The following is a 288358-nucleotide window of genomic DNA, read 5'->3' on the forward strand; positions in this document are numbered from 1 at the left end:
AGAAGGAGGGCTCGTGTGAGTTAGGGGCATATACATTTGAGATGTAAAACTCCGTGTCATCTTTGATCAGTTTCGCCGTAACCCATCTACCTTTTGAATCCATTGAGGAAGAAACTGTCTATGTTGGCCTTTTTTGCTATTAGTATCACCACACCGTTCTTCTTAGTTATGGCCTCCGATCCCACAAATTCCGTATAGAATTTATTCCTTAGTGTATGGAAGTGTTTTGCCTCTAGTTTCGTTTCCTGTAGCAAAGCTATGTCCCCCTTCTGTCTGCGTAGGTATTCTAGTATTTTCTGCAGTTTAATTGGCTGATTCAAGCCCTTGACATTTAATGAGAGTATTTTAAGGTTACCTATTCACGTTGCTCCTATAGGTGTGTCAATGGAGGCTGCCATCATGTGTCATAAGCAGATCATCTAGGATAATAGATTGAACCTTTTAGTCGACAACCCCTTGTAACTAATGAACCCCAGAGTAGGAGTAGGGCAATGGTCATGATCTTTGTTGATGAGACCACATTATCAACAACTACGTGAGATACTCTGATCTGTATTGGTAGGCGTACTCTTTGAAGGTAGAGCAACTGCAGTAAGGTGTAAACACTGGCATTAGTGTAGGTAAGAATGATAGTCGTTTTCAGAAACACAGTAAAAAAGCATCATACAAAATATAAAAGAAAGCATGAAAGAAAGCAAAAAAGAAAGCAAAACAAAACAATCCCATCCCATCCCCTGCCCCTTGACCCTCCCCCCATCCCCCACCCTCTCCCTCATCCCTCCCCACCCCAATTGTAGGAAAAGAACATGGCGACTCTGGAACGACCACGAGACCGCCTCCAAGCAACATACTCAGATCATATACATTTTAGGAACTGCAATTACATACCAGAACATGAGTGGAAACAAATAGGGAACTTTATAGAACCTTATAGAACCTCTTCAATGAACTATCATTTGAATCTAGAGGTGTTTCGTCCCAAACACTCAGCGGACGGTCTTAAACAAACCATTAACATTCCAGGTATGTCTGTAATAACTTATCATATCACACCTGAACACAACAAGTTTAGTGTTATGCATATAGAGTAGGAACGTTACGTAATGGAGAGAGTGCTGAACATATTGTTTAGCAGTGGAAAATTATAAGGTGATCACAGTAGCTTAGGCATCAACAGGTAATGACCGAAATTAAAGCATCATAACACAGGACGGAGTCAACTGACAGTGGGATATACGCAATTGATCTCAGTCAGCTGATGATCAGTTCACCTGAGGACAGTGCAGAGACAATGTTGGGTGCACTATGAGACTACAATAGCAAGTAATCATTTGTAGCCAGATGCAGTCGCACCCACCAGTTCCGGTGGAGTAACTTCCATACCGCCGTCCTCCTGGTTATATATTAGGCGTCTGAGTTTTTGCGGGTCAGAGAAAACATGGGTTACACCTTGGATTGTCACTTTAAATTTCGAAGGGCCAATGAACCCATATTGGTGACCCAATGATTTCAGTTGCGGTCTCAGCGCAAGAAATGCTTTCCTGGTGTCCATAGTCTCTTTACTGTAGTCCTGTGATATATATATTTTGTGACCTTTCCAAAGAACATGGTTATGTTTGCGGACAAATGTGAGAATTTGTTCAACATGTTGGAACCTCAGTGGCTTACATATTATCGCTCTTGGGCCTTTCTGATCTTTTGTTAGTCTTCCCGGAACTCTGTGCGCCCTATCGAACTCCAGTGGTTGGGCGAAGGTGAGGTTCGTAGCCTGCGTAAACCATTGCTCGAGGAAGGTTATGCAAGAGCCCTGGGAGTCTTCTGAATTCTCTGGAATACCAAAAATTCTCAGGTTCCCCCTCCTATTTCTATCCTCCAACTCCGCTATTTTCCTAGAGAGGTGGTCAGAACTCAAGGTGAGATTTTTAAAAGCTCCGCAGGTTTTGTTTTCAGTGTCTTCCAACTTGCTTATTCTACTCTCAGTCTCTGTCAGCCTAGAGGTAATTTCTCTGATGTCTTGTCTGACCGCACCTACTTCCTCTTTAGTGGATTTGGCCAGATCTTTAACTTCCTCCAGTCTGCTCAGGATAGTCTCTATAGCATCACTAAATTCTTTCTTCCCTTTGAATGGTGAAACCGGGGTTGGCGGGTCTGCTTTCAGCCGCTTAGAAGTCTTCCCATTTTCTTTATCTCCCATTTTGCGGACAGGTGCTGGGGAGATGTGTAATCCTGTGTCGTTCTTGTGTGGTACCAGGCTACAATTCCACTAGCGTTTGTCCAGCGATTCAGTATTGAACAGCGCCCTTATGAGACATGCACGTTTTATGCTCCCAGCAGGTCAGGCCAGGAAACACAGATCTAGTATAGCGCAGTATCTAAAGGACTTCTATCGTATTAGGTCAAGTCTATGCCAAACTGCACTAATTAGCCGTTTCTCGTGATCAACTTCGTGGGTGTTACATCAGTGGCCGCCATTTTGTAAGCAGGCAAATGTGGGATCTGGAGAACCCCGTGTCAAGTAGCTCCACGCTGGGGTCTTGTTAGCAGGAGCAACTTCGAGCAGCCCTCTGGAGTTGGTTCAGATTCTAGCCTGAATAACACACAAGCATTGCCTCCGCTATTTCACTTCTTTGCCTGCACTTGTAATGCTTGGAAGTACGTTATGGATCATTACGCGGTGTTCAGGTACAGCACTTGCCCTACAGTAAACATTTACTCCATTATCTCGTTTCTCAGCCTGCCTTCGTGGTTCCTGAAAGCGCGGTATGACCTAGGAGCGGTGCTTAAGTTACAAGTGCCACGCTAACAAATAGTGTTCCCTTACAGTCGCTTAGCAGCCCAGCTTCGTAATGCCTTAGACGCGACGTGGTCGGTAACAGTAATCGCTTAAGGTCGCTAGACTCAGGGAGCATTTGAGTGTCTTTGGTACCTGGGCAAGCCCGCCTTGTGTCACTAGGTCTGGGTCACAGTAGCGAGGACGCTGATTGCATACGGGACATACGATGGGGTGAACGGTCATGCCGCCATTATGTAAGAAAAGTTCTTCGCGCCTTTTATTTCTTTCAACAGTTTAAACGTCGCATAGCCATAAGCATTCGCTACTCACTGCCCAGGAGTGCGTATAACTGCTGTGCTGGGCCTCAAGACCTGGTATCCATCGGTGGTTTAGTGAAGGGAACCGCCGCGATCGGCGTTCGTGGTGCTCAGCCGCTCCGGCAGACACGTTGCTCTAGCCGCCGCCGAGCTCCGTCTCTTCCCGCACACACTAGCGGTCAAGACGAAAATGTCGTTTTCTTCCCCCTCCGAGGTCGGAATCGGCTCAAACTTGTTCCACAGATAGGGATTACACTCCGACTCCTGAATCTCCTTTCAGGTCAGGGAATGCATTCGAACTGCAGCTCCCAGCATTAACATGCCGTTTCTGCCTGGAGGAGCAAAGGGTTACGCCGCCATTCTTACCGGCGTCCAAGCCACGCCCCCCCCCTGGTTCCATTTTGGATAACCATTCATAAAATAACAGCCTTAGTGATTCTAATTTTAATTATTAACTTGCATATTTATCTTGTCTTCTTTCTAGGTTTAATCCTATCACTTGAGTTAGGTCCAGATCTCCATCCAGCTGTACCCTCCCTCTAACCCTACCCTCGTCTAGCAATATTGATACTCTGAAAGATAATATCAGAGTTGGTACTACTGTAAGTTGGGCTTTTGGAGGGTTCTGTTCTTGGGTATTCTGAATCGTCACAGCGTGTGAAAGTCCACTGCTGCAATCAGAAAAACTAGTGTTGTCTTAATATCAAAAATAAAGACATCAATGTTTTCAAATAGGTGTTCGCAACCCCAAAGAGGGAAATAATTATTACATATTAGTAAATCATACAGTAACCATAAAGAGCCGACAGAGGAAATATCGACAATAGGCCCATAAATGAAGTTTTAAAACCCCTCCTCATGTATAGCAATTAAAATCTGTGCACAACAAAATACCTTGGGCCCGATTCACAGAATGAACTTAAGACTAAATCCTAAACTTGCTACTATTTGGTATTCACAGAATGCACTTACTACTTTCGGGATTCACAGAGTGAACTTACTACTTTCGGGATTCACAGAATAAACGTACTACTTTCGGTATTCACAGAATTGATTTAAGACTACTAACTCTAAGTCCGAACCGAGGCGGAGCTTGCGGCTTGGAGGCGGAGCTTCCGGCTCGGACGTGGGGATTTTAGCCATGGCTGAAATCTCCACCTCTGGGCCGCAAGCTCCGACTCTGGGCCGGAAGCTCCGCCTCCGGACCGCAAGCTCTGCCCCCAATCCGGAAGTTCCGCCTCCGGGCCGGAATTTCCGGCCCAAGTTCGGACTTAGAGTTAGTAGTCTTAAATCTATTCTGTGAATACCGAAAGATGTAAGTTTATTCTGTGAATCCCGAAAGTAGTAAGTTCACTCTGTGAATCCCGAAAGTAGTAAGTGCATTCTGTGAATACCAAATAGTAGTAAGTTTAGGATTTAGTCTTAAGTTCATTCTGTGAATCGGGCCCCTTGTCCCCATTTGCGATGCCCTTTTGCTGAAGACTCAATAGGCTGCACCACAGAAGTGTGCCATACCAGATGGCAGACCTTGTACCAAGGTAAGTTTATGTACTTTACAGTTTTAGTGAGAGGTAATGGATGTATTCAGTTGGATGACAACTGATGTTCCACATATTTGTTTATTTCATGTGAATATGAATGTTCAGTCTGCTAAACTGTAGTGTTCCATACCAGAGGGAAGACATTGTACCAAAGAGAGCCTGACTTGTTGGAACGTTTGATGTACCCAACTCTTGTTGTGAGAGGTAATGGATGTGGGGAATTTGAATATTCTAGTAGATCTTGGTTATTGACATCATTGAAAAACCGGCGAATGCCTGGAGGCTTAAAGCACAATAAGGCACGTCCTCATCATTGGTCTCTTTGAGTAAACTTTAGGTCTTCTGAAGACCTCCATCTCTTTGCAAGGTTGGTGAATTGATTATATTAAGCTGCACACTTCACAACATTGCCTGTTGACGGAACATCACACTCATCCTAGATGATTCTCAGCCAAAGCCTGAGGGTGATGGGGGAGGCAGAAGGCAGAAAAATTAGAGTAAATTCTCTCTATTGTACTTACAGAAGCTTAATGATCCATGGGGGATTTTTAATATTGCGAGCTTTCTTGTCGCAACAGTGAGACTTAGAAAAACCTGGCACCCCATGCTGGTATGAGAATACTGAAAAGTCCATGTTACTACTTTTTTAATACTTGCCTTTTTATCACTATGTTCATTGTAATGGTGTATTGCTCTTATTGTTTTACCCATACTGAAGATGTTATGTAATTCATGACTTTTGTCTTATTCCCTCCCTAATTTTCTTAACTCGCCCTATTATTGAAGTATCGGTTATGAAATTTTATTGTGTAATGTATGTGTTTTTACTGTGTACCGTGTGTGTTTTATGTAATTTATTGTAATCTAATGTACGGTACTTTTATGGTTTTCAGTAACCAAATAAAGTGGTTTGAATGAATGAGTAATGAAGAAGATGGTGTAAAAGTGAAGTGTGAACTAAGAAATAACACATTTTCTTAAAGGTAGGTATATGTATAGTGAAAAATATTGGTGGTCACATGCTGTGGCAACAGAACAGGACATTTAGATTAGCACCCTCAAGGAGCGGTCACGTGTGTCATGTTGGAGATCTCCATAGGAACTGTTGTTATACCAGGTGAGTTCTGTAGTGATTTCACACTTGCAGATGTCTCTTTTGATTATATTGCTGTGATGAAACAATGTTACGACGATTTAAGGTTCATGTAACATTGGTGTATATTCATAACTATACCATGTTGTTGTTCCTTAATTAGGCCTGGGTAGTGAACTTCGCTCCGTTCGTGGAGTTTGCATATTGTTCTGGACTCCGCGGAACTCACAGAGTGCAATAAACCGCTTTGCGATGAGGGGCGGAGTTTTTTCCCGACTCGCGCTCAGGAGCATCAGGAATACCAGCACAAACTGCAGTTCGTGCTGCACTCTGCCACTCGCAGAAATTTGCAGAGTCTTTTTGTAACTTCGCAGAGTTCAGCGTAGCAAAACTCCGCGCAGTACGCCCAGGCCTATCCTGAATAGCCCTACTCATCCTGTCATCTTCAGGGCAAATAGTTGGAACTTTGGATAGACACTGGTGTGTTGTCATTTGGATATGATACCTCACTGATGAATATGATTAAGTACAGCTCTACTTCAATGTCTATTATTTGCATTACTTCACAGGGACGTAGATAGCTAGCTGCACCTGTTCAAACATTACTTATCAGACAGCAGAGAGGACTGCCTCAAAAGTAGGTTTTGGCAATAATTTGATTTCTTTCATAATCTTTTTCAAACACTGAATGATGAGGAGTGTGGCGCATTCAGGCTTTATGTAATTGGTGCATTTCAGTTTAGAAACAAAAATCACCCTCATATTAAAAGAAAATTCTAATTAGGCTTATATTCTGTTACAATCTAACTTGTGTATGGATATGCTGTGATTTTTAAGCATGGTGCAGTATAACAAATGTTACTGGAGTACCATGTGTCAACAAGCAACTTATCATAATTTACATGAATGTACAGGATGCTTTAAGAGCTTGTTTATCAATACATCGGGACATGTAATGATTTATTATTAATAATTATCCAAATCTATCATGTAGAGAGAAATCTTTGCATGACATGATAATGAGAATAGTGATACACTTCTGAGATGCTCTGCGAGAATGTTTTTCAAAGATGGCACAGATTTCAATGTTGCTAGCGAATACCCTGTACAAAGGCAGTTGTGGTTAGACAGATTTCAGTGGTGCTATACTGTACTACGACTACTTAAATGTGTATATGTCGAATTAGGTACTTTTGTGTTTCATGTAGTAATATTTATTTGATTATTGATTTTTTATCACCAGCTGTATGGATTTCATTTCACTAAGAATTCCTAATATGCATTTAAGGATTCAGGCATTTTTTTCTTGACTTACAGGAAACTATAAATTGCTACAGTTAGCTCATCTCTTTGTAAATGTGTGTAGATGACCACTTCAGTTATGTTATGTTATGTTATTTGGATTTATAGCGCACACGTCTATTCATGAGTGTCCAGGCAGAATGTCTTTAGGAGAACAGGAGACTAGCAAATGAAAAGATAAGTTTGAAGATTTTTTTTAAATGCTGACAGGTCTTCAATACTGTGTAAAGCCAGGGGCAGTGCATTCCACACTGCCGCAGCCCTCCGAGTCAGAAACGTACCTCCCAACCTCTGCAACTGAAATCGGGGGATGGTAGGCAAGGACCAGTGATTTGAACTTTACCTGTTCTGCTACAGGAAGCCAGTGAAGGGAGCGCAAGTGGTGCCGCAGGCTATGTCTTGTGGAAATGCCAAGCAGAAGTCTGTCTGCCGAGTTCTGGACTACCTGCAACTTTTTAATCAGGTAGCCAGGGATACCAATGTAAAGTGCATTGGCATAATCCAGCCGTGACAAGATGAGGGCACGATTGCCTGTTTCTCTAGCTGCTTGAGGTAGGAGAGGAAAAAATGTTCTTAAAGTCTTGAGAAGGCCAAAGCAAGTACCGGCCAGCTTCGTGATGTGAAAAGAGAAAGAAAGACTCTCATCAAACCAAACCCTCAAGTTCTTCACCGGTTTCCCTTCAGAGGAGGGCAGGGGAAAATCAGGTGGCCACAGAGCTTCCCGGAACCTGTGAGGGAATTTTTCAAACAGCAAAATCTCAGATTTCTCCTCGTTGCTTTTTAGTTGAGCACCCACGAGCCACCTGAAAATGGAAGAGAGACAGTGATGAACTGCTGCAACAGAATTGTCATCAATGTCCCAGGTAAAGAGTAGCATGTGTGACATCGGTGTAGGACATCACCTTAGCTCCCGAACTCTCAGCCAGATGGACCAGGGAGTTCACATAAATGTTAAATAGAAGGGGACTGAGGGAGGACCCCTGAGGGACTCCCGTAGTCATATCATGATGAAGAGAGGCAGATGGAAGCAGCCAGATCTGCTAGGCCCGACCCTCAAGAAAAGACCTGAGCCAATTTCAGGCCGTCCCCGACACCCCTATCCTGGCCAGGCATGAGAGAAGAGAGTGACCATGTCGAACACCGCCGAGAGGTCTAGCAAAATCAATGCTGCCCTCCCGCTGGCGTCCAAACACTCCCGGAGGGCCTCCACCCCCTCCATCAGCACAGATTCCATGCTATGAGCTGCTCAGAACCCTGACTGAGCGGGATGCATCAGACCCTCTCTTTTGAAAAACTCCATTGGTTGTTTGGTGACAACCTTCTCACACACCTTGGACAGAGAAGGTAATAGAGAGATAGGCCTGTAGTTCCCTGGACTGCGTGTCAGGAGGTGATCCTCGCGCCTACGTAAAACATTCGGACTACATCTCCCAGCATTCTCATTATCAAGGGGAGGAGCATAATCTATATGAGTCATCCAGCGCGCACAGAACGTGCGTGTAATTCTGTTGGTTATTGGTGACAAGCAGGATTGTTTGTCATCTGTCTTCTGTCTTTGGAATTTCCCGTTGTTCAAGGAGCCTTCATTTATTGTCATTCTGGTTCCAGTGTTTCTGCCGAATCCTAGTTCGGTTCCTCGCCATTGTTGCTGGAAGGCTGCAGCTCACAGAAGTTTTCAATCTCCGACTTCTGCGCTAGGACTCTCGTTTAGAGCCGCGTGGTTGGAGCATCATTATATTCGGACATCTTCCCGGTTCCTCTCACGCTGAAGGAAGCGTTCGAGAGTCGAACTGTTCCAGGGGTTTCTTGTCCGGACTGTGTAACTAACTTTGGATTCCTGGTTTTCCTCCCGCTGAGTTAAGCGTGGAGGTGGAGGGCTCTGAGCTGAGGTTAGCTCAGGTAAGCGCTAACGTTCTTTTTTCCTCTTGCGCTGATCTGCAGATCACGACCTTGTTTATTACATGCTGTGGATTGGCGTGAGGGATCAAGGACCCTGTGTTTACTCGCGCTATTGTCGGGCGCTGGGAGTATTACACTTTTGGTTTTTTAAAGACTCTGAGTTTATTGTTTTATTTCTTACCGCTGGATGTGATCTGGAACAACTCATGTCCTATACTTCTAAGTTACATTCCTTTCTTGAGTCCTATCGTGGGGATATTTTCCTTCTTGTTTGGAGTGAAGCTTTCATGGTGGCATTGAATGTTACTTCTTGGTATGTATGGGCATTCACAGAGTGTTTGGGTTGAATGACGCTGCGATATTGAGAATAATGTTGTGTACCTTGTTTGTTATAGATTTATCGTTTCGTGGTCTTGGAGAGAAGTATTTCTATTGATGATCATTAGGTGGTTTCTTGGCAGAAGAGGCTTCAGCAGCTAGACCACAGGTATTAGTACAGCCTTAGCGAGACATTTTGAGTGTAGACTGTTTAAGCTGTGTATTTACACTGTGTTCTTCTTTTTAGGTATCCCCTTCCCAGCGGTTCCGGCCCACACCTTCTATTTTTTCCCTCACCTGATTGCCTCATTACTCTGTGATCATCCAGAGTTGGGGACGTCGGGAGGTGGACCCCTTTGTGCATCATATCGAATTCAGGGAGCAAACGTGGATCTGACACTGCGAGTGTCTAATGTCGGCTTTTTTATGAGTGGTAAGATCTTGGCCTGTTTTCAGGACACAGGGATGCTAGCTGTGTGGAGGGACAGATTGACAATGCTATTCACTTCGGGATTGATCGTCCCTTCTATCATGATGTGCTGCTCCAAGTGGCAAAACCTTTAATATATGCCCTGGCAATTGTTACCACTACATCAATAATATTGATGTTGTTTGTTGTGTATGTGATGTGCTTTCTTGCTGAGTGGTAGCAGTGCACTGGAGCCTACGAAGCTTCTATCAGATTACTATTTTTTGTATTTAAGAAGAGGGTGTCGGGGAGATAAGACAGAGCATTAACCCTGGATCGCAATGCATTGCCACCTAGAGTGACCACGTATGGGGAAATGCTGTTTCTTGCAGTTCAAATGAGTGTGAAGTCTGAGACATATTTAGACAGTACTTACCAATGTCCACTTTACCTTGGACTCCCACCTCATCGACAGAGTGCAGGATCTAGAACACCTCCTCTTAGTGCATGATTTTGAGTGGCTAGGACAACTGCCACCTTATGCTATAGCATGGCGGTGGGACCAAGCACTCTGAACAGAGCATTCACCCTCTCTATACCTAGCATGACCACTCCTTTTCACCCCTGCAGCATCCTTGCTCATGGACACTTGTTGAAACATAAGGGCTTCTGACCGGACTCCATTCGTCTGCTGGCTGACAGAATTTACCCTTCAGTTAATGGGTATGTAGTGGTGTAACTGTGATGTGCCTAACGTATCATTGGTGAGAGAAATCGCCATGCCTGTGCTCAACCAGGCTCTCAGCATGGACCTTCCTCCTTCCCAGGCAGACACAAGGAGGTTCTCACACCGGAAGAACATTGTCAGACCTGCTCCTGCCCTTTTGATGAATGCAATTGAACCAGCATGTTAGGAGTCATTGTAAATAGTTTGAAATAAAGTTGTTTTCCTGATGACTGTGCGTGTGTTTGTGTCAGTAAGACTCAGCCACTGGAGGTGCAATATCCCTTTCTGCCCTGGCAAGCACATAGTCCGTCTCCCAACACCCTGTGAGAAACCACCCACACTGAGCCCCACCATCCATTATTACCATGCTGGAAAGAACATGAGCACGCTGCAACACGCATACCAAGTGTTAATTAGTGTTAGAAGGGAGATTTAAAGCAGATATCCAACAACAAAATTTAAAGTTTGAAACTATGCCCTCTAGTAATTTTTACAGAAAGGGTCATTGAAATGTTTATTTTTAATTGGTCTGCTGCATCTCCCACTTATTTTTGCCCAACTAATAGCATGTATACATAAAAAGTAAACCTATAAAAGGTTAACATTGAAGAAGCGATTAGTTACTTAACTACAAAGCCAGTTCCCCAGTGCTCTTTCACCGATTCACATGCTTAAATATTTCCTGTGATCAGGCTGGGAATTTCTGGTAATGTTAACCCAGGAATGGCCAGTAATATAAAAGATCCATTGCTGGAGTAAAATCTGTATGCATTTTGTTCGAACTCCCACGGTCTTAGCTTCTTTATTTGGAGACCAGATCAATCAGAGTTATGAATTTATTTTGGTAATGGTGAGATCTCATGGCAGGGAACAAAGGGAAAACAGAGGGATAACAGGAGCCTGGCCTCCTGAATGTTCTATATATTTCACAATGTGTCATTACAGTAAATCATGAGGGGCCAAGAAGGGGATCCTCAACCACTCACCTTCAAAAAAGTCTCTGACATCAGATTTGTGGTCGATTTCAGAGGTACTTAAATGGTCTGATTAATATGTGAAAGAGGATATCAATGCCTCTGTTTCAGATGCCAGTCAGAATAAAAAAAAAATGTTTTCATCCTGAGAAACACTGACAGTTATTTTTAAAGTGACTTCCTTCAGATCAGCAACTTCAGTAGAGCTCAACTACATGGTAGGATGTGGCATTATTGCAAGAGCTGCTGACTGTGGAACTGTGAAACAATATTTGAGTCTTGACATTGGCTGAACATCCTGTGTTTCTAGATAAATCACATGGGGCCACATGTACAAAGTTAATTGTTTGCAATTATCAAATATTGAATTCTTGCCAATTTGCTAGTTGGTAATTGCATACGCCAATGTACAAATGTGTGTTGACACATTTTGCCATTCCCATTGGGTTGTAAATAGACGTACCCCATGAATATTAATAAGGTAAAATGCAAATGTTTTGCAGCTGCATTTCAGTCGCAAATCATTCACACATACCACTGCGATTCGGTATTGGGAAGGGACGCCCTAAGCACGCCCCTTCCTAATACCGAATCGCAAACCCAATTTGATATCCGGTAATAAGTTACTGAATTGTAAAGAGGGCCTGCAACCACAAAAAGCCTTTGTCCATGAGGCCCCAAATCTCCCTGTGCTTAAAAAAATTAAGGTGATCTTGTGGATTGTAACTGGTGCTTATGTAACGGGCTCCAATATTTTCGGTTAGAATTCGCACTATATAAAACTGCAAAGATAAGACCGAAGATAACATTCATGTAGTCCTATCTTTGAAATAAAATGATGGTGCTAATGATATTGTTGAATTGGAGAGAGGCCCTGCCTTTGAACACCAGGTTTACATAACTCTCAATGCTAATACATCTAATGATATGTATTCAGATATTAGATTTGAAGACTTTGTTATAGAGAAAAATCTATTTGAATCTAAATTGTGCATGCACACATCTCAAAGGGATAAGAGATAGATTCAGCAAAAGTGCACATCATGACCACAGTCTATTTTGCTGAAGTTTGGTATGATAATATTTAATGAGCAGCAGATTATTGTGTTGATTTTACAATTAAAACATGTATATTATATACTAGTTCTTTGTGCTGTGAACATTGTTAATAACATTCTTGAACTATGACTAATACGTAGTAGCTAGTGGTGACTAACATTTGTTTCTTTCCCACTTTTATACAGAGTACAATTGGTATAGCTCCATACTTCTAAATGAATTTAACTAACCATATCCAAATGAAAATGCACTAAAATACATGGGAGCCTGCAATCCCTCTATAAAAGACCATTTATAATTTGATCACACTACATGGGATTCTGAGATCCCTGTATAAATGGCAGTCACTAATTTCTTTATAATCTGTGACTTGTGACTCACTAAGTCCCCAATTATAAAAAGATGTCAGAATTTGACTGTCATAAAGTTATGACAGTCAAGTTCTGACATCACAGTGCCTGCTGCCAGAGCAAGGAGCTGAGGCGAAAGGCAGGTCAGGTGATGGAGCATAATTAAAACAGCTGTTTAAATCAACAAATGTAATGTTGCTTTTCTTTCTTCTGCTCTATTTTAATAGCTTACATTGACAAGCATTGAGAATACGTTTTTTTATTTAGCTCCTTAGAAACAAGCTGGAATCTTTCTGCATGTTTCTAAACATTCTGAGCTAGTACTAGTACTAGTTTCTAGTATCTGTTTGCAACAAATATCTAACATGTTTTTGATGTGTTTAATTTTGCTCTGGGGGTTTGTTTTTATTCTTCATGTTTGCAAACATGATAGCTCTTTCAAACAAAAGAGTTGTGCACAAAGGGCGTAAGTAGTTTGTGGGAAAGGCAATGGTGACACCATGTATTATTTAGGACAAAGTAGCCCCTGACATACATGATAAGGAGATTGCAAGTCACCTCAGCATCCCATAAGCTTATGAAGGAACTCTACCTTTAAACTTGTTCCTATATGGTTATGGAACTCCTCAGTGACTTACTATATCCTTATAATGTAGGGCAGGGGGTATTTTATCCCTTACATTACAAGTGACAGTCACATGTAATCCTAAATACCAGTCTAATTTATTTAATGTTATCTGTGAAAGTGACCGTCATAAATAATTTCTTTAACTGACACATGGCTTCATGAGGGTTCCTCACCGGACATAATCTCTGCCCTCTCTGCCAACTTTGCTCTTACAGGGATTAACAGACCTCCCAGAGTAGGTGGTGGCATAACCATTATTTACGAAAAAGACTATAGATGCAATATTAAAGAGCTTCAAATTCCTAATTGTGAGGCATGTCACTTTTCTCTATCAGTTTCAACTAAATTTACTCTCTCTGGGTACCTCATTTATCGCCATCCTGGACCGTCAAGTATCTGGTGTGCAAGTTTACCATATTATTTGGTGTCTATCATTTTTCAGGCAGCAGATTTTTCTTTGCTCAGCGATATCAATTTACACCTTGAGGATCCCGAATACAAGTTATCGGTAGCACTCATAGAGGACATGAGATCTCTTAATCTTCCTCTTTTGTATTCTGCCGCCACCTACATTGCAGGCCATCTTTTGGACCCTATCTTCTCCAACCTTTCACTCCTCTCTGCTTACCTTCCGGTCCAACTTAGTCGGACCAACCATTTTGCGGTACCTTTCAATATTACAGTCCCTTCCTCTCCGGCTAATTGATTGTCCTGACAAACTCATAACAGGCACTGGGCTAAATTGGATATGGAGGAATTAAACAAACTCCTCTTTTATACCCTTCTAGTTCTATCTTCTAGACTGGATACTGACCAAATCCCTGTACACCGTTGGCTCAAAAGTGCCACGGCTTAAATTATGCTTCGATCTTCTAAATTACAGGGCAGAGTTTTCCCTCTGGCACCCTGGTTTAATGACAGCCTCCGCTTAGAAAAAAAGGCTTCTAAAGCTTTGTAAAGAGTCTGGAGGAAGCACTATACATCAGTGGCTAAGGCTGCTTATGTGTCTGCCTTGAAAAAATGTCAAGCCTCCAGTAAAGCTGCACAGGCAGCTTTTTATACTGAAGTAATCTCTAATGCTCACAACTGTCAAAAGCTTTGCTCATTTACACTGTCCCCCCTCCCTTTTCCATCAACAATGTGATGAACTTGCCTTGTTTTTTCTAAACGAAGTCAAGACAATTCCCTGGCTATTAGAAGCTGATGCTTCTAAGCTTGTGACTCAATCTCTGGCTGTTCAAACACCCGGTCCATCAGTTCCTCATCTCGGGGGCGGTCAGCATACTGTGAAGTCGGACAGATCCTTGAGAATTATGTGTGGCTTCTTCTGGACCTTGAAAAATTGCAAACCTTAATGGCTACCATTAAGTCTGGTTCCCCACTCAACCCCCTTTCCACCATTTAAATTTAGCCAACTTGAGGAGGCACCCCTCAGGGTAGTGTTGGACCTCCTAAATTTCTCCTTGGTCATGGGGGAGGTTCCTCAAAACTGGAAGCAAGCCTTGATACTCTCTTTGCTCAAGAAGAAGGTGCTTGACCCTCAGTGCTGGTCCAAGTTCAGGCCAGTTTCACTTTTCTCAGTTTTTTCCCAAATTTTGGAAAAACATGTTAATATTCACCTCTCCTACTTCGTGACCGACTTCCAATGTGCTTCACCCTTCCCAGTCTAGGTTTATGGTGGGGTTTAGCACCAAATCCACCCTACTGAGAGTCACTGAGTTTCAGAGACAAGAACTTGACTCTGGTGGGACAGCTGCGCTTATCCTCTTAGATTTAAGTGCAGCCTTTGATACGGTCTCACACTATATTCTCTTGGATAGACTGGAGGCTTTAGGCATTTGCCAACACTGCTTTGAAATGTTTGCCCTACTTTCTGAAGGATCAAACTTGTCAGCTCTTTTCATCGAACAACACTTCAACTACTCTAACACTGACCTCGGGGGTTCCGACAGGGGTTAATTTTGAGCCTCTGTTGTTTAACATCTACCTTTGCCCGTTAATGGATGTGACTGAAGAATCTGGTCTCACCGTATTCTCGTATGCAAATGATTCTCAGATTATTTTTTCACTATCCAATGCTCAAAACAAAGACCCTTCCCCTCTCAGGCAAAATTTCTCTACTGATGCACTCTGGATGAAAACAAACACCCTCAAACTCAACGTGGATAAAACCAAAGTCCTGATCCTCGGAAATAACCCTTATCTCTGGGGAGTCAGACATTGGCCTGCCATATTGGGGCCTTTGCCTGTTTCGGTGGATATATTCAATAATCTCGGTTTCATTATTAATAAAAATCTCTCCCTGACACCACAGGCCTCTAAGCTTACTGCTTCCTGTTTTTCCATTCTGAAATGGCTTAAGAAAATACTCTGTCTGATCCCCTTAAGTTCACAAAGAACAGTGCTGCAAGCTCTAGTCACTTCCAGATTGGATTATGGAAATGTTTTGTATCTGGGTGCTGACAAAGCATTGATTCATCACTTGCACATCATCCAAAATTTTCAGCTGCTTACATGTTTGTCAGTTTCTCCCTTGCTGCAGGGACTGCACTGGCTGAGAGTTGACAAATGGATTAAGTTCAAGGCCTTGTGTTATATGTTTTGCACTAGGCACAGTCTTGCTCCTTCTTACATCCAAGCCCTTGTGTCTCCATATGTTCACACGTGTGTGCTGAAATCAGTCAACCTTGCACTGTTTTTGGTGCCCAGGTTTCTAAGAGCTCGTCTTAAGGGGCGCTTCTTTTCCATGTTGGGCCTGAAACTCTCTGCCGTTTGCTCTCAGATCCTCAGATCTCAGATCCTGTAAATTCACTGGTTCAGTTCCGTAAAAACCTAAAAACGTCACTTTTTAGCAGCCTGGATTAAACCTCGCCTTCTTAGATATTCCTCTTGCTACGCCATACTACTGTCCGCCGATAGCACCGAGAGACCCTTTGGGGTAGCTGTGCACTCCATAAGGTTCTTAATAATACATACAATCATAAAGTGACATGGCTGTTCAACCTAACCAAAACAGCAGCCAAGGTTAAAGCGAGGCCACAAAGCATCAATTTAACTGTAGTTTAAACAATGAAAATGAAAACTGGCTTTTCATTCTTCTGATCTGTTTTTCCAAAACAAACAGAGACGACCAGAAAGGAATTATTTATAGCAATATATTTATTATTTACAAACTAAATAGCTTTATAAGGAAAATAGCATCTCTGAGCATTTTACTACACATTTTGAACCACAGTAGATGTTAATGTGACTTATATTGAACTGATTCTAATATCGTTTTACAACAAATACAAACTGGCTTTTCATGTGCTTAATTCCGTGGCATATTGCTGACACCAAGGATTTACCCCTTCGATGCTCATGACGAGCTCAGCTCGTCATGAGGTATACCTCCAGGGTGCTCATGACGAGCTGAGCTCGTCATGATCACACTCGTTTTTATTGCTGTCCAGCACAGCAGAGGGATCTCTCAAGCAGTCATGAGGTTAAGCAGTTTGTGAGAATGGTAAGGGTGTGGCCATGTAATCTAGGGAATACAATATCACCTTCCATACCTATGGCTATTATAATTTACCTCACATTTCCATAATCGTATAAAGGAACTCTGCATTCGGCCCCATTCCTCTATATGATCATGGAACTCCACAATGACAGCCACTTTAATTGCAATGTACAGAAAGGGGTACTTGATATGACCTATAAAATACTTTCTATATAGCTATGTCTCTGTCATACCAAGTATCTGCATAGCTTACTCTGTGGATGATTATTTCATATTGGCCTCCATGACTTAACAAATAGCTTTCCCATGCAAAGACAAAGTTTGTTCTCGCACAATGGTATATCCTAATCGGTGAAGGATTATAGAATGTGACCCAAATCAAGTCTGTCTTCTTCCCAACTCCACCTGCATAATTATGCCACTCGGGCTCTAAAGTGAAGCATCAGGCTGCAATGCTTTTTCCTAACATAGTGATATGCAGAATACTCACCATATTAGATTTATGGTATTATATGTAGAGCCCTCACAAAAACGTTATCACATTTTTTTTCTTCTTTTAATAGCATTCACACTGACAATTACCAATGTGCTCTCGCCATGGTTTTTGCAACGAAGGAAATTAACAACAATCCTACATTTCTACCTGGAATAAACCTGGGATTCAAAATTTACGACTCTTGTTATTCTGAAGCTTCTGCTGTTGAGGGGACTTTGTGGTTGCTCTCAGGTCACCAGACGACTGTCCCAAATTACAGTTGTTCCTCAAAGTTCAAACCAGCAGCTATCATTGGAGATAAATCATCTGCAGCAGTCCTTCCTATGGCCAGAATTCTTGGTGTCAGCAGATACCCTCAGGTAGGATATGGACATACATTCCATAGCTAGTTCAGGAGAAAACAATATTCTATGATAATGTCTTTAAAAATTTATGATGAAATGAAATTGTACATACAAATGTGGGTAAAGTAATAATGTTCATAATATCTATTTACTTTATATAAATAAATTGTTTCTGCTTTGAGTAAAATATTACTCTTGTGGAACTGCAGTATGTTTCAGCTGCAAAATATATGTAGAAAATGTATTTATTTGAAGGTTTTTATATAGCACTAGCTCCACCCAAAGGTATCAGAGCGCTTTACATCAACAATGGCACTACTCAAGGAAGCAGCAATAGCAATGCATGAAAACAAATTCAACAGTTGGTCAGATAAAGATTAGAAGGAACCATTTAGAGTACATAGTGTGAGGAGTACTAATCATATATGCAGAACATCAATTTAACGAAACAATAATGTCGTAGTAGAAAGATATTTTACAGTGTACCAAGGAGGACTCAGGAAAGCAGCAATAGCAATGCTCGAAAGAATTTCAACTGTTGATTAGACAAAAATAAAAAGGAACCATTTACAGTACATATTGTGAGGAGAGCAAATAAGATAAACAGAACATCATTTGAAAGAACAAGAATGGTTGCTTAAGGCAGTAGGAGGGACAAAAGTCAAAAAGGAGGTTAAAGTCCACAATATTTCGAGAGGAAGTGTATTTTAAGGTTTCTTTTGAAGTTGGCAGAGGAGGTGTTGCAGCAAAGGTTTTTGGGTAGTGCTTTCCAGATGGTAGGGGCCTTGCCAGAGAAGGAGCGGGATTGTGAGGAGCTTTTCTTAAATAGAAGGGGTATGAGAAGAAGAGAGTTGGTGCTTCTCAGTGTTCAGGTGCAGTCAGCTTTTTTGAGTTTAGTTGATAGGTAGGTTGGAGTCTTCTGATAGAGGGCTTTGTGCATAATACAGGCAATTTTATAGGAGGATCTACCTTCAATGGGGAGCCATTTGAGGGCCTTGAGGGCAGGTGAGATGTGGTCAAAACTTTTACAGTCTGTTGTAAGTCTGGCTGCGAGGTTGAGGGCGGATTTGATGGGGGTAAGGTGGATTTTGGGAGTACCAGAGAGAAGAGCATTTCCGTAGTCAATTTTGGAAAGGACAAGTGATTGGGTAATAACTTTGAAGTCTTCAGCTGGAATAACTGGTTTGATTTTTTTGAGATGCCGGAGTGTGAAAAGTGCACTTTTTGCTGAATTTTTAACATGGGAGTTTAGTGTAAGATTATTGTTGATGGTGATGCCGAGTGATTTGACAGATTTGGGGAGGGAGAGAGGGCAGTTTAGGGCATTAAGGTCTGCGATCCATCTTTGAATTGGGAGAGGGTTATTTTTAGGCGAGAAGAGGATGATCTCAGTTTTGTTTGGGTTGGGTTTAAGATGGTTGTTGTGGAACCAAGTTTGGATCTTGGTTAGTTCTGTGTTGAAGTGTAGGATATCAGAATGGGATTTTATTTTATAGTACAGTTGAGTGTCATCAGCGTACAGTTGATAATTGATTTTTGCTTGCTTAAGTATAATTGATTTTTGCTTGATTAAGGGGTTCCATAAAGAGTTTGAAAAGTGCAGGAGAGAGGATGGATCTGCGATTACGATTTGCGTCACTTTTGTGATGCAAACAAGGTGCAAAATCTTACTAAATCTCCCCTTCAGAGTATGTTTTTATGACATTACTCAAAATGTCCCAATTTATGGGATTAGGATTACACTCATGGCATTGTTTCTCAAAATGTTCTTTTGACCTTCATATCTCAGGACACCATGTTGGAGATTTTACCATTTACGTGTTCTAAGATCCCTTATGATTGCTATTATAATTGATGAATGTGTAAAGAATTAATGACCAGTGGGGGTGACTTAGAAACAAAGGTGAACTCAAGTTATAAATACAGCACCAGATTCGATGTCAACTGAATTTAATCCTCTGTAAAACAATAATATAATAATAACACTAGTGTAAAAGAGGTTGCAATTGTCAGCAGTATTCCACAAAACCCCTTATCAACTGTTAACGTGAAACCAATAAGGAATTTATTTTTAGGGTGAATGTATGTAAACAATAAGCAGGCTACTAGTCTACATTTTGTAACTCGCCTCTTAATTGATAGTGCCTGTTTACAGCCATACAATGAGTAATACATACTTTTAAGGAGGTGGCTAATTGCAAGACCTCCAACCAAAATGTACTTAATATCTTCTGGATTTATCCTCTGTATATAAATACAAAAAGAATAATAATAGTCCTAGTGCAAGAAAGGTTACACTTGCATTGCATAGCATTATTTAAGCAATCTCTAAAACCCCTGTAATGTGTCAATGAGTAACCAATAAGAAATACATTTTTTTCTGGTGTGTGTATGAGAAAAGTAAGTAAGTAAGTTAGTAATCCTAGATTTTGTGACTCACCTCTTAATTGGTAGTGCGATTTTACAACCATAGAGTGATCTACAAATAAATTAAAACATGGGTAATCAGTAAAAAACGTGTTAGGCCTTTAGTGTGCCCTACTTGTTTTCCTGTTAACAATCATAAAGTCAGAATGTGTCTGAAAAAAGAAAACATCATCACCACCAGTTTGAAACAATTGATCAATGGAGAGTAGAGAGCACTACGTCTGGCAAGTGCTTTCCCACTTTTATGCTCCAGACACAGCAAACATATCAGGAATTTATTAGCATAAGTCATTACCCAGAATCGTGCCAGCCCATCAATCCCAAACCAGCAATTAGTCACCCTCACAACCCAAAATATGTAGAATATTTGGTTGTTTGGCTACCACCCAACCCAAAACAGTCTGATATCTGACCAAAAATTACGCAGTCCTGTAAAGTTGGCAACCTGCACTAACTCACGACTCCATATGTATCTTTTTTGTGTCCATTGGATAAAACCCTAAAGTGTCCTGACTCAATGGGGGACCGTTGGTAAAATCATATACAACTATTATTTATAGTTCAGTACTGGTTGCTACCACGGTTTTGTCCTGATGATGACCCTGTCTAAAATCATTTTTGAATGTTCGAAACATTAGCAAGTAATCTAGTGAACTGATATTCATTATAATAAAACACACACTGTACTCCTAGTCTGAGTCCCGTAGTAAAAATGTACCTTCGTATCAGTCCCTAGAATTGAATATATGCTTTGTATATAGCACCACTGCACATCTTTTCACTTTTGTCACTATTCAGCTTCACTACGCTGTTATGTTGGGGCACCTGAAATATGACACAATGTGTCTTTTGCATGCTATTGACATGATTTTTCAGTGAATACAATTAACTGTATATTCGCAATGCAACTGTTGTTTCCTCCAAGGGAACTAGTATCTCTATAACATAGTTGAAGAGAAAAATCCTCAACTATTTCCTGCACAATTTGAACATTTAAGCGACAGCTTTGATGTGTATGGGCAGATCATTTCAGGCCTTATGATCAAGGAATGAGAAGGCACCACCAGCAGTTCTGGTTCTACGCATATATAGGATGTGTACGAGTAGGAGTCCGGCTGTGCAGAGGTGCATGTAAGATTTCTGGATTCTGATGCATTTGTTGAAGTATGCTGGGCCAGTGTTGTGTAAGGCTTTGAATGTGTGTATGAGAAGTTTGAAGAGATCTCACATGTGAATGCAGAGCCAGTGAAGGTCTTTGAGGTGCGTAGTGATCTGCGTGCAGGGTGGAAGGTTGAGGATGAGCCTGACTGTTGTTTTCTGGATGGTTTGAAGTCATCTAGTCAGTTGAATGAGGGAGTCATTGAGTATCAAGACGAGTGCAGCACAGATGGGGTCAAGTCCTTTGGTGAAGATGAAGTGATGGCATGTGTAGCTCTCCTTCCTTTACTAGCAGCCTTTAACCAATGCAATATCTCCATGAAAGCATAGTTAGCTAAGCTTTTCCTACCTGTTCATGTCTCTATCTCTTTCAAAGTCCTGACTAATCCTGCATATGTGCCATGTGAACGTTGACTGATGTCTTCTGTGGCAGTCACCTAATGTTCAGGAAGATGTGTCTTTCATGTGCTTTTAGGGCACTCGCTGTACTAAATTCAACTCCTTCCAGTTTATAGATTCAAACTGGGGGGTTCTGAGGTTGCCTTTGGGCCTACATTTCTCGCACTGCCTTTGAAACTAAGGTAAACCTGTTGGAGAAGACTGTCCTAAGTTCCCTAATGACCGCATCAAAAAGTACTAAAGGCATTTCGTTTTGCTGCATAGTGTGCTTCGTCACAACATGGCCTATGTTCAATCCACCATTATGTGCATTGTGGTGACTATAATGCACTTGTCATATGACACACAGAACACCTACCATGTTCTGATGGTGGATAAAGGTGCCAAGCAGGCCATAAGCAAGTCCATGATTTCCTCCTGTAGAATAAACAATTTGTGAGTCTGCTTGCCTACTGAATTTGTGGCCTATGGAAGTTTGTACCCATGCACAGCCATTGAAATGTATATGTTAGGGCAACTCCACCTCAGTCAATTTCCCCATACTTCACTACTACATAGGACAACATAAAGCAAGTTGGGAAACACAGGACTGGCTAGGTTGGGAACTTTGGACAAAATACCAACTCTTCTGCTTCATTCCTTGCTTAGAATAGACTCTGCAATGACAGCCTGGTCAGGTATTTCTCTCTGTTCCAATAATCTGGTTAGCAAAGTGCCATTCTTGCAGCCCTGTACACAGCAGATGAAGTAGAGGCTACTGCTTTTACAGCAGTAAGACGTTCCATGACGAAGAAACGAAAGTAAAGGAAATACATTGGTCTTTATGTAATTTTCAGACGGTAAGCTACATTCTGATTGAAAGTTGCCAACTGGATCAGGAGGGGAAACATCTTCTTATACCATCTGCAAGTTTTACAAATCACATTATATAGCTAAAGTAAAGGTCATACTTATCCAGTCTGTCCATGTACTTATTGTTATCAAGTATACAAGTGGATCTGTAATCTTCAGCTAACTGACACCATTGATTGTAGTGACCATGTATACATTCAGCCTATCTGAGAATTTGACTGCAAGCAGTTTGTTAGAACACAACACTCGGTTCTGGGATTTTTGGGGCTTCTTACAAACAAGCTCCTGTACGTGTCCTTTGCATTGGTATTGAACTTTACTACATGCCATAGTGCCAGCTTTGTACAGCACTCTAGCCAGCTCCATTCCTGTATTAAATATGCCCACATAAAGATCATATGAAGGAGTGATTGGACAAGCTCTGATATTATACATTCTCAGGCTTTATACATAACCAGAAGAGATCTCACAGAGCCTTTACATCTTGATACCATAATGAGCTATATTGCTCAGTATGTACTGCCTGAACAGCTGCTGGACTTTGTACAGCATCAAGGACTCATCAATGGCTATATTCTTTCCAGGACTATAAATCGCTTGAAACCTGGCAGACAAATGTTCCATGACATGTCGAATTTTCAACAACCTGTCATGGTATGGATGTGTGAGGGGCAATGCAGCAGAATTATTAATCCCAATGCCTGCTCTTGACAGGTGCAAAGCTGGGGGTCGCCCAAACTGTGTGAGTACGCCAGTAGGACTGTACGCTTAATTTATGAACAATCCCTATGTTGTGAACTGCAAACAACTTTTACATTGCGGATTTTACATCGCATGCAAACACAACATGGTTGTTACAACGACTGCGTTGTTACAATGCAGTGATATTAAGAAGCAAGTCTTTACAATGACTTGCGCTAGATGGTGCCCTAGACTATGGTACAGTATGATTTACTATTCCAACACTTTCCTAGTGTTGCACACACTGGAGTTGGAATAGTAAATAATACTATTCCTAAGTCCAGCGCAGCATCTAGCGCAAGTTGCTGTAACAACTTGCGTTGTAATGGCAGTGCGTTGTGGCAACGCGGTCGTTTTAACAAGCATGTTGTGAATGCTTCGTGGAGTAAAATCCGCGATGTAAGGAGTCATATTCATTGTGAACTCTCCCCATGTTGAGGTAAATTTATTCAATTCCCAACCTGGAGAGTAAGTCCAGCAGTGTTTCCTAGAATGGAGCCCACAAGTGCTTTCATGCTCACTCAGGAATTGTTTGGCTTGCAAATGTATTTGGTACACAATTTCCTCAAGGAAGTCAACATCCTAGAAGAGATGGATGTTGTCAAAAGGCAAAACATTTGTGTAGTAGTTTCCTTTGTAACTCTTTGGACATGTTCTTTGCATGTGCTACCTGTGATGTCATTGTCATAGTGATAGAATCTCTGTTTTTGAATCTCTGGGACCTGGTTGTCAGTTCCTGGAAGCTGTGGAGACATACAGCCAATAAAGTACATGTTCCTGTACCAAGTTGTGAAGAGTGCTTACTTCAATTTGCCCTAATGACTTTACATCCAGCGTGTCCATTGAATGGGGGGATTTGGGCTGCAGTAAATTGGTAGAAACTCAAGAGAGCCCTCTGCCTGTGCTTGCTAATATATGTGCCTGATCTCCAGGTTGGGCTACCCTGCTATTGTCTCTCCCTTGCACAGACTGTGCTTGTGAAGAGACACCTCGACTGCCAATACCATATTCCTCAGAATCACTGGAAGACATGGCATTGGATGGAACTTCATCAACTGAAAAATCTCTTCCAGATTCTGCTCCATTACCCTTGCTGTCCGATGCTCTCACAGAAACTGATCCAGTTTCAGAGCTGTCCAACTTTACCCAAATCAGGGTCTGAGCAGGAGTCATCAATCGAGACGCCATTCCAGTTGACTGTCTGAAACCTGTCTGAATCTTTACTTCTGAAATACTTTGTCCTAACAAGAGGCAGAAGCATGCTTATAAAATAGGGAGAGGGCATGTGCATCTATGAAATATGTCAGATATCTCTATCAAATATATCCATCAGATGTGTCAGTGGAAAAGCAAATAAAAGCACTTAGCTTCTCGATGCTGCGATCCGATGTCCTCTGATAAAGAACTTCTCCCAATGCAATAAAATAGAGGAAAAAAACTAAGTATTACTTCAACTAGTTACATATGCACTACCACAGCTTACTTCATGGGATGAGGGGTGACTCCACTCCATCCGCTGTTCATTTATTATAGCACTCACATGCATCAGAGGCATTTTTAGGTGGGAGACAGCTAACACCAAGCAATATCAGTCAGTCAGGGACCAAAAGTAGTCCCTGGCACCACAATAAAAGTGTCCCCATTACCAAACCAGATTGCTAACTAACGATTTGGAAAGCTAATAGTTCATAATTCACTGCCAGGCTTTTGGCTTCCTCATTGCGTGTTTATTTCTGTTATGGCTTTTACAAAACATTATTGTAAAGTTGCCTAAAAGCAAAAATCTAGCTTTGGTGTCAAGAAGCACAGATGGAAATATTAGCTCATGGAACTGAAGAGCCCTCCTTTGTGTTTGAATGCCACCCTTTAGGGGTGGTCAGAATTTGCGTAGTCGCGCTACACAAAACTTTGCAAAACGGTAAAAAATCTCCACGAGCACGCAGAAATTCCGCAAACACACAGAATTGCTGGATGCATCTGTTCACAATGCTTTTTCCCTGTTCGCATGCTCGGTGGGAAATATCTCGTGAACACGCATTTTGAAAGCACCAACAAGCAAAAAATTCTGGATCGTGGAATTTTTGGCAATTCTTCATTCTCTGCGGAACGCGAAATTACCCAAATTCCGCAAGCAGAACGGAAATTACCACCCAGGCCTAGTGAAGAGGCAAAATACTCACAGTGAAGTTAGTCAGTGGTGGGTGGATGAAAAGTGTGAATGACACAACACATCACTGGATGAAGACGTCAGGCTGCAATCCACTGACAGCACAGTATAGGCCCTATTTACAAAGAAGTACTTCAGATTTGTAGTTGATAAACCCATCAGAAGTATTGGGGCATAATAAGATGCTTAAGAATTTTGGGTTGTCCTCTAACATGGCATAAATATTTTTAAAAAGCAAACTAAATGTGAGTCTATTGAACAGACAATCCAAACTATTCAACCCTTGCTATTTGCCTGTATCCTATGGACCTTAAGATTGAGTGATCTTGAGAAACAAATAGCTACCCCAATTTGGCAGCTGCTTGTCTGCTGTACCTTAGATTTATTTGACCCAGAATCATTACATGAAAATAATTTTACTTTATTCGATAAACAGGTGTAGCTATTTCACCCTGTATGCCTAATATAGTGTATTCATAGTAACACAAAGATAAATGTGGAGATAAATAATATGCTCATTGTTGAACCTCCTGAATTTCACCCCAGAAGGAACAATTCCCCTGTCCTTCTCCTTTAGACCTCTTTCCTCCATTGGTAGGCCTTGCCAATTCCTCACCTCTTGAAACCTCCTTCTTACTCCCTTTTTATCCCATGGTGTGCAACATTTTATCTGTGACATACAGTGCTGAATTTGTTAAACAAAGTATGTGCCAGGGCCCTTGTCAGGCCACTGAAGCTTGCACCAGCAATTGCCCCTGCCAGTACTGCCAATGACAATACCAACTCAACTACTAACCATCATACTCTAACAAGTGTGCCTCTTAATGGCATTTATTCAGCTTATCTGTGAGGCGCATGCGGATCTCCATTTACTGTTCCAGGTCCCCAAATATATAAGAATGGCTTGGGTGACAGTTATTAGTCATTGTTAATGTATGTTCAATTAATAAATAGCTGTTGTTGTGCTCAACCATAATTAGGCAGAGACAGCGTTCTTGTCATAAGAGCCAGTGCTGTCATTTTAGTCCCAGTGCCGAGCACTGGAAACCACCTGCTCAGATTAAGCAGTGGTGACATATACGGCAGGTGAAAACGAAATATCTTTAAACAAACTCCATATTTCAGAGCCTCTGTCCATCAAAATCTCTATATTTCTGACAACCCTACATATGGAGACATCTTTAACATATTCACCTCCAAAATAGCTATCTGAAAAACAGCATCTTTCCCACCAGCAATCTTGGCCAGGGAAGAGGTATTTCAACTCCCATCTTCTCTTACAGTAATAGCTGAAACACATGAAAGGAAAACTCATTGCATACCTTGTGAGAAATCTGTATCCGTATCACACATCGTAGTATGTTTTAGGTGGAAACAGGTAAAGTTCACTAGGATTGTACGTGGAGGAGACGATTGCTTTGGCTGGACAAACGGAATTGAATGGACGCTGTTGATGTTTCAGTCCCCATGGTAATGTGGGGTCCCAGTCAATGAATTGAACTGGCTTAGTGCCTGTAATTTTTCACACACTCCTCTATATTCATTAGTTTTTCTTAGCATTTTTTAACTGAACTGTCTAAGACCTCACTGATTACAGCTAAGGTTGATGTTGCATCTTCCAGATGAGCCTTATTATCATTAGATATATGTACAGGATTGCTTTGAGTCCATGTTGATGAGGATACTTTATAATTGCTCGTTAAAGGTTGAATGCCCCCAGGGGAATCTGTGAGAATGTATTTCCAAACAAGATCAATTGCTAACTGTGTGTGGCTAGACCCTGCCTCTCTGGAAGAATGTCAGTAAAAAACAATATCAGTTAAGTCCCAAAGTTCGAAGATGGCATATTTTTTGACTTGGTGACATTCCTTTTTGAGGTTTTGAGGATTTGGGTATATTATATGGAATGGCTGTGCGGGCTTACTGTGGAATACACTCAAATAACTTTCTTGGGTCCAGTCAAGCTTGTTTGAACACCCTTAAGTTCTACCCTCGGTAGCTATGGCTTTGAGCAGGAAGGCTTTCACAGAGGAACTTAGTGTAAGGCATTTAACAGTACAAAACAACAAGTTAAGAAAGCCACTCAATGCAAATTAACCTAAAACCACTTTATAAAAATAGATTACACTTTTATGAGTTTTTAGACTCCAAGATGAGCAAAATCCACTAAAGGGTTCCGGGGGATGCAGTTTAAAAAGAATTAAAGCCTGATTACGAATTTGGCTGTCCAATCGCCATACCACAACGGCAGCGGTCCAAAGAAAAATGATACGGCAGCAGCAGTCTCCTGCCCACTGTATTACAATGCATCTGGCCTTTCTGACAGCGATGAATGCTTTTTAAAATTTGTCAAATCATGAGTATACACTCTCATTCTGTCTACATAAGAGTCGAATGTACACATATGCATGACACATGAATAAACACCTAGGGGCATATTATCAAGAACGGCGTTAAAATTATCGCCGCTTTAATGGCAGGAAAGTGCCGATAAAGCGGCGATAATGGGCTTCATAATATGCCCTTGTGAATTCCCATAGAAGCCCAGGTTCACACCGGAACCTGGGCTTCTATGGGAATTCACAAGGCCTATTATCAAGCTCATTATTGCCGCTTTAGCGGCAGTTTCCTGCCACTAAGCGGCGATAATTGAACGCCGTTCTTGATAATATGCCCCTACTGTCCATTGCTGGACCATATGTGCCCAGTGCATCCCACTGCAAAATGGACTTTCCTGGATTTTGTGGCCAAAACGGTTGTTTTCTTTGGGGTCAAGATGGTCCTGTGAAAGCGGACCTGGATGAAGGAATCCATGTCAGAGACTAAAAGGAAATGGCTGAGAATGCACCCTAAAACCTTTGTTTCTGATGACTCGAAGCAGGCGGTCCTACCGGCTTGGTAGGCTCGTCAAGAGGCCAACTCGTGATTTGGATGGTGGAGGAACTTCTACAGCCCTATGGCAGATGCTTTTGCCTGACCAACGCTGCAGTGGTCAGTGAATGTTTTGGCGGTGGTGGTGGTACTCCAGCGACAGCAGCAGCCCATGCAGGTAAGAGCAGTGGGGTAGTGGGGCCGGGTTGGAAGATTCAACAGAGAACCATGAGGGAAAATTACATTTATACCTAATTTTCCCTCATTGTAGTCTGTCGAAACCCCCCCACCCGGCCCTACTGTCCCACAGCTCTTACCTGCATTTGCCGCTGCTGTTCAGCGGACTTTCATTCTGGAATCTGACAACATTGTAATACAGGCAGCAGACCCCTTAGTCGGTGATGGTGAATCCAATGCGATGCAAACTCGTAACCAGGCCCTTAGCACTTTTTAATTCAACCATAAGCAATTTTAGTTTCCAAACTTTGTCTAATCCAGCCTGGCTGGAATGACCACATCTGACTGGGAGAAGGTCTGGGGGGCCAATGGAGTAGATTTAAACAGTTACCTGGCCACCAGAGCCTTTTACAGTCCATTTCCAAACTTTACAGCACAACCGTCATAGACTTTAATGCAGTGGTCCTGACGCTGGGATCAGTGACATTATTAAAAAAAGTAACATCGTTACAAAATATAGAGTCCCTACACATAACTTCAAAAGTCACTTAATTCAAACACATAAATATACATATACATATATTGTGACATAAATATATACAATGTGAAAAATATGAAAAACAACGATATCGACTACATAAATATCCATTAAAAAATTAAATACAATGAACAATTAGTAAAAACACAGTATTTATATCAAAAAGCAACAATTAATGTATCATAAATAATAACTAAAATATATAATTAAATAATCATATTTTTCGTCACCAAAAACTTTTATGTAAACAATATCTACATAATTAACCTCCAAAATATACATTACACATATTTAAAACACATTTAGATACAATACATATTGATATTGACACACAAATATAATTATGTTCTTAACACAAATAAATATAATATTAAATAAATAAACTTCTATAAAAAACAAAAATCAATTAATGTTTACCAAGTAAGGATATAATACCCCAAAAAATTTAATCAGCCTCAACACCCAATACAATTAAACTATACACAACAGTAACCAATAAAACAGCTTAACCAATTAAAAAAACAATATAAAAGCCAGAGTAATGAAACTACTGAGGTAAGTGAGGGCACTATATGTGTCCCCAGGGGTACTTTGCATTGGCCCACGATGGCCGGGGGGCCCCGTTTGGGGCTCTTTTGTAGCATTTCCAACAACCTTTTCATACCCTCCATTTTAAGGCTGCCAGAAAGGGCTATTGGAATGCCAATGCCGGTGCCTGCTTTGGCACCATTGCCATGCGGGGACACTGGAGTCAGCGGTCTTGCGTCCAACAGATGTGTGTCTGATCACCAGCATCCTAATGTGGCTGTGGACTTTATGGCTGGTGGCAGTCGGTCCACCCCTGATGGTCTGTCGCCATTCCAGCCGCCTCTATTGTAATCAGTGCCATAAGTATTCTAAATAAAAACAGACATTCTTAACTACAATATATTTTTCTGAAACTTTTTAAATATATGTTATACCAAATTTGATACAATAATATAATTTGAAATTTTTTGACACCCTTTAATATTTTATAACATTATCTAAATAAAATAATACATATACAATATTTTAATAGAAATAAAGATAATATAGTTGTCAAAAAGTATTGAAGTTTGAAAGAAGCTTAAAAAAAATATGTTCCACAGATAATAAAAATTTTCTCAAAACACATACTTTATTTAAAATAAATTCTATTCTTCCGGTTAAAAAAATATTTTGAATCATTTGTGAAATGTGTCTTTTCTAACACAACTGTTAGACCTGGGATCCATGGTTGGCTGAGGTAGTACCTTAGGCCAAGTAGGGACCCGGGTTGCAAAATCAGGGAAAGGAAGGTCACCTTCTTAGATAGCTTTCTTAAAAAAAGAGAGGGACCCCTTGGAACCCAAAGGACTAGGATACAAGCAAATACTAAAAAACAAAATGTCCTTTATGAGTGAATATGCTCTTACTTTATACCATGCCACCACACATACACACTTCTTATGGTTTAACAGTCAGAGAAAACATTCAACCCGAGAAATCACTGTTGAAACAAACAAACCATATTTCAGTGCACAGTTTATAATGTATATTAAGATACTACATTTTATGCATTGAGGTAATAAATGTATTAAAAATTGTGTGTTAAAATGAGTACAGAAATTGTGGAAAATTCCCTTTTCTCCTACCCACCATAAAAATAATAGTCTATTGCTCACAAAGAACAACAAAAAACAGTTATATAAACACTTTTAAAGACACAATGCGAGAGTTAAAAAAAGAGACATATACACTTTGTCATTAGATGCCATGACTCATGACAAAAAACTTCCACAGAATCACCCTAATGTGTCGACATACATAAAGTATCAAATGTGACCTCACACTAGGTTTCAACAGTTCTTTCTCTTCTCTTTCCATTTTCCTAATTTGTGTGAAGGAGTTCTTTACGAGCGCAACATCCATTCCATTAATACCTTCAGGATTTAAAAACAAGTCCAAGCGTCCCAACTCATTAACACAGGTTTTTAAATATTTGAACCAGGGAATATTTAAATGCTGCATGCGGGAGGTGAACAACTGGATGGCAGGAAACTGCCTCAAGCTCAACTCTGCAAAAACAGAGGTGCTACTGTTTGGGGCAAAAGACAATTTTTGGTCACCTCGCTGGTGGCCAGAAGAAATGGGATCTCCCCCTTCCCCAGTGGAAAAGGTAAAAATGTGGGTGTCCTGATGGACGATTCTCTATCCTTCAGGCCTCAAATTAATGCATTGTCCTCTGCCACACAGTTCGTGCTTAAAACTATTAGTAAAGTCATGCCATTCCTTCCGGCGGAACATAAAAAGACAGTAGTGACCGGTCTAGTTATGTCTCGATTAGACTACTGCAACGCCCTATTTCTGAATGCCCAGCAGGGACTCCTTGATAAACTTCAAATCCTGCAGAATGCAGCAGCACGCTTGATCACAGGCACTCCCAAGTTCACTTCAGTCTCCCAGGACCTCGCTAAGCTACTCTGGCTACCAGTGCGGAAAAGAATCTTGTTCAAGTCACTTTGTGTGATCTTTAAAGCACTGCATGGCCTGGGTCCTCACTGCCTTACCCCTTTCTTCCAGTAGTACAAACGAGCGCGAGCGCTACGATCAGCCGAACAGGGGCTGGTTGTCGTCCCTAGAATTAGGAAAGCTCGCTGGGGAGGCAGAAGCCTATCCCTAGGCGCCGCCAAGGCATGGAACGCGCTGCCGGCCAGTCTCAGACTGACACCCGACCTGCTCAAATTCAGGAAAGCTCTTAAAACCTGGCTTTTCTCTTGCTAACGTCCCTGTCCACGCTCACAAGCAATCAGCTAGCGCCAGGACACCTTCGGGTAACAGCGCGCTCTAAAAATGTCAAAAATAAATAAATAAATTCAAATGGAGGTCTCCCGCTGCACAACACACCTGCCCACAGCAGCATGGAGACTCACTTGGATTCCGGTGCACACGATCACTGGACAATACTCACAAAGGGGTTCAGGCTGGACAAAGCACCCACCCACAGCGTCGCTGATCCTTGCTTAGATTCCACATGCCCATGATCACAGGCCGATCCACATGAAGGACTCAGGCTGCACAAAGCACACGCACACAGCATCGTTGAGACTCACTTGGACTCCAGGCACCCACAATCACAGGGCAGTTCATACGAGGGTCTCAGACTGCAACAGGCACACTCACACAGCGCCACTGAGACTCTCCTGGAAATGTTTGTGTTCCTGTTTTTCCGAACAGAGAGCCAGCTCACCTCTGGCCCTTGGGGATAAGTTGCTTCAGCCCCAGAACACACAGCAAGGATCAGTCCTATCCTTCAGTCTCTTCAGTTATTTCTTCCTTGTCAAAGGTCCTCTTGACCACGAAGTAGCTCCAGTCTTGTTTACACTTGATGAAGCCATTCTCCAAAGTTCAGGGGCTTCAGCTCTCATAGTTATACCCCTCAATGGCTTTGAAGTCTTTGTGTTTCAGGGGGCACTGATCCCTGTTCAAACCAATTCTGGGTGCCTCCCTGCCAGTGACTACTTTCCTCCTTTGAATAGTGGGGGTCTGAATTCTCAATTACTCAGCAGGAGATGAGCTAATTGTATTATAGCAGCAACCCAGGCCTCCTCACCTCTGGGGCTTCTCCTCCCCTACACTCCAGATGCAGGTTAGCCTGTTGCTGTCTCACCTCCTGCCCTAGGTCAAGACATTCCCCAGATCCTATCACTTTCAAATCCAGACAGTCAATCCAGAGCCAGGCAGAGTCACACAAAAATGTTAGAGAACAAAAACTCAGCCACTTCTAAAAACCACCTTCATAAAAAGATGTGTGATTACATTGCGAGTTCAGGCATACTAAACTTCACCTTTCCATCTTAAGCATTTGGGAAGATAGGCTGGAAAACATATTACACAGCCTCCCTATTCTGTCCTATGGGCAAGATGGCCTTTCAAGAGTGAACAACGAATGGAGATTATTTCACTCTCAGGACATGACACACACCTTAGTACATGTCCTACCATTCACATGCACTGCACCCTGCCCAGGGGGTACCGTAGACCTACCATAGGGGTGTCTGATGTACATAGAAAGGGATGGGTAAGGTCTGGCAAGTGAGTGAACTTGACAGACCAGCATGGCAGTTTAACAAACTGCGCGCAGGCCCTGCAATAGCTACTTGCGTGGGTGGCACAATCAGTGCTGCAGGCCCACTAGTTGCAGTTGCATTACCAGCCCTGGCACACATAGTGCACTTTACTTAGTAAGGCAAACATTTTAATCAGTGACAACCAATTACCATTACACTTAATATTGGGAACACTTGCACTTTGACACTGTTTAGCTGTGGCAAAGTGTTAAAAACATCTAGGTTGGCAACACCATGCCAGAAAAAAAGTCTAGGGGGAAAACAAAATGTTTAGGGACTTTTGCCAAAAAGGGCCAAGTCCTACAACAACTATTAAACCGTTTAAAATTATTACAATTTTTAAAACATATTTTCATATTTTTCTAAAATTCTTAAACTTTTTCGGAAACATTTTCTCACTTCTAGTTTGCGGTTTTGCCATTCGGGCTGAAGTCCGCTCCGCGGGTCTTCACCAAGCTTCTGGCTCCTTTGGTTGCATTGGTCCACGCCCAGGGGATATTTATCCATCCTTACCTGGACGAATGGTTGGTCCATGCTCCCTTGTTCCGGTTGGCTCTCAGTCACACAGAGGTGGTCCTGGCCATTTTGAGGGGCACAGCTTTCTTATCAATGTGGGGAAGTCCTTCCTTGTTCCATCTCAGGACAGTCTCTTCATTGGGGCTCAGTTTCAGACGGATTTGGGGTGGGCACTCTGCCTGAGGCTCAGGTGGACAAGATTCGTTCACACAGCCAGTCTCTTCTTTCCGGTCTGGTTCAGGTGGCGGTTCGTTGGCTCCAGGTGCAGGGGGATATGGCAGCCACGGTCTTTCTGGTTCCTTGGGCCCGGTTTCATTTGCACACTCTGATGGCTCATCTTCTGGCACATTGGTCTCCCCTTTGCCTTCCCCTCTCTTCCTCGATTCCGATGTCCCCCTGCGAGGTCAGCTCTGGGTTGGTCGTTGGTTTGGAATCATCTGCTGAAAGGGGTCTCTCTCCCCAGGCTTCCGTAGTGGTAACCACGGATGCCAGATTCGTGAGGTGGGCGGCCTGGCTGGAGGTCCATCGGACATGGGGCTTCTGGTCCCCCTTTCAGGGCAGGAGGTTTTCGAATTGGAGGGAGTTGGATGCAGTCCGTCTGCTCTGTTGGCCTTCTCCCGGTTTCTGCGGGGTTCAGTTGTTCTAGTTCAGACATACAACTTCACTGCCATGGCTTATGTGGACAGACGAGGGGGACCAGGTCCTCATCTCTGGCGGCGTGCAGTTGTTCGGCTGGGCGGAGTCTCATCTTGTGGCTCTCTTGGCTAGTCGCATTTGGGGGTGTCCAATTCCCTAGCAGATGCTCTCTGCAGAGCCATCCCATCCTCTGTGGACTTCTGCCTCCCTCAGGAGTTGGTTGTAAATCTGACGGTGCATTGAGGTGTTTCGGTGGTGGACCTCATTGCATGTCTGGGCGATGCCAAGGTGGCCCGGTTGTATCCCGCAATCTAGAGAGTTCGGCCTGGGTGGTGGATGCTTTTTTTTGCCCCTGGCCTCGCGGGCTCTGTATGCCTTTCTTCCCTTCCCCCTTCTTCCTTATACGGGTCCATTCCTTGGGGGCTCCGGTCATTCTGGTGGCCTTTTGCCTCCTGGTGGAGATGAGGTCGGAGGTGGAATGGTTTCTGCCTCTGTCTCCGTCCCCTTTGGTGTTCCCGGTGTTGCAGCGGGATGTTCTGGTCAGGATGCGCTTGGTAGCCTGGAGGTTGAACGCTTAGGTCTGCCACGTAAAGGTGTTCCGGCTGACTTAACCTCTACTCTGCAGGCGGCTAGGAAGCCGTCAACCAACAAGTCTTACCTAAGACACTGGCGTTCTTTCAGTCGGTGGTGTCGTGACAGGGGTTTGGACCCTGCTTCCTCTTCTTTGTTTGAGGTGTTGCTGTTTCTCCAGGGGGGTGCTGCTTTGGACTTGAAGGTTTCTTCCCTTCATTTACAGTGGGCTGTGATTAAGGTGTTTCGGAGCTCCTGGGGCAATCTCCCGGATACTGATAGGTTGGTTGATCACCTTTTTAAGGGTTTGGGTAATGTTCTTCCTACCCCTCTGTGGCATTTTCCCATCTGGGATCTGTCTCTGGTCTTGGACGCTTTCATGTCGCCTCCCTTTGAGCCCTTGCTTTCTGTGGATTTGCTCTATTTGTCCTTCAAGAACTTCTTTTTGGCGGCAATTTCCTCTGGTCACCACCCGGGTGATCATGGCGCTCTCTCTTCCAAACATCCTTTTTGTCGGATTTTTGAGGACAGGATTGTTTTGAGACCTATCCTTTCCTTTCATACTAAGGTGGATTCTCAGTTCCACAGGGATCAGGAGTTGGTACTTCCTTCCATTTTTGATTCTCCGGCGTCAGAGTCTGAGGTGCGGCTGCACTCTTTGGATGTTCGGCAGGCTTTCCTGGTCTGTTTGGAATGGGTCGCTCCTTTCTGTTTGTCTGAGTCGCTTTTTGTTAATTTTGGCCCTGTGAATCGGGGTTTGCCCCATTTTATCCTTCCGTGAGTTATTGGGTTTGGTCTCTGATTTATTTGGCATCAAGCCGGTGGGGCACCTTTCTCCTTTGGGGGTTTAGGGTTGTTCCACTCCGTCCAAGGCAGCGTCCTGTGTGGAAGTCCAAGGGGCTTCCTTTTCGGAGATTTGTCGGGCTGCCACCTGCGCTTCGCTGTTGACATTTGCATCTCATTACCGGATTGGCCAGGAGGTTGACCGTGCTGATGTTTTTGGGTACAGGGTTCTTACCACTATGGTTCCTGAATAGTGGTTTTTCCCTGTTGTCTGTGTTTTTTAATAAACCTGTTTTTTGCATTCCTTCTTTGGTTGTCCTGTTTGGCTTTGTACGCCTCAACTACATAAGGAATGGAAGCGAGGGAGGGACAAGGAGGTAATGTCTCAATTGCTTACTGTTAATTGCATTACTCTGAGTCCTACTCCCTCGCCTCCATTACTTACATCCCTCCCTCCCTCCCTGGTTGTCCAGGCCAACCTTTTGGTATGGTTTCAGTCTCTGTGGTATGACATCAGAATATGTTTCTGATGATGTAGATATACATTGCTACTGTGAGTATGCAATTGAAGAGATGAGCCATATAATTCATGCCACAACTTTAATAACAGTCACATTTTCTTATCCCAAGATAGCAAAATCCGTATTTAAATTCGTAATTTGAACCGAAGTAGATGTCAGTAGATAGCATTGATATGTGTGGGATGCTCTTTTTAATTTTCCTAGAAGATGTTACTTATCCATTTATATGATTGTAACTTCTGCAGTAGCTTTACCACATGGATGCAGGGCCTTGACGGTTCTTCATTTTGTGCCCTATCCAGATCACATCCTGTAGGCCCTTATTTGATTTAGTAAAAGCCTCCAGTATGTGATTTCTTGAATCTTCACTCATTTATGGGTTTGCCTCTGACAGAACTTGTTGAGGTGGATCATTTGAGAGGACATGAAACCTAATTTATTGTTTTGCAAACATATTAACAGCAGGGTTAAATGGTGGAGAACTGATGACTACTCTGATGTTGTCACCTGACAGCTTCAGGAATGGCCACACAGCTCTTACATCTGCTTTTCTCCCTGTCTTTCCCCTTGGATTCAGGTACTGTGTCTGGGACAAGGGGGTATTCTCTTCGAGTTTCAGCCATGATATTATTAAAGTGGGCTCAGTTTGTGATAAAATAGCAGGTTCCTTAATTTTATCGTGTATGTTGATACTGTATAAATCTTTTGGGGCAAGAGGTATTAGCGTGATTATGTCTAAGGTGCCATAACTCCTGAAATGTGTGTGCACTTTATTGCTCAGACTTTAATCTTACCAACCACGTGGACCAGTCCTCGTTGAATCAATGCAGCTGCCCAGCTCTCTTTCTCCCGTCTACTTAACCTTTCTCCTGAGAAATGGTGCTCCATCCAGCACCTTTTCTCATGCACCACACTACGTCAAATGGGCCTGCTCCCTGGGAGTGTACCGGCAGGTGCAGAATTGGCAGTCCGGGGTCATCGCAGTCTCATTCAGACCTCTGATGTTGCAGGAGTCAGGTGTTTCACTGCTATCTGTAGGTGAAACCTAATCTGATTATTTATGTTGCAGGTAGATGCAGCCCTGCATAGGCCTGCAAACTGCAAATGCAGCCATGCATTAGCCAGTACAAAAGGGAATGGGTCAGAGTTGCAAATTTTCTAATATCATAAAGTACTTCGATATTGTTTAAACACACAATCACCATTAACTTTGAGTTGATTAGACGAAATTGTGAATTATTCAAAAACTCCAATTTGCATTTATTTATGCACCGTTATTATTTAATCAGATTGCAACAAATATTTCATCATGTAAAACAAGATTACTTCCATGTAATTGTAGAATCATTACATTTAAAATTTGGAGTGCTCTCTGTGAAGAGGGGAAAAGGGTGTGCACGAATTGTGAGGGACAGGGTAAAGGTGCTGTGACATATTTAGAACATCATATTGAAGTTGAAAACGCCTTTACATTCAAATTTATGAGCAAAGGTTCCCAGATTGCATCACACATAGGTATAAATCAATTTCTTATTAGGGTCCTATGGTGTGTCGAATTAGGCGTGGTTCTACGTTTCGACCCCCATGTACGCTAAAGGGTTGATTCAGGCCTCAGGTTGGGGTCTTCATCAGGAAAGTAAGGAGAGCATCAATGGACGGTCGCCATCCGTACCGTCTGGGAGTGGGCCTTGGAGAGCTCCAATAGTTTTTGCGCGATGTTCTTCTTGACATGTAGGGTAGTGCCAGGACAAATGCGCGCACTAGGATCGCTCCTCGCGTCCCGTACAATGGATTGCGTGTTTCTTGTGATAAGGACATCACTGTAGGTAGTCCGCTCTGCTGCCGCGCGCATTTGTCCTGGCACAACAGGTTAATTACTTATGGGCAGATGGAACCACAGACAGGTTGATTAAACTGAACGGATGAGGCCACACACAGTCCGGTTACTTCAGGGCAGACGGCTGCCATGCACAGGCCATTTTACGTCTGACATCTCAGTCACAGTCACAGTCACAACCTCTGCAGGTCGATTGCAGGCACATAGACACCAGGGACCACAGATCACAATACTCAGTCCTTCCCTTCTGTGACACCGGGGCCATGCAGCATCTCACTTCCCAATGGCAAACGCTCCATCATGGTAGACAGATAACCTCTCTCTCTTGCAGTACACAGGCAGACTTCTCAGCACTCCAGGACAGATATGCAGCTAAATCAGCAAGAGATCGAGACTCTGGTGATGTTAACTCCCCTCTGAGAAGATGGCTGTCTGGCAGATACCAGTTCTGGCAGCACAGCAGTCCTCTGGGTTGATTGTGGAGCACTCATTTTCTTGGCCATAGAAGGCTTGAACCTGGAACAAGAAGTGGTGTATTGAGGTCCTACTTCTATATACTAAAACCATGCAATGTGTATCCTCTGTCTGAAGCTTCAGAACCTGTTTGAGTCCACTTTTAACTGCCCTCTAGCTTGCTATCCAGACACAGCCTTTGCAAAGAGATGTTTCACACAGTAGTTTAGTCTTAAACCTAGATCACCCATAAAAGAGACGCAAAGACGTGTGAGGTTTCTGCACCTGTCTGTCATCAATCAACTGATGGAGTTAACAAGTGAAAGATAAAAGAGTAGGACTAAAGTAAAGGTTACTTTCACCTTCTACAACAGAGTCTGCTGTCCCACCCCTCCACTTTAACATCCAGAAAATTGCAATATTAATAATGATTATTTAGCAGTTCCTTGCCCAGCAAAAGGACACATTTATTATCTTAAGGACCCTGTCTCTGCACCATTCACTTCTGTGTCTAGGTCTCCTCCTTCCAGATTTAGAAATGTCAGCAATACACTTCCACAGTCTGAGAAAACAATACACTTCCACAGTTTGAGAAAACAATCTCATCACCTTCTTGTGCAAAGGCCAGCCCTGGGATATCAAAATGGGATACTAAAGGCCTTCATTTCTGTTGCTCACTCACATAGACACCATGCAAGAAATTGAAATTAAATGAAATTTGGTATTTGTTAGAGGGCTCAGCTACTCAAGCTAGAGTGTCCTTGCGCCACGACAACGGGGGAAGAGAGAGCGAGAAAAATCAGATTAGTGATTAAAAAGCCAACTTTTTAGATTCCTCCTGAAAGAAAGTAGGTCTGTGTTTGACCTCAAAGGCTCCGTGAGGTTGTTCCACAGCTTAGCGCCTAGGAAACCAAAAGATGTTCCTCCCGTCCATGCCAAACGTATCCTAGGAACTTGGGCCAGGTTGGCATTGGAAGAATGAAGGGGTCTAGAAGTGGTGTAGTGATTAACCCGTTTTATTAGGTAACCGGTTCCTGTCTTACGGAATGCTTTGAAAAAGATGGTCAGGGCTTTCAAATCTATCTATTCTTTTATGCGTAGCCAATGCAGGGATGCCAGTATTGGAGTCATGTTGGATCTGGGTTTATGTTTAATAATGGCTCTGGCTGTCTCGTTCTGCAACACTTGTAAGCGCTGAATCAGCGATTTAGGGAGGCAGAGGTACTGGCAGTCGACGTAATCCAGCTTTGCGGTTACCATCGCCTGCACCACTACTGGCAGGAATTTCTTTTAGCAGACGGAGTATGCTAAAGCAGGAGCCAGTGAGATTAAGAATCTGGGTGAGCATGGAGAGTGATTTGTCAATCACAATTCTTTTGTTTTTAGCATTCCCCTTCTCTACGGGTGGAGGTGGAAGATCTTCGGGCCACCAGGATGTCCATTTTGAAACTTCTGGGTTTCCAAAGAAAACCTCTTCCATTTTATCTGGATTGCACTTGAACTGATTAATCTTCAGCCAGTTGAACTCCTTTGTAAAACAGGCCCTGATACTTGCCCCATCAAAGTCTCAGCCTTTATTACAGGTGAAAATCACCTGAGTGTCATTAACATAGGAAACAATCTTGGTGACCTCTTCCTCTACCACAAATGAAAGGGGGATAGGTAAATATTAAATAGAGTGGGGCTGAGAATTGAGCCCTGAGGGACACCGGCATCCGAGGCAGGCACAAAGGATAAAAACGGAGGCAGCCAGATATCCTGACATCTATTGCCCAAAAATGAGGACTTCCATGTCCGACACAGGTGACACATATACGTTCAAAAACAAAATACGCATAGGTTGTCAGTCCTAGGAACTAGGAAAGTGCATGGAAGCAGAGGTTTCCATATATGGACCAGTAGACCTCCATTCCAGTGACACAGTTAATAAGGTCTGGTTGCAAATAAGGCTTCACAAAACCTGATACGCTGCAACCACTGCTCTATGTGCTAAACACAAGAAAAGGACTGCAGTCCAATGCCTGTGAAAGATGTCATGCTTTTTGCACAAATTCAGGTTGCAGGACTAGTCCCTATGTCAAGGGACTGCACTACGCCTGAGTACACACACTATATTAGTGTGACGCTAGGGCCAAAACCAAAAGCCAGGGTACCACATACACAGTTGGTCACTCAGGGCAGGAAAATACTACTGTACCCAATGCAGGGTAAATTCCCATCCCAACTCCTATCAAATAGAAACATATCAGCAAAACATTAATCAAGGGCATCTCCTGATATATCTACTCTGGTGGAGTAGTGTAGATCACGTATGTAATGGAGGTACGTCACAATGTGGATTTGACCTTCATTGATGTTAGCAAAAGTGAAATTAATGATCCTAAAATGTTTGCTGCTTCTGGGACAAAAACAATTCAGAAAAGGGGGTGGTGATGAACAGAGTGTCTGAATTAAGCAGACCACTCTTACCCAGTCCAAAGATCAGGGCTTGATCCATCACCGTTATTTATCTCACTGCCCCATCCCAGCTCAGTACCTGGCTATATGCAAATTAGTCTGTCCCTGGCCCAGTGCATCATGGGAACAGGGCAGACCAAACTACCAAGCCAATTCTTCACCAGAAAGGAGACAAGCTACCGGGGACCGGTTTCTGGCATTTCAGCCTCTTCGGCCCGGCTTGCTTGAATCCTGATGGAGCAGTGAGAAAGGGACTCATGTCTGAGTATACCCTGCCACACCTGTAGTGGCCAAAAACGATTCAGAAAAGGGGGTGGTGATGAACAGAGTGTCTGAATTAAGCAGACCACTCTTACCCAGTCCAAAGATCAGGGCTTGATCCATCACCGTTATTTATCTCACTGCCCCATCCCAGCTCAGAACCTGGCTATATGCAAATTAGTCTGTCCCTGGCCCAGTGCATCATGGGAACAGGGCAGACCAAACTATCAAGCCAATGCTTCACCAGAAAGGAGACAAGCTACCGGGGACCGGTTTCTGGCATTTCAGCCTCTTCGGCCCGGCTTGCTTGAATCCTGATGGAGCAGTGAGAAAGGGACTCATGTCTGAGTATACCCTGCCACACCTGTAGTGGCCAAAAACGATTCAGAAAAGGGGGTGGTGATGAACAGAGTGTCTGAATTAAGCAGACCACTCTTACCCAGTCCAAAGATCAGGGCTTGATCCATCACCGTTATTTATCTCACTGCCCCATCCCAGCTCAGAACCTGGCTATATGCAAATTAGTCTGTCCCTGGCCCATTCAAGCAAGCCGGGCCGACGAGGCTGAAATGCCAGAAACCGGTCCCCGGTAGCTTGTTTCCTTCCCAGTATAAGAATTGGCTTGGTAGTTTGGTTTGCCCTGTTCCCATCATGCACTTGGACAGGAACAGACTAATTTGCATGTAGCCAGGTTCTGAGCTGGGATGGTGCAGTGAGCTAAAAAACGGTGATGGATCAAGCCCTGATCTTTGGACTGGGTAAGAGTGGTCTGCTTAATTCAGACACTCTGTTCATCACCACCCCCTTTTCTGAATCATCTGGGAGAAAAACAAGCACTCTTTGAAAGTTGATAGAAACTTTGGGTTAGTAACATAGGGGCATATGTAGGTCATTTCCATTTTGCGATTCCCACATAGCGATTTTTAAGGAATCGCTATTTGAGAATAGCAAAATGGAATGTAGGTAAAAATTCGCAATTTTTTTGCGAATCTCTAACATTCCTTATTTGCGATTAGCAAATTGTGACTCGCAATTAAGGAATGAGTGTCCCATTCATTCCTATGGGCCAAAAGGCCCATAGGAATGAATGGGGATACATTCTCAAATTGCGATTTTCTGTGTGAAAATCGCAATTTGAGAATCGCAATTTGAGAATCGCAATTCCAAGGGTGTCCAAAGGACACCTGTTGCACCCCTGGGATGTGCCTGTAAGTACATGTGGCGCACATACATGCCCTAAGGGCATGTCTGTGCGCCACATGACACTTTGAATTAAAAAAAATGCATTTTTGAAGGAAATCGCAAAATACCATCTACTTGAAGTAGGTGGTATTTTGCGATTCCTTATGCAAAAATCGCAATTTTCAAAGCACCCCTACATAGCATTTAAGGAATTGCAAAATTGCGATTCCTTAAATGCTATAAGCAAAAAAAGGAATCGCAATTTTTGCGATTCCTTATTTTGCTAATTGGCACCTACATATCAAAACGCCGTTTGCGATTCGCAAACGCCAAAATTCGCCGAATTTCGGTGTTTGCGAATCGAAAACGGCTACCTACATATGCCCCATGGCTCTAAAAAGTGAAAGGATCATGGATTTTAGGCTCCCCAGACATGGCAATATGCACAGTAGGATATAATTCTGGTGCTACAACAAGACACTCTAGTGATATGAATCAGGTTACGTATTTTGTGTGGGTAGTTGCACATCAACGATGGGACAGAAACAAATGCTTTGAAGCCATACCAAGATTATATTATGTTTCAAAACAGAAACACACCATGAGAATTCCGGGTATCAATGGCAAACAGTGACCATGCCCCATCCACGTAAGAGCCTGCTTCTGTGAGAACATGGGGATTAGACAACCAATTAGCACTTGGTATCAACAGTTCAGGTCTTAAAAATAAACGCCCTGCAGCTTCTAGATCACACGTTTTCACTTCTAAGAGTACATGCAAGACACCATATCTGACAAAATTAGACAGTAAAATATTAACATAATATGTGTTTATTTATTCATAGTCAGTTAAAAGTGTTTTTTATTTTCTTCCAACTAGATCAGCTATGGCGCAGCGCTATCCACACTGAGTGATAAAACACAGTTTCCATCTTTTCTCCGGACTATTGAAAATGGAATCTACTTGGCCCAGGCTGTCATCGAGCTGTGTGTACACTTTGGGTGGACGTGGATAGGAATTTTGACTGCAGACAATGACTTTGGTCTTGAGCATGGCCAAAATTTAATGAAACAGGCTCCTCAGAGTGGCATTTGTGTTGAATTCTATGAAACCCTCGCCACATTGACGACACAGAAATCATTATCTCATGTGGTCAACGTCATAGGACAGTCAACGTCAACAGTCATAGTGTGCTTCACTTTTTCTCCTCAGATGATTTCTTTTTTAAAAGTGATCTCTGCACAGAATATTGTAGGTAAAGTTTGGATTGCAAGTACAAGTTGGCTTCCTTCTCCAACATTTGCACTGAAAGACTTATGGCCAACTCTACATGGCACAGTGGGGTTTGCGGTGCACAGTGGAGAGATTCCGAAGTTTAAGGAGTTCCTCTATAGCATCCATCCATCTAAGTTTCCCAATGATATTTATATGAAGCAGTTCTGGGAGCAAGCTTTTAGTTGTCAATGGCGGGAGGATTTCAATAGAACTTTGACTGGAAATGAGACGGATGGAAAGAGGTTTTGTGCACAAACAGAAAAACTGGAAACTCTTGATGTGTCAGCTTTTGATGTGAATAACTTCAGATATCCTCACAAGACATATAATGCCATCTACGCCTTAGCACAGGCACTCCACGATTTAAAATCTTGTGTACCTTTGAGCGGCCCTTTTTCTAATGGAACCTGTGCAGACTACCCAAAGTTTCACTCTTGGCAAGTAAGAACTGTCCACATATTTACTTGAGTTTGAATGTTTATCATATTTTTCAATGTAGTGTATTTTTCAATGTAGTGTATGTTATTTTGAAAGTCCCGATAACAACTGACTACAAATCACATATAAATCCACACAGCCCTATTAAAGACACTTTAGGCCTCATTTAGAGTTTGACAGATTGAGAACATCACCACTAATCGCCAGTGCTCCTGTACTGCAAAACATGTGCTTTCCTCTGCTCCACCACTGTGAACCTTCGCCCAGTAGTACACCAGTGGTACACCTGCCTCACAGCCATCAGTGACAGTCATGCAGACTATTTTGGGGAGGACGAGTTGCCATAGTACATGGCTGCATTCCAAACATTTATTTTTTGCCCAATTTGCCACTATTGACAAAGGCCCACGTTATCGAAATGAGTACTGACACTGCTCCTCGGGGGAACAGTCCATCAAGAACTAATGGATAAGACACCCTCCAGAAGGAAATACAAGCACACCCCAGACCTATTTCAAGCTTGTTAGACTTCATCAGTAAGGTATAGCTTGGATCCTATGACATAGCAATAAAGGGAATTATATATGGGCATGCCCTTGGCCACTTAGGGTGCTACAATAAACACACAAAAGGTGGTGGGAGGAATGTTTGAAAATAGTCTAAACCACTGGCAAGCACTCTGGGTAGTTCTAATTCACTATTTATTGGCCACTGCACCACTCTAGACAATGGATGACCATTTTGCTTTTACATCAAGCATGGCACCTGCTTGGCAAAGCTTCCACAAATTTAGCAGAACTGTCATAGCAACAGCTCTGCTGAAGACACAGTGATCCTTGCCTGCCAGTAGACATTTCTAATATCCCTAAATATTGCAAATGGTCCTATACCAGGCGAGAGGAGACAGTGTTACCTCGTGGGCTTGTAGGCTCACCTTTAGGGACTAAATGGCCTCCTCTAGACATTTACAATAATTTACATGTAAATTTGTGTAACATGAGCTTTTATCTCAAGATGTGTTACAAAAAACAATGGTTATACCCAACGAAAGTCACTGGGACCTGGGTGTATATAGTACATAAAAGAGGGGTCCCAGAACTCAAGGAGTTTGAGAAAATATATACATATAGTAATTAGAAACATAAATCCTGAAGTAGTAACAACATTGTTATTTAATCAAAATGTGTAGGTACGTAATTTCAACGTATTGTGCCCCAGAAGGAAATAAAAAAAAACAGAAGGGAAAAAAAGGGGGGGGTTAAGGGAGGTGGTAGTGTAGGGAGGAGTGTAGGGTAGTTTAGAAAAGTGACATAACAATGGTCAACCGACCTTAATATACAGTGCAATAATTTGATTCACAAAACATGGACCAACGGTTCAAAATTAATATTAGTACATCATGCTTCCAAAGGAAAATACAATCAATGATATATATGGAAGGAAGCTGATGATAAGAAGGCTGTTGACGTTTCGACCCACAAATTAATGCAGGCAATAGATGATGCCTTGCTGGGGGGGTCTTCATCAGGACGGGGGTGGGGCGTGTTACAATAAAGTATAGATTACTAGGATCATTGTAAGGAGTATCTCATTGTAGGTGAGTCCACTCTGCGATTCTCCGAGAATGCAGCAGCTAAGAACTTGTACGGTCTACATTTATTGCATTGTGTTGGGACGGAAAAGTCTTCTGCCTGGTAAAGGATGTGCATCCCAACCTTGAGTGCCCAACTGTACTGATGTCTGGATCCCTAATGTGGATTTTTATCACAGACCAACATGCATAATGCGTGTACACCATGGCATAGGACTGTCTCATGGAATACTGTCTTGATGAGCTGGAAGGGGCTCCCAAAGTACTAACCTTACAGTGGTGAAAGGCTACTACCATGATCAGGAGATAAGCAGCACACATGTGGGGCTGGCAGTGCCAGAGCACTGAGCCAAATATCCAGATTTTCCTGCAATGAACCTTTTTAAATTCCTGAGCAATATAGAAGAGTTAACATCATACAAGAGTTCAATTCACAGTATAGCCCGTTTGGCAGCACAGTGAGGACCTGAAAGTCGATAAATTGAATTAAATGTAGATTTATTACAAATTCAAAGACAAACTAATATACACAAGTCCCAATTATATGTTGTAAAAATGCAGAATCACTACTAGCCGTCCAAATTGTCTGACAACATTTAGTCTGAACAGCATAAAGCATACAAGCATGCCGAAAACAAGGAACACAATCGGGTGATCAGTATAGGATTCCGTCCCTCTTTCCTATACATGAGTAAATCTAAAATTACCTAAACTAAGCCTAAACTAACTGGCATTAATTTGGGGAAACTCTAATTCGATCTAATAAAGTAGGAAGGTGTCAGCATTCTAGAGAATTCTGTAGAAGGTCTGCAAAATCAGGAGTATAGCATAGCATAAAGCCACACAACATGAAATATAGCAAAGAGGTCTGTACCCCTCTGAGTCTAAAAGGAATCTTGATTTTGAACATTCTACTTGAAGATGATCCTGAAAGGGCAGCCACATTGATAAGTCATACAGTGTTTTCGAAGGTAGTCCTTGGTTTGTCTCATCTCCTTCCTACATTGTAGTGTGGAAGCATCCATGTTGTTGTAGAGTGTCAGCTTTTGAACCTTGAAGTGATGACATCGGAGTACATGATTGACTCCATCTTGTTCTTTGAAGAATTACTCTTCTTTCAGCATGTCAGATTGTGCCTCCCTCTAGTGAGCTCCCATTTCCACTCTATCTTCAATCAAAGCAAATGGAGATCACCTGGGTAATTTCTTTATGAAGATGTGGCAATTTGGACCTCATTCTCTCTTCAGGAAGTCCCAAATCCTGATTCTGTTTTTGAGGTCCTCTTATTTGAGCACCAATTCATTGTACTGCTCATCAAGGCTCAGGACTATGTTGCCCATGTGGTGAACCTCTTCAAATGTTTCATATAGTTTGTACTCTTTTCTTGTGCCCAATTCATGTATGTAATGTTGCATCTTCTTGAGGTGTCCCGTTAAGTCACCTTCAATAGTGCCTGCTTTCTCCTCATTTTACTTTTAACTGCTGCAAGTATTCCTGGATTATGTTGACTCTCAATGACGGGTCTGAGGGTCTCTTGGTGAGGGTCATGTAGAGGCAGCATTTTTATCAAGTCTCACATATCCTCCTTTGTTTACCAGCATATCCTTTATTGAGGAATCACATTGGATCCTCCTTTGTTCACCAACATGTCCTTTAATGAGGAATCACAGTGTCTTCTTCTGGCTGCCATTGTGGAATCAGTGAGATGTGTAATCCAGTTTCAACACGGGGAAGGTTTAGTTGCTCGTTTCTTCCTTTATTTTGCTTGCCAGGAAGATTTTGTGTTTGCTAGCTTTAGTGGATGGGTACTTTTTTCATGTGGTTCACCCCTTGATTTCCTAGGGGACCTCATTACTATCTACTCCAAGGCACCCTAACTGGCTTATATGGATGTTTGCATGGAGCAGGTCTTAGATCCTTTGCTAGGGGAGTGGATGCACACTACAGACATTTAGCCAGGGTTTGAGACTAGAGATGATACATTACCTGGCCTTGTCCAGTACTCCCTTTATCAATTTATTATAATGTAATTGATATTTCTTTACCATTACACTCAGCAAATCCTTTCCATGCATCCCTAAATCGCTGTCACAATCACTTAAAGGGGAGAAGCATACAATGGCCCTCACTTGGCTCGGATTCCCAAGACTACCTCCTCCCTTACACTTCCCAATACTATTACATCATTACTTCCCATCTGGCACTCTTTCCCAAAGATAGGCAACCTTTCTCTCTTCTCCATTATCCCACCACCTCATAATATGTTTCCCATTTTCAGTCCAGCTGCAGTAGTCCCTTAAGGATTTATTATGTGACTGTTAAAGACATTGTTTTGATTTTGTTGTCTTTGGACGAAAGGCAAAATGTCAGCTGTTGCCTACTTATAGTTTATTTTCGATCCTAACATGACTCAAGTACTTTGGAAGTCACAAGTAGGAATCTTTCATTTGCTTCTTTTGTCCTGTCTTTGCCTATTTGATATGTCGATCTGTGGGTAAAATGTAGGAGGAACCACCCCCACCTTTTTCCCAGCAAGAAGAATGTCTATCAGACTGAACAAAGATCAGCCTGACAGACACTGTTCTTGTTCAGGTCAGGCATCCATGAGCTGGACATGTCCTAAATGCGCAGGCTCCTGGCTGCCTGAGATCATCTCTGCCAGGCTGAGGATTTCACAGCCCTGTCGGTGTAACCTCTTAAGCCTGGCAAAAGTATCTTGAGCCCCTATCCCTCATGATGTGGCGGAGCGTCACTGATTGCATGGGACCAGGGCACTTTAGTTTTAAGCCCTGAAGTGTCCAGGCCCGTGTGTCAATCAGTGACATCTCAAATTCACAGAGTGGGGTCAGGTATCTCACTGAGGAACTGGCGCCTTTCCTCATTGGCTTACTAAGGTCATGCAATGAGGGAAGGCAGCAGTCCTAGCCCTCCTTGCACTTCCGAGGCTTTCATCCAGGAGAGCTGCAGAGAAAGCATGTTTTATGTATTTCTATGTTTGGTGCTTGTGTGAATGTATGTGTGACTGTGTATATGTAGGTGTATTTGTGAGTGAGTGTTGTGAATGGGAGTGTGCATGAATGCATAGGTGTGATTGAGTGTGTATGTGTGCAGCCCACTGCCCCCATCCCTGATGAAATTACCATCTGCCACTCGCTTCAAACAATATTTGTGAAGATTTGTAAAACATATTCATCAGATGTACCATGGAGACAGACAGAACAAAATTAACATAAATGTTAGCAATTTTTTTAAATTAAATGGAAATGCTGACATTCCAAAAAGATCCCAAGCACTACCTTTGTACCATATGGAGATTAGATCCCATGCCTGGCGCAGAGTGTGGGTGCACATGCAGAAGGCAACTGCATTGCTATGACAATTCATGCTAAAACATGGAATCGTACAAAGGATAGTGTGGTCACTGCAAAACTATGACAGACTGAATAACAGATGAGTTCCGGAGATTAACGTCAAGCCAACAGATAGAAGTCCAGCAATGCACTGGGAGCAGTATCAGATATGGCCATAAACCACAGTAGAGAGGCCTATTTATTTAAGAGCTATGTTTCCGGTTTTCAGCGTCCCTTATTGTGAGTGTTGTAAGTGCGCAAAAGGCAACAGCGGTTAACATAAAAAATCAAAACGTTTTTACAGTGATCTACAAAATAAAATACCAGCATGGCATCAACAAAAAAAAAATAAAGTGCATTTAATAAAAAAATTGAGCACATCAAAACTCGAATCAATTTCCTTTTGGGTCCTCTTGAAATCCCAAATGAACAATGCACGTAACTTTACTTTTGTATAATGCATATGCACAGAAAATCCTTACGCCTACTTACATAGATCATCCTGGGCGGTGAAGTTCGATCTGATTGCGGAGTTTTCTGCACTCCGCACTCCGTGGAAGCCACGGGGTGCAGAAAACTCTGCTTTCCGATGTGCGGTGGAGTTTCTTCCAAGGCTCGATTTACCGTTCCCGATCCCAAATGGTAAATTCCCAAACTGCAGCTCAGATAGAATTTCTACCCGAGCAGCAGGAATACCAGCACAAACTGCAGTTCGCACTGCACTCTGCCACTCGCGTAACTTTGCAGAGTTTTTAAGTAACTTTGCGGACTTCCACGTAGCAAAACCCAGCGAACTACGCCCAGCCTAGCTTTCATGCAATGCACGTATGGAGACACAGCATTATACCCACTGACATCCATGCACACTAAGATAAACCTATAGATGCCCACATACAGTGATCAGCAGCTAAGAGGCACTCATGCACATACACCAGGTGTGCAGTGGCCACAGACATAGATTTAACAAACTGTTTGCGGAGTTTTCTGCACTCCGCACTCCGTGGAAGTCACGGGGTGCAGAAAACTCCACTTTGCGATGTGCGGTGGAGTTTCGTCCCCGCTCGATTCATCGTTAGCGATCCCGAATGGTAAATTCCCAAACTGCAGCTCAGATAGAATTTCTACCCGAGCAGCAGGAATACCAGCACAAACTGCAGTTCGCACTGCACTCTCCCACTCGCGTAACTTCGCAGAGTTTTTATGTAACTTCGCGGAGTTCCACGTAGCAAAACCCAGCGAACTATGCCCAGGCCTAGATTTCATGCAATGCACGTATGGAGACACAGCATTATACCCATTGACATCCATGCACACTAAGATAAACCTATAGATGCCCACATACAGCGAACAGCAGCTAAGAGGCACCCATGCACATACACCAGATGTGCAGTGGCCCCGGACACAGATTTAACAATAATTTATATTATATTGGGTGCTTTTTTTCCATATTTCATGCCACTTGAAACAGTTAGCGGAGCCAAGAGAGCGCAAACGAGAGGCTTGGAGAGGGTTTCCCTAAAACAGGTTTGTGTAGATTTGCAAATGTTAGGGGCCTCATTTACAATGAATTGGGGTAGGGCAGCGCAGCAATTATCTTTGCTGCCCTGCCCTACACCAATTAATTAATTTCATTTTAGTCTTTATTTCTACCATGAACGTTGCCAAAAAAGTACAATGGATAAAATAGCAACGCATATCAAGTTAAAATACATCACATATAGAATAGAAATGCAGCACAGAGTAAAAACATTTGTTAACCTAGTTAACGTTAAAGTGCATACATCCTATACAACCTGTGGCCCCATAATCCAGGTAAAAAACAAGTATGAAAACAGTGCAAAGTAGATAAGCAGTGGCATAGTACTGAGGTCTATACTTAAAAACAAATTTCATGCTATAACCTACTAAAACAGCATGGAATTCCTCTTTTTTTTGACACGTTGAAAATAAAAACATTGACGCAGTTTGAGGGAGACTCCGTAGTTTGCAGATACACCAAGGTGGCCTGCCAAGGCCAGATGCCCTGGTTCCTGATAATGGGGAGCAGATTTATTTTGCTAAAGTCCTGACAAAATTAGCAAAAGAAAGTATAGCAAGCTTTATGAGGACACTTCATCACATGGGCATGTCGCAATGCTAGCCACCTCATACTGTCACAGTGGAAAGCACAAATGCCACCTTACAAACCTCATGTGAAAGAGTGTGAGTAGCATTCTCTCCCATGAGGTGTCGATACGCAGCTCGGGTGCAGCGCCATACTCAGAGTCGCATCTGACCATAATCTTAGAGATCTCATTTTCTTCTCCAAGGGTTTGACTATTTAGTTTAAACAGAGACTTTACCCCAGACATATCTTGCTGAATCATTATTTCTGGCTGGTAAAAACATTGCAACTCTCCCAAATCATAGAGCCCAGACTTCACGTACCCCATTCAAGCCTCTGTCACACTTCAATCAATCCTGAACTGTGTTCTCGGTTAAAAGTAGCATATGGGTTAGTCCACGTGGAGCACCACAACAGCAGTGGGGCCAGGTTAATGGAGTCCTCTACATATTCCACCCCAATCTGCTGATGAGTTTTAAAGGTGGAGCAGGAAGGTGGGACCCCAAGAGACTCCTAAGTACTCTATGTTGCACCACCTGTAGGGTGCATAGGGTTTCTGTAACTCTATAGACCAATGCCATATAATAAAATAAGGAGACATTTTCTCCTGTAAATCTCCAAGAGGGAGACCATGGGCTTTTTCCCAGTTCTTCCAGCCAGTTTAAAAACATACTCATTTGAGCCAGTGAATTTTCACCTGGCTGCAGAAGCACAGGGTCCCAAAATTAGAAAATGTGTGGGTGAGGGCCAAAGGACGACCATGTAACTTGATGCCCCACATCTTAGTTTGCCTCAAGTTACACACCATCAAAAAGTTTTAGAACAATTGGTAGCCAGACCAAGGAGTCCCATAAATTCCTCAAATAATATGTTTAAACCAATGGGAGCTGTGGGCAGCAAAAATGTGTCATCTGCATATAACAATACTTGGCCCTTTTTACCAGCTATGGAGGGAGCATCAGTAGCTCTGGCAGACAGGACAGGATCCAGGCCATAAACGTATGGTAGGAATAGCCGGGGGCTACAACGCTCCCATGATGTACTCCACGTCCAATCATAAATCCCTGTGTCCACTTAACTGAGGAACCATATCAAACTGAGGTTGAGAGGTCATAATGGAGGGCTCTCAGAAACAAGACCAGGTCACCATTAACCCCCAACCCATCTCCCAGAGCTTTAACCTCACCAGTCAGTTGAAGGTGCTGGACGGATCCATAAATGCTAGGCACTTGGCTAACTGCTCAGAAATGGTATACTTGCTTATCAGCAAGTATAGGTTTAAACATTGCTCCACTCTGCCTAGCCCCTCACGAAATCCGTACTGCACCTCCAACAGGATACCAGTTACCCCTGCCCAATCCAAAAGATGGCCCAGAACTATTCTGCCCACTATCTTAACAACTGAGTCCAATAATGAGATTAAGCGGTAGCATTCAGGCGATTGAGGCTTGCCCTTTTTAAAGACAGGAGCGATGACGGCTGAATGCCAGGATTAGGGTAACCCAGTCTTACATAGGGCATTAAAGCAGTTGCAAAGTAAAGGGCCCCATAGGTCTGGGTGGTTTTATATAGATCCATTTGCACTCCATCTGGACCTGGTGCCTTCATAAATGGGCTTCTATTATTAGCTACCCTTACTTCTTCAAAGGAGAATTCCACTGATAAAGGAAATTGTACATTCTCCTCTATCACCTCCAGGTCACTTGTAGATACATTGTCACTGACTTGATGTTTCTGATAGTGACCTGAAGGTTATAGTATCATTTAACCTATAGACAATCACCAACTCTCCACAGGACTCATCTTGTAGTTCCTTCTGCCTGGACCTTAGCATATCCCTGTAAACCTGTCTACATTGGCACACCGAAAAACCAAAGGTGATGATGGACGGAGCGTTGACAATACAAACACTCAACCCCAGTCAACTGATCTGGGTTTAATCCATCACCGTTCTTTAGCTCACTCCGCCACCCCAGTTCAGACATGGCCATATGCAAATCAGTCTGACCCTGTGCCTCATGGGAACAGTCCAGCCCGAACTGCCAAGCCATGTCTTCCCTGGACCGGAATCAAGCTTCCCAGGACCGGTTTCTTGGCACACCTTCAACATATCCCTGGGGTTTGGCTTTAATGCCTCATGCAGCAACTTTGAGTCCTTTCTACAGGCTTGCAAACCCATCTTGCCTCGGACTGCTAGGTTTCATTACCATGCCACACACCAATGTTTCTAATTTTGCAAAATGAGCGGACACTGTGTGGGGGCATTCTGGAAACTTGAGGTAGGAGATTACCAATGGGAGGAAATTGAGGTTTATTTTAGCTAGGAGGGCAGGTATATCAACATTTTGCAGACCAGATATCACCCTTCTGTTTTAGTTTCTAGAGATAGTGAGGACAAATTTGTCGGTCCTCTCTCCCGCATCAGAAGACTTAATTCAAGGGATGGGGTTTATGGTCACTAAATGGACTTACATCAATTTTAGCCTTGTATAGCATATAAAAAACCGAGAACAAGATGGTTAGCCAGGTACTAACCTCCCGATATTCAAAAATGTAGACTATCACTGACAAACTCTCCCCACTCTCAAAAGTTACATTTGATCATGAACCTCAGTGAAATTCAGAAGACTAAATGACTTAGTAAGTTGGAACAAGGCCTCGCTCCCCTATCTCTGGTTCGACTATCATTAGAAAAGTTATCAAACATTAATTGTACATTCTCCACTTGGCTAGGCACTAATTTAATATAAAACTCATGACGCAAGGAGGCTAAAAGATCCTCCAGGTCTATCATAAAATCTCCAAAACAAATGGGGCGACATTTACGCCCCTGAACCAGTAGCACAGCTTAATGAACAATACACGTTTTTTTCAAGTTAATCAGCTTCTCAGTCGATTCGTCAATGCTTGTATGCAAATTCCTCTTTTGAAACTCAACTCCACTTCATCCACACATGATGGATCATGCTATTTCCAAAGTTTCAAGTGTTAATGGTGTGACCATCCGGACCTCTTTCAAAAACACGACAAACGCATAATTCATCCTTGGCATGTTCTTTATTTCACCCAATGCATTTGGGACTGCACAAGTCCTTCCTCAGGGGTAGGCTATAAGTGAAACAATCCACCATTAGTGTTTGCTTTTACGCATGCTTGTACATTTTTGTGGTTTAACAAACTCTTTAAAGTGCCATTTAAATAATCCATTGTAGGTACATACGTGCTCACATAAACAATAATTACTTTTCGAGCAATCATTTACCTTGATCTCTCCCATAACTAACTCAACCGCATACCTCTCGAAACTGCATAGCTCGAATTTTTAAACCAACAGGCAGCCACCTTGCTTGTGTCTAATTTGTCATACCCCAGTAACTTCCACAGATATTCCTAGTTTAGTACCACCCTCTTTATCTCTAACAAATCATTCAATAACATGCTGTTCTATAGCCTTTCAGTGAGTCTATCCCCTTTTGAGTATGACTTCGAGCCTGATGCACCTCCACTCTGCTCCATTTTACTCTCTTCACTTCTTTAATCTATTTGTCCGTAGCAGATCGTAAGTTGCACCTGCGCAGCGCTAATCACCCCTCATACCTGCCAAGATGATTTAACGGCTCTGTCTTCACATCTCGTGAACAAGAAAATGACTCCCCCCATTACCGTACTTGGTATTTAAACTGAGTTTGTTCATCAACGTCCCTCCCTCACGTGTACGTGCTCACGTTGATCACCCGATCTACGCTGCTGCCGCATCATACTTCCCCACACAACTCAATAAACAACTACGACTCGCATAGTGCATTATTCAGTGTCTACCCGGTGCTTATTAAAACATTGTATTGTCTGTGATAAAACAACAATATAACACAATTCCATTAGTGCAATATTACAAATTCAATTGAAACTGATTTGTGCGAATTCCATGTTCCACTTGTCCTCGTGCTCCTTCGAACAACCTGATGTTTTCTGCCATTAGTGTGGATAGCGATGATGAAACATTTTAGTCAATTTAAACCACTTCCAATGTTCGGGTGCAAACCATGGTTGGGGCAATTCATGACAAATGTTCAAAGAGATAATGGAATGCACTCCTTATTTTTCAATAATCGTTAACGTTAATCCTAAAGTCCTCCAAGAGTGCGTGCTTACTGGCGTCGCGCTTGCCCTTGTAGCACTAAATAATACTTCAAAACAAACCGGGCGACATTTACGCCCCTGAACCAGTAGCACAGCTTAATGAACAATACACATCATAAAATCTGCCAACTTTTTGAGATTGGTGACATGATCAGCTTAAAAAAAACATTGTAAAAATTTATTAAAATAATGTACATATCATTTGGCCATGTGTTTAAGAATGCTTGGATTAAGAGACGGTCTGTAGGGATCACTGAAACAATAGAATCCAGTGTCACTTTATACCATTCTGTAAGGTTTGTTTTTGCCCGACCAGCAGCAGAACAAACTGCAGGAACTGAATACGCCTGGAAACTATACAAGACAATTTTCCCAATAGCCCAAGTCTTCTGGAATAATACTATGCTGTGTTCACATATGTAAAACTCCCCAACCTTGACTGGCCAATTTGCTGGCTAAGCCAGCAACGTTCCAGAAGAGGATGCACACGTCTTGTTTCAGGGTATCTAAAGGTGGATTCATAAAATGGTGTAATTCCCTCTTTGCACTTGAGGACATTAATAAGGACCAAAACGGGTTGGATAATAAGAGTAGCAGAAAGGGCCCCGGGTTCCTAATGGGGTAAGATGTTAACATATTGAGGGAGCTGAGTTAGTCATTTTTGGACAAATCCCCATGGAGGGAAAATCATTTAAAGACCGGCACGCCAAAATGAGGTATCACTGGAGCAGGCACATACAACCTCCCAGTCAGGTCCCTTTAACAAAAAATCCCAAGGGTAAAACCTTGATCTTACTGCTGTGGTCGATTACTTGCCCTGCGTGCCCAAGCAGATGCCTGGCCAACATGGGGTTCCTGAAGGAAATGAAAATACATTCTCCCTTTAGCTCCTTTCTCATTTTCCCAACCTAGCCCACTCTCCTGGCCATAGGAATTTCTGGCACTATGTACCCTTTAAGCGTGGAGTTTCCCTTGTTCCAGTGGGGTACTTTGTTAATCAATTCTGGGGTATTCTCGCTCGTTTGGGGATGCAGAGACATCACCTAATTTAGCCACATAGGGGCAGGCCACTGGGGGGGAGATCGCATATAGAGGAGCAAACTGGAATAACCCTGTGACCTCCATTAAAATAAATGATTTCCTGTAGGCTAAGGGCCTCGAAGGGGCATATCCTGTACTGGAGTAATCAATGACTCGACTTCTCTAGTCTCCAATGAGGAAGAACCTGTAAAATCAGACCGGAGAGCCCTACTAGACCCATTAACCGGGATCTGACTCCTCTGCTGTGGTGCAGATCGCACCACCCAGATGTCTTGGGCGCTGAGCTAGAGGGTTTCAAGGAATCAAAACTAACATTAGCATTAGCATTAACAGAGGCAGTAAACATTCTCTTCCTCCCTCCTGCCAGTCCACCCAAAGTCCATTACAGATACTTTAACCTCAATTCACCCGAGCCGATCAAGCATCCCAGACATTTTGTAGTCAATGGCTTCCACAAGTTCTTTGCCCAATTATCTCAGTAAATCCTCAATAACCTCTTTATGAAGATAAGACCTCAGTTGTAACTGATCCAGAGCAGTAGGCATGACATTTTTAAGGTTTTTAGGTGTTTTTAAGGCCTTTTTCGAGAAAACACTTTTTTCTTCCTCACCTGAGAAGATAATGATTAGGCAGCAACATACAGAGAAGAAGAAGATGAGGCAGAACTAAGACAAGGAGCACTAAATTCATCAACTGCCCCGTTAAGTTTGGCACAAGTGTCCAAATCCGATTGTGACCAAACTGATGACAAACATTTCTCTGCAAGCAATATTTCCTTTTGCAAGGGCACCCACCACGTTTTCTATATATCCATCAAGGGTGCCGATTTAAAAAAAAAAAACCAATTTATTAGCATTTCAAAGATACGACAATGACATCTTGTGTCAAACATGCAGTACAATACATCGTATAAAACCACTGCATTACAACACTCCCCCTCCAATAGTGCATGCTTTTGTATAGTATCCTAAATCAATCAGCTAGATGTATATTTTCTTACAGGTAATCCCCTGTATTACAGAGTGTGCAATTCACAGTTGAACATCGGGTATATTAAGGTAGGAAATTAGATAGCACCAATAGTCTCTGGGTCTTGACCGTAGTGGTAACTCTTTCTCGTATGTCTGTAGAGTGTCTTTGCAATAAACCAGATCGTGTATCCAGTGTTTGACTTGCGGTAGATTCTTGCTGCCCCAGTTGAGTGAGACTCTGCATTTCGCCACAAGGAGGGCAATTGAGCAAAATTTACGTTCTAATGCCCGAATCCCCGGCAGTAATCCTAATAAGCACGTTTTTATAGTACATTCTATATACACACCAACCATCTCTCCCAATTTTTCCACCACTAATAACCAGTAGTCCGCCACACCTGGACAGTACCAAGCAAGGTGTATAAAATCAGCTATCTCTGCACCACATCTTTGACATTTAGAGTCAGTACGGAGTCCAAATCTGTACAATTGCGCCGGGGTGTGATAGGTCTGATGTAAGTACTTCATGTGGATCATGCGTAAATTACCGTTTGGTGTCAGTAGTTTTGTGATGGTGCCCGTGGTGGCCCACTCGTCTTCAGTTAGGGGATCGCCCAAGCAATCGTTCCATTTTCGTATTGCCTTGTGTGGTGTTGCCCCTATTTCAGTTTGTAACTCTACATAGAGTTTGGAGACTAGATGAGCGGGGTGGGGGATGTGAGTAGGAGCTGTAATGTCTTGAGTGTTTGCGGTTCTGCAGGGTATGTCGGATACAGGGCTTTCACCGCTCTCTGAAGACGGTAATATGTGAATTTAAACAGCATCGTTTGGTTCAGTACATAAGTTATATTGTCCAAAGTCTTAAACATCCCATCATGAAATAAGTCCCCCATGGTATCTATCCCCACTTGTTTAAAAAGTTCCATGCCCACAGGTTCTTGCGTTACGGTTATGTGTGGGTGATAGTGGAGTGGGAGCTGTGGGGCGTAGATAGGAATTTTATTTGTCGTTTGCGCTATGAGTCTCCAAGTCTCATTCGTGGCGTCTATGGTGTTTATATCCTGCTTGTGTAGTGGAGGGCGTTTGTGCGTTTAGATAGCGTCTAACGGGATTGGTAGGGCATCACCTTCTTCAATTGCTACATGTGTAAGAAAAGGGACTTTATGATACCAGTAGTGAGCATATTGGGCTTGGGCGCATAGGTAATACAGAAAGAAGTCGGGAACTTTAAATCCGCCTCGGGCGAATGGCAACGTCAGTGAGTGCAGGTCAATTCGAGCCGTTTTCCCTGCCCAGATCAATTTCAGTGTCACCGAAGTTAGCCACCGGAACACCTCCATGGGAGGCTTGATGGGGATGTTATTAAATAGATATAATATTTTCGGCAGTAGCACCATTCTTACTATTGCCAATCTGTCCGCTAGTGATAGGGGCAGTTGGATACATCTCTCTATTTTCTCCACCAGGGCTGAGACTACTCTACCATAGTTTGTGCGGATGACCATTTCCGGGTCTCTGTGAAACCAAACCCCCAAATAGCGCACTGGTTCCGTTTACCATTCTAAGGGATAATCTGTGGTGAATGGTAGTGTGGTGTCCGTCAGTGGTTATATGATTGATTTTGCCCAGTTGATTCTAAGGCCTGAATGAAGTCCAAATTTAAAACATTCCCGCAACAATGGGTAGTTGACGGGGCACGTACATATAATAACATGTCATCCGCGTACATGGAAAGGTGTAGAGGTCTCTGCGGAAATTGCAACGCCGAGTAGTGATGTCCTTGTCTTATTTTGCAGGCCAGTGGCTCTAAGGCTATGGCAAATAGGAGCTGGGATAATGGGCAACCTTGCCTAGTGCCTCTTTCTATGGCTACTACCTCTGAGACGTATTTATTGATCCGTATGCAAGCAGTGGGCTTCGTGTACAGTAATTTTATCCATTGTAGAAACACTGGCGGGAATCCCATTCTGTGTAATATCGTGTGTAGGTACGTCCATGCTACCGTGTCAAACGCTTAAGAAGCGTCTAGCAATAGAGCGGCTGCCTTGGTAGTAGGGGACAGGTAGTGTGACAGTGCAAACAGTGATCTGGTGTTATGGGAAGTGGAGCGTGTTGGAATAAACCCCGACTGATCAGGAAGGACTAGCCTGGTCATCAGGTGTTGCAGTCTATTCGCTAGCAATTTAGATAATATTTTGGTGTCTATGTTCATAAGTGATAAGGGGCGATAAGATTCGCAATATTCGGGGTCTTTATCCGGTTTAAGTAGCATTAAATTCATAGCTTCTCTTAATGTTTGTGGTAATAACAGTTTCTCATGCGCTTCTCCAAGCATCTCAACTATATGGGGGCGCCAGTAAATCTGCATAGGCCTTGTAAAATTCCCCAGTAAACCCATCAGGGGCAGGCGCTTTTCCATTAGGCAGAGCTTGAATGACTTCTGTGATCTCCTCTACCGTTATGGGCAATGAGAGGAAAGTTCTCTGAGCGTATGAAAGCCAGGCCAATGCAATGTCATCGCAATATTGCGCAATTTCCTCAGCCGTAGCCGTATCTTCTTTTGTGTATAGCTTGCCATATGTGTGCATAAACGCCTTCATTATACCCTGTGTGTCGTGTGTCAATGTGCCCTCAGCGTCCCTAACTGCTTGCATCACAGGAGGTGGTCTAAGAGTGCATATTTTGTTCGCCAGAACTGCTCCCGGCCTTCCCCCCTCACCAAAGCTCCGAGCTATATGGTATTTAGATACATATCCGATTTCTTTTTCCACTTGTACTTGATATTCCGACAGAAGTGTTCGTATTTCCCCTAACAGGGCGGTATTGTTTGTTTGACTATACTCCAATTCCAGTGCTCTTATTTTTTGCTCTCGCTGGACTAGTTGCTGACGTAAATCTTTTAGGATTCCCGCATTTGTGCTAATGCAGATCCCCCCTAATGGTGGCTTTGAACGCTTCCCACAGTAGTCCGGGGTCATCTACGGAATTAGCATTCAAGTCAAAGAAGTCTATAATATATAGGTCCCGCTTCGCTTTTCCACCTGACACCGTGAGTTTCTACGGGGAGTCCCACTGCAGCAGGAGACAGCGGCGGGAAGAGCCGCTACCTTCTATCACCGGCTGGAGGTTGTTGTGGGGACACAAGAGGCACGTCAGCACGGGACTCCATTTCCCAGGAGTCCGTGCACCATCCACCTGTGCCTGAGGCCCGCCCACCCTCCTACCTGTCTCTATAAACTGCTCGCGGTACCCGCTGGCGCGGGTCCCACTTTGCTTTTCCACCTGACACCCTGAGTTTCTACGGGGAGTCCCACTGCAGCAGGAGACCGCGGCGGGAAGAGCCTCTACCTTCTATCACCGGCTGGAGGTTGTTGTGGGGACACAAGAGGCACGTCAGCACGGGACTCCATTTCCCAGGACTGTGTGCACCATCCACCTGTGCCTGAGGCCCGCCCACCCCCCAATTGAACAACTATTTGACAACGACCCTTGACCGCTACGCGGAACGCGAGCGGGAATGCGCCCGGGACAAGCCCGGGACAAGGGCGGAAAACAGTCTGCGACACTCCGGGACAGACAGGGGCAGGGCTGGGCCACCCCCCGTTCATCTGGACTAGTGGATTTCTGTGTACAGTGACTATACGCTACTAAGGTATTGCTGGTCTGACCTGTCGGTTCCCTGGTTTCTTGTGGTTGTTCAGCGAAGTGATAGGAAGCGGTGGGCTCTATTTTCTTTTCATTTTTACATATTTAAATACAGAGTGTGCATAGCAGAATGGGCAAAAGAAAGATAGCGGATGGGGGCCATGACTCTGCAAACCCAAAAAAAGGGGAAAAGGCCAAAAAATCAAAAGCACAACACGCTGCTTCTAACTGTGTTCTCACAAGTATAGATCTAATTGCTGAAGAATGTGAGGAAATATTGAAAGGAGCCCCGAGTGCAGAAGAATTAGGTAGACTAGATACCATAATAAAAGGAACATCCCAGAAAAAGAATAAAGTAATTCTGGATATATTTTTAAAGAAACCGCACTCCACTAGTCCCGTCGTTGAGATCCATTCCCCCCCATCAACACCCCCAACGCCCAAACCCACTCAAACAGCACAGGGTTGCAACTCGTTTAGCAAAGGGGAGGTCCCGTTGGGAACAACAGAGCATTCTGACCAGGCTGGAGATAGGACTGCGGGAGCTGAGGGGATTCTATGTACTAACAGATATTCCGTTTTGGAAGGGGAGTCTGGGGAGCTCTTTGAGGTATTGCAACATGACAATGGTTTAAGGAAGGCAACCCCAGACAACACCGTAGAATGTCCCAGCTGCCAGAATTTCAAAGGCAGTATTTTAAAGAAAATGGGATCCCTAGGAGCAGAACTAGCACAAATAAAGAAAATGTTGATAGATCTAATTAATCTAGTGGGAAAGCAGGTTGTAAGTGTCTCTCAGCCATTAGCTTTAGCTACAACCACAAAAGCAACTAATGCACGATTATCACCATCGATTGGTTCCAAAACTATTGGATTGCGGGGCAAACAAGCAGTGGCGATGCCCAAATTGACAAAACCTGCTACTAAGCAAGTTACCCCAGCGACAGGCCTTACCACTGTAAGAGGGCAGGCTCCTAAAAACATACCCCAAATTGAGGTTAATGGGGGGGGGGGCAATGGGGCGAAATAGTACTCCCAATACCTTTGCAGAGGCTGTTAAGCAACAGGGTCTAATAAATGGAACAATGACCCCCGGGGGGACGGGACACGAGAGATTCATTGGAGGTAGAAAAACTGTCAACTGGGGGGACCAAAAGACTTAACGTCCTGAGCACTACATCCCATATTCCCAGTAACACTACCATCTACATGACAGGGGTTCCCAAACTGAACCCGAATGTATACGAAAGCAGGGATTCTATCTGCAACAAAGCTATTCACTGGCTGCGCCATGTGAGAGGGTGCAGGTCAGTTATCAGGGAAGACTGTCCTTGTTTAGCTCTATTACAGATTGTATTGAAATCCTAATTGGGTAATACGGCACTGGCAGAAAGCTTAGTGACCCTGGAGTATAGAACTTCACCCCCGGCGCATTCAAACATACAAATTAGACAGTCCCCATTATGGTTAAAAAATAGATCTTGTGATGACTCTGATCTTAATAAAATTGACTGACTAGGGAAAGGTATACAACCAAACAATAGGAAAAAACGAATATCGGCCCAAGACCATTGTAAGTGATAGCGAACCAGATGAGGAGACGGTATCTAGTAAAGAGTCTTCGGAGTTGATAGGGAATAACAGAGGCCCAGAGTATACTCTACAAAGCACAATGAAAGAGGGTCACGAACCCCAAGCCTCTGCCAATGGCATAGTTGAAAACTTAAAAAAAATTAACCTGGTCTCTTGGAACATAGCGGGTCTCTCTAAAAAATTAGATAGCCCAGAATGGAACCAATTCATTGGGAGGTTTGAGATTTGCTTGTTCCAAGAGACATGGAGTCTGATCCCACTTCACAAAAATGGCTACGCTACCTATTTTATTCCGGCAACTACAGTAGGGAGAGGCCGCCCATCGGGCGGTCTCCATATATGGGTTAGTGTGGCCCTAAATTGGACTGTTCTGATGCACAGGTTACCAACAGATGATATACTAGACATCTCTCTTAAAGGTCCTCATACTGCAACATCTATAGAATTGTTTTGTGTATATGCTAGGGGTACTTCGGGTGGGCACTCTTCCCCTACGATAGCAGTACTTGACACAGCATTAGCAGGTGTCCCCCCATTGTCAAACATCATAGTAGGTGGAGACCTGAATTGCACATTCGAACCCCTAGCTGAAGAAGATTTGGTGGGATCCAGTGCAGAGGACATAAGACAGTCTATTTCCTTATTAAATCTGGAACCCATCAAGAAATGGTCTGCAAGAGCAATACAACTAAACGCCCTAACATTAGAACACAACTTACATGCTCTAAACGGGAGGACTCTCTCTGATGAAAAGGGGGCAATGACGTATAATAGACTTAGTTGCCCTTCGCGCATTGACTATATCTTAATGGACACCAAATCTTGGGGATTACTAGTGGACATGGAGGTTATTCAATCCCAGGATAGCGACCATAACCCGCTTTGCATGAAAATTAATGGGGGGAAGGAGGTTATAGTAATGAATGGCCCATTAATGATTGCTAAAGAAGTAATTCCTTCGCATTGCAATCGCAAGTTAAAATGGAACAGAGTTATGTGTCAAGAGGACAAACTGACCAGTATCAAGGAGTTTGTCCAAATAGAAACCAGAGTTCTGGCGTCCTCCATGTCTTTGCAGGCTACTGACCCAAGTTTTAATCCAGTTGACGTGTATAAAAATGAAATAGAGAAGATCGGTGCATTCTTCATCATGGAGACCAGAGGGCCCACAAAAAACAAATTCTATAATAAGGGAACCCCCTGGTATACGGCAGGCTGCAGAGCAAAGAGAAAGGCCATCTCGTCTTCCATTAGGTGTAATGATCCAATAGCAGTGAAGCTAGCCCGCAAGGACTATCAAAACAGCATCAAACTGGCCAAAAAGGAATGGGAGGAAGAGCACTGGCAGCAACTCAAACAAGCTGCTGTGTTAAAAGACTCAACTATGTTCTGGAACTTGGCAAACAATTTCGAGAGAAGGGGCGCAGAGCCCATACCAAATCATATTACCGAAGACCAGTGGCATACCCATTTTTCAAATCTGTATTGCGATCCGGTAATTTCGGGGAGTCACCTAGAGCTACCAACTACAATTATATCTGAGATCCATAGAGATGCCGAAACCTTTCTCTCCAGGGAAGTATATGACGCTATTGTAAATATATCTCCTGGTAAGGCGGCAGGCCCGGATGGGCTTCCTGGCGACTTATTACTGTACACACCTGAATTATGGTCAGACTTCATCGCACTCCTAATGAATTTGATTCTCCAGGGACATTCTGTACCTGAGTCATGGAAGGGCGCTGAAGTAGTGACCATATACAAGAAGGGCAACAGGGAGGACCCTGCCAACTACAGACCAATAAGTCTAATTGACACTATCCAGAAAGTAGTTGGCAGGGTCAACGTCACCAGAATAGGGTCCTGGATAGAGGAAGGCAATATACTTACCCATTTCCAGGCAGGCCTCAGACGAAATGTGGGAACAACAGATCAAGTCTTCAGGCTGTACGCTATTTATTGGAAGTCGGTGTCTGTGGCAAAGGGCAGCCTACTTCTGGCCTTTATAGATTTAAAAATGGCTTTCGATTTAGTCCCCCGAGACAAACTCTGGAAGGTGCTGCTGGATATGGGGTTCCCGAGTTATCTTCTAGAGATGATTGTAAGGCTCCATCAGGGAAACTACGCCAGAATTAGGTGGGGGGCTCAGGGACAATTAACTGGGAGAGTGCCTGTACAGAGAGGGGTCCGCCAGGGATGTGCGATGACTCCGACATTGTTCTCCCTCTTTATCAATGCGGTGGTAGACCATTTGAGGGAGGACTCTGCGGATGCCCCTTCCCTGGCGGGTGAGAAAACACCTACCCTCCTCTTCGCAGACGACACTCTCTTATTATCCAAAACCCCTTCAGGTCTCCAGAAGTTACTAGACAGATTCAGCCTATTCTGCGACGAGAGGGGGCTCACTGTAAATACGGCCAAAACCAAACTGATGGTGTTATCCGCTAGGAAAAAAGCCAGGAGAATTTGTATACATTTGAATGGGTCCCCACTAGAGGTGGTGGAGGAGCTTGACTACTTGGTGTCAGGATTAATAATAAAATGAAATGGGACTCCGATGTGGCCAAAATGCTCTTAAACCTCAAAAGAACCTCAGGAGCATTCCTGAGAAATCAGAGTTTGTCCATTAGCAGACAGGTAGCTCCAGCTCTGGTAGTCTATGATGGCAAGGCATTGGCCTCTGCTGTCTATGGCTCGGAGCTGTGGGGATGTGAGAATACCACGGATCTGGTAAGAGCGGAGAATACGTTTATGAGGGACCTAGTCACCCTTCTGCCCTCCACCCCTTTAAAACCCCTCTTTTTAGATATGGGTAAGCACTCGATCGCAGGCGTAGTACACCTTCGTCCTTTGCTGTTCTGGGTGTGCCTGCGAATGACGCCAGAACTAGCAAACTACGCCTTGGTGTTGGATGAGCTGATCAACCTGAACAGTTCAAATAAGATCCACTGGCTAAATAAATTGAAGCAGCTGGTTTTGAATTTAGGTTTGGGAGAATTTTGGAACTCCCAATCCCCTCCCCATAAGCAAATTATTTAAAAAATCTACTGGGAATGGGTACAGGCGGAGGAAGCAAAAAGTACAAAATGGGGGATTCTAACTACCAAATTTATGGAACACAAATCCATCAAGAAGATCGAACCCTTCCTAGATTTCATCCAAATCCCAAGAGATAGGTCTCTCTTCATGAAAATGAGATACGGGGTACTCCCCCTGAATAAATTCATGGAGGGATGGAAAGGATTGAGGACTCATCCTAATACCTGCCCTGGGTGCCCTTGTATGAGCGAATCTCTACCCCATTTCTTGTTCGCTTGTATAGCATATAAAAAACCGAGAACAAGATGGTTAAAACCTGTGTGTAGAGAATTGGGAGTGAGAGACTTTAGGATAGCTCTGCACATTCTTACAACAGACACTACATCTCTGGTTGTCGTGTATGGGATTGCTAAGTACCTAACAAAAGCGTGGTTTATACGAACAAGGCTGCTAAACACTGTCAAAAGCTAGGTTATGGCACCCAACTTGATATTTAAATCAGCCACTGTATATGCATCATATGACCTTTACTATATAACTATGTGTTTTAAATGTAAATACTTTTATCTTTTTTAACTATGAAATGAATTGAATATGATATTTTTTAACTATGGGGTTTATGTCTGAATTGTTTGTACTTTTATGATATGCATATATCGAATAAAGTATTACAACAACTATAATAGCTTTCCTAATCGTTTCTGTATGGATACGGTCTAGTAGTGCTTTCCCATTAAACCTCTAGCTGAATGGTGGAGGTATATAATTTGGTAGCTTGAGGGTCAGAAGCACCGGGTTGTGGTCGGATAATGTGCGGCATAGGTGGGATACATCCTCTACCCACAATGAGACATCTGAGGAGCCTAACCAGTAGTCGATTCTGGACCAGCTACCGTGTGACGCTGTAGTGTGAGTGGCCTCGAGTTGTGTTGGGTGTGTCATTCTCCAAAGGTCAGTTAATTGCTTATCCAACATTATATCTCGCAATTTCTGCAATGCGCGTTTGTGTGGTTCTATCGAGTGTGTTGATCTATCCACGGCGTCATTTAGCGCAGCGTTAAAGTCTCCTCCCCATACCAATGGGACATCTGGGAGCTCATTTAGTTTCTGCCATAGTGTATGGAAAAAAACTGGATCATCTATATTTGGAGCGTAAATATTAAGTAGGGAGACCCTCCGCCCTCTAAGCCAACCTGTCACTACAATATACCTCCCTTCTTTGTCTGGGTGAACTTGTTCCACTTTGAAATTTACCCCTTTGCGAATTAGAATAAGGACCCCTCTTGAGTAAGAAGAATATGCAGCACCATGTACCGATTACGCCCATTTTGTACCTATCTGGTTGGAGGCGTGCGGGTCCATATGCGTTTCCTGGAGGAAAGCAATGTCGACCTGAAGCCTTGTTAAATATGCCAGGATTTGTCGTATTTGTTTCGGATTTCACGTTTTTTTCAGTCATTCCCAAGCCAGTACAAATTCCTATACGCTCGGGAGTGTGATGCACAACCAGAATGCCTCGCTGACAACTTCCATATTTTAACAATTTCGGTTCTGCATACCCCTTGAATTACGGCAGTGCTTCTCAAATGCAGTGGAGCAAAACAAATACCCACAATCCCCCCCGCCCCCCTCCCACTTCAGCATCCCAATTATGTCAAAGACATACCCCATGAAGAAAAATTAACTTAGCAAAACTGTTGTAGGGGAACACCCTGTTGGGGGGTCCACCAGGGTCACACGACTTCATCCAACATAGTAGATGTGGCCACGCACACAATAGTAAAGCAAGTACCAATTGGTTTTCCTCTGCTCTCTCTTAGCTACATAAACGTGAAGCACAGTGGAACGAGATATAGATAGCCCGGGCTTACAGCGTATCAACAACAGTCTGACATTAGTGATCATGGATTGTACCAGTGATGGACAAAACAGCAAAGTGGGCACAGATGCCAGCTTGAGGACCCTGCCATCGAGAGAGACATGTATGCGTCTGCCGAACCACAGGAAGGGATAGACATACTTACACCGTCGACATTGTCTGTTGTTTGTGGCGTATGTGCTCCCATCTCGCCCCCAGTGACCAGTCAGTGCCCCAACCGCTTTATACTCACTTAGAACGCCGCCTCTGAGTACCTTTTGGGTATTTCTCCAACTCCGTGAGGAGACCAGACACATCGCCCAGAGTAGGCGTAGCATGGCCCCACACGGGGACGGGTCAAGAATTGCAACTCCACATCGCCATGCAAGTAATGGTCACCTAGAAAGTACGAGCGGAGTTCATTATGGAGGTCGCCGAAGATTTACATGCTGCTATATATTCAGTCCGAGTCTTGTTGTTGTTCGGTTCTACGCTGATCACGTCTTTTCTTTCCAAATTTCTTTATGAAATCCTGCGCTTCCTTCGGTGTTTGGCAGATAACTTGTTTACCAGCTGTGGAGATCCTCAGTCGGGCTGGGTACAACATCGTGCAATGCCCAGCTCCCGCAGCTTTTGTTTCACAGGTGCAAACTCTCTCCGGGCCATTTGGACATTCATCGTAAAGTCAGGGAAGAAATCCAGCTTATTGCCTTGGTGCTCGATAGTTCCTTTTTCCCTCGCCAACCTGAGTATGACATCCCTGTCCCTGTAATTCAGGAGACGGGCGACTATCAGCCGTGGAGGTGCACCTGGTTTTAATTTTAGAGCGAGGGATCTGTGCGCCCTCTCGACTATAAAGACGGAGGACAGGTGTTCAGCCCCAAAGATTGTCCGCAGCAAATCCTCAACATAAGTCTCCATTTTCCTCATGTTTGTTGACTCCGGAAGGCCAGCTATTCGGACGTTGTTACGTCTGGACCTTGCTTCCAAATCTTCAGACTTATGTTTAATGATGTCCAGGAGCCTGTCCATCTCGGAACATTTCTGCGTGGTGGTATTTGACTCATCCTCTACTGCAGATAGGTGGGTTTCGGCTTCTTCTATGCGCGCGCCATGTTTATCTAACTTCGCCGCCATGTTGTCCACTCTTTGTGATATCACATCTAGTTTTCCATGTACATCTTGCAGGCTTTTCTGTATGTCTTTGAGGACCTGTTCCATGCCGTTGGGCTGCGCCGATTCACCGTCTAGCTCAGTGTCCGATTGTGAAGTTGCGCCTTTCGTGGTTTTTTTCGCAGGAAAAGTCAGTATGGCTTGTAGCCTATCCGGTTTACCCATGTCGGCTTAGCGGCTTAACTGCTGAAATTCTTTAAAGGAGGGCAGATCATGGGTCTGTACACCTTCTTCCTGCTCGGTTCCTCTATAGCGCCAGAAGTATGGAGACAGGCGGTCCCTGGTCTAGTAGTGCCAGATAGAGAGATACGCAAATGCACCTTGCTGCACTTGTCGTAGGGAAATGGCTGGCGTCTCTTGAGTCTGCTCCTATCTGTGCGGGCTAATATGGTGTCTGGCTCCCTGTATCACAGCATTCGCGCAATGAGCTTAGCGGCGAGGCGTCGCCGAACACACCGCTGTGATATGGGTTATGTTAGACCTGTCTGGCTTTTTGCCCAAGTTGCTGAGATGGTCCGTCTCCCTACAGGGAATGGACTTCCGGGTGGAACATCGGCCTGGAGTGGACCACGCCAATGCAGACGGTCTCTCCAGGTATTTCCGCCTTAGTGATGAGGACTCCCAAGGGGTTGGGTAGTTCTCCCCACTTTCAGCTGGGGGGGACGCGTGTTAGACCTGTCTGGCTTTTTGCGCAGTCCCTCCCATTTATTATTTATTTTGTCCCCTTTTTGCCCCTCATGCCCTTATTAATTTTTGTGTCCACTAGATTTTTTTAAGGTGTTGGTCTAGGGGATAGGTGTTCTTTCCCCCTTCATAGTTTTTCACCTCAGGCCTAGAGGCCTTTTCTGACAGGGAAATTGCTGGAGTCACAAAATGGTGGCTACCAACTGTCTCAACTGTCATACCCAGAACCTGTCCCATAGAGTAGAATAGGGCGTTCCAGAACCTTCTGGTCCCTTCTGGACTTCTGAGGGTCAGCCTATAAAAGGCGGAATGCTGGTCAGCCATATTGTCTTCCTGAGAGAGTCAGCTGGAGGACAGGCTGTAGCTTAAGGTGGGGGTAGGCTAGTCAGAGGTTTGGACCTATTGATTCACCACCCGTCCTCCCTTGGGTTATTTGTCCTATCCCTGCTGCTTTGAATGGCTGGAGACCCTGGGCGCCTGACTAACCCCTAGCTTAAAGATAGTGGGGTGTAAACAGGAGAAGGAGACTGTGGCGCTGTGGAGCGCAGTCCTCTGCCCAGTGGAAGGAACTCTGAAAGAATAACCCTCATCCCTTGACACCAGCCTCCATTCAGTGTTGAGTGGTAAAAGGACTTTGTAGGGCTAGGAAGTGGGAGCTGAAGTGAGAAGAGATCCAGCGCTGTTCCTACCTTCCTGGGTGTGGGGGAAGGCTTGTGCCCCTGTGTCCCAGAAGATCCTGGCCGGACGTGCAGTCAGCTGATCCCCTGATTTCCTTGGGAACTGACGAGGGGTGAGGGGTGCCGGTTTCTTTGAGGCAGCGCCGCCTCGGCTGTGAGCGGGACCCCTGGGGCACTGTTCGCGCTCCGTGTCAGCGCCTCCCCGGGATCCACTGAGCCTGAGAAGCCTTGCGAGGCTTCCCTTCGTGAGCGAGACCCCGGGGGCGCCTACCGCGCTTCAGACGCGTTGCCTGCAGCGCCCCGGTTGTCAAAGGAAGGTGAAGGCGCCTTCGCGCATGCCCAATACGTCGCAGCCATCCCCTCAGGAGGGGCCTAGGACCGAGCAGGCCCGTGTGGAAAGCGTCCTTCCTGGGAGCGGGCGCTGTGTGAGGCAGCACCAACGCGAGCGCTGCCGCGCATGTCAGCGAGAGTAGTGGCCCCGCCGATCATCACGGAGGAGCGCCGGCTGCCTCAGCAGCCAGAGTGAGTGTCCCGCCTTCTCCCTCTGCTCGCGCGCCACACGGAGGAGCTGGACGAGCAAAGAGGGGGAAGCTGAGGGGCCCGGTGGCGGCCTGGGGGTATTGAGAAATCGGCCTACCTTCCGCTCGAGCGCCAAGCAGAGGAGCTGGCCCGAGTGGGGAGGGAGAGCAGGGGAGCTTTGAAAAGCAAGAAAGCCTTGCCACACTCGATACTTTGGCCATATCGGCTGTTTTCCCCCATTACTTCTGGCGCAGGACGATTCCAGCATCGACAATTACAAGTAAGGAGGTAAACACGTGGGGGAGTGACTTCCACAAGATTAACTGGTGTCATAGATTGAGACTCTGGCCCCGGGAGTACAGCGTCCATGAGGAATCCCTGACAGGGCTTTATTGAAAGCTGATTCAAGTGGTTATAACCAATTCTTCTTTAACAAGCTAAGAAGGGGAATTGTAGAGTCATCCATGTAAAGGAAATTGCTTACCTGATCTAACATAAGTGCTGATCTTGCCTCTTTTAAAGTAATGCTGTAATGAGAGATGCTATAGAGTAAAGCAGAGTACAGTAAATGCATAACTGAGCTATTGAAGTATAAGAGTTACCTGCCAGTTTTGGTTAAGAGGTCTGACTAAATGTAATGTACTGTAAATGCTGGTTGTGAATGTTTTAGAACTTAAAAGTGTAGTTAATGCTTCCATGACAAACTGAAGTGCCTAAATTGTAAATTTTGAAACCAAAGAGCAGAGTATATTATTTTTATAAACCAGTACATATTTTTCCAACAAATTGGTGTAGTGTCCTTTTTAAGTGTTATTGAGTGGATTTACTGCTGGGTGGTCTGCAACCTTCACACTTGTGCCTTTAGAATTGCATGTCTTACCATAGGCCAGGCTACCCTAGGTGACCTGACATCCCAGGTTCCAACAGATTGGTGTCTAGCGGTGGGATCCTGACTGTGGTTGCAGCTACTCAGTAGTAATTGAACGTAATACACTAAGCCTACACCAGGAGTTTTCTCCTAGCGGCCCTCCTAATTTGTCCTTTTGTTTTTCCAAATTTGTTCCTGGTGGTGGGGTGGAGGTGGCTTTAGGTTGCCCTTGCAACTCTAATTTCCTGGTGTGTATAACTTGGTATTTCCTGTTGTAAAATGGAGTTTGCACTAGAAAACTTAGATACCTATTCTGTGGCTCAGCTGAAGGATTTCTGCCAGAAAATGGGGGTATTTTTAAGCATGGTGCCAAGAAGGGGGAACTCCAGACCAGTCTCAGGGCTTGGGTGGAGGCACACAAAGAAGGGAAGGAGGAGGATGAAGGGGCAGACCGGGACACGGTTGTGGAGATAGAGGGATTATTCCACCCTGAGGGGGAAAACCTACTCCCAGGACCAGTGTCCAACTCCAGCAAGGGCAGTAGCGCCTCTGGGGGAAGCTTAACTGAAGCCGAGCTTACTGACAGGAGGGAAAAAAGGCAATTGAGATGGGAGTTGGCTAAGCTGGAGCAGGAGAAAGAGGAGCGGAGGATGGCTCAAGCCCTTGCCACACTCGATACTTTGGCCATATCGGCTGTTTTCCCCCATTACTTCTGGCGCAGGACGATTCCAGCATCGACAATTACAAGTAAGGAGGTAAACACGTCGGGGAGTGACTTCCACAAGATTAACTGGTGTCATAGATTGAGACTCTGGCCCCGGGAGTACAGCATCCATGAGGAATCCCTGACAGGGCTTTATTGAAAGCTGATTCAAGTGGTTATAACCAATTCTTCTTTAACAAGCTAAGAAGGGGAATTGTAGAGTCATCCATGTAAAGGAAATTGCTTACCTGATCTAACATAAGTGCTGATCTTGCCTCTTTTAAAGTAATGCTGTAATGAGAGATGCTATAGAGTAAAGCAGAGTACAGTAAATGCATAACTGAGCTATTGAAGTATAAGAGTTACCTGCCAGTTTTGGTTAAGAGGTCTGACTAAATGTAATGTACTGTAAATGCTGGTTGTGAATGTTTTAGAACTTAAAAGTGTAGTTAATGCTTCCATGACAAACTGAAGTGCCTAAATTGTAAATTTTGAAACCAAAGAGCAGAGTATATTATTTTTATAAACCAGTACATATTTTTCCAACAAATTGGTGTAGTGTCCTTTTTAAGTGTTATTGCGTGGATTTACTGCTGGGTGGTGTGCAACCTTCACACTTGTGCCTCTAGAATTGCATGTCTTACCCTAGGCCAGGCTACCCTAGGTGACCTGACATCCCAGGTTCCAACAGATTGGTGTCTAGCGGTGGGATCCTGACTGTGGTTGCAGCTACTCAGTAGTAATTGAACGTAATACACTAAGCCTACACCAGGAGTTTTCTCCTAGCGGCCCTCCTAATTTGTCCTTTTGCTTTTCCAAATTTGTTCCTGGTGGTGGGGTGGAGGTGGCTTTAGGTTGCCCTTGCAACTCTAATTTCCTGGTGTGTATAACTTGGTATTTCCTGTTGTAAAATGGAGTTTGCACTAGAAAACTTAGATACCTATTCTGTGGCTCAGCTGAAGGATTTCTGCCAGAAAATGGGGGTATTTTTTAAGCATGGTGCCAAGAAGGGGGAACTCCAGACCAGTCTCAGGGCTTGGGTGGAGGCACACAAAGAAGGGAAGGAGGAGGATGAAGGGGCAGACCGGGACACGGTTGTGGAGATAGAGGGATTATTCCACCTTGAGGGGGAAAACCTACTCCCAGGACCAGTGTCCTACTCCAGCAAGGGCAGTAGCGCCTCTGGGGGAAGCTTAACTGAAGCCGAGCTTACTGACAGGAGGGAAAAAGGCAATTGAGATGGGAGTTGGCTAAGCTGGAGCAGGAGAAAGAGGAGCGGAGGATGGCTCACGAGTTCAGGTTGTAGGAGTTGGAACTCCAGGCCCTGCAACGGGGGCCCTCTCCTGTAATAAATGGTGGCAGCGAATCCAAAGAGACAGCCAGGGAGTCCAGACCCTATTTGCCAAAAGACCTTATTGCTAGCTTTAGTCAGGGAGATGACATAGCCAAATGGTTGGCTGCCTATGAGGTCTCCTTAAGAGCCCATGAGGTGCAGGAGAAGCACTGGGGGGGTGGTTTGTATAGGTACATGCCTCCTACTGGTCGGGACACCTTGCTGGCCCTGGAACCAGAGGAGCAAACCAACTACCCCATCATGAAGCTCGCATTGGTAAAGAAGTTTGGGCTTACCCCAGAAAGGTATCGCCAGAAGTTCAGGGGGAGCCACAAGTTAAGCACTCAGAACTGGGTGGACTTCCTTGACTACGCACGTAAGGCATTGGAGGGCTGGGTCAAGGGCAGTGAGGTGAGGGACTATGAGGGGTTGTATGATCTATTTTTGAAAGAGCACCTCCTCGAGAAATGTTTTCCCGAGCTGACCAATCCCCGGAAGCTTGCAGAGGAGGCGGACATCTGGGCAAGTACCCGGGTGTCCTCAAAGGGGACTGGAGGGGATTCCCAAAAGGCCTGACAGGGCGCCCCTCAGAAGAAGGAGGGGGGAGACAAAAAGAGGGAGTTCTCTAAAGGTCCCCAAAACAGCGGTCCCTGGTCTAGTAGTGCCAGATAGAGAGATACGCAAATGCACCTTGCTGCACTTGTCGTAGGGAAATGGCTGGCGTCTCTTGAGTCTGCTCCTATCTGTGCGGGCTAATATGGTGTCTGGCTCCCTGTATCACAGCATTCGCGCAATGAGCTTAGCGGCGAGGCGTCGCCGAACACACCGCTGTGATATGGGTTATAGCCCCCATCAATGTCTGTGCCTTACGCCTTCCACAGCGCGCATACGCTAGTCCACACGCCTGAGTTCGCTTTATGAATGGAGCATAATTGAGGCGAGCGTTGTATCTGTAGGGAACAGTCTCTTAGTTTCTGTAACTAGCCCTCATTATAGCTCCTGGGCGCCGCCATCTTATGTCTCCCGATTCGCGCCATTCCAGCCTCTCGCCCGAGGTCAGCCTATACTGCTCCGGGGATCGTCAGTACGAAGGGCAGGCTGTGTCGGTGCATTCGTTCTGGGCATGGGAGGCGTCTGAGCCGCGCAGACACTCACCGTGCGAACACGCTAGCTGTGACGGTGCTCCGGTCGGTGCGTACACAGGGCGCCGCAATCTTGATAAGAGCGTCAGCAGTGCCCCGCGAAATCTTAACAGGTGAGTTTCAGGAGTTATGTAACTCCGCCGGGCAGTGGGTTGCTTTTTTTCAAATCGCTGAGGGTTCCGACAGCCTCCGAACCCCGATGGTGCCGTTTAGGTACTCGCCAACCGCTGCATCATGCCGCTTTTTTGACCTGGCCGGCGGAGCTGTCTCACAAGGCAGCCATTCCGCTGTGCACCCTCTAGCGCCCCAAGGGTGCCGAGTTTTTTAGTGGGTGCCCCCTCCTGGTTTGGGCTCAACTTGTGAGTTACCATCATTAAGTACCTAAAGAGCCAAGCTGCAATCCCTTACACTCTCAGCCAGTGCCAGTGCACAATTTACAGCCTCGCTCCAATGCAGGAACCCTTGCACCATGGTGGAAGGGTGTGTGCATCATTGGCAGGACTGTTTTTGTGCAGGAAGGGATACCTTCCTGCTCAAAAAAAAAATCTATGGGGGCTTTTTCTTTGTTCTATGTGTGCTGCAGAATGCAGCACACATGGAAAGAGGAAAAAAAATGTGTAGAAATGAAATCACAACCTCCCCGTTACTCTTGCTCTGGGGAGGTGTAAGGTTCTGGTAATGCCCCAGGTTTATGTGATTTTGGACCTTTGGGGCAGCGTCAAAATCCATGGGTGTAGCATGGGAACACCCACTGCAATGCCTATGGAATGCCTCCTTGACGCAGAGTAAGGCAATACAGCTGTTTGCCTTACTCCATATCAATGAGGCGATGTAAAGCCACACAGGGTGGCCTTACATTGCTTTATAGATATGATTGAGAAGCCTGTGTCACCGGAGCATCAATAAAAGTGACGCTCAGGTGGTGCATGCCGCTTGTAAATACCCCCTAGGTCTTTAGTCCGCTAGGAGGTTGCAGAAAAAAGTATGGACAAGTATAGTAAAGTAGGGAACAGGAAATAGTAGTTGGTGCAATCAAGGGAAGGCAGCAAACAGTCGAAGCACATAAGGCATGACAGAGAGCCAATAACCATGGTAGGTTGATTGAGAAATGTCAGAATTGAGAGTAATGATTTCTAATACAAAACACTATTACATGGAACAAGTAAGGCCTGATTATGAGTACAGGTGGTATTTATCACACATAATAAATACCAATACCGTTATTGGTTTCATCCTGGCCCACGCACTATAGAATAAACTTTGAATCACTATTTGCTAATTAGTAAATATGCCAAGGCCAAGAAGGGGGTCACCCATCTTGCCTTCATGGACCTTAGCTCTGCCTTTGACTGAGTAAATCGTTCTAAGCTGTGGTCCATGATTGCTCAGATGGGTGTTGATTTGGTTTTAATTAATTTTCAGTATTATCTGCATAAACATCTTTTAGCCAGTGTTAGGTTTGTTCTTAATGTGGAATCAATCAGGGAATTGTGAAGCATGCTACACACCCATGAGAATCTCGAGGCACTTTGCAGCTTTGAGTCAGCGAATGAGCTAGGTCTTTAAGTTCTTTCTGAAGGTGTGCAGAGTGGGGGAGTGTCTGATGTTGATCGAGAGCTTGTTCCAGGTCTTTGGCACGATGTAGGAGAATGCTTGTGTTCTCTGGATGTGCAGGGAGTCGACGAGGGCGAGGTCGGGGGACCGAAGGTTTCTCTTGTGTATGTGGGTACGTGGAAGGAGACTCTGTCATTGAGGTATTTGGGTCTGGTGCTGTGGAGGGATTTGTAGGCATGGGTGAGTAGCTTGAAATGTACTCTCTTCTTGACGTGGTGCTAAAGGAGGTCTCGCAGGTGCTGGGTGATGTGTTCATGCCATGGGATGCCCAGGATGAGTCTGGCCATGGTGGTCTGGATGGTCTGGAGTTTGCATAGCAGGGATTTGTTGATTTCGGCATAGAGGGCGTTTCCATAGTCCAGTCTGCTAGTTATGAGTGTGTGGGTGACGGTCTTTCTGGATTTGGGGTGTTCATTTGAAGGTCTTGAGAAGGATGCAGAGGGTGTTGAAGCAGGTGGAGGCAACTGTGTTGATCTGGCAGGTCATGGTGAGGGAGGAGTCCAGTATGATGCTGGGGTTCCAGGTGTGGTCCGTAAGGGTGGGGTGGTTGCCGAGGGCGATGGGCCAATAGGTCGTGTGCCAAGCAGAGGGGGTGAGCCCTAGGATGAGGACTTCTGTCTTCTACCTATTTGAGCTTCAGACAGCTGCTGCTCATCCAGGATGCAACGTCTTTCTTTCTGTCCTGGAAGATGAGTCTGGTGGCATCTGGTTCCTTCATGAGGGAGTTGAAGAGCTGGGTGTCGTCGGCGTAGGATAATATGCTCCATGCCATATGACGATGGCAGCGAGGGGGACCATGTAGATTTTGAAGAGATTCCAAGTCCTGACACGGTGAGGGGTTCACTTTCGTGTGCACAGTGAGAAATTTGTCCCATAAAATTCGCCCTTTAAAACTTAAGTAAATGGTTTGACGCTCTACTTTCAGCAGCCCACCGTAAAAGCCACAAAAACATTGAAACAAACACTATCCAAAGGAGCGTCTAAGTAAACATCGATTTTGTGCATCAAGTCATGCAATTATTCAAACGTCAACACAACAAAGTTTACTGCAGGCTTTGTTCTTCAATGATATCTTCAATTCTTTTATTGTGTGGTTTATATTAAAGTTGAAACTCAAGCCCTGATGATGTCCCAGAAGGGACGAAACGCGTATACTGTAGCTGTGGAATTGTGTCATTTGTGGAAAATAGTGTGAATTTCCGTAAAGCAGATTTTTTCTTCGACTTGAATATAAACCATACAATTAAAGGGGGGCGCTAGAGGGCGCGCTTGCGGAATGGCTGCCTAGACCTGCAGCTCCCGCTCCTTGGTCACTTATCCTGCCGTGATCCTTCGCCACGGGGTGCCGCGGTGCCCCCAGGAGACCGGGTTCCGCGACCGGAGGGTGCTGTCTACAATCTTGCCAAGTCTGGAGTGACTGCGATCCCCGGAGCCGTAGCTACGGGCTTCTGAAACCTGCCCGGTGCCTGCTCTGGAGCTGCCTGTGGCGGACGCTCGGCTGCCACAACTACGCGACCCCGGTGCCTGCCACGAGGCTCCCGGGCCGCAACGGACCCTCGCCTGCCCGATCCTGCGGAGGCGGCGTGCGGAGAGGACGGTGAAGGTAGGAGGCTGCTGCCTGCTCTCCTTGGGTCTCCCCCCGGCCGTCGCCGAGCTGCCGTGGACGGCGGACTGCTCCTGCTGCGACGCCTGCAAACGCGGCGCTACCTGATCGCCGTGCCTGTCTCCCCTGGCGCCACAGCCCCCGCACCTGAGCGGCGATGCCCGCCTGAATTCCTGGATCGGGTGTAGGGGTTGCCCCATCGAGAGGAGTCCCCCTTACACTATCCCGCATTGCTGGATTATAGACCATTTTGAGCGCTGGATGCGCTGGGGGCTGTACACGTATCACACAGCTGCCGTACTAAGAGGCGCTGGTCTGTGTGCGGCGCTACTCCTGACACTGGTCTGCCTCCCTGGCTTTGACCCTGCAGCCCATCGGGGGGGCGCTGCTCTGGCCTCTGCTATCAGATACCTGGCTATCACACGGCGGGTGCCTGCTGCTGCAACCGGGTGCCCAGGACTGGACCAGCAACTACTACCGCTGGGCGGTTGGAGACCATTTAGCGCTACTGGTGGCGCCGGCTGCATTACGGTCTACTACAGTACACTGAGCCTGGGACCCTATTACCTACTCCTGGCTGTCTCCTACCCACAGTGCTCTGTCGCCCTATTTCTTCCTTTTTGGCCTCTCACCTGCCTCCGGTCACAACCATGGGACGGCCTGAGGCTCGCCAGCCTAAGCTGAGCTTCGATAATACGCGCAAGAGCAACACGTCGGCGCAGATGAATCCGGGGCCCAGCGTACCGCCGCCACAGCCTGCCCCACCCATCGCTCCTGCTGCGGACCTTACCAATCTGATACAGGAGATGCGTCAAGGCTTCGCCACCGTCGTAGAGAAGGTGGGCGGTGTCACGGCTAGGCTGGACGCCCTGGTCCATAAGGTAGATCGACATGAAGAGCGCCTTACATCTGCGGAACAGAGAATCTCCGACAACACTGATGCCGCCGCGTCCCATACGACGCAACTAGCGAGAATGGACAATCTCCTCCGCATCATAGCGGCAAAGAATGAGGACTTGGAGGCGCGAAGCCGCCGGAATAACATCCGCATTACGAATGTGCCGGAATCCACTGCTACGGGCAGGATGGAGCTCTATGTGGAAAAACTGCTCAAGGGATCGATCGGAGATGATGCTTTCTCATCCCAATTCATTGTGGAGAGGGCCCACCGATCATTGGCGCCTATGCCCCAACCAGGCCTGCCACCGAGACCTATCATTGCTCGTCTCTTGAATTATCGGGACCGCGACGCGGCCCTCAGGGCTGCCCGGACACAAGGCTCACTGAGGTTTGAGGGCATTACATTCTCCATTTATCCTGATTTCACCCCGATGGTCCAGGACGAGCGGCGCAAATTCCTCCCAGTGAAGAAAAAACTGCGGGAGGCCCAGATAGACTACGCCCTCTTGTACCCAGCGAAGCTTAGAGTCACCCACCAGGGCAGGCAACGCTTTTTCACCAACCCGCAGAAAGCTGAGGATTTCCTCAAGACGGTCCGAAGAGCGCGCAGAGATGGCCAGGCCCCTGCAGACGAACAAGAGAATGATGACCTGCCTCCTGAGCACCATGCAGACTAACGGATCTTATATACTCTGCCTCACATTTGCATCATACCGGATCACTAGCTGGCACTGACTCACCACTTGAGACTTGGTGAGATGCGTGAGCGGCGATCATCTGGACATTGCACCCCAGTGGTAACGTATACGACCTAGAGAATGGTGAACTGCCTCCAGAACGCCAAGAGGACTGATTGCCTTTAGATACTTCGACCTCAGCCGGCAACGTACTGGTCTGCTGGTCGGTATTGGTTCCCCGTGTGGCAGTTGTGCTGAGCCATGCGAATCGGACTTACTGGACATCGCACCCCTCGTGGTAAAGTATACCAAGGACCGCTCTCTCGGCCCTAGCCTCCACCGAGGGTGGTACAGACTGGAGCTACGGGTCGGGTAGTGGCAGTGCGCACCTTTGGATGGTCCCCTATTGGGTATTCCCCGCTGACCTGTTGAATGTTTGGCTGTTTGCCACTCTGAAGTTGGGGGGGGGGGGGAAGGGGGGGCGGTTTTTGGGGGTTTCATGACTACTGGCATGTTTGGGATGCTGGAGTGGGTGGGGGGGGATTGGACTCCGTGAGGTTACAGTTGCATAAAATGTGTATATTTATACTGATCTGGTGTGAGATTTGGCACTTCGGATGCGGATGTGGATTCGTGCTCTGGCCCGCATGGGCGCCTACTTCTTTATTGTCACTGTGCTCATGGCTGCTGTGAACTTGACTGCGCGATTAACATGTCTTTCATGGAATGTTCGGGGGTTAAACGATGCTAGGAAATGCAGGAATGTTATTGCTTACTTGACTAGACATCGTATACAAGTAGCTATGTTGCAAGAGACACACATGCCCGCGCGCAAGAACGCCCCGTTTGGTCTGAAATGGGCAGGGACTCGAGCATTTTCCTCTTATTCGTCCTATGCCAGAGGTGTGGCGATTCTTGTCGCCCGTAGTGTTCCTTTCCACTTCATTGGGGAAGAAGCGGACAGAGAGGGGAGATATGTTTTGTTGTGGGGGAGGGTGGGTCATAACATCTATTTATTTGTCTCAATGTATGCACCGAATGTTGACTCACCTGTCTTTTTTTCCACACTGTGGGGCAAAATTGTTTCCATTGGGGCACGCCATATCATCTGGGGTGGTGATTTTAACTTGGCCCTGGTGCCCTCGCTTGATAGGGCAGATGGTGTTAATTTCTACAAGCCCCGAGCTAGAGAAGTTTTGGAGGGAGTGGTAGAGGAGGGTGGACTGTTCGACGCCTGGCGACAACTACATCCCCATGAGCGGGAGGGCACGCACTTTACGCATCACACCGGGACCTGGGCGCGATTAGATTACTTTTTGGTAACCCGGGGCATCACTAGGGAACTGTTGGAAGTTGACCATCTGCCTAGAACGTACTCAGATCACAGCCCTGTTAGACTACAGTTCCGTACCCCTGGGTGGGACAATCCATGACCGCAATGGAGGCTGAACCCAGACACGCTGCTTGATGAGCTTTTTCGCACGGAACTGGGCGAGGAGATAAGGGACTTCTTCCCCAGAAACAAGGGCACAGTGGAATCCGTGGAACACATATGGGAGGCTTTCAAGGTCACTATAAGAGGCTTCTGCATTTCTAAAAGCCATGGGGTCCTGCGGGATATTCTACGTACCATTACCACATTGGAAAGAGAGCTGCGAACACTAGAGCTCCAAATGGTGGCAGGGGATGACCCACAACTACAGATAGCCTTTAGGGACACACTATCCAAGTATGAAGAGGAGGCTGCCAGGGAGGCGAAATACCGGGGCAAACACTGGGTGGCCCGGAAGTACTGTGAGGGGGATAGACCTGGTAAGGTGCTGGCCTCGCTCACGCGCACGCCACGAGAAAGCAACACCATATTGGAGCTTACTGATGGGGCTGGCACTATCACTAGAGAATCGGATGAAATACTGACTGCATTCACGACACACTACACAACACTATACACTTCCAAGGCAGAGGCGGATGCCCCATATGCTGACTATATGAATGATGTAGCACTGTGCTGGCTCAGTGATGGCGATAGGGAGTTCCTTGCTGCGCCTTTCGAGCTTGAGGAGGTTCGCGAAGCCATTATGTCCCTCCAGAATGGGAAGGCCCCTGGGCTTGACGGCATCCCAGCCGAATTCTACAAAGCATATATCGATATCATGGCACCCGTGCTTAGCGAAGTCTTCACTGAGTCGTTAGCTGATGGGGCATTACCCCGATCTATGCGCGAAGTGGTTATCACCTCCCTCTTGAAACCTGGCAAGGACCCTACTTCCTGTGACTCTTACCGTCCACTCTCCCTTCTTAACTGTGATGTGAAGATTCTTGCTAAGGTTCTCGCCACGAGACTCTCACTGCTCATGACTAGAATTGTTCTGCCCGACCAGTCTGGCTTCGTGGCAGGCAGATCCACTTCCCATAATCTCCGCACCCTTTTTTCTCTACTGCGCTCGGTCCATCCTGATATCCCGGTGGCGGCTGTTTTCCTCGACGCCACCAAGGCATTCGACTCTGTCGAATGGCCCTACCTCTTCTCGGTCCTGGAACGCATGGGGTTCCCTGCACTGTTCTTAGCCTGGGTGCGCCTCCTCTACACGGACCCCACGGCGAGAGTACTGATAAATGGGAAGCTATCATCACCCATCAACCTTACGAGAGGCACCCGCCAGGGGTGCCCGCTCTCACCCCTGTTGTTCGCTATTGCGGTCGAACCACTGGCGTGTCGCTTGCGCCAATTACACCGGGAGGGAGCGTTTCAATGCTTGCAGCGGCAAATCGATGTGTCCCTCTATGCGGACGACATCACGCTATATGTCAAGTTCCCGGAGCTGCACCTTAACCCCCTACTCTGTGAGTTCGTCCTTTTCGGGGGGCTATCAGGAGTTCATATTAACTGGTCCAAATCACAATTTTTTCCCCTTACGGACGCGGTCAGTGATTTCCCACTGGACTACCCGTTGGAGTGGTGCAGAGACGATCTCCGTTATTTGGGGATTCGTGTGGCACGGGACAAAGATGAGACACTTCGCTCCAATTATGGAGTGGCCATAACCAAATTGGCCGCCTCCGTCGATAGGTGGATCACTTTGCCACTCTCAATGGCGGGCAGGGCCTCCCTCATAAAGATGGTGATATTGCCCCGCTTCCTGTATTTTTTCCTAAATATCCCCTACTATCCTGGCGCTTTCTTTTTCAAGACACTCCGCGCCGAACTGCGCAGACTCTTTTGGGGAGGCAAATCTCCTCGACTAAAATGGTCCACGTTGACCCTTCCCTATGAACAAGGCGGCTTCGACGTCCCTGATTTCGAAGCGTACTACCTGTGCGCACAAGCGCATTTTGCCTACCACTGGATGGCTCCTACCCCCTTCCTGCCTCACTTAGCAGTGGAGGATTGGATAGCACACCCACTCCCATTGAACGGTCTGATGCACTGTCCCGAGACTTCGATCTCTACGGCGCATACCTCGATCTCCTGCACGCTAGACGCGTGGCGACGCATTGCCCGGCGGCTCCTCTGCACGCTGCCCTATTCCCCTAAACTGCCTCTAACCTATCACCCACAACTTGCCTTACTTTCGGAACTGGGGTTTCGACGACTCTGTACTAAACTCCATATTACTTATTGGGGTGATTTGTTCCACAACAGCTTTTTCAAAACAGCGGACCTTTTTTTCCGCACGCAAGCCCACACGCCCCTTGAACTCTTTTATTATATTCGTCTGCGCGCGGGGATGCGGGTCATCCTTCCAGATTACCCTGCTGAACCTGCGACCTTACCGCCATTACACCACCTCTTGGAATCACAGAATGGGGCCCATTTGGTCTCAGGGCTCTACCGCCAATATCGCGGGGCTGTTCCCCTGCCGGTCTCTGCTGCCCGCCTACACTGGACTGCGGAACTTGACGCCGAAGTCTCGGACGACCAATGGAAATACTGCTGTACATTAACTTCCCGCATTTCTGCCAGTTGCAGGTTGAAAATAATACATTATAAATACCTGCAGAGGGTTTACTACACACCGGTCCGGAAATACAGATTCGGGCTGGCGGATAACGACCGCTGTGAACGATGTCGTGCAGAGCATGCTGACTTTCTCCACTTGGCATGGTCCTGCCCCCGGGTTGCTGACTACTGGCGCCAGGTCATTGAGGCTGTTGCGCAGATGGTGGATGAGGAGATTCCTGGGGACCCTCTGGTGGCCATCCTTGGTTACACAAAGAATATATCTACGGGATGCAGAAAATTTGCCGACATGGCATTTCTCCTGGCTAAGCGACGTGTCGCTTGCCGCTGGGGCAGAGGCAGAGCGCCTAAATTCAAGGATTGGCTAACTGACCTAACATATTGCCAGGATCAGCACTCCACCTTTTCTGAGTTATTGCCTCCCACAAGTAGGCCAAGGAACATTTGGGACCCGCTGGTGCACTACCTGCTTAAACGTTCGGATGATGATACCTTGTCGGGCACTGAACCCACCATATCCCAATCGCAATAACGCCTTTGTCTACCTGTTTGACGTCTGGCTAAGGACGTAGCATGTTGCTCTCCCCCACTTGAGGGACCCCTGTGCCCCCAGCTATATACTCGTAGAGTATGCGACCTTAGTCTCTGGGGCGCTGCCCCCCCTCGCCCCCCCCCTCCTGTACCTATGCTCCCCCCCCGTACGCGTTGTCGAGTGCCCCCTCTCCATCCGGAGAGTACTTTCCTGCATGCCACTGGAAGCTCTGCGCTGTTGCCCCACGAACTACCGCTAATCTAGTTATTTGAGCCTGTGACATGTAACACCCTGCACACTGGCACCTAGCGCGACCACCACGCTACACCGCTACCATATAAGACTGTTGCACGACACCACACCATCGTTCACACGTAACCTCGTTGAGGCGTTGGGGGTTTTTTTTTTTTTTTTTTTTTTTTTTTTTTTCTTTTGTTTCTTGGTTCTTGTTGTAATTGTTACAAAAGCTAAGAGGGGGTTCCCTCCTCGCTCACACAAAAGCCTGTTCGACTGCATCACATCCTTCCTGGCCCTGCTCCACCGGACGTCGGACGGTGCTGTTATGGACTTTAATTCTGTGATGTGCCGCCGGGCCCCCGGGATGCCGGCCTCTAGGCTGTGTAATGTTGCTCAAATATTGCTGCCGGCCTCCGGGTTGTAGGCGCCTCAAGCTGTGTATCCTACTATACTCTTGTCAATAAAGCAGATTTGAACACAAAAAAAAAAAAAAAACCATACAATTAAAGAATTGAAGATAACATTGAAGAACAAAGCCTGCAGTGAACTTTGTTGTGTTGACGTTTAAATAATTGCATGACTTGATGCACGGAATTGATGTTTACTTAGACGCTCCTTTGGATAGTCTAGATTTTGAAGAGCTTGGGACAGAGCGATGATCCTTGGGGTACTCTGCAGTTGATCTTTGTGGGTTTGGAGAGGAAGGGCAGGAGTCTGATTTCTCTGGGTTCTTCCGGTGAGGAAGGAGTGGAGCCAATCGAGGGCGGTACCCTGTATGACGGTGTCGGGGAGTCTGGCAGTGAGAGTGCAGTGGGAGATGGTGTTGAAGGCTGCGGAGAAGTATAGAAGGATGCGGTCCATGGTGTGGCCTTGGTCGAGGAGCTTGTGGAGATATCCTTTGAGTTGCTGGAGTTAGCGAGGATTTTGTTCTGGATGAAGGTCATTTTGGTGAATCTGATGAGTTGGTGGTATTCTCCCATGGGGTTCTTATAGGTGGGCTGGTCTTCAGCAGTTTGCTGTTTCTCCATTGCTTCGAGACGTCTGCAGGTGTGTCTAGATTCTTGGAGGTTGGTGGTGAACCAGGTGACCTTCATGGGGTGCTGTATGTCGGGGTTGCGGAGGGGGGCGAGCTTGTCGGTACCGTTGGTGAATTGAGTCGGGAATGCACTGAGCACTTTAAGCTGCTTCATGGGCCCGGCAAGGCTGTATTTTAGCGCCTTTTTATTTAATTTTTATATTAATCAATTAGAGAAAGCCTAGATGTCCCTAAAGTAGGAGGCTGCTCCATACCGGTCCTGCTTTATGCAGACAATACAGTTATAATAGCTCGGACAGCAAAAGGCTTGCAAAAACCTCTACATCTTGTTATCAGTTTTATGAATGGTCTTGAATTGACAACAAATTTTTCAAAATCACATGTCATGAAGTTTGGCACTCCCAGCATGAAAACTATGAGTTATGTAATAGATGGCCACCACATTAGACAAGTAGATAAGTTCAGCTCTTTGGGGATCCAATTGGATTCTGGCCATAATTGGTGCTCACTCAAAACCCAGAACATTTTGTCTTTTAATAGAGCAATATTTAGCACTGGGGATTTTTCTCGCAGACTCGGGTGCACTCATTTACAATCAGTCTTGGAAATTTACAAGGCCAAGTGTATCCCTTTAGTGAGTTATGGCAGCGGAATATGGGGATATGAATGAGTAGATGCAATTCAAGAAGCAGAAAATACATTTTTAAGGGGTCATATAGGTGTTCGGCAAATAGTCCCTAATGAAATTATCTATGAAGAACTGGGCTTAGACTATATTATTGATCAGCTTCATTTTAGTCCGCAAAAACTCCGGCACTTCATCTGGCTAAAAGAGGAACTTGGTTTCAGCAGATTAATCCCGCAGGATTGCTTAAAATTGGATAAATCCTCCCTGATTCCCTGGCTGGCATATATTGCGCACAATATGAGGATCTTGGGGATGTCTGACCTGTATTTCAACTCTTCCAGTATAACTTGCCTTGATGACAAAGGAGTTGAAGTACCTCTAAGGGATAAGCTGATGGCAGAGTGTGAGGATTCTGCATTATTTAAACACTCAATGTGACACGCGATTTTAGTCAAAACTGTAAGCAATATAGAACCCTATTTGACGTGGAACGTGACATGGCATCAATGTCCTCTGTTAACTTATTTTAGGTTGAACATATTTCCTCGATTATTGCCTTTTAATCATGGTTGTTTTACAGACATGGACTAGCCCTTCTGTAATCGCGACAATATCTCGATTAATGACACACTGCATATTGTTATGTTCTGAATTTAATAGCTTGCAATATACGTTTCTACATCCAATCTTAAAACAATTGAATTTTAACTAAGTGAGACCTGCTTTCCTGCATTTACAGCTGCTAAATTTCTTACACAGGTTTTAAAATAAGAATGGAGTTGCTGAAGATTATCTGTGTATTAGTTTTAATGCTGGACTCTTATGATTTTATTTTTAAAATCGAACAAAAATCTTGAATTAAATAACAATACCATGGGGTACGTTATTTATCGAGTGTAATAAACACCACCTATTATGAGTTGTTGTGGAATAACTTGCTGATTTTGGTGTTTACTGCATCAAAATCCACATGATGCGGTTGATGCTGTATGGATTTTCCCTGTTAAATTTCAGCAGGTTTGACCTGCTGAAATGTAACGATAGTTGAGTTATTTAATGCATCTGATAATTTTGGATGAGTTAAATACCTAACAACTCATCATTCCAACCTGTGCATAAACAGAGGTTTACGGACCAGGCCTTAAGAGCAGGCAGTTCAATCCATGTACACCAAGCACTGTGTATCCTTCTCTAGACCTATGTGTTAGGAATCTGTATCCAAAGATCTGATGTCTGTGCTCTACCACCATATCTGCCTTTAGTGCCCCATCCCCACATCTGGCTTTATCTCCTCACTTCTACCTCTGGCACTAGTAGCTTATTCATAACATCAGCCCAAGTTTCTCCCTCTCACGATTTTTCCATTCCCTCAGTTTTGAATTAAATTCATAACAGCCCTTCTCTGATGCCTAAATGCCTAAGACCCTGCCTAACGTTTACCCTCTCATTGACAGTAATATATTCCCCAAACAAATATCCTAAAATTGGATGCAATAATGTTTTAAGTCTGGCTACAGGCAGCTTTAGCTGCCTGACCTTCTTTATGTCACCACATAAGACACAACTTAACATATATAAATACAGAGAAGGGCTTTGGGTCAGCAATTGTTGGAGATTGGCTTGTTGGGGTAAGCCCACTTTAGTCATTAGCTTGCGGGATGTATGGCACATTGTGGGACCCTCCCATGGCATACAATGGATGTTTACAATGTTTCAGACTACAGTTTATATTGCTGACTGTGTAGAAAAGTACACTCTCTCATGCATTGGACTGTGAGGTATTATATACTGATCCAAATCTGTGGCACATTCAGTGTGATCCCCCAACTACCTTCTTTTTTTCGAGAAAGTAAATAAATCAGTTGTGAGAAATTGGGTTGTTTTTGACTGGAGTGTGAGCCCTGGTTAGGCAGCAACCACAATCCTTGTCAGGGTAAGGCACACGCACAGAGCAGTCAGGCTTAATATAGAGGCAATGTGTAAAGTATTTGTTCAGTACTTCAAACAGTAATAAAGTGAACAACTCCACACAAAAAAGATCCCACAACCAGTTAGAAAAATAGAGTAAAATGTAATAAATAAAGCGAGACCAAAATGGAAAAAATCCAATTAGTAGAACCAGAGATGTGCAATTTTAAAGATTTTAGAGAAACAGTGACTAAAAGCACAAAGCGCCAACTAGGGATATCTTGTCGCCCTGGACTGGTTCAAAGTCACGCTTTCAGGCAAACCACTAGGGAGTGCAGGTCGGCTACAGTCAGCAGGTTAGGCCCTCTGAAGGTTACCTTCTCAAATCTGTGTCAAGAGTGGAGGGCGCCGGAAGGAGCAGGAAGAGCATTGTGGGAGGCTGGTGGCATTGAGCAAAGAGCAGGCCAGGTGTTGTGGACGGACATTGCTGAAGTTTTGCGCTGGCGGTTGATGCATTAATGTGTATGGTCAGGATGGAATTTCGCAGTGAGAGTGATGAGGTCTTGGTGCGAACACGCCCGTTTGCGGTCACAAACAGTTCAAAAACGTGAGTTTAACTTTCTGAGCCACACCAAGGATCCAAACCTGAGGGGCACCACTTGGGGGTCACTTTAGCTAGTTCCAGGGGTTATTGCAGAATGTTGGGGAGGCTTTCGTGTCTCCGAGACTCAGTCAGGGGGAACAGTGTAGTCTTCTGACGGTCCCCTGACTGGTGGAGACTGACTCACCCTTTCTGTTGTGCTTGGAGCTCTACATCCTGCACCATACCCACATGTTTTCTAACAAAGGATATTTCAGTCTGACAGTGTTCCTAGTGGTTGAGTTGCATCCTTCCATGGCATAGTCTGAAATGTCCTTCTTTGGAAAAATAATCAAAAGTAGGGGGAAAACTAGGAGTGGGCATAATAGACATATTTGTCACTGGTGTAATTACTCACTGTTTTACAATGTAATAATACACAATTACGTGAGAAGCATAATCCAGCATGTAGTGCTATTTGGTAGTGAAAAGTGCACCTTAATGTCCAAAATGAACCTGAGAACATATTTTGCATTAAGAAAACAGCACTCAATGCGTCAAGACACGAAGAGCAGAAGACAGGAGCAGCTCACTCACTCATAGTTCATTGCTCCTGTGCTCCTTCTGTAGGAAGTTTATCCCAAATCACTCCTAATTACTCAAGATAGCCTAATTGCGTAGTTTCAGTAATTTCACATTACAAGAGCAATGCACAATTTTCTGAAATGACTCCGATTACATAAATAACATTTCCCTGGGGCTTAAACAAAACGCATTCTATCAGGAGAAGGCAGCTGAGATGGACACTGAAGCTTTCTAATGAGCAGGTGACTGACCCAGAGCCCTATCTATGTGTATGTAGTGTTTTGAAAACAACATGCCTAATCAGCAGACTGATACAGATGTCTGTAGCTGAGGAATTTTAATGGATGCATTAAAATTACAAGCACTGAGAAAGGGTGTCGGTATTTATAAAGAAGCAAAGGTGTTTCATTGGCATTTACATGTGCATGTTCGTCAAAAGCTGAAAATCAGTCCTTTCCCAGTGCAGCTTGCACTACCTTAGGCTGTTACTATAAGTTTCTGGAGACAGGCACACGTCTTTGCTGTAGCAGGCTGCACAACCTTAAGTAGGTATAAAGGACTGAATTGGGCAATAGACACAGAGAGAGGCACAGCCATGATCTTGTTACCAAGTATCAGTAAATCATCAGTATAGGAGGGCAGCATCTTCTCAGATGCAGTAACACCGTAAAACTGGCGGGTGCGTGCGAGGGGGACATCCGTTCAACTGATACATTCACATTCAGCATTCGCGCGCTCTGTGTAAACAATCTTCACTCTCCTGCTGAGGTATCCACTACTGCCCGCCCGCTGGCTGTCTTATCTGTAGAGGTGTCAGGACATGTAGGTTGTACTACGTAGTTTACTCGAGGGCAAGCACAAGTTCACCATCAACTCCTGCCCCTCTAAACTGCCTGTACATTCTCAGCTGCACAATCCCCCACAGTCTAGAATCCCCAGTCCCTATGGTAACTGGAGTTCCAGACAGATTCACATTAAGCATGAGTGTGCTCTGTGTACACAATCTTCACTCCTGCCGAGGCATCTACCTGCTGTCACTTTAGGGTAGCAAACACCAGAGTTTGAGCTGCTGGAAGGTACCACAAGCACAGAACACAGAAACACATGAGAGATGTGTCACAGTGGATGACCTGCTGGGAGACTTGAGTGGTAAAAATAGCAATGGATGCGCCATCGCTCCAAAATGTCGGCCGATACTCAGCACAAGGATACTGATGAGAGGGGCACGCTGGATGACCTGTTGGAGGACGTGAGCAGCAGCTCTCGTTTAATAACTGCCCTGTCACCGGTAAGCAAAATAGCTTGGACAATACTTAAGTCTGGCATAATAACTAGACAGCAGGCTTGCCTATCTGCATTAAAAACTGGTCTCACTGCCGGCCAGCTATCGGAGAGCACTCTCACCAATCACATACTAATCACTAAAAATGACATTAAAAGTGGGGCAAAACATTTGCCTAAAAAATAAATGCTAGTAACTAAAAAGAGTATATCAGTTTGACCCCAAAAACATATAAAATAGTTGAGCCCCACTCGCAGTAAGATAGCACAAAATAAAGGAGCAGATTTACAAGCCCCTTGCGCCACTTTTCCGTCACTTCTCCCATGTTAAAAGTGACGCAAAAGTGGCGCAAGGGGATGTAAATCTGCCCCAAAATGCCTTAATTGCGTCAACTGACAGGGCTTTCCGGTCAGATCTCAACAGCTGATAATAATGTCAATATACATTTAAAAGAAGTGTGTTGTCTCCTTGCTTCACTTAAAAGCCATGGATCAACTGTTAAGCTGTCTTTAGGGAGAAGCATAGACTATATATCACCATCAGAACCCTGTACAGTTAGTGGCACACAGGAGATGACTGAGGCAATCATCCATGTGCAATCTGCACCCTCTCTAGAGCCAACAGCAAACTTGACTCAGCAAAAACAACCAGCTACGGTGCCGCCACCACCACTACTACACCAATGAAACTAAACCAAATAGCTTTATTTCAGCAGTACTTGTCATAAAAAGCATAACTACATAACATACAGTGTGAGCAACTGAAAATATCATACATTTACATTATTCAAATGATATCAATTCATCCAAAAACTGTTAAAAATGGATTCATGTGATTAAAACACCTTTAAGCAGCAAATATAAGGGATAAAAATATTACAATTAATGGACAGGACAAGAACTCATGAAAAGGCAAAAAGACGTGCAAGTATCAATATCGATTCATCAAAGATTAGTTAGAAAACAGATCATATATTTAAGAACACCAGCAAGCAGCAGCCATAGATGATTGTTGTATATTCGACACAGGAGGCAGCTTTGATTGAAGTACATGTGTTTATTTAATCAAGCAAGAGCGTAGGGAAAACTCAACAGCAGTGCTACGCTCTCTCTCCTGCCAACGGCTGTGTTCAGAACGCTCAGGTCGCAAGCACGAGAGCAAGCTGCCACGAGCCCAGCACGGGACACAAGCTTCTACATAGGAAATAAATATAATAATGATGTAGGCTTTACTGTAAAAGAACTGGGCCAGGACTAAATATAAAAGATACAAATGTGCTAGTAACACCCCTTAGAAACGGGATATATGTCAAAGTTCATGAAGTGTCAATTCATCGTAAAACTGTGGCATATTCACATCTTTGAACACAACAGGGATGGGAAGGTCCAAGGGAATATTTACCGACCACACAAAGCTATAGCCCCCTAATAATAGTTTATAACAACAAAGAATAGCAGTGGTCAAAAAGACTATACATAGACTAACTTCGAAACTGAAAACATGTACCACTCAACACTATTTAGTGACTGAACTTCACTAAAATATACAAGGTACTTCATTCGTATGAGAAGGAAAATACCCATCAGTAGTCAACCTGTACCGCCCTTTTCATCATCTGGGTTCCTTCTTACCACGAAGGAAAGTAGTTTGCACCAATACCGAAGTATTAGTCTAGACAGGAGCCCAGTGATATATGAACAATTTTTGGGTTGTAGGTGACAACTGTTAAGCAGTGCATAAACAATATGAGATAAGTGAAAAAGTGAATAAGTGCTCTTTAAAGCTAAAATTAGATAGACAGGAGGAAAAAGTATTTTAATCAAGACCTCTCTGCTTCTAAATCAATAAAAAAAGTAGTGTGATTCTAGTAGTTTTAACTAATAGCTACTATTGAATTCTAAACTGGTCGACATGTTTCTGCAGATTTAAAGGACCCCAGTGGTATCCACTGCTTTCTTCAGGACCGGTAACGCTACTGCTTACAATCAAAGTGAAAAAAGTGTAAAATTATAATGAAAAATTATCACCTGGGTATTGTGAAAGAATCATTCTCCCAGCTGGTTGTTCCACATTTCAAATGAATAGGACACAAATAGACAGTTGCAAAGAAAGATAAACACATAGTTAGCTCAGACTTGGTGTTCAATATATCACATTATTTGATACATCAAATCTACATTAGGAAAACGAAAAACATTTTGTTTTGCCTGTGTTCTGTCAATATTATCTTAACAGAGATACCTTATTTTGGTATCCATACTCTCACTTACCACATTGAGCAGGAGAGTAAAGCCCCACCTCACCTGGCTATGGCGCAGGTAGTTGAAGCACCGCTCTAGTGGGGAGAAAGTAGGAAAGATTCACAAAGACATGTCAGCTGCAGCTGACTTCGCAACAAACATTCACGTTAGCTGAGCGTGCACAAAGATTAACATAAGGCCATCGTAGGGTTGTCTGTTTGATATTCATATCAATTCTGGGAATGGGCGAAACAGTATGTTCAGTTACCCGATCAGTAGACTCGTTATGTTTAAAACTGATCATTTGTAAAAATAACAAGAAGAGCAAATCTCATATCTGTGATGTATAGAAGACTCGCAATTATCGAAAGCCAAATACTTATGGGTTTTCTATATACAAGGACCGCATTGATTTAATACTACACCCTGATCGTTTTCTCGTGCATCTACAGCCCTTTATAACGGCTCGTTCGGTGTTTATGGCCCCCTGTTTCATGGTGTTTAAAAACCGAGGTCAAGGAACTAAAGATATAGAACACGTAAGGAGAGACAAAGAATGGTCACTTCCCCTTACCTCACCGTCGGTACTCCGGGCGTCCCTCTGGGCCGTCTCGGGGAGGTGCCGGATCGGTGAAACGCTACGGTATTTACTTCCTCATTCTGTCGGGCGTCATGACGTCAGACGTATACTGCCGTCTCGCGTGCCATCAGGTGTCTTGGGAAATGTAGTTACAATGGCTACTCTGCAATATTATCGGCGGTGATAAACACGGTGTATTGTAACGGTGTGATCAAATATAACACCTTTATGTGACAAAGACAGCTCAAAGTCTAATTCGTCAGATTTAGAATAATGTATTTCTGACTCTACAAAATTATCGGCGGTGATAAACTCGGTGTATTATAATCGGTATGATTAAATATTACACCTTTATATGACACAGACAGCTCGAAGTCTGATTCGTCAGATTTAGAAAAAATGTGTTTCTGACCAAATTACGAGAGAGACCCATGATAGTTAGTAAGTGCGGTTTGATGCTTCGTTATGCCTGTCAGGATCCAATCAGGATTAACTTAGAGTATAGAGAGTTACCATGAATAGAGAATGACCTACAGAGTAACGTCATATAGGCCCTCCTGCTCTTAGAAAGGTTTGCAATTAAGGTGTTATGTTCACAGTGTAAACAACTCGTGATGTACAGTAACATTGCTGTCAAGCAGAATGTATAGAGTTATCATGTTCTGAGGATGAAAGTGGATGTTCAAAGTGACATCCACGGAATATCATCATTCAGACCTTCCTTATCGGAATTAAGTGTGTACACCCATTTTTGCTCCTTCTTGAACTGAAACTTATTCACATCTGTCACGTGACTCGGGATCAGAGGTTGTTCTATTACAGTCCATCTGAAGTCACTTGGGACATGTCCAACTTCGAGAAAATGGTTCGTCAGTTTTGTTGATTGTTTACGACATCTAATCGTGCTCTTATGCTCTGAGATGCGTGTTTTGACTTTTCTCGTGGTCATGCCCACGTATTTTAGATCACAGGGGCAAGTTATCAGATAAATAACATTCTGGCTGTTACAGTTCGTGAAACGCCTCTGCTCCCAGAGACGCTCAATGCCTATATCAATGGTCTTGGACTTTATGGTTTGGGGACAGGCCGCACAACTCCCACATGGATGATGACCCATCACGGCTGGCATGTCCCATAGTGTGCCCACTGCCCTGGGTATGACTGACTGTGGTCTTGTGTGCACCAGTTGATCTTTAAGGTTTTGACTCCTTTTGAATGCAAAAAGGGGGGGGCAAGATGTCTGTGCCGGTGTTCAGAATACCCCAATGTTTTCTGATGATCTTCTGGATCTGATTCGATTGAGTGCCAAATGTATTTACACGAGTGATGCGTTCTTCTTTGATTTTTGGCATTGAGGGTTCCAGCAAGCTCTCACGATTGTTATTGAAAGCCCTCTTCTTTGATCTTCGTATCAGGTGTTTTGGATACTTTTTTTCAATCAGATTTGTCTCCAGGTTTTTTGAATGTTCATGAAAACTCTCTTTAGTAGAGCAATTTCTCTGTATTCTTAGAAACTGCCCATAGGGCAAGTTATCTCGTAAGGCCTTCGGATGACAGCTTTCATAGCTTAACAGAGAGTTCTTCGCCATCTGTTTGCGATACAGCTCTGACTGCAAACCCATTGGCGTTGCTGTTATCTTGAGGTCCAAGAAGGCAAGATTGTTTTTGCTGTATTCTACAGTGAAGCGTAGAAACCTATTTCTGCTGTTCAACCAGGAGTGAAAAGTTAATAGTTCATCAATTGACCCTCGCCATATGACTAAAACGTCGTCAATAGAACGTTTCCATAGACGGACAGAATTGAAAAAAGAATTAGTGTCGTTCAGAATAAAGTCCTGTTCGAATTTATGGACATATAAATTCGCGAGGCTCGGGGCAAAAACGCTGCCCATACTGGTCCCTGAGACCTGTAAAAAAATGGAGTCCTCGAATTGAAAATAACTTTCTGTCATCGCCAGGTTGGCCAAAGTCATGATGAAAGAAACTGGCGTGATGGAATTCAAATCACGTTCCAATAGTAAGGTCTCTATCACCTCGAGAGTCTCTACCTGAGGGATGGATGTATATAGAGCCTCTACATCGAAGGATACTAGCAGGTCAAGATCTAAATCAAACTCTACATCTGGTAAGATTCTCAAGACGTCCTTGGTGTCCTGTATAAACATGGGCATCTCCCGGACCATGAGTCTTAGAAAATGATCCACAAAAGTGGATAGGGGTTTTAGCAGTGACCCTATGCCCGATATTATTGGGCGACCTGGAGGTGGTCTCTGTACTTTATGTACTTTAGGGAGTACATAAAAGTACGGCATCACAGGATGAGTCGTTCGTAAATAAAGTGCTTCCTTTGATGTTATCCACCCCTCTGATAATGCTTCTTCTACATTATGGGCGATGGTAACCGATAGTCTCTCTGTCGGATCCACAGTCAGTTTCCGATAGGCCTGGGTATCAATGAGTTGACGAAAGCACTCTTCACGATAAGTGAAGGTATCGAGTAGTACTATTGCACCTCCCTTATCGGCAGGATTAATCACCACCGAATCATCTTTGGTTAAATTTTTTAAGGCCTCCTGTTCTTTCTTAGGAAAATTGATAAAGGGTTTGTGATTCTGCTGTACCAAATTTCTTATGTCGCTATCCACTGCTTCTTCAAACGCTAAGACCTTCGCTGGAAGACCTGTCGTTGGTTGATTGTAAGTGGATGATCTCTTCAAACCTGTATTATCATCCTCAATAGTACGATCCATTGTATCTTCATTCTTTTTTGCAAAGAGGAAATGTAAGCGGATCTTACTAAAGAACTAGCTCATCTCAATGTGAGTGAGGAAAGGGTCACTGGTATTTGTGGCCACAAAACCTAGGCCCCTGTTTAATACTTTCTTCTCAATGTCCGAAAGTGTGCGTGAACTCAAATTCATCATGAGGCTGTCCCTGATGTCGTCGCCATCGTTGGTTCCTGGGGAATTTTCTTCCCGTTCCTCAGGTCCATAGTCTGTGGGGGGAGATGCCACTGTACCTGACCTTGTTGTTGTGTTCGCCTCCTCCCTCTCTGTCTCCCTCTGCCATATCCTTAAAAAGACTGGGAATTGAAGTCAGGGTAGAATTGTTGTGGGCCAAATGGGACCATCGGTTGGGGAAAAGGAGCTCCTTGTGGCCAAGGATTGGGTTGCCAACATGGTGGGAACTGTGGTTGGGTGTAATTCTGATTGGAACCTCTCCAGGTCTTACGGTTCCCTCTACCTCGGTTACTGTTGGTACTGTTCGCAGAGTTTGATGAGTCTGAATCGCTTGACCCCTCTCCTGAACTGGAGGTACCATAAGTAGACCCTCCTTTTCATCCTTTCGTATTATAAGCGACAGGGACATAAGAGTCACTTGGACACCAAGGACATCTTGAGAATCTTACCAGATGTAGAGTTTGATTTAGATCTTGACCTGCTAGTATCCTTCGATGTAGAGTCTCTATATACATCCATCCCTCAGGTAGAGACTCTCGAGGTGATAGAGACCTTACTATTGGAACGTGATTTGAATTCCATCACGCCAGTTTCTTTCATCATGACTTTGGCCAACCTGGCAATGACTGAAAATTATTTTCAGTTCGAGGACTCTATTTTTTTACAGGTCTCAGGGACCAATATGGGCAGCGTTTTTGCCCTGAGCCTCGCGAATTTATATGTCCATAAATTCGAACAGGACTTTATTCTGAATGACACTAATCCTTTTTTCAATTCTGTCCGTCTATGGAAACGTTATATTGACGACGTTTTAGTCATATGACGAGGGTCAATTGATGAACTATTAACTTTTCACTCTTGGTTGAACTGCAGAAATAGGTTTCTACGCTTCACTGTAGAATACAGCAAAAACAATCTTGCCTTCTTGAACCTCAAGATAACAGCAACGCCAATGGGTTTGCAGTCAGAGCTGTATCGCAAACCGATGGCGAAGAACTCTCTGTTAAGCTATGAAAGCTGTCATCCGAAGGCCTTACGAGATAACTTGCCCTATGGGCAGTTTCTAAGAATACAGAGGAATTGTTCTACTAAAGAGAGTTTTCATGAACATTCAAAAAACCTGGAGACAAATCTGATTGAAAAAAAGTATCCAAAACACCTGAAACGAAGATCAAAGAAGAGGGCTTTCAATAACAATCGTGAGAGCTTGCTGGAACCCTCAATGCCAAAAATCAAAGAAGAACGCATCACTTGTGTAAATACATTTGGCACTCAATCGAATCAGATCCAGAAGATCATCAGAAAACATTGGGGTATTCTGAACACCGGCACAGACATCTTGCCCCCCCACTTTTTGCATTGAAAAGGAGTCAAAACCTTAAAGATCAACTGGTGCACACAAGACCACGGTCAGTCATACCCAGGGCAGTGGGCACACTATGGGACATGCCAGCCGTGACGGGTCATCATCCATGTGGGAGTTGTGCGGCCTGTCCCCAAACCATAAAGTCCACGACCATTGATATAGGCAGTGAGTGTCTCTGGGAGCAGAGGCGTTTCACGAACTGTAACAGCCAGAATGTTATTTATCTGATAACTTGCCCCTGTGATCTCAAATACGTGGGCATGACCACGAGAAAAGTCAAAACACGCATCTCAGAGCATAAGAGCACGATTAGATGTCGTAAACAATCAACAAAACTGACGAACCATTTTCTCGAAGTGGGACATGTCCCAAGTGACTTCAGATGGACTGTAATAGAACAACCTCTGATCCCGAGTCACGTGACAGATGTGAATAAGTTTCTGTTCAAGAAGGAGCAAAAAATGGGTGTACACACTTAATTCCGATAAGGAAGGTCTGAATGATGATATTCCGTGGATGTCACTTTGAACATCCACTTTCATCCTCAGAACATGATAACTCTATACATTCTGCTTGACAGCAATGTTACTGTACATCACAAGTTGTTTACACTGTGAACATAACACCTTAATTGCAAACTTTCTAAGAGCAGGAGGGCCTATATGACGTTACTCTGTAGGTTATTCTCTATTCATGGTAACTCTCTATACTCTAAGTTAATCCTGATTGGATCCTGACAGGCATAACGAAGCATCAAACCGCACTTACTAACTATCATGGGTCTCTCTCGTAATTTGGTCAGAAACACATTTTTTCTAAATCTGACGAATCAGACTTCGAGCTGTCTGTGTCATATAAAGGTGTAATATTTAATCATACCGATTATAATACACCGTGTTTATCACCGCCGATAATTTTGTAGAGTCAGAAATACATTATTCTAAATCTGACGAATTAGTCTTTGAGCTGTCTTTGTCACATAAAGGTGTTATATTTGATCACACCGTTACAATACACCGTGTTTATCACCGCCGATAATATTGCAGAGTAGCCATTGTAACTACATTTCCCAAGACACCTGATGGCACGCGAGACGGCAGTATACGTCTGACGTCATGACGCCCGACGGAATGAGGAAGTAAATACCGTAGCGTTTCACCGATCCGGCACCTCCCCGAGACGGCACAGAGGGACGCCCGGAGTACCGACGGTGAGGTAAGGGGAAGTGACCATTCTTTGTCTCTCTTTACGTGTTCTATATCTTTAGTTCCTTGACCTCGCACTATAACCACATTGGTGCTTAGGCAAATACCGCTGGGTGCTGAAATTTTAAAGATCCCATTCTTCATGACAAGGTCAGCTCGTCATTAGCACAGCTCCAGTGTACTGCATGACGAGCTGACCTTGTCATTAGCATGGAAGTGGTTAAACACCATGAAACAGGGGACCATAAACACGGAACAAGCTGTTATAAAGGGCTGTAGATGCACGAGAAAACGATCAGGGTGCAGTATTAAATCCATGCGGTCCTTGTATATAGAAAACCCATAAGTATTTGGCTTTCAATAATTGCGAGTCTTCTATACATCACAGATATGAGATTTGCTCTTCTTGTTATTTTTACAAATGATCAGTTTTAAACATAACGAGTCTACTGATCGGGAAACTGAACATACTGTTTCGCCCATTCCCAGAATTTATATGAATATCAAACAGACAACCCTACGATGGCCTTATGTTAATCTTTGTGCACGCTCAGCTAACGTGAATGTTTGTTGCGAAGTCAGCTGCAGCTGACATACATGTCTTTGTGAATCTTTCCTACTTTCTCCCCACTAGAGCGGTGCTTCAACTACCTGCACCATAGCCAGGTGAGGTGGGGCTTTACTCTCCTGCTCAATGTGGTAAGTGAGAGTATGGATACCAAAATAAGGTATCTCTGTTAAGATAATATTGACAGAACACAGGCAAAACAAAATGTTTTTCGTTTTCCTAATGTAGATTTGATGTATCAAATAATGTGATATATTGAACACCAAGTCTGAGCTAACTATGTGTTTGTCTTTCTTTGCAACTGTCTATGTGTGTCCTATTCATTTGAAATGTGGAACAACCAGCTGGGAGAATGATTCTTTCAAAATACCCAGGTGATAATTTTTCATTATAATTTTACACTTTTTTCACTTTGATTGTAAGCAGTAGTGTTACCGATCCTGAAGAAAGCAGTGGATACCACTGGGGTCCTTTAAATCTGCAGAAACATGTCGACCAGTTTAGAATTCAATAGTAGCTATTAGTTAAAACTACTAGAATCGCACTACTTTTTTATTGATTTAGAAGCAGAGGTCTTGATTAAAATACGTTTTCCTCCTGTCTATCTAATTTTAGCTTTAAAGAGCACTTATTCACTTTTTCACTTATCTCATATTGTTTATGCACTGCTTAACAGTTGTCACCTACAACCCAAAAATTGTTCATATATCACTGGGCTCCTGTCTAGACTAATACTTCGGTATTGGTGCAAACTACTTTCCTTCGTGGTAAGAAGGAACCCAGATGATGAAAAGGGCGGTACAGGTTGACTACTGATGGGTATTTTCCTTCTCATACGAATTAAGTACCTTGTATATTTTAGTGAAGTTCAGTCACTAAATAGTGTTGAGTGGTACATGTTTTCAGTTGCGAAGTTAGTCTATGTATAGTCTTTTTGACCCACTGCTATTCTTTGTTGTTATATCTACATCTTTAACTCTTTGGTTATCACAGGGGTTCTGTATTACATCATCTGGTAAGTGTTCCATGAGGTTGGACTGTGTTGATGTGTTCTAGAATTACATGTAGTCAGTTAGCTGTTGGACCTGAATGCATAATGATCCTATCCCTGTACCTGCTTGGAATAAATATATATATATATCTCCTTATTACTGCCTGGATTACAGTTATTACAATGGCGACAAGGTGGGATGCCTGAAGAACTTATTGAACACCATTTTCTCCAGATTCTCCACTTCGTGACAAGAATAATGAGATTTAAAGCTATTTTTTCGACAAGATAAATAGTGGAATTAATGAGCAGCAGAATTTTGTTTCCAAACAGAGCGCACTGCTCATTTGAAGAATAATAGTGTACAAATTGGAAGGAAAATCGTGATTGTATCTAAAAGGAAACATCAAGAAGATTAACATTCTTTTCCATCTACATAGCAGAAAGGAATCCTTTTAACAAAACCACGGGGGAACTTTTCTTCAAAATCGCGAGTAAATGTGGTACAAATAGCGAGATTGTAAAACAAAAGAATTCGTACCGGCTTAGTAAGCATCTTTTAACTTTCTACAACGTTCGGAACTTGCGCGCTGGACACAGCTTTGCTCGCGCTGTCTGAAGCAAAAGTTCAGCACGTATGCTGTTACATCATCAGGCTGTAGATACGTGTACGCAGTGTTGTCATCGTGCGTGATACACGTAACGGCCATTTTTAGGAGCGTCACTGTCTACAATTGAGGCTCTTCTTAGCAACGCAATATCGTGAAGGGAAATACTCTTCATATCAAGATTGCCGGTTTATTTAGTAAACATTTTCACTACGATACTGAATTAAAGTGACAGCTGTAAAGTAAGTGTGCCAATTATTTAAATAAAAACTAAAAACTATTGAGTTGAAATATTGATTACTTGGATTCCTCTAATACAGTCTACACTTCCAGTGTGAAATAAAAACAAGCATAAGCAAAAAGAAATTCTGCTAAGTGTTCCATGAGGCTGGACTGTGTTGATGTGTTCTTGAATTACATGTAGTCAGTTAGCTGTTGGACCTGAATGCATAATGATCTGATCCCTGTACCTGCTTGGAATAAATATATATATCTCCTTATTACTGCCTGAATTACAGTTATTACAAAATCATTTAAAAAGTCACATCATATCAATAAAACCGAAGCGGACAGCAAGGTTTGGATTGTGTGAAGGTTGCTATAAATATGCAGAACCAAAGCTCAAAAAAGGCAAACTAGTGACTTCCCAAACAAACGAAGTAATGATAATGCTAGTAACTTCCAATATGTGCCATTATCTTTTCATGCTGGATGGATCTCGTTTAGAACAAACTTTGATCCCAATCACCACATCCATTTTAGGAATTTGGCTAGGCGGATTGCACAACAAGGTGAAGGATCCGTGGACAGAACTCTCAGTGCAACACTACTTTGTCTAGTACCAAGATTCTTACAGGTCTGGGCTAACCAGACCTTACGAGAAGCTGCGTATGCGGGGCAAACAAACAAAATATGAAAGTAGGTTTCTGCGTGCTCTGTGCAGATGGGACATTTGTTATCTCCCAATGGAGACCACGTAGCTGTAAAGCTTTTTAAAGGGAGAGTACCCACTCTAAATTGAAAATAAAGTATACAGTCGACGTGTTTTGTTATTATATCCCAATAATGTTCTAAGCGAGGGCAAGGTTTTGATGTTATGTAGTGCTATCGCTGGTTCGTGTGATGTTTAATCCCACCGTTTTCCAGTGTCTTTCCTTTAACACTTCTTTAGATAAGAAAAGGGTACCAGATGGATTTTCCCACAGATTAGACAATCCAATAACAACCAGTAAACCTTTAATGTTGCCTCAATAACATCCCTAAGACAGTTTGCAAAAGTGATCAGTTCCTGAGTACTCCATATTCTACGCCAGTATAAGATGGGATGGAGCCTAGCTATAAGTACCAACGGATTCCTTTCTAAATCATTACGCAATGGAGGGTAGGGGTGCTTTGAGGTAGACTATTGAGTGTTCTTAAGAAATTGTTTTCTGCAGGAGCTAGCTTGGACAGTTTCTCGAACCCCCATATTTCCGATCCATACAAAACCGAGCTCACCACCTTTGCGTTATAGATCAGCAGTGCTGGACTTGCAGGTTCTGTCTAAGGTGTTCTAAATTCATGACTTAAATCTACACCAATGAGATATGGTTGTTTGTGATAATTGCCCTAATTCAATGCATGAGAAAAAACAAAGGAATGTGCGTGAATACACGCCGTTCAAAGTCATTCTATCCCTGGCACCTGGCAAAACACCAGCTGGAAATTGTACAAGAGAATACATATCTGGGAGTCATTATTGACAGCAAAAGGAATTTTTCCGCCTATGGGAGGCCATAAGAAAGATGGGTCTAGCTACAGCCATGGCACTAAGAAATCTGAAACATAAGATCTCTGGCACAAGTTTCTCCTCGCTGATTCTGGTGATACAGGCGAAACTCACACCATCTATCACCTACGGAAGTGAGGCCTTGATAGGGAGAGATGCAGAAATACTGGACAGCACAATTGCAAGAGCACCATGAATGATTTATGGTTTGCCAAGATATACATTACCTGCACAATTGAGATTAGAGTGTGGGATTCAAAAACAAGAACTGGCCCACACAGGAGCATACATTAAAATCTGTTATAAAATTAGAAAGGGGGACCCAGAAACCCTAAATGCATACTTATGGAAAGAACTACAAGCTAAGGAGGCAGGGCTAGCTAGACGCTATCTGGAAGACTTGCTGAATCAACTAGGCCTACGTGGCCTCTGGGAAACAGCAGGGACCTACGTAACCTTCATAAAGCTAGTAAACAAAACTGTCAAAAGAGAGTCTCTTATCCAGGATAGAGCCATCCTGACTGAGAGAGCACACAGATGAATCACTATTCAGAGTAACACCAAAATTATGCCGCAAAGGTACCTTCACATCGGCTTCTCCAAGGCCATCAAAGAGAAGTTCCTGAAATTCTGCCTTGGTATACTACCATCTGCATTCCACTTGCCCCCGTGGTTACGGCCTCTGATGCCAGCAACCTGACGACTCTGCGGGTAAGAGAAGGAGGACATACTGCACCTCCTAACTATTTGCACAGAACGACTAAGGGAGCATCAAGAATTACATAGACCACTATTCAACAGGAAAAACATAGGTCCTGCAGACAAGCAATGATAGCAAGCTTATCAGAGAGGACGGCCAGCTGAGTTGCTGTCCGGTAAAATGTCTGACCATAGTGGACACAAAGATAAAAGATAAACAACCAGTACACAATAACACAATGGCATGACCACATAAACTTAAAGACGACCTCGGGTGATGAGCCTCTTATCAAAACTGCAGTAGATGAGCCGCGTGAGTTACAAATTAAATGTTGCTTTTTAATTGTACAAGATGGCTTTTGAAATCCCGCTATTGACACTTTTGCACACAAACACTGCCATTTTGCCTCTCTAGCTGGGGACTCAGAACCACAATACCCCAGTGACGTCATTCCTCAAATTGTAACCTATTTTTACTGATTTCCTATGTGAAACTATGTTAATGTAAAATTGCCCAATTTGACTCTTTTTGCTTATTTTTTAAGTAAATTATTGCAATAGTTTTAATTTATCATGCAAAAAAAGAAATTCATTCATTCATTTAATTCAATGCCTGAGAGCATATAAACTATTTTCAAGAGTGATATTCCAGAGAATCCATTAGGTGGCTCTCACCACTCAGCAGCACTGACTGGCTTAACCTTACAGGGGGAATCTACAATCACAGCTACTACCTCTAACAACAACAAAAGCTCAACCCAGTTCACCTGGTTATGATGAAATATATAGTTATAAGCATGGAGGTGTCAAGAAATCACTAATAATTCTTTGCAATATATTGTGTCTAATGAAGTTTTGACAATAGTATTTTCTACACATCAGAATATATAAGCGACATTAGCTCACCTCCAGGACACAGAGTGCAATAAAACAAATCATACAGCTGCAGAACTATCAATTCATTCTATCAGTAGTACTTTTATTGTGCCTAAGGACAATACTTAACTCAAATATAATGATGTATAACAAGTTAAACCAGTTACACAAGGCTCCACTTGCTAAATGTTGCACTTGGATGCTCAAGACAAACAGAGGAGGAGGAGAAAATGAATAATGACGATGGTGTACCTGAATTATCTAGCTTAGAAATTCCTCATGCACAAACAATAAAAAAAAATTCCATATCAGATTTTGAACAAGGGGCTAGACACTCGGACAGCAGCGGTTTTCTGCAATGGGCGGGCGGCGCCCTCCCTTTCCTGACCGCTGCTGCTCGCCGGGCCACGTACCCAGAGCAGCGCACACCATTTAGATTTAAAATGATGTTCTATTACTTACCGGTAATATTCATTTCTCCGGGTCCCGTAGTCCTCGACACCTTCATAATTACAAGTGGAGATGACCATCTCCCGACAGAAAAAAACAAGAGGAATGCTGGGACACTAATACTGCCCCTCCCCCCGGGAGTACATAAGCAGTACTTACCCAGCAGCCCTCCTGTACCAACAAGCCCAGACAGGAAGGCCGGCCGGCCGGGAGGGAGGGAGGGGCATATGAAGGTGTCGAGGACTACGGGACCCGGAGTAATGAAGATTACCGGTAAGTAATAAGACATTCCCCACAGGTCCCTCCGTCCTCGACACCTTCATAATTACAAGTGGAGAATACCAAAGCAGAAAACCCGGCCTTCCGCATGCACAAGCACACCCAGGAAACCACAACAAAAGCAGCCACCGAAGGGAGCACCGAGAAGGAGGAAAGGAAGACCGCAGGAAACAGCCGGCCCGCAACCCAGAACAGGACAGCAGGGACAAGGACTGGAGACAAAGAAAAAGGCCAGGGCTCCAAAGAAAGGAGGCCGCCAACCTGAGAAACCGGCAACCGGGACCCGGACCAGGACACCAAGACCAGCCAAAACAACCCAACGGAGAAGACCGCCAAGGTCAGAACCAGTAGGAAGGCCCATAGGGCCAGGCAGACCCACCAGGAAGACGAGACAAACCGGATGAAAGCCAAAGAAAGAAAAGGACAACAGAGCGCAGGCACAAGCACCCAGCTCAAAAATGAAGGAGAAGCACAGGCCAGAAACTCGGCCAAACTCCCAAAAAGAAAGGACACGAGCCCAAGAGACCCAAGGAGGAACCCCGGCCGAGGAAGCCCAGGAAGCAACAAGCACCCAGGAGCCGAACAGGATCGAGAACCCGACCCAAAAGACAGGGATGGGGAAGAACCCCAGAACCCAGCCGAAAGCCCACCAAACAAGGAGAGGCCAACAAGACCGGAAACCAGCAACAAAGAAAACTCAACCAGGTCGGGAACAGAGAAAAACGACCACAAGCCCAGAAAACCCCAACCCCAAAGGGATGGAACACAAGGCAGGAGGGGAGCACAGAGCAACTGGGAAACCCCAGCATCCGCCCAACGAGGCACAGAGGGCAGCACAAAGAAGGCGCCCAGAAGACACAGGACCGCCCAGGAACCCCACACCCAGGCCAGGCAAGCAGCAAGGGCAGGAGCAGCGGAGAAGAAAGACCCAGGGAGCCAGCACCCAGACCACAACCACAAGGCCCAAACCCAGCAACACCGGAGAGGAGCCAAGCAACAGCAACAAACAGGGCAACTAAGGCCAACAGAACCAGGAAGCCAGGACCAGAGCCAAGCGACCCGACCATGCAGGAGGAACAGCAGGCCCAAGCAAACCCCAGAAGGGGCCCACACAGAAACAAAAGGGCAGGAGGAAAGGGAACCACCAGCACAAAACCGCCGGACCAAACAGAAGGCCAAAGCGGAAGCAGGATGAAGCAAAAAGCAGAGGACCAAGCAGCAGGAAAACCACAGACAACCCGCCGCCCGGAGGGAGGAACCCGCAGAGGCAAGAGCACCACAGAACCGCACCCCAACCAAAGAGGGAGGGGGCGTGGCACCCCAACAGACCCATACCAGGAACAAAAACCCGGGGAAGCAAGGGAGGAATAAGCGAGCTGGAACCCCAGAACCAGGAAAGGAACAGGAGACTGCCGACAACCACACCCAGAGCAGGCTGAAAGGACAGCACAGCACAAAACCCAGGAGACAGTTCCCGAGGCCACACAGAAACAGCAAGAAGGCCCCAGAGCCAGAGAACACAAAACAGGCCCACAGCACCGGGGAAACAAGCCCGGGAAGAGAACCAACAATAGGAGAAGGCCCAGAAGGAACCATCAGGAAGCGCCCCCAACCGATGAACACCCCGCCATGAGCAAGAGACACCAGCAAGGAAGCAGAGCACAAAAGGCATCCCAACAAGCAGGAGCGGCAAGCCACAGCCGAAACCTCAGACCGGCACCCACCCAGGGAACCAGACGAGACCAGAACAACCCAGGGAGCAAACACCCCCGACAGCAGAAGGACCAGGCAGCCAACAGCACCCAGCAGCCTCAGGAGGCCAGGCAGGTACCAACCCCGCCCGACCAAGCACTACCACCGAGCAGACAGCGGAGCACGTGGACTGCACACCAACCCGGAGAACAGGAGGCATGACAGGAACCTGCAGCAGCCAGGAGGCCCCAGCCAGGACCAAACCAGGCAGGCACCACAGCAGAAACAGGAGGGGCGGACAGGAAACAACAGAAGCAAGCCAATGGCAAGAACGCGGAGAGCTAGAGCAGGAGCATCCAGACCAAGCACACAAAGGTCCCCCGGACAAAACCAGAAGCCCCAGGCCGGAGAAAAGGGAAGGCCACACCATCAGGAAGACCCAGGTAGGCACCCAACCAGGCACCATGCAGGGAGCAGACGAGAACAGGCGCAGGCAGGGCGGAACAGAACAGCCGCACCAAAGGCAGCAAAGGCCACCCAAGCGCAGGCAAAGGGGACAGAGCACCCCAAAGAGCCCCCGGAAAGACACCGGCAAACACCCCCGAGAGGAACCAGGCACAGCCCAAGGGACGGGAGGAACAGGGCCAGGAACCAGGAGCCCCAAATGGCGACCAACCACACAGAAGCAGGAAGGGAAGAACCAGGACACCCAAGCGGAGCAGAAGCCACAAAAGCCAGCCCGCAGCGGAGGCAAGGACACCAACAGCATGGCAGGCCAACCGGAACATGGGAGGGCCACAGGACCCACCCCCCCTTACCCCCAAAGCGTCCTGAGGAGCAGGAACCCCGACCCAGCCCCAGCTGGGGCAAGGAGCCCGAAGAAGAGGGGGAACAGAGCGCACCCCAAACAGGCCGTCGCCGATGAGAGAAGCGACTCCGAAACAAGAGCAGCAGAGGGCAAGGAACAAGCAAGCAGGCAGGAAAACCCCAACAACACAGGGAACCCCAGGAGCGAGCAAAGGTAGAGCCAGCGAAAAAAGGAACCAGCCCCCACAAAGGCGACCGGAACCCAGGCCAACCCGAGGCAGTCCACAAACAGAAAGAGCGAATGCCCACAGAGCCGCCAAGAGCAGGGGCACCCCCTGAAGAAGAGAACCAAAGGGAGCAGACCCCCGGAACGTCCACCACTCGTGAATAGCAGGACCCGGAGCAGGCTTGTGGCAAAGCCTGAGGCCAGGAACCAACCACACAGGAGGAGGAACTCAGGACAGCACCCCAGGACCAGCAACAGCAGGCCAACAGAGGACCCACCAACGCCGGACATCAGGACAGCAGTGGCCGGACCCGAACCCACGGACCAGGTGCGCCAGTGACACCAGAGGCACAAGGAAACCATGGAGCCCAGCGTCCGCAGCACCTAGAAGAAAAAAAAGGGGGCGAAAAACTGCAGAAGCGGGGGCCAACAACACAACAAGGCCCCCACCGCAATGTGAGAAAAACAGAAACACATGCAGAACAGGAAGTAGACACCCCAGTGCCCCATGCCACAGAAGCACGCCACATAAGCAGCAAAAGGGACATGCCAGGGAAAGGCGGAGGCACCTCGCCCAGGACACCCAATAGGAAGTGTGAGAAGTTGAACTTATATATGATGTTTCCAATTCTGGAACAACCTTGTATCAGTCCAAACTATCCCTTATGGTGTCTGGTTGTAAGTCAACCTTGTAGACAAGCTATCTTAATGGTAGCATAGTCTAAGCAGCCTTAAAGGCTAAACTCAAGAGGTCGTGTTAAGCGAGCTGTTTTACCAATCACAGTCCTGTAATATCAAATGAAAGGACACCACACAAGTATATATTATAAAAATATATGTATTTATTCCTAAAAATAATCCCCAGTATTCTTTATGAACAAAGGGGCACAAGCGTTAAATCAAAAGCACAGTATAACATACAAAGTTGCACAATTATGGATGAGGGCGGGGGGTCACTCAGACCATATACTAAGAAAGTGGTATAAGAGATACCAATCGAACAGTGGTTAGGCCTAGGGCCTAGGGAATCGCTGGGAGCAGTCGGGACAAGCAATGCTGAAGTCGGGAAAAGCCCGCGGGATTCGGGTGCAGTGCTTAAAGCACACGCATGCACCAATGTTAGTCAATGGTGCGTAAAAGTTACACACACAGAGTTTTAGGATACTTCCGATGAACCTAGAAGGACAAAACTTTAGACACAGACCCTAGAGGTGTGTACCAGTGTGGGAACACCGGCGTTGCAATGTTACCTCACCCACAGGAAGCGGGTGCATAGGGTCGAAGTGGCGTCGGGTTTCGTCACGCAGGTTCTGGGTGCTTGAAGCTGAAGATGCTGCAGGCGATGTGAAGGAGAAGTGTCCGGTGTGATGCAAGGGTGGATCAGAGTAGTAAAGTACCTGAAAGCAGAGGGGACAGAGTCTGGGTCACTCAGCAGTGACCAGGGTGGAACCAGGACGGAACCAGGCTATGTCGGGCGCAATCAGGTGGTTGTCGAGGAGCTTCTCTCCGCTGCCACGTGGGCTCTGGGGCATCTGCGACGTCCAGGAGCGGGTCACGAGCTGTCCCACGTAGGCTCTCACTGTCGGCGCTGTAGGCTTCAAGATTGGAGCAAACAACACTTGGCAAGAGCAATCCACGCGGAACTGGAAGATTGCTTCTCACTCGGACCAGGAGGGTCAGAGTGGGTGCTCCTTTTTAGGGGAGCGGGTGCAAGTCTGGAGCAACCAGAATCACAAGTCGTATTTAGGTTTTCGCCGGCACAGGGGCCACAAGCCAGATGGCAAGTGACCGGGCCAACGCGTTGAACCAAAGAAAGCAGAAGGGCCCCACGCAGCACTCGTCGAGTGTAGAGGGGTGAGCTTCGGTGCAAGAGTGGCTCAGGGTTGGGGCTTCTCAAACCCCGGTGTACAGCTTCGAGGGTCACTCGTGGGCTGCACGGTCAGCGTCTCGTGGTCTTTTCAAGATGGCGTGCCCCACGCTTCCGGTCGCCTCCACGGGTCTCAGCTCTGCAGGGACTGTGGATCAGGCTGTAGGAAGGCAGGCAAGCTTGATCTCGTCGATCTCTGTCGCTCGAGTTCCGGCGGGAACTGCAACAAAGCAGACGTCGAGGTGCTGGATGGTGCCTGTTTGCACAGGGTGGTCACTCCTTGACCACAAGGGAGATTCTTCAGTCTTCTACGTCGAGTAGGACGTTGAAGGGTCCAGAGTTTTGTTTCTTATGTTTCGTCAGGATAATCTGAAGTGCATTGGCACTGCTCCCATTCTTATACCAATCTAGGGGGCTGGATTACCTGCTAGGTCCCCTCCTATGGGTGGGACCCAGGAAGGGGGTGGGTACACCCCTTTCCTTTGATCCAGGCCGCACTGGGACGGGGGCTGGTGTGCCCCAGAACCGGTTTGGCCGGATTATGCAAGGGGCAGCCTTGTGCTCCCCAAGCAGTGTCTGGTTTCTTTCAAACCTCCCTGCTACAATCCACTATCTCCTGTCTGGGGGGGTGTGACACCTCCCTGTGACAGGAAACCCTTTGTCCAGGCCTCCTTGGCTGAGTTTCGGTCAGCTGCAGGAGGTCAGACTCGTGTCTGTGGCAGAAGCATCCATTTTGTGGATCTGAGGCTCTTTTAAAAATCAATCGCATTTCAGTAAAGTAAAATGTCTTCTCCCTCTAGAGGGGTGGAATGCTATCCCCGTCGCCAGGACTGGCGAGGGGATAGTATTCCAAATTGTATGACACCTTACACGACATGTTTTGATAAAGCCAAACCAAAGTTGCCATATAACCGTGAGGATTATAATGCACTTAATAGTATATGGTTTGGCATTATCCCGGAACAGCTTAGGGAGTTGTTCCCGACAGCTGCAGACAGGCTCAGCTCATGCTAGAGCTCCATCTCACATTAAACCACGCACTCTGCCTCCAGGATTGATAAGGCCTTCCATAGGAGTGGCTCACAGGTTTATATGGGTCCAGATATACGTTTAGATATAGGTATACTATATCTAAGCAAGAGGTGATTACATCCATCTTGCCCCAGCTGAGTGATCAGCCAGTTGTGTCAATTTAAGAACCAGCCAGGGGTGGCAAAAGATATGCTGCAGCCCCTGGTAGGCCTTGGTGGCACCTATGCCCTGAGCACCTATAGTGCATGGTACAGGGGCTGACAAGGAGTCCATTTCCAATTGTGGTATGTACCTATAGCACATTTATTACTAATTTAGAGAGAGAACAGCAGGCTGGGGGTCTGATTAGCAGGCCCACAGCCTCAGTAAGTCGAAAACCAGTGAAGCAAAAAGCAAACATTTGGGGTGACCAGAGGATAGCAGACCCTACTCTCCTACACAACCCCCCCCCCAAATGCAGGGACATTAAACTTAACCTTGACCAGATAAGTCTTCATGTTCTAAGTGGAAGTACCTGGAGAGACCATCTGCATTACCATAGTCAGTCCCTGGGCGGTGCTCCACTGTAAAGTCCATCCCCTGTAGGGAAATGGACCACCTGAGCAGTTTGGGATTTTCACCCTTCATCTGATTTAGCCACAAGAGGGGCTTATGGTCTGTCTGAACTAGGAAGTGAGTTCCAAACAAGTATGGCCTCAACTTCTTCAGGGCCCAAACCACAGAAAAGGCCTCCCTCTCAATAGCTGACCAACGTTTCTCCCTGGGGGTCAGCCTTCTGCTAATAAAAGCAATGGGCTGGTCTTGACCATCTTGATTAAGTTGTGAAAGCACTGCTCCCACCCCCAACTCAGAAGCATCTGTCTGTACAATGAACTGTTTGGAGTAGTCAGGACTCTTCAGGATAGGTGCAGAGCACATGGCCTTCTTCAGGTCATCAAATGCCTTTTGACAGCTAACTGTCCACTGAACCTTTTTGGGCATCTTCTTGGATGTCAAGTCATTCAATGGTGTCACAATGGACCCATAGTTCTTTACAAAGTTTCTGTAATACCCAGTCAGGCCCAAGAAGGCTCTGACTTGTGTCTGGGTAGTTGGAGGAGCCCAGTCCTGGATGGTCTGGATCTTGCTCTCCAGTGGCTGAACCTGACCCCCACCTAGTAGGTGGCCCAGGTACACAACCTTGCTCTGCCCTATCTGGCACTTGGTAGCCTTGATAGTCAGGCCTGCCTTTTGCAGGGCCTCCAGAACCTTCTTCAGGTGGATCAGGTGATCCTCCCAGGTGGAGCTAAAGACAGCAATATCATCTAGATATGCTGCACAGAAGTCATCCAGCCCAGCAAGGACTTGATTCACCAACCTTTGGAAGGTGGCAGGTGCATTCTTCAAAGCAAAGGGCATTACCACAAACTGATAATGTCCACTAGGGGTAGAGAATGCTGTCTTGGCTTTTGACTCTTCAGCTAGTCTGATCTGCCAGTAGCCAGCTGTCAAATCAAATGTGCTCAGAAACTTGGCAGAAGCCAATTTATCAATGAGCTCATCTGCTCTTGGAATGGGATGTGCATCTGTCCTAGTGACAGCATTGAGACCTCTGTAGTCTACACAAAACCTCATTTCTCTCTTTCCATCTTGGGTATGAGGTTTTGGCACAAGGACCACTGGGCTAGCCCATGGGCTCTCTGATGGCTCAATCACTCCAAGCTCCAACATCTTTTGCACCTCAGCCTTTATACAATCCCTGACATGGTCAGGTTGCCTGTAGATCTTATTCTTCACAGGCAGACTGTCACCAGTGTCCACCTCATGGGTGCACCAGTTAGTTTGACTGGGTGTGAGTGAAAACAAGTATCTGTGGGCTTGCAAAACCTGTCTGCAGTCCATCTGTTGCTGGTCAGTGAGGCTGCCTGCCAAGGCTACTCCATCAACTGATCCATCATCAGGGTTCTGGGAAAGCAGGTCTGGGAGAGGGTCACTCTCTTCCTCCTGTTCCCCATCTGTGGCCATGAGCAAGCTCATGTCCTCCCTGTCCACAAATGCTTTCAAACGATTTACATGGAGCACCCTGTGGGGGCTCCTAGGGGTTCCAAAGTCAACCAGATAGGTGACTTCTCCCTTTTTCTCAATAATAGGGTAGGGTCCAGTCCATTTGTCCTGGAGTGCTGCTGGGGCCACTGGCTCCAACACCCACACCTTCTGCCCTGGCTGGAACTCCACCAGAACAGCCTTTTGGTCATGCCAAGCTTTCTGTAATTCTTGACTGGCCTCCAGGTTTTTGGATGCTCTCTCCATATACTCAGCCATCCTGGAGCGGACACCAAGTACATAGTCCACAACATCTAGCTTAGGCTTTTTGAGAGGTAACTCCCATCCTTCCTTCACCAAACATAGTGGACCCCTTACAGGGTGGCCAAACAAAAGTTCAAAAGGGCTGTAGCCAACCCCCTTCTGTGGGACCTCTCTGTAAGCAAAGAGCAAGCAGGGTAAAAGGATGTCCCATTTCCGCCTAAGCTTCTCTGGTAATCCTTTTATCATTCCCTTGAGGGTCTTCTTGAATCTCTCCACAAGCCCATTGCACTGTGGGTGATAGGGTGTGGTAAACTTGTAGTTTACTCCACACTCCTTCCACATTGCTTTTAGGTATCCAGACATGAAGTTGGTGCCTCTATCTGAAAGAACCTCCTTTGGAAAGCCCACTCTTGAGAAAACTGCAATGAGGTCTTTTGCCACCACAGGGGCTGTGGTGGTCCTCAGGGGAATTGCCTCTGGGTACCTGGTGGCATGATCCACTACCACCAGTATAAATCTGTGCCCAGATGCTGTTTGAGGATCCATGGGACCCACAATATCTATTCCAACTCTTTCAAAGGGTACCCCCACCACAGGTAGTGGTATGAGGGGGGCCTTCGTTGTGCCACCTGACTTACCACTGGCTTGGCAAGTGACACAGGAGCGACAAAACTCCTTGACATTTTCTGACATATGAGGCCAGTGAAAGTGAGGAAAAAGCCTGTCCCAAGTCTTGTTCTGGCCTAAGTGTCCTGCAAGGGGAATATCATGGGCCAAGGTGAGAAGGAAACCCCTAAACTTCAAAGGTATAACCAACCTCCTGGTGATACCAGGCTTGGGGTCTCTAGCCTCTGAGTAAAGGAGTCCATCATCCCAATATACTTTATGGGCACCTTGAGCATTCCCTGCAGACTCAGCCGCAGCTTGCTGTCTGAGGGGTTCAAGTGAAGGGCAATCTAATTGGGCCTGCCCCAGGTCTGCCCTTGAGGGCCCCCTGTCCCCAGAAACTCAACCTGGTCAGGCTCAAATTCCTCAGAGACAGTCTCCTCTTGGACTGCAGAATCAGTTTCCTGTGAAATCTGATCCTCAACCTGGGGCAAGGGGGAAGGCACAGCCTTTACCCTCTTGCTCCTTCTCTTGGGCTGTGGTTGGTCTATTGTTCCAAGATCCACCACTGGAACAGGAAGGCACTTCTTAGCCTGAGTCCTTGTCACTGCAAGGACATGTGCTGAAATCCCTAGCATTTCTGCATGAGTCCTGCACTCCACTTCTGACCAAACTGAGCTTTCAAGATCATTGCCTAACAGACAGTCTACTGGGAGGTCTGCACTCACAACAACTTTCTTTAGGCCATCTACCCCTCCCCAGGAGAAGTTCACAACAGCCACCCTATGTGTAGTAGTGGAGTTGCTTGCATTGGTCACTAGGTAACTTTCACCTAGTACAATCTGTCCAGGGTCCACAAAGTCAGGTGTCACCATAGTGACACTGGCACATGTGTCCTTGTTGGCCGGAGCCAGTTTCTCATTTATCAAAGGCGTCTGCCTATATTTGCCCAGGTTACTGGGACTCACTGTAGTGGACAAAGATAAGTCCACATCATATAGGAGAACTGCCTGAGTAGGGACTCTGACTAGGCCAGATTCCATCTCAGTACCCAAGGTTAACCCTACTATACCCTTTGGTTGTGTACCACCACTGCTAACTGTACTAGGGGGTGCAGGTGCTTTAGGAGCTGCAGTGGTGGGGACTGGATTTTTCTTGGTGCATTCACTGCCCCAGTGTGAAACTGATTTGCTGGTATTACACCAAGGTTTCTTTGGGCCATCGTTCTTCTTTTTCTTGTTTCCATTTTGGGAACCACCCTCCTTATTACTAGTTTGGGGGCCTGAAGACTTCTGGTCCTTTTCTTTATCTTTCTGATTCCCACCCTTCTGGTCTGTTTTCTTCTGGTCACCACCTTGGTTCTGGGGTTTCTGCTTAATCCGTGTTCTGACCCATTTGTCTGCCTTCTTTCCCAATTCTTGGGGAGAGGTCAGATCAGAGTCAATAAGGTATTGATGCAACAGCTGGTTCTGACAGTTATTAAGGATCTGCTCTCTCATTATAAGATTGTACAATCCTGTATAGTCTGAGACTTTACTTCCCTGCAGCCAACCCTCCAGAGCCTTAGTGGCACAATCAACAAAATCAGTCCAGTCCTGAGTCTGTGCTTTTTGGGTGTCTCTGAACAACAACCTGTATTGCTCAGTGGTTAGGCCAAACCCTTCAATAAGAGCACTCTTCAGGACAGAGTAGTTTTTGGCATCCTCAGGTCTAACTGTGAGGAGCCTATCCCTCCCTTTCTCAGAAAAGGAGTACCATAAAATTGCAGCCCACTGATCATGAGGAACCTGCTGTACCATGCAGGCTCTCTCAAGGGCAGTCATCCATTTGTGGATGTCATCCCCTTCCTTGTAGGGGGCACAATTTTTGTCAGGTTTCTATTATCATAGCTCCTGTCTTTCTCTCTAGGAATTATGCTGCCACCAGTGGCATCTAAGCCACACAACTTCTGTTCTCTTGCTAAAGCAAGTCTAGGTTGAGCCAGGGCTACCTCCTCCCTCTCTATCTGGAGTTTGACAGCCCTCATCCTTGCCTTATGCTCTAACTTCTGAGAGGGAGTCATTCCTCTCTGAGATTCTCTTGAGGCACTAGAAATATGAGAGTCCCCTGATGGAGATCTCACTCTTCTGTTGCCTGGGAGAATGATGTTATGGGATCTGGGGAGGTGCTGGCCCTCTCCATTCCCAAGTAGGTCTAAGTTGGCCTGGTTAAGCCTGGCAACTACAACCTGGTTACCCCTCTGATCCTGATCTTCAGGTTCCTCTATGTCTGAGCCCTCCTCCTCTTCTTCCTCCTCTTCTTCTTCCTCCTCTGGGGGGGTCTCATTCTCAAGGGGTTTCACTCCATCCCCTAAGTCTAAGGGAGCTGCACTCGTCTTATCTAAGTCATCCTTTTCCAGAATGGCTATCAGGGTAGGACTGGTGGGACTTCTGCCCCTTTTTAGCCCCCTTGCAATGCACAAGGCACACAAGTCTTTGTGGCTAAGTTTGTCATAGCTGGAAGTTACCTTGGTAAGGTCAACTGTCACAGTCAGAGAGCTTGGAGCTTCACCTGTGCCAGACATGACTCTAGTGAGGTGTAAGTGGTGCATTTACCTACACTAAGTTTTTTCCTACTGTACCTTGCTAGTGAGTTGTAGTCAGGGTGTGCTACTCCCTTTAATCTACAACTACTAAGTTCAGTAGAACTTAACCCCTTCGATGCTGATGACGGAACGGTTCCGTCATGAGCGTCGGTTGAGCTGTGCTGATGACGGAACCGTTCCGTCATGACTCCGCCCGCGCAAGGCGGAGTCAGCATGGGCGGGGAATTCGCGCCGCACGCATGCGGTTAAATATGCTAAGCTTTTGATTTATATGTACCTAAGGTACTTGATGTGATCTTGCAATTTGATAAAAAGATTGCAATGGTAAAACAACAGCAAGCTCAAATCCGCACCGCTGCGCACCAATGTGAGAAGTTGGCCTGATATATGATGTTTCCAATTCTGGAACCACCTTGTATCAGTCCAAACTATCCCTTATGGTGTCTGGTTGTAAGTCAACCTTGTAGACAAGCTATCTTAATGGTAGCATAGACTAAGCAGCCTTAAAGGCTAAACTCAAGAGGTTGTGTTAAGCGAGCTATTTTACCATTCACAGTCCTGTAATATCAAATGAAAGGACACCATACAAGTATATATTATAAAAATATATGTATTTATTTCTAAAAATAATCCCCAGTATTCTTTATGAACAAAGGGGCACAAGCGTTAAATCAAAAGCACAGTATAACATACAAAGTTGCACAATTATGGATGAGGGCGGGAGGCCACTCAGACCATATACTAAGAAAGTGGTATAAGAGATACCAATCGAACAATGGTTAGGCCTAGGGCCTAGGGAATCGCTGGGAGCAGTCGGGACAAGCAATGCTGAAGTCGGGAAAAGCCCGCGGGATTCGGGTGCAGTGCTTAAAGCACACGCATGCACCAATGTTAGTCAATGGTGCGTAAAAGTTACACAAACAGAGTTTTAGGATACTTCCGATGAACCTAGAAGGACAAAACTTTAGACACAGACCCTAGAGGTGTGTACCAGTGTGGGAACACCGGCATTGCAATGTTACCTCACCCACAGGAAGCGGGTGCATAGGGTCGAAGTGGCGTCGGGTTTCGTCACGCAGGTTCTGGGTGCTTGAAGCTGAAGATGCTGCAGGCGATGTGAAGGAGAAGTGTCCGGTGTGATCTAAGGGTGGATCAGAGTAGTAAAGTACCTGAAAGCAGAGGGGACAGAGTCTGGGTCACTCAGCAGTGACCAGGGTGGAACCAGGACGGAACCAGGCAATGTCGGGCGCAATCAGGTGGTTGTCGAGGAGCTTCTCTCTGCTGCCACGTGGGCTCTGGGGCATCTGCGACGTCCAGGAGCGGGTCACGAGCTCTCCCACGTAGGTTCTCACCGTCGGCGCTGTCGGCTTCAAGATTGGAGCAAACAACACTTGGCAAGAGCAATCCACGCGGAACTGGAAGATTGCTTCTCACTCGGACCAGGAGGGTCAGAGTGGGTGCTCCTTTTTAGGGGAGCGGGTGCAAGTCTGGAGCAACCAGAATCACAAGTCGTATTTAGGTTTTCGCCGGCACAGGGGCCACAAGCCAGCTGGCAAGTGACCGGGCCAACGCGTTGAACCAAAGAAAGCAGAAGGGCCCCACGCAGCACTCGTCGAGTGTAGAGGGGTGAGCTTCGGTGCAATAGTGGCTCAGGGCTGGGGCTTCTCAAACTCCGGTGTACAGCTTCGAGGGTCACTCGTGGGCTGCACGGTCAGCGTCTCGTGGTCTTTTCAAGATGGCGTGCCCCACGCTTCCGGTCACCTCCACGGGTCTCAGCTCTGCAGGGACTGTGGATCGGGCTGTAGGAAGGCAGGCAAGCTTGATCTCGTCGATCTCTGTCGCTCGAGTGCGTGGAAGGGTATACTCAGACATGAGTCCCTTGCTCACTGCTCCATCGGGATTCAAGCAAGCCGGGCCGACGACGCCTGAAATGGCAGAAACCGGTCCCCGGAAGCTTGTCTCCTTTCTGGTGAAGAATTGGCTTGGTAGTTTGGTCTGCCCTGTTCCCATGATGCACTGGGCCAGGGACAGACTAATTTGCATATAGCCAGGTTCTGAGCTGGGATGGGGCAGTGAGCTAAATAACGGTGATGGATCAAGCCCTGATCTTTGGACTGGGTAAGAGTGGTCTGCTTAATTCAGACACTCTGTTCATCACCACCCCCTTTTCTGAATCATTTTGTCCACCATTAGCGTGGAAGGGTATACTCAGACATGAGTCCCTTGCTCACTGCTCCATCAGGATTCAAGCAAGCCGGGCTGACGACGCCTGAAATGGCAGAAACCGTTCCCCGGAAGATTGTCTCCTTTCTGGTGAAGAATTGGCTTGGTAGTTTGGTCTGCCCTGTTCCCATGATGCACTGGGCCAGGGACAGACTAATTTGCATATAGCCAGGTTCTGAGCTGGGATGGGGCAGTGAGCTAAATAACGGTGATGGATCAAGCCCTGATCTTTGGACTGGGTAAGAGTGGTCTGCTTAATTCAGACACTCTGTTCATCACCACCCCCTTTTCTGAATCATTTTGTCCACCATTAGCGTGGAAGGGTATACTCAGACATGAGTCCCTTGCTCACTGCTCCATCAGGATTCAAGCAAGCCGGGCCGACGACGCCTGAAATGGCAGAAACCGGTCCCCGGAAGCTTGTCTCCTTTCTGGTGAAGAATTGGCTTAGTAGTTTGGTCTGCCCTGTTCCCATGATGCACTGGGCCAGGGACAGACTAATTTGCATATAGCCAGGTTCTGAGCTGGGATGGGGCAGTGAGCTAAATAACGGTGATGGATCAAGCCCTGATCTTTGGACTGGGTAAGAGTGGTCTCCTTAATTCAGACACTCTGTTCATCACCACCCCCTTTTCTGAATCATTTTGTCCACCATAAGCGTGGAAGGGTATACTCAGACATGAGTCCCTTGCTCACTGCTCCATCAGGATTCAAGCAAGCCGGGCCGACGACGCCTGAAATGGCAGAAACCGGTCCCCGGAAGCTTGTCTCCTTTCTGGTGAAGAATTGGCTTGGTAGTTTGGTCTGCCCTGTTCCCATGATGCACTGGGCCAGGGACAGACTAATTTACATATAGCCAGGTTCTGAGCTGGGATGGGGCAGTGAGCTAAATAACGGTGATGGATCAAGCCCTGATCTTTGGACTGGGTAAGAGTGGTCTGCTTAATTCAGACACTCTGTTCATCACCACCCCCTTTTCTGAATCGGGAACTGCAACAAAGCAGACGTCGAGGTGCTGGATGGTGCCTGTTTGCACAGGGTGGTCACTCCTTGACCACAAGGGAGATTCTTCAGTCTTCTACGTCGAGTAGGATGTTGAAGGGTCCAGAGTTTCGTTTCTTATGTTTCGTCAGGATAATCTGAAGTGCATTGGCACTGCTCCCATTCTTATACCAATCTAGGCGGCTGGATTACCTGCTAGGTCCCCTCCTATGGGTGGGACCCAGGAAGGGGGTGGGTACACCCCTTTCCTTTGATCCAGGCCGCGCTGGGACGGGGGCTGGTGTGCCCCAGAACCGGTTTGGCCGGATTATGCAAGGGGCAGCCTTGTGCTCCCCAAGCAGTGTCTGGTTTCTTTCAAACCTCCCTGCTACAATCCACTATCTCCTGTCTGGGGGGGTGTGACACCTCCCTGTGACAGGAAACCCTTTGTCCAGGCCTCCTTGGCTGAGTTTCGGTCAGCTGCAGGAGGTCATACTCGTGTCTGTGGTAGAAGCATCCATTTTGTGGATCTGAGGCTCTTTTAAAAATCAACCGCATTTCAGTAAAGTAACATGTCTTCTCCCTCTAGAGGGGTGGAATGCTATCCCCGTCGCCAGGACTGGCGAGGGGATAGTATTCCAAATCGTATGCGCCTTACACGACATGTTTTGATAAAGCCAAACCAAAGTTGCCATATAACCGCGAGGATTATAATGCACTTAATAGTATATGGTTTGGCATTATCCCGGAACAGCTTAGGGAGTTGTTCCAGACAGCTGCAGACAGGCTCAGCTCATGCTAGAGCTCCATCTCACATTAAACCACGCACTCTGCCTCCAGGATTGATAAGGCCTTCCATAGGAGTGGCTCACCGGTTTATATGGGTCCAGATATAGGTTTAGATATAGGTATACTATATCTAAGCAAGAGGTGATTACACCATCCTGCCCCAGCTGAGTGATCAGCCAGTTGTGTCAATTTAAGAACCAGCCAGGGGTGGCAAAAGATATGCTGCAGCTCCTGGTAGGCCTTGGTGGCACCTATGCCCTGAGCACCTATAGTGCATGGTACAGGGGCTGACAAGGAGTCCATTTCCAATTGTGGTATGTACCTATAGCACATGTATTACTAATTTAGAGAGAGAACAGCAGGCTGGGGGTCTGATTAGCAGGCCCACAGCCTCAGTAAGTCGAAAACCAGTGAAGCAAAAATCAAAAATTTGGGGTGACCAGAGGATAGCAGACCCTACTCTCCTACAGGAAGGGAGTGGCAGAGGGGCAGCCCCAGCAGACGACACAGGCGGCCAAACGGAACGCACTGTGAGAGGACCAAAACCCTGCCTACATAACAAACACACACATAGCCACAAGAGACACGAGACTGGCGTACCAGCACCCACGTCACCAGCCCCGACCATCATAAAGCATGTAGAACAACCACATGGCCACAAGGTGCAGGGGGCCCTCAGGGAGAACAGGCGAGCCATAGCGCAGTGTCACACGGAGTCGAGCTGCCGCTGGGGATCGAACTCTAAGCCCTGTGCATAGGATCATCCGCTATGTCCGCCACGCCACATCTCACCGGGCAGCGTGATCCTGACCCGACTAAAAATGGAAAATTGAGGAGGCCGGAAAGGGGAGATCCGCCACAAAGCAGCAGACGCCGTGGAAGCCCATCACCCCAATACCCCAACTCACAGAAGAAGACAGAGAGAGTCGAACTACCTGACAGCCGTGCAGCAGTGGGAACAGAGCGCACACTGTAAAGAAGGACACGAGCAAGGAAGGGAGACCAAGCGACCCGCCAGAATCACCGTTGCCGAGCCGATGCCGAGGCACGAACCCCGCACCCCAACGTCAAAGACAGGCGCCCAGGTCGAAAGACCACTACTTTAAGCCGTGTCAAAAAATGACACCCACACCGACCCCAAAGCATCGGAACAGAGGGCAGGGAACGGGGACAAAGGGAATGTCCCACACACAGCGCCCAGGGCTCCACTGGAACGGAAGAAACACAGCCTTTGGACACCTCGCCCAAACTCCAGCGCCCGGAGCCCACTCTGAAGCGAACCTGAAAGAAAATGGGAGCCATTAGCAGCATCCAAACAGCCCACCAAGTGCGCAAGGCAGAGGAAAAAAGGATCCCGAAATCGGGACTCACCAGGAGTGGAGGCCAACCCCAGGAACAAGGCCCCCACATCACCGTCGTGCAGAAGCCAACAGGAGCCCATCATCGAGGCACGGCTCCCCGGCCAGGTCCGGGAAGCCGAGCCCGTGACCCGTAAGCAACCGGGAACTCCAGCCCCAGCCAAAAGGGCCGGGAGGGGCATGCAGCACACAGCAAAGCCGGGAAGGCTCCAACCACAACACCGTTACCAAGCAGAGACTGACTCCAAGCAAGCCCGGCAGGCCAGGAGGCAGTCCAGGGAACCCCGCTCCCACACAGCCAGGCAGCCGGGCGGAGGGAAGAAGAGAAGCACCGCCACTCCAGCCCAGCAGGAGCAGCACCAGCACACCATCCATTCTGTCGACAGACAGAAAAAAGAACAGGAGGGCTGCTGGGTAAGTACTGCTTATGTACTCCCGGGGGGAGGGGCAGTATTAGTGTCCCAGCATTCCTCTTGTTTTTTTTCTGTCGGGAGATGGTCATCTCCACTTGTAATTATGAAGGTGTCGGTGACGGAGGGACCTGGGGGTAACAGCAATGTTACTTATCATTTGAAATCGCAAGCGAAGCAGTGCATGCGCGCCGTACGGAACTGCAGTGCCCAGCCCGCTCAGCCCGAGTGCCGACTTACGAGTCCTGCTGCCTGCCTGCGACGCTCGGAACCAGACTCCAGCGTCATTGTGTCAGTCAGGCCAGGCAACAGGCACAGATTAAGCAGTTTGGAGGCAAACGCGCATGTGTCACAAAATCAAACCTTAGCTCTACCTGGCGGACATGGTATCAGCCCGGTAGTTATGTTGTAAGCCCTGTTAGGGCCCGCCAACTAATGACACCATGCAGCGTCAAAATTTCAGAACAGCATTGGGCGGGTACTGTATAAGCCCGAGGCTGCATTACTCTACCACACTGCCCTGCCTCACCCCTCCCTTTCACCAGTCGTCACTGGATGTGGTGGGGACAAGCATAACTGACCCCACCCATCTCTATGACGAGTTGAGAAAGGTAGAGTTTTTTTTTCTTCGTTATTGCAATAATGAATTCCAGCATTATTGTATTAACTTTACTGACTCTGATTTAAATAAAAATCCACACACACACATTTCCTTATGTCACAGAGCCATGAGACTAAACTCATGGCCCTGTGAGGTGGAGTCACATGCTGCATGCTGCACAGAGTAGAGCTTTCAGTTTCAGCTCCTCTGAACCAGTAGCAGCTCTGAATTGAAGGTGGCAGGAGCAGGTCCGGAGACATCAGGAGCTGCACAAAGCACACAGCAACCAGCATCAAGGCCATCATCTAGCTGACTAAGACAGAAGCAGCTGCCTGATAAGGTAAGTGTGAAATAATAAATTGTAGTTTTAATTTTTTATGCAATGTTTGCATTGCTTGAATATGCTACTTTTTAATTATTTTAGCATATTGCTCAGTTGGTTTAGCAGGTCTAGTATAATGCCTCATGAGTGCATTTAAAAAAATGAGCAAGGGTTTATATGATATTAACCCTTGCAATTTTTTTAAATGCACTCTAATATGTCTAATGCAAAGCAGATCATGCAATGTGCAGATAACAATATTTGTTTACTTTATGTAGCTAGATAAGTGGGTCACTGCTTTTACCACAGAGATAGTTGTTAACAACAGTTCAGGGGGGCCCTCTCAGCACACCCACCTACCTCATGCGCTGGCCTCTGCTCTTGGGGGACCTGTCCTGGGCCGCTTGCTGCTGGACGCTGCTGGGGGAGTCGACATTGTCCCATTGCCATCAGGGACTACACTCCCCAGCAGCCTTTGCTGCACGCACGCCGGGAAACGCTGTTTGGCGCCAGGGGACGCATAAGGAGACCCGAGGGCTACCGCAGCGCGGGACACGCGCGGGTGTGCCCGTCCGCGCCCGTCAGCAACCGAAAGAGGCCGAGCGGGCCCACCCCCTTCTATTTGACTTCCATCATGGGTAGGCGTAAACTTCTTTGCTCCCAAGATCAGGGGGGGGGGTAAAAGCGAAAGTACCCAGGAAATCGGCCACCATTATCTCAAACTTAACCTCGGCTGTGGGAGTATTGAACAAAGAAATTGCTATTACAGAAAGAGAACTTGGGTTGGGCACGAATGAAGTACAAGCAGCTGGGACTTCCTCATCTGATTTAGTGATTAAAAATCCTGTCCCACTGGAGCCTCTTGTCCTTATAACATCTCCAATTACCGCCCTTAAATCATTCCATGATGCTACTGAGACAGCGGACCTGGTGAATGTAATCAAAACTCCCTCTCCAGCCCAGGTGTCAGCACCCAAAGGGCAGTCTCACAAGAAAAATATTATGAAAAAGAAACCAACTAGGAGATCGTGTAAACGGGAAAAAAGCTCAAAAAGTAATAGCTCGACCCAAGGGCCTACTGTAACTAAATCTTTAGATGTGACTGTGCGGGACTTGGTGGAGGAAATCTTCACATCTCGTTTGTAGCCGGTTTTGACCAGCATTGCAAAAGACATTATTGACACAATGAACATTTGCGTAGCTGGCATAATAGAAAAATGTGAACGCATTAATTCTCTTCTAACAGACTCCAATTGTGGACATGGCTCTGCCAAATTAACTGAGCCCCCTTAGCCTTTACTAGGCATTGGGCCATACATGGGTGAGGAAGCTGGGAACGCCCTTTTAATTCCCCCATTAGAAGAGAAATCTGTTTTAGGGTTTCCTAGAGTAAGCAGTCATCATGGTCGTATTAGGTATAAGGAGCATTGTAGTAGCATTGAAGGATTTTGCTCATTCCTGATTCATTTTTCACTGGGTAACTTTCCAGGTTGGTGTAAACCTGAGGACTCAGCCCCGTGTAATTGTGACAGTTTATCAATTCAGGACACCATGCACTTTATAATGTTCTGTGATTTTTATACTGACATCAGGAAGAAGTTTTTAATACCGCTCTTGAAAGGAAAGGGTGTTTTACAGGTAAGACCAGCTTTAATGTATCTTCAATTGTTAGATAATCCCTGGAACATTTTTAATATTGCTGGTTTTCTTGTAGCTTCTGTTCGCTCGAGGAGAAAAAGATTCCCAGAATTTAAAAAATACTATGAAATTGTCTTATTTGATATACTTCTTGAATTTTAAATCTTTTTATTTAGTTGTGTAGCAATGGTTTATATTCTTGTGTCGCCCAAATCTATTGTATTGTTTTGTGTTTTGTAATAGTACATATATGATTTTAACTAATCGTATAAAGTGGTTTTGACTGACTGACTGACTGATCAACAGTTCATACATTATAATCCTTCTAATATAGCACAGTGAGCTATAAACAACATGCAACCCTTATACCTTGTATCCCTCACTCACTTATGTAACACAACCTGTACATTCATTAACACACTATTGATATATTGTCAACATATGTGTGAATGTGATCTAAAGCGCTCGGGCACCCTACTTATGGATGAGTAGCACTCTAAAAAGAAATACAAATAAAATAGTGGTATTTAAATTATCTGTGTAAATACTTTAACAAACCAGCTTATATGGATGTGCATGCATATCGTTTATATATAGGGACTCCTCACCCATTAGGGTTTCAAGCAGTGTGGGGGTGACGAGAGCGGGTGAGGGGATCTGCGGTTCAGTCGAAGAGCCAGGTCTCGAGGTCCTTCCTGAATTGCGAATGTAATGGTGATTGGCTGGGGTGGAGAGGTAGGGAGTTCCAGGAGTTAGGAGAAGGATCTTTCTCCAGCAGTGCAATTGCTGATACGTGGGATGGTGGTCTGGGCCAGTTGGGTGGAGTGGAGATGTCTGGAGTAAGTGTAGAAGAAGAAGTGTCGGTTGAGGTATCAATCATGTGTTTCTTAAGCACGACGACTCACCTGTAAGGGTCTCAATGCGCTATGGAGGAGGGGAGGTACAGGTTCCAGTCTATCAAGGAGGGGGTCTGTCGAAAACCCAAGTTTTGAGGTTTCTTGTGAAGATGGGAGTGATGTTGTCTGTCTGAGGTGGAGCAGTAAAGCATTCCAGGCTCTGGCCGCGAGAAAGGAGAAGGAACGGCTTCCCGATCTGGTCTTTCGGGCACGGGGAAAACGGCGTAGGAGAGCTGGGCTGATCGTAGGGTCCTTTTGGGTGTGTGGAATTTGCGTTTGCTATTCAGGTATGCTAGTCAGGTGTTGTGGCAGGCTTTGTGTGCGTGGGTGAGAATCTTGAAGGTGATTCTAGCCTCGATGGGGAGACAGTGAAGTGTGCGCAGGTGCTGGGACATATGGCACTGTCTTGGCAGGTTGCGGACCCATCTTGCGGCAGCGTTCTGGATGCTTTATAGCTTACAGGCAAGGTTTTTATTTATTCTGGCATAGAGTGTGTTGCCGTAGTCGAGTCTACTGCTGACGAGGGCGTAAGTGATGGTCTTTCTGTGCTTGGGGGGGATCCATTTGTAGGTCTTACGTAGGAGGCAGTGGGTGTGAAAACAGGAGGATGCAAAGGAGTTGATCTGGTGGTCCATTTTGAGCTCGGAGTCCAGGTTGATATCAAGGTTGGGTGTGTGGTCCATGGGGGTGGGTGGGCTTCCGAGGGTGGGGGTCACCAGGTGTCGTTCTAGGCATTGGGGTGTGGGTTAATTTTTTTGTTTGAATATGTTTATTGCAATTTAGTCATCGTACAACATTAGACATACGCAAATGTGACGAATACACCGTGCTGTAGTGCAAATTATTCATCACAGATCATCGCGGTCAACATTATATATAGAAGAGCCTAACAGCAAGGATCAAGATAAAGGTAGCATAAGTGAAACAGCATGGTCGGTTCGGTAAAGGCTGGCTTATATGCAAAAGAATAATAATCAATAATTACAGCACTCGATGACGGAGAAAGACAAATCTGTTTCCTGATGGCACCACAGACTTGTTCATTGTAAGTGCAAATGATGCTGAAGCAGCAACGCTAGGGGAAGTGGGCTCATCAATAGCGCAACATATATCCAAAGCTGCATTTCAAATCAATCAAATATAAAGAACAATCCAACAAATATGATAAACAAAAGAGTGGGTGGTATCTAATAACAAATGTGTATGTGTGTGTGATGGTCTTGGGGTAGGTGATAAGCAGGTCCACACTGGCCCTTGTCAGTTAGGAGGGTTTAAAGCGTAGAAGGAGTCGCATGTGCGCCAATGCGAGGGTGGGGGTCAGTGGTCACACAATGCCGTCCTACAGGCATATCTGGTGATAGGACGCTAAGGCGATATCCCAGTCTAGAGCTATTGGGAACTTGCGGAGCCCCGCCGTCTCCTCTCTATGAAGCGCTACACTCTCCGCCCTTGCCCAGTTATCCAATGAGTTACGCCAGTGTATTGGTTGGGGGGGGGGCATTATGTTTCCAGCGCTTAGTGATTAGCCGTTTCGCTGTGATCAGCCCCAGATCCCAGAATCTCGCCTGGACTTTCGTCTGTCTCGTCCTCTTAAACAAGCCCAGTAGGCAAGCCTCGCACGTAAACGGCAAGCTGCCCCCCGTTGCCTTTGCCAATGTCTCTGCCACCGCAGTCCAGTAGGTGTGTAATGAAGGACATGCCCAAAGAATATGTAGGAACTGCGCGTCTACAAGTCCACATCTGGGGCACGCTGATGTGGTAAGCCCAAAGTATCGATTAATCTTATCAGGGGACAGGTACGCCCGGTGCACAATGTAATAGTGTATAATCTTGAAGCGTGCATAGCGTGGTATATTCCGTGTCCCAGCTAGTATTTGTGCCCACTCCCTGTCAGTCCAATCCCGGCCCCTGTCTGCTGTCCATTTGTCTCGCAGGCGCTGAGGGGAGAATTGTGTATGTGTATGTAAAGCTTGGGCGAGCCAGTGTACTATGTGAGAGTCATTGCCCATCACATGCATATACTGAATGAGTAGGTGTGTCGGCGACTCATCCGCTAGTGGGCCCCAGGCCTGTGTCAGTGTATGTAGGAGCTTCGCATGGGTCAGGAATTGTCCGGCTGGTAGTCCTGTGCTGCCTGCCAGTGTCGCGAAAGGGAGTAGCGCACCATCCTCAAATAGGTCGCCCAGTCCCTCCAAACCAACTGTCTCCCAGTTGTCCAACACTGGCGACGCGAGCGCACCTCCCTCCCAAGGCATGCCTAGTAGCGGTAGATTGGGCGCATATGGTGTCATTGCTGCTGTAAGTTTTAAGCTTCTTATGTAGCATTTTCTCGCCACCGCGAGATGTAGTTGGTCCGGAGAGCGGAGCTTAGACAAGGGGTGAAATAGTGCATGTATCTGTGGGACTGTCATTACTGCATCCTCAGAGGCGGTATCTCCCAAATTCCTCCCACTCAACCAGTAGGCAACCCATTGTAACTGCGCTGCCAGGTAGTACAGTTCGTGGTTAGGTACCGATAGCCCGCCACTTTCCGTTGCAGCATAGAGGGTTTTCAGCGCAACTCTGGGTCGCCCCTTGTTCCAGATCAGCCGCCTGGTCAGAGTTTCCAGCTCACGGAAGATGCGGGCAGGGACATACACTGGCAAATTCGCATAGAAGTACAGTAGCCTAGGTAGGGCAATCACCTTCGCCAGCGCGATGCGGCTGGGTACGTTTAACTGAAGTGAGTTCCAGAATGAGACTTGTGCTGTAAGAGACGATATAGTCCTTGTAAGATTACCGTCTAGTATGTGGGCCGGTTCACGATAAATTTGTATGCCTAGGTATCGAAAGACTGTCGGATACCAAAGGAGCCGTTCACCCATTACCGTTATCTCGCACTCTGGGTTGTCTGCAGCGAAAGAATATACACCTGATTTCGCCCAATTAACACGGAGCCCAGACATATCACCGAAGGTGCTGAATATGTCAGTGAGCGTGCTTGGAAAGCGGGCCAGGTCTTTAACATAGATCAGTAGATCATCCGCTTATAGGGACACCGAGTGTATCCCATCAGCCAAGGGGATGCCCCAGGCCTCGCCAGATGCACGCAGTCGCGCCGCTAACGGTTGAATCATGAGTGCAAAAATCAAGGGGGAGAGGGGGCACCCCTGCCTGGTGCCCCTACAAACACGTAGCGGGCGGAGAAAAGCTTTCCCGTTCGCACGCGCACCACGGGACCAGAGTAAAGGAGTTCCACCATACGGAGGTAGGCTGCACCTAGACCAAATTTCTCCAACACTAGCGCAAGATAGGTCCATTCCACCGAATCAAACGCTTTCTCAAGATCGAGAACCACGCATCCCGAGCGGGGCCATCGGGCCACGGCTAGGTTTTGTACGCGAAACAGCCTCCTGATATTGTAAGAAGTGCTGCGGGTGGGGACAAATCCATTTTGGTCAGCATGGACTAAGGTAAGGACCAGGGGCGCTAATCTCTGTGCCAGCGCAGCTGCTAGAATTTTATAGTCCGTGTTAAGGAGGGCAAGTGGCCTATAGGACCCCATGTTCAGTGCGTCTCTGTTGGGCTTTAAAGCGATATCACGTTCGCTTCATTTAATGACAATGGGAGGGCAGCATCATGTATCGCTGCCGCATACACCCGCAAGAGTTCTCGGATGAGAATGGTAGAATATGCCTTATAAAACTCCGCCGGCAGTCCATCGGGGCCTGGGGACTTTCCGTTGGAGAGAGAGAAGATAACAGCACGGAGCTCCTCTGCCGTAAGCGGCGCCCCTAGCTCCTCACACTGTGTATTGGTGATCGTCGGTACGGGGAGGTCTGACAGGTACTCCGAGATATCATCACTAGTGGTTTGCAAACGGGAACGGTATAAACTGTCATAGTAGCCCGTAAAGGCTTCATGTATAGCCTTCTGTGTGTGAACCAAAACACCACGCGTGGTGCAAATCGACAATAATGGTGGCGTCTGGGTGTCTTTCCTAATCAGCCAAGTCAACAGCTTACCAGGCTTATCCCCAGCGTGATGTGTACGTGCCAAGTGTGCAGCGTAATTTAACTTCTTCAATCTATCCAGGAGCTTCGCATGTTCCCCTCGTTTTTCCACTAATCTCGCCTCATCTCCCTCTACTGCTTCGTGTTCATCTGCCAGTAGGTCAGCCTCTACCCGTGTCAATTCTCTATCTACCTGACGCCTCAGTCCCGCTTGTGCACCTAGGCAATATCCTCTCGTGACTACCTTAAATGCATCCCACTCAACCTGTGGGGTGGATGCAGTATCAGTGTTATCCTCAAAATAACGCAATTTGCAAGTCGAAAGCAATTCCCGGAAGGGGGCATCTAATAAAACATCTGGCTGGAGTCTCCACGTGGGGATCAGGGGGTGTGGGCATTCCCAGGCAAAGTCAAGAGTATGAGGGTTGTGATCGGAGTGGGTGCGGCCCAAGTAACAGGAGTCAGTGACAAGGGGTAGTAGGTCACTTGTCAGCATAAACCTGTCAAGTCTGACATGTAGCGCATGTGCTCCCGAGTAATACGAGTAAGTCTTCGTGTTGGGGTTGCAACTGCGCCAGGCGTCAATAAGATCCCAGTGCATCGCCCAATCAGCAAACGCTCTTGATGTACCATGCATCGCCGCATGTGGCAGAGGGGGGGTGACCTGTCCAGTGTGACATCAAGAACACAATTATAGTCACCTCCTAGCAAAAGTGGCACACCCGGCCATGCCGCTAGCGCCGTCGATAAGCGTGTGAGGAATCGCCCTTGGTCAACATTGGGAGCATAAACAGAGGCTATGACTATGTCCTGTCCATCTAGCCTTCCCTGAAGTAACACATATCTGCCTTCATCATCTATGCTGCTGTGCGTGAGTGCAAAGGGGACCCCCGGGCAAATCCATATCAGAGCCCCGCGCGCGTATGCCGAAAAACCTGTGGCATATAATTGTCCCCTCCACCTACGGTGTAGAGTATGTGCCTCTGTGTCTGTCAAGTGTGTCTCTTGTAATAGTGCTACTTGCACCTGGTGTCGCTTGAGATATGAGTATATCTGGTAGCGGCGTGAGGGGGTATGCATCCCTCGGACATTCCAGGTGCAAAACTTAGTTGCAGACATTTCGCTTATTCTTCCCCACCCCCCAGGTCCAGCCCCCGCCCACAGCACCACGACCAGTAGCACAACAGATCAGAGCAACATAAAATGCTTTGCGTTCGGACCAAACCATCCCACCTCCCCGCCAGCACACACCGGAAGTAAGAAAAGGAAGCACCAGACCCATAACTATGGAAAACAGAATTACAATGCCAAAAGGTCGACTGCGGAACATGCCGTCGTCCAAACGCTCTAGTGAGCTCCAACTGTTCTTAAGTTCAAGGGGGTTCACTGAGTGTTTACGTTATGTATACAAAGAGTTCATGTAGGTAGGGTGTGGGTATACTCCCCCCACCACAGGCTGTAAATGTCTTATAGTCCATCGCCAGTAAGAGTTCCCGGCAGCTGGGGCATAGCGTTCGAGGAGGTCGAGGGACAGGCGACCAGCAACTATACTGGGCGAGTCACATGCAAGCACTTACCAAAGTCAGGACTCACCCTTGGTAGGACTGGTCATAGTAGGGCACCAGTGGAAGACCTGGCAACCAGTCTCACAATGTTTGGGTTATTCCCTCGCCAAAGTGTCTGCAAATCGCCGTCAGCAGCTCCCATATTCAACGGTAATGAACGTGCACAGAGATCACAGGCGGACATTCTCGTTTCTCTGTACTGGTGGCCAGCGACCCTGTGACATATTCAGTGGAGCAAATCAGCCGTCTGTGGCGTAACCTCCGGAAGATCTATTGACACTTGGGAATCTGGCAGCCCATATATGTATTCGTCATCGCTCACCTGACCCTCAGGACTTGCTTCCGGGGCAGGGATTTCTGTCAACGAGCCACTGATCTCAGCCACCATGCGGATAGCTTCCTGTTGCTCTTCATGTCGGTGTTCAGGTGTAGGGCCCACAGTTGCTTCTTGACGCACTGAGCTGGCCGTTGAGAGCCTCCTGCGCCTAGGCCGTCGAGCACCTCCGCCGCGACGTGTCCTCGGGGGCATTCCACCAGTCTCCGTGTCAATTCCCGAGTCGAGCCAAGTCTCCGCGGCCTCTGGGGTATTGAAAGAATTTGTCTTATCCTGAGCCACGACCCGCAGACGAGTAGGGAATAGCAGTGAATATTTGAGAGCCAGTCGGCGGAGTCGCTGTTTCACTGCCAGAAAGGAGTGACGTTGACGCTGCACTTGTATGGTATAGTCCGGAAAGAACATGATGGTTGCATTGTCAATCCTGACATCTGGTAGTTTTCGAACCTCCCCTAGAATGGCGTCACGATCGCGGTAGTTCAACACGCGAATGAGCATGGGTCTCGGATTTGAGCCCTCAGGGGGAAGTCGGGTGGGCACGCGGTGGGCGCGCTCCACCACAAAGTGTTGCGAGAGGGTACCTTCTGGTAGAATGTCTCTAAGCCAACGCTCCACGTGTTCCGGCGCATCTCTTGGTTCCCATCTCTCTGGCAGGCCAACTATGCGGATGTTGTTCCGACTCGCTCTCCCTTCCACATCTTTCGCGCGATCTTCCAAAAACTCCACTCTGTTAAGGAAGTTTTGTACATGTTTGTCCATCTGGGTGATCTTGGGGGACAGCTCTGTAACTGTAGCCTCCAACGTGGTCGTTTGCTCAGAAAGTTTTTTGTGGTCAGCTCGGAGATGCGTCATATCTATGGCCACGCTATAAATTTTAGTCTCTAAAGAGGTACGGGTCAGCTGCATTGACTCCTCCAGTCGCCATTTTTCCCTTCACCTGCGTGCCTCCTGTCACAGCCCTCGTTTTAGGTCCCATAGACATGGGAGGCTTCGGAGTATCCAGTTAAAGGTGTGTTCCAGGGGATCTCCCTATGTCGCCTTCAAAGCGTGGTCCTCCAGCGGGACACCGCAGGGACCACCCCAGAAACCCAGAGCCACAGGGCTCCGCCAAATGCCGCTGGTGCACCTGGTGTGGGGACGGGCAACTCAAATGGGAGTGGCAAGTACAAAGCAGTGCTGCAGGCCTCAAGCGCAAGGAGAAGTCTAGGGTGTAGCCAGTCTGCAAGGAAAACGACCTATGCAAAGTTGCAGCGCTTCAAGAAGTGTAGTCCAAGCAGGGTGTTCATGCCTGTAAGTTGCATGCCCTTGCGCCGTTACCAGAAGTGTCTTTGTTGCAGTAACGAGGGCCGTCAATGTGTCGCACTTAGACTCCCCCGTCGCGGTCCCTGGACCGGCCCTTCCACGTATCCCGAAGGCACTCACACAAGGGAGGATGTGTGCACTCCAACCGTGAGGGGGATCATTCCGTAGGGGGGGGTCAGGTGTGTAGCAACGCCACAGCGATATCCGGGTCCGTGCCCATCACTCCAAGTCTCCGGTGTATCAGGCGCTACTCAGGGGCGGTCGCCTCCTCCCCCAGGCCGGGCGACTCTTCAACCTGAATCCGGGCCCCGGGCCGAGCACGCGGATTGTGTTGCCTCACAGGGGCATCAGCAGCAGGGACGGGCAGGCGACTGGATAATGTCCATAGAAGTGCACCGCCTCTCCCCTTCAGTTATGTCCCGGTGTATTTCTCTGCAGCGCGCCGGGTCGCAGGACCAAAACCCCCGATCAGTGGTCAGCGGGGGGGGGGAGCCAGCTGCGATGTCTCCCCCGTCACACACCCCCAGCGCGAGGCAACAGGTGGGGGGACAGCGCGGACACCCACCTCCAGGTGTTGGGATCAGCAGGGCTCCGGTCACGCACTCCGGGAAGTAGCAATTCCCTCCGCGTCGCTCCGCCACAGTACCCCGCCTGTAGGCTGCTGCCCGGCCTCAGTTGTCCGTCTCTGCCCACCGGAAGTAGCTCCAGCCTGGGGTGGCTCAGGGATACTCCAGCAGGGCCGGTCGGGACGAGCAGTCGAGTGTTGCTCCCAGCAAAGGGGGACGGCGCACCTCCGCGCCAGCCGCCGCGCACAGCAGGCAAAGTTGGATGGCCCCTACGCCACAGCAAATCGTGGCCGAGGGTCTCCGGTCATCTCCTTGTCCACGCGGCAGGCAGTGGAGGGGGGGGCCACCATCACTCTGCTCCCCACAGGTTCACCCCTACTCCTCGGTTTCAACAGAAGGGGTGGGGAGGGCTCGACAGCGCTTATGGGTCCTCGCCTGCCTCCGCCGGGCCCAGCAGGCCAGCAAAGTCCCCGATCTCAAGTGCCACCACTCGCCGGCAGGAAGCGCACGCCGGCAGGCCGCTCGGTGCCACACGCCGCTGGAACAGTTCGCTTGGGGCAAAAGTTCTCAAATTTCAGCAGCCAAGAGTCAGGTGTGGTGGGCTCTCTCGCTGACAATGTCGGGCTAATTCAGATAAATGTGGCGGAGAAATAGCCTGCGGTAGGGGAGCTTCTTACGGAGCTCTACCCAGACACGTCCGCCATCGTTGCGTGCTCAGCCACGCCCCCGTTGGGGTGTGGGTTCATGATGAGTACTTCTGGTTTTTCAGTGTTGAGTTGTAGGCAGCTGTTTTTCATCCATTTTGTGACAGCATCCATGGATTCTTGAAAGTTGTGTTTGGCTGTTTTGGGTTCACTTGATAGGGAGAGAATGAGTTGGGTGTCGTCTGCGTATGAAACAATGTTGAGTCCGTGGGTTCTGACGATGGGGGCGAGTGGAGCCATGTAAAAATTGAAGAGCCTGGGGCTGAGGGAGGACCCCTCAAGGACTCCGCAGATGGTTGATGTAGGGTTCAAGAGGAAATGTGGGAGCCTGACCCGCTGCATTCTGCCGGAGAGGAAAGAGTGGTCCAGTCGAGGGCCTTGTCCCGAATCTCTGCATCATGGCATCTGCTTGTTGGGGTGCGGTGGGAGACTGTGTGGAAGGCCGCTGAGAGGTTGAGGAGGATGAGGGCTATTGTTTCTGCTCTGTCCAGGAGGGAGCGGATGTCATCTGTTGTGGCAAGGAGGGCAGTTTCTGTGCTGTGGTTTTTTCAGAAGCTGAATTGGGAGGGGTTAAGGATGTTGTGCTCATTGATGAAGGTGGCGAGCTGGCTGTTGATGGCTTTCTCAATGACCTTTGTTGGGAACTGGAGCAGGGAGATGGGTCTGTAGTTTTTGAGGTCTGTGGGGTCCGCCAAGGGCTTCTTCAGGAGGGAGTTCATCTTGGCGTGTTTTCAGTCATTGGGGAAAGCCGCGCTCACCAGGGAGCAGGTGATGGTGTGGCGAAGTATGGGTGCAATGGTGCCAGTGGCTCTGTTGAAGATGTGGTGGGGGCAGGGTTCTGTGCAGGCCCTGGAGTGGATTGTCTTCATCATCTTCAGTGGTTCTTCAGTGGTGAGGGCTGTCCAGCTGTCAATCTGTAGTGATTGAGCCATTGTTATGGATAATTGGCTTGTTTATGACCATTGCCCATTACCATCTCAGTATATTTTTTGCTCTAATATAGTGCTATGCAGGCCTGCATAATATAGATTAGCTGTAAATAGAACTCGATAATGTTCTTTCTGTGTCTGACTATATCTTGCTTAAAGGCAGGGCTTACCTATTGGGTTTGGCATACTCTAATGCCATCTTGCTTACTAATTTGGGCTCTTTGCGGGAATAGTGGCCTATGCTTGAGCGACTCCATTTTCTAAACTGTCGCCTTCTTCTAAGCCTTTCTGGGTGAGGAGTCATGTTTTACTTCTCACTTGTTTTTCTCACTCGTATACCAGTAGGAACCTGTTCTTGTCAGAGGAATGTGCTCACTCTGCCTTGAAGTCTTAACAGACGCCTAGCTAGCTGAAGCTGTGACCTTGGCGCCGAGTAGAATGGAATCTGATGGGACCCAGGGGGTGAGGCTTGCTAGAAGCTTCGACCAACGTTTTCAAATGTACTTAAGGGGGTGTTCGTGTCTCGACCACTGGTAGTCCATCACAGTGCAAACGTGCAGCTGTGACAGTGGAGCAGAGAATCCTGATTTGGTTGGAGAAACGGACTCCTCTCTGACGAAGTGGATGCGGGATGTGTAGAAACTTGGTGAGGTGTTCCACTAACTCTTATTTCCTAACTGTTCTTATCTAACTATTGTCTCCTATTTTCAGGTTATATGCTGATTTACATATGAGTTCTATATCTGTACATCCTAATTGCATTAGCATTTACTTAGGGATTGATGAGCGCAAAATCCGCTCCGATCGCGGATTTTGCGGATTTTCGGTAAATCCGCGATCCGCGAACTCTCGCGGATTTACCGAGAATCCGCAATCCGCGATCGGAGCGGATTTTGCGGTCAAAAGTTCAAGCCTGCATAATTTACGATGGCGCCGGCAAGCTGCCAGCGCCATCCTCAAATGGTTACTTAATTAGCTTCCACAGGAAGCTCTAATAGATAAGATACAGCAGGGGCTCGAGCGCCTGCTTTATTTTAACAGTTGGAGCTTCCTGTTGAAGCTAATTAAGTAACTATTGCAGGATGGCGCTGGCAGCTTGCCGGCGCCATCGTAAATTATTTCAACGGTGGTGTCTTCTTGAATAAATATGAAGGGCAGGGTTCATTCGGGCACGACGGTCCTGGCACAAAAAAATAAACCTCAACAGGAAACACTTGCAGATATCAATAAAGCATGTGCCCTAGTTGAAGCTTTAATTCAGTGACTCATTGATCAGCCCAAAAATTAATCTGCTGCTCTGATCGGTCTCTGCCCTTTTATACACACAAGAGGCATGCTCGCATGGACGCCCCGTCCGTTTGGCCCCGCCCACACACTCGAGGTGTGCACCGTCTTCCCGCCATTTACCCACTATGATGGACATTTCACTAAAGGGACCCCTGCGCACTTCGGCGCGATTGCATAGTAACACACACTTGGTCGCTGGAACTAGTTGAAGCGCAAATGCAGTGACTCATTCATCAGCGTTGGGAGGCTGGGCAGATGTGCCTTCTTCCCAAATATACCATCGATGCTGACCTTTTAGACACACAAGAGGCATGTGCGCTCGCGTGGAAGCCCCGTCCGTTTGGCCCCGCCCACACACTCGAGGAAGCCCCGCCCCCAATCCGCAAATCCGCTGAATCCGCTAAATAGGCGGATTTTGCGGATCCACGATCCGTGGATCCGCTAAATCCGCGAATCGTGGATCCGCAAAATCCGCCCATGCTTAAAGGAGACCTATCGTGACATAGTAGTGATTTCTTTCTTTTGTCCATCTATCATTGTGTAATAAAGAAATCCCAGAATAAATACCATTATTTGCCTGTATTCATTGGGATGGGAGGTCAGGGCCTTTCTGGTCCAAGTGCTGTAGCATCGGAAGGATGGTAAGTTTCCCTTCCTGCAGGTAGTTGTTGAAGGTTGAGCTCCGTTCTTATCCAGGGAAACTAAAACCAATAAGTAATCCACCCGAGTCATTGTTAGGAGGAGTGCATGTTGTTTTAGCTCCACTAGGGTGGGCTTTGTTTCGCATTGTTGTTACCCTGTGGCTCTTGGTATTGTGTTGTGTTTTCGTACCCTTGGGTACGTTGTTACCTTGTGGCCCTTGGTTTCTTGTGTTGTCTTACCGAGTGACGTTGTTTTTCCCGATTTGTTGTTTTATCGTCACTGGTATTGTTCTTGCATTGTTGTCGCCAGTGAGCATTGTTTTCCGCAAGCTCCCCAGCACATGCCATATATATTTATTTATTCATTGGTACTATTCCTTTCTTAGGTACGTATTGTGAAGTATTGTATCTTTTTGGGTCCTGAGAAGGGATAAGGTAAGTATGCCCTGGTGATTGGCAGAATTATCAGGTCATTACATCTTGGCGTCGTGACTCACAGGATCGAAAAGGTGAATTATAGGAGAAAATAAAAAATTATGTTTTCTAGGAAAATGAAGGTTGACTTGCAATTGTCAATGGAAATTCCTGGATGGGAATCGACTTCGTATGGAGTGCTGGCTCATGAATGAGCTAATTCTGCTGGTTTGAGTGAAAACTGGAATACGTGTTTGTTTGAAGCCGATCCGGCTCAAGTGGTTTCATGTATGCAGAAAGGACCGGTAACGAGAGGAGATGAATTTCCTATATTAGGATGGAGAGGATGGGTTTTGCTAAATGCTTACAGAATAATACATGAGAAATATGTGAAATTACAGCGTGAGTGTAAAGAATTGGAAGAGCAGTATGTAGAAGCAAAGAATGCCACTACCTTGTTAACATGTCAAAATAAATTACTGTTGGACAAGACAGATACTTATCAGACCGTAGCGGAAAGGGCTGCAGTGCGAATTGCAAAATACAAGTACAGGAACAAGCGAGGGAGAGTCAGTAAAAGGAAGGCATGCTTAGTCATTGCAAAAGCAGGTCTCGACTGGGATCCCGAGAAGTGGGATGGAAATATTTGAGATTCTTCAGAGTTTTCAGGTTCGGGGGAGGAAGAGAACGGAAAAACAGAGCCCATTAAAACTGAGACTTAAAATAAATCAGAGGAGCATAGAGAGGTGCATGCGCAGCCTATACATCGGAGAAAGTAGCAGGGTGGTGCACAGCATCCCCAGGGAATAGCTTTAGATAGCTTGGAGGATTTTAAGCAACAAGAAACTAATTTAATTATTTTTATTTATTTATTTTGGGAGATTTATTGAGCGCAACAAATACCCGTGGGTGTCTCGGCGCTTATGAATAGAATTGACTGCAAAGAAGTGATTATTGATTGAAAAACCACGTCTTTAGCTGTTTGCGAAAAGTTAGCAAAGATGTGCTGGTCTTGATTTAATAGGGTAGGCTGTTCCAGAGCTTGGCCGTTGATATGGTGATGGATCGGTCGCCCCATGTTACCTTTCTAGTTTTTGGGACCTCTAAGAGACCAGCTGTGGAGGAACGAAGAGATTGTGATGGCTTGTAGGGACATAAAGACTGTCTCAGAAAAGCTGGTCCAGAAGCGTGAATTGCTTTAAAAGCGAGGCATAAGGCTTTGAACTTGGTTCTGTTTAACTGGTAGCCAGTGAAGCTGTCTGATGACTTGCGAGATAGGTCTGAACTTAGGTGTCCCTGTAACCAGTCTGGCTGCCGCATTCTGCACTAACTGCAGCTTATTCAATGTCCCTTGTTGGGCATTAACAAGAAGTCCATTGCAGTAATCGATACGGGACATAACCAGAGTAGTGACTAGAGTTTAATCTTGTTGAAGGGGAGATAGCAGAGAAGTTTCCTAAGCATTCTTATTGTGAAGAACGAGGAGGAGACCACTGCGTTTGCGTGAGGCAGGAATGACAATTTATTGTCAAAGATGACTCCAGGTTTCTAACCTTGGTGACCGGAGTGGGAGTGGGTCCATGATTTGCTGGCCACCACGTAGGAGACCAGACCGGAGAGAGATTACTGAAAATCATCACCTCTGTTTTATCCGAATTCAGTTTGAGGCAATTCTCACTCATCCACTCACTTATAGCAGGCATTCCGAGTTGGAAATTACATGCCACCTTCTGTCCATTGTTATTTACAGCCAGTACCAGTTGCATATCATCTGCGTAAGATGTTATAGACAGATGATGTGATTTAATGATCCTCGCCAAGTCAGACACATAGATGTTAAAAAGTGTCGGACTTAGCGAGGATCCCTGGGGAACACCACAAGGTAACACGAATGGTGACAAGTTGAATTTGCCAAAAGATACGGACTGTTCACGATTGGCTAGAAAGGAGGAGAGGAGGGATATAGCACTTTGTGAGATTCCTGTAGCTCTGATACGGTCGATCAGAGTGACATGATCGACCGTGTCAAAGGCTGAAGACAGGTCCAATAGTATGAGAACTGCAGCCCCCCCACCATCTAGAATCATCCTGATTTCATCGAGGCTTTAATTAGGGCGGTTTCTGTCCCATGTCCTCTCCTGAATCCAAATTGAGAGTCATCCAGACAGTTGTTATGATCTATGTAGTCTGAAATTTTGATGTTCATTATTTTTTCCACAATTTTAGCTGCAAGTGGGAGGCAGGATATGGGCCGATAGCTGGTGATGTTAGAGGGATCAAGGGTGCTTTTTTTAATTAGAGGTTTAATAACAGTCTTTTTCCAAAACGCCTGAGTTGAACATCACGTTAAAGATATCAGTAAGCTTGTATCCAATAATTTCAGGTGCTAACTTGAGTAAAGAAGGGGGGCAAGGATCGTCCGGGGAGCCAGAGTTGATGGTCATAAGAATGTGGGATACAAGTTCAGGGGATACTTGGCTAAAATTCTGGAAAGTCAGATTAGTTATGGTGTCATTGATAGAAGTCCTGGTTTCCGGATTGCAATTAGAGTCTTTATGTGAGGGTAGAAGGGGATCGGTGGGAGTTTGTAGCTTGAATTGCGAGTAGATGGCACAGACTTTTCCTTGAAAATAGGTTGCCAAGGAATCACACATCTCTTGAGTGGTGTCTACCGAGACAGGTTTGTCTTGTTCTGAAAGATGTGTAACCACCTGATAGAGGCGTTTGGCTGAGTCGTGCGCCAACTCTATTTGACTGGTGTAAAATTTACTTTTTTCAAGGATGAGCATGTGTTTATATTTAGACAGTTTTTGCTTATAGCGGAGTTTCTCTGCAGGATCGTAGTGTAGTTGCCATTTGCGTTCTTGTCGTCTACAGCTTTGTTTTTCAAGCCCAAGGGTCTGGTTGAACCAGGGGGCCGAACTGGAAACCCTATTGGTAGATTTTTTTTGGGTGGGCACTGTTACATTGACTGTATCCTGAATCCAGTTAGTGTAATTAATGGCCGCCATTTCGGGATTGGAGATGGGGGATATTTGGGAGGCGTACAGTTTAGCATTAAATTCTGCCTCGTCGATACTCTTCCCTGCTTTGAAGTGAGTGGGAGTAGCAGGTTTACTGGCCGTCGTGAGGCTTGTCATAGTTTTACTTACAAATAGTACCGCCAAATGATCTGTCCATGTTAAGGGGAGAGTATCTTCAAGGGTGAGCAGGTTGTGGTTTGAGAATAGGTCTTCTAGTGTGTGTCCCACGGAATGTGTCGGGGATCTAACTAATTGCCTAAGGCCTGCCGCTTCATATTCAGAGAGAAGGGCCATATTATCAGGATTGTCCTGAACCTCTAGGTGAAAATTAAAATCTCCCAGCATGGTGAAATTATTTTCCACTGTTACGGGCTCGACGAGGCAGTCCAAGGTGGACAGAAAAGCAGTTCGAGGACCCCGGGGGCGGTATAGAAGAATGCCTTTGAATGAATTCGAGTCTGGAGTTAAGAAGATAAAATTAACTGCTTCGCAAGTAGTGGTAGGGACGGGTTCAGTGCGCAGTCTGAGGTTGTTGCGATGGATAATGGTGATACCTCCTCCTTTTTTAGGGGATCTGTCGAGCCTAATATTAGAGAAGCCATCAGGAGATGCAGTAGCAAAATCTGGACCACATGAAGGGGCTCCCCAGGTTTACGTTAAGAAAAGGTTATCTAGCTTCCAGCTATCAATGATGTGGGCAATTTAATATTTGTGTTTGGGCAACAACCTTACATTGATGAGAGCTGCTCAGATAGTTATAGGTGCTTTGTTTTTATCAAAGTCTGAAAGGGTCCGTGAGTGGAAATCTTCCCTTATCATGAAGGTGCAGGTGGGACAGACAAAGGAGGAGCGTGTCCGACCATCTATGTCCATGGTCTTGCAGTTGTGGAAGGGCTTATTTAATGCTTTGAGTTGCTCCTGCTTGTATGGTATTGTGGAGGGTCGAGAATCTTGCAGGAAACCGGCAGGGGCGGTGGCCCTTGGCCCGGTCCCGGCGCGGACGGGCGCATACAGGCTTCCCTTTTGTACCGCTTTGGCCGCCATAAGTGTGGCAGGGTATGCTCAGACATGAGTCCCTTGCTCACTTTGCCACTGGATTCAAGCAAGCCGGGCTGAAGAAGGCTGTAATGCCAGAAACCGGTCTTCGAAAGCTTGTTTCCATTCCAGGGAAGACATGGCTTGGCAGTTCGGGCTGGACTGTTCCCATGAGGCACAGGGTAAGACTGATTTGCATATAGCCATGTCTGAACTGGGGTGGCAGAGTGGGCTAAAGAACGGTGATGGATTAAACCCAGATCTTTTGACTGGGTGTGAGTGTTTGATTGGTTCAGATGCTCCGTCCATCACCACCCCCTTTTGTACCGCTTTGGCCGCCATAAGTGTGGCAGGGTATGCTCAGACGTGAGTCCCTTGCTCACTTTGCCATTGGATTCAAACAAGCCGGGCTGAAGAAGGCTGTAATGCCAGAAACCGGTCCTCGGAAGCTTGTTTCCGGTCCAGGGAAGACATGGCTTAGCAGTTCGGGCTGGACTGTTCCCATGAGGCACAGGGTCAGACTGATTTGCATATAGCCATGTCTGAACTGGGGTGGCAGAGTGGGCTAAAGAACGGTGATGAATTAAACCCAGATCTTTTGACTGGGTGTGAGTGTTTGATTGGTTCAGATGCTCCGTCCATCACCACCCCCTTTTGTACCGCTTTGGCCGCCATAAGTGTTGCAGGGTATGCTCAAACGTGAGTCCCTTGCTCACTTTGCCACTGGATTGAAGCAAGCCGGGCTGAAGAAGGCTGTAGTGCCAGAAACCGGTCCTCAGAAGCTTGTTTCCGGTCCAGGGAAGACATGGCTTGGCAGTTCGGGCTGGACTGATCCCATGAGGCACAGGGTCAGACTGATTTGCATATAGCCATGTTTGAACTGGGGTGGCATAGTGGGCAAAAGAACGTGATGGATTAAACCCAGATCTTTTGACTGGGTGTGAGTGTTTGATTGGTTCAGATGCTCCGTCGATCACCATCCCTTTTGTACCGCTTTGTCGCGCCTTCGGCGCGCCGCCGGCATGCCCGCTGCGCGCGTCCGCTGCACGAGACAGGTGACATGGTGCTTAAGTACTGAAGGAGCGGCAGACTAGCCTGCTAACCTTCGTACTTGCAGACCGGAAGTGAGTGACTTGCCGGTATTGGCTTCCCGCCACACAAACTGCGAGCAGCAGTGGACCGGGGAAGTCAAAGGGCAGTGAGTACAGTTGAATTCAATATTCAATTTTAAAATTCGTTAAAAACAGAGACGCAGTGCATAGATAAAAACACAATCAATCAATCATGGATCAGGAGCAAGATGCCAACAGCTCCGTGCAAGTTAAAATTCAGTGTTACTGAGTTACCATGCAGTCGGGTCTATCCAGGGCGACCAGCCAGTAATGATGTGCCTAAGTACTGAAGGAGCGGCAGACTAGCCTGCTAACCTTCGTACTTGCAGACCGGAAGTGAGTGACTTGCCGGTATTGGCCTTCCTCCATACAAACTGCGAGCAGCGGTGGACCGGGGAAGTCAAAGGGCGGTGAGTACAGTTGATTTCAATATTCAATTTTAAAGTTTGTTAAAAACAGAGACGCAGTGCACAGATAAAAACACAATCAATCAATCGTGCATCAGGAGCGAGATGCCAACAACTCCGTGCAAGTTAGAATTCGGTTTTACTGAGTTACCATGCAGTCGGGTCTATCCAATGACATCTTGGACAGGTTTCGGCAGAGACCTGGTGAGAATTTGCTTACATGGATGGTCCGCATTTATGATTTGGTTGCGGCAGGCGTAATGTTAGACCAAGGAGACGCTTTGAAATTTTGTACGATAAGCACAGACCCGACAATTCAAGAACGTTTTAGAAACTATGGGCTTAAGGATCAGATTAGTCGATTACATTTGGTTGTGGCCGGATGCAGTCACAAATACCTGACTGTTTCAGATTGGCCAGTAAATGAAAAACCATGGTACACTTTGAGAGATGCGACACAGAGATTAAAGGAAGAGGTGATGGAAACCTCTATTTTCTTAGATACTGCACACAGACCAATGGAGGGACTACTTAACACTTCTGTAAGAAATAAGATCATTCGTACTGCTCCTCCTGCTTATGAGCAGGTGATAATGACACTGTTAATTAATCAGACAGGAAACACACTAGCTTGAGTGATCAAAGCGGTTTGTGAGTTGGACGAACTGGGGGAATGGATGAAGACAGAGAGACCATCTAGATCTGAAGTCCATACAGACAATAACAAATTGACTAGATGACATCTGTTTACAGCCCTAATGATGGATGGGGTGAGAATGAAAGACATAGATGTGGAACCTACTCAGAAGCTACGGACAATATATCGAAAAAGAGTTTGGATAGAAAGGAAGGGAGTAGGAGAGTTAATAAACAGGATCATGAACAGAGACATTCAGAGGGAAGTGATGACGAGCTATACAGGGGAAGAAGGGAAGGATCTCCAGTATGTAGGACACAATATGGGAGGGAAGAATCCTCAGAACGCAGGGCCAGAAACGAAAGAGGAAGCTCTCCTGAACTGAGAATAAGACACGAAAGAGGTAAATCTCCAGAACGCAGAATGAGAAACGAGAGAGTTAGATCTCCCGATCGAGGATCACAGAGTGGCAGGAATATGAGAAATTCATATTATGAAGAGAGAGTGTATGAGGAAGACGGACTTCCTAAACGCTACGAAAGTATATATCCTGATTTGTCCTGGGCACAGGACAGGAACAAAAATGACTAGGAAATAGGTCAAGCTCCGATACGGAATTGGGCTTGTAAAGATCATAGACCCTATGCAGACATTGAGATTTTTTAGAGGCATCGTAACATGCAACGTGCCCGAGCCTTAGTATGCACAGGAGCGGAGGCCACTTTGATATATGGAAATTCTAAGAAATTTAGAGGACAGTATTTTACAATTACAGGATTAGGTGGTAAAGAGACCCCAGCAGTACAAACTAATCTCCAATTAAATATGGGACAAATACCAAGAAAAGAATAAAGTGTACTAGTTGTGCCCCTTTCTGAATATATTATTGGAATTTACATTTTAAAAGGAATGACATTATGTTTAGACGATGGATATTACCACTTTGGAACGAAACGCTATATCTCAGCTAATACTGTGAGTGTAGTTCTCTTGAAAATTCCTCCTGTAAAGGTGCCTCACACGACTAAGGTAATCTCAATGAAACTGTACAGAATTCCAGGTGGGCATGATGAGATCAGTGCTACTATCCAAGACTTGATGGAAAAATCCTGTGTGGCCCGTGCGCAAAAGTGATAACTCATGGCGCATGACAGTTGATTACCGCGAATTGAACAAACATACACCGTCTTTGACTGTTGCTGTTACTTGAGAGAATTGAGAGAATTTAGATTCATCCAGGGACTTGGTAGGCGACTATTGATATTGCCAGTGCTTTCTTTTCCATTCCTATAGCTCCTGAATGTCTGGAACAATTCAGTTTTTCATGGGGTGGCAGACAAATGACATTTCAAAGTTTGCCACAAGGCTATTCACACAGTCCGACAATATGTCACGGGCTGGTGGCAGAACATTTAGATGAGGTACCGATAACTTCTGGTGTGCAAATTTGTCATTACATTGATGATATATTGATACAAGATGAGACACAGGAGCAAGTTCAGGCACAATTAGACCACATTTTAACTCATTTGCAAAGCAAAGAATGGGAGATTAATCCTGATAAATTACAAGGTCCAGCACAGAGTGTGAAATTCCTAGGTATTCAGTGGCATCAGGGAAATCGAGAGGTAATCCCACAAGTGAGACAGAAAATTAAGGAATTTGCAGTACCCCGAAATAGAAAAGAGACTCTGAGCTTTATTGGTTAGTTTGGGTTTTGGAGACAAAACTTCCCCATTTGAGACAGATTTTGGCCCCTTTGTACAAGATTACCAGAAAGAAAAATGCGTTTGAGTGGAGTGAGTCACAGCAGACAGTATTTGAGCTGGCAAAAGAGGCTATTCAGCATGCTTTGGATTTGTGGCCAGTGCGTGATGGTGATGTGGATTTAAATGTGACTGTACAAGGTTTATATGTAAATTGGAGATTATAGCAAAAACAAGGTAAGACAAAAGTCTGGATTTTGGATGAAGAAATTACCCGACGCCGGTGAGTGTTATACACCTTTTGAGAACCAATTACTTGCCTGTTATTGGGCTTTGGTAGACACGGAACAATTGACTTTGGGACACAATGTTAATATGAGACCTAAGATTACGATCATGCAATGGGTTATGAGCTCCCCTGAAACTCATAGAATTGGACACGCACAGGAAGCTATTGTAATCAAGTGGAAGTGGTAGATACAGGACAGAGTCGGCTGTCAGTATATGACTATTGTGCCTCCTGCACAGTGTTACCTGATCTTAACCCGCCGCAGACTTTTACCATTACCGACTTATAACATTACAGAAGGTGATGGTTGCTTTGAATTTACATCTGACCCGCGATTAATTGGCAAATGTATTCAATTTGAATTAGAGAATGTTTCCATGCTTCCCGACATGTACAAATTTTATTTTATAATGGTAAACCCCATATGTGCCTTTCGGTTTGTAACTCTATGTCCTGTAAAACGACAATTCTTTCAGTTCGTTACTATAAGCACGTTCTATTGCCAAATGGATTGTTATTTTCCTGCGGGAATATGTCTTGGTCCTTTATTCATGCAAACATTTCTGGTGGACCATGTGCCTTAGCCAGACTTAGCTTGGCTATGTTTCCCTTGCTACCATCTTTGCAAACTCGGACTGTACATGAGGCACCTCCATTGGATGAACATTGTGAATCTAACTTGCATTTACTCTCTAAGACAGAATATGTCAGCCTGGCTACTTCAATTGTCGGAATTCCAGGGCTCTCGATTTACAATTCTTGAGCTATTAGTAAATTAGCATGTCTCATGGTTAAATCTATCAATCACACTTCAATTGCTTTATCAGAATTGTTATTAGATGCACAGGGTGAACGCCAAGCTATTTTACAAAATAGGGCTGCTATTGAATACCTTCTATTAAAACATGACCATGGGTGCTCTGACTTTGAGGGCCTATGTTCTTTTAACCTATCAGACCGTTCCAGATTTATTCAATCCCACATTAATGCTCTACATAATTTGGCCATGGAAGTTCATCAAAATTTAAATCAAGGGTGGTTTAGTTTTTTGGGTGGTTGCCTGATTTTCATTTTCTTCGTTCTATTTTGGGTGGTGCGTTCTTAGTAATTTTCTTTTTTATTGCTATATGTTGCTGCATCCAATGTGTACCCAATCTTTTAAATATGTTTCGACCGGTTACTTTATCGAGATCTGTTAGTTATGTTTCCTATTATTCTAGTAATGATTTACGACCTGTTTAAAGTTTATGTACATGCACTAGAACTGGACAATGGCCATGGGTGGAATGTAGTGATTGAGCCATTGTTATGGATAATTGGATCGATTATGACCATTGCCCTCTACCATCTCAGTATATTTTGCTCTAATTTAGTGCTATGCAGGCCCGTATAATATAGATTAGCTGTAAATAGGACTCAATAATGTTATTTCTGTGTCTGACTATATCCTGCTTAAAGGCAGGGCTTACCTATTGGCTTTGGCATACTGTAATGCCATCTTGCATATTAATACGGGCTCTTTGCGGTAATAGTGGCCTATGCTTGAGCGGCTCCATTTTGTAAACTGTCGCCATCTTCTAAGCCTTTCTGGGTGAGGAGTCATGTTTTACTTCTCACTTGTTTTTCACAGTTCGTATACTAGTAGGAACCGGTTCTTGTTGGAGGAATGTGCTCACTCTGCCTCAAAGTCATAACAGACCCCTAGCTATCTGAAGCTGTGACCTTGGCGCGGAGTGGTATGGAATCTGATGGGAACAGGGTGTGAGGCTTGCTAGAAGCTTCGACCAACATTTTCACTTGTACTTAAGGGGGTGTTCGGGTCTCGACCACTGGTAGTCCATCATATTGCAGACGTGCAGCTGTGACAGTGAAGTAGAGAATCCTGATTCGGCTGGAGAAGCGGACTCCCCTCTGGCGAAGTGGAAGCGGGATGTGTAGAAACTTGGTGAGGTGTTCCACTAACTCTTATTTCCTAACTGTTCTTATCTAACTATCGTCTCCTATTTTCAGGTTATATGCTGATTTACATATGAGTTCTATATATGTACATCCTAATTGCATTAGCAATTACTTAGGGATTAATGTAAAGAAGGCCTATCGTGACATAGTAGTGATTTCTTTCTGTTGTCCTTCTATCATTGTGTAAAAAAGAAACCCCAGAATAAATACCATTATTTGCATGTATTCCTTGGGTTGGGAGGTCGGGACCTTTCTGGATCCAGTGCTGTAGCATCGGAATGATGGTAAGTTTCCCTTCCTGCAGATAGTTGTTGAAGGTTGGGCTCCGTTCTTATCCAGGGAAACCAAAACTAATAAGTAATCTACCCCGAGGCATTGTTAGGAGGACTTGCCGTTGTTTTAACTCCACCAGGGTGGGCTTTGTTTCGCATTGTTATTACCCTGTGGCTCTTGATATTGTGCTGTGTTTTTGTACCCTGGTACGTTGTTACCTTGTGGCCCTTGGTTTCTTGCGTTGTTTTACCGAGTGATGCTGTTTGTCCCTGGTTGTTGTTTTGTCGTCACTGGTATTGTTCTTGCGTTGTTGTCACCAATGGGCATTGTTTTTCACAAGCTCCCCAGCACATGCCATATATCTTTAGTTATTCGTTGGTACTATTCCTTTCTTAGGTAAGTATTGTGAAGTATTGTAACTTTTTGGGTCCGGAGAAGGGATAAGTTAAGTATGCCCTGGTGATTGGCAGAATTATCAGGTCATTCCACAATTGTTGGCTTTAGGGTGTCGGGTGTGGCTGGTGAGGGTTCAGTGTGTTGGTTGTCTTCGTCAAAGTTTTTGTAATTGTTCTTTATTTTCTGGTGGAAGAAGGTGCTGAGTTTGTTGCAGAGGTCTTGTGAGGGAGGAATATCAGTAGCACTGCTGGTGGGTTGGGTGAACTCCTTAATGATGCTGAAGAGTTCTTTGCTGTTGTGCTCATGCATGGAGATTTTGTCTTTGATCACTGTTTTTCTCGTATTTCTGATGAGTTGGTGGTGGGCGTTGGTGGCGGCTCTGAAGTTCTTGTGGGCTTCTGTGGATTTGGAGTTCATCCATGCCTTTTGAAGGCGGTGGCATGTGCGTCAGGACTCTCGATGTTTGGTGGTAAACCATCGGGCTTTCTTGGCGTGTGTGTTGTTGTGCTTCTTGAGGGGGGCTATGGTGTTGGCGCTGTCAGAGATCCATCTGTGTAGAGTTCGGGCTGCGGTGTTGGGGTCATCGTCTTACACAGTGGTTGGGGTGGAGTTGCCAAGTGAGAAGGTGAGCTGGTCGTCGATGATTTTGGTCCAGTTTTTGGATGGGGGTGTTCTGAAACGGAAGTGGATGCATAAATATTCTCTCCACTGGAGTTCAGTAGAGTGGCTAAAAGTGATGGAGTTTACTGTTGTGAAGAGGGGGTCGAGGGTGTGTCCTGCTGAGTGCGTAGGTTCAGTCATGATCTGGCTTAGTCCAATGTTGTGGAGGTTGTCCGGAAGGGATGCGGTATTGGGGTCTAGTTGGTTGTCAAGGTGGAAGTTGAGGTCTCCCAGCAGGGTGTAGTTGGGAGATGAGGTATGCATGTCCGGCGTTGTGGAGGGATTTTGAGGCGTGTGTGAGGAGGTTGAAGGTAAATCCTTTGTTTATAGGTAGTAAGTGAAGGTCTCTCAGATGACCGGGGATGTGGCTGAGCTTGGGATGTTCAGGATGAGTCTGGCAGAGGTGTTCTGGATGTTCTGCAGTTTCTTTTGGAGTTTCTGGGTGGTGCAGGCCACAGTGTTGATGAGCGCATGAGTGACAGTTTTCCCGTACTCTGTGGGGATCCACTGCAGGATCTTATGAAGTAGAAGGAGCGTGTAGAAATATGAGGATGAAATGGTATTGATTTGGAGGTTTATTGAGAGCGAGGAGTCCAGGAAGATGCCAAGGTTTTGCGCATGGTCAGTGGGTAGGGGAATTCCAAGTGTTGCGGCCCCCCTGTGCCTGGGCCACCAGGAGTCGTCCCAGGCAGAGGGGGTGGCAGCACTGAGGGATGGATCCCAGGATGAGGACTTAGGGGCTCATTATGATGGCTGAAGGACCGCCATCGCCGGGCCCCCGGTGGCGGTCCTTCCGCCATCATACTGAAAATGTCCACTTCCAAATTAGGATGGCAGTGGGAATCACAATGGTTTCGCAGCGGATGGAAAGTCTGTATGCCATGGTTCTGCAAGGCGGTCCTTTTCCGCCCGCCCTGCAGAACACGGAACCAGGGCAACATAGCAGCAGTGCTGTGCAGGCACCGCCATAGTGATTAGGGTATACCCTTCTGCCTGTCTATTTGCAGCAGATATCCCGCCGCAAAAAGACAGGCAGAGACTAGCTTTGGTGGCCCATTGTCGTCCCCCTCTGTGTGTGTGGGTGCACTGGGGGTACCATGAGTTCCATGCACCAAGTGGCAGGCACCGCTTGGTGCCTGCCACGGGGTGCAGGTAAATGCTGTGCATGCTCTTTTGACATTGCAGACGGTGCTGCGGCCAGCAGCAGAGTCCAGAAAGTTAAAAGGCTAGGATACGCCCACCAGTATGGGGAGCGCATCCTAATTGCACTGGTGGAACCACCACATGTCTTGCGGGCGGTCCAAAACTGTTATGATGTCCGTCGTCCACAATCATAATGAGCCCCTTAGGTCTTGTTTGAGCTAAGCTTGAGGCACCTATCCTTCATCCAGGTGGAGATTGCTTTATTTCCTTGTGGAAATTTCTCTTGGTGGCAGTGGGTTCTTCTGTGAGGGAGAGAATCAGCTATGTGTCGTCGACATAGGAGACAATGTTGAGTCTGTGGTTTCTGACGATGGCTGCAGGTGGGGCCCTGTAGATGCTGAAGAGGGTGAGGCTCAATGAGGATCCCTGAGGCCCTTTGCAGCTGATCTCTGTGGGTTTTGAGTTGAATGGTGGAAGTCTGACACTCTGTGTTAGGCCGGTGAGGATGCAGTTGATCCATCCAGGGCTTTGTCATAGATGCTGGCGTTGTGGAGTCTTGTGCAGAGGGTTTGGTGGGAAACAGTGTTGAAAGAGGCTGAGAGGTCCAGGAGAATGAGCACAGCTGCTTTGCCTTGGTCAAGGCATTTGCATCTAGTTGTGATGCTCTAGATAGCTCCCTGGAACAAAAGGATGCCTGATGGCCCTTTAAATTCAGCCTGATGGGATCTGATAAGCCCCCCCACATCATTTGCATGTTGCTGCTTAGAATGAAAGCAGGGGCTGCTGAATGCGTCCCTCTTACAAATGGGGATTTTGGTTGGCTAGGGTATATGCCTAAGCCAGCAATAACCCACCATTATAGTAAGGTTAATTCAGATACACATTTAAGATTACCTCTGCTCTTCGTCTAGTAGCTTGGTGCAGAGCAGGCAGGCTTATCAAAGAGGCAATGTGTAAAGTATTAGTGCAACACATATTAAAGTAACACAGTGAAAGACACCACAAACAAATTCCACACCAGTTGTAGAAAAAGAGGCCATCTTTATCTAAATAAAGCTAAGCCTAAAGGACAACAGTCTCATCAGTTTATCAAGAGTTATGCCAGTAGTAAAGTTAATTGTTCATTCTCCTGGGGCATCACAGTGCTCAAGAAAGATGCAGGTGCTCCCTTTAAGGGTGTCATAGTAATCCTTAAATGAGTCTACCGGCCACCTCTGCCTCGGAAAGGTCTTCAATGCAGTGGGGTTGAAGTGGCATCCCCCTGTGCATGTCAGCTCACCCTCAACACAATAATTGTGTTGGGTGAAAAAGTGAAGTGTTTGACACCAAACATGACACAATCCGGTTGTTCCATAATGGAGCAGGCTATCTCAAGTTTCCTCAGTTGCCAGCTCATGTTACTCTATGAACTGCCGGTCACTTAAAGTAAAACCTTGCTTTACAGATTTACTGTATGGATATATATTCATCAGCATAAACCCACACCCTTATTTTTTTGTTTTAATCTGTTTATTAAGTTTTTACTTTTGTGCTTACATTACTTTAGAAATACAAATGACAGGTTTTACAGCAGCCAGTTGGATAGTAAAGGACATACAGTGCCAACAAGGCACTGTGAGCGACTCTTGCTATACCTATATTATAAATCAGTCTTAATAGTAAATAGCCATTAGTCCCCATACAGTGCAACACATATCAGGACTTGGTACCATACAAAACAGGCAACTGTTCTGTAGATTTCCATCTACTGAATGGGCTTGACAACCGTATAGGTGCCAGGGCAAGTGTTGGGGGATCGGTGCATGCAGGAGTATGCCACTGCCGAGGCGTGCCACCATTCCCTTATGCAAGATATTCTGACAAAGGCGGGACAAGTGGCTGGAGAATCTGTGAGGATCTGCCATTATGAGGCAAGACGGGAGTAGGACCACAACATGTGCAGCAGGTCTGCCTTCACAGCATGACATCTGGGACAGGCTGCATTGGTGCAACAGAAATACTGGTTAATCTTACCTGGTGTGGGGTATGCTCTCTGTGTAATGTAGAATTAGATTAGGCGGAACCGTGCATTCCGGAAAGCCCTGTTGGGATGTTCAAATATTGCAGCCCATTCCTTGTTTGGGCAAGGTTGGGGCAGGTCACCCTCCAAGCGCTGTCTCAAGGGGGCAATCAGTGTTGCCATGCGCTGATGCAGAGAGGCTGCAAACCATCTGGTGAAGTGCCTGCCCATTCCCATCATGTGCAAGTACTGTATTGCTAAATGAGTCTGGAGCTCGCTCGATATGTCACCCCAACTGCTCCTTAGGGTGTTGAGCATAGCTGTGTATAAATAAACTGTCAGGGCCATCCTCCTCTAAAAGTGTGTAAAAGGGTATCAAGGTTCCATCCCAGTAGAAATCACCTAGTGTGTGAAGTCCAGCTGCCCACCACATGGATAGCTCGGTAGACGATGTAGTAGCCATTATATGGAGGGTGCCCAGCAAAGGCAATGCTGACATGTAAGGGGTTGTCGGGTTGTTGGTCTCATGAGATACAAACTTCTACGATATGAGCAAACAGCAACTTCAAGAAGTAGGGAGTACAGCAGACAATATGGGTGCAAGCATGAAACAGCATCTGCAACTCTCGCTGGAGGACCACCATTTTTCGTAGTGCTACCTGACCCATGACTGATAGAGGAAGCCTACACCAGAATGACACCTGTGACTAAATAGCTGACGTGGCCCTGCCAATGTGCCCATCTAGGAGATCAGCAGGTTTGTGGTAAATTCTAATTCCAAGATAGCGGAAGGTGTTAGGTTGCCTTGTGATGGGAATGCCACAGAGCATAAGGGCAGGATCTGTACATGTTGGTACAAATAAAAACACACAAGGCTTCGCCCAGTTCACTTTTAGTCCAGAGATGGAGGCAAAGTCAGTAAGTACATGGGCCAGGTTGGGAGGGACAGACCGGAGATCGTGGAGGTAAATGAAAAGTTCATCTCCGTAGAAGGATACAATATGGGTAACATCTCCAAGGGGAATGCCCCATTCAGCCCCTCATGCAAGAAGAGAGACAGCTAATGGCTTTTTAGCCAAGGAGAAGAACAGAGGGGATAGTGGGCCTCCCTGATGGGTGCTGCAGCACACTGGAATAAGATCCGACATGTGGGAGCCTTCTTTAACCCTGGGTATCGGCGTAGTGCAAAGCAAACACACCAGACACTCAGATCTGGGCCCAAGCGTATAATGAGTCAAAGTAAAAAGGAGAAACTTCCATTCCAAGAAATCAAACACCTTCTCCAGGTCAGGTACAAGACAACCAGAAGAAGGCCAGCGGAGAGTGGAATAGGTAGCAAGGCGAAAAAAATGCTGCAAGTTAAGGGCAGTGTTACGAGCTGGGACGAACCAATTTTAGTCTGACTGCACCAGCAATGAGACTAGAGGCACCAACCTTTCAGCGAGAATTTTGGGGAATGACAACCAAGGCATATGCTTTGTAAAATTCAGCAGGCAGGCTGACCGGGGCTACTTTTGTGAAATGCAGGGGACCAGGTGAACCCCCTCGCAGCCCCGGGTACCAGCACATCCACAGAGCTACGATACTTAAATGAGGGGAGCACTCACCCCTGCCCCAGGGAACACCACCTCCCTGGAGCTATGGACAGATTGGGAGGGGGGCCGTGTGGCCCCCTCCTTGAGGCATAAATGGCCCTGCATACCACCATCCCCAGGGCCAGCTCCAGCATTTTCCCAGGGTGCCCACCCCAGGACATTGCAGTTTGCTATGGGATGGCGGAAGCACTGCTCTCACCATCCCCAACGAGATGTCATGCCCCGGTGATGGGGTCCCTGGGGCCAGAAATATTCTCGGCGGGGGGGCTGTGCAGCCATTCCTGCCCTTAAAAAAAATGGCCAGGTCTTGGGGGGTGGGGACCCCTGGACCGAAATTGCCCTCTCTTTTTTTTTGTTTTTTTAAAGAAATGTCTGGGCCCCAGGGGATATGGTGCCTGTGGCCAAAATCGGCCTGGGAAGGGGGGACGCGCCACCCCCTTCCCTTTTTTATCATAAATTACTAAAGGCCTAGCCCCAGGGGATGGGGTCCTGGGTGCAGAAATCAGCCTTGGGAGGGGGCCAAGTAAGTGGGATTGCTGAGAGCTGGTTGCAGGACCCGCACCTTTCTCCACCACTCTGCAAACGATCCTCTCAGAACACCGCTGGTGCGAGGATGAGGTCCCCTTGGCTCCTGAGGGCCTTAGGACTAAAGTGGACTTCATTCCCTAAGCAGCAATGCGCCAGGAGGCACGTGTAGAGAGATGGAGAAAGGGGCATGGCCTCTGACCACCTATCAGTGATCTAGCTGTGTGGGACATACTGGAGGTAACAGGAGGGCTAGTTGGCCCCCAAGGACTCTCAATAGCCTTCATCCACCTATTAGTCGGGAAACATCCATTACAACGCAGTCATTAGAATGACCTACCTTTACAACACCACTGTTACAACGCAACTGCCTTCACATCGCATTCCTTTACAATGGATACCATTACAACGCATGCCATTACAGCACATACCATTACAATGCATGCCATTACAACACATTATAAGGTAAGTAATGGAGATGTTTTTAGTATTAGGGTGGGTATGAGTTTTGGGGTACATGGGAATAGTAATTGTTACCCCTACATTATCCAACACTTTCCCTACTGTTGCACTCTCTGAAGTGGGAATAGTAATTTTTACCCCTACACTATCCAACACTTACCCTACTGTTGCCCGACTAGCATTATGCGTTGTAATGGTATGCGTTGTAATGGTATGCGTTGAAATGGTAGTTTAAAAAAATGCATTGTAATAGAATGCATTGTGAAATCATGCAATGTAATGGTACTTGCAATATAAAGACTGTGTTGTAAAAGCATGCACTGTAATTGCATGCGTTGTAACATCATATATTCCTATTATTAGTGCGTCAGGAGGTTCGTTTACAGAGTGGTGGAGAAAGGGGGCAAGGCCTGCGATCAGATCTCAGCAATCCTGCTGCATGGGACTTACTGGAGGTAATAGAAGGGGTAATGTACCCCACGGACGTCCTTGGTGGCAACTACCCCTCTTGTTACCTCCAGTAAGTCCACACAGCAGGATTGCTGAGAAGGCTCACAAGATTGTTGGTGACACATAATAGTGGAACCTTATACAAGAGAGCTCTGTATGTAAAAATCTCACTAACAGAGATAAAAAGGCATGGTCACACTATAAATCACCACTTTGTGTGCTACACTTAGGACAAGGCAAATAGTTCAACTTTTTGGGTGTTTTATTGCCCCTTCCAATTCATAGGACAGGTCTTGGACCTTGACTTTGTAGGGGCAGGCCTAGGCCTCTGTGCACGTGCCAAAGTAGTGTGACGGTAGGGTCAAAATAAAAGTCAGAACACCAGGTTCACTTACAGTTGGCCACTTGGGACAGGGGAACACGCTTGTGCTCTATGCAGGGGACATTCCCATCCCGACACCAGCAATTTCATTAATACATATGAATGATAGTTGATGTAGGACTTGTTTGTTAGTGCTTGCGGATTCACTCAGAGTTTCTTGGTGAATATAGTTTTAGAAAAATGTTTCTCTTGCTGTGACTTTTGCATCAATAAAGTTAATGTACAGCTTTCAATATTTAACATGATGTTAAGAGATGAGACTATTTCCCCTTCCAGCTTTTACACTATTTGAAGAATGTCAGGACAAAAAACTCTGCTGGCAAAGAGGTATTTTTTGACAAAAATGGGGATACTCCACCACTGCTGGATCTTTTAAACTGGCATATGACCTCGATGGACACAAGCAGGTTTCTGAAAGTGAGCACCTACGAGGCTAATGCACCAAAAGGGCAGACGCTTATCATCAATAACAGTGTCATTGAATGGGGTGGAGGATCTAGTAAGGTAAGAAAATACAGGTTTCCCAAATGCAACACTTTTTTCTATACCACCATCGAGCAACAGCACTGTGAATCTGCAATTCGCTGACGGCAATTGCTATTGGTAGAAAGACGAAGAGATGGTGATCTGAGGTGCCTTCAAAATAATGTTAAATGATGTGTTAATCTCTTTGAAATTGACATTTGTTCTTTCCATTTCTACTTCACTAGGAAGTCCCCAATTCACAAAGATTTGTTTGTGAGTAAATGACCTTTCCTCCTGGCTAAATTATGTTTTTTCATGAGTTAATCCCATCTACTGATTGGTAAAAGCTTTATGATGCAGGTGCTGTGTGAATTACGTCAGATCAGTGATTTCCCACATGGGTCCAAGATGGGTAGAACTATGTCAGAATTTTGGGAAACCCTCCTACAATATACTGTCATATAATTAATCTAAATGCAAATTATTTAAGCGCAGGATGGTTTTGCTAAAAATCTGGCACGGATTCGGCTCTCTGGAATCTACCTAAGGTACCCCTGCTTTAACTGCACACCTTGGGGCGCATTACGATGCCGGTGGGACCAACAGGTCGTTGGTGGTATTCCGACAACAGCCCTTTAGTCTGACTGACGCATTACAATGCAGGCAGTCGGACTCTTGACTGTTGAGGGACGGACCACAGCCTCTGACAGAACCAATTGATCCAGACAGGGTGACTGTTGGAATCATGATCCTGAATGGAGAGGGTGACTGTTCAGGGTTCGCATTTTCCCACTACTATGTAAAGGCAGTCGGAAGGGACTTTGTGGCCCCAAGGAGGGCCCAGCCCCCCGTGCACCACTGCTAAGTGGCCAGAAGGGCACATGTGGTGCCCCACCAAACATTAATGCCATCTGTGCCAGGCACCAAATGGTGCCTGGCACACGGCTGTTTGCAAAATGCCTTTTTCTACTGCAGCTTGTTTTGCAGCCCTTTCCCCGGCCTCAGCACAAGCCGCAGTAGAAAAAGGCAATTTCTTATTGCCTACACAGAGATCTTATCAAAATATGGTGAGTGGGACCGCCGACTCCTTTTCAGGCGGTCTCAATCCTGCTGCGATAGCGGTCTTGTCTGCTTCTGAAATAGATGTGTGGAACTTTGAAGACTCCAAATGAATACCTGAATTAGGATGCAATGCCTTTTTGTTGACATTTAAATTCAACAGCATTACAACAGCTGAAATTAGTACATCCAAATTAAAAAAATAACCCTTCCCCTCAACTCATGCACCACTCCGTTACCTTGAACCCCCGTCCCTTTGTCTACCCTCCACTCTAAGTCCTCCCTCCCTCGCTTTTGTGGCCCATTCCCCATATCCACTGGGATCAAATTAACAGCAGTGTTCATAATTTGTTTTCCTGCTGTAGGGTTATGGAATAATAATCGTAGGTCTGGTGGTTTCCAGAATCTTTAATACCTTGAGTGTCTTAGGACAATTTGCTGAAGAAATCGAGAAGAGGGAGCCATTGCTTTGCAAAGTCTTTTTCCTCTTCCCTGTCTCCAGTGGGAAAGAACAGATTGCTTGGCTGATAGTAATAGGAGGGAGATGAGGCGGCCTTCCCTATCATGTAGTGGGGAGATATCCACTACTGGGTGACACAGGATCACTACCTCTGGGCGTTTGGCCAGTTCTGAGCCCATAATTTGCACTATAATTGTTCCAGAATGCATTATTTGGGGCAAGACACTAGGAAATATGTCAGAGTTCTATCCTACCTACACCCTCACCAACAAAGAGAAGGTATTCAGTCAAAATATTGAGTTTGAAATGTTGACTTACACTAATATCGAGTTTTAAATATTGTGACACAGAAATATTGACAGCAAGAATATTGAGGTCAAGAAAATCAACTTTAAGGTAAGAAATATTGATTTTAGAGATATAGAAGCCATTAATATCTTTTGCAAAAATATAGTTGTTTAAATATCAATTTTTATGAATTAGTGTTATGTATTTTAGTATGTATTTTAAATATCTGTGATGGATTTTTTTGTATAAGTATGTTCATGTTTTTAATATATGTGTTACATTTTTAGTAGTGATTCATTTTATTTTAATTACATTTTGCGTTTTTTAGTTCCATAGCTGGTTGTGGGTTTATAGGGGAATAGGGTGGGAAGTAATTTAATTATAATAAATTAATGAATATATTTAATTTCTTATATTTTTTTAATTGAGATATTATAATGTTAATTGTGTTTTAAAATATTTGGGGTATATATTAGGTGCGGGTTATGAGGTTATAGGAGTAGAGGGTGGGAAGTAATTTTTTTAAAATAATTAATAATTAGTTGTTAATTAATATTAATTAATTCATTGACAATTAATTATGGTAATTGTGTAATTCATTTTAGGTGAAAGATTTGTTTTTTGGGGGATAAAGGGTGGGAAGTAATTTACATTGAATTAATTATTTATTAGTTGATAATTCATATGAATTCATTCATTGATCATTAATTAGTGTAATTGTTTCATTATTTTTTGTGTGTGGGTTTATAGGGTGAAGGGTGGGGAGTAAATTAATTTTACTTACTTTATATTTAGTTGTTAAATACAATTAGTTATTTAATTGAAAAAGTGTTTTGATTGTGTACCTAATCTTTTTACAGTTTAATTTTAGGTGAGGAGTGGGTTGTGGGGATTATAGGTGTAAGGTGTGCGAAGTTAATCAAATTTTAGGTGTTTTAATTAGTTTCTTAATTAATAAGAATTAATAAGATTTGTTTAATTGATAATTAATCATGAGAATTATTTCATATAATATTTGTAGGTATTTGTGAGATGTATTCAACATTATAATATGTTTTTATGTTTTTTTAGTTTTAATATTAAAATAATTGTATTTTTATTTTTAACATATTTTTTCTTTACTTAAACAAAATTTGATGATGATAATATTTTGTTTGTTTGGAACTGACTGGAGTAAAAACAGTCAATTTTACCTCCCGCTATCCAACACTTTCCCTATTGATGCACTGAGTGAAGTAGGAATAGTACATTTTATCCCTCCTCTATCCAACACTTTCCCTACTTTTGCACTCACTGGAGTAGGAATAGTAAATGTTATCCCTCCTCTCTCCAACACTTTCCCCACTGTTGTACTCACTGGAGTGGGAATTGGAATTTGTACCCCTCTGCTATCCAACACTTTCTCTACTGATGCACTCACTGAAGTGGGAATAATAAATTGTATTCCTCCGCTATCCAACACCATCCCTACTGTTGCACTCACTAAAATGAGAAATTTAAGTTTAAAGATTTTTTAATATTTTAATGTTTTCATATCATTTTAAAAGCATAAAATATATTACAACAATTTTAAAGTAAATATATATTAATTACTATATAGGTGTGTTTAACTTTTTCAAATTAACTAAATATGTTATATTTGATAACAATGTATATCAAATCGAATGATTTTTGTAAGGAACATTAATTTATTTTGTAATATATTTAAGAATTAATAATTATATATATATATATATATATATATATATATATATATATATATATATATATATATATATATATTACCTACTGGCGATAGCCAGTAGGTATATATAGTTAGGATTGTTTTCCATAGGGAAATCGCAATATTCTATTGGGAATAACTTTGGCGCCGGTTGAGGAATCTTCCTGAAATTTTCCTTAACTTTGCCTCGCGGCGCTCCGGTCCTTCCCTGGAGGGGATTCGTCAAGCGGGGGCCGAGATAAAAGGGGGGTCCCAAAACGTGTTTTCCCCATGTTAATTTCCATGGGGCGGTTGGACTCACTTTTAGCCCGAACGGCTGAATGGTTTTCCACCAAACTTGGCAAAATTGTAGGGACTGGTAGCCCAATGTGCCTTTGCTATGTCTCAAGATATGCGCTCTAGTGGTTTTTACGAAAATTAACTTTGAAAAAATATATATTGGGCTACATTGGGCTATATATATGTTAGAGCCCAAATGTAGCCCAATGTAGCCCAATGCAGCCCAAAGATGGCCACCAGAGACAAAAAAAATAATGTAGCCCAAATATCAGCCAGATGTAGCCCAACTATAGCCCAATGACAGAATGTCCCAGAGTGTTCTAAAGAACAACTAGAGCGCTAACAGTCTTACTTATGACAAAAGTATGGCACACCTGAAGTCATCTTGATTGGAATAAAGTGTTAACACTTAAAACATTTAATTTGCAAAGGAACAAAATAAGGGGGTTCATTTTGCCATAGAAATTATGATTAGTGCTGAAGAAAGAAAAATGAGGGCACATTTTGAGTGACTTCTCAAATCCTCTTATATTTCATTAAAAAAATTCTGATATGCAGTCTCCCAAGATGGCCACCAGAGACAAAAGAGCCTATGCTTAAAAACTCTGTTAGCAAAGCAGGCATTTGAGATTTAAAAAACGTTTTAATATATAAAAACGTTATCCGCTAATAGAATTAGCATTTAAAAAACCTTGCGAATTCAATGAAAAAACACCATAGGTTTCAGGCCTTATATAGTTAGGAATTAGCATTTAAAAAACCTTGCGAATTCACTGAAAAAACCATAGGTTTCAGGCCTTATATAGTTAGGAATAAGCATTTAAAAAACCTTTGAAATTCACTGAAAAAACCATAGGTTTCAGGCCTTATATAGTTAGGAATTAGCATTTAAAAAAACCTTGCAAATTCACTGAAAAAACCATAGGTTTCAGGCCTTATATAGTTAGGAATTAGCATTTAAAAAACCTTTGAAATTCACTGAAAAAACTATAGGTTTCAGGCCTTATATAGTTAGGAATTAGCATTTAAAAAACCTTGCAAATTCACTGAAAAAACCATAGATTTCAGGCCTTATATAGTTAGGAATTAGCATTAAAAAAACCTTTGAAATTCACTGAAAAAACCATAGGTTTCAGGAGTTATATAGTTAGGAATTAGCTTTTAAAAAACCTTTGAAATTCACTCAAAAAACTATAAGTTTTAGTGGTGTTATAGTTAGCTGGACATTTTACTCATACAAAACCATTGAAATTGCTCCTATATAGTTAGTTGTATTAACTATATTTCGCGCACCCGCAATCCACTGCTGATGATGTCACATATTAGATCATTCATGACATGGTCAGTGACATCACTGATGACATCTCAAATGACATCACTGATGACATCCCTGATGACATCATCCAAGTGACAATCACATACATCTTTTCATACACTATTACAATTTTTCATCACTCTTTGTAAAATACAGAGTATCATATTTAAATCCAATGTCACAGCAATACAAGTATCTAAAAATCCACTCAGTGATTCATAGATGTATACACACATCTAATCACTTACCCATGGATTCACTCATACATGCTGTCAATGAACAATAGAACACTATCAAAAATACTTATAGATCTAACTATATCGACATTAAACAACAGCACGCATCCTATTCACATATGAAGTCATCCTACTCACCTTCGCAAACAATGGATCATACTTACATATTTACTTAGCAAAACACTTATACAAACATCACTTCTTCTATTCATTTAGATAGTAAGTCATACTTAGTGAATTATAAAATCATTATTACAAGTATACAGTTATCCATACAGTCACTCACACAATCATTGTGTCTTATGTATACTTATTTATATACAACTGACACACACACTGCCTTTTATTTTTCTAGTTTGTTGGACCTGTACCATTGAGAAATATATTTGCTCATCACCACACCCATAAAGATATTCACTCACCCAAACAACTGTTAGAACATGTAGTTTTAACTTCATATATCTACTGAATCAACTATTCACACATCTTTGGACAGTCACACACCCCCCACCGAACCACACACACTTTCACACTCCCATACAAATACTCAGTTAACTAATCAATAACTAATATAGACTTTCACATAGCTAGTAACCAACTGTAGAATCAGTTTACACAACAACTGACAAAGTGATACAGATATTCACACAGTTTAGTCACTATCCACTATATTTAGTGAGACATTATTAATTGGTCAAGTAAACAGTCAATTACACTGCTACTAAATCCTCCATCCAAATATTTATTTATATATATCCACTTATTCTTCAATGCAAATTGCTATATATATAATGCATATTTAAATACCGAAGCAAACCACATTCACTGGATGATGTCATCAGTGATGTCATTTGAGATGTCATCAGTGATGTCACTCACCATGTCATGAATGATCTAATATGTGACATCATCAGCAGTGGATTGCGGGTGCGCGAAATATAGTTAGTACAACTAACTATATAATAATAGAAAAAAACATTTTGGGGCCTAAAAATCCATTTTAGTTAGTACAACTAACTATATAGGAGCAATTTCAATGGTTTTGTATGAGTAAAATGTCCAGCTAACTATAACACCACTAAAACTTATAGTTTTTTGAGTGAATTTCAAAGGTTTTTTAAAAACTAATTCCTAACTATATAACTCCTGAAACCTATGGGTTTTTCAGTGAAAAAAAAAAAAAAAAATATATATATATATATATATATATATATATATATATATATATATATATTACCTAGGTAGTTATAGTTAGGACCTACTTTCCATAGGAAATCCACAACATTCTATTTTGAATAACTTTAGCGCCGGTAGACAAATCTTGACGAATTTTACCCAGAAAATGGCCTGTTCGGTTCCGTACCTTCCCTGCAAGTTTGGGGGTGATTTGTCAAGTGGGGGCCGAGAAAAAAGAGGGGGGTCCCAAAACGTGTTTTCCCCATGCAATTTTCCATAGGGATCTTTAGCCAGGGCTACAGCCCGAACGGCTGAACGGAATTACACCAAATTTGGCAGAGAGGTAGAGTATGGTTTGCAGATTGTGCTTTTTGTTAAATGGTGTAAATCATAGCGATATCTAGAGACGAAGTATGGCACGCGTACAGGAATCTGTACAATTACGAACTAGAGCTGGATGCTGATTGGCTGTCAACTGTCTGTCAACACGCCAAAGCAGGAAGTGTTGGCAGTCATCTTGTGCGTCGCTAGAACCGAGTCACAAGAAAACAGTAAAACAAAGTTGAGAAATAAGGAAAGGGGGTAGGGTAGAATCATTTTGACCCTCTAGGCCTGCTCAGGGGGTCCTACATGGATTTTTAGGCCCCAAAATGTTTTTTTCTTTTAAAATAAAAAATATTGCGGGGTACTCGTACTGTACGCGTACGTGGTGGAAAAGGAAAAAAAACTAGAAGACTGTTTTATTCTTAATTAGCGCCCGGGGGGGCTAAATGTCGGGGGCATTTTTTTTCATAATGGGGGGCTTGTAAGGTACTCCGAGACCCGGGGAAAGGCACCCCCTGGGGTTTTATTTTGAAGTATGGGAGCAATCTGGGATCGTGGGTGCATTGCGGCAAAAAAACCTGTTCTTTTTGAGAACTAACTTTACTGGTAAAAAAAGAGCTATATTTCTATGATAGTATGTAAAACTTTCCTTTTTTTGTGTGCGCCAGTTGTACTCTCTACACATGCGCAGCCTCATTTCTAAGCCCATATTTCTTTGTTTATCTTCAAGTTCGCCAAGCAAAGCTGTCCTCATTTCAGGTATTAAAATGCCCGCTTTCTTTTCCCGGGCCGTGTGTGTCATCCGCTGCTATACTTTTGTAATATATTAAAAATCATATTCTATCTATATTTATTTGAAATGTATTGCCGAGGTGCCAAACGTTGATTACATACTCCGTCCTCCGCCATTTTAGTAGTTTTACTCCATTATTTGTATTGTACCTGTTACTTTCATTTTACCCTCCGCCTGTCTTCCCTGTGATCGATGAGATTTCCTGCCACAGACAACATGGTGTTTGTCCTTGCCCTCCGATGTTATCAGACTTGGTCACACGCATGCCTAAAATCTAATTTGAAGCACGTAAGCCACAGCCATTACAACGCTTGTCCGTCACCACAAAGCCATTATCATGCTTATGCCTTTATCATGCATGGTAAATGTATACTAGTTGTAAAAGCATGCGTGATAAAGGCATGCGTGGTAAAGCCATATGCGTGCTAATGAATTTGTGGTGTCGGTCACGTGTGCTTATGACCGCGTTGTAATGGCTGTTTCCACCCAGGACACTGCAGGAACCGGGTCTGGGTGTGGCAGACTCCAGGGCATCAGGCGGTGGGCACGCAGCCTCCCTCATGCAATATAGAAATCTTTGGGGATGGTTGTTTTCATGATTTGAGGGGCGTCATTGAGGCACACACAGTAAATTTTGTAGGGGGGTAGGTTTGCACGTGAAATTGTTGCAAGCGGTTTGTGAATGTGGTACACATTTTTTTTTTTACTTTTATTTCATTTCTATGTTGTAGTCCATCCAGAGAACATATAACTTATTGTACAGCCAGTACTTTTGAACCCTACTGTCAAACATCTTACTATAGTACTTCAAATTTTAGATATCAGTTTTGTTGTAGACCGTCCCTTCCCTTCCACCAAAAAAACAAGTATAGTTTTTTTATTAACTTTTAATAAAACAAGAATACCTGTAAACGTAATTTAAAGATAATGTAATAAACAAGTAGAACAATAACTTTAATAAAACAGTATTATAAACAAATTTTGATGTGGACTCCAAAAGACATTGAGTAGGTAATCTGCAAAACAAAAAAGAAAAAAAGAGTTTTAAGTTATGCAGATGTGACTAAATAAGGTGAAGCATTACAAGTGAAGGTAACAGTGCGATTTTACGTATGCAGTGTGCCTAGTACATTTCACTTTTGTTATAGTCCGCGTTCAGATCAAATTAAGACACTCTTGTGATTGTAATTCTGTCAATATAATTTATTGCATAAAATGCCCATGTGGGAAAGCTTATATTGGCAAAACGTCACGCAAATTGAGAGTAAGGATCACGGAACACAAGAGCAGTATTCGGACTAGGAACACAACATCTAGTCTAGCGGTTCATTGGGAGGAAGCTACACACTCAATTTCCCAACTTAGGGTGCAAGTAGTTGAACAGATTCAGAGTAAACCAGGAATGGATGTCAATAGATTGTTGTTACAACGTGAATTGTACTGGATCCAAACCTTGGGTACCATGCAACCAATTAGGCTGAATGATCGGTTCGATATGAGCTGCTTCTTATAAATTGGACTTTCATTGATGGTAGAATGTTGACGTGATAGTTTTCTATTTGCCCCAACAGTAATTGACTGTGGTGGATTCTTACTTGTACATGTTATGTTGTTGCATTTGTTACATTGTTTTTTAATTGTATAATTATGAACACTGTTGTGATACCATGTTGCTTAGTAACATATATGGCACTATGTTGCACCCTTGGGTTTCTTGGGGTTCCTGTCATTCATATTTCTATAAATCCTGTGCTCATCTTTTGGACTGTCTTATACAGCAGTACACACACATTACATCATTTATTGTATTTACCATTACCATTAGGCATCCGTACTACTGCACTACTTTTCTATAGGTTACATATATTGAATAGAGAGATCAGTATAGATTTTCCCACATTATTTTCATAGCAGTCGTGTTCTCACAACTCCACCTTGGCCACTGGTCACCATTTAGGAAGGTATATCATCATTTATTTATTTACCGTCTACTAAGCCGTGACTTCAGTAGTATTTAGTACTTGTTTTAATAAATGATTCTCTGGGGTTGCGCTGATTATTTCCCTGTCTTTTATTAGTTTGCAGACTTCAATTGCATTTAGCTTCATCGTAGTATTCATTTTAACCCACTCTAAGATGGCGCTCCTCGCGCATTGCAATAGTCCTTCATTGATGTTCATGTTATACAACATGTAACGCGAGGCTGAGACGGGTCCGTGTTTACCTGTTTTGAACTGCGACACCGAGAGAGAGATGTCTTGACTTTGCGAGCACTTATTGTCACATACGAGTAAGTTTTACATTTTTAGGTGCTTTGAACTGTTAAACTGTTAGTTAGGTTACGCCTCAGTATTCTAGTTGGTAACATTAAACTTATATCTACAGATGGGGTAAATTTATCGAAAAAACAAACATTAGATCTTATATGCATAACCAGAAGGAGTAAGAAGGTCTCCGACCACAGTTTCTTCGTGGGTGAGTGACAGCAATGATATAGGTTTGACGAAATATTGAATAGCATTACAGCTGTTTTATTATTAGACTAAGGGGTTGGTGTCATCATTTTTGTAGCTTTTGACAACAATCTGCAGTATAGTAGCAGCAGTCTACAATCGGATAGGGTCCATCACCATATATATCCAGGTAGGTGGTGTCTTGACCTGTGTGGACATTGAATTGGTGCTGCATATGTTTTTTAAGTACCATTGGTTACAGGTCGTTTAAGTGTGCCTTATGTTGGTTTTTTCTACAGTCGTCAGAACGTGGTCTAAACCAGGTAGTTCAGTTTTAAATCAGTGTGCTTTATACATTTACATCTCTTACATCACCCAGCATCACGGGGAGTAGCTTATGGGGACACTTTTCATCAGTTGCACACCTTTACCTTATCACGTGGTCATCTTTCAATATTTTATGGATTTCACTCTTCCAGTGCACCTTGAGGTTGATTTAGTGCACCAGCACTTGCGAAATGTTGCTTGTCTTTAACATCAGTATCACAGCATTTGCACTTTTGTCTAGCTAAGACCCATGCATGGTGTGCCTTTATGTATAGTCATTTTGACTGATAGCATTGAGATTTAAGCATGCATTTTGAGAAATTGTTTTGCTTTCACAGATTTCCCCTGAAGAAGTGACATTACTGTCCCAAAATCCATCGGGCATTTCCAAGATTGTTATCTTCAAGAATGTATTGATTTATGTATAGATTGCTATGCTTTGTTCATTGTTATCTCATTGGATTCATGTAATAATGGACCAACAGTTGATTCTTTTTCATGTGATTTAAGTGATTATGGTACATTCATTTGTCCAACATTAATTGTATAACGCATACAGGAATGAATTTGGATGAATAATAATAATTATTCTTTTGAAAAACATAGTATGTATATGATTTATTTGTTTACTTATTAAGTGGACCAACAGAGTCCGTGAGGACTACTCATGCACAGTGCACAGCGTTTTCTACCAGTTTTGGCAGTATTATAATTGGACTGACTTTTACACTTGGCTGACAGCAAGTGTTACTCTGTGGCACCATTGTAATTATATTGTGTATAAATTGTGGTTTAAAGTTGATTAAATTGAATATTAGGAGTGCGCTTCCAACCCTTCACACTTTACTAAATAAGGTGAAGCATTACAAGTGAAGGTAACAGTGCGATTTTACGTATGCAGTGTGCCTAGTACATTTCACTTTTGTTATAGTCCGCGTTCAAGTGGTCTCTATATGGAAGTGCCTACTGCATTACTGACACAAAAGTGGCACAACGGGATTGTAAATATGCCGACTTATATCTAATACATTGCTATGGAGGCATTGTATATCTAGGCCGCTGTGCTTACCTTGTAAAAACACTGCGGCTACCAGATTTCACAACTTGTGTTCAACTGTGCTTCTACACGTCAAAGTAGACAGCAGTGTCTATAACTTTAAAAGATATAGAGAAATGATGTCACAGAGAGTGAGAGAGAGAAAAGAACATTAAAACTGTCTCGCAGAGTCTGGAGTTGAGATTTTTTCTTGAAAAGTCAGACGCAGATTTACCAGCTCCTTGCTCCACTTTTCCCATGTTAAAAGTGACACAAAAGTGGTGCAATAAGCTTGTAGGTCTGTTTCTCAGACTGTTGTAACCTATCTGTTGTCACTGCTCAGAGTTAATTATACATTTCTACACAGTCAAGCTGCTGCACACTACTCACTCTCTCTTTTCACAAATAAAGGTAACACTAGAATTTTACGTGTGCATTGTGCTTGTACATTTCACTTCTATTCTAGTCCCGCATTCAAGTGGTGTCTGTATGGAAGTACCTACTGAGTTACTGACACAAAAGTGGCACAACGGGATTGTAAATACGCCGACTTATGTCTAATGCATTGCAATGGAGGCATTGTATATCTAGGCGGCTGTGCTTACCTTGTATATTTAGTGCGTCCAAACACTGCGGTCACCGGAGTTCACAACTTGAGGACACCTTTCCTTCTACACTTCAAAGTAGACAGCAGTGTCTATAACTTTAAAAGAGAAAGAGAAATTATGCCACAGAGAGTGAGAGAGAGAAAGAGAGAGAAAACAACATTAAAACTGTCTCGCAGAGTCTGGAGTTGAGATTTTTTCTTGAAAAGTCAGACGCAGATTTACAAGCTCCTTGCTCCACTTTTCCCATGTTAAAAGTGACACAAAAGTGGTGCAATAAGTTTGTAGATCTGTTTCTCAGACTGTTGTAACCTATCTGTTGTCACTGCTCAGAGGTAATTATACATTTCTACACAGTCAAGCTGCTGCACACTACCCACTCTCTCTTTTCACAAATAAAGGTAACACTAGAATTTTACATGTTCAGTGTGCTAGTACATTACACTTCTGTTCTAGTTCCACGTTCAAGTGGTGTCTGTATGGAAGTGCCTACTGCGTTACTGACACAAAAGTGGCACAACGGGATTGTAAATACACCAACGTATTTCTAATGCATTGCATTGGAGGTATTGTATATCTAGGCTGCTGTGCTTACCTTGTATAAACACTGCGGCCACCGAACTTCACAACTTAAAGACACCTTTCCTTCTACACGTCAAAGTAGACAGCAGTGTCTATAACTTTAAAAGAGAAAGAGAAATGATGTCACAGAGAGTGAGAGAGAGTAAACAACATTAAAATGGTCTCGTAGAGTCTGGAGTTGGGATTTTTTCTTGAAAAGTCAGACGCAGATTTACAAGTTCCTTGCCAGCGGGGGGCTTAACTTCATGGAAAAAGAAGAGTGGAGCTGCAGGGGATGTAGGGGGGCATCAAAGCCTCATTAACAAGCAAAATATCTTTAAAAGACCTGTGACGTAGTCGGGTGCTACAGTGTGTGGGCCCAGGAACCTACCTATTCCTAGCTGAAGCCCCATTAGCCCAATGTGTGTTTTGCGCGCCTGCTGCATACTACACATTCTCTCGTTTCACAGATAACTTGTCGTTGTTTCAGAAACAAGCTTCTTTGCTCACCTTGTGCCATTGCTGTCGTCTTTGTTACATAATCCATCGTGAAGCTGTACATCTAAAAGATATTAAAAGAAAGATGTTATGATTGGTAATTGTTACCATATTAATTTGGAGTTAGATAACATTGCGCTTTTATACACGTTCATTGTCACATTTCTACGAACTGTTTGTATTGGTAATATTCCAGACATTTCAGCAATTATAAAAATGTTCCAGCTATTGGGAAAAAAATGTATGCATGTAAATTAATACACTATATAGGAGTGCGTTCGTCTAAAATACTAAGTCGCATTTTTGTATCTGGTCTTCTACAACCCATTGCCTCCCTCTGATGCGTACTCAAGCCTCACTGCTCACCTTTTCGTGGACAAGACACCTTCTTCATGATGTAGATCCGATCTCCAACAAAGAAGTCTCATATATGATGCCTAGTCATGATATCTCTGTGGCTAACGACATTCTCCTGCTCCCATCTTCATCATCGCAGGTTCTTCACCTGCTCAGTGCTTCGGGCACCACTAACTCAATGACCAAAGAGGCCACGCATGTAGTAGTGGGCCCTTTGTTCGGTGCTTTGGGAACAACTCTAAAATGGCATACAACACGTGTGCTCCGTCTTTTTTATACATAGGGCCACGTGTGTAGTGACGGATGCGATGGATGGGTGTGGTGTGGGTGTATACCAGCCATGAGGGAGTCTGTGTGCCAATCTGACAACTAAACCCGCAACTAAGAAATCAGTACCATGGAAATCTGGGCCTTATACTGTTGTGTTTTCCTGGTAGCGTAAGAGTGGTCTGTACTAACGTAGTCAGTCTCGATTAATTTACCATCTGCCCCCGGGGATTTTAAATGTTGCCTGTACTAAAGTATTCAGTCTCGATTAATTTACCATTTCCCCCTGGGCTTGTAAGTGTTGGGAGAGGGGCCGCGTGGCTCCGGGACACTGCAGGAGCTGGTCCTGGGGCATGGCAGTCTCTAGAACCTTCGACTGCTCTGGGCATAGTGTCACGCACTCTACCTCATACAATACACTAAAAAAGAAGACAACGTGATGAGAGATTATTTTTGACGTCTTTAGGTTGGGAGCCTGGATAATCATTAAATGGGGTCTGGCAGTGAAGTGCGTACTTATTCTGGAAGAAGCCTTTCGGGGTCTTGGGAAAGCAAGTCATCTTTAATATTTGCCTCTAGCTTCGTGTTCATGCCAAAATATGGGATTTACTCGTATGTTCAAAACAAAAACTTTTAACACCTGTTTTTGATTGGTTGTGAAGCTTTATAAGAAAACGTATTAGCGACAAATTGTCAGAGACTGTCCGGGACTCTGTGGGGAACACAGTCAGGGACCTGGGCAAGGACTGGGAACTGGGAAGAAAACATACACAGAAAAGTGTACAGCGCTGCCCAGGATTATACAGGGAGTCAGAAGAGAAAAAGGGATCCAAAGGGGAAGCCTGTACAAGTGAAAAAGATGGGTAAGACTCAGAAAGGAAGGGCACTCACAAGGCAATTTAGCATTCAGACTAACTACACCCAGGACAGAAGTGCAAGACATATATATAATACAACATTAACAATAAAGGGGGTGTGGGGTAAAGCACTCAGGAGCTCCACACGGTAAGACTGAAGCTCAGTAAGTTTCTTACCCACAATTGCTGTTACAGATACTGGCTGCAAATACCCACATGTAGGATATGCATGCAAAGGCAGGGTCTGTGGAGCTTATACCTATGGTGATGTTATAAATGTAACCAAGACAAAACACACAGTGAACAAGAAACACCAACTAGGTAGTCAGCTGTGCCCACGGATCCTGGCGATCAAACAGGAACACGCAAGGCAGTAACAGCAATGGGGTAAAACTAAACACAAGCACAATAGACAAGGAGTTAACAAGGAGGAGTGCTTAACAGGAAAGGAAGGAAATCACAGAGCACACTTTGCAGAAAGCAGGTAACAAAAATACAAGGTAACAGACGCAAAACAGCAGAATAGAAAGACAGCAAACTAAGAACTGGAACCAAGGAATTGGGAAGAAAGGCAGGGACTGGAAAGGGATATTCAGAAGGGGAGGCGACAAGGGTATACTAGAATAGTGCAGGTTAAGGAATCAAGAAAACAAAGTAGCATAGAAAGCAGTGCTGGTGCAGGAACAAGAGTTGAGCAAAAGCCCAGGAGTCTAGGTAGCACTGCAGGCAGTGCTAGTACAGGAGTGGGGAATTACTAAGGCTTTAGGAGGCAAGGTAGCACTGCAGGCATTGCTAGTTCAGGAACAGGGAATTAGCTACAGCTCAGTAAACAAGGTAGCACTGCAGGCAGTGCTAGCTCAAGGAAACAGGAAAGAGCTGCAGCTCAGGAAACAAGAAATGCTGGGACTCAGGAGCAGGAACTAGAATTGAGCTAAAGCTCAAGAATCAAGGTAGCACTACAGGCAGTGCTATTTCAGGGACAAGGGAAACTGCTGCAGCACAGGAACTCTGGAAACAGGGATAGCAAAAGCTCAGGGAGCACTGGAAACAAGGATCGGTCTCACCGGTAAACAGCTACAATGACCAACCTTTGCCTGAAGGGAACTGGGGCTTAAAAGAGCTCACAGTAATCACATGCAGCTGGTGTGAGCAGGCTAGCAGCAGCCAGCCACAGGTGAGCTGAATTCCTCCACCCATCCTTGGCCTGCAGGGGTGGAGACAAAGCAGTGAGCAGGGAATTCTGGATAATGGAGTTTCAGGCATGAGTAGGCTGGCTTTAAGTCTAAGCAGGCTGGCTTTCACAAAACCCGGCATGGATTGGGAATGGATGTCAATTCCCAAATAGTGTCCAAATGGGTGGAAGTCAAGATATGCATGCAGGGGAGTATCAGGAAGCATATTAGAACACTGGAGAGTCCCACAGTTCAGCCCCCTGGTGGTGGACACGAGAACACAGGGAGCGAATCGTGACAGTACTCCCCCTCTAAAGGCCGTCTCCCGGAGTCTGGAACTAGATCTAAAGCCTTTGCTCATAAGAATTAAGTCAATTTCCATCATAGATGCAGTGCACGCTCTCAGAGGACTGAAGGTACATTTTGATGTTCTGGAGGGTTGTATAATTGTCTGAACTGAAAATAAGCAGCAACATCCAAAGTAGAACTTTGAGGAAGGAAGCACTGTGATGCAGGAGGCAGAATAGAATGCAGATCCAAAGAGTCTAAATCCAGAAACAGGGGCTTAAAAGCCTGGATTAAAGGTGTTTGAAGTCCTGATGATGGCAGGCGAGAGTAGCACTCTGAAAACAAATTAAGATTGACTGTAGGGTCAAAAGCAGATGATGGAATGGCAGGAGGCACAGAGGTCAAAGGCAAGCTGGCTGAAGACAAAGAAGGTGACCGGAAGCAGACCTGAAGTTCTGGCCCTAGAGGAAAATATACAGAAGGCTCACATGCAGGAGACTTTGGAAGTAGGTATGCAGGAGACCCAGGCCCTTGAGGCTTACATGTTGAGAGTTTTGTCTCTGATGCTGGAGATTCAGTTTCTGAATGTATTCGTACTGAGACCTCTGGATGCTGGCAAACTGGAATCACTGGGTCAAAACGTGGGCACAGTAGAGGCTCAAGTCCAGAAGGCAGGGAGCCTGGAAGCTCTGGTGCAGAAGGCAGGGAGCCTGGAAGCTCTGGTGCAGAATTCAGGGAGCCTGGGAGCTTCGGTGCAGAAGGCAGGGAGCCTGGGAGCTCTGGTGCTGAAGGCTGGGAGCCTGGGAGCTCTGGTGCAGAAGGCTGGGAGCCTGGGAGCTCTGGTGCAGGAGGCAAGGAGCCTGCAGGTACCGGTGCTGTAGACATGCTCTTTGGAAGCTCTGGCTTCATAAACAGGCTTTTAGGAGGCGCCGGCTCTATAAGCAAATTGGTTGGAGGCTCAGTAGGCAGGCAGACTGCAGGCTGAAGTTCTGTAGGTAGGCCGGCTGAGGACTCAGGCTCTGAAGGAAGGTAGTCTGGAGGCCCTGGTACTGATGGCAGGAAGACTGCAGGCTGAAGTTCAGGAGGCAGCAGGCCGGCTGAGGACTCTGAAGACTCTGAAAGCAGACAAGCTGATGGCAGAGAGGCACAAGGATGACAGTCTTTAAATTCTGAAAATGGCGTTTGCCCTTGAACATCCCTATTGTCAATAGTGAAATCTTCACAGTTCCTTTGCCCATTAAAACATACTGAAGTGCTTTCTTCGGGTTGGCTAAGAATACTGCTTATTTTAGAGTCTCTGTTGATCAGACTTCCTTTACTTTTTAACACTTCACATCTCTTAGTCAGAGGAAGTAGGTCGGAGACTTCATGGTCATGAGAGATTTGTTCAATTCCTTCTGCATTATAAGGTGGTACAGATGCATCAGAGCATAGAGTAATATTTCCTGACTTTTCAATATGTGGCATGCTTGAAGGTGGAAGAGCAAACAAGGGGTCAGAATTTTGTTCCTTCTCAGTGAGGTTGTCTTCAATTGTAGTAGTTAAATCTAGAGCATGGTCTAAGTCACAGGACATTGTCACAGCAGGGATTATGTGGATCACCGGTTCAGGTTTTGTCATTATGTCAATGACCTGTCCCTGGCTTATCACTGAGATAGAACTGACCTCATTACCAGGAAAAGAAAGCAAAGAGATGCATTTTGTCTTGCCTGGCATTTGGGGTTCCTGAAAAGTGGAGGGACACATCTCCGATGTAGCGCCTGGATGTAATTTAGTACTAGAAGACAAAACAGAGGAGTTAGACATTTCAGGATTCAAACAAATACTTTCCTTAGCTGGACTGTGAGACAAGGTACTATGGTTGTTCTGAATGGTATCTAAGTGATCAGCCACAGAATTATTAACACAATTGCTGGACCAGCTCAGAGGGGATCGCAAAAGAGAGCGCAAGGCTTCATTCTCCATTTCTAGGGAGGCTAACATAGAGGTGGAAAAGTTGTTTTCTACAGGGGTTTTAAATTCCCACTTGAACTCAGGATTATAATTTTTTAACAGAGTCTGAAGCATTTTATTCTCTTGTTGTAATTCAAGAATCTTAGATAAAAACATATCCTGCGAGGACTGCAGATCTTTCTCTATAAGGACAGTGGCAGACTTGGCATCTTCACAAGCAACAGAGCTATACCTTGGATTTTGTTCAAAGTGGCTATTAGCCTCCTGTGTTCTAGTAGGTCTTTTCTCTCTTTTGTTGAACTGATTATTGTTTACTTTGAATGTGATATTAAACAATATCCCTTTAGTATCCAGGACTGTGATTTTTACTGGACTACAAGACTGGGTAACATTATGTAAATGGAAAACAGAGGTCATGAAATGGATCCGCTCTTTCTTTGGTTGTGTGGTTGAACATTGTATTTTACAACCACTGTCAGCAGACATGCGAGAATCAGAATTCTTGTTCAGCAAACTGAGTAAGGTATTATTTTCCTTTTGCAATTCTGAAAGAGACATTGAATCTGGATCAGAACAGAAGAGCAAGTCAGGATCTGGCAAAGAGGCGTTTGAGAGCCAATGAGTAAAATATTCAGAACGTAAATGTCCATTTTTCACAAGAGGATTAATTGTTTCAGGACTAGGGTGAACATTTTCAAACTGGAAAGTAGACACTAAATGTCTCTCACTGGTGAACACTGGGAAACTGCCCTGAACAAACTTAAATGATGCACTGGTGTGTCTCTTTCTTAAACCTCTCATTATGACACACTTACTATTTGCACACACACATGAAACAGAAAAAGGTAGCTAACTGAATGCAAAGAAACCTCACAAGTGACCCTGGAAATGTGGGTTGGTCATTCTGTCAGGGACTGTCCGGGACTATGTGGGGAACACAGTCAGGGACTTGGGCAAGGACTGGGAACTGGGAAGAAAACATACACAGAAAAGTGTACAGCGCTTCTCAGGATTATACAGGGAGTCAGAGGAGAAAAAGGGATCCAAAGGGGAAGCCTGTACAAGTGAAAAAGATGGGTAAGGCTCAGAAAGGAAGGGCACTCACAAGGCAATTTAGCATTCAGACTAACTACACCCATGACAGAAGTGCAAGACATATATATAATACAACATTAACAATAAAGGGGGTGTGGGGTAAAGCACTCAGGAGCTCCACACGGTAAGACTGAAGCTCAGTAAGTTTCTTACCCACAATTGCTGTTACAGATACTGGATGCAAATACCCACATGTAGAATATGCATGCAAAGGCAGGGTCTGTGGAGCTTATACCTATGGTGATGTTATAAATGTAACCAAGACAAAACGCACAGTGAACAAGAAACACCAACTAGGTAGTCAGCTGTGCCCACGGATCTTGGCGATCAAACAGGAACATGCAAGGCAGTAACAGCAATGGGGTAAAACTAAACACAAGCACAATAGACAAGGAGTTAACAAGGAGGAGTGCTTAACAGGAAAGGAAGGAAATCACAGAGCACACTTTGCAGAAAGCAGGTAACAAAAATACAAGGTAACAGACGCAAGACAGCAGAATAGAAAGACAGCAAACTAAGAACTGGAACCAAGGAATTGGGAAGAAAGGCAGGGAATGGAAAGGGATATACAGAAGGGGAGGCTACAAGGGTATACTAGAATAGTGCAGGTTAAGGAATCAAGAAAACAAAGTATCATAGAAAGCAGTGCTGGTGCAGGAACAAGAGTTGAGCAAAAGCTCAGGAGTCTAGGTAGCACTGCAGGCAGTGATAGTACAGGAATAGGGAATTACTAAGGCTTTAGGAGGCAAGGTAGCACTGCAGGCATTGCTAGTTCAGGAACAGGGAATTAGCTACAGCTCGGGAAACAAGGTAGCACTACAGGCAGTGCTAGCTCAAGGAAACAGGAAAGAGCTGCAGCTCAGGAAACAAGAAATGCTGGGACTCAGGAGCAGGAACTAGAATTGAGCTAAAGCTCAAGAATCAAGGTAGCACTACAGGCAGTGCTATTTCAGGGACAATGGAAACTGCTGCAGCACAGGAACTCTGGAAACAGGGATAGCAAAAGCTCAGGGAGCACTGGAAACAAGGATCGGTCTCACCGGTAAACAGCTACAATGACCAACCTTTGCCTGAAGGGAACTGGGGCTTAAAAGAGCTCACAGTAATCACATGCAGCTGGTGTGAGCAGGCTAGCAGCAGCCAGCCACAGGTGAGCTGAATTCCTTCACCCATCCTTGGCCTGCAGGGGTGGAGACAAAGCAGTGAGCAGGGAATTCTGGGTAATGGAGTTTCAGACATGAGTAGGCTGGCTTTAAGTCTCAGCAGGCTGGCTTTCACAAAACCCGGCATGGATTGGGAATGGATGTCAATTCCCAAATAGTGTCCAAATGGCTGGAAGTCAAGACATGCATGCAGGGGAGTGTCAGGAAGCATATTAGAACACTGGAGAGTCCCACAGTTCAGCCCCCTGGTGGTGGACACGAGAACACAGGGAGCGAATCGTGACATGAATCCCTTTCTGGCTTTATTTTTTCTATGTGACGTTACGATACAGTCACCATGTATGTAGCCTATTTTGTGACGCACTTTATTTTACAATGCGTTTCAAAAACTAGTTATGGTAGTGTGCTTTTAAGTTAAAGTGCGTACTATGCTTACGAGTTTGTTGACTGTAAAAGTATTTTTATTTTTTTATTTTTTATTGTATCATAATTGTACTGCTTTTTCTCCTTTAGCGTGCAGTAATATATTGTTTTAGAGAATGTATAACTCTTCAAACCATATTTGAAGGAAAAATACTCATATTTTAAAAATATTTTTATTGACTCTTTTATATTCATCATATGGGTGAAATGAAGAAATGCTTTTACATTCATTGGTATCAAGCGTTCCATCACATTCATTTTATTTTATCACAAGCACACACTTCTTATGTTTACATTATATAAGTGTTGGCAGCTATTTTGTGCCTCGGTAAAACCGAGTCACAAGAAAGCAGTGAAAGAACCGCAAAAAACACGCGAAGGGGGCAGGGTAGAAACATACCGATTCCCTAGGTCTGCTCAGGGGGTCCCACATGGATCATTAGGTTCAAAAAATGTAATTTTTTTTTAAACATCACAGGGTACGCGTTTTGGGCGAAAAATAAAAAAAACTGAAGCCCGCTTTATTGTTAATTATCTTCCGGGGGGCTCTTTCAAGTAGGAAAGCAGATTGCTTTTCGTCAGAGAGAGCAGCATGTAAATCAGTGATAAAGGCTACTTTTATTTAACTAATGCGTGCGCGTACCATGCACGTATGTACGACATACAGTGTGAAGTCTGTAAGTCATCCCATAAGCGTATGTAAGCTAGAAAAATAAAAATATTTTTTAGATATTTATCAAGTGTATGTATTTACATTTTGGGAGGCTCTAAAAAGAGCCCTCGTGTTTATTGTTTCTTAACTTTCTCAATTTGTGGACAAAATTGATTGGACCACTTCCAATTCTGCCTTTGGCATATATTAGAATAGACAAAGGTAGTTTGGGGAAAAAGTGACATCAGTTCAGTAAAGGTGTCCTTCATAAACATTTCCAGGCCTACCCCAGTCAAAGTGCCTAGGTCATTGCCACCACAGTGCACAATTATGAGGTCAGGGTGTTGGAGATGTAAAAAGGATTTCACCAATGGCATCAATTGGTGCCACTTTAAACCTCTCTGTCCAATCCATTTAATGTCTACATTTGGCAAACCTAGGTCTTTCTGATTTCCTTTTTGTTCTGCGTACCTTTGGCTCCAGAAAATATAGGTGTGTCCCATACTCCATACTGTAAGCATCTTGAAGAGAGGTCTGGATCCACTCAGATGGTTTCTGTAAATGAAATGGCAGTTTGAAAAGTAAGATTGTTCTAAAATGGTGGATAAGATGCAGTTTTGAAAAAAGAAAATGAATGATTGGTTATTTAACAACATTCTACAGAAAACTAGGATGTATGTTTCTGTTTCTTAAAAGCCTGATTTTTATTGGTTAAGAAAAACTGATAGAAAAGAATGTTACATGAGATAAGCTCGTATATTGTCAAGTCAAGCACACTAGCTGCTTTGATTTGCAACATTGTTTGATGAACTTTTCACCTGTGTCTTGCGTTAGGTGTTCCCTGAAGTGTTTCTATGGTAACTGGCAGAAAGTGGAATGGGGGAAGGGTTGAAAGTTTTGTCAGTTGGAAAAGGTTAAAAAAAGTTCAAGCAATAGAAAAGTGTGTTTCATTTTGATTTAATGTGGGAATAAATGTGATTTGTTATTTATTTGTATTTGTTTGTAGATTGAGTGCGTAGATTGACAGGAAAAGTTTGCTATTTGCTATAGGACTTCCTGATCCGCTAGGGCTGCTGTGTCTTTCAAGTAGGAAAGGAGATTGCTTTTCATCAGAGAGAGCAGCATGTAAGCTGCTGTCTCAGACGAAAAGCAATGCCGGGAACCCGAGTGTATTGCATCCATTACAGGATCTGTTCAATCAAACATATGTCAACTATTATATGCAGCCAAAAGAGAGATTAACCAACGCTTACACGCGAGGGGCATTAAGACCATATGTTTCGATAAATGAACTTTTCAAAAATTTTGGTGTGATTTCTGCATGCACATTTGAAGTTATGCTTTTCTAATGAATCACCATGGATTGATCTATATGAACTACATGCATCCTAACGCAAAGTGAATAAAACTTTGAAGATTTTGAAACTTTAAAAACTTTGAACCTGTGCAATTATTTTGTTTAAATTTGCTTTTTGATAAGCATAGAGGAGTGCTCAGGTCACCCACCTTTCGCCCGTAAGGTTGTTCTTTTTCACGTTGATACTGTATTACTTTGTCTTCTACAGATGCTACTTTTATAATAATTTTTTATATTTATTATTTTGAAGGTAAGTATAAGTAACTGTTAAAAATGATTGATGGGATGTACTTCTACAGAGTTGAAGTAACAGAAAGTGCTTGGAGTACATAAGTATGTAAAGGTGGTTTGTATCTTTTAAACAAATTTGAAGAAATTGCAAAAAAAATATAGTGAGTGTACCTGTACTCTTTGCATTTTATTACAACACATCTACTACTTTGGAACTGGTAAGGTGAATAGATATATTGTACTTTTTTTTAGTACTGCATTGTATTATAATAGCCTTAGTTTGTTCCTATAGTGATAAGGAGTGACTGGTTTGAAAATGTAAGAAATGTTTATAACAAAATATTCACATAAGCAATTTTATTGATATAATCTTATAAAGTAGTTGAGAATGATATTTCCATATTATTTTTTAAAGGGCAAAATAGTTGGTAAAGCTAGTTTTGTATTATGTATTAGGAAAAACGATAAAATGAAGTGTTTATGATTTTCTACAAGGAACACCAACATAAAAAATTCATTATGGGAGAAGAACAGAACAATATAGAAGACAGTTTCGAAATGACTAACACGCTCATAGAAGAGCTACATAAACATTTTGTGGGGAGCGAGAATGAAGAGGAAACAATTGGTGCTGCAGATATCAGCAGCGATTCTTTAGATGAAACATTGGATGATGGTTTTGTGAAAGCATTAGAGGACATCGAGCTTCATCATATGACTTTTGAAATTGATAATCAAGAAAATGAAATATCAGATGAAATCATGTTAGAAGCTCTATTAAATTATGAAATGTTACAAGAATAAATTTATGATTAAAAAACAATAATGGTTTGAGAGACTCTTCTTGCAGAATTGGAATCATTCAGCTAGTATCCAAGTACTCATGGTGCAAAATGGGCCTTAGGGCATTGACTGCTTCAAACCCCTATAGATTATGTATGCACTCTTCTATGTGCCAGCGAACTTGTCTTTTATAGCTTTTATTTCCAGGTCTATATCCTTTCACTTCCAGCAAAGTCTATATGATTGCTGATTCCGTTTTGTACTGAGCTATTCAGCAGAATGTCCTTATGTATGCACCATTTTAAATTCAGTCAGGCACTCTCCTTGCAGAACTGTAATTATCTAGTCATTATCCAAATAATCATGGAGGAAAGTAGGCCCTAGGCCATGGAGTGCTTTAAACGTGTATAGACTATGCATGCAGTCTTCTATGTACCTGCAAACTAGTCCTTTATAAATTGATTTCCCCAGTCTGTATCATTAGACTTTCAGCAATTAATCTCACTCTACTGTTTCAATATTGTAGTGAGCCATACAGCAGTATTTCATTATGTATGTACTGTGGTAAGACTGATGCTGTTATAAATTGAGGGAGGGATTTTCTTTGCAGAACTGTAATTATCCATTCAGTATCTATGTACCAATATATTAAAATAGGGCTTATGTGATAGACTGCTTCAAACTCCTATAGACTTTACATGCGGTGTTTTATGCACTGGTAATCTTGTCTTCTATACCTTCAATTTCCCAGTCTGTATACGTACACTTCCAGTAAACACTATCACACTACTGTTTCAGTATTCTATTGAGCCATACAGCACTATGTGCTTATCTATAAACTATTCTAAAAGTGAAGCTGCTATACATTCAACCAGACAGTTTCCTTGCAGAATTCTAATCATTCAGTCAGTATCAAAGTACTCATGAGGTAAAGTGGGCCTTAGGGCATCAACTGTTTCAAACCCCTATAGACTATGCACGCAGTGTTCTATGTACCGGCAAACTTGTGTTTTATACCTTCAATTCCCCAGTCTCTATCCTTACACTTCCAGCAAATACTCTGTCACTGCTGTTTCAGTATTGTAGTGAGCCATTCAGTAGAATGTGCTTATGTATACACTGTGCTAAAACTGAAGCTGTTATAAATTCAGTCTGACACTATCCTTGAAGAACTGTAATCATCCAGTCAGTACCTAAGTACTTATGCAGCAAAGTAGGTCTTAGGGCATGGACTGCTTCAAACCCGTATAGACTATGCATGCAGTCTTCTATGCACCTGCAAACTTGTCTTTTATACCTTTAATTCCTCAGTCTGTATCCAGTTTCAGCAAACACTCTGTCATTGCTGATTAAGTATTGTAGTGAGGTATTCATTGGAATGTCCTTATGTAATGCACTGTGGTAAAAATGAATCTCTTATAAATTCAGTCATGTAGTCTCTTTGCAGAAGTGTAATTATACAGTCAGTACCCACGTAATTATAGAGCACAGTAGGCCTTAGGCCATTCCGTGCTTTAAAACCCCTATGGACTATGCATGCAGTCTTCTATGCACCTGCACACTTGTTTTTTATACCTTCAATTCCTCAGTCTATATTATTATACTTATAACAAATAGTCTGACATTGCTGTACTTATCTATACACTGTTCTAAAAGTGAAGCAGTTACACATTCAGCTTGACACTGCTTGCAGAAGTCTCATCATCCAGTACCCAAATATTTGTCTAGTAATGTAGGCCTTAGTATATGGACTGCTTCAAACTCTGGTTTACTATGCATGTACTCTTCTATGCACCTGAAAACTTCTCTTTTAAACTTTTAATACCCAGTATCCTTATACTCTGTCCAACACTTTGCTACTACTATTTCAGTATTGTACTAAGCAATATAGTAATATATGCTTGTCTATACACTGTACAAAAAGTGAAGCAGTTATACATTCAGCTCTACACTCTCCTTGGAGAAGTGTTATCATTCTGCCACTACCCAAGTAGTGCTGCATCAAAGTAAGCCTAAAGGTATGGACTGCTTCAAACACCTACATATAATAAATGAACTTTTCTAAACATCTGCAAACGTGGCTTTTAAACTTTGAATCGCCTAGTATGTATACTAACACTTCCTGCAAACATTCTGATACTGCTATTTTAGTATTGTAGTGAGTCATACAGCAGTATGTTCTTATGTATGCAGTGTTCTAACAGTGAAGGTGCTATATATTCAGCCAGACAGTCTCCTTGTAGAACTGTAAGCCTTCAGTCGGTTCCCAAGTAGTCATGCCCCAAAGTAGGCCTTAGGGCATGTACTGCTTCAAATTCCTATAGACTATGCATCCACTGTTCTATACACCGGCAAACTTGCCTTTTATACCTTCAATTCCCCAGTCTGTATCGTTACACTTTCAGCAAACAGTCTCACACTACTGTTTCAGTATTGTAGTGAACCATACAGCAATATGTGCTTATCTATGCACGGTTCTAAAAGTAAAGCTGCTATACATTCAGCCAGACACTCTCCTTGCAGAATTGTAATAATTCAGTCAGTAGCCAAGTACTCATGGTGCAAAGTGGGCCTTAGGGCATGGAGTGCTTCAAACCCCTATAGACTATGCATACACTGTTCTATGCACCTGCAAAGTTGCCTTTTATATGTTGAATTTCGCAGTCTTTATCCCTACACTTCTACCAAACACTCTGTCACTCTTGGTATAGTTTTGTAGTGATTCATTGATATCTGTGTAGTAAGGCATTCACTACATTAACAGTAATCAGTAGATGTACAGTAAGTGGTACATCCGCAGAGATATGCCAGTTATTGTGCACTGTGACATCACCACCGTAGATGCACCGTATTTATAATGTGGTGCGTTATGGGGCAAAAACGGCACATATATGTGATGTATCTGTGCTGTGAAGATGGTGCATTGCTTGACTTGCGTTGGAAGCACAATGCAGCTCCAGCAATCCTCTTGGGGCCCTATGCTCATAATGTTGTGTCAATCCTTACACCTGCTTCAAGCAGTTGCAGGGATTTGACGCAGCATAAGCCCAAAATTGACTGAATGAAATCTTATAGATTTCACTTAGTCACTTTTAGGAGGTGTTCCTGCACCAGAACACCCTCCCCCTGCGTAGGAAAGCCTTCTTCTAGCGCAGGGCTTTACAATGTGATGAACCTTCCAAATGCATCACATTGTAAATACCACACACCATGGCACATCTTTTGCACCACCGCTGTGTCACAAAAGTGATGCAACGGCTGTGTGAAAGAGGCAGAAGGGGGTTGTAAATCCGCCCCTAACACATACAAATTCATCCAGGCAGTTTCACCAGCAGTGCAAATTGAAGCATAGACTTGTAACATATTTATGTAGATATGTTGCATTCAAGTGCTTCGGAGGTACTACAGTATACTATAGGTAAACACCTTATAGATTTATGCTGTAGCACTTCCTTATAGTTCTGCACTTTCACATTCACCATACTCTACTAATGTATTCATTAATTTATTTATGAACTACACATTCATTCTGACAAACTTTTACACACTAACATAGAAATATAGTTATTTCTTTGACCAGTGAAGGTTGTTCTGAAAAGAATAGTTTTTTTTGTCTTTGTAGTTTTGTATTTGTTTTGTATTTTTTTAACACGTTTTTTTTTAAACTAAAAAAATAGAACAGGAACCCAAAAAGTGTCCAACAGGAACATAATGGAATATGAACAAAAAAAAACTAATGACAATGACAGCGATGCTCACACTTTCTGCGTTTTATCAGGTCGATGGACTGTTCCGTAACATAAAAGTATGTCACAATAAATGGAGAGGATTTTAACTTCACCAAAATCATGTTCGATCTGTAGTTGTGGACTGCTTCCCACAGGTGGTGGTGGTGCACTTGATGTACTTGCTGCAGCAGCAGGTAGGTCGTCTTACAACCTCCATGTTGTAGCTCTTAGAAAATTGTTGTGGTGCAAGGTCTTCAAGTGCCGCACCATACTAGCAGTGCCAAATGAATATTTTTTTGCAGGATTGCCCCTGGAATGTGTAGTTTGGCAAATTTTACAGGTCAGAAGAGGTGCATTTACTTTTTTTCCCCTTCAGGGAAAGTAAAAAACTTCCAAATGACCGCCTCTTTTTTCTTCCTCTGAGGTGCTTCTGTAACAAGTTATCCATCAGAGGAGTGGCTGGAAGATGAGTCCATAGGTGTTGTCATCGTTCTAATTTGACAGGCTTCAGAGAAGAGATACTTCTTCTTAGAAAGTCAAAGTAGAATGAATTAAATAGGAGGGGTCTTTCAAGAGTTGGAATAGGAAGTGTTATGAACCAATCTAATCTGTTCTTTTTAAGTCACATGGCTTTGTGGACGCTTGCGGTGCGTTTACGGTGCTCTTACAATGCGAGTGTGAACGACGCACTTCCGCCATTGGCGTTATTGCTTTTAAAAGTAATATACGCTTATTATAAGTTAAAAAAACTAGTTTCATGATTATCCCAGATAATGTCTTCCCTTAATATGTACATTAAATACATAAATATATGTTTTTGAACAATTACAAACTTTCATGGCGTGAGCATACGGAACACCGTACATAATGTCACGTGGAACCGTTGATGCGACGCGCAACGTCAAAGTGTATCTGTATTGTGTGCGCGGGTTTGCGCAGAGGACGATTTACCGTACAAAGTATGGTACGATCGCGTATGAAAAAAATGAAAAAGGAATTATTTAGAATTTAATTTTTATATATTGTAAAAAAACTGTAATTTTGGACAGTACTTTTGTTATTATTTTACATAAATAATATGAAATATAACTTATAAAATAAAATAAATATAAATATGTATAATAAAAATGTAAGGCATTTGTATCAAAAGAAAGAAATATAATAATTAATTCATTTAATAATTATCATTTAAAAAATCTTGCAAATTCACTGAAAAAACCATAGGTTTCACACACGTTATAGTTAGGAATTAGCATTTAAAAAACCTTAGAAATTCACTGAAAAAAACATAGTTTAACACATGTTATAGTTAGCTGGACATTTCACTCATACAAAACCATTGAAATTCTCCTGTTATAGTTAGTTCAGCTAACTATAACTCACGCGCCCGCAATGCACTGCTGATGACATCACATATTACATCACTCATGACATGGTCAGTGACATCACTCATGACATCATTGATGACATCTCAAATGACATCACTGATGACATCACTGATGACATCATCCTTGTGAGAGAGTGGCAGACCTGCTCTCAGCGTAATATAACCATTGATACACACATTCAAAAATAGAAACTAAAATTTTCAAAAAAATGGAGATACCAATACCACTTACAACAACCTATACAGTAATTCCACCATCTACATACACATCCACTCATTCACCAACACTTCTATATAGTCACTCAAATATGTAATCACTCATCTTATGTACTTATACACCTATACATTCTGTTACACACCGACACTCATCCATAGAGTTACTCACACACATACTCACACATTCAAATAAACTATCAAACATCCATTTACTTGCATATACAGCTATGCACAAACCACTACACTTACTTTTACGGAAACACACACATACTTACTCTCTTAAATAATCACTTATAGAAACACATACTTATTTATACAGGAACTCTTCCAATCTCTCACTCTCACATATACCCACTTATATACATCAATACTCACATATACTAGTTTAAAACATATGAAGTCACTCATAAAGATACTATTGAGACAGTCATTCACTCACTAACACGCCCATACACACACTCATCCACCCATAGAAGTCCTGCACACATGTTGTCTTCAGAACACATACAAACAGTAAGTCACTCATTCATGCATCTATGCACTAAGTAATATCCCTCACCGAACTATACAGACACTCATACTGATACTCAAAAAACCAACTAATAACTCATATTGACACTTATGTAGCTACTCACCAACCCATGTAGCCACTTAAAGACAAAGTGAAACACTAATACAGATATTTTTATATTTAAACATTACTCGCTAATACATGTATTCCCTAAGATACACTTAATAAGTCACTTATGCAATTATTATTACAAAAAACATCCATTTAGACACTTATTTACGCATTTATTCTTCCATCGACCTTTAGATATACAAATATAAAAAATATTTGTTTTTCAGAAAGACACACATTCACTGGATGATGTCAGCAGTGATGTAATTTGAGATGTCATCAGTGATGTCATGAGTGATGTCACTGACCATGTCATGAGTGATGTAATATGTGACGTCATCAGCAGTGCATTGCAGGGCACGCGAGTTATAGTTAGCTGAACTAACTATAACGGGGGGATTTCAATGGTTTTGTGTGAGTGAATATATATATATATGACACTTGAAAACATATTTATATATGTATATTTATAAAATGTCAGCTAGAACATATTATTTTAAACACATAAAACTACTGGTATTCACCAGTTAAAATGATCTCCATTAAATATAACTCATGCCCTAAAGTAACCATAAGTCATGCCCACACCATGCACAGTATTGTCACCAATTATGACATTTCAGTGATTTTATCAATGATGTCAAAGAACATGTCATGCGTGATGTAATATGTGAGGTCATAAGAAGTTCATGGTGAGGGAGCACCCCCTCCCCTTAAAAATAAATACTGTCTTAGTGGATGGAGTCTGCAGGGCATCTAAAAGGCTCCAGGAGGGAGGCTATGAACTCCCTTTCCCGAAACATCAATGATGCACAGGGGGGTGGTCTTCCCAGGGCCTGTAAAATGCTTGAGAGTGGAGCTATGTGCAATCTCATCTTAATATTACCAAACCACCCCAGGGGATGGATCCCTAGTGCTTATTCAAGGATATTGGAGGGGGCCGCCTGCCCTCCTCCCCTCATTTATCAACATTCACTAACCCCCAGGCCATGGCCCACCCTGGGCTGTGTTTGTTTATAGTTTATTTGCAGTAAAATGTAAAAAAAGAAAAATCACCCCAGAATGGGAAAAAACACTTTTCCTCGCTCCTTTATCCCCACCCCACACCACCATTTGACGGATCACCCCTGACATTTCTAGAAAGGAGCTATGGTGAATGAGACATTTAGAAAAAATTCTGTGAAAAAAAGAATGTATATATAGTATACATTCATATTTATCAATCTACCTATCTATTTAATAATGACAATGAACTTGGAGACATTACACAAAAACATCAAGGGCAAACAAATGCTTACAAATGAACACAACATGACAGAGGACAGCAGAAGAGTCCGTATTTCCAAGGCAGTGCAAATGGTTATTGTTTTTCATGAATGCAACATGCCTTATGCAGCTGGACCACAAAATGATTTCAGCAGGCTAAAAGTCCTGTTTCTATGCAGTGTTATTCCATGAACTAGTGTTGGCTTCTGCGAGCTGGGTGGGGTCGACGCGTTTCAAAACCCTATTCAGTTTCAAGGTTCTCCTCAGGACTTGGATGTGGTCAAACACTACAAGACATAATGAGGGAACATTTGTGAGTTGTGGATCCCTGTGTTAAAAAAGTTATACATTTGTATAGTCACACAACAGATTCTTACCAGTTGTGATAAAGGAATCCGTGTAAGAGTTAATGGGTGGATAATACCATATGTAGTCACAGGATTGAAAAGATTTTCTAAAAAATAGAGAAAATGAGCTGTGATTCAGACAGCTATTCTTAGGGGTGCACTCAATTTAAATTGCCACAAGTAGCAACACGGTCAATTGTGGCAAACCTGATAGATGAAAGAAAACCAAAACTTGCCTTGCGTATGTAGTCTTATGCGCTCTACAGCAGTTAGTAGTTTCACATTCAAGTGATGCAGCAAGTGTTTGGTGTGCAAACCTAGTGGGAATAATATAAGCCCTAATTATTTGAGTACCAACAAACCTATACTGTGGCCAAGTTTTTACATTTAGGTAAAGCAATTAGTAATGGAATCTTACTTGTAGCACATCAAGCATCAGTGGAATGCCATTCAGTTTGTGTGGACTGTCGGAGATTGCCTCATTGGGCTGATGTAATTACTAACTGTTAAAAAATGGGATGACCCATTAGTGTGTTGTGCCAAATTTAAGAAACGTAAGGTTGCACTACTACTTGTAGAAAATAGAATCGCATGACTCACTTTTTTAGAAATGCAGCCTCAGCTTGTTTGGGGGACGGTTTGTTATTCTCTGTTGGTCGGGTTCAGGTCCTAATGATATTGAACAAGGGGCACATTGTCAGAAATTAGACGGTTCGTGAATGTTATCAGATTTTGGTCACACTCTGTTACATTCTAGTTGAACCTACCGGCGTCTACGGGTTAATTTCCCTATGTTTGTCTCTCACCTCGTCATTCCGGCATCATAAGAATGTGGAAGTGGGCGTTGCCACTCTAACGTAATTACTTAGAGGTTCAGAACCTGTACGAGGTCGCTGATCTCTACGGTTTGCATTTTGGTACTTGTAGTGTTGTCACATGCAGTTTGTGCAATTTAAAACTTAAAAGGTATGTGTGAGATTTGGATGCAGATCTAATTATCACTAGAAGGTTGGCAGGACATATCTGCCAATATTAATAAATCATTCTTCACCTATAAAGGGCTGCTAATATCTGTGCTTTAAATGTGTGTACTTCTAGTTGTTTTAAAAAAAAAACAGGTGGTAGATAAGGGACCTACAATTTGCTTTTTGGAATGAAAGCCATTTAGGTGTTCTTGTGATGTATGTGTAAATGCAGCAGAGTGTCATGGACACTCTTGGTTTAAGGTAATGAGAGGCAAGTGGTTACACGTGGCCTGGATAAGATTATAATCTGTTAATTTCAGACATTTCATTAAGTCCATTGGAGGCTGTGTTGAAGCGCATAATTAGATAAGCTTCTCTTTGAAACAGTGTCCTTTCAAAATCTCCCCCTCTGGGGTTTGGTTTTATAACACTTAGCACTGTCCATCAGAGGTCTCTTTCAGTATGTTTCAATTCTTGAAAGTGCGCCACCAGGGGTCCGTTCAGTACTTTGTTTTGGATTTTGAAGCAGTGTTGGCTGATCCTTTGTCTGATTTCCTGTGTGGTTTTGCCAATGTAGATTAGAGGACAAGGGCAAGTTATAGCGTAGACCACATTTTTGGTCTTGCAGGTTGAAAATTAATTGTGTCTCCACTTGTCAATTCCATCTAAAATTCTGTACCTTCAATGGTTGAATTGCACGCTTGGCACATTCCACACTTGTGGTGTCCTGTAACTGGTTGTAGGTTCAAAAAGCTGTGTAGAGATTCTACTCTCTTATGGGAATCTCCTGTTGCCCTTACAATGCGTTGTCCAATACTGACATTCTTTTTAAGGCAAACAATAGTATTTAGAGATCCTTGTCAGTGTCCTTTACCAGATGCCAGTTCTGTCGAATGATCTTTTTGAAAGAGTTAGTATGTGGGCCAAAGGTGAAGACACAAACTAATTGTGACATAGGTTTTTTAGGCTGTTTTTCCAGTAAGGTTTCGTGCGGTGTGAACCTTGCCCTTTTGCAGGAGTGCTTCAATTACTTTGATGGGTAACCCTTTTCTTTAAGTTTGGCTGTCAACAGATTGGAATGTAGTTCATATCCTTTGTTTGTGCAAGCCGTTGCGCTGTACACGCAAGTACTGGCCATAAGGGAGATTATCCTTGAGGCTCTTTGGATGGTGGCTGTGAAAATGGAGTGCGGTGTTCTTAGCTGTAGGCTTTGTATATAGTATGGTAATTAAACCTGTTTCTGTGGGTCGCACTTCCACATCAAAGAAGGTTAGGCTGGTACTACTGTGGGTAAATGTGAATTGAATGTCTGAGTTTCTCTCATTCAACCACACATGAAATCTGAGTAGTTCTTCTTCTGTGCCAGACCAAACACACCAAATATCGTTGGTATAACGGTGCCATTGTACCACACTTTCACTAAAAGGGTTGTTGTTGTAGATGTGACGGTCCTCATACTTGGCCATGTAGAGAACCGCCATGTCTGGTGCAAAGGGACAACCCATGGCGGTCCCTTTCTCCTGGACAAAGAAATCCTTTTCCAATTTAAAGTAGTTGCGTTTTAGTGCCAATGATGCTAGCTTAACAATGAATTGTGATGGAACACGAGGAAGGCGGTCTCTACATTCCAGGTACCATTCCAATACTTCTAGGGTCTCCTTTTGGGGAATTTGCGTGTATAAGGATACAACATCTAGAGTGACTAACCTATGTTGTCCTACTTGAATATGGAATCTTTCGATTTTGTTAATGAAATCGGTAGTGTCTTGCAGGTAGGATGTAACTTTTTGCAGGAATTGTTTTAAGAAAACATCCACAAACTTTGAGATGGGTTCGAGTACCGAGTCACACCCAGACACTATGGGGCGGCCAGGCATGGAGGTGGCGTGCTTATGAACCTTCGGAAGGAAGTAGATCACAGGTACTCTTGGGTGTTTCTTAATTAAAAAGTCATGTGCTTTTGGACCGAATATAGCAACCTCAAGGCTCTCATCAACAATGGATTTGATTTCATTCTAAATTGGTTGTACTGGATCTGATGGAATCTTTCTCTACCATGTTTTATTCAAGACATGTTTCCGACCTTCTTCCAGGTAAGCCTCTCTGGACCCAGACTACTGTTGCACCACCTTTATTCGCCGGCTTAATAATCAATTTCTTGTCTTCTTTAAGTTCTTTGATGGGCGATCTTTGTGTCGTTGACAAATTAGTTTTGACAAACACCGTACCTTGGTTCAATTGGTAAAGTGATGATAAAACCACTTGCTCAAAGGTGAGGATGCTCTTAGGAGTAGTATGTGAAGAAAGACAAAACGTTGACTTGTTACTGAGTCCTGATGTTTCCGCAACTTTGTGCATCTCTTTATCTTTAAAAAATACATTGAGCCTGATCTTCCTGAATGATTCCATAGCTTCCATTTACATACATTTCCCAGGGTTGAGGTTAGTACCGTTCTCGTTGCTGTTGTTGGCCTACCCTTAAAAAATTATTGTTATTTTTTCAATGTTGATTTCCGTAGGATGGTCCTTCACATGCCTCAGGCTCCCATGAGGAGTCAGATGATGACCTATCTGAAAAGGTCAATAACGTGCGTTTTGATTTGCCTCTGTACTCTGGTAGAAAACTACTGGATTCTTCACGTTTGTAGAAATCTTCTTGCAGATAAGGATATACAGTTTCAAGTTTGAACGACTTCCTGTTGTTTTCGAATTTAGAATTCTTAAAGTTAATTGTTTCATCTTTAAAGGTAGCTATCTCCTTTTCAATTTTGTCTAATATCGCTTTAGCCTCCGAGACTGTATGAGTGTCTTTTATGGATTGAATGAATTGTTCAATCTCACCTGCCTGTGTGCGGCAAAGTCTTTGGGCTGTTTCAATAGAGTGCACCATCAGGTCTCTGCTGCACTTAGAGCTGATGCAACTAAAAACTTTTCTATATTCTGGGTGTTCAGTGAAAATTACCGGAACATTTTTCACTTGCAACCGCCATGGAATGGTGCCTCCCTTAAGACTTTCCAGCAGAAAAATACCGGTGGAGTTCTGTTGTACTTTTTTTTTTTCTAAAGTCTCAATAATTTGTCTGACTCATTCTGGGTTTTTGCAGTTGAAGTTAAGTTAACAGCAGGGAAAAGAGACGGGTCAGAGATACGTTTTTGGATATGATCTTCTGAATAGGACAGTGTGTCTTTCTCAGACATGCTCACTGTTTGGTTCTGCCTTTGTAGCAAAACCGTAGCCCATCAATCAAACAAATCTTACTGAAATATTTATTGAGGGTACCCACATGGGCTGCTGCCCGCTCAAACTATTTGTGCAACAAGGTGTTGCGCTTATACCAACGTTACAAGTTTGGCATTTTCTAGACCTAACCATTTGTTAGGCTGCTGCCTGTATTCTGTGGCACATGACTATGTGCAGTTGGCATTTGTGTATTTCTCCCAGACAGTCAAAAAAAAGAGGACTGGTTGATGGCATGAACATGCCATCATGTGAGCTGCAGAGCTGTGCACAGCCCCACTTGCACTTCAAAGAAGAAGCCTACAAGTAACTTCACACTAGCCTTTTGTGCCCCCAAACATCCTAGGGTCAAGGGTGTGAGGAAGGAAATTCCAACACCATCTGTGGGAATAAAACTCAAGACGTTTCTTCAACTTTAAGGCTGACACCAGGTTTAAATTAGGACCCTCAGACCCACTCTTCAATTCACTTCTGGACCTGTGCAGGACTCTCAAAGAACTGCCATGCTGCCTGTGCCTTGCTGTGTACTTTAGTGAACTGCTGTGCAGCACCAAGTGGACTGCCCTGCTGCTTGACACCTGCCTTGTGCCCTCAGAAGACTGCCCTGCTGCTTGAGATCTGCTATTCTGCTTGAACTCACGACAACCAGAGTTACCCCAAGGGCTAGTTGGTTGGCCTCCACATCAGAGCCTCTGTGACAGAAAAGGTTCCAACACTCTTGCACCTACACCTGGACCGACCTACGTCTGACCCTTCAAGTGGTGCCCCTCCAGTCCTGGACTTCTAGTAGTGTTGCTAAAGCTGACTAGATTGACCAAATTCAACTCTTGATACTAGGATAATTTTCAGCCACAATGTGCTCTGAGAAGCAAGAGGAGACTGAGACCTACCTGCTTGCTGATCCATCCCAGGTGCATCACCGGTCAGGCTGACTTCCTGGTAGCTCCTGCTACTTTCTTCTATGCATCAGCAAATCCCGTTCAGTGGCTCCTCGCAGAAGGGGTATCCATCCTAAAGGATCCCTCATGGGCTACAGCCTGCAGCTTCATCCCGGTAGAGATTTTTGATTTCCAAAAAGGGGGCTAACTTCTAACAATCTAGATTGCAACTTCATCCAGCAGCTTCCTGATGAAGCGTACCTTCTCCTCAGATGCCTCCAGCTGCCATGTCCTGATGAACTTGACCTTCTGCGGCATTTTAATGGAAGCAGAGATCATGCCCATTCCACATTGTTTATCCGAAGCACACTCCATTGCAGTCAGCCATAGCTATTGACTTTGCTCAAGTTTCGTGCAACTTGATGTCCTCGGTTGGCGTATTGATCTTTTAGGTCCTATTTTTACATTTAAACTTTAAAAATTCATAACTCCGGTTTTACTAATTGGCTTTTGTCATTTTGGTGTCAAGTAATATATTAAATGTTACTCTGTTTTTCTAAATAACTGTGGAATTTTTCTTGTGTTGTGTTTTCACTCTATTACTGTTTAAGTGCTACATAAATACTTTACACATTGCCTCTCAGTTAAGCCTGCCTGCTTTTTTGGCAAGCTACCAGAGAAAAAGCACAGGTTAATTTAGTGACTTGGTGTGGTTCATCCTGACTAGGATTGTGGCTGCTGCTTGAGTTGGGTTCACGCACACCTCAATCAACAACCCAATTTCTCACACCATCCTATAGTGGACCTCCTTGGTGGCGCTTTCACTACAACAGCATTGCCAAGTGCAAAGGCTTTGTCATAGTGCCAAACATTAACCAATGTGGCATTGTGGACTATAAATGTTCTGTTTGAATCTTTTTTTTACTTTCACATTTTTTTTGTCTTTTCCATTTTTTAAGTTGGCAGCTGCTTTCATTAATTCATTTAATCTAGCTTTATTCTGTTTATTGCAGCATAAATCTGGTAAAAACAATTCTGACCACACGAGCCAGTTACCAGGCATGGTTGCACTCTGTACAGTTACCAGCAAAATTGTTTACAAATTTGAAATTGCACCTACCATTGCCCTTCATCACTAACCCTATGACTCCAGAAAAGTAAAAAACAAATTGTATCCCTTTAGCTTCAAATGGGAAATCTTACTCCATGTTAAGTATTCCCGTTCTCAAATACCGGAAATGGCTGATGTTTTGTTCAGTGGTGCAGCAAGAGTGCCGTTGGCTCGAATGCAAGAATGAAAAAGGGTCTCACTTGCTTGGCTTTTTAAATAATTCAGAATCGGTTCAGAGGCCCACTGCACCTGCGGCACCATTGATAACTACACTGATGGTTCTGTTAGCTTTCCACCCCTGCCACTCCACTTGTGTCTCAGCTGCCCAAGCATAAGTTTGAACCACAGAGATTTGTGTAAACGGTATAGCAAATACTAATTAATGTCAAAGAATCTATAATTCTGTAGGTGTTTACCTCTTGTGTTGCATTTCCCAAGCCATTCATCTGACGTTGTCTTGGTGAACATTCCCTATCACTCCCTATGATAACTAACAGACAAAACTATGCAGGCACCTGCATGCTCAGTTTCTGAGAAAAATATACATTTGAAATTGTCATTTGTAGATGGAAATCTATACTGGGCCTTCCTTTGAATATCTGTGAGCTATTTTGCATGTGTATTTGGGACCCTTTCAGCACATAAGCAGGGCTGTAACAAAAGCCCTTGGTGCCCTTGTGGTGAAGGGGGCGGGGGGTGACCTCGTTCAGGTAATCCACAATGCATCCAAGGCAAATCAAGCCCTTGGTGCCCTTGTGGTGAAGGGGTGGGGGGGGAGTTGTGACCAGTAGTTCAGGTGGTCCACAATGCATCCAAGGTAAATGAATGTCCGTGAGATATGGGAGACTCAGAGGTCCTTCGTCAAATTCTGCAGCAGGCTCTCTTATTTTGCTTTATACTACTGCTCATAAACTACACTTACTTGTGGAAAACATTTGCTGAATCAGGCCTTAAATTGTTGTTGGTCCAAACAAATTTGCAAGTATGTGCTGAATCCAAGTTAATACATGTAGGTGCAAGTAAATGCTACTTTCATGAATTTAGCTCAGTTTAGCTAACATTGAAATATTCCTATGTATAAGCACTACAGTCATGTATCTTTTATATTTTTATCTACACTCTTTATCCCTTTACCTTGTCTTCAGGTACCTGTCTCCATTTGCAGTGAACTTTGTCTACCAGGTTTCAGGAAATCCCCCATAGAAGGGAAGCCTAGATGTTGCTATGAGTGCATCCAATGTTCAGAAGGAAGCATTACCAACCAAACAGGTGGGTCACATTAAAATGTTTCAAGAAGTTAAACAAATTATTACAAACACCCTGATGGCACAAGGTATCAATGCAAATGGACACCTCAATCTTTGATCAGTTTGACCTCTCTGCTGAGTGTAAGCCTGATCACTAAATATTAAGGGTGGGCAGAGTGCCAATACAGGGAGTTAGAAATTCCACTCCGCTCCACTCAAATGAATAAATTGGGAACCTTTCACACCTTTAGAAAAGCAACTCTACCTTTACATGCTAAAGAGCGTATAGTCATCTCACAAAAGTGTGATTGGAAATATAGCAAGCAGTGAGAGAGTTGATGATTTGGGGATCCTCCTAACCTAGGGAAGGACCAAGCAAATGCAGTGAACACAAAGAGCATATCATGCTGAACGATTTGGCGGTAACCCCAAGCAAAGTTATGGGCAAACATGCAATGTAAATGTAAATTGATACTTGTATAGCGCACTACTCACCTGCAAGGGTCTCAAGGCGCTTGTACGAATACCGCTGTGGAACCCATCCTGGCTTTCCCTGTGAGGTGTCCACTCCTGGGCACCCCCAAGGTGGAGGCCAGGCATCCTTAGCGTTGTGGGGGCCGTTGTGGAGATTAAGCGAGCTATTGCCCAGAGTTGCAGAGTGGGACTCCATGATTGGAATAGGCACCGAGGCGAGAATGATTAGGTCCGTGGAATTTTGAGCCCAAGACCCGCCGAGGCGGGGAATTGAACCCTGGTCCCGGGCTAGACCTCTGCATCAGGGTCTGCCGCTCTAACCATTGAGCCACACTTCTCCAACCAATCCCAACCAAATGCCCCACAAAGCATAATGGGCAGAGATTATAATATAGCATTGGCTCTCCCACTGAACCAGGGAGAACTGCTGGGCTTTATGAATGGTTTCCTCTAAGTCCGGTCACCTCAACACTGATCCTTGGTGGAGGGCAAATCAGGGCCTGCTCTGGGGTCCGGCTGCCTCCTTCTTGCATCCGGACTCCTTGCGTTCTCCTTCCCCTTGTGGTCTCCTGGTAAAATAGGACGGGACCTCATCCCAGGCCCATGTGGTTCCTGAGGTGGGGAAGCGCCATAGCGCTTCCCCGGGAGTAAGGACAGGTTAGGGCCGCTGCCTCCCCTGTGTGGTCTGCTTCTCCCTGTGCTTGTGTCTGGAGGGAGCAGGAGGCGACCGCATAGGGCTTGCTGTATGGCCAATGCAGCGGGCAGACCTCCATACCTGTTGCTGACTCCTGATTCAACATGCATGGCTGCTGCTGGGGCAGGACAGCCAGGGGTGGCCTCCCCGAGCTGCCCTCTGCCAGGGATCCCTGTTGAGATGCCGGTGGGATGGGCACCTCCATCAGACCCACCAGACTTAGATAAAACCATTCCCAAGTTGCAGGGGCTCTCCCCCTCAGCAGTCAGTGGGAGAGCCAATACTATAATATTCGCTGCACACTAGAATCTCTCCCATAATGCTTTGTGTGGCCTTTGGTTGGCATTATTCTTTTGCCCGTAACTTTGCTTGGGGTGGTCCTAGGAGGATGGGACCACTACCGAATCGTTCAGCAAGATATGCTTTTTGTGTTCAAACCATCTGCTTGGTCCTGTCCCTAGGGTAGGAGGGGGCCCAAAATCATCTCCTCTCTCACTGCCTGGTATGTTTCAAAGCTCACTTTTGTGAGGTGGCTATATGTTCTTTAGCATGTAAAGGTAAAGTTGCTTTTCCAAAGGTATGTGATGTGGGTGGGTGTGGATGCAGGAGCTAACTCTGCTACGTGGCTGAGTCTGGAGTTTTTGCCTGACTTTCGTGTTCCTAATGAAATGCTGTTTTGGCAAAACTCTGTAGATTCTGCTAACAAAGCAAATTTCACTGCCTACAGCTACTAAATATGTGATGAGGTCACTCTGTTGCTTAACTTTTTGCCTAGTCTGGGGTCGGGTGTCCAGACATCCTAGATTTCCTGGGGAGTTCTAATTTGAATGCAGTGTTCCAGTGTCCCAACAACTTCTTCACAGTCATTCATTTTCAAAATTGCACATCCACTTACATGACTCAAAGTGATCCACACATCGCCATGGAGTAAAAGGCAAGTCTTTATATTTTCATGTTCTATTCTTTGATTTCTGTGCATACATCTGTCACATGGTATTGATCAATGAAAGCAATTCTTGTAAAACATTTTTCATGGCACTAATGTTTTGTAGAATCACTATTAATTTAAAGTCGACTCTAGAGTGGCAGTCTTGTGTGTATTTGTCTCTGTATACAGATTTAATCCTGAAAAATGAAAACTCATTCTAACTTGTTGTGTATCTGTACTTCAAATGCTGTAATGTGTCACTAGATGAATTGTGACTCTACAAAACATTAGTCCTGTAAAGTAAGTTTTATGAGGATTGGTATAATTGATTATACCATCGCGGTCAGGACTGCAATCATGAATACTGTAATCAAAGACTAGGACAGAAAAATAAAAAGGACTCTCTTCATGTTCAGTGATCATGGATCCCTAGATGTCATGCAATTGAGTGTGAAAGCTATGTGGTGATTTGGAACCTTGGTGTGCTGTATGCATTCAGTCAAGGCAATGAAGGGGTGTCTTCTGCTGCTCTGGTGGACTACAGCTTGACATATTTACAGATCTCCTACTGCCTTCATGGATCTCTATGGCTTCAGAGGAGCCATCACCACTGTGACTCCTAAGTGGCCATCATGGTTAATTCAGCAATTTTCCTATTTTTTAATTCCCAAAGAGGAAGTTTATTTTTGAAAAATAAAATGATAATGAAGTTTCCTCCTAGCCTGTGGGGCCATTTTTAGGTCTCACCTGAGACAGCACATTCGCTGTCTTTTGGGAGTCTATTGTTATCTAAAATGTTTAAAAGAGCTCTGCACACCCATTACTTTTCATTGCTATACTTCATCGTAAGTCTCATTTCTTCGGTTTCATTTGTCAATGGCAGATGTTTTTTTTTAGTGGCAGCTCCTCTGCAATGGCAGAGTAGTGTCAACCACTGGCTCAGAGACAGCAGCTGAAAAATAAAATGAAATTTTATTATCATTTTATTTTTCAGCTGGTGGCTGAGCCAGCGTGTGTAGGGAGGGGCTGGGGCAGGCCATGCTAAGGAGGAGGAATAGAATGGTCTGTGTATTTCTAAGTGTGCATGTCAATTTGTCGGCCAAACAGACATGTCTAGTTAGGTTTCTCCAATCCAGTTGTAGTGCACAGTAGGGTTGGAGAAACAGCACAGACTCCCTGTGGCTGAGTGAGCGTTAAACCAGCCCGCTTAAGCCCATCCTTGTGCTACTCTCATGCTTGGTAATAGCATGAAAGCTTTGTATGTTTTACACAGGGAGTCTGTGATGCAGTCCCAGTGTCTGTTAGGATCAGAAACCAGATGAGCAACAAGGCGTGAGGCAGCCAGCAGCTTCAGATAAGTATTATTTCTATTTTATGATTAACCCCCCGGCACTGCCCTCCCGCACCCCCCTTCCCCACCCACCACTTTTTGTTTGTCTAAGATGCTACTGTTACTTTTGCTGGTCTTGATCCAAACAGATTTGGGAGGAATTTCGTTTCACTTGTTTAAATTTGACACTTGTTCCAGACAACCTCGGGAGGATTTTGGTTTCATTTTTATAGATTGAACACACACCAAAAAACATTGGCAAAGCTAATAGGTCCCGCCTATATGAGACCTATTGCCTTTGTTAGTTTATTTATTTGTATTCCCCATCCATTCTACAGGCTGCACTCTGCCCACGTCCTTGGCCCTTGTCAATCCGTCCTTTGTCTTACTGACGCCTCCTTCCCTTCTCCTGTTGTTGGTTAATTTGCTGCCCCCTCATGTTGCTTGCCTCCTCTCCCGCTGGTTTTTGCTTGGCTACCCGCTCCTGCTATTAGTCGTTTTGCTGCCTCCACCTGCAGTTTCCTCTAGGAATGCTAGTTAAATGTAATACCTGTAGGCAAGCACCATATTTGTTCACTTGTGGCCTAGCAATCTCTCATTGTTTCTACTAATCGCGGTTGAAAACTTCAACCTGTAGTCAGTCCCAAACCATATCTCAATAATCCGATAATACAACAGTGCCCAAGAAAGCAGCAGTGTGTGGTTAGTTCAGACAAGAGTTAACTGCACTATCCGTCACCATTTATTCATTAATCATTCTGTCTACTCTGCACGCATGTTTTGACATTTTATGGTAAAGACTGCCTGACCAATGGAAAAAAGAAAATATTGTATTTTCATGAAAAATGGCATCATAAATTCCCTTGTATTGTTGTTCACTTTCCAAAAAATTGTCCTCACTTCGGTGAAGTTCACTAGATGGAAACTAGCACATTTAGTTATGTTTTAGGCCGAGCCTGGGCAGCGCATGCGATGCTCTGCAAGGCATGCTGTATTGGAGTATGGCCTTGAAGCCCCGCCCACTCTCCGCCCATATTGGTCATTGGCTTGTGTCATTGTCCTTCATTACTGCTGGATTCTGCTTTGTTAATAGGCCTGTTAGTCCCTCCTTGGTACCGCCTTGACTTCATTTGTAACCTCCCAGGTGGACTGGTGCTTTTACTTCGGTTGTTGCACGTCTGTAAGCAATACTTTCTTTTATGCATTTCTTCTACTGAAGGCACTACATGCTTTCTTGCAACATTCAGTGCATTCAGCTTGACAAACACATTCTTTTTTTGGTAAAAGTGCACCATACCGCGCTTTTACTTTAATAGCAGCTTTGGACATATCTTTAGACACTGCTCGTCTAAAGAAAGGGGTGTGGCCTGTATTAACGTGAAAGCGCAGCATGAGGCGCTTGCAAACAACAAGCATTTGCAATACAATAGGTCTATCATTTTCGAAACTTTGACCTATTGGTATTGTAAATGACAATAACTTTTATTATTGCAGATTTTTTAAACACATAAATAATAGGAATTGTCATTGACAATGGCAATAACTCAAAATCTCGCAATTGCGAGACATATTGCATTGCAAATGCTTGTTTCTAATGCAGGCAGTAAGTCAGCACTGCACAAATCTGTCTGCAGAGGATTCCTCGACCTCTTCATGCTTCACAATGCAGCCCTAATCTCCCAAAATGAAACTTAGAGTCTAACATGTGTTGTACCATTCACTGACACACATAAACCCAGTACATGTGTACAGCATACACGCATTACAAAGCACTACATCCTTCATGTATTGTATGATTCTCAGGCACACACACACTTGATTCATGCATATAATACCATACACACACAGCACAGCACTATATCCTTCATGTTTTGTACCTCAGACAGACACAAACACCCAGCACATGCATATAACATACATACACTGAAAGCTACTACAGTATCCTTGTATTGTAAAATTCACAGATTCACATTCATACAGCACATGCACACCACACATGCCCTGTGCAGCACTACACCCCAAACTGATGTACGTCAAGGGTGAGTTAAGCCAACAGGAGCAAAACATTAAGTGAGTGAGCCTATAGGCCTCACTCCAGTGATACAGCTAAAAGGGAACTGTTTACACTCACTGATCACTACACTGCATGCTGCCACAATTGTGCTGCCTAACTCCTGGTAAAGGCAGTAGCCTTTCACCACTATGAGGGTAGCGCTTTGGGAGCCCCTCCCAGTCCAACAAGACCACAATCTGTGAGACAGGTCTATGTCATAGATACACACATGATGCATGTTGCCCCATAACAACAAACAACAGCATTAGGGATCCGGAAGGGAATAGAGTTGGGGCATTCAGGGCAGGGGTGCACACCCACTTCCATGTGGAGGACTTTTCTGTCCCAACATTGAGGCTAGGCTATCTTTATGGGACATGAAAGGTGGATGGAAAGGTGCGGTACAGAGGATGTAACTTCTATGGTGCAGGTCACAGGCAATGTCATCTAAAGACCAGACCCACAAGTAGAGCATCTATTTCTTTGTGCATCAGTAGGCTGCCTTTAACACAATAACTACTGTGGCCTGTGCAACAAGGGCGTTTTAAGTGGAATTTGCTGTCTTTTCCCTTTTTGCTCTATGCAGAGTGAAGACATTGCATTCACCCTTCCACACTTGACTGCACCATGCCTATCTGAATTAAGTCCCTCCTCCATGCATGCCACTACAGTGTTTGCCTGCATGCTTCCCACATTGCCTGCCTACTTGATTCTGTCCAACGTCTTCCTTCATAGTGCCCACCTACTCAGATTCCATCATCCAATGCACACGTACAGTGTCTGCCTTGATTCCATCCTCTTGTCAATGCCTGAACAATGGGTGTGTGTTGCTTCTTCTTCAGCAATCTTTATTCGATCAGTATGTGATCATAAAAGATTCATAAAACCATTAATAATGCATTATAATGTTCCGAATAAAATATAAGTAAAAAAATGTAAATTCCTTACAATGCAACAAATGCTCTCTATCTTATTGCAAGTTGAATAAAAATAGCAGTTGAGAAACAAATCCTCACAATTAACAGTGACTGTAGAAAAGTTACAGCGGCCTTACTATATCTGAAAATACAAATTTCTCAAAGATGTTTAGTATTTACAGAAAAAAATTAAGTTAAATGTGCTTTCTGCAGAACAGCCATCACAGTGACATGGAGGTAGGTTGGAGGTAGGTTGGCAAAATAGGAACCCTGCTGAGGAAAGGTGACTAAAAAGTACACTGTACTTAATCTAAGCCTCACTAGCAGAAACCTATGGTGTGGATTGCACACCCATGTTAAATACAGCTCAATACTATTGCTTGTGCAAATCTCAAGAAATTACTGGCCAGTTGGCCTATTGGCTTACCCCCTCACTCTCTCATCTCATTTAGCTAAAAATATGTTTTTAAAGTGATTGCAAAACTAGGGGCCTCAGCTACAAAGAATTGGTATAGGGCAGTGCCCCAAGACATTTTGCTGTGCTGCCCTACGCTAATTTGAAGGGACAGGAATGCACTGTATTTACAAGATATGGTTCATTCCTGTCCTTTCAGCCAGCACAAAATTTGCAGCCCAGCGGCAATACAGGCACCCTTGCACTATGGGGCAAGGGTGTCTGTGTTGTTTACATTATTGTTTTTGTGTACGAAGGGGCACCTTCCTGCACAAAAACAATCACAAGAGACATTCTCCTTGTTCTGTGGGTGCTGCAGAATGCAGCAAATGTGGAAAGAGGAAAAAAAGAGGAGAAATGTAAACATTGCTCCTCATTAACCATGCTCTGGGAAGGTGTAAGTTGTTGGCATTGCCCCAGATTTATATGATGTTGTAAATCTGGGGCAGTGTCAAAATACATGGGTGTTGGGTGTGAATACCCACAGCAATGCCAATGGAATGCCTCCTTGACAAAGAGTAACGCCAGGCAGTGACTTGCACTGCTTTCACATTACTCCATATTTACCAGGCCATGATAAGCCATGCAAAGTTGCTTTTTGTGGCCTTATAGATATGGGCCTGCACACTGCGCCTCCAGAACATCACAAAAGTGATGGTACGGAGGCAGAACTGTGCTGCAAGGGGCCACTGAGCTTGGCTGCTTGGAGAGAAAAAAGATCTTTCAGGCCCAGGCTAGAACAGATGTTGCGAATGTACCTGATCCAGGGGAGTTTTAAGCATTGACCCAGCTTCAGGCAATCAGTGCGAACCACACCGGTTAAAAGAGGTTTGACTCCTAGTCCAGATCATGAACCTCAGAAGGTGGTGTTGAATCATTATGGCATCGTTTTTTTTATTTTTATTTTTTTTAAAAACCTTTATTCGAGCAAGCAAAGGAAATTACAAGAATGGGCCTACAACCTCACGGGCTGGCCGCTAATAGTAAGGCACAATGAAAGAGGCAGAAAATCAATCCCGTGGTCAGGCACAAATCAGGTACCAAGCATTACTCCAAACATAGTACAGAGCATATTAATTTTCTGTTTTATACATAAAAACAACAAAAACTGAAAAAAGGCGAAGGCACAGTAATCAAGGTCAGCCCAAATAGTGGAGGGGACGGCCAAGAATCAGGAGAACATAGCACGAACCATGGGACTCTGACAGGGCCGGGGGGGGGGGGTGGAGCAGCGGGGAGAACCGGAAAATCACAGAACAGTATGAAAAGGTTTCGGGAACGCCAGCCTAGGGAGATAGGGTAACATCAGTAGTGTCAACCATGGGAGGGGTACAGATATCCCCACGATATTCATTCCACTGGCCCCAAATCTTCGTCCACGCCCTGGGTCTGCCCCATGCCACATATACGGTCTTCTCACGAAACATGGACCAGTCCATGTTATCCTCCCATTTCGAGACCTCAGGGGGTCTGGACGCGCCCCAGAGTTGCGCAATGTCCCGTTTTGCAATCATGTATCCCAGGGTAGCCCATCTGGTCTGGGCTACAGAGTAGTCGGTGGGTTCCCACACATTCAACAGACACCTTCGTGTCTCCGGCCGCAGGGCAACACCAGTCACAGCAGTCATCACCGCAAGCACATCAGTCCAGTAGGCCGCCACCACTGGGCACTCCCAAAGAATATGTAAAAAAGTAGCACTCGACCCACAACCACGCTTACATAACCCATCCGGGGAAAAGCCCATTGTCACCAAACGCGGACCAGTGACATATACTCGATGGAGGATTTTAAGTTGAACCAAACGGAGACGGGCAGGGATGGCTACCTCTTTCGGAGAAGAGAGTGCCGACTGCCAATCCTCATCGTCCAATTCCAACCCATCGCCGACCCAAGCCTCCCGAAGTCGGACCAATAAGTCTGCCCGATTATTGATCAGTTTTTTATAAATCAGGGAGATGGTGCTATCAGGCAGGTGGCCATCAAGGATACGATCTTCGAGGGGGGAAGACTCGGGCAGGGTCTCATCAGGAGTGAGGACTGAGGCGAGGGCGTGTCGGACCTGCAGATAGCGAAAAAACTCTCTACCATTCAAACCGTATTCCGCCTGGAGGGTCTGGAATGACTTCACACTCCCCTTCGAGCAGACATCACCCACCTTACATATCCCAATCATGTCCCAGCGGTCGAAGCCCTTAGTAGACCAGAGACACCCCAAACGTTCAGAGGCATAAAGCGGCGTCGCAAGTGTCATTCGATCCTCCCATCCCAAACTCACATTCGCGGCTCGCCACACAGAGACTGCAATCCTGGACGGGCCCATGAGATGGCGCCCGGCCGATCTAGAATAAAGCGCTCTATTAAAGTCCCCACCCGGCAGCTGGAGTCTATCCATCTCAAAAGCCGGATTACGACCTGGTGAAAACATCACGTGATTAATGGCTGACAACTGGGAAGCCCAATAATATCTCTTGATGTCGGGGTGCGCCATGCCACCGTCATACCAAGGGATGGTGAGTTTCGCAAGGGCAATACGTGGACGCCCGTCCCAGATCAATTGCCGTTGAAGACTCTCGATCTCCCGGAAATAGGTCTTGGGGATGTCGTCATAGGAGTTCTGGAGTGCATAAAGGAACCGCGGCAAGGACATCATTTTAAACAGAGCCGCCCTGCCCAGAGGAGACAGAGGGAGCTTACGCCAACGGGCCACGTCCAGTCGCAATCTAAGCAACGGGGGGAGGAGATTACGCTCAAAGCGGAGTGAGGAGTCCATCGTAATGAAGATCCCTAAATACTTGAAGCCGGACTGGACCACCTGGATAGGAAGTCTGCTCGGCAATGGGGGCAAAACACCCGAAAGAACATACACGCAGGACTTGGCCCAATTAATAACGAGGCCTGAGTTGGCACCAAATGAAGCAAGAACATCAAATAAAACAGTGAGAGATTTACGCGGGGAGGTGAGATATAAAAGAATGTCATCCGCGTAAAGTGAGACTCGGTCCTCAAACTCCGGTGACCAACGGATCCCTTTAAGCGAAGGCTCCCATCGAAGCCATGCAGCCAACGGTTCCAGGGCAAGTGCAAAAAGCAACGGAGACAAGGGGCAACCCTGACGGGTTCCCCTGCCAAGGTCGAAAGGGGCCGAAACTCTACCGTTTACCACCACTTGTGCTAAGGGTTCAGCATATAATAACTTCACCCAACCGATAAACTCAGGCCCGAACCCAAATTTCTCAAGAGCCGCCCAGAGATAAGGCCATTCCACAGTGTCAAAAGCCATCGAGGCATCCAACGAAGCCAAAATGGCCGGCTCCGTCAGAAGCCCCGCCCTCGCAATCGCACCATGAAGACGACGTAAGTTAAGAGCCGTGTTGCGATGCGGGATAAATCCGGATTGATCTGGATGGACCAAGTCATTAACGACCGTCAGGAGGCGGGTCGCCAGGAGCTTAGCCAATACCTTGGGCTCAACATTCAGCAGGGATATGGGTCTATAAGATGAACAAAGGTCCCGCGGTTTGCCATCCTTGGGGATGACAACTATTGTGGCCAAACGCTGATCATAGGGGAGAATACCCCGTTCCCGGGATTCCAGAAACATATCACGAAGATAGGGCGCCACTCTGTCGGGACGTAGCTTGTACAGTTCAATTGGCAACCCGTTCGGGCCCAAGGCTTTGCCCGAACGGAGTGAACGGATGGCAGTAGCAATCTCGTCAATAGTAAAGGGGGATTCCAACGCTATACGATCTAAAACGGAGACACTGGGCAAAGCTATATCGCGCAACAGAAGGCGAGAGTCAGCCACATCCCTCACAGACACAGGGGTATAAACCACACGAAAATACTCAGCAAAACATTCAACTATTCCACTCGGGTCCGTCACACTCGCACCATTCGACGATTGAATCACGGGCACCACACGATTAGCTCTCTCCTTTTTATCCAACCATGCCAGTAGCTTACCCGCTTTGTCCCCCACATCATACAGACGACCCTGTTGCTCCCGGAACATCAATTTGGCAGCATCCGTGACCATAGACTTATAGGCAAATTGTTTCAGACCCAGGGCGTGGAGTTTTGCAGATGTGACACCAGAATCCTAAAGCAGCCTCCAGTTCAGAAATCTCACTCTCAAGGTCCACCACCTCCCGATTCCTCGCCTTCTTAGCTTCAACAATAAGGGAGAGGGCCTGCCCACGAATCACCGTCTTAAAGGCCTCCCACAGGGACACCGCGGAGGAAACCGACCCCTCGTTATCCAGAAAATATGTGTCTAAAGACTTAATCAAAAGGCTGCGGGTCTCGGGGGAGGTAAGGTACCATGGATTGATAGGAGCCACCCGGCCAACTGCCTCCACTCCAATCTCAAAACGGAGCCAGAGCGGAGAGTGGTCAGAAATGCCCCTGGGGAGGTGTACAATCTCACGCACCGCTGGCGACTGTGCCGCAGGCATCAGGAAATAATCCAGTCTAGACAGACTCCCATGGGCCCCAGAGTGGAAAGTGTATTGAAGCTGAGTGGGATGCATAAGCCTCCAGCAATCCACCAAGCCAAACGTGTCCAAAAACCCACCCAACCACTGTTGGGCCGCAGGAGTATCTCTAGGGGGGTGGCGGTCGTGTAAACCGGAGAACACAGAATTAAAATCACCTGCCAGAAAGAGAGTACTATCAGGGAGGTCCAACAACACACGGCCCAAATCGGAAAAGGTAGAAGTCTGCAGGCCGGGGGGCACATAAACAGTAAATAAGGAGAGGGTACGACCCTCATAGCGACCCACAAGGACAGCATATCGCCCCCGATCGTCTAGAACCACATCATCAATAGCTAGGGGGAGGGAAGCCCGAACAAGGATACCCACACCCCTAGAACCCGAGGTAAACCCCGAATGCGCTGCGAGGCGGTAGCCCCACCTATTCATCGCATGACAAGTATTGCCCACCAAATGAGTCTCCTGCAAGAAAACAATATCTGGAGATAAACGTTGTATACATTTCAACACGACACTCCGTTTGATACGATCCCCCAGACCGTTAACGTTCCACGAAACAAATCTCAACCCGCTACCCCCCATCCCACCCAGCAACGCCAAAACCCCCCACCCATGAGCATGACACAAGAAACATCATCAAATACAGGATAGAGTTGCCTTGAAAACAAAACACACAAACAACGATCTTCCCAACCACCCACCCCCCAACAGACAAAAGAACACCCCCCACCCTGCACCCCTGCAAAAAGCTAAAAAGCCACCCCAACCTGCAGTGTGCCTGTCGCCCAAGAACCCCCATTCTACACAAAGACCCCGAAGGAGGAAAGGCTCCGTCCCACCCGCCACCCAGAGCAAGACCAATAACGAGGAAAAACACACAACAAATCACATAAACAGTAGAGGCACGTAGGCATACAATCCTGGGAAAAGTTACTCAAAACAAGGCCCCAGGCGTAGACGAAATGTTCAGCTCTCCACACCACCTTCAGCACCGCCCGGGTGGGCAGCGGACTCAGTCTCAGGAGGTCGGTCAGGCAGAGAGTCCAGCCAGTCATTCACAGCATCCGGCCGATCAAAGAAAAAGGTTTGGTCATTGTACTCAACCCGCAGCCTAGTCGGAAAAAGCATAGCGTAGCGCAGCCCCAAGTCCCTAAGACGCTTCTTGGCACCATGAAATCCCAGTCGCTGCTTCTGGACCTGTTGGGAAAAGTCCGGATAAAAGTTCACTGTGGCATTCTCAAAGGCCACCGGGCCCTTCACACGAGATGCTTGCAGGATAGCGTCCCGATCCCTATAGTGGAAAAGCTTTGCAACAATAGGCCTCGGCGGGGCACCTGGCTTACCCTGGCCCCCCGGAACACGATGTGCACGCTCCACTGTGAAAAATTTACTCAGTCCAGATGGAGAGAGGTGGTTTTGGATCAGGTCCTCAACTAGGAGATCAACCGAGTGGGGTTCTGGATTCTCCGGAACACCAACCACGCGAACATTACAGCGACGTGCCCTGTTTTCAAAGTCTTCCAAGCGCCGGGTCATGAAATCGTTCACCCTACGGAGATTGCCAATCTCCGTCTGTATCTCCGAGACGTCTGCCGTGAGGCTGGATGACTTGAGGTCCAATGACTTCACCTTCTCATTGGTTTTCGAGAGATCGGCTCGAATTAAGTTCACATCAATGGCCACGGTGTCAATTTTGTGGGCCAAAGTTTCATATTGTTGGCCTATCGTCTCCCTCATGCCAGAAATGGCGCCCATGATGTCCTGCAGGGAAGGCTCTGTTGACGTGTCCACAATGTGGTCAGACGCGCTGGGACCGGGCAGGGCAGCTCCGGGGGATCCCTTCGAGTGGGTATAACGGTCCATAACGTTAGATTGGATCGGACCCCCGCGCAGAGGCGTCTTCGTCTTCCGTGTCTCTCGGTCCCCTCTGCCCGCCATTTTGGAGACTGCGTCACAAGGAGATTCACCAGGTTCAACGGACCGGGCACCAGAAAGTGAGGCCTCGGGACCCAAGGGCCGCAACAAGGGTACCACTAGGATAGAGCCAGCCAAATAGGAGAAAAGGCCAGCCAAAGGCCCGACAGCCGTCTCGTGCCCCGGACCCAGCCCTGGCCAGACTCTCTTGCCGACGTCTCAGTCTGAGGCAGAATCGAAACCGAAACTTAAGAGGGGGACCCCTCAAGTCCAATCCCCCTGCCGTTGTTGTTCAACTCCAAGACGGCCACTGAGCCTCACCCAGTCCCGGGCGCACCTCAAGGGCGGAGCCCAAAAGTTCGAATCACCGTAACTCCGGCACCCGGTGTCGAAATCAAATTCTGAAAGGGCCAGGTAGATCAGCCCAACGTCCTCTACATAAATCCTCGTGAAAAATCAGGATTAGTTCAGGATATTATGCCGGGAGCGGCGGGGGTCCGGGGAGCGCTGTGCTCACGCGGCCATCTCGGATGCCCGCCAAGCTCCTCCCATTATGGCATCGTTGATAAACCCTAGCCCACCCTCAGAGTGGAAGATAAAAGAGCTAGTTGATTTGGGTACAGCCAGTAATCTCTTCATAAATACATTCTCCCCAGACCCCTGCTCCATAGCTAGCAATTGAACAGCATTTGGTTGCATAAATGTCTATGAGCTCCCTAATAGGCTTATTGTCAAGCCTGCTAGTGAAATTAAAGGGTAAGTAGACATAATATCGAGTTTTTAATTTCGACTAGACATAATATCGAGTTTTTAATTTCGACTAGACATAATATCGACTAGACATAATATAGACTACAAAAATATCGACTATAAAAATGTAATATCGACTAGAATAGCAATAATATCGAATCAAAAATATAGAATGGACATAATATCGACTAGACAGAATATAGACAACAAAAATATCGAATTTAAGGTAAGTTAATATTAATGTTTAATTTTTGTGTAATATAATTCTGTAGTGGGTTGGGGGGTTTATAGGGGAATAGGGTGGGAAGTAATTTAATAATAATTAATTAAATATGTTATTTAATTAATTGTTATTTATTTAAAATTAATTGTTAATTAATTATTAATTGGTAATTAATTAAAATATAATTGGTAAATAATTTTAATTGATTAATTGATAAATATTTTATTTTTAGTAATTTATTTTCTGTAGCGGGTTGTGGGTTTATAGGGGAAATACGGTGGGAAGTAATTGAATTATAATTAATTAAATATGTTATTTAATTAATTGGTATTTATTTAAAATTAATTGTTAATTAATTATTAATTGGTAATTAAATAAAATATAATTGGTAATTAATTATAATTGATTAATTGATAAATATATTATTTTTAGTAAGTTATTTTCTGTAGCGGGTTGTGGGTTTATAGGGGATTAGGGTGGGAAGTAATTTATTAATAATTAATTAAATATGTTATTTAATTACTGGTATTTATTTAGAATTAATTGTTAATTAATTATTAATTGGGAATTAATTAAAATATAATTGGTAATTAATTGTAATTGATTAATTAATAAATATTGTATTTTTAGTAATTTATATTCTGTAGCGGGTTGTGGGGTGATAGTGGAATAGGGTGGGAAGTAATTTAAATATAATTAATTAAACATGTTATTTAATTAATTGGTAATTATTTAAAATTAATTGTTAATTAATTATTAATTGGTAATTAATTACAATATAATTGGTAAATACATTTAAATGATTCATTAATAAATATGTTAATTAAATTCATTTAATTTCTGTAGTGGGTTGTGTGTTTATAGAGGAATAGTTTTGGAAGTAATTTAATTGTAAGTAATTACATTGTTTAAATAAATATATTGAGTTTATTTAGTAAAATATTTATACATTTTAAATTAATTGATTGTTAATAGGTAAATTATTAGTATTAGTAGGTAATTTATATTATTAAATAATTTTTATTTCTCAATTTAATATATTATTTAATATAATTTACACAATTCTAAAATATTTAAATTATTTTGTAATAGATTTTACTATTTATGTTATTTATATTTGTAGAAGAAGTATTTACTTTCCCTACAGTTGCACTCACTGGAGTTGGAATAGCAATTATAAACCCTACGCTATCCAAAGCTTTCCCTACTGTTACACTCTCTGGAGTTGGAATAGTAAATTTTACCCCTACGCTATCCAACGCTTACCCTACTGTTACACCCTCTGGAGTTGGAATAGTAAATTTTACCCCTACGCTATCCAATGCTTACCCTATTGTTACACTCACTGGAGTTGGAATAGTAATTTAAACCCCTACGCTATACAACGCTTTCCCTACTGTTACACTCTCTGGAGTTGGAATAGTAAATATTACCCCTACGCTATCCAACGATTACCCTACTGCTACACTCACTGGAGTTGGAATAGTAACTTAAACCCCTACGCTATCCAACGCTTTCCCTACTGTTACACTCTCTGGAGTTGGAATAGTAAATTTTACCCCTACGCTATCCAACGCTTACCTTACTGTTACACTCTCTGGAGTTGGAATAGTAAATTTTTAGTAACTTCAACCCCTACGCTATCCAACGCTTTCCCTACTGTTACACTCTCTGGAGTTGGAATAGTAAATTTTACCCCTACGCTATCCAACGCTTACCTTACTGTTACACTCTCTGGAGTTGGAATAGTAAATTTTACCCCTACGCTATCCAATGCTTACCCTACTGTTACACTCACTGGAGTTGGAATAGTAATTTTAACCCCTACGCTATCCAACACTTTCCCTACTGTTACACTCTCTGGAGTTGGAATAGTAATTTAAACCCCTACGCTATCCAAAGCTTTCCCTACAGTTACACTCTCTGGAGTTGGAATAGTAAATTTTACCCCTACACTATCCAACGCTTTCCCTACTGTTGCACTCACTGGAGTGGGAATAGTAAATTTTACCCCTACACTATCCAACGCTTTACCTACTCTTGCACTCACTGGAGTAGTTACAGTAAATTTAACCCTCTCGCTATTGTACGGTAAAAATATTGTATGTTTTGTTAATAATATGTAGATATATATATATATATATGTGTATAATTTTTTTTTTTAAGTTACATTAATTATTTCTACATTTTACGTTTATTTAAGTATTTTAAATATGTTTATATTAATTTAATTTATTGTTATATTACTTTTAAGTTACTTTTAACATATTTAAAAAAAACGATATTTTGACATTCTATATTTTTTACACTCGATATTTTGGAGTCGATATTCTGTCAGTGATCCAAATTAAAGACAGCCTACATGGATTTTGAGAAGGTTGCGGGTCTACTGCTTTCAATGGGGCCCAAGTGAGACCCTTTCCAAATGGGATTGCAAGATAAGAAACGTGGGGACAGTACTAACTGTGTTGCTCTTCGCTATGAAAACAGCACTTTTCTTCTTCCTGGCACCAAAGACCTTAACATGGCTTTTGGCCCGATTAACCATCAGGTCCAAGCTCATCATAACACTACAAAAGTGGGGTATACAACCTTTACAACGCAACTTTTACGACGAACTACCTTTACAACGCAACTTTTACAACGCAGCATCCATTACAACGAATGTCTTTAAAACGCATGTTTTTGCATCGCAGATGCCTTTACAACGCATGCCATTACAACGTAAGTATTGGTAAGTATATAATTATATTAAAAATGTTATTTAATAAATTTTTTTTAAATAAATAAATAATAATTAATATATTTAACAAAATATATCATTTTTTTTTTTTTAAATAAGTAATTTTATTATTAATTACATTTTTTACTATTACACCCCCCTGGAGTTAGAATAGTAATTTTTACCCCTACACTATACAACACTAACCCTACTATTTCACCCCCCTGGAGTTAGAATAGTAATTTTTACGCCTACACTATCCAGCACTTACCCTACTATTTCACCCCCCTGCAGTTAGAATAGTAATTTTTACCCCTACACTATCCAGCACTTACTCTACTATTACACCCCCCTGGAGTTAGAATAGTAATTTGTACCCCTACACTATCCAACACTTACCCTACTATTACACCCCCCTGGAGTTGAATAGTAATTTGTACCCCTACACTATCCAGCACTTACCCTACTATTACACCCCCCTGGAGTTAGAATAGTAATTTTTACCCCTACACTATCCAACACTTACCCTACTATTACACCCCCCTGGAGTTAGAATAGTAACTTTTACCCCTACACTATCCAACACTTACCCTACTATTACACCCCCCTGGAGTTAGAATAGTAATTTTTACCCCTACACTATCCAGCACTTACCCTACTATTTCACCCCCCTGGAGTTAGAAAAATAATGTTTACCCCTACACTATCCAACACTTACCCTACTATTTCACCCCCCTGGAGTTAGAATAGTAATTTTTACCCCTACACTATCCAGCACTTACCCTACTATTTCACCCCCCTGGAGTTAGAAAAATAATTTTTACCCCTACACTATCCATTATATACTTACCAATACTTAGGTTGTAATGGCATGCGTTGTAAAGGCATCTGCGATGTAAAAACATGTGTTGTAAAGACATTCGTTGTAATGGATCCTGCGTTGTAAAAATTGCGTTGTAAAGGTAGGCGTTGTAGAAGTATGAGTCGTAACGTCATACATCCCAAAAGTGGTCCTGCAAACGCTTCAAATCAACTGCCGTCCTGGCCATAATGACTGTATCATCTGTGTAAATCAGTGTAGGGACGCTGTGATTTCCTTCCTGTGGATAGTTAATGCCGAGCTCCGACAGTTGTTTTTCTAGACCATTTACATATAGCAATGAATAATAGCTGCAGTTGACCCAGGGCCGTATCTCATGCAGGCAGGTAATTGATTGTGAAGTTCTCTTAGGAACTTAATGATGTTCTGATCTACCCCCCTGCCTGACATAAGGCTCCACAGCTTAGTTCTATTCACCGAAACAAAAGCAGAGCTCAGGTCCATAATGCCCGGTACATCTTGCTCTTCTTAGCCATGGTATATTTGATTTTTAAGAGTTATAAATTGTGGGACTGACCCCAGGCCAAGTCAGAAACCAAGTTGGAGCTCCGAGAGCACATTGTGGCCATTAGCCCAAGTATGCAGACGCTCCAGCAATATTATCTTCATTATCTTAGTGGTTGAATTAATGGGTGAAATAGGGCAATAGCATTTCAGACCTCAAATAGGAATAATAGTTGCATGGGACCAAGTTTTCAGTGGGCCTGTTGCTAATATGGTATTGAGGACATTTGTCAAGAGTACAACCCACAGCGGTATTTTGGCCTTAAAAAGGTCGAATGGAATCCCATCTGGGCCTTGGGCTTTCCTGACAGGGCAACTAGCTACTGCTGATATAACCTCACTCAGCTTGATCTCCAGACCAATAGATGGGATACCCAGGGACCGGGTAAGCACAGGGGATCTTTGAGACAATTGGGGCGAGATAGCTACAGCATCAAAAAGTGTAAGGTCTTCCTTAGGGAAAGAGTCAGACTAGAGATACGTAAAATGAGGAACCCAAACTCAGGGGGGATCACTGTGTCGAGGTCATATTTCTGGCTATTCTCAAAATAATTATGGTTTACCATCACCCAGAAGGATTTACTGTTCAATAACCCTCTGGCCTGAACTAGGAAAAAATAACTTCCTCCCGAATGGTAATATTCCGGACCCTTATGACATTCTAGTACACTACCTTACAGCTATGCATCCTCTCCTGTTCCAGAGGAACTATCTTTGAGGGCTGCCTGTAACTGACTGTGAGCCTTGGTACACTTGGCATCAAACCATTAAACATGATTCCCATTGCCAGATTTAATTGGAACCCTAAGCAAGTTATGTGCTGTATTGCATATTGAATAAAAACTACTGAGCAGCTCAGGCCCACCCCCGTTTACAGCTTTTGTCTAAACAAATCAGAACGTCAGAGAGTGGAGACCCCAACAGAGCTGGTTGAAAATTAATTGTTGTCCACCATAGACCATCTCTTGGTCACCCCTTTGTTAGGCCTAATGTGTCACTAAGAGGAGAATCATTTAAAGTTTAGCCCAATGCCTAATGCATAAGATTCTCTGAAAATAAAATCCAATAAAAATGACTGAACATGCTGAATATGCTGACATGCTGGACCTGAGAAAGGCTGTCTTGTCCTTTCTAGGAAACATGACAAGTAAGGAAAACAGACAAATTCTTAATTTCTTTCACACAAACAGACAAAGGCAATTACTCAGGGCTGCATCCCAGTCCACTGCTGTTTTGCCCACCAGCCAAATGATTGCCTCCCTGAACAAGAATACAAGCAACTTAGTACCCTAGTTGGGGCTCTTCAGACACGTATAGATTGGTTCCAGTGACCTTGTGCATGGAACACACATCTGGGCATACTTGTCAGTAACAGTGGCAGTGATTAATTCAAAAATGTCATCCATCACTTTTTGCATACTATATTGTGTTGTGTTGCGTAAGTGGGACAGGCATACCCACATGCCCACAATGTTACTGGAATCAAGCAATACCTGGCTGATGAGCCCAAACTAGTGCAAAACTGGCCCGAGGTTGCTTTTGTTCCTGTTCAGGGAGGACCTGGCCTGGCCTGTTCCTGGAGGGGAACCATTGGAAATCAGTGGACTGGAACATTTTCTGGGTGATGTAGGAGTAGGAACCACAGGCTCCACTTCACACACTGTTCAGTTTAGCTATGTGAGCCTGAGATAAAAATATAATTATAGATGTTTATTATTAGCATTGTAGTACAAATAGCTGGTAGTGTACAGAACCAAGACTCAACCATGTAACCTGGGCATGGAGTGTTAGGGAGATGAAGGTGATGAGATCTCCCTTGACCCTGCCCATGCCGCATAGGGTCTTTTTGATGCCCAAACACAGCAGTTGATCATTTAAGCCTCTTTCCTGGCTTGCCTGGACTACTTGTCACGATAGAGGTTAACACTAACCGGAGAAGCCGGATACAGCAGGAGCGATGAGGATGCTGGATTTCCTATTCCCCTATATGGTATCACCTGGGAGTAATAGAAACACTCACCAGATATCACAACAGTCGGGGAAGGGGAAAAAGGGACAAAAGAATCAATAAAGTTGCAGCAGTCAAATAAATGCAGACGAGCACTGAAGTGAAGTAGGGCTGATGTGCCTCCCTCTAGTATCTCAATGTTTCCTGTATAAAGAGAGAACCAAACACACTTAAAATGCACACAAAATCATCAGTCACTATCAATGTTATATGTGTTGAAATACACTTACAATTATAAGCTGCTGCACATACTTCATCACAAAAAAGAACACAAGGAAAAAAATAAAGCAAAAGGAAATCAAAGAGTTTTCTATCACTTATTTTCTCAGTGATAGTGTAGTTTCATCAATCCAAGGCATCTGAATAAGTTTACACCCAGAGAACAATGTACTTATCTGATACCAGGCCGACCTCTGGTAAAGTTGGAATCCTATGAGTAGGATCCGCACAATAAGCGACCTAATCCGAGCCCTCAACAGCTCGTGGGGGCTAGAAGGTCAATGCGATGAAGTTGTGGAAGCCAAATGTGAGAACTAAAAACGCCAAAAATAATGAAAGCGCTTCTGCGCTAAATAATAAGGTTCCAAGTGCTATTAGGCACTATTAACTGTATAAGCACTCTCTCCCAGGCTCATGCGAGATTTGCTTCCAAGTCTCCAGGCGCCCATAGCGGGAAAAATATAAGTACCTTCCAGCTTCTCCTTGCGCCTTAGTTAACAGATGTGCACTATAAAATCAAAGTGCCCCAGGTGCGAAGGTTCAGACTCGTCAGCGCGGCTTAGCGCTGAACGAGTCGACAATGGCTGCAGCGAGCTCGCGGGCGTATACTTCTGGAAGCGCCCCAGGCGCGAATGTTTAGAGACTTATCAGCGGGACTCAGCGCTATATCTAATCTAACCTGTGTAAAATAGGCGGCATGGTGGTCGATGAATACAGGGTCAGTTAACCATGTCTCTTGCAGACAAATGATTGCATAATGTTCGATGAATTTGGGCCACTCTTGTTCGCCCTACTTGTGCGCCAGGGCAGCCATATTCCATAATGGCATCATTAATGACCTGACTGAACTGTTTCCAGGGTCAGCTCCAAAGACCATACTTTCACTGGAGGCAGAAAGGTTCATTGTGTCTTCACTGGGCCTTGCCAACACATTCCCGCTTCGTAAGTTGTTAGGGCTAGAAATGGTGGCATTGACGGGGAGTCAGTCCAGCTGATTCAGCTGTGAGATGGGTGAAAACCTATTTGAAGTAGAGACACAATGACAAGAGGTCATGAGGTCATAAGGGCAGGCACTAGTCAAACCAGTGGCCTGTAGAAATAGTTTAACGGAAGTGCTTCCATGGACGAGGGGATAGAAACAATGACGTTAAACTTGGTCAAGGTATCTTTGGCCACCATTCTGTCTTTAAAATTGATTACAATGCAACTATGATTATCAGGGTCCTGGGTTTTTTCCCACCCATGAGACTCTTCGAACAAGGTTGATGGCTGCGGAATAACTCAGGGCTGCCCAGTCTGCCATTGACCCAGTGTACCACTTTGTCGACCTGTTGGAGATGGTCTTCGCATGCATTATGCCTCAGAGGAGGGTCACTTTTTCAAATATGACAGAGTTCCAGAGTGAGCTTAGGAAGAGGGGACCCTGGTGTACACACAGGTCTATTGCTTAGCGGGGCCATAATACCTTTTATTTTTCACAGGGCCCCACCTCCCCCTGCCAGGCTTCCTTGCCTGCCCTGCTCATTCTATTTGCGTCTACCCTAGCTATAGCATTCAACACAATGGGAGTGCTCATGGAATCTGTTGGAACATTTTTATAGGTGGATGGTAATACTGGCGCCACCCACAGAGTCTGATGGCAATAATACTGCAGAGCGATGCCTTGCAATGACACCACTCAACTTTATCAGCACTTCCTAAACCGTCTCAAGATGAGCCAGAATTGGCCCGAGAGCCCACGTGAAGGAGGTTACCACACCCTTATATATTTTCTCAACTAGGTTGGGTGCAGTGTTTCTGATCTTGCTCATGGTGTGACTCTTGAGGCCGAGATTAGGGCCAGGGCCTGGGCGAGGCAGAGCCATTGATGGGCCAGGACATTGTCTCTTGGATTTCCCCCCCCACTCAGCTCTCTTCCTCTTCTCCCTTAGGCTTCTTAATTTGCCCCTCCCGCCTACACTGGCAGAAATGTGGGTCCCCTCAGAGTGACAACTAAGTTGAACAACCGTAGTGAGGCCAGGATCAGTTGGGCCAGTTGGAATCTCTCAACTTGCAGCAGTGTGTAAGTGCCCATGGCGACCATAGTGGGGTCAGGCGGGGTCTGCAAAGACTCACAAAAAGTACCCAAAAAAGAAATGTGAGAGCACAGTACCTTTAGAAGCCGATGAAAGGGGGTGGCCCAGCCCAGCCTCTTCTCGGTGAAGATGGGCAAAGACAGGCCCGGTCTTGGCCCAGGGCCATCCCGTGCTGCGGGTAGAGTCCAGCCATATAAGTGCATCTGAAGCACATGGCCCCTCCTAGCACGTGTGGGAGCTGGGGTACAAAGTCCCACCCCGGCAGCAGGGCTTTGGTGAAATGCATTGTGTGGGCATAAAAATCCTGCTGTCCTGAGCGTCCCATGCTGGGTGTGGAGTCCCCCGCCCATAAAGTGCATCTGCAGCTCGTGGCCCCTGCTAGCCCCTGTGGAAGCTGAGTAACGACGTCCCACTCCAGCAGCTGGCCTTTGTTGAAATGTGGCATGCAGACAAGAGACACCGTCGTCCTAAGCATCCTGTGCTGCCAGTAGAGTATGCCGCTTATGAAGTGCATCTAAGGCTCATGGCCCCCCTCCAAGCCCCTCTGGGGGCTGGGGAACGAAGCCCCACCCCAGCAGCTGGACTTTGGTAGAATGTGGCATGCAGGCAAGAGAACCCAACCTCTTGAGCATCCCCTGTTGATGCAGTCCCTCTCATGAATCCCTGTTGGTCAATGCCTGCCTGCTTTGACTCTATCCTCTCCTCCAAGTATGCCCTGAACGCACATTTCTGTTTTGATTCCAATGCTTGCTCTCAGTGGAAAGGGAAAAGACCTCACAAGGTGTTCCATGTCAGGACTGAGTAGCAAATCTATCTCCGAAAAGTGTAGTTGCCATTGCAAATGCACGATGACAAGTCACAGAAACAAACAGAATTAGATGGTAATTCATGTCTGGCAAGAGAGAAGATGAGAAATGTGGATGGACTCTTTTAATGCAACAGTGACACAGATTTTCCTAGATCATGTCATTGAAGATTATGGAGACATTTGGCTCGTCTGTGTAAGAGGGATTAGGAACAGAAGATGATTCTGAAACGGATGCCAACTTCTACACAATGGTGAATTGAGAAAGTAATCGGCATCAGGTATTTCATATAATTAATTAATAATAAATGAATTTCAGCTAAAATAATCACCTCAGAATGCACCTTTTGCCTTCCCTGAGCATGAGTCAGTTTCGTACTGTAGAGCTAGTCCAAAGATCTATATATTCTTTATTATATTAACTCTTTGTTCAGCAAACCTTCATATAATGCTATGAGTTGCAGAGAGATTTGAGTGTCAGCTTGTCATCAGCCAGGGCCACTTGCCGTAGTGATCTATTCAACTAGACCTAGCTCTTTATCCAAGTCACTCTCCATCTGGATGTTGAAGTTCCAGTTTTCTTCACTAAACAGCAGAACATCTGCCACTACCAGAACACAAAACAATGTGTGCAGAAAAGTCAAAAGGTCCGACCAGATGGGTTCGATTGTCAGTTGCACTAATGAGGTAGAGTAATAGATCTGCAAACATAAAGGTTTATTGATAGATTATAAAAACACAAGGTAAAATGTCAAGGCACCCTAGACCTGCACTGGTTTTACTAATGTTCTAGGTAATATTGGCAGAACGGTGGTAGTGCGCGAACTATCAACCTGACCTCCCTAGCTCCCTTGATATTTTAGAAAAACAAAATTAATACCACAAACAAAAATGCTCAGCACATACCAATATATTTAATATTATATATGAAAATATCATCTATCAAAATAAAGAAAGAAGAACAGCTTTTTAATAAAATGGGGTCTTCAGTAAATTCATTGGGCTTTGGGAGCGTATTTTATTATGATTGTGATTGATTCTAGACTGTATTTTCGAAAATTGTACTATATTACTCTTTGATACTGTAAACATACTTGTATGTGCTGAGCATTTTTGTTTGTGTTATTGATAGATGAGCAATGTTACAAATCCAAACCAGTCAAAGTAGTCGTAAATCAGTGATCAACATATAAATGCATTGTTCAGTATAGTTCGAAGGAATTCAAAATAGCAAATACAAAGACAAATTGTTTAAAATTGTCATAAGCAAATCAAAGCAGGCTTCAGATTCCCATGAAGGGATCTTACCTACTTTACAAAACCTGAGCAATGTGTGTAGGTTGTGGAGAAGTTAATCTGAAGGTGTCAGCAAGTAAAGCTCCTAAGCACGGATTCAGAGCGGTAAGTAAGGAACGGATTTGCCCAGGAGCCTAACTCTTTGGGTAGGGGCATAAGGCAGCGTCTCCTCTAATGAGAATGGAAAGAGACAACTGATCTAACTAACTCCTAAAAGAACAATCAAACCGTACAGACCTTTAAAATGAAAACCAACTCCCTATGGTTTCCATGAAGAAAATTAATCAAGATCAACATGTTGTGGTACTGCTGCAGGTTGGCTCACGAAACAAGCGAAGAGAAAACAATACACAGTAGACAGAAACACATTTCACTTAAATAGAGTCAATTTTGATTAAGGCCTTCATTAACTATGGTCAACTATAATGTGAAACTCACATTCGATATGTGTTCTATGAAAATTGATGTAAATCTTTGTGCAAAGCATACAACAATGAACAACAATCGTCATCAAAGCTATCTGAGTTAAGCCACAGCCAACTCACAGAAGAGGATGAAGTCAAGCCATCAGTGCCCTAATATCACATTGAGTGAATCCATCCAGATGCACTGTGCTGATTAAGGCACTAGATAATGTTTACTTCATTAGGCGCTGACACACTTCCACCCAGCATCAAATGTGCGTGTATGCCAATGCAAGGTTTTTAAGTGTTATGTATAAGAAGATTGGTTCCATTAAATGGAAATATGTCATCAGCCATGACAAAATTTTGGATGCATTTCTTTCTATGACCTACAGTTCTCTGTTTCTCACACACTTACACAATACTACCACAGCTCCTCTGTGTACTGTGAGCTGTTACATTGGCACAAGGAATGAGGTAGTTAGGTGTTAGTACAAAGATAGCCCACTAGCACTACCTGCTACATTAATAAGTTATGAGGGAAGGAGACAGCACAGACAACTCAGGCTGATGGCAGGCATATAATTACCCTGTGCAGAGAGCAAGCCCCAAAACTGTAACAATTCTTTTTATTTTAATTGTATTTATTATAACAGGATAATAAACAAACGAGAGCAAACAGACATCACATAAGAAACAACAGGAAGCACAGGTAATCGATATCCAATAACAACAGGAAATTCCAGGACAGTAAAATAAATACATCTTGATTAATGGCTATATAAACATTCCATAATAAATCTAATCTAAAGAATATAAAACATAATTCCCAATAATCCACCTTACGTTATAGTCGATACTCAGGCATACTCCCTGTGGTTTATCTCTTCTTAATAAATGACAGCTATGATCCAAAATAACGAGATCATTATGAAACATTCTGTTTAAAGTGCATATGAGGGGTGCCGCTCGTAGGAGAGGATTTTCTTTGGGACGCTCTCTGCTCTTTTAAAGGACTCCAAGGACCAGGAGCCCAGGCTACACCAGCGCCCGCCCACAAGCTTGCACTCAAGCGCTACAGCGCTATAACACTCCTCGAGGCACCCGCTTCGCAGGAGCCTCTCGTAGGAGAGGATTTTCTTTGGGACGCTCTCTGCTGTTTTAAAGGACTCCAAGGACCAGGAGCCCAGGCCACACCAGCGCCCGCCCACAAGCCCGCCCACAAGCGCTACAGCGCTATAACACTACTCGCGGCCCCCGCTTTGTGGGACGCGCGCGGGCGCACGCCGGGCGAATCCCGGGCCAAGGGCGGGCTCAATTGAGCCCGTTCGAGAACGGAAGAGGACGGGACGGTGCCCCCCTCTGACATCGTTGATGCGGAGTACATACGAAAGTTAGTACTCGTATGTTGGACTGTAGGTCTGTTTCCTTAGTGGTCTATTGCCACCTTCTTCTTATTAGTAATGTATTAGTGGAGCAGCTGTTGTGTACCCCCTCAAATCATGACGACCTGCATAAGGGGAAGAGGCAGGAAGTCCATATCTGGTGGGTCAATTGTGGGTTCACTGGATCAATTCCTAATTAGGGCATCTTCCGTATTGGCCCATGAAATTGAACTGACCGATCGGCGGCTATCTCTGGATCCCATTTTTGATAAACGGTCGTCTACGGGCAGGTTGGCCCAGGTATCCTCCCCGAAGCATCCACCAATTATAGACATTGTCTCTCCTGGTAATACAGGTGATGGTAGCCAGCAACTTCAAGACGTTGGGGCCCAGTCTAGTACTTCTTCTTGTTTGGATGCTACATCAGTCACCCCGTACGCTTCTTTGCAAAATCTAGAGCACTCCGGAGCTTCAATTTCGGGAGCACAAATGAGGTCTGTATGTAGCTCTACCTTGAAAGTGGTGGCTAAACAGTGTGAACTGGAGTCAACAACTAAGAGATAGCGTGGAGGAGCTCCCCAGAGAAATAGAAAGCTGAAAATCCCAAAATGTACCAAGTCTGGCGACTCGACAACTACTGGAACAATAACTAGTCCTGAACCACGTCAGCCACTTGTACAAGTGAGCACAACTACACTAAACTCTGGTGATGATAATTTAACCCAGACAGGAACAGACTTTTGGTCCAAAATGGAAACTCTGTTTACCACTTCATGTCTCCCCCTTTATGATAGAATTAATTCCATAGAGGGCAGACTTTTGCATCTTGAATCTTTCTTTGTTTCCAAACAGGCTAAGGATTCCATGCGGGAAGAAAGGGGCATTGGAAACTTAGAGAGGCCACCTAGGGTAACAAATATAGTTTGTAATTCGTATGTGCCTAGCAATATAGATCAAATGCCCCCCCCATTTCACCTCCTAACGTACCCCTATCTCTAACTAGTGAAAATGCTGCGACAAATGCTACAACAACGAGCAGAAGGCAGAAAATGATGGAGGTAGAGGAAATGAGAATATCAACTTAGTAAGGCTGTCTGAGGAGGGTGGCTTGATGTATGACTCACAGAGAATGCTTAGACAGCGAGTTCCAGCTAAAAGTGCTGCGACTACCGATGTACCAAAGAAAGTACTACCATGTATAGATCTTCCCCCCGAGTCAATACGGTATGTTGTGGTACTTGTAGGGGTTCCTATTTTGAATCAAGGAAAAGATGAGCCATATACTGATCTCAAAAATAAATGTATTTATTGGTTGAATTACAACAGGCCACTCCCCACACAGGCATCCAACGAAATCCTTTTTGCCCGCAGAGTAAACTGGGTGGGGCAACAAAAGAAAGATATTGAGGGAGATTGTATTGTGATTAATTTCAGAAACAGACGGGCTGTCAAGCATATATGTAATTGGCATCCAGCTCGGCCAGCAACACAAATACAGTCCCTTCCCCATACCAACTTTTACCCTGGCACTCCCAATAATCTCATTTTCAATCCAAAGAGAAGAGGCCAGTCTGGAGGTAACTGGGATAGCTGGGGACCTAGTGTCCAGCCAGGCAATGTCAAATGGGGTGGAGACAACAACAATACTTCTGTATCAATTCCTTTTCCTGTAAGCAATAGATTTAGTGTTCTGGATCAGGTAGATTGACAGCTGAGGAGTAGCCAGCATTTAGCCCCCCTCGATAATAAATTGGGACAGTTAGAAGCCAGCAAGGGTTTTGTGGCCAACGACCAGACCTTCGCCCCAAATAGTTCCCAGGGGTGTGAGAGTGCCTTAAAGGGAGCTACTGATGAGAACAGGGGAAATATAGGGGGGTAGTAGTAGTCAGTACGCTGGTGTGCCGTTTGGCTCCTCGTCACCACCAATACAGGATGGTGTAGTTAGATCTGCAGCTTCTCCAGTAGTTGGGGGGGTCTCCGATAGAGAACTGAGGAAGGAGGGGTCAGACTGTAACTGGGTTGGATTGCATCTTGACGGCCTGTCAGTTAGGGATGATAAACACACTATGGTACACAAGAAAACACAAGTGCTGGAGGCTAATGCCAATATTAAAATTCTCTCCTGGAATCTGGCCGGCATTAAAAATAAAATATCCAGTCCAGATTGGGGTTCTTTTGTAGAGAACTGTGATGTTTGCCTGTTCCAGGAGACGTGGGCTCGGGAAGATTACCAGAGAACAGGTTTTGCCTCTTTCAACATAATGGCCACCATGAGGGGTAGGGGAAGACCCTCGGGTGGCTTAAGTATTTGGGTGGGCACGCACCTGGGTGCTAAAGCAGAGCAAATTCTAACAAACTCTGAGGATGTACAATGCGTCCTCTTAACAATGCCGGCAAATATACAAATCACCCTACTTAATGTCTACTCAAAGCCAGTGCAGAATGGGCAGGAGTCTGGAGCTGTTGAACATCTGAGACAGTTTATATTGACTATTGACCCAGCAGTTGTTCTGATAGTAGGGGGCGACTTTACTTGCCAGTTTGAGCCTGTGAGAAGTTGGCCTGTCCATCCTCCTACAGAGCCCCTAACTAATCCAATCTTAGATGGCCCTGATGATGAGGATCAGCATAGGCATATACCTGATCCTCAGATTCCACCTGTCAGAGCCTGGACGCCGCTTGTTTTACAAATAAAGTCATTTACCCTGTCATCTTCATTGAGGGCATGTAATGGGAGGATGGAATCGGATAGACCAGGCCTACCCACCTTTAATAGAGAAGGGCAAAATTTGTTGCTGGATTACATTATGGTTGAAACCAGGACATGGGATAGGTTCTTGGACTTTCACATCCACTCAAGGCAAGATAGCAATCATAACGCCCTAGTAATGACTGTCATACCAGGGAGTTTGGGCCTGTCAAACCCTGCACCAGTGCCCAACCAAACACAACATGTATTGTCTCTAACCAATAACAGACGGAGAGTGAAGTGGTGTTATATCCAGGGATATCCAATTAAATTGGCAAATATTTACCAATTCGGACCTGCCACACTTAATAGAAATGGGAGAGGCCGGAGAAAAGGACACACAAACGGGGATGGTGGACAGGCCTCTAAAAATCCATAAACAATTGACATCCAAATTGCTTGGTGTGTTTTATCCGGTAGGAAGTCAAAGGGCGAAACCCTTCCCAGTCCATCCTTGGTACAACGCTAACTGTCGCAAGGCCAAATCAAAACTGTTAATTGCAGTAAAGGCTAAGGACAGGTTAAGAATTAATCTGTGCACGATTAAGTTTAAGCAGGTTATCAATTCAGAAAAGAAAAACTGGGCAGCCGACAAATGGGATGATCTTAGGAATGCCCTCTTGGGAAAATACCTGAAAGCCTTTTGGGCAACAGTCAGCTCTGGGGGCAGGGAGGGGAGACCTGCTGTAGAACCTAACATAGCCCCAGCGGTCTGGGAAGCTCACTTTGGAGCATTTTATGCAAATTCGGGCAATGACGGTATCTCTTCTTCGCTTACGAACCTCTTCCATGAGCATCGATTGGAGGGGGTTGGGAGATTACTTTATGCGAAGTAGAATTCGCCTTTGACGAATTACAACCTAACAAAGCGCCAGGCTTAGATAACCTTCCTGGGGATCTTTTCCGGACAGAACCAAAAATTTGGGCACTGTATTTGTGTTCTGTTCAATGCTATTTTAAAGGGTATGGACCCGCCGGATACTTGGTGTGGTGCCGAGATAGTTCCGATATGCAAAAAAGGTTGCCCTCTCTTACCGTCCAATTATAGGCCTAATAGACACCACTCAAAAACGAATGGGAAGGGTTATTCTAGATAAAGTCCAGGGCTGGATTGAGGAGAAAGAGATCTTGAGTCCCTTCCAGGCTGGTTTCAGGACGAGTATATCGTCTATCGATCAGATATTCAGACTTCAGGTCTTATATTGGAAGGCGGTGAGTGTAGAGGGTGGCAGCCTCTACCTCATCTTCGTTGACCTGAAGTCTGCCTTTGATCTGGTCCACAGAGAAAAGCTGTGGTAGGTACTGTATGACCTTGGTATCCCACCATATCTTCTGGATGTGTTAGTGAGGTTGCACAAGGAGACCTATGCACAAGTTTGGTGCGGGAAGCACGGAGAATTGTCAGCACGTTTCCGGTGAAACAGGGGGTGCGCCAGGGGTGTGTCTTGGCCCCCACTTTATTTTGTTTATACATTTATGGGCTTATAGACCTCCTACTTGGAGTTAAAGATAGTGATACCCCAAGGTTAGTCTCGGGGAGGGTGACCACGTTGATGTTTGCGGACTACACTTTGTTGTTGTCCAAAACATCAACGGGCATCCAACGCACCCTGGACGGCTTTGCCGACTTCTGCCTATCGAGAGGTCTGGAGATCAATTTAACTAAAACAAAATTTATGATCTTCAAACCTCCTAGGTCTACTCGCCCGAATCCACTACTAAATGGCACTCCCCTAGAGAGAGTGAAGACTTTTGAGTATTTGGGCATTACCTTATCGGAACAGTTGGAATGGGACACCCAATTAGCAAAGGCATCTCTAAAGTTAACCCAAACAGCGGGAGGGATAATGAAAATGTACAAATTGTCTGAGTTCAAGCCAGCTGCCCCTGTTATTGAAATCTATAAAGTACAGGCTAGGGCGGCCACCCTATATGGGGCTGAACTATGGGGGCACTGTAGGCCCGCCAACCTCATGAAGGTAGAGCACGCATTCATGAGGAATTTGGTGGGATTCCATCTAGTACATCGTTAGTACCCCTCCGCATGGATTTAGGGTTACTTCCCATTGAGGAGGAAGTTGCTCTAAGGCCACTCATGTACTGGAGAAGGCTATGGGTAGTTCCTGAATTAGCCTCCTATAGAGATGAATTTAGAGAGGTTTGGCTAAGTGTGAGCAGCAAGAAAACCCCGTGGCTCAGTTACATTAGGGCATTTAGTAGTAGGATAGGAAGACCAGAGCTTTGGGAAGCTCCAGATGTAGCATGTCCATCAATAACTAGGGCAGATCTGGTGCGACATTATAGGCACCATAATCTGTTATCCCTCATGCAAGTTTCACAGTCGGTCGCTTGACAATAGAGTTTCTCAAAGTGAAAGCGGAATACAAAAAGAAGAGTTTCTAGACCTAATTTATCCATCTTCGGCTGTATCATCATATGCAATTTAGATTGGGGACTCTCCTTCTTATGAGGTTTACTAGCAAATGGGACAGTCAAAAGAACACTGAATGTCGAGCATGTAAATATAAGCTAGAGTCAGAAAGTCATGTCTTTTTTATCTACCCTGCATATTATGCATCACGCAAACGATGGGTGATTCCAATCTGTAGAAACTTAGGTTTTAGACATTGCTTTCAAGCTTTTAGGGTTTTAAAGTACGATACCCATCCCCCTATTGTTTTAGCTGTCTCGCGTTTTTTGAACGGGATGTGGCACAAGCGTAGGTGTTTTTTTTAATAATTATTTGCGGAGCTGTATACATGTTTCCTGTTAAAAGAAAAGTATTCAGGTATTGACATATCTGGGTAGCTGGAATCTTCCCATTAACTTAGTGACTATTATTGATAACTCTTATTGAATTTTGACTCTTTTTTATTATGGGATGGTTAAACGTGTAGTTTTAACTTTCTAATAATGTTTAATGTATGATTGTTTTGTACTATTCTATGTTATTTATTAACTCAATTGTTGTTGTATGTATGTATTTAGTAATGCGCTTTTATGGTATGTTGTGACCGAAATAAAGTTATCGACTGGCATATGAGACTAGCAGCAAATATACTTCTACCTACTTGAAAAGTGCAATGTGCAAATGTATTTGGAGGATACAAGAGGTTCACATACTATCTAAAGTGCATTGTGCTGTTAGCAAGAATTATTAACACATTCCTATAAAGCTCCCAGGTCTCATAAACTAATTTCCTCTGCAAACCCATTAGAAGAGAAATTTTGCCAAATATCTCTAAATCTTACAATACCCTACACGCTTTACGTAGGCCTCCTCAAATCTAAAAGTCCTGGACATTTTATTAAGCCAGTGCTCAATACTGAGTTCTTTATTGGTTCTCCAATTTTGAAGGACAAGTGACCTAGCAACTGCTATGGAGATTAGTATAAAATACTGCTGATATTTTGTTAAACATTTCACCTCCCCTGAGGAACCAAATAAAAACAACATAGCTGAAGGCTCAATTGTCAAAGACATAATCAGAGAAATCTCGGCAAAAACCCCTTCCCAGAATTGCTGTAAGTTATTACATTCATAAAATATATGCACCCATCTACCATCACCCTGTTTATTACATCAAAAACATTTATTCGGGCTAATTTGAAACATTGTATGCAATCTCTGGGATGTGTAATATAACCATCTAGATAAGAAGTTCATTCTCTTAGCACCTCTAAGTGCTTTATTCGCTAGCTCGCTAAGCTGTTTCCATTCTTTAACATTGAACTTGCAACCTGTCTCTGAATGAATCTTCTGGAGCTCTTTCACCAAAATCTCTTCGGAATGTGCCTTTTGATGTAGTAACCGATAAAAACAACCGACCCCCACCATTTTATTTGACATCTGCTTGGCGATTTGACATGCCATTTCACCCATCATTAAATAATTAGCTTTGAGAAAATTAACTAACTGTAGAAAACTCAAAGGAAGGGCAGTGGTCAATGTAGCGATTTGTAATTGAGTGCTTCCTATGTGATTAATGTTTCATGGTTATAAAAATCCACAAGCTGAGCAAACCCAAATTTGATAAAGCCCTCTAGACAATATGAGACCTCCTACTGCACAGTCCTGGAGTGTATGCATGAAATGCTGGAATATCTTGTGATTTATAAATGAGCTGGGTTCTTTCCGCTAAAGTCAGTATCACCGTATATCTGTTTTTTTCGGAAGTTTCACCAGATGTAAAAAAAAAAATAGGGAGTCTTATAGCACTTTCCTTCAGCATATGTATCAACAGAAAATTGTCAAAAACTGACTTTTCCTCACCTAGTTGCAAAAGTAAGCTAGCTAAAGATAATAAGTTGAAAAGTGCAGGCGTGCCATTCCTCCTGATGTTACATCCAATTGTAATGTAGTTATCTTAACCTGGGGGTGTTTATTATTCCATACAAACATCCTAATTATTTGCTCTAACTCTTTAAAATAATCATTCGGAATTTTAAAATTGAGGTTGCTAAAAAGAAACAGAAACAAAGGGAGCTCCGACATTTTGACCATAGAGATCCTCCCTATTAATGAAAGGTGCAGCAAAGACCATTTATCTAGTAACTTTTTCACTTTCGTGAGCATACTATTATAATTCAAGGATAATACCCACCCAAAATCGTTTGTGACAGGTATCCCCAAATGTCTGACTGGATGCGGTGGCCTTAACTGAATGGAAGCTGGGATATCTGAAGGAATCAAATTGAATGTTAATATTTCAGTTTTCGCTTGATTTACTTTATAACCACCCACTGTGTAAACTTCTGGATTTCATCGAGAGCATTCTGAACATTAGCCGCCCCTGCTTTAAGATATAAAATAATATCATCTGCATAAAGCTTAATTTTTGCCATTCACTCAAAGGGAGGCAAGGTGATTTAGCTCTTCTGAATCGTAACAGCTAGGGGTTCAATAAACAAAGAAAACAGAAGGGGAGATAACGGGCATTCCTGACCTGTGCCCCGCTTAATATTAACCTTACCGGCTTCTGATCCGGTGATGATAATTTTGGCTTCCGCTTACTTATATATTTCTTTTAACATCTGTAAGAATTGTAACGGAAAACCAAACTTATCCAAAATATAAAATAAGGCACTCCAGTCTACTAAACTGTAACAATTCTTACCAAAGGAAGTTTTGGAATACTGGGAGCAATCGTGTGAGGCATAGACTTCAACACCTAGAGCAGTGAAGTAATACTACCATCACTGACGTTAACTACAAACCTACATATGTTTGCAAGTGTTAGCTTCCAATATGCAGCATTAATCTGTCCTGCATATGAACAACCAACCTCTAGGTTAATTTGACTCAGTCGATGAAAGACTTACCTCATCTGCAGTTGCAATGAATATATGCCATACAATTGGTAGGACATATTCATTGCAAAAGAAGACTTCCATATCATGTACAGGAAGCCACAAATAAGTGGATCAATAGGTGGGTAACATATCCAAGGTGTGCACCAATTAAACATGAGTGTGTCTACTTGAGCATACAAAAAAGTGATGGATGGAATGCTTGAATTAATTTCAGCCACTGGTTAATATGCCCAACATGAAAGCTCAGTTTGGGACCAGCCATGTACAAATCAATCTGTATTCTGCTCCAATGGGAACACAACAGCACAAACTGCCAGGTCAGGTCCTTGTTGAACTGGAACACAAACAACCCAGGATCGGTTTGCCCTGATTAGAGCTCATCTTCTAGGTTTTAGGCATACTAGCTCCAGACAAAACGTTTTGTCTCTCCTATAAGAAGGTAACGATTGCTTGTCTTCTACTCACAGGTAGCCATGAATCTGTGTGAAAGTGATGTTGTGGCAGCAACTAATGTTGTGGGTATCACTTGGATTCAAGTCAGCATGCTCACCACACCTGGAACCTTACAAAACACAGGAGTGACCCTGCTGAATGACCTTATTAAGGTCATTTGAAGTATCACGGAACTGTTAAAACAGATTGACCATGTTGTATTGCATGCCAGCAATCTTTCCCTGTATTACAATAATGTAGTGCCTTATTTAGAGTTTGGAGGATGGCATATTCCATACAAAATGGTGGATGCGATTTCCCTCATGTTTTGATGGAGTATTCCATCCACCAAACTCTAAATAATTCCCTTATTTGTTCACTTCACTACCTCCAGGGAGAGCTTGCATATTCCTTTTGAGTGATGGGTTTCTATTGTGCTGATATATTAACCAGTTTGATATTTAGGTTTGCCAGCAGAGTGTCTCCAGCTACAAACTACTGACGTGTTTCCCTTTGACTACACTACATGTAGTGGCTATGTTGGTTATTTGGGATAATACACCTGTAACCCAGTGCATGCCCTCGCCAGGGCAATGTGAAACTCACCCAATTGAGACATTTTATTTGTAACCTGTTTTATGGCTGTATTGCACTATTATATCATCAATAGATAGTGTTAACAAAGAGCCACACTTAACTCCCTTCTAGACATTTAGGGCCATTAATTGGATGAAGAAGTGAAGGTAAATTCTACTATGAAATCAGCCAAGTTTTGTCTTCCACTTGATCAGCATATGGAAAACAAAAATGGGAGAAGAGACAAAATATTCATTACCTGCTATTACTGAACCTCTATGTGGCAGAATGCAATAAAAGGTAAAGTACACATTTTGGTGAGAAGCAAAGATGGTGAAGGTCACAAATCAACATACCCTCCAAATTGGCAAGACGTATTAGAGCCAAGGTGGTGCCAAGGTGGTGTAAATCAGGAGACAAATATGGATTCTAGGTGTTCCATTAGGTAATGTGGTAAGGAAATGGATAGACAGTTCGATCTGGCATTAGGTTTAGAGTGTCTCATTTGGAATTTTGCCAGTTGGGTCAACATCTCCTCAGGCCTTAAAAGCCATGGGTCGCCTGCCTCACCTGGTGTCTTTTGGATTGCAATCCCCCGTAGAAGTGCAGCACATGTTCTTGTTTTGATTGTTTCACTGGCAGGGTGCTAGGATCTACAGCAGAGGACGTTCACCCAAAGACTACCTCTTCTATAGTTGGGGAAATATAGGGCAGGCAATTAGCAGACTGGTGGTTGGTGGCAGTATCTATTGATTTTGGGACACAATTCTATTTCCTCAGCTCCTCAAATTAAGCCTATCCAGTAACCAAGACCCCTCACTTCACCATGAGTAAAACATAGCATTTGGGTTATGATTGTGTGTGTGTGTGGATGTGGGATACAAACATGCAAAAGAGGCAGTTCCAATTAGAGAGAATGAGTATTGCAGCTTTATGTGTGTTACTTGCCATTGGTTTAGCTTAAATTTAGAAACAGATTAACTCTTAGGGGTTAGATACAAGGGGTTGTTTTCGGAGTACCATTCACAATTTGGAACAGAGTATGCTCAGTTGTCCCTCCCCTATGTTACTTGTTATTATAGCAATACAGAAGACAACCTTTAACTTGCAACATCTGCTCTGAATGGGGGACTGTCTGCCTTCAGTAAAATTGGTGTCGTCTGTTTCACTCAGTTCTGGGAAAACCGAAAAAGGGAGAACTTTTTAATTATTAAAGGCAACCATAAATGCTAGTGCAGCACAGCTACTGCCTGCACCTTTAGTTTTTTTCAACTGGCAAGGCTTGAGGAAAATATATGCATCCTTCACTCTATTCTTCAGTTCAGCTTATGTTGTGGGGATTCTGTTCAAGCACAGAACTATGCACAGGAAACCAGGACCTCAGTGAATTGTGGTGTACCAAGAATTCTCCTCAGTACTCAGAACCCCTATCTGACTAGCATCAGTGTCTCATGAGCTCTCCGTACTACAGTGAAGCTACCAATGATTAGACAACCCAGATCAAGCGACTTAGCGTACTCTCAGGAATGGTGGGAATCAAGAACACTCTTTCATATTTATTCTCATACCAGTCCACAACGTCAGTAAAATAATCAGCATTGTTACAATTCCATAAAACACAAAGGGAGAAATCATGTTACAATGATAGTGGAAACAGGTCATATAGCACCTCGTGAACCACCCTCCCCTTGCTAGGAACTAGGTTTTATGTTTATGTCTAGGGAATTTATTAATTTCAAAAAGGGGGTGGTGATGGACAGAGTATCTGAGTTAATCAGAACACTCCTACCCAGTCAAGAGATCAGGGATTGATCCATCACCGTTTTTTAGCTCACTGCACCATCCCAGTTCAGAACCTGGCTATATGCAAATTAGTCTGTCCCTGGCCCAGTGCATCATGGGAACAGGGCAGACCAAACTACCAAGCCAATTCTTCACTGGAAAGGAAACAAGCTTCCGGGGACCGGTTTCTGGCATTACAGCCGTCTTCGGCCCGGCTTGCTTGAATCCTGATGGTGCAATGAGCAAGGGACTCACGTCTGAGCATACCCTTCCACACTCATGGTGGCCAAAATAATTTCAAAAAGGGGGTGGTGATGGACAGAGTATCCGAGATAATCAGAACACTCCTACCCAGTCAAGAGATCAGGGCTTGATCCATCACCGTTTTTTAGCTCACTGCACCATCCCAGTTCAGAACCTGGCTATATGCAAATTAGTCTGTCCCTGGCCCAGTGCATCATGGGAACAGGACAGACCAAACTACCAAGCCAATTCTTCACTGGAAAGGAAACAAGCTTCCGGGGACCGGTTTCTGGCATTACAGCCGTCTTCGGCCCGGCTTGCTTGAATCCTGATGGTGCAATGAGCAAGGGACTCACGTCTGAGCATACCCTTCCACACTCATGGTGGCCAAAATAATTTCAAAAAGGGGGTGGTGATGGACAGAGTATCTGAGTTAATCAGAACACTCCTACCCAGTCAAGAGATCAGGGATTGATCCATCACCCTTTTTTAGCTCACTGCACCATCCCAGTTCAGAACCTTGGTATATCCAAATTAGTCTGTTCCTGGCCCAGTGCATCATGGGAACAGGGCAGACCAAACTACCAAGCCAATTCTTCACTGGAAAGGAAACAAGCTTCCGGGGACTGGTTTCTGGCATTACAGCCGTCTTCGGCCCGGCTTGCTTGAATCCTGATGGTGCAATGAGCTGGGGTGGCTGAGTGAACTAAAGAATGGTGATGGATTAAACCCAGATCAGTTGACTGGGGGTGAGTGTTTGATTTGTTCAAACGCTCCGTCCATCATCCCCTTTTGTTTTGCTTTGTTCGCCCTAAGTGTGGCAGGGTATACTCAGACGTGAGTCCCTTGTTCACTTGGCCACTGGATTCAAGATAGCCTGGCTGATGAGGATTATGAATCCGAAACCAGTCCCAGGATGCTTGTTTCCGGTCCAGGGAAGACATGGCTTGGCAGTTCGGGCTGGACTGTTCCCATAAGGCACAGGGTCAGACTGATTTGCATATAGCCATGTCTGAACTGGGGTGGCTGAGTGAACTAAAGAATGGTGATGGATTAAACCCAGATCAGTTGACTGGTGGTGAGTGTTTGATTTGTTCAAACGCTCCGTCCATCATCCCCTTTTGTATCGCTTAAGGAATTTATTAAGCACACGAATACCAACGGTCTCTTGGTGCTGGGAGGTCTCTAGGTTTAAACGGGGAACCCCATACCTCCAAGATCAGCAGAGGTGAATTACATCTCAGGATCAGCAATGCTCTCTTTCACTGGAAAGGTTTTTTCTCCAAGTGCCCGGATCATGCATGCAATGTAATATTAAAGTCACTAGAATTTCAGTTGGTTGCAGCTGTGTGCGTGTTGTGTCTAGAGTGTGGGCCAATCAACCTGAAACACAGCATACATTGTTATTATGACCTTGAAGACTTCTGCATGCAGTGTACAGACTGAGGTTGCAGTGTAAGTCTAGGGATCTGAAAAACAGACCGTTCTCATGCTAAGAAAAGCAAGCAGTTTACTTACAACAACAGTTACATATAGTGCTGTGTGCAAAAGCTGCAAAGTGGCAACATGGTGTTTAAACTTCTAATACGCTTATGCTAACATAACAATGTGTGCAAGCAGAATCCTGTCTTCACTACACCCTCCCCTGATTGGACCACGAAGAAAAGGGAAGCAATTTAGGAATACAGAGTACAAGTTCGAGTGAGACAAAACCAAGTTCATAATTTGCCAAATTGGATAATTGGAAGTGATATGTTCTAAATTGTTAGGTAAAAAGCAAAAAACCAAGAAGGGGCAGTATACTGCCCATCATGGAGAAGAGAAAAAATAGATTTTTGTTTTTCGAGTACAGTACGCATTGAAGATGGACTAGTGCCAAATTAATCCATCAGCGTATAGGCACAGTATGTTGCAACAGCCTCCAAGAGGAAGTCATTGTTATCATCGGCAAACGATTCAGCTGTCCAATTTAATAAAGACAATGAACATACATGTTCTTCAATAGCCGGAGCCTCTAACAACATCAAAGGACAACTTGCGTGTTCTTCAAGGTAACTTTGTGCCAGGAAGTCATGGGCCGCTGCACATATATCTGTGCGCAGCTGCAAAGGACATAATCCGATACCAGAACTGTCCAACTCATGGGCCACTAAGGGACTCATCAGTCGATCATAATCCGGGGCAGGAGATGCCGTATTGGTGAGACACAAATCCAAAGCCCATTCAAAACAACAATCCAGTCAATGGAAAATGGATGACATGCAAGTACAGTAAGAGAACCGGAAGGATAATCCATATGCTACACTCAAGATGGCCAGAGGTAGCGTTCCATAGTATTCAAGCATCTGGTTGCAAAGCTGGAGCAGCCAGGGTAGGCTGTCTTGTAACACAGATTGTGGAGCCATTTCTGAGCAAACAAATCAACAAGCAGCACACCGGCAGCCAAGGCAAGAATTAATGTTTAACCGCCAAAGATGCTGGAAAAAATAGAAAGAAAAAATGGTGGTATCACACCAAATATTGTTTGGAACGCGGGCACAAGATCAGAGCTCACAACTTTGAAAAAATTTGCCATTCCTGTAGTTGACGAGGCATTGCATATAGTGTGAGTCAGAGTGCCAAAATGAAGTGGGAGATCAGGATTTAAAAGCGCATGCACCTCGGTGCAGGTGTTTGCCATTTGAAGGAAAAATGTTTCACGGGAAGAAGTAAGGGCGACTTCTCTTTGGGACAATAGAGCCATTATTCTACTCATCTTGTTGAACTCTGCTTTCAAGGTCGGTATGGAAGGCCAGCTTGATATGTCGAGTCTCCCATGAGGGAGCAAGAAAAGCACATTTTTACAGCAAGCTACATGTTAGGAGACGGTTACAATGTATGGAATCCCTGCCAGCATACCGCAGCAAGCTTCATTATTTAAAAGCAAATAACTACCATTAGCTAGTAGTGTGAAAGTTGGTATTATAGCTGGCACTGGATTTCCCTTTAAAATGCAAGATAAATTTGGGGCCTGCGTGTTACATGAGCCGTGCAATTGTGTATGTTCTTGCAAACCAGTGAGTGATCAGGTGTAGAAATGCACTCCTCGCCCTTCAAATAAACTTCTATACACTCTCTCAGGCAACTATATGTGAATGGCAGAGACCAAACTTCATGGAGATAGGCGCTGCCCAAAGGTTCATATCTGCCTAGGGCATAGTGTTTCATACAGGAACTGAATTTAAATAAGGAAAAGGGCAATGCTATTACCCCATGAATAAGCCACACCGCTGAGTTTGACTCAGCGACCCAAAATAGGAACGGTTCCAATTTTTCAATATGCAAAAGTGAATATGTAGCATCCTTCATGGACATGAACTGTTGTTTTTCAGTCAAATTAAATTATAACAATAGAGAAGAGGTATTCATGTAGTCCCAATGAACTTTCCCAGATTTTAAAGTTTGTAAAGTCCAAGCAAACTGCATTATAGATCACAATTGATTTCGACCATGGTACAAAACTGACGCTTCATCCTGGATAATATCAACAACAGATGAATCAATATTATCTAATGTGTTAATTCAAGAAGAAAGAGTATTAATGCTATTGTCAACGACAGCAAGCACATTTTTCCAAATTTGCTTGATCAATAGCCCATTAATCTAGAAGCTGCTTCAATTTGAGACAATGTCCAAACTTTGTTGTAAATAGCATATATCCATCTTTTGGACCTGCCTCCTACAGGGCCTTTAAGAAAGTCATTCAAATCAACATCGTCAGTCAATTGGGACAAGTGAAGTTTAACTGATGCTAAGGTAGAATGTTTAAGCAAGTTCTGACATAATTTGCCTACTGAATAGGTATTAACAGAATGGGCATGTTCAAAACTGGGGCCCACCCTAACCTGTGTATAGCCTGGGGCCAGTCTCAGAAAACGATGTTGGCATGAATCTGATCTTTTTTGCCATAATAACCAACCTTGAGGATCCAAGCTGGAAATGTGAAAGGAGGAATTTGTTGTTAGGGACTGCAATTCATTCAGGGACCTATTGGTATGATTGTACCATATAGGGTATGCCCCAGACCAGAAATGGAAGGGACATTCATTTTTTTAGATGTAGCTAATACAAAGCAAGTAGTTTGTGAAATCATAGAGTTCAAAAACAACATGTGGCTAGGGATGAGACTTGCACGATGCAAAGCTTCAGTGCCTTGCCAGCTTTTGGAACCCCAAACAGATTTAAGATCAATTGTATCATTCCACAGGTCATAGCCCCCATATCTAATTGATCCATAAAGGACTTTGAATGCAGTAATTTAGTGTGCGTGAGTCTAACTTTGGAAGATGACTTTGCAGTCATTTTGAAATGAAAGGCTTCAGGATTGGATCGATTAAAATCAGTAAAATATGTATTTTTTTTCAATAGAGTTTTTGAAATGCTTTCATTTGGAGCTGGGCTATGTTCCCATTGTGTATAATTGACAATATTTCTAAATGTATTTGCTTTATGCAGGAAATGATTGCCATGGTGTTGGTAACAGAATAAGTCTGCATAATTCGCTGAGTCTAAGTACAAATCTACAGCATCAAACGCCGCATAATATTTCTAATCAGAAAAAAGAGCCTCTTCGGCCTGGATATCCCAATTATCAGAGTGTATATTTGGTTTAACAACATCCCCCATTGAAACACGCAGTACACTGGGGACATTTATCATCTCTGTTGCCATGAATTAGAAATTTTACAGCATCCCAAACAATCTCATCTAACACAGGCCAGGCAGTGATGTTAACAAAAGTCTGGTCCCTCTTCATGATGTGTGATGAGGAGTGGGGTGCCAAAGTTCCATCAATTAATTTCATTGAAGATCTTTCATTAAGATAATGTCCATTTTCAAGATGAAAAAATACAACTACAAATCCAATCAACATGAAAAAAAAATGGAGAAGAGCACCAGCCGAATGTAAGTCCAAGGAGGAATTAAAAAACTGTCTTTTAAACCAAAAAAGCAAAAATAGAAATTTTCGATGGGGCTCTAGATGTGTTAGAGTCAGTGTCAAATGAAAAATGTTACTGGTCATTTGCACTTGTCTGCGCTCCAGGCAACAACACATATCTGGGATAGCTATACTCAGTATCTTCATGGGGATCACCAGTCGGTGGATTCAATAATGGATTAGTTACTGTATTCATTTCGATTGCAATGTCAAATTACAATGAGTAGCCGATTATTCTTAGTGTGACTCCAGGGGTCTCTTGTTCAGCAATGCTGAGAAATTCTGTTTTGGCCCCAGCAAACACCAACAGGCTTATCAGCGTGGGCAACGAGGGGCAAAGCATTACACATCTGAAAGTTAACTGCATCTCCCTTGACGTTAGCAAGGATGAGATCAGCAACTACGTCAAACACTCTGACATGTCTCATTCCCAACTCGACAGCCGCCTCCGGACCGTGCTGATCCTGAACATGCTTGATCACGGAGGGCATGACAGTCATAGACGGTGTGCTGAAGCACTTCAAATAGACTGCTGCAAAAACTTTACCCCAGTTCTCACAATCTGTTACCTCTGGTACTAAGTCTTTCTGCAAACGAATGGTTGGAATCCTGTGTTTTTCCACAGGAGTCGTATTAAGAAATACTGCTTCCGGTCGGTCAAATATCTCAGCAAGCCAATAAGGCATATTATCCTTATCCTGGGGGAGCTTGTCCATTACCGAATTAACCATGACGGGACTATTCAACATCCCGGCCGGTCCAACTGGTTGTGCCGCAGCCCCAGATGCCCCCACCTGGATGTTGCGAGAAACGTATTGCACTATAGCCCTATGTACCCCAACAACGGAGGTATAGAGTTGTCGTAACTCGGCTATAGGGACAGTTAGAGAACGTGGATGTGGTGTGAACCCGGCCAAGACTGGCCAACTGTCCCCAGGTACAGACAAAGGACCTAACTGAACCAGAGTTATGAGGTAGGGAAGGGCGCCATTAAACCAAATATGATGCTGCCAAGCAGAAATCGGAATCTCCTGTGTCCTATATGGTGCATACATTGCAGGAATTGCAGTGGGAGTGTAAGTGTGGAATGCATCTCATGTGAGTAACAAGGACCCCTGTTGAATCAAGAATATAATTGCTAGGAAAGGGTAAAGCACGATGAATAATAAATTCCTAGGCTATATATTTAAACAACATTCCTCATTTTAACCAAACGATAAAAAATTCAAAATTTAATGACAATTCTTTTGAACATAAATACCTGACTACTCAAAACTTTTTATTAACTCATGAATGTTCCAAGGTCTCAGGTCCATGCTATTGATTTATTGCAAATGCACAAGCTCATCTCTGAAACTTTTTTTATGTTCCGCCTGAAAATTGCCATGTGCCTTTTACATTCATCCTTACTTTGCTTTGAAAGTCTTACTACTGGTAGTTTCAGTTTTTTGCAGAACACTTTCCAACTCCTTTGTCTAACTGTGCTAGGCTGAAGGCCATATCTCTATGCACCATGGAGCATGGACTAATGAAGGGCCTGCTTGCACATGGCTGAATGCACTGTACTATACATTATACCATGTGTGTAATAGATGCGACAGAACATAAAAAGCCTTAACTACACTGAATTTTTTTTAAAGATACAATTTGAATACTTTTGCTGGTAAAACATTAATGTAAATAATGTAAATTAATTTTGAAAAACTGAGTTCATTGAAAAAGCTCACCTATAGTAAAAGTATTGTTCAAGGGGAAAACCTAGAAATCCTGACATTTTCCATCTAATGTTTACTAGGCAGACCCTAACTCAAGCCCTAATGCGCTGTTCATAACCTTGCACATAAAACATTGGAGACATCTTAAATGACATCATCAGTAACGTCATGATGATATCACATTTAGCAAGTGATATATAGTTGACTGGCGTCATTTCAATGAATGGAGTGGTATGGGAACTCATATTCCAGAAGAACCTTTAAAGTATGGAAACTATTTCAGGGACCCCTGTTAAATAAGCACAATAACTTCATTCATGACAGCTCCAGGCTGTCTGCAACTTTAACTTTGCTCATTGTTTGATAAAAATCTTGTGCATGAAAGGTGACAACACATGGACATTCTATGTCAAATCAGCACTTATTGTTAGCTGTAAGTTTCAAAAAACAGCACCAACAATCTTTCACAACTACAGGCAGAATGTGTTTTCTAACAAGCCAAAGCATGATTTTCCAAATTTCCAGAAAACATCAGCATGAGAACCACAAACCTCTCTGCAGATCTTTACCCCTGTCGATTGTTAAATCAACATTCTATTCATGAAAAATAAGCGAAAGCTGAGCATTCTAATTCCAATCAGGGCCTGTTGTTAAGTACACCTGACAGAGCACATCTTCAAAGATTTCTTCCTTCTACAGAAAGAATGATTTTTAACAAAACAAGAATGCATGTTTAAAAACTCTACCTTTTTAACTACATAACTCTTTTACTTCAGGCAAACGTATAGGTGCACACAAATCTGCCCTTTGTGACCAGTATTTTTGCATTTGGGATGCATCAATCCAAATGCAATATCGCAATTTAGGGAATCGCAAATTTTGCGATTACCTAAATTGCGAATGCATTTAGGGAATCGCAAATTGAAATTCCCTAAATGCAATGCATGATGCACTTTAAAATTGCGATTTCACAATTTGGGGTCGCAAATTACCATCAATTTAAAGTTGATGGTAATTTGCGAAAACTTTGAAAAATGCGCAAAAGTGCATTTTTCAAAGGACCATGTGCACACACACATGCCCTTGGGACATGTGTGTGCGCAACATGTGATCAGATTAAAATTTCAGGGGTGCATCGGGGTGGCCTTTTGGCCCCCTTGCACCCTTGAAATTGCATGTGCAATTTGCAAGTACCAATGAGGGCTCCGTTGGATGGTTCTACAACATGTTGGCCTTCATGGGATTCTTAGCTACTGCCAGTTTCTTAATCTCCTTTCTGGCCAGGAAACTGCCTGACAGCTTCAATGAGACCAAGTTCATCACATTCAGCATGCTAGTGTTTGTCAGTGTTTGGTTGTCATTCATACCAGCTTATCCCATTCATTCCTCTGGGCCTCGAGGCCCTGAGGAATGAACAAGAAGCTATTCCTTAATTGTGAATCACAATTTGCAATTAAAGAATATGTAGGAATCTCTAATAATTTAGCAAAACCTATATGCATAAGCAATTGCGATTCCATAATTGCGATTCCTTAATAATCGCAATTATGGTATCGCAATTGCCCACAATGATGCATGTTTCCCATTTTCCATTATTTCACTTACTGTTTTCAATAAACATTTTCTTGTTGCAAAAAAGTACATTATGAAGTTAACTGCCACAAAATTAATATTTACTTCAAAAGGTACATAATAGATATCATAGGCACATTTGCAAACCAATTGGCCGTTGGCCTAGTGGTTTATGATGCACAGAATGACATTGCATTGAGCCAGGGCAGAATATTTTCACTCAGCCAATCGGATTTCTTGATGAGTCTGTTTTTTCTTGACCAACATTCATATATTCAACATAGCTGCCCTTCAGTCCAGATGTCTACCATTTATTAGACCACAGTTGACCCTCGGTTTAAAGGCATTTTTGCAAAAAGTGCTGAACATATTTTAACAAAACCAAACCATATTGAAATTGGATTACATTACTTTGTCTCATCCAAGTTCGTTAAAATACAGTCAGCAATTTTTCCTACTGCTGTAACAGAAATTTCCCTTAAGAATTCATGTATAGCACTTTTTGAGCATTCTGTCCCTCATAACGTTTTACAAAGATGAGGCCAAGGCCACTAAAGAATAAAACGTATCAATAATATTGGGATAATAACGTGATTCTAACTACAAGTTCGCTGACAGAGAAAAAGTGAATGTGCAAAATGGCTAGAAACATGTTTTTGCTTTCGCTAATCATTGTGATATCCATAACACTAATCTGTTTTTTTATATATTGATGATTAACTCTATCTAAAAATTAATTATCTCTCCTAGATTCCGCAGACTGCGTGAAGTGCCCTTATGACCACTGGTCCAGTATCTTAAGAGACAGATGTATACCAAAATCTTTTAGCTACCTGTCCTATGAGGAGCCTCTTGGGATAATATTAGCGTTAATGTCCACTGTCTTCTTCCTAAATGCCTCTTTTGTCTTTGGTGTCTTTGTTTGGCACCGGGACACTCCAGTGGTGAAAGCGAACAATCGCGGCATCAGTTACCTGCTGCTCATCTCTCTCATGCTGTGCTTCCTCTGTGCATTGAATTTCATTGGCCGTCCCACGAAATGGACCTGCATGCTGCAGCAAATTATCTTTGGAGTCATCTTCTCCCTTTGTATTTCTTGTGTGCTTGCTAAAACCATCACAGTAGTTATTGTCTTCAGAGCCACAAAACCCAATAGCAATCTCAAGAAGTTCTTAGGTCCAAAGATTGCCTACAACCTCGTTCTGACCTGCACTTTAATTCCAGTAACCATTGGTGTTGCTTGGCTGACAACATTCCCTTCTTTCCCAGAGCACAGCACTAGCCCGGCAATTCAAGAGATATTCCTTGGATGCAATGAGGGCTCCGTTGGATGGTTCTACAGCATGTTGGCCTTCATGGGATTCTTAGCTACTGCCAGTTTCTTGATCTCCTTTCTGGCCAGGAAACTGCCTGACAGCTTCAATGAGACCAAGTTCATCACATTCAGCATGCTTGTGTTTGTCAGTGTTTGGTTGTCGTTCATACCAGCTTATCTGAGCACAAAGGGAAAATATATGATGGCTGTTGAGGTTTTTGCCATTTTGTCATCTGGTGCTGGACTTCTCTTTTGTATATTTGCTCCCAAAATATTCATAATATTTTGGAGGCCAGAAAGGAACAATAGAGACTATGTATCTTCAAAGTCAAGTTTGAAAAAATAAAAACAAATGCTAACACTTGTTCATGTGTAGTTTGGTTTCTATTTAATGTTCTTCACCTACTGGAGAAATGCGTACATATGCAGCACGTGGGGAAGCAATTATCCTCCTGCACAAAGTATATATCACATTACCAAGACAACATGGAAATATCATCCTAATAATTCAACAGCAAATGCAATATGAATTTGCTTTCGAATTGGCACGTTCTATTGTGGTATACAGTTCAAATTTTTTTAGGCCCTCCTTATGACAGCATGCACAGCAATTTTCACCCTGAACAAGTTAAAGCAGCCACTTTAATTTCTGAGTGCTGTCTTGTTTCATCATTGAATTGTAAACAAAGTAGCAATGGTGTAATAGTTTTATTGTGGAAAAGTGCTGCTGACAAAACCAACATATGTTTCATATGCGTGTTGGTTTGTCATGTTAGTATTTTCAAACTTTTAATTTTTTATTTATTTCAGTATTGCTTTCCCAGTTAGCATGTGGCTTATTTGCTTCTCTTTTCGGTCATAAACTTTCTTTTGTTAACTGATTTTGTCTGAATTATAAAAATGGACTGAGAAGACAAGGGAATAAAAAATATATCAAACAGTTGCACCTAAGCCTGGATTAAATCACAGTGAGGCAGCAGTGAACCATCAACCCTAGAAAATTAGAGAAGGCCATATTTTAGAGCAAAAGACACACATTGATGGACGGAATGTGGAACAAAAAAGATTCACCCCCAGTCAAAAGATCTGGGTTAAATCTATCATTCTTTTGCTCACCACGCCACCCCAGTTTAGACCTGGCCATATGCAAATCATTCTTGACCCTGTGCCTCATGGGAACAGTCCAGCCCGAACTGCTAATCCAGGTCCTCCCTGGACCAGAAACAAACATCCTGGGACCGGTTTCAGTGTTTCACCCCATATCAGCCGGGATAGCTTGAATACAGTGGCACAGTGAGCCCGGGACCTACATCTGGCCATACAGGGTGCACTTAGGGTGAGAAAGCAAATGCCACAGAATTGATGGACGAAATGCAGAACAAATCAAAACATTCACCCCCAGTCAAGAGATCTGGGTTAAATCCATCCTTCTTTTGCTCACTATGCCACCCCAGTTGAGACCTGGCTATGTGTAAATCAGTCGGATGTATGTCGTTACTACGCATGCATTTACAACGCATGCCTTTACGGCGCAACTTTTATAACGCAAGTCGTTACAATGACTTGCGTTGGGGGGCGCTGGATAGCGAATAGTTTAATTTACTATTCCAACTCCAGTCCCCGTGGATAGTAGGGAAGGAGTTGGATAGTAAATTAAACTGTTCCCTATCCTGGAGCGCCCCCCAGCGCAAGTTGTTGTAACGACTTGCGTTGTAAAAGTTGCGTTGTAAAGGCACAGTGTTGTAAAAGTTGCGTTGTAAACGCTGTTCCCCAATCAGTCTTGACCCTGTGCCTTATGGGGACAGTCCAGCCTGAATTGCCAAGCCAGGTCCACCGTGGACCAGAAACAAGTATCCTAGGAGCGGTTTCAGGGTTCCTCCCCTCATCAGCCAGGATAGCTTGAATCCAGTGGCACAGTGAGCCCGGGACCCACGTATTGGCATACCCGGCGCACTTAGGGTGAGAAAGCAAAAGACACACAATTGATGGACGGAATGCAGAACAAATCAAAACATTCACCTCCAGTCAAGAGATCTGGGTTAAATCCATCATTCTTTTGCTAACTACGCCACCCCAGTTTAGTCATATGCAAATCAGTCTTGACCCTGTGCCTCATGGGAGCAGTCCTACCCAAACTGCCAAGCCAGGTCCTCCCTGGACCAGAAACAAGCATCCTAGGAGTGGTTTCAGGGTTCCACCCCTCATCAGTCAGAATAGCTTGAATCCAGTGGCAGAGTGAACCCGGGACCCACGTCTGGACATACCCGGCACACTTAGGGCGAGAAAGCAAAAGACACACAATTGATGGACAAAATGCAGAACAAATCAAAACATTCACCCCCAGTCAAGAGATCTCAGTTAAATCCATCTTTATTTTGTTAACCATGCCACCCCAGTTTAGACCTGGCCATATGTAAATCAGTCTTGAACCTGTTCCTCATGGGAACAGTCCAGCCTGAACTGCCAAGCCAGGTACTCCCTGGACTAGAAACAAGCATCCTAGGAGCAGTGTCGGGTTTTCACCCCTCATCAGCCAGTATAGCTTGAATCTGGTAGCTCAGTGAGCCCGGGACCCATGTCTGGACATACCCAGCACACTTAAGGCAAGAAAGCAAAAGACACTCAGTTGATGGACGGAATGCAGAACAAATCAAAACATTCACACCCTGTCAAGAGATCTGGGTTAACTACATCATTCTTTAGCTCACTATGCCACCCCAGTTTAGAACTGGCCATATGCAAATCAGTCTTGACCCTATGCTTCATGGGAACAGTCCAGCCTGAACTGTCCATCAATTGTTTTTTTTGCATTTGTCACCCCGAGTTGGACGGGTATGCCCAGATGTGGGTCTTGTGCTGTCCAAGCCACTGGCTTCAAGCTGTTCTGGCTGAGGAGGGGTGAAACCCTGATAACGGTCCTAGGATGCTTGTTTCCAGTCCAGGGAGGACCTGGCCTGGCAGTTCGGGAGGGAGTGTTCCTGTTGGGTGCAGGGTCAAGACAGATTTGCTTATGGCTGTGTCCAATCTGGAATGGCATGGTGGGCAAAAAAACAATGGATTAAGCCCAGATCTATGTACTGGGGTGAATGTATTACAGCAAACAAATGATGGACAGAATGCTGACAATGCAAACATTCCTCCCCTTCAAAAGATCTGGGTTAAATCCATAGTTCTTTTGCTCACCATGCCACCCCATTTAGACCCAGCCATATGCAAATCAGTCTTGACCATGCGCCTCATGGGAACAGTCCAGACCAACCTGGGGTGAATGTATGACATTGTTCTGCATTCTGTCCATCAATTTTTCTTTTTGTATTTGTCACACCGAGTGGGACGGGTATGCCCAGACGTGGGTCCCGTGCTCTCCATGCCACTGGAGTTAAGCTATCCTGGCTGATGAAGGGTGAAACTCTGAAACCAGTCCTAGGATGCTTGTTTCCAGTCCAGGGAGGACCTGGCCTGGCAGCTCGGGCTGGATGGTTCCCATTGGGCGCAGGATGAAGACTGATTTGCATATGGCTGGGTCCAAAATGGAATGGCATGGTGAGCAAAAGAACAATGGATTTAGGCCCAGATCTCTTTACTGGGATGAATGTATGATATTATTCTGCATTCTGTTCATCAATTGTTCTTTTTGCATTTGTCACCCCGACTGGGACGGGCATGCTCAGACGTGGGTCCTATGCTCTCCATGCCACTGGAGTCAAGCTATCCTGGCTGATGAGGGTGAAACCCTGAAACCGGTCTTAGTGTACTTTTCCAGTCCAGGGAGGACCTGGCCTGGCAGTTAGGGCTTGTCTGTTCCTATTGGGTACAGGGTAAATACTGATTTGTATATGGCTGGGTCCAAACTGGAATGGCATGGTGAGCAAAAGAATGATGGATTTAGGCCCTAATCTCTGTACTGGGTGAATGTGTGACATTGTTCTGCATTCTGTCCATCAATTGTTCTTTTTGCATATTTTAGAGCAGGCCTTTCAGATCATCATTTCCCTGCTTCATTAAAATAAATGTTTAGTTTTTTTTGTTTATTCTCTTTATTGGAATTTATGTATGAATAAACCCTTAATCTGGGCCATAAAGAGCATTAAGTAATTCTGTATTGGATTTTTACAACATTACCAGTCAGAAAAAAGGCAGAAAAACAGCAAATTAGATAACATAAAAGGACTAACAATGTGCAGTGGTACATTAAGTGCCGGTACACATACTTTTAAGTTGCAGGTATTAGAGGCGGCGCAACCCCATGTCCCAGTACTCAGTCTTAGCCCACGATCAGCGTCCATATGAAGAAATCAGCCACTCAGTAGCATGGATACATCAGTTCTCACAGTCTAGACCAGGGTGGGTGTGTTGCCCCTCAATTACCCATTTACCTAATCAGTCCCTACTCAGCCGGTTTCCACCCCGTCAAATCCCCCCCACGCCCCTCCTCCCCAGTCATCTAAATGTTTTGTTATTGCATTTGAACTGAACACATGTTTTTTTGTTGCACCACTGTGGTGCAAGTGATTCAGAGTTGTACTATTATTTTTCTGACTACCTTTGGGACTGTCTCATTTTTAGGTAGAGCCTCAACCTGTTGTATCTCTTCTGTGGGCTTTGACACACCCACTGTTTGTCATTGGTTGTTATCTAGGACATTCAGAAATGTTGGCTTGTTATTGGTGCATTTGCGTAAATGTCCCGCCAATGCTTGCTTAGCTCCCTCCCAGGGAATTTCACTAAGAGAACATGTTGGTTGTCCATCACAGTGTACAGCTGTGATGCCCCCTCCTCCCTCCTACTTGATCTCCCATTGGGTGTCCTCCTGTCACATGACATTGTTAGTACTGGTGTTTGTTGATGTGCATTTTTTCCTCCACGTCACTGTTGTTTATGTTGCATCAAGTAATGTTGCAGTATGTTGTTCTTCATCTGTTGACTGTTTCTTTCATTAAAATGAATTATTAGACAAGACTTGTTTTGTATGGGAGTCTTCAATTAGGACACGCCTAAGTGGTGCCAGCATCAAGTACTATGTGCCTTACTATGGTCGTGTGGTCTCGTTCAGATCGCACCAATCACCAGCGGCTCTGCCCCATTGAGATTGATCATGTATGAGGAATGGTTTAAAGGGATAAAGTGAGAAAGGTCAGCTTCAGGGTTCAAGGCAGACCACTTGCAACTGGAGTAATTTAGATGCTTGTGTGAACATAATTAATAGGCCCATACTGGTATCCAGTGCTCAGAACATAACGTAAGCAAATAGTTCCAAATAAAAAAAAAACACCCCATCCTCAGGTATATCATGCATTTACCCTTCTAAAAAAGCAGAAATTAAAAATGCATTTTGATACTACTCCATATGTGAACTGTGTTGTGCCCCTAACCACTTCCTTGTTGGTGCTTACCCAACTTAATTCACCTTCCAGAAATCTGGAGCCTGCATGTAAATGGCATTAACCCGTCTTTGTTTAACATGACCTTTTATGCTGCATCTCATGAGTGGCTGGGCATGAAAAGGTTCCCTGAGAACCTTTAGACTCCCACCCACATGCACTCCCTGGCTGCCATGTGACTGGCACTGCTGAAGGATGAGCTCTGGCATTTCTGGTGAAGGCTGGGAGACAGGTATCAGCATTGTCCAGCAGGCAACCCTTAGCAGTGCTAATTACAGCTGTGCGCTGTGTTTTACTATCGGAGTGCCCACCACAGGGCGCTCTTCTTTCCCCAGCCACACCTTTCTTCAATGGGAGCCTATGCATTTGGTCTGAACATAGGCTCCCATTAAAGTCATTGAAAGTCCTACCCTATTGTATCTGAAATTATCCGGATGCATCGTAATCGGTCAGTCGAGCTCTCCCGATCCGAGTCGGTCGGAAACCATTCCCAAACCAATTTGGTGGGAATGCTTTCCTAACTGCATCGTAATCGGACCCTGGGTTGGAAAGCCTGCTGGAATCCGACATCATAATCGAACGCTCAGGAATGCTGTGAGTTTATTTATTTATTTATTTATTTATTTGTAACATTTATAATGCGCACTGTTACCAGCCGGTGTCCTGGCGCTAATTGACCACTCCGAAGACTAACCCTGAAGCTTATTGCCTAACAACCATGTTTTCAGGACCTTCCGAAAGGACATCAGATCTGGTGCCTGTCTGAGGTCCGCTGGCAAAGCGTTCCAAGCCTTTGCTGCTCCCAAGGAAAAGCTTCTGCCTCCCATCGAGCTTTCTTAATTCTTGGGACCACTATCAGCCCCTGATTCGCTGACCTAAGGGATCTAGCAGCTTTGTACCATTGAAAGTACTGGGTCATGCACTGAGGGCCCAACCCATTAGGCGCCTTAAAGACTATGCATAATGCTTTAAATGCAATCCATTTGCGCACAGGTAACCAGTGTCATTTCACAGCTCTTGGGCAACGGAGGCAAATTTAGGTGTACCCGTGATCAAGCAGGCCGCTGCATTTTGCAGAACTTGTAATTTATTGAGCAGGTCCTGTTGAGCATTGAGCAGTAGGCCGTTACAGTAATCCAGCCGGGACAGGACCAATCCAGACACCACTGTTTTCCTGTGCTCATCTGGAAGAAAGGGCAGAATCTTGCGTAATGTCTTTAGAACAAAAAAGGTGGCTGAGGACAGTGCGTTTACTTGAGGCCTAAAGGACAGTTTATCGTCCATCAGAATCCCAAAGTTCTTGACCTTGGCAACAGGGGAGGGGGAGGACGCCTAACTCCTCTGGCCACCATCTTGACGACCAGAAATTCTCTCTAGCCCCAAAGAGGAGAACTTCGGTCTTAGCCGAGTTCAGTTTTAGGCAGTTCCCTGCCATCCAGTCGCTGACTGCAAACATGCAGTCTTTAAACCTGCTGGCCGTGCCTTCCTCTCCCCCCGGTATCAGCGACACCACAATCTGCGTGTCGTCTGCATACGATGTTAAATTAAAGCCGTACGATCTAATGACTGGTGCTATGGTAGACACATACATATTAAAGAGGGTAGGACTCAGAGATGAGCCCTGGGGAACCCCACAAGGGAGCACGAACGGACTTGACTCTTGATCATTCAAGGCCACCACCTGCCTCCTGTTGGAAAGGAAAGCTTTCATGATCTTAAGTGCTTTACCCTGAATCCCAGAGGCCCTCAGACGGCCCACCAGTAACATGTGGTGGACCGTATCAAAGGCCGCGGACAAGTCCAACAGGATCAAGGCGGCTTTGCCTCCAGCATCCATCACTTTCCTGATGTCTTCCGCTGACTTAATTAGGGCCGATTCCGTACTGTGGCCCGCCCTGAATCCATGTTGCGATGGGTCCAGAGCTTGCGCAACCATTAGAAAAGAGCTCAACTGAGTATTCATTATTCCCTCTATAAGCTTGGCCGGTAATGGAAGTCTGGCAATGGGCCGAAAGTTGTTCAGATCGTCAATATCCAGATTTGTTTTTTTTAAAAGGGGCAAGATGGATGCCTGTTTCCAGCGGGAGGGGAATTCCCCACATTCTAGCATATTATTAAATAATGGTGTGAGCATGAAGGCTATCGGTCTGCAGCTAACTTTGCTATAGTAGCTGGGCAGGGGTCATGAGGAGAGCCTGATTTTAGCCTCAGCAACCGTTTCCTTACCTCCTCCTCGTTTACCGGGGAGAAGCTCAGGAGCCTGCTTTCCTGTATATTAGTCTCTACCACCTCTGGTTTGACCTCTGGGGGGTTGATCTTCACTTGGCCATCCAGGGAGTTAAAAATCATCTCCACTTTATTTTGGAAGAATTTAGCCAGATCTTCACATAGTTCCCGACTAGGGGCCACTACCGCGGGTTTTGGGGTTGCCAATGCTAAAACTGTTTGGAAGAGTTCCTTTGGGGAGTTCCTTGCCTCTTTAATGCGATTGGTGAAAAAAGTACGTTTTGCTTTCCCTATCAGATCTTTATATACTGCCAATTCCAATTTATGTCTCTTTTTATCGACCTCATAATAGTTTTTCCTCCACTCCCGTTCCAGTTTCTTACAGATGCTTTTATGCTCCCTGATCTCTTCTGAGAACCACGGGGCTGATGGCGACATATGAGTAGAGTGGCAAAGTTTGGGAGGTGCTAATTGTCTACAAGCCTCGTCCACCCAATTTGTATAAGTGGTGGCAGCAACCTCTACATCAGCTGAGAGGGGCACCATCGTGGATATCAATAAGTCGTCAAGGGACGCGCCTTCTATATTTTTCCACTTCCTGATAGTCCTAGCTGGTTTCTTAACCTGTCTCGATCTAGGGGGTGGTGCCATAGCGATATTAAAACAAACTGCGGAATGGTCAGACCAGGGAACCGGGCGCATAGTCATGACACCTATATTAGGATGTTTGGAAAAAACTCCGTCAAGGGTATGCCCTGCCTTATAAGTCGGGCCAATCACCAACTGCTTTAACTCCAACCCATCCATTACCTCCATGAGCTCCCGCATATCCGGGTCAGAGCAGCAGTCAAGGTGGAAATTAAAATCCCCTAGAACTGTAAAAGTCTTAGCACATGCTGCTTCCTCTAGCAGACTACCTAATGCCGCTAGAAATGAGGCCTTAGTCCTAGGGGGTCTATACAGTAAACAACCTCTGAGGGATTGATGATGGGACAAGCTAAAGTTAAAAGCCAGTGCTTCACCCAAGTCTACCTCTACTGGCTGAAAATTCCCTCTTACAGAATCATGGTAGATGATCGCCAGGCAGCCACCTCTCTTCCCACATCTATTCTGGACATGGCACCCATAGTTTGGGGGGGTGGCTTTGACAATGTCTGGACCAGAGGCTGCATCAGTCCATGATTCAGTTATAAAAGCTATCTTTACATCAGTTTCCTGTATCAAGTCCGCTAGTTCAATACTATGTTTAACTAGGGATCTAGCATTCAGCAACAGACATTTAACATCGACAGGCTCAACCTTCACCTCTCCTCTACCTGTATTGGGAATGGCATTAATAGCCTGCCACCAGACCTTTGGAAGGGCTTTATAACAGCTCGGGCATCTATGTAATACAGCCTGCGGGTCTTTACAAAGTTCAAGACATACGCAACCTGACGTTCTACCTGCTCCCCCTAGGGCCAACAATGTACCCCGATCATAGGTGAGGAAGCTTACTGTGCTCACGAAGCCCCCACCAAAGGGTCCGGCGCTGGACGCGGATCTGGCGCGGACGGGCGCAGACGGGCTTGCCTTTGGTCCAGGGGAGGAGAAAGACTAGCCCGCTCAGCCTTGGCCCGCTTCAAGATGGCGGCCGTCCAGGCGAGCGTCGAGTCGCAGTTCCCTCGTCCCTGCCACCTAACCTGTGAGTAAACAAGGGCGCAGAGTCTCTAAATCAGCCTGCCCCTCACCCACCTCTGACTAGCTTTCTCAAATTTAAAAGATAAAATATCAGAGTTTAAAAAAAAAAAAATATAGCAGCACTCAGAAATCGAACTGTGCAAAATTAGGCAATGGGCAATAGTGTCTTCCACCTAGCTCCCGGCTCACGCCTCAGGAGCAGTCAGGTCGCGCACCCGCGCCAGCCCGACTTTTGTGGTCTAGGGGAGGAGAAAGACTAGAGCACTCAGTTGAGCTGTACGAATTGGCTCTGACCAATTTGGATTCTCTAAATGCTGCTCAGAACTGATTCAGAATGACCGAACAGTTCCCCTTCCAACCATGAGCATTGTAATTGGTTGGTCCAAACTGTTTCCGACTGAGTTGGGCGGTTGGATTCCAACACGGTGTAGGGGAATCCGACTGTCAGTCGGAGGGTTTTGGACCAACATCATAATCAGGCCCTAAGTCCATAGATTTTTCCTTAAATGCTCCTTAACATCCCATTTAGAAGCCTATGCAGTCTGAAAAGCTCTTTTAAAAAATCTATTAGAACGTTCAACCACACAATTGGCTTTATGAAAGTACAAAGGAGACTTTTCTTGTTTACTACCACTGTATCTCAACAAATCAATTATTCTGTCAGAAATAAACTGTGTACCATTGTCAGAAACAAGGACAATCAGCAGTGGTACACAGGTACACCCTCCCTCAAAATCACCTCCTTCATCAACTAAATGGCATTTTCCATATTGGGGACACTTACAAACTTATAAGAAACCCACTTTAAAAAATAATCTGTTAACTCATTTAAAAACCTCATGATGTAAGGAAGTTTATAATAAGGTCCAGCAAAAGTCTATAGCCACCTTTTAGTAACCACTTTACCATAAAGGGTTACAATTAACAGTCTCCTTTGAAGGCTTCAAATGTTTGCCAGAAAACAAACATTTTCGACATTTATTGATAAAATCCTCCACATGCCTATCCTGGCTACCAGTTATACACAAACTTTTTTGTACCAGTGACACCAGGATGTCCACTGCAAAGGATGTGAATTAATCTTTCTCTCAAAACAGTAGGTGGAATAAGATACTCCTGCCTAATAACTGTACCTCCTTTTCCCGTCAATTCATAAGCAATTTGTTGATAAGGTACAATGATGTAACACAAGCCCAACGCTAATCATGACGTTCTTGATTATTAGCAATTCTGAATCCTTCCAATTCTCACACAACTATTCTTCATCAGAATAACACCTTGACAAGCCACCATGCACTCCATATCATTATCATATTGACAATCAAGGGCCATATGCATGAACACATTTTCCCATAGACACAGAATGAACAAAAACCTTTGATGCGTCTGGCCCCAAGTTCTTTGTTAGGTATAGGTAATCCTGATAAACAGGCAGCACAAAGATTGTTACCACCAAATGTTTAATTTGAAAATAGTACTCTTAAAGCCCTGACATGAATCTAATTAGTCTCCCTGAAGCTTTGCCTTGACCATATACAATCAAAAGATAGACTAATGGTTTATGGTCAGTGATAATGGAAATGTATAGTTGATTGACATAGACTAAGGCATATCTCAGATACAGAGTCAGAATAGAACCCTATGATACATGCCCTCCACATCATTGGAAGTGGTTGCTGACTTATCACATGGTGTGTTTGTGCCCAGACATACACCACACAAGAACCTTTATCCACAACTCGCAGGGGTTGGGAGGGTGATGTAGGCTAGGCACCAATGAAAAAAAGAATGGAAGAAAGCACGTATACACCCTTGGAAACTGCCACAAAATGGTAAGCTTCAATATATACAGCATAACATTCTGCATCGCACCTATCTCATGCCATCAACGCTCCACTGGATGTTTGGGGCACTGCTGATTGTCCTTGGTGTCGCAAAGGCGGGGCGGACATGGTGCATAAGCTATGGAGCTGTCCGGTGGCTGTGACCTTATGGGGGGAGGTATTCAGTGCATCAGCAGAGGTGAATAGCAGTGAGAATGTAGGCACACTAGAGGGTTCATAATTGGAGCTCTTTAAGTGCATGAAATGGATTGTTTCATAGACATGGCGCTGCTTATTGTTTGTAGGCTAATTGCCATGAACTGGAAGGCTCAGACATTACCTGGCATTGCTTATTGTTGAGCGGTGGCATTAAAGTGGGGAAGGGCAGCGGCAACAGCATTGAGAAGTTAAGAGGACCACAGATTACATAAGTCCCTCATTGCTGTGGACTGGGAGTTGTTGCTGCTGAACCTACAAACATAGGGAGGAGCTTACGGACTGAGCACAATGCATGCACTTGCATTTGGTTTCTGCCTCTGAGATTCTGGAGTGAAGCGCCTCTTCTTTTCTTTCTCTCCCCCCTCCCCTTCATTTCCTTCACTCCCTCATTCTTCCCCCTCTTGCCTCTTCCCTCATGCTCTCTCTCTCCATCCTAGCCTCCATCTCACTTCTTTCCTATGAATATCCAACGTCCCCCAAAGGTCTGAGCTTATGCCAAGTACTCTTTATGTACATTCAAAATGCTGACTTACGTGGTCGAAACATCGATGCCCATAATCATCCTACCTGGACCATGAGTCCCTGACTGTAACGTGCCACACAGGTTTGAATTGTGTATCTAGAATCAAATATAAGTTGGTTTTGTATTATGAGAATGTGGCCAGGTACAAAAAAGACTAAGAATTTTGGCTCAGTCTAATGAATGTACCTTTGTAACCTTTTCCTTTATCACATTGTCTGAATTCTATTCACCCTCCCCACACTGGAGAACTCCCTCTTTTTGCATGTTCCCTTGGAGCAACCTTCCCCCCTCCTTCTGTTCTAAATTGTCAATTGTAGTAAGGCATATACTGTTGCGCTAATTACGGTGGACTAAAATCTGTTGTAAATCAAATATTCCTTGGTTGTTGCACTTTTGATAGACTGTTTGTATCTATTACTATGAGCCAATATGGAGCTCAAGAAATAATATGTTGAGTAATTATTCTAGGTTGTAATTTGTTTCATCTACTGAATAAGGTCCAGGACTATTGTTTTTTGTTCCATATAAAACCCAGGTTCATGACCACTGGGTCACCCCATTTTCATAATGGCTACCTTGTGCAGGGACTACCTGCGAGGGTTTAAGTGTTTGAATGTCCATTCGTAAGTCTAGTTCTATTTCGTATATCTTTTCTGTCTTAATTGCTACACACTATTGTGATTTTTACAAACTATGTCTGAAATAGAAAAAATATCACACACTGACTACATAGACCGCCCAAGGGGGTATAAGCTTCCTAGGAGTATCCACTCCCAGATTGACCTCCCGCTCAATGAAAAAATATCCAAATTAGAGAGTCTAGAAAAGAGGTTGATCAGAACAAGGGTACATGGCCACACGTTGGCTAATATCTACAATCTAATGTTATTCCGAAAGGGCTACAAGTTAGAAATGAGCCGGCAATTGTAGTGTTCTTAATTATTTCCCTGAATAAGAATGTTGTTCATGTTACAAGGCTAAGCTCTCTAGAATGTGGAATCAGCATCATCTGGACAGATTGTAAGCATCCGTTCTGTTGGCAGCTGCAGGGTTTGATGCTGGATAGGGTCTTATGTACTAACATGTACTTAATAAACCTTCAACTTGATTTAACTACTACTGAGAACCAGTGCTTCATTAGAAGAATATACGAGTTCCACGTGTGCCTGATTTCTACTCTACATGTGAAGACTTCAACACATCAAGTTTACCTTACTTTGAGGTTCCGTGGTGTGACCTTCTCAATTGGCCTCGGGATAGGAGCAGAGCTCAAAGGAGCTTTGTCCTCCTGTTTGAGTGATGTGACCTGCTGTGATCGTCCTTTACGCCTCCTTGATTTGTAATATGTTTCTGCTGTTTCAAAGAAGTGTCCACCAGCGCTGCTCCTCCTGAAAGGTTCCGTGAGCTTTCGAGCTGGTGTCTGTCATCAAATAAGATTTACACTTTGGGTCAAAACTACTGAGATATTGAGCTTTGTTGAGACACATCTTCAAATGCTTAAATTCCATCTCACAATCCTTTGACCAAGTGAACTCACACCCCTTTTTTAAAAGATCCCTAAAATGGCTTGTTGAACTAGCAAAATGTGGACAAACTCATGATAGAACTCTGCAATACCCAAGAATTTCCCCAGCTCTTCTTTATTTTCAAGAGTGTTGAGTTTTGAAATTGTCTCCACTAAAGCAGAGTTGGGTCAGATCCCATTCAAGGATATATGATGACCCCAATATTCAATTTCAGATATGTCAAACTGCATTTGTCTGCTCGCAAGATTAACCCGGCATCACTCATCTTCCTCAAGACTAAACTTAATCTGTGATCATGTTCTTTAGAGCTGGAACCAAATACCAATATATCATCTTGATTCATTTTACCCCTTCAACACCTTCAAGAATGTGTTCCATAACTCTCTGAAATACAGAGGCCGCCGAAATAAGGCCAAAGGGCATTCTCAAAACTTGAAGGTGCCAAAGGGCATTATAAAAGCAGTTAAGTCTTGAGAAAATGGGCGTAGCCTCACCTGGTGGTAGGCTGAGGTCAAATCTAGAGATGAAAAGTGTTTTGCTCCACCAAGAGAGCATAACATCTCATTGTTGTTTGGGAGTTGATAGTGATCCACAACCACTTTCTTATTCAGCTCTCTGAGATCCACACATAGTATGGCCTCTCCATTGGCTTTATGGGCCATAACTATGGGAGAAAGCCATCTGGTAGCTTCAGCCTCCTCCATAATGTTGTTTGCTTTGAGCTTATCAAGTTCAAGCTTCATCTTGTCCCTTACTGCAAAAGGAACCCCTCGGACCTTTGATGCCTTTGGCAGAGAACCAGGAATAATTTTGATCTGATGCATATAGTTCTTGAGATAGCCCAGTTCTTGTTTTAAAAACTTGTGGAAAACGGTTGACCCAGGATTTGGAGTCTTTTCCAACTTTTTTGACCAAGGGTAAATCTCCCAGGCACACTAAAGTTGTTCGGTTGGGATCCAAGAAAACATGAAGATCCCGTTGATGAAACCAACTCAACAAAGAGTCACCCTTCATGAATACATAATATCTTACCAGGAACAACCCTGCTTTTTTAACCAATGGTACCCCAGAACCAACACAACAGATATATTACCTCTCCACCATATCCTCTTGGGCGTATGTCAGGTTTTAATAAATGTATCTTCTCTGAAAGAAATTGATTATAAAAGGTTTTGGATATCAAGGTAATTTTGGCCCCAGAATCAAAAAGCATTTTCACAGGAGCATCATTGATCAGAACCACATCAATTGGAGCCCCACCTTCTGATTTTTTTGTTTAAGTGTTTGAATGTCCATTTGTATGTCTAGTTCTATTTTGTATATATTTTCTGGCTTAATTGCTGCACACTATTGTGATTTACACACACTATGTCTGAAAGAGAAACACTATCATACTGTGACGACTATATAGACCATCTATTACAAGCCCAAGTGGGGCGTAAGCATCCTAGGAGTATCCACTTCCAGCATTGACCTGACACTCAATGAAAAAATATCCAAATTAGAGCGTCTAGGAAAGAAGTTGATCAGAACAAGGTATGTAACCATGTAGGCCACACGTTGGCTAAATATCTACAATCTAATGTAATTCCAAAAGGGCTACAATTTAGAAATGAGCTGGCAATATTTGTAGATATCCCTGAATTTAAGGAGAACTTCAGATTTGTCTCAATAACTGTTCCAGGCACTGGATGGTGCTTGGGATTTAGACCGCTGTGGAAGAGGTACAACGTCTGACTAAGGAATTAGCAGAACTAAAGAAAGAAATAATTGATGACAAATCACTTAGCAATGCAAAAGAAGCTTTGGAAAGACTTGAAAGAACCATCTGTGACTTTGACCTATACACACAAACAACCAAACTGGACAAAGTCGCCAAAGATATAAAATTATATGACAAAAAGGCTACGTACCCCTATATACAACAAGGGTACTACTTAAGGGAATAACAGGGCATTTTCTCTAGTAGTGGCAGAAGTGTGTTTATAAGGTACACACCATTCTCAGGTTCATCACTTGGAAGTAGCTCAGGAAGTGACACTGAAAGCCCAGGCCCTAGCACCGCCACATCCAACCCTGAATACACTTACTCAGACCAGCCTTTTTTAGTGAAGGGCCCATGGTGGGAACAGCGAGGGAGAGGCTGGCCCTGGGGGAGACCCAGGAGCCCGGAGGAACCAACTTGGAACAGAGGCAGGGGCAAAGCCAAGAGACAGACACACTTCCAACAGGAGACGCACGGGGACATACAGACATGGAGGCAACATTACAGATGGTAGTACACACACCTGAAAATCCGGTGGTTAACTTATGTAACTACATTCTTAAACCCGAGGAGCAGAAAATCTTTGAAAAAGGTCTATCTTTTGTCCCCACCTCCATGACCAACAACTTTAATTTAAAGGTGGAACGCCACCAGTTCATCCGCAAAATAAGGCTGAAGCACTACTTTCAGAAGATCTCCTACCAACCCACCTTCTCAGGTAGTGGACTAAGACCACCGTCCAAATTCAACCCAGCGACACACCTTATGCCACACAAGATGTTGGGGTACGATCAGGTAGTGATTTGGGAAGTGAATAGAGTCCTTTCAAACAGACAATATGTTAAATATAATATTACCAAAGCTGAACGCCAAGCTCTAGCTACACTCAAGAGCAACACCAGTATCGTTATCAAACCCGCCGACAAGGGCGGGCGATAGGTGTACAAAACCTTGAGGACTACAAAAAAGAAATTCTCTCACAGTTGGATGTTGCAGGCAACTATGAGAAGCTTACAAGAGATCGCACTGAAGAGATAAGGAACATTACAGAAAAACTACCCACAGTGCCCTAGAGATAGGCTACCTGAGCAGACATGAATATGATTACCACAACAACAAACACCCCAGAATGCCTACCATCTACACCCTCCCAAAAATGCATAAATGTATGCGGGACCCTCCTGGGAGACCTATAATTTCTGGCTGTGGGTCGCTATTGGAACCTCCATGTAAGTACGTCGATGTGTTCCTAAGACCTTTAGCTGAGAAGACAGTTACGTACCTTAGAGACACGTTGCAGACTATACAACTGGTGGACGAATGCTCATACAATCGCTCTACCTACCTACTGGCTAGAACGGGCATCACCACATTGTATACCAACATTCCCCAGGCCCCGACCCTTACCTGCATTGAAACAGCCTTGAACAAACGTCAGGCACCGCATAAAGTGCCCACAGAGTTCATTATTGAACTTCTGACAATTGCCATGACTAGGAATTACTTTTTCTTCCAGTGCCAGTGCTATTTACAAACTAAGGGTGTGGCAAAGGGGGCTAGTTTCGCCCCAAATTCAGCAATCTTCTATATGGATGCTTATGAACAAAAATTTGTCCTGAAGGACCACAACCAATACAGTGAGTGTATAGAATTGTGGCGCCGCTACATAGATGATGTGCTTATAATATGGAAAGGTGATCAGGAACAACTCAAGTGCTTCCATGGTTGGCTCAATATATGTTCCAATGACTTCCAGTTTACACTGGAATTCAACAGGGACTCAATACACTTTCTGAATATCACCATAGATGTGGAGTTAGACACACTATTCACGAGCCTCTATAGAAAGAGTAGCAAACCCAACACACTTTTGCGCTACTCAAGTCACCGCCCACACAACCTTAGGACGGTTCCTAAGGTTGCGGCGCAACTGCTCAAAGAAAGAGGACTACTTTCACAAATCCGCAGGCCTATTGTTGCATCTAATTGAGAGAGGCTATCCCATCAGAATCCTCAAGAAAGCACGCAAACGTTCTTTGCACAATGAAAGGGTATTCCTCCTTACACCCAGACAGAGGAATAATGAGAATTGAGAACGTATGGTATGTGCAACCACTTTCTCAACCAAAAGCAATGCTGTGAAAAAGATCACCAATCAGCACTAGCATCTGATCTCTGATGAGTTGGATAATATACCACCGCCCCTGCACGCTTTTAAGAAAGCCAAGAACGTGAGGGACCATATCGTTAAATCCCTGTTGTGAGAAGTTAGCCTGGTATATGATGTCCACTATTCTAGTGGGCACCTTGCACCAGTCTAAACAACCCTTATTGATGGTGGTTGTAAAGTCAACCTTATAGACAAGCTATCCTAGTGGTAGCATGGACCAGCAGTCTTAGGCTAAAACTTCAGAGAGCATGTGTAGCCAGCTGTTTTACCATATATAATCCCTTGAATACCAAATGAAAGGACACCACACAAGGTTTATATCAAATATATATATATATATATATGTATTTATTTCTAACACAAACCCTCTGAACTCTTTATGAGGTCAGAGATCGAAATACATCACAAGTTACTCATTAAGCATACTTTAAGTTGCACAAATACAATTCTGCCCTAGGGGCCTCACGAACCATATACCAAGTAAGTGGTATAAGAACCACTTCAGGACTAGTGAATAGGCCTAGGGCCTATGGAATCGATGGGACTACACTACAGAACCAAAGGTTAGGAAGTAGGAGGCCCACGGGAGACACGTGCAGTTTGGGAACACAGTCGCGAGTTACCATAGAGTTATAATGGGAATGTAAAAGTTACCAAGTAGTTGATTAAGGACACTTCCGGATGGACTACGGTAAAACCTTTTTAAACTAGGACACTTTGAGAGTCAACACCCACGGGAGCACCGGAGAACTCGAGTTACCTCACCCAGGGAAGCTGGGTGCATAGGTGTCTTTTCGTGTTGGGTTCCGTCGCTGTTTCCTATGGAGAGCTGCAAAGAAGTGCTGCAGGCGACCAGGAGAAATGTGTCCGGGTGGATCCAAGAGTGGATCGAATATGTGAAGAACCTGAAAGCAGAGGGGACAGAGTCTGGGTCACTAGCCAGTGAGCAGGAAGGAACCAGGCGATGTCGGGTGCTTTGCAGGTGAAGAGGTGAAGCTTGTCTCTGCAGCCATGAGGACCAGGAGGTAGATCTAGTAGACTGCGGTGTCGGTATCTGGATTTGATCCAACACGCCTTGGCAAATGCAATCCACACAGGAAGTGAAGATTGGCTTCAGGTCAGAGCGGCAAGGTCTGGGGAGCTTCTCCTTTGGAGGGAAGCTGGAGCAAGCCTAGAGCAATCAGGCAAGTGGTGTAAATTCAAAGGTTCATCTTCCGGAAAGACGCATCAAGCTGAAATGCAGGAGCAGGCCCCACACGGCACTCGTGGAGTGGGGAGGGCTGAGCTTCGGTGCAAATGGCGCACGGGTCTGGGGCTTCTTGTACCCTAATGCACAACTGCAAGGGTGCCTTGGTAGTTGCACTATTAGCAAAGTGCAGGTAGTCCAGGGTATCCAGTCCCACGTCTCTCGTGTCCCCCACGGGTCTCAGCTTTGTTGTGGATGTGGATCGGAGTCAGAAAAGTCTGGAAGTTAAGTTCCTGAGTCACTGAGTCTTTGGGTACCGGCAGATGTGTCGACAAAGAAAACTGGCAAGTTACTGGTGGTGCCTGTTTGCACAGGGTGGTCACTCCTTGACCACAAGGGAGATGTCTTCAGTCTTCTAGTAGGTATAGAATGTCGAAGGTCCAAGAGTTTTGTTTCAGAGTTCCGTTCCAGGATAATCTAATGTCTCTAGACACAGCTTCTATCTTTATACTAAACTAAGGGGGTGGATTACCTGCTATGTCCCTCCTATGGGTGGACCTGGGAAGGGGGTGGTTACACCCCTTTCCCTTTGTCCAGTTTTGAGCCAGAGCGGGGCTGGTGTGCCCCAGCAACTGGTTTGAACCGGGCTATGTATGGAGCACCTTGTGTGCCCCAGGCAGTGTCTGGAAAAGCATCTTTCCATTCAACCCACCCTGCCCCAATACACTACAGGCTGTCTGGGGAGGTGCTAGCACCTCCCTCGACAGTAAACCTATTGTCACGGCTTCCCTTGCTGGAGTTTCGTCCAGCTGCAGGGGGTCAGACTCGTGTCTGTGGCAGCAGCATCCATTTTGTGATGCTGAGGCTCTGTTTAACTTTAACCGGGTGAAGCAGTAACTACATGTCTTCTCCCTCTAGAAGGGTGGAATGCTACCCCCGCCGCCAGGACTGGCGGGGAGTAGTATTCCAAAGTGTTTGACACCTTACACGACATGTTTTGATAAAGCCAAACCAAAGTTAGCATTTAACCGCGAGGATTATAATTCACTTAAGAGTATATTGTATGGCTATATCATAGAACAGCTATATGGACATGGTTCCGAAAGCTGCAGAGGGGCTCAGCTCATGCCAGAGCACCCTCTCACATAAAACCAAGCACTCTGCCTCCATGGTTTTCGAGGCTTACCATACGAGTGACTTATAGGTGCATATGTGTCTATATATATGGTTAGATATAGGAATACTATATCTAAGTAAGGGGTGATTACACCACCTACGCAAGCTGAGTGATCAGCCTGTGGTATCAGTTTGGATGGCCAGCCAGGGGTGGCTTAATACATGCTGCAGCCCCTGGTAGGCCTTGGATGCACCTATGCCCTGGGTACCTATGGCACTCCATACAGGGGCTCACAGAGGTGACCCAATACCCAATCAGGTATGTACCTAAAGTACATGGAATCCATTTTATAGGGAGAGCAGATAGCATGGGGCCCTGAATAGCAGGATCCTAGGCCAACTAAGTCGAAAACCAGCAAAACACCAGGCAAAAAGTTGGGGTAACCATATGGTCAGATATCCACCTTCCTACACCTGTTACCACCATCTAATACACCTCGCCAAACCACACTTTGGGGTTTACCACTAGTGATAGGCCACCTTAAATGTGGCCAATATAAAGCCTGCACTATGGTACGAGAAGTGAAACAATTCACACACAACAATCACACTCATGTACTGCAGGACCACAGCAATTGAAACACCGATGGAGTCATCTACGCCATAACTTGCCCTTGCGACTTTATTTACATTGGCCAGATCATTAAAAAAGTCAGGTGTCGCATTCTACAACACTGTAGCTGCATAAGATGCAAGACACAGGGTGCGCAACTCGTGGACCACTTCACCACGTTTGGACATACACCGGAAAGTCTCAAATGGTGGGTCATAGAAATAGTAAAACCTAACCCCAGAGGAGGTGATTTCAACAATGTTCTTAGCATCCGTGAATGTAGGTTCATACATCTGCTTGACACCATAACATGTGGGTTCAACGGAGATTAGCAAACAAGTCTCTGTACTCAACAATAGATAAGGAAATATATACCACAAAGGACCTCTAAACTGACCTGTATTCTTTACAAATGAGTCAATCTATAATTTTAAATGGATGCAGCACATGAAAGAGTTTCAAACAAACAATTTATTTTTCATTATATTTATTATTCTTTTTCTAATTGTTTATTTTCATAACAAAAAAGTTTTCAAAAGAAGGAATATTTTATAAGATTTTGTAAAATACATTATTGTAATACATAAAAAACATGGCTAAACAATAAATATTGTACCACAATTCAAACATGGGGTTTTTTTGAGCTTTTTTCTCTTGTTTGAATTGTGGTACAATATTTAGCAGGTGTGACATAAACACCACATCTGCACTCAAGTTGCCCTACTCCGTCCTGAGGAAGACCCACAGGCCGAGGCCCACAATTACCCCTTGAGCCCCAAGACGGGTCAAAACGTCGACGCCCATATTCATCCTACCAGGACCACAAGTCCCTGACTGTAACGTGCCACACAAGATTTGAATTGTGTATCCCAGAATCAAATATAAATTAGTTTTGTATTATGAGAATGTGGCCAGGTACAAAAAAGACTGATAATTTTGGATCGGTCTAATGAATAAACCTTTGTAACCTTTTCGCTTATCACATGGTCTGAATTCTATTCAACCTCTCCACCCTAGAGCACTCCCTCTTTTTGCACGTTCCCTTGGAGCGACCTTCCCCCCTCCTTCTGTTCTAAATTTTCAATTGCATTAAGGCATATACTGTTGCGCTGATTATGATGGAATAAAACCTGTTGCAAATCAAATATTCCTTGGTTGTTGCACGTTTGATACACTGTTTGTATCAATTACTATAAGCCAATAGGTTACGGGCTCAAGAAATAATATGTTGAATAATTATTGTAGGTGTGATTTGATTCATCTACTGAATAAGGTCCAGGACCATTATTTTTCGGACCGTAATGCAAGGGCATGCAGGAGAACTAAAAAGTGAGTCAAACACTCAGGGTAAATATCATATGTGCTGGCAACACTACATGACCTGCTGTTATTTACTGTTTTGTGTTTAGAAAATGTAGGGCTCCGTACCATAAATGCAATGTATGGTAGTGTCTATTAACTCTGTAACTGATATGATGATTCTGATATGATGCCCATGTGTATTGCATAATGTTGAAAGTCAATAAAATTGGTTCCAAAAAGGAAAAGTATTCTTAAATACTGCGCATTCCTGCCATCTCCCTTTCACTTAGCACAACAAGGTGGCTTGCTGCGTTGCATGAAAATTTGGAAATGATGCCCCTTAGTTTAATGTATGATTATGACTTTTCTTTCCACAGCTCTATGTAAATGTCGGCAAGGATTTCCTGATTTAAGTCATAATCATGACTTCCTAGTGCCAATACCAGGAATACCAGGAATGCGATGTGCCTTTGTTTTACTAAAACCTGCTATATACCAACCGAATGGGTACAGACCTAGGTTATCGTGTATCTCTCAATATACTTTATGTCTTTTTTTTTTTATAAAAAAAAAACCTGAACTTCGGGAGAACATGGCGGCTAGCACTCTTGGCTAGTCGGGAGACTCCGGGAGGCTTGGGTGCTCAGGCGGTCTTTTCGCGAAGGTTAGCGCGATATCGGACCAGTGGTAGCAGTGGAATGCCAGCGTTTATTGTTTGAACTTTCTTGGGGGCTTTTTTCGAGTCCTTAAACTGTTTTTGGCAGCGGTAGCGGCTGAGGGTCTGACCGGCTCACGCTGATTCGGGGCCGGTCGGTTTGGAGCCTGTTGTTTGGAGGCGGAGGCGGGACGGACTTGGAAGCTGTTTGACGCCTGGAATACCGCGCTGCTCGGAATTTGCTCAGAGGCACTCCATGAAACTCGGGCAGACATACCGGCTGGTTCTGCACTGTGCCAGCAGCGGAGGTCCTGGGTAGCTCAGAGGGTGTGTGTGGGAAGGCGGAACCATACCTTGGCATTTTGTTTTTTCTCTGTTTTGGTAGAAAGTGCTGAGCTCTGTCCATGCCTGGCACTCGTGGCTCGAGACTCAAATCTTGGGAGGACACAGCCAATTATTATTTTTTAGCTTATTTTCCCAATCTTGGACCTGGACCTGGTTCATACGCACAGCCCCGACGTGACTGTCTTTTTTCTGCTTCTGAAAGGACAATTTCTCCCAGAATGCTGAGCAGTATAACTTGTGAACTTGGTTCTTAAACCACATGTATCATCACACGTGAAATACAGGACTTGTCCCTGGTGAACATTACAGCAGTTCCAGACAGAAGGAATTGTATAGAACAGGGTATCGTATGATGTGTATGGTCCTACTGAACCATTGCAAATTCCTTATTTGTTTAAGATTTCTTTAAATGACACCATCACCTCTAGTACTTTCTCTGACGGTTGGGACATTGAAACTGTGCGTAATTTGCTTCCAGATTTAGAGCAATCAGCTGTATTTTCTAATGGTGAATTGTACAATGGTACAAGTAATTTTAGAGAAATGTTCTGTTACCAGCATTATGGTCACCATTTTCTACATAAAGCTAGTACGTCACGCGCTCTTTATAATTACACGCAATGGGAACACTGCCCAACACTCCAAAAGGTAGTTCAAAGACCTTTGCACAGAAGTTTGCTTATTTTTCAGGTTTTGAAACGTCAGACCCAGCCTTGTATTAATGTAGGCTTGCACCTACACCTGCAAAGAAATATATGCTAACAAACAAGCTGATAAACTCTGCTTCCTTTATTTCCCAACTGTCTATATAGAATATGACTTTTGGAAAAACACCATGGACACAAAATCTATCTCGGGGACAAAAGGTTGGCAGGTTCAGGAAAAGGATGCCTTATTTAGAGCGTGCCTCATACCACACCAAAAGATATTCCTGAACAAGACAGTCCACCAAACTTCATGTCTTTGTTATAGCAAAAATGAAGGATTTGAACACACCACGTATTCCTGCATTCTCACCCTTTGAGAATTGGCAGTGTTTTACACACTTCAGTAAGAATACACTGGATGCCATGATATGTTATGATTCTCTCAATTCATCAGACCCCACTTGGAAGGGTTGGTTGGTGTGGCATGTAGAAACAAACGGGTGTCAATATAGATTCCTGGATAACCCTGAAAGGGTTTAGCGTCAAAAGGCCTGATCAGCGATAAGTACAGGCGGAACACTTGGGTGGTGATATCATATAGTGTTGGGAAGTTATGCCTAGATTGGCTACAAACCTCAACACTCTCCCAGGTGAAACCACACTTGTTCCTTCTTTCTGATGACATGAATCTCAGGAATTTTTTCTTAGGCCCCCGGAACCCACGTCAAAAGTGCTCTTTGTACTGAATAGAGAGCGAGCTATGGAAGATTTTTCAACAGGAAGTTGCTGAGAGATTGCTTGAGATTGATAGGGTTAACATAGAAAAGGCTTTGGCTGTGGTTGACAATGGTATGACCACATTACCATCCAGAATGTATTTACTGGGCAACATAGTGTCTTCCGCAAGTGACATAATACAACATGGCATGTCTAAGGTCCAGATGCATCAAAGAAATTTTTGGCGATTCCCTAACTGATATTTTTAAATACAGCCTGTTTGTGACACAATTAGGTAGACCATCAAAGACATTAATAAAGATTGCAGCCTCACTCAGGGCCGGGAGGCTCTGCTTACTAGAACAGTGGTACACCAGCATTCAGATGAAATTATCCCAGAGGTAGAGTTTGTTTCAGCTCAGTTGCGCAGCCAGTGTGTCATGGGCCATACTGCAACAAAGGAAATCAGCCCCCTGGCTACTTTGTGAATTATAAAATGCAGCAATAATCAGAATTCAGTGGGACCCTCAGATTGTTGGGCCCAGTGACTATGCACCAATGGAAGCCAGCATCCATGCCTCTGTGAATCCTACTTGCCCTAGTGAGGTATGCAGAAGTGGTTAGCATCCAAACCTGGACCAAAGGTGAGTGAAGTCGCAACTGCTCCCCTGCGTTCTACAGAAAGGTTTCACAGGAGCGCTTGTTAATGACCATGAGGTGCAGCACTGTGGGCAGGAGTCATCACTTAGATTGCTGCAGAAATGTTACAAGAAGTTTGCTTTTGATTCTGCCTGGCTTCCTCTTTTCCAGTACTAAGTTTGTGAGTGCTCTTCCTGCTGCCCCCCCTGGCTCCGACTGCTAGGCCCATTGAGGCTCCAGATGCCCACACTTCTGCCAGATGTAATTGGGGATAGGCAGGTCTCGTTTTAATCCCCTCCTTGTTAGTGTCCTTTGTAACGTGGAGTTTGGATTGTTTTGTTTGCCGTAGATCAGGGGTAGCAGCGTTCCTATACCAGTCTGCAGTGTGGCCAAGTTGCCAAGTGACCTAAAAAAAAAAAATAATCCAGACAGCAGAGAGCTGCTTCTGTCAAATGTTTCATGGTTTTAGGGTTGTTGTAGTGTCTGCACTAGAATTTCTTTCTGCGGCATGGGTGGTGTTAGCAGGGTTCCAAGATGAACGCATGTAAAGTGTCTGGGCCCTAGGTCCCCATACAGTAATATGGATGACACATGACACCCTAGTATGGTATCAGGAACTGGCCCATAGCACATGCGCATGGCCCCTTTTATTGGCAGGATCACTTATCGTGTGACACCTGTGAAGAATGGGTGTGGGGTGATAGTGTAAGCAAGCCCCGGGGAGTGGCTGGTACAAACATACAATTAGGAACACTAGAACAGTGACCAGACAGTCACTACTTCCCTCTCAAACTTTATTGAAAATGGAACAATAAGTGTAAACTGTGGGAGAGAACAAAACAAAACTCCTCAGAGTCTCTTAGGCAGCTTTCCGGACAGGATGAGTGAACTGGGAGCACCAGGCATCATGGCATGCCTCCACTGTTTTAACCTGACTGCTCTGGGTACGAATGGCACTGTAGATGACCTCCGGATTTCTCGCTCACCAGTACGAATGGTCACAACTTACATGGGCACAGTGGATCCTGTCCCACCTGAACTCAATACATGGAAGGTTATACACCATGTCTTTATACGATGTTTGCTGGCAGGGTAAATTTGGAGCAATAGTAAAGTCTGTGGATGTTACATTTTCAAAAGACGTCCTGTATCCATGAACAGCAAGCTTCCTAAGACGGATGACCTCCTGGTTACTGTTGACAAGTCTTCCTCAGATGCTGCTGAGCTTCCAGCTTCCCGACAGTAGAGCAATTTCTACCATCTTTCTCTTACCAGTATTCCCCTCTCATACCAGGACTTCCCTATCACAGGAGTCCCCTGAGGTCTTCTTCACCATGCTTCCACAGGACTGTGTGGACTATGCTGTGTCACTCTATTGCTGTACTATAGGCCCATGAAGAAATCGCTGCAAGTCCCACCTTTAAGTCAGTCGCACCACCTCTAGGGTAGTTGTTTCCAGATTGGGTTACTCCTACCGTCTGGACTTTGGTGCACCGGCATTGACTGGTAGTCTTTGGGGTAACCAAATTCCGACAGAGATCTTCGTGCTTCCTAGTACTTGCTGGGGAGCTGCTGCAGACGCATCTTTTGTGTTGGGGCTCCTCTCTCACCAGTAATTCCAGAGGCCCTTGCCCCTGGATTGCCACAGTCTGGTGTGGATTAGTTGGATCCTCTTTTAGACCCCACAACCAAGGTCACTCAGGCCATTTTATTAATATTATTATTTGTAAGGCGCATTGAATCATCCCCGAGGTGATCTCTCAGCGCCTAAGTAGCAGTCACCTATGAAAAAACATATTCCTAAAACAGCCAGGTCTTAAGCAATTTCTTAAACTTTGTTAGATTGGAACAGGCACGGATCTCGTCTTGGAGGCTGTACCAATGGAGGGGGCTAGAAGAGAAAAAGCACATACGCCCATTTTGGCTTTCTTGATTCTTCGCGTGCAGAGCAAATTACGGTTGCTTGATCTCAGTTGATGCACAGCAAATACAGCTCTCAAGTTTCTTCTTGAGGTAGGCAGGGCCCGTCCCCTGAAGAGACTTCAACACACTACAAAAGAGCTTGAAAACCTCTCTTTTCCTTTGCCAGCGGAGCCACATAGATATTGAACAAGGTGGGACTTAAAATGAATCCCTGCTGGATCCCCTTGTCGACTTGTGTGGTCTGTGACACAAAGGAATCCAACTTGACACATTGTGTTCTGTTGGTCAACAAACTTTGCAGTCATTTTAAGACCATGCCTCTGACACCAATCTCTTGTAACCTATCCACAAGAATACGATGAGAGATGCGACATCCGAGCAGGACCACAAAAATAAGTCTCACATTCGACCCCAAAGGTGTATGGTACAAATGGTCCAGCTTGCTCTCTTTTGCAGGCTTCAGGTTTGCTTGGTGTAACCGAAGACTTCCGGACAGCCAGTCTCTCATGGTGTCACAGATGCTTCACTGACCTCTGGGTATTACATAGGTATAGAGCATGGGTACTCACAAACATTTCCTCAGGAGCCAAAATGCACTGTCTGGGTAGTCACTGGGGGCCACCCATATGACTGTTTGGGGAGGGGCGAGTGGATGTGGAAATTCGGGGTAGGGTGATTTGGGGGTGGGGATATATTGGGCAGGACATGGCATGGTGGAGACTTTGATGGATACATTTATTCACATGGAGAGTCAATGCATTTACAAACTTACCTTTTGAATTAAACTGTTACAATGATGAGAGAATGCTGCATTGTGAAACAAACATGTGTATAGGTTTGAAGTGTATATAAAGTAAATCATAGAAAATGTGCCTGTTGTTCTATAAATCACACACATTGATGTAAGAATGATACAGCTTTGTCAATTGAAAGTACATTGAACCTACAATTTTTTTAAATGTCTTTTGTTCTGATAAAGTAGCATTTGGATTAGGTACTTAATGCATTCTGATTAGGCATCACTGGTAATGTTGGAGAAATATCAATCAAATTAATATTTAAATACGGAAAATAGCTGAAGCACAAGTTGTTCCTGCATGTCACATGAATAGATTCAGTAAAGAAGACATGCAGAGTGTTCACCAGTGTGCAAGAGTTGCAGTGCAAGTCTCCCAATCTAGATGCTGCATAGAAAGTGTTCCTCTGATTTAAAGGCCTTTAGTGAATGTAGAACAGCAAGTAAAAAGGCACACACAATGCAGGAAAGGTCTTTTCCGAGGCACAGAGTTTATGACCTAATTTGACACTTTATGTCCGCAATTATTTTCTTGTACTCTGGAACCTTTTCAGAAAGTGCAAGTCTTAGGGGGTGATCCAGATGTGCATCAGTCAGTTTGTTTCTTAGTTTTTTTGTTAGAACACCCATTGTGGGAAAGGAACACTTGCATACATATGTGGAGCCAAACATGCAAATTATTTTCTGTGCCAAGGTAAAAAGAAGAGAGAATTTTTCGGATAGCACACTTTGCGAGAAATCTTCTGGTTCCTACCCCAAGAAAGAGGACTCAAGCACAGAGCTGTATTGTATGTCAATTAGTTCCATCCCAGCTTGTGCCCTTTTCAAACCAAGACATTCAACAGCTACAATATTCCTTGCACTAACCATCCATGGATCTTCTACAAGCCTGAAAAGTAGGGTGAGAACTCTAAACTGAGAAAATAGCCACTTAGGGCCCGATGTAGGTAATCCCAGATTACCGATTCTTAAATACCGAATCATACCGATTCGGTATTTAAGAACTGGCAATCGGGATGTAGGTAATATTACCGAATTAATTACCGAATCGGTATGATTCGGTAATTAATGAATCGATATTTACCGATTCTGTAATTGCCATTGATTTCTATGGGCCTTGAGGCTCATAGGAATCAATGTCAATTACCCAATCGGTAAATACCGATTCAGTAAAATTACCGAATTTGCAAGGGGGACAGGGTGTCACTTTGACAGCCTGTTGCACCCCTGATTCTGGCTTGTGTGTCACATGGCACAGGTGTACATGCACAGATATGCATGTACACAGGAACCTGTTATTTACCATGACATAGTATGTCATGGTAAATAACGAATTCTTAAGGACCGGTGGCACTGTTTTCAGTGCCACCTACATCACAAACTTGAGATTCGATAGATTTACCAATTTGGTAATTTACAGAATCTGTAAATTTACCGATTCTGTAAATATATTGAATCGGTAAATTAAAGGCCCCCTACATCTCAATCACCAAATACCGGTCGGTAATGGCCGAAATCGGCCGTTACCGACCGGTATTTGGTGACCTACATCTGGCCCCAAATGTCTCCAGATATTTCCTCCAGATAAGCACACAGATTAAAACTCAACAACATTTCCTGAGCTTTTTCAACTCTCTGTGTTAAAGCCTGCAACTTAGAAAAGTGTGTGAGATCACCATTGTCCAGCTGCTCTAAGAACATGTTGAGTTTACTTTCGAAGGAGTATATGGCACTCATCATTGAGGGCACAAGTTTCTGTCTACCTTGAAGTGCCAGAATAAAGTGTTGAAATGTGAGATGTCACATAGAAAATGGAACATGGTGAGCCATTGCAAGTCATACAATTTTGAGAAGGACTGCCCTCAACGGATTACAAATTGTTACATTTCTGGAAGCAAAATAATAATCCTTTCTATCATTCTACCTTTGCTCAACCACCTAACTTCAATATACAACAGCAAGTCTGTATATTCACTTTTAGCATCCCTCAGAAATAAGAAATAATTTAAAAAGTCTGTGGTTGAGTGATTTTGGTTGAATATAATTAATAATTCTCCCTACTTGCTTCATAACATCATTTTGTTGTCCTTGTTTTGTTTCCGTGCCCAATGGTTTCTGATGGATTATCTAATGTTAATCAATTAAAGTGGATGATTTAAGTTTTTTTTCATAACCGAGATACAAAGCCCCTCTCATGTCCAATCATGGATGGTGCCCCATCTGTAGTGATACTTACACGATTTTTCAATGGCAGGTGATGAGATTCAAAGAAATGACATATGATGGCCAATGCATCCTCTCCTCTTGTGTGATCATGCAATGGCAAAAGACAGAGTAGCTCTTCTTTTGAATAATTTCTTGTTCCAAATACCTAACCTAAATCATTAACTGAGCCACGTCACCTACATCTGTTGACTTATCAACAGAAATGCTAAAGAAAGGAGACAGCTTGACTGCATTGATGACCTGTGCTAGAACATTGTCAACCATTGACTCAATTCTATGTGTGCATGTGGAATCTGACAGTTGTAATGCACCTATTCCCTTCTTAGTGTTGAATGTATTAGGATAGTTGGTAAATAAAATGTCTGCTGCCAAAATAAAACATTTCTTAACCAGCTGTGTCTCTGTAAAGGGTTTTTATATTTTGCAAGCATGTAGCATATTTGGAAGGATGCCTCAGTTACAGCCACAGATTCTTTCATCTGCCACAGAAAAAGCTTGTGTGGGGTTACAAGGGCTTGTTTCAGTGAAGCCACCTTCACAGAACACGGTTTTGAGGACATTGGGAAGTTTTCTGTGAAGTCAGAATGTTGTGTTTTATAGTGCCACTCAAGGTTAAATCTTTAGAGGACATTAACCTTTTCTTTGCAAAGGAGAGACGTAGCTTTCTCTTTTCAACGTTCCACAAAAAGAAATTCTTCTTCCCACGAAGTCTGGAACACCCTGTGTTCACTCTGTATGGATCTGAGTCTTTTGCAAGACTTTGTTACCGTGTTGTATGTAATTTCTTTTGGGTTCCTTATGAACACTGCAGGAAAATAGGATTTGTGTTCAAGACCGATGGCACGACCGATGTCATAACTGATTACATTGATTTTGGAAAAAGGGGGTGGTGATGGACAGAGTTTCTGAATGATGCAGAATACTCTTACCAAGTCAAGAGATCATGGTTTTAATCCATCACCTGTTTTTTAGCTCATTGCACCATCCCAGCTCAGAACCTGGCTATATGCAAATGAGTCTGTTCCTGTCCCAGTGCATGATGGGAACAGGGCAATCCAAACTACCAAGCCAATTTTTATACTGGGAAGGAGACAAGCTTCCGGGGACCGGTTTCTGGCATCACAGCCTTCGTCGGCCCGGCTTGCTTGAATCCTGATGGTGCAATGAGCAAGGGACTCACGTCTGAGTATACCCTCCCACACATAGTGTGGATAAAATCGATTTTGGAAAAAGGAGGTGGTGATGGACAGAGTTTCTGAATGATGCAGAATACTCTTACCAAGTCAAGAGATCATGGTTTTAATCCATCACCTGTTTTTTAGCTCATTGCACCATCCCAGCTCAGAACCTGGCTATATGCAAATTAGTCTGTTCCTGTCCCAGTGCATGATGGGAACAGGGCAACCCAAACTACCAAGCCAATTCTTATACTGGGAAGGAGACAAGCTTCCGGGGACCGGTTTCTGACTGATGACATTACCTTATCTCATGACTGATGGCACAACCCCATCTCAAGACCGATGGCATGACCCATCTTAGTTACAGAGCTCTGCACAAACTAATGAGATGACACTTGAATGCTGCTATTTTCGGGGAACATGTTTGAAAATAAAATTTGTGTTAAAAAATGTAAAAAATGTAAATGTTCACATTGCGTGTTTGCTTCTTGCTGCATGTTTTGACAGTGCCCTATTTTCACATATTTAGATGTATTTGTTCATTTAACCATATAACTAGATACTAGTGCTTCACACATGAAACATCTAGGTATCACATTTCTCATATACAGCCATCCTTACTTGAGAACATTAGTGGAATGAAGAAAGAAATAATATGAGACCACCCTTTCTTAATGAATTAAGTTAACATTTGTAAATGCATCCACAACCTCAAATCCCTTTCTTTTTTTTTTTTTTTGCAGAGTTTTATATAGCGCGAACTAGACCCGAACCGAATCAGGTATCAGAGCGCTTTACATATTTTCCAGTTACGTTACATGAGGACACACTTTCATTTTAGGGACAGGGAGTTTAAGTGATTTGCCCAGAATCACAGGAGGTTTTGGCGTTGTTACCGAGACTCGAACCCAGATCCCCAGGTCTGAGGTCGAGCGCCCTAGCCGTTAGGCCAACTCCTCTCCCCTATTACCTACTCCTAGCCCTATTACCCAGACAGGTGAAATAGTAGCTAAGCAAAATATCTTGCCACTTGCAATAGTGGACTGAAGTCTAAAGGCCCTGGCAGGCCATATATGGTAGAGAGGTTCCTGCCCTCTGGCAGTCGTTGGGGCAGAGAGAGTCCAATCCGCTGGCAGTTGTTGGGGAAGAGGTATTACTTCTCTGCAAAATTCATCTTCAGAAGTGAAACTATGGGCCAGATTTACCACTTATTCATGCAGCACAGTGCAGAAGCAGCAAAATGTGCTTTTTGAAAAAGAAAGAGGAGAAGAGTGCCATATTTGCAGATATGGTGCTCTCCTACCCTTTCCCTTGCACCGGCGCTAAAAACACGAGGCGTGTGCCAAAGGGACACCTTTGCGCCATAGTTCAAGTGTGTCTCCATGAGTCTAGCATAAGTTTTGTACTGGAAGGATACTCTTCCATTATAAAATACAATGCAGAAACTTACTTTAACCCTTTCTCTCTTTGTATGTGTGCTGTGAAGTGCATCACATGTGCAAAGTCGGAAAAGGAAGGAGAAATGAAAGCATTTCTCCTTCATTGCACCAACTTCAAAAGGGTGAAGTTTTTTATGCTAAACCCTGTCTACTTTATTTAGTAAATAGAGTTTAGCATCTGAAACCTTGTGTGGTTGCATGGAAACGCCTATGTTTCACCCATGGTGCACCCCCTTTGGTGCTCAGTAGCAAAGCAGTGCTAAACCAAAAACGATTTTCTTTATTCATGTGAGATTCTGTGAGCGAAACACAAAACAAATTCTTCTCAAGCCTATAAGCTAAACCCAGCTGTACTATGTGCAATACTGCTGCATGAAACTATGCAAAATACACAAGAGAGACATGTATACAGGAATAAGGCACTATACATAAACGGAGCATTAATCATTATACTTCAACTTCCTATGCTCATCTCATGTTCTTCCTGCTGCTTTTCCAAGGTATTATTTTCATCAATGTTAACTTGTTTCCATATAAATATTTCCCTGTCAGCTGCAATTTAAGCTAGTAGTGCCATTATTATCACACATCTATATAGCTTATTCTAATACTTTATTTTTTTCTTGGACCATAAAGCTACCAAAGGAGGCAGGTCACTTTGTGCACCTATGAATTCCAATTTGTATAAAATGCTGCCATGTCAAGAATATTTCAAAGACCGGCTTTTGGCCCACACCTGGTTGCAGATCTGGGCTCTACAAACAGCCCCGATCTGCAACCAGAAGTGGGCCACAAACATTTAACATGGTGGATGCGCGCTAGTAAGCACAGGGGATTCTGTGCCACTCATCAGCTTGAAACTGATCAGAAACACAAGCGGGTATCTTTAGATGGGGAGCGGTAATTAATGATAGCTCATTTCTCTTCTCTTCAAAATTAAATCTTCTGAATTGACAATAATGCAAGAATACCACTGTAAGGTTATTGCACTGGATAGCTTGAGGGATGTGCCTACTCCAGAAGCACGTACTGCAAGACTGAGCGACTTTGCCACACATTGCTTAATTATGTATCCTCCACACTTTTAAGGGGAACCTCACTTTTTCATCCCACTTACAGCCCTGGGTATGCACAACAGCAGGGCCAAGAAGACACATTCTGCACCCACCAATGGGGTCTCCTGGTCTCGTTCAAAGGGAGAATGGGGGTGTGTAGGGGAAGAAACTGACATTGTGGTAAGAGACACCCTGGACTCTTAACAGGGCCTACATCCTGCTGGATCAGTGCAATATAATAAATGCTCAAAACATTGCTCCAAATTTGGACTCTCAATAAACGTAAAGAAATAATGTTGGAGACAGTAAAGACGCTGAAAATAAACAAAATGTGAGCTATGGCCTTATTAAAATAAAAATGATACACACTTCTGAAAAAAGCATCATTTTGACAACTACTCATCAAATAACAGTATTTCTCGACTATAAACAGACATGCAACAGATCCTAAAGATGGATTTTTAGATCAAACTATGGTGATATATACAAATAACTGACATGGATTGCCTTGTTACAGGGTTTTAAGTGTGATGAAAAAACTGGGGGAACTCTTAAAGGCCATGGCCAGTGAAATTAAGACATGGCTTAAAAACATGTAAACTTAAAATCTGTGCTTAGCATAATGTGCCATCCACCTTATATTTTGCTGTTTGTCATTGCATCAAGATATACCAGATACAACAAGTAACGTTGTACCTGCAACTAGTCAGGAATATTGGCTTAGCCAAAGGTTGTTATTTGAATAAGATAAATAAGCAACAACTATGGCTTTGTTGTATATAATTTATAATATTGAACATGCTTAATTTCCGAAATGATGAGACTGTGAAAGAACTAAAAGAAGTCCATTAGGAATTACACAAAGGCTTTGAGCAGTGTTGCTGCTGCTGAGTTGATATTTTTTTTTCACACTGAGGGCGAAAATAGAGACCCCTATTGTGACCCGTCTCAGCACCAGCTTTTAAGCACCCGGCCCATTTAAAACCCTGCCTGTTAACTCAGGGATAATAAAAAACTCCTCGCCTAAAAAGTACATTTTATCAATGATGAGAAACTGACTATTGGTCACTACCAGAATGCAGCAACAGCGCCATCCATTGTTGCATGAATTTCACTTAATATGTAAAACCTAACCACCTGCAATGAAAAAGAAATGCCTAACTCTTCTGCCCAGCATTTTAACCCCCCTTGTAAACCCCAAAGGATACCTTTCCCTTTTGTGTGGGTGCTTATAGCATGAACGAGGAGTGCGAGCAACAGAGAACTACAAAATGTAGTGATCAACAATAACAAGGGTGCTATGGCATACACTTACTTCTTTCAGAGGAGAGAAGATGCAGTAATTGGAGCCCCGGGGCAAAGAATCTGAGCTCTGTCTCAGCTGGATAGACACTGGTTCCATCTGCACTGGGGTCAGTTCAAGCTAGGTGAGTATAAGGGCAGGTAAAGAAAGCAAGCATATGGCATTATGGCGGCAGATTCGGGTGGGGGCCACAGGTGAGCATGCAAGAGACTGGTTGTCTGCACATGCCCCTTTGACCTTTTCTCTGTGAATGCGGCCCCCAAGGAATCACAATAGCAGTAATGGCGCTATTTTTTCCATGGGGGCCGCATGGAAATAAATGCCTGGCAGGCTGCAAGTAGCCCGCGGGCTGTATTTTGAGTACCACCGTTATAAAGCTTCACTCAAGATGCCCAAAACTCCTGAGATGTTCTTGCACGCACAGTCATATTTTGTACTTTGTGGTGTGCCAGATATCTATTACACACCGTTCTCTTCTTTCTTCAATTGCTTCGCGCTCTGCTGCTACGGCCTTGTGACACACTTTTATTCTCCTCTTCCTCTGATTTAAATTTGTGTCCTTATGCCACTCCTAGACTTCACCTTCTTCCTCTTCACAATGTGGTCCGGTCCAATCTTGCCTGACTCTCTTACTTTTTCTGACCAGACCTCTCCATGTGACGTGTACTTCACCTGGGTCTCCATGGCCATGTCCTACCCATAGGACTATGCCTTCTCCTCGTCCAGAGACCAGACCTCTTGTTGTGACCTCCTTCTCTTCACTACATCTCACAGGTCTTTCTTGTTGATCTCAGGTCTTCACCTTAGACCTCTCACAGGTATTCATCTTCGACCTCTCACAGGTCTTCATCTTTGACCTTTCACAGGTCTTCACCATCGACTTCTCACAGCTCTCCTCTTCACACACTCCTTTCACCTCAAGGCTACGCCAATGTGGCACTCTCTTCTGCCTCCACTCAGGCAGGCTGCGCATGGTCTGTTACACCCTGTGAAAACATAGGCCCTCTTCCTCGCAGAGCTTTAACTCTCGGGCTCATGCCTGTACTGTTGGTTCCTCTGAAACGGTCTTCAGGTGCACTTTTCTTTTCTTTCCTTCTCAGATCATCTCTCTCTCCTCCCAGTTTGGCACAGTTGCCATCAGTCAGTGGCCTCTCCTATCACAGACTCTCTTCCAAGTACACACAGCATTGCTACCTCAGCGGTCTTCTGCTGGGCAGCTGCTGTCTTGGGTCCCCTTCCATAGCTTTCCTTTGTCCTCTTGGTAGCTTTCTCAGCTGGTCTTCTTAAAGCATCGCCCACTACTGGGGTGCCCAGTCTATCCTCACTCACTCTACAGTCTACCATGGCTGTGCTGCCCTCATAGCAGCCTCTTGTCTTGGCACACAACTGTCAGTTGATTTTGCTATCACTCTTTCTGCCTCTGTGGGCTAAGACGCCATCCAGCTTGAAATCAGCTGACGGCACCAGCTGCTTCAGGTACCAGCCACATCAGCTTTATTACGCTTGCTGCATTACACCTTCCCGGTGCCATAGTCTATTACTGTCATCCTTCATTCAGCACTGAGGAAGCAGTCCATTGCACAACTATGCTGTGTGGTGGCTTAATTGGGATGCAGGGAAATTACACTGTTTTTGGAGCTGCCCATTTCTTTCATGCTGCCACTTTGTCACTTGTCCCTCCAAGCCACAGCAGCCTCAAACAGCCTATACGTGGTACTGTCACTAGTTCTTCCTCCCAGCCTGCACCTCGCTCTGATGAGGCTTTCCTCCTTCACAAAATTAGGCACTCTGATACCAGGACATGCTGCTGCCCAGGGACATCTTGGCATAGGCCCTAACCAGGCCCACCCCCTCACCTGCCATGTCTTAATTAAATGATGCATCATTTATGAGGCCGTCACCACTTCTTCCATGTAGCCCGTACCTTTCGCACACATGCATCTGTCCAGGGCCGGTGGGCCACTCTGACATGACCAGGGGAGGACTACTCTCAATGCCAATCCTCTCCTTGAGTAGGGATGCAGGTGCCAGGTTCTCCTCACGACCTCGGGGGCTCCCTTGATGCAGCGGGTCACTTTGCTCACACGGGCATGGCCTTTCTCAGCACCCATCTTCAAGGTAAGTCTCTTTACTTCTATTGATTTCAGCTGCCAAGGCTCACTTCGCACATTTGGGGCAACAGCAGCCTCATTTCGTTGTGTCTCTCCCTCAGCTCGGATCCAAACTGAACTCTTTTATTTCCCCATGGCAGCTACTCCCCCTCCTATATATTTCTTTGACCAGGCCATGCCATGGCAGCTCTCGCGCTACGTCGCTGCTGTGTGCCCACTGGGTAGTACCTTTTCGCCCTGTGCAGTACCCTTGACGACCCTTGACCTTCCTGGCCGGTCGCTCCCCCCACTGCAGCCCTGCCAGCACCCCCGCTGAAGTGTCCTGATCAACGCCGAAGTCGAGGCCCTCCTCCACCCGCAGGCTTCCACCTGCACCTCATCCCTGGTGGCCAGTGAGGGCCTTGGTTTGTATCCGTTCTACTGTGCCTTCTCTGCCTGTCCGCTCCTCCTCAGTGCCCCCCTGCCCCCTGCTCACCGCTCTGTTCTGTGCCCCATTGCTTGATTCTGTGCCCCGTTTTTCTCTGTAGCTGCCCCCTTTGACTCTGTGCCCCGTTTTCCTCTGCTGCTGCCCCCTTTGATTCTGTGCCCCGTTTTTCTCTGCAGTTGCCCCATTTCCTGATTCTGTGTCCCTTTTTTCTCTGCTACTGCCCCTTTTGATTCTGTGCCCCTTTTTCTCTGCTGCTGCCCCCTTTGATTCTATGCCCCGTTGCTGACTTCCATGCCCTCCTGACCCTGCCCCTGCCCGTTCCCTTCCCGAGATCGCCCCGCTCCACTGCCCTGCCCCCGCCGCTGCTGTGGCCCCACCCCCTCCGTGCCCATTCACGGCCCCTGCTACCACCCCTCCCGTCTCCCAGCTGCTCCTCCCTCCACTCCTTCCCATATATGGTGGCCGCTACTCTGTGAGGAGAGCGACCCTTGACCTGCCTGGTAGGTCGCTCCCCAACGCTGCAGCTCCGCTAGCACCCCCCGCTGAAGTGTCCTGATCGCCGCCGAAGTCGAGGCCCTCCTCCACCTGCAGGCTTCCACCTGCGCCTCATCCCTGGTGGCCAGTGGGGGCCTTGGTTTGTATTCGTTCTACTGTGCCTTCTCTGCCTGTCCGCTCCTCCTCTGTGCCCCACTGCCCCCTGCTCGCCGCTCTGTTCTGTGCCCCATCACTTGATTCTGTGCCCTGTTTTTCTCTGCTGCTGCCCCCTTTGACTCTGTGCCCTGTTTTCCTCTGCTGCTGCCCCCTTTCATTCTGTGCCCCGTTTTTCTCTGCTGTTGCCCCATTGCCTGATTCTGTGCCCCTTTTTGCTCTGCTGCTGCCCCCTTTGTTTCTGTGCCCCATTTTTCTCTGCTGCTGCCCCCTTTTGATTCTTTTCCTTTGATTCTGTGCCCCGTTGCTGACTTCCATGCCCTCCTGATCCCTGCCCCTGCCTGTTTCCTTCAATCAATCAATCAATCAATCAAGACATTTATAGAGCGCACTACTCACCCGTAGGGTCTCAAGGCGCTAGGAGGGGGGGGGGGGGGTGCCGTTACTGCTCGAACAGCCAGGTCTTGAGCTTCTTCCTGAAGGCGAGGTGGTCTTGGGTCAGGCGCAGGTCGGTCGGGAGGGAGTTCCAGGTCTTGGCGGCCAGGTAGGAGAAGGACCTTCCTCCTGTTGTCGCTCTTCGGATGCGGGGGACGGCGGCGAGGGCGTGGCTGGTTGATCTGAGGTGGCGCTTGGGAGCGTAGAAGTTGATTCGGTTGTTGAGGTAGCTCGGGCCTTGGTCGTGTAGGGCTTTGTGTGCGTGGGTGAGGAGACGGAAGGTGATTCTCTTGTTGACGGGGAGCCAGTGCAGGTCTCTCAGATGTCCGGAGATGTGGCTGTTTCGTGGGATGTCGAGGATGAGTCTGGCTGAGGCGTTCTGGATCCGCTGGAGTCTCTTCTGGAGCTTGGCGGTGGTTCCGGCGTAGAGGGCGTTGCCGTAGTCCAGTCGGCTAGTGACGAGGGCCTGGGTGACAGTCTTCCTGGTCTCGGTGGGGATCCACCAGAAGATCTTCCGTAGCATGCGTAGGATGTTGAAGCATGACGAGGAGACGGCGTTGACTTGTCTGGTCATGGAGAGGGAGGAGTCCAGGATGAAGCCCAGGTTGCGTGCGTGGTCCGTCGGTTTGGGTGCGGTGCCCAGGGCGGGGGGCCACCAGGAGTCGTCCCAGGCGGAGGGCGAGGAGCCCAGGATGAGGACCTCCGTCTTGACTGAGTTCAGTTTCAGGCGGCTGGTCATCATCCACTCGGCTACATCTCTCATCCCTTCGTGCAGGTTGGCTCTGGCGGCGGCGGGGTCGTTGGTCAGGGAGAGGATCAGCTGGGTGTCGTCGGCGTAGGAGATTAGGTTGAGGTTGTGTTGGCGTGCGATGGCCGCGAGGGGGCTCATGTAATTCCAGAGATTGCCCCGCTCCGCTCCCCTGCGGTCCCGCCCCCTCCGCGCCCATTCGCTGCCCCTGCCCCTGCTACCACCCCTCCTGCCTCCTAGCTGCTCCTCCCTCCCTTCCTCCCATATATGGTGGCCAAAGGCGCACCTAAGGCAAATACTTTTGCGCCCGACCGTGCCTGGACCGTGCCCAGCGGCAGAACTCCTGCCCCCGCACCAGCCACGAAGACCGCCGCCGCTACGACGCAAACAGCCTTGTTGCTCTCAACCCAGGAAGGACCCACACCTGCTGCAAGGCTGCCCGAAGCGCACCCACGGTCCATTCACATGCCTGAACTGCAGCTTCACCTGCCTCGAAAGCGCTGAGACGCCTGCCACGACGGAACCCAAACAGCTTAGATGCATCCTGATCATCACCCGCTTCGTACACAAACACGCCGTCGAACTCTGGGACCATCTCGACACCACATCACCGGACGTCGCCTTCCTGACCGAGACCTGGATGAACGAAGCCTCCTCGCCAGACATCGCCATAGCCATCCCCGACGGGTACAAGATCACCCGCAGAGACCTCACCAACAGGGCCGGAGGAGGAATCGCCATCGTCCACAAAAACAGCATCAGGGTCTCAACAAACACCAACGACACCCTCAGCACCGCCAAACACATGCACTTTCAGATCCACATGGACCCCAAGACCACCCTAAGAGGCACCCTCATCTACAGACCACCAGGACCCCGTCCTCAACTCTCCGACTCCATCACCGACCTCATCAGCATTCACGCGCTGACCCCCACCGACTACATCCTCCTTGGAGACCTGAACTATCATCTGGAGAACAACAACGACAACAACTCCTCCACTCTGATCGACAACCTCACCAACCTCGGACTGAAACAGCTCATCACCACGCCGACCTACATCGCCGGTCACACGCTTGATGCCATCTTCTCCTCAAGCCCCCACGTCACCTTCAGCCACGCCTCCGAACTCACCTGGACAGACCACCACTGCATCCACTTCTCCTTCCGAAAACCCCTCACACACCACTGCGCCCTTCAGACCCCCCCACCGCTGCTGGGGCAAAGTCACTGAAGACAAGCCTCACACTCAACCCCCGACCAACCACACCAACCCGATGATGGTGCACTCACCCTCGAACGCTGGATGAACGACCGCGCCAACACCGTAGCCCCGCTGAAAAAACCCACTAACAGAGACAGCAGGAAAAGAGTCCGCTGGTTCACCCCTGAACTCCTCGACTCAAAGCGCACCTGCTGGAAATTGGAGAACATGTGGCACAATGACAAGATGCCGGACAGGTGCACCGCCCACAAGGACGCCATCCGCAACCACCACCACCTCATCAGGACCGCCAAAAGGACCTCCTTCACAGACCGCCTCAACAACAATGCACACAACAGCAAGGAACTCTTCACCATCGTGAAGGAACTCTCCAACCCCAGCTCCAGCACCAACGACATCCTGCCATCGCAAGCCCTGTGCGACTCCCTTGCCACCTTCTTTCACTGGAAAATCACCGACATCCATGACAGCTTCAAACCCCAGATGACCCCTGCAGACCTCGCCGCACCAGACCCACCACACCCCATCGCCCACGATACCCTGACAACCTGGGCCAATGTGAGCATCGAGGACACAATCAAGACCATGGGCACAATCCACTCCGGATCCCCGTCCGACCCTCTCCCACATCACATCTTCAACAAAGCCACCAATTCCATCGCACCCCACCTGCACAAAATCATCAACCTCTCCTTCGAGACCGCTACCTTCCCTGAGAACTGGAAGCACGCAGATCTCTCTACCGCCTTTGACACCGCCTGCCACCGCACACTACGCACGCGACTCCAAGACACAGGGATCCAGGAGAAGGCCATGGACTGGACCACCTCCTTCCTCTCCGGCAGAACTCAGAGAGTCCGCCTTCCCCCGTTCCGGTCCGAGGCCTCTGAGATCATCTGCGGCATCCCACAAGGATCTTCCCTCAGCCCGACGCTGTTCAACGTCTACATGGCACCACTAGCATACATCGTCCAACAGCACGACCTCAACATAATCTCCTACGCCGATGACACTCAGCTGATCCTCTCCCTCACCAAGGACCCTCTCACCGCCAAATCCAACCTCCACCAGGGATTGAAGGCAGTCGCCGACTGGATGAAGGAAAGCCGACTTAAGCTGAACTCAGACAAAACGGAGATCCTCATCCTCGGGTCCAACCCCTCCGCATGGGACGACTCATGGTGGCCCGCATCACTGGGCCCCCACTGACCACGCACGTAACCTGGGAGTCATCCTCGACTCGAAACTCACCATTACCAAACAAGTCAACGCTGTCTCCTCCACCTGCTTCAACACCCTCCGCATGCTCCGCAAGATCTACAGATGGATCCCAACAAACACAAGGAAAACAGTCACCCAGGCCCTAGTCAGCAGCAAACTCGACTACGGGAATGCCCTCTACGCCGGAGCCTCGTCCAAGCTCATCAACAGAATGCAAAGAATCCAGAACGCCCCTACACACCTGATCCTCGACATCCGGCATCGCGACCACATCACCCCCACCTGAGGAACCTGCACTGGCTCCCCATTGACAGGAGAATCTCCTTGCAGCTCCTGATCCACGCACACAAGGCACTCCACAAGACCGGGCCAGCCTATCTCAACAGTCGACTCTCCTTCTACGTACCCAACAGGAAACTCCGCTCTGCTGACCACGCCCTGGCCACGGTCCCGCGCATCGGTAGTACCACTTCCAGAGGCAGGTCCTTCTCCCGCCAAGACCTGGAACACCCTCCCCCTCTACCTAGGACAAACCAAAGACCTGCTGACCTACAGGCGACAACTCAAGACCTGGCTCTTCGACCAGTAGCAGCAGCACCCCCCCAGCGCCTTGAAACCCTCACGGGTAAGTAGTACGCTTTACAAATTAAATGATTGATTGATTGATTGAGTATGATGCATGGTTCCAGGCCCCTTTTATTGGCATGGACACATTTCTTCTGACACCTTTGATGAATGGTTGTGGGGTGATTGTATCAGCTACTCCCCAAGCGCTGGCTTACACTAACACAATAAGGAACACTAGAACAGTGACCAGACGGTCTCTATTTCGCTCATAAGTTAGAAGTAAGTTTGCTTTATGTGCTGTTGCTCTGCTTGTTTGATAACATCCTCCAATCGTCAACGTTCTGCTGAGAGCAGAGCTCAGATATACCATTGACAGTATAGACAGTCCTCAAAACAGGAGCCTTTCGATGCCTCCAGATCATAGCACCCAGAGTAGTGCAGGACCAGCAATCCTATTGGGCAGCTGCACAGGTGATCTGACTACCTGAGTGCCTTTGTCCTTTTTTTATTTCATGACACAGAACTGAAAAATGCACAGTGGTGCTCACAGTGGAGGCTTTAGAACTATGCTGCCGTGCTACAGTCTGATTTCAGCCAGAGGGCACCTGTAGCCTCCTTTTGCTTGGCACCCAGTGCTGCTGCACCACTCTACAGCCCAATGGATTCAATAATAACTGAAGGCCATTAACTGTAGTTGGGATTAAAACTGCATCATCAGGGTATAAGAGGCTGGGATGGGACGACAGCCAATCTATGACATGGTTTTGCAATTCCCAATGTTTTCTCTTAGGTATTAATATACAATGGGCATATTTATCAACTATTCACACAGCACAATGCTACCTTGTTGTGCTGTGCTGGGGTGGAGAGGGCAGGAATGCATCATAGTTAACATTATATGGTGCAATACTGCTCTCTGCCTGCACTGGTGGGCAAACTGCTGCTTAGCACCAACACAGGAACCCTTGCACCATGGGACAAGTGTTCCCCCGAAAGATGTTTTTTGTGCAGGAAGGGGTATCATACTGCACAAAAATAATCCTCAGGGGCACTTTCCTCTTTCAATGCGTGCTGCAGAATGCAGGCCACCTAGAAGGAGTAAACAACAATTTTGCACCTCTGGTCGATTGGCGTACAAATCATATTGCATGGCTGGATGTGTGGGAACACCCATGCTCCACCCATGGCACATTGCCTTGCCATAGAGTAATGCAAGAAGGAATTTGCACTTTCTTGTATTTCTTTAGATTTTTCAAGCCACACAGAGTCACATATGGTGGCCTTGTGTGGCTTGTTTAATCTCATTTATGTTTGACTTCACCCTTGCGTGGCACAAGGGTAATGCAAAACCTTGATAAATATGGCCAATGTGAATAATAAAAGTGCAAGGACACAGCCCTGCCTCACCCCCTGTTTGATCTGAAAGGGCTCACAGCAATCCCCATTGATTCCATAGCATGTGTTGCTTGAACACGAAATACATTGAGAAAGCAAGAGACAAGAGGCGTTTGGAAACACAGGAAGAGTTAGTTTAATTAAACAAGGTTGCCAGTAGCACAGTCACAGGCATAGTGTCTGAGTATTGTTTCAACTTACAATTGTTCTAAGTTCTGGAGTAGGTTTTCTACAATTCATTTAATGTCATAAACAGATCCTGAAATTCTGTTTTGGTAAGTAATGTAAACCACTGTTTGTGGAGTCATAAATAAATGCATCTGATAGGGAATCCAGGTGGGCCTCGATATTGTGTGGACACAATGCAGCCAGTGGGTAATGTGTCCAGATGTTAAGCATAGGGAGCGCATGATCACTGTGTGTACTGTGTGTGCTGTGTCCTGATTGCCTATGTGTTCCTAACTTTATGTGGCATGTGACTATATGGTGTTTTGGGAGAGCGGGCACTCCTCCTGCCATGTTTGCTTTATTGAGGCTGATCTCCATGGACCATTGTGGTGTCTCTGCACCTATCTGTGGTATTGAGCGGGGATTTCCTGCTTGTTAGTTTATCTGCCGGCTACGTGCCACCCCACCAGTGATCTGTCAATCAGTGACCTCAGACATGGTCTCGGCACCTGCCTGACTATGTATGTCTGAGATGTGTTTAAAGTGGTGTTCACAATGGTTGAATTTGTTAATAAAGATGCGATTTGTTTGTTATTCATGAATGTATCATTATTCATTTTGTCATCAACTTTCTCAATATTGACACATGAATTGAATGTTAAGTCTGCATAAATCTGTCTGAGCATACTAATCATCGGAGGAAACTACCCCTATTTTGGTCTTCAAAAACACAGTTTTGAATAATTAATACATTCAAATGCACTTAACCGATCCATAAATGCTAGGGGCCAGATTTATCAAAGGATTGCGTTGCCCTTGCGTCGTCATGCAGGGTGTTGCATGGGCAATGCAGTACCTAATTCAGATTAACTAAGCAATTCAAGGCCACCTTGCATGGCCCAGTGTTGCTTGGTAAATCACTGCCTTGCATTACTTTGCCTTGGGAAGGCCACATCCATCTATTTATTTTGGAGAATTTCCAGATTTCTGACCAGTGGTAAACCTGGAAATGCGTAAAAATGCCACACCTTCCCAGGTGAGGCACAATAATGAAAAATATATGTTTATTTCTCCTCGTTGTTTCCTCTTTCTGAGTGTGATACATTCTGCAGCACACTTAGAAAAATGAAATGCCTCCTGCCTACAAGTCAGACACCCTTGCACCACAGCACAAGGGTGCCTGCATCAGCACAAGGCAACACGTTGTGCGCCAGTGCAAGGAGAGGACAGGAATGCACCATATAATGTTAAATATGACCCATTCCTGCCCTCTCCATTTCACGCCCCACAGCAGTATTTACACAGAATATCAACAACAACAAAAATAACATTGGGCAAAATATTGTGTCAAGAATATTGAGGACAAAAATATTGTGACGGTAAGTTTCTGAAGGTAAACAACATTGTACTATTTATATAACTCCACATCTATGTACCTTGACATTAAATATATTATCAAGGTACATAGATGAGGAGTTAAGAATAGTAAATCTATACTTACATATTTGCACTTACATTCTCTATATTTTGGTCATAGATATGTTTTTTTACACAATATTCTGTCCACACAATATATTTTTTTCCAATATTCTGCCAGTGATCCAGCCCAGCCAGGTGTCTTGCTGCTTTGCATTGTGGGAACGTTTGTTAAATATGCCGCTCTGGTGGTGTCATGGAAAAGTTTTGTTGACAAAACCAACACGTTTCTAAGACACTGTGTGGCATATTCTCAAGGAGCTATACCCGGAGTTAACAGCACATCATCGCAGCCAAAATCGCGATAAAGTTATCACCCCATTTCACAAGCTGGTGCTAACAGCCCAAAGTACCAGTTTACCCACGATAGCAGCCGCATCCTGAACATCATTGCCCACAGACTGACAGTACCAACACAGCAGACAACAAACATCCCTCCGCAGCCAAAACTGATGACTGTGCTGCATCTGTTGGCCTCTGGTACCTTCCAACCAACAACTGCCAGAGTCGGAGGAGTCTCACAGCCAGCCCTATCAAAGTTCCTTAAACCTGCCTGGATGCCATCATCAGCTTGGTCCCCCACACTACACAGGAACAGCTGGAGACCAAGCATGGCTTCTACGCCATAGCTGGATTCCCGCATGTCCTTCTTGTGCTCTCTGCCGACACCCCCCCCATGACCACAAAAGAAACCACACGCATTCCATCAATGTGCTGGCAATAGTGGGCCACCAGGGACTCTTCACCAATGTCGTTGTCAACTACCCAGGCAGTGTGCATGATTCCTTCATCTTCTGACAGTCGATCATCAACCGGCGCTTCCAGGATGGCACCTACGGTTATGTTCAGCTCGTTGGTAAGTACCAAATGAACACACCACACACCTCAACTTCACAATCATACAACACACAACTCTGGGAATGCACACATTACAGACTTACATACAACATGCCAAACAATATGCCCACCCACCAGACACAACAGCACAACTTACTGTGGAAACCTGGGCTAGCCATATAAACAAGCCATCAATGGCATGGCACCTCAGCTACATTTTGGGGAGAGGTGGGAACCAGGCATGTGCGAAGGAGGCAAGTGACCCATGAATAAGCATGTACACAGTGCCAAGTGTGGTGTGGATGTGCTGGGCAGACTGTAGTATGCAGACCACACATATATCCATGTCGACACACACCGCTGGTGTTTGGACTGTAGTGGACAGTGGATGCAATCATGTCACACCAGCCAGTGAGGGAGATCAAGGAAATGTAGCTTGTCCCGTCCCTCCGTATGCGTGAGCAGAGTGGGCTGGCCCGTCATACGACTATCTGATTTTGACAATGGGCATTTATTCTGCGTCACAGCTGTGGGGTTGTGCTAGCACGTTGTCATTTCACCGTTTATTTGCTTTGCTTTTATGGTGCATTTTTCTGCCAGACACATGGGATTTGCAGGCCCGTTGCTGGTTTTTGGTGCTTTTTGAACAGCGATTGGCCTCATTGCAAGATTTTCTGTGTTTGCGTTTCATATTTTTTCATCGTGACATTGATTTTAACGGGGACATTTGGAGCCTATTGCATGGTACTGCCGTGTTGAGAATGCTTGGTTAACACAACGTATTTTTCCTGCCATAGACTGCTGTATTGGAATTTGCGTTAAGTTACTTTTGCGATGATTATCACATGTTCTTGAGAATATGCCCCTGTGGTTTGTCAGGCTAGCGTTTAAATAAAGTAAATCATCTTCTCTTTTTGGATCTGCTTTAGCAGGTAGGCATAAGATGTATTTGCTTCTCTTATCTATCAAAACCTTTCTTTCCTTAACTTATTTGTCCTAATTAAAAAAATGGACAGAGAAGGAGCGGGAATAAGAAATATATAGAAATATTTACACCATCTAAGGTTGCATTAAATCAGAGTGCAGCAGCAAAGAGTCAAAATGAGAAAATCCAAAGAGGACATATTTTGGTGCAAGCCTTTCAGAAAACAGTTTCCCCACCTTCATTATTTTAAATGCTTCATAATTGCATTTGGAGTTCAAAACATGGCCTTTTGAGGCACCACTCTGGTGCAAGTGATCCATGGTTGTACTATGACATTTCACATTACCGTTGATATTATTTCATTATTTTCATTTGTAGACAGAACAGCAGACAAATGGTCCCATGGTATGGGTAACAGAACCTTGCTTTTCATCCAGTAGCATATCCCATTCCTGGTCTTGAAGGTTTACTTTTTATTTGCTAGGATAGCTAAACAAATTCAATCATTTAAAGTGCTACTGGC

General features: G+C 44.6%; 1 protein-coding gene across 1 annotated transcript; it reads left to right on the forward strand.

Annotated features, from left to right (window-relative positions):
* The first annotated feature begins 4608 nt into the window (after positions 1 to 4608).
* On the forward strand, positions 4609 to 241545 carry LOC144769169 (extracellular calcium-sensing receptor-like). The gene is made up of 6 exons (XM_078653185.1): positions 4609 to 4628; positions 17456 to 17747; positions 43289 to 44125; positions 155068 to 155295; positions 193891 to 194014; positions 240635 to 241545. The coding sequence occupies exons 1-6, from the start codon at positions 4609 to 4611 to the stop codon at positions 241543 to 241545; spliced, it is 2412 nt and encodes an 803-aa protein (XP_078509311.1).
* Positions 241546 to 288358: the final 46813 nt, after the last annotated feature.

The sequence above is a fragment of the Lissotriton helveticus genome, chromosome 7 (assembly GCF_964261635.1).
Source record: "Lissotriton helveticus chromosome 7, aLisHel1.1, whole genome shotgun sequence".
NCBI classification, from domain to species: Eukaryota; Metazoa; Chordata; class Amphibia; order Caudata; family Salamandridae; genus Lissotriton; species Lissotriton helveticus.

Coding starts and splice junctions, on each gene's coding strand:
- LOC144769169 (XM_078653185.1), top strand. CDS start 4,609: ATGGCAGACCTTGTACCAAG. Junction 4,629..17,455: donor ATGGCAGACCTTGTACCAAG/GTAAGTTTATGT, acceptor TTCTTTTAATAG/CATTCACACTGACAATTACC. Junction 194,015..240,634: donor AAGCATTACCAACCAAACAG/GTGGGTCACATT, acceptor TATCTCTCCTAG/ATTCCGCAGACTGCGTGAAG.